Source organism: Lynx canadensis, chromosome B3, assembly GCF_007474595.2.
Source record: "Lynx canadensis isolate LIC74 chromosome B3, mLynCan4.pri.v2, whole genome shotgun sequence".
NCBI lineage: Eukaryota > Metazoa > Chordata > Mammalia > Carnivora > Felidae > Lynx > Lynx canadensis.
Genome location: NC_044308.2, coordinates 110,838,947 through 111,103,952, shown reverse-complemented (window position 1 = coordinate 111,103,952; position 265,006 = coordinate 110,838,947). Strand labels below are relative to the sequence as shown.

The 265,006-nt window shown below is 47.3% G+C and overlaps 5 protein-coding genes across 18 annotated transcripts; 3 read left to right on the top strand and 2 right to left on the bottom strand.

Annotated features, from left to right (window-relative positions):
* The first annotated feature begins 10,314 nt into the window (after positions 1-10,314).
* RAB15 (RAB15, member RAS oncogene family) lies at positions 10,315-34,010 on the top strand. 2 transcript variants are annotated; one of them, XM_030319321.1, is made up of 8 exons: positions 10,414-10,467; positions 23,272-23,414; positions 27,604-27,664; positions 28,428-28,488; positions 28,991-29,068; positions 29,744-29,833; positions 31,028-31,093; positions 31,278-34,010. In XM_030319321.1, the coding sequence occupies exons 2-8, from the start codon at positions 23,294-23,296 to the stop codon at positions 31,434-31,436; spliced, it is 636 nt and encodes a 211-aa protein (XP_030175181.1). In that variant the 5' UTR covers positions 10,414-10,467; positions 23,272-23,293; the 3' UTR covers positions 31,437-34,010. The 2 variants fall into 2 exon arrangements, with proteins under 2 accessions (XP_030175180.1, XP_030175181.1); XM_030319320.1 differs by lacking the exon at positions 23,272-23,414 and having other exon boundaries at positions 10,315-10,467.
* Positions 34,011-36,739: 2,729 nt separating this feature from the next.
* On the top strand, positions 36,740-40,075 carry GPX2 (glutathione peroxidase 2). Its single transcript, XM_030319322.1, has 2 exons — positions 36,740-37,086; positions 39,389-40,075. The coding sequence occupies exons 1-2, from the start codon at positions 36,865-36,867 to the stop codon at positions 39,737-39,739; spliced, it is 573 nt and encodes a 190-aa protein (XP_030175182.1). The 5' UTR covers positions 36,740-36,864; the 3' UTR covers positions 39,740-40,075.
* Positions 40,076-43,940: 3,865 nt separating this feature from the next.
* Positions 43,941-59,637, bottom strand: CHURC1 (churchill domain containing 1). Of its 2 annotated transcripts, none has more exons than XM_030319324.1 (4): positions 59,503-59,637; positions 54,345-54,480; positions 52,701-52,771; positions 43,941-46,375 (listed from the first exon to the last, which is right to left on the bottom strand). In XM_030319324.1, the coding sequence occupies exons 1-4, from the start codon at positions 59,620-59,622 to the stop codon at positions 46,283-46,285; spliced, it is 420 nt and encodes a 139-aa protein (XP_030175184.1). In that variant the 5' UTR covers positions 59,623-59,637; the 3' UTR covers positions 43,941-46,282. The 2 variants fall into 2 exon arrangements, with proteins under 2 accessions (XP_030175184.1, XP_030175185.1); XM_030319325.1 differs by lacking the exon at positions 43,941-46,375 and adding an exon at positions 52,161-52,284.
* Positions 59,638-87,336: 27,699 nt separating this feature from the next.
* Positions 87,337-216,705, top strand: SPTB (spectrin beta, erythrocytic). Of its 3 annotated transcripts, XR_003969577.1 has the most exons (37): positions 87,337-87,439; positions 147,268-147,466; positions 165,827-165,978; positions 167,215-167,388; positions 168,379-168,470; positions 168,866-168,946; positions 169,267-169,382; positions 169,830-169,942; positions 170,757-170,944; positions 172,596-172,713; positions 173,339-173,497; positions 174,234-174,536; positions 175,274-175,424; positions 176,026-176,896; positions 177,988-178,125; positions 183,581-184,337; positions 184,764-184,966; positions 185,079-185,169; positions 186,556-186,702; positions 187,927-188,190; positions 188,555-188,761; positions 189,386-189,475; positions 192,815-193,093; positions 193,564-193,694; positions 194,598-194,802; positions 195,058-195,432; positions 196,909-197,153; positions 198,220-198,358; positions 198,830-198,914; positions 199,754-199,950; positions 200,257-200,306; positions 200,794-200,872; positions 210,063-210,313; positions 213,084-213,257; positions 213,499-213,541; positions 213,658-214,308; positions 215,615-216,705. XR_003969577.1 is itself a non-coding variant. In XM_030319306.1 (36 exons), exons 2-36 carry the CDS (start codon positions 147,319-147,321, stop codon positions 213,823-213,825), a joined length of 6,984 nt encoding a protein of 2,327 aa, XP_030175166.1. In that variant the 5' UTR covers positions 87,337-87,439; positions 147,268-147,318; the 3' UTR covers positions 213,826-216,705. The 3 variants fall into 3 exon arrangements, 2 of the variants coding, with proteins under 2 accessions (XP_030175166.1, XP_030175167.1); XM_030319306.1 differs by having other exon boundaries at positions 213,658-216,705; XM_030319307.2 differs by lacking the exon at positions 87,337-87,439 and adding an exon at positions 146,506-146,610 and having other exon boundaries at positions 213,658-216,705.
* Positions 216,706-218,132: 1,427 nt separating this feature from the next.
* On the bottom strand, positions 218,133-260,966 carry PLEKHG3 (pleckstrin homology and RhoGEF domain containing G3). 10 transcript variants are annotated; one of them, XM_030319312.1, is made up of 19 exons: positions 260,561-260,966; positions 233,393-233,779; positions 232,219-232,316; positions 230,887-230,956; positions 230,531-230,577; positions 230,270-230,420; positions 230,050-230,181; positions 229,600-229,782; positions 228,922-229,014; positions 228,580-228,666; positions 228,297-228,330; positions 227,864-227,962; positions 225,064-225,153; positions 224,613-224,651; positions 224,150-224,172; positions 223,291-223,665; positions 222,679-222,792; positions 219,995-221,396; positions 218,133-219,520 (listed from the first exon to the last, which is right to left on the bottom strand). In XM_030319312.1, exons 2-19 carry the CDS (start codon positions 233,738-233,740, stop codon positions 218,787-218,789), a joined length of 4,119 nt encoding a protein of 1,372 aa, XP_030175172.1. In that variant the 5' UTR covers positions 233,741-233,779; positions 260,561-260,966; the 3' UTR covers positions 218,133-218,786. The 10 variants fall into 10 exon arrangements, with proteins under 10 accessions (XP_030175172.1, XP_030175168.1, XP_030175169.1 ...); XM_030319308.2 differs by having other exon boundaries at positions 224,150-224,169; XM_030319309.2 differs by having other exon boundaries at positions 223,378-223,665; positions 260,561-260,965.
* Between the last annotated feature and the right edge of the window lie 4,040 nt (positions 260,967-265,006).

Genomic DNA, 265,006 nt, shown 5'->3' with positions numbered 1-265,006 from the left:
TTGTAAAGAGTTGCTTTGCAGGCTAGAAATTTAAATTGAGCTACTGAAAGAGTAGCTGGAATTGTTTTGTAACAAATTGTTTTACCTGTTACAGGTGCACCTAAAGCAATTGCAAATTGTATTTGAAAATAGAAATCCATTTCTGAAATGCAGTCTCCTCTACAATAGGATCCGAAAGGGACATGGCAAGAGTCTCCTGCAGGATGCTGTCTATTCATTCAATAGGTATTTATTGAGTACCCGTTATGTGCTGGGCACTGAGTTAAGTGCTGAGGAGACAGTGGTGAAAAAGCCAGACACAGTCTCAACCCTTACAGGGCTCATGATTTACCAGAAGAAACAGACGTTAAACAATTGTTACAAAATTGACCATTCACAGTTGGGGGAAATGGCATGAGGGGGAAAAGAAGCATAGGCCATTGTGAGATTGTGTAACAGGGGAAACTTACTACGGTAGCCTGGAAGATCAGGAAAGACTCACTCACATGAGGAACTGAATTAATGAAGGCAGGGTGAGGAGACATCCCAGGCAGAGAAAATTCAGTGACAACCAAAAAAATCAAGTGAAACATAGAATGAAAAATATGGGGACCTTGTACTCTCCATAGCCCTGAGAGGACTCTTCAGCCTTGGATCAGCAGTGGCCCACCAGTTATCCTTCCTCTAGGTTTGATAAAACCACTGATTCAAGAAGCAGGATGAACGTAAATACTGGCAGTATGGCAAAGGATGATGTACTTAGAGGAGAAAATAATGATAATTAATAGGAACTCCAGCTTGGACTACAGATGGTTTGGGTTTATTTTACTCAAATGCCTGATGTATTTCTAAATTAAGCTGTGAATTATAGTTGTTTCTTTAAAAATAATATAAAATGTTGATAGTATTGTTTTGTACTTTCAAGAGCAAGAAAACAAGAAAAAAAATAATGACCTAAATGAACCACTAGAGGTCGCTCCTGACCCTAGAGGAAGCTTCTCCAGTAGGCTTCAAAACTGCTCTCACTGCATTAGTCACAGAACCCCATATGTCGGCATGAATTGTTTCTTTTAATATAATATCTTGTGAAAGTATGTGATCATACACATCTTGGAAAGATTAGAATATGTAAATAACTGATCTATTGTCCTGCTAGATCATTCAATTTCCTCTCCACATTTCCTCTTCTACCAGCATTTGTGACCTCTTATTCTGTCCTCCCTGGTCCTCCTGTTTCCCTGGACAGAATGACTGCCCAGCTCTTTCTGACATAGGGCCAGCCCCCCCACCTCTCCTTATGTGCAGCCCCGCCCCTCATGCCCTACCCCAGGATGTCACTCCAGCAGTTCTCCCTTGCCTGTCTTAAAACATCATATCCCTGTACTTGATTATGTCCATCACCCTCAAACAGGCTACTTCTCCATTTTGGGGGATGGAGGGGGAGATATTTTTAACCCTTTTGCTTCCACCCTCCTTCAGCTACCTTCCTATTACTCATTTCCTCCCTACCAATGTCTCTAATTCCTCTTCTCCAAGTACGTCTTGAACCCATTCCCATAGGACTTCCCCAGCAACTCTTGTCAAGTCCCAGTTAAATTCCATGTTGCTAAATCCAAGGGCCAGTTCTCAGTCCTTATCTGTCTTCCTGCTTGACTTCCTAGCAATATTTGTTATTAACATTCCCTTCTCACCGAAATATTTTCTTTCCTGTAATGTCTAGCACTAGCCTTTGCTACTGCTTCATCTTCCTGACACCTTAACTTTGGAGCACCCCAGGGCTCTGTCTACACTCATCTCCTGTGAACTCGATTAGTCTCAATGTTTTAAATACCACCATTGGGTTGAAAATTGCCTCATTTATATCTCCAGCCTGGATCTCTCTCCCGAAGTCTGAGTTCATATCTAATATCCTGTTTTCATTTTCACTTACATAGCTAACAAGCATCTCAAATAGTATGTCCGCAACAGAGCCTTCTGGCCTTCCCTTCCAAACCTACGCACTCAGTCTTCCCCATCTCAGTTATGCTAACTTCATGCCTCCGCTTGGAGTTCACTCTTGATGCCTCTCTTTCTCTCACTCCCCATAAATCCTGTTGACGATATATCCAGAATCTGACCACTGCTTACCGATTCCATTGCTAGTGTCCCGGTCCAAACCAGGTTACTGTTACGTGGATTCTTACACTCATCTCTTAACTCCTCATTTTCCTTGTTTGTGCTCTTGCCCCCCATGCAGCTGAGTATAAACTCAAAAGCCAGACTAAACCCTTTCAATATAAGCAAAGTTACCCTTTTGCTCAAAGCTTTCTTCTCACCTCACTCAGAGTCAACATCAAGGTCCTTAACCATGGCCTAGAGGGCCCTAATGAGCTGGCCTTTTCTCCTTGTACTCTCCTACTTGCTCACTCTGTCCCCCTGCAGGGGCCGCCTTCCTTTCTTTGTACACTCCAGGCACATGCCAGCCTCAGAGCGCTTATGCTCACTATTCCCTCTCTGCAATGCTCTGCCCCCAGGTATAGACGAGGCTTGTCTGCCCACATCTTATAGTCTTTATTCAAATTCTTTACTTAAATTCCTTTAACTTCAGGCCTTTCCTGACCTCCACATATAAATTGAAATGCCATCATCTGCACTAATACTGTCTTTATTTTTCTCCATAGCACTTTATCACCAGCTGACAGACCTTATGTTTAATGCATTTATTTTATTTACCAGAATAAAAGCTCTCAAGGCAGAGATTTTTGTATCGTTCAGTGCTTATTCTCTGGCACGTAACAGGCATTGAGTAAGTTAAATGATTTGAGTGATTTCCAGTCATTATAATAAACATTTGAATATTCATTTCTGTAACATACTATAGAAGATAATAACAGTGAACATAATACTAGCCTTATCTTTCAGGAGCTCACTAGCTAATAAAAATAGATACTGTAAATAAGATAAATAAATATATTTAAGCAAATATAAAATATTTAAATCTATAAACAAACTAAGACAGTATATATACAAGCTACACTGGGAGAATAGGAAAGGAGCAGTTAATTTTAAAGTTTTTTTAAAGTTCATTCATTTATAATCTCTACGCCTAATGTGGGGCTCAAACTCACGACCCCAAAATCAAAAGTCACGTGCTCTTCTGACTGAGTCAGCCAGGCACCCCAGGAGTAGTTAGTTTTAATCTATTTAATGAGGGTAGCACTTTAATATGTAACATTTGTATTTAGTAATATTTTCAGTAGAATAAATATTCTCTGGTAATAATTTTTTAAGTTTATTTGTTTTGAGAGAGAGAGGGAGAGAGCACACCAGCACAGGAGGGGCAGAGAGAAAGGGAGAGAGAGAGAGAATCCCAAGCAGGCTGTGCACTGTCAGCACAGAACCTGTCGAGGGCCTGAAACTCATGAACTGAGAGATCATGACCTGAATGGAAATCAAGAGTTGGACGCTTAACTGACTGAGCCACTCAGGTGCGCCTCTGATAATAATTTTTAAACGACTATGCTAGAATTGGGAAATTGTGAAATTCTATTTTTATTCTTATTTCCTGTAGCACACAAAAGGAAATATAAAAGGCTTCAGATCATTCATAAAAGAATAGCTTTCTGAGTACAATGATTTTATGGCACAGGGAACAACTGCGCTTCTCAGAAATCAATAAATCGCCAGTTACACATACCTGCATTATTTTATTGTGTCATATGTTTGATATAAAATTAATCAAATTATATATTATTCATCATTACCTATACTCTATTACTGAAAACCTGTATGGAAGAATTGACTCTTAGTCCTGGTTGATCGTGGCAAAAACTATTTGACCAGCAGATACAAAATTGAAGCCAGTTAAAGAGCACTGTTCGCAATGACAAGCCTGAGACCTGACTTGAGAAACTGTTGAGAGATAATGCGAGGTATACACTCCAGAGCATACCGGTGACTCTCAACCCAGGCTGTGCCTTTGAAAATACAGATTATCCCAGGCACCAGCCCAGGCCCACTGAGTCAGAATCCCGGGGGCTGGAGCACTGGCACATGCATTTTTTAATGCTCCACACGTGATGCTGATCCACAGCTGGGGTTGGGAGCCACCAGGAACCTTTCTGTGTGGCAGAAATGCTGGCTGTCCACCAGAGTTCTGCTCCCCTTCCATAGCCGGTAGTCACAGCTGGGCACTGACTGCCCAGCAGTCCCCCTGGCATTTAGGCAGGGCTTTGTGAGTGAGTTCTGACCGGTGGAACGTAGGCAAAAGTGACATCCACCACATCCAGGCCTAGCCCTTTAAGACCTACTTGACTGTCTACTTCCTCTCTTCCCCTCTCCCCCAGCAGGATGTCAGTGCCCAGGGCAGCCCTCCGTGTTCAAAAGAGCCTCATGCCAGGTGTCCTCAAAGTTCAAAATCTTAATTAACAAAGAGATCTTTGGTGTTTTACTCTGCTGGACAAATGACCATAATCCCTTTATAGTTATTTTCTGGATAAATGTTGTGACCTCTTTCAAATGCACATTTAAAAAAAAATTTTTTTTAATGTTTATTTATTTCTGAGAGAGAGAGAGAGAGAGACAGAGCGTGAGCAGGGGAGGGGCAGAGAGGGGGAGATACAGAATCCGAAGCAGGCTCCAGGCTCTGAGCTGTCAGCACAGAGCCCGACACGGGGCTCGAACCCACAAACTGTGAGATCATGACCTGAGCTGAAGGCAGACACCTAACCAACTGAGCCACCCCGGCGCCCTCAAATGTGTATTCTCACTACTCCTTTCAAATAGCCTTTTTCAAGTTTGGAACTTACGAGCACAGGGTCAACTCTCTCCTTCCCTGTTAAGTGTCCCAAAGTTTTGTCTTCCCTACAGGGTGTCACAAAACCCCTCCTCCCCTGCTGTGTACAAGACAGTCGTAGAGGGGGTCTTAGGTGTATAGTTAGAAAAAGAAAACCTGTAGTCTTGAAGTGTGAGGGCCCTGGAATGTGGTACTTCCCAATCCTTAGTTGGTGAGCACTTTCCTCCATCCTTCCTGCAAGGCAGATCTTACAAAATGCAGTGTGTTGCTTTTAAATTGAGTCCACAGTGGGGGTCTTTATTGAAGATAGCAGATCTCTGCCACCCTGGGTGCCTAAGTGACTGTGGAACACAGCCATCCCCGCTCCCACCTCCTTGCTGCCCATCAGACTTTACCTAAGAGGAAAGTCTTTATATGTGAGCACCTGAGATTTAAGGGTTTATCTGTTACAGTATCCAACATTACCTTAACTGATACATATAATGACTCATTCCTACATAGATTCCTAACTGCAGGTTATATCTAGTCCTTCCCAAACATAGCTTTGACCGTAAAAGTTGGGTATGACATACATTGCCTGGTTGGTGGTTACTAGTTATATCTCTCAGTTCTAGTCTCATAAAGGGAAGAATCTTCTGAGGTTTTCCCGTCATGAAGTCCTCCACACTGACATGCCAGACTACCTATTAGGAAGCCACAGGAAAGACGACTTTCATGTCCTGTTCTGAGATAATGAAATCACTCCTAAAAACTCTGTGCACAGGAAATATCTGATGAGGCTTGTGGATTTATTCTTTGTCATGGGCTGATTTGTGTCTCCCTATTTCATATGTCAGAGTGTGACTATTTCCAAAGATAGAGGCTTTAAAGAGGTAAGTAAGGTAAAATGAGGTCTTTGTTTGGGCCCTAATCCAATGTGACTGGTGTCTTTGTAAGAAGAGGAGAGTAGGACACAGAAAGGCACAGAACATATGAACATGAAGATGGCCAGGTGGAAGGAGAGAGGCCTCAGAAGAAGCCAACCCTGCCAGCACGTTGACCTTGGACTTCTAGCCTTGAGAACTGTGAGAAAATAAATTTCTGTTGTTTAAGCTACCCGGTGTGTGGTACTTTGTGATGGCAGTCCAAGCCGACTAGTACAGTCTTGAAGGTGGTGGCCAGGACAGCAAGGACAACCTGAAGTGGTACTGTGGGACATTTTGTGTTAGCTTGAATTAGCATCATGTTTCTTTCCTTTGGTCCCCAACCCCACCCCACCCCGCCCCCCACCCATCGCTTCTCGGCCTTTTGGCTAAGATCAAGTATGGTCCCCAACCCCAGTATGACAACTTACTTTCTCCCCTCTTCTATTATTTGATTCTCTTTCCCCCTTTCTCTATGAGAGAGAGAAAGGAAAAAGGATGGGAGCACCTGGCTGGCCCAGTCGGTAGAGCATGAGACTCTTGATCTCGGGGTTGTAAGTTCAAGTTCCTTATTGGATGTAGAGATTACTTAAAAATAAAACCTTAAAAAAAAAAAAAAAAAGGAAAACGAATGTGAATGAACAGAAGACAATACTGAGATGATGGGGAAAGGGTGCTGTCCTGTTTCTTCTAACCCTGAGATAAGGCAGAAATCCTCCTACAAGGTGATCACATCACTTATGTCACCCAAAGTTGGAAACGTGTGTGAGTCTGGAAGATGCATAGGGTTGTGCTAACCAGGAGTCTCACGGTCCAGGTGTGTTGGCCTCAGCAGTGGGCTGCCTACTGGTACATCTCTCCAGTTATTCAGCCGTTGCTATGGCAGATCCCACAGTGGTGCCCCTTCTGGCTGTTCAGGGAGCATGCTCAGTGTGATTGGGTTGGGGGTGGCAGGAAGCAGGGGCAGGCACTTGTCTCTTTGGTAAAAGAATGAGTATCACATAACTGAGAGACTGATTCTTTTTTTCTTTTTAATGTTTTTATTTTTATTTTTGAAGGAGGGAGGGACAGACCATGAGCAGGGGAGGAGCAGAGCAAGAGGGAGGCATAGAATTTGAAGCAGGCTCCAGGCTCTAAGCTGTCAGCACGGAGCCCGATTCAGGGCTCAAACTCACAAACTGTGAGATCATGACCTGAGCTGAAGTCAGACGCTTAACCGACTGAGCCACCCAGGCGCCCCCTGAGAGACTGATTCTTGAAGGCTTCCTGTGGGAGAGACATCCAGCAACCATTCCTCAAATGTCTCCCAGTTCTACTGAAATCTGTCCCAGTGCAAGTTGACCTCAACTGGGGAGGATGCCCGCATGTCCCACTGAGTGCTGACGTAAGAAGGTGGAATTAGGTGTTTCATTTATAAAGTCCCTGGTTAAAGCAAACTTTGTTGTCTTCAGTAGTTTGTATGGTTATTTTGCTAATGTTGTCCTAAAATTTCAGCCCTTCAATCTCACAAAGTGTGTGAAACACACTCACATGCACACACACACAAAGAGAGAGATGTATTTTTTTTTCAATATATGAAGTTTATTGTCAAATTGGTTTCCATACAACACCCCGTGCTCATCCCAAAAGGTGCCCTCCTCAATACCCATCACCCACCCCCTCCTCCCCTCCCCCCCCCCATCAACCCTCAGTTTGTTCTCCGTTTTTAAGAGTCTCTTATGCTTTGGCTCTCTCCCACTCTAACCTTTTTTTTTTTTTTTCCTTCCCCTCCCCCATGGGTTTCTGTTAAGTTTCTCAGGATCCACATAAGAGTGAAACCATATGGTATCTGTCTTTCTCTGTATGGCTTATTTCACTTAGCATCACACTCTCCAGTTCCATCCACGTCGCTACAAAGGGCCATATTTCATTCTTTCTCATTGCCATGTAGTACTCCATTGTGTATATAAACCACAATTTCTTTATCCATTCACCAGTTGATGGACATTTAGGCTCTTTCCACAATTTGGCTATTGTTGAGAGTGCTGCTATGAACATTGGGGTACAAGTGCCCCTATGCATCAGTACTCCTGTATCCCTTGGGTAAATTCCTAGCAGTGCTATTGCTGGGTCATAGGGTAGGTCTATTTTTAATTTTCTGAGGAACCTCCACACTGCTTTCCAGAGTGGCTGCACCAGTTTGCATTCCCACCAACAGTGCAAGAGGGTTCCCGTTTCTCCACATCCTCTCCAGCAGAGAGATGTATTTTTGAAAGTAGCTGAGCCAGGATGTGATTGGACAATCCAGATGTCTAGCAGCTTGGACTTCTGGATGATTCCTTTTTCTTTTTTCTTTTTCTTCTTTCTTTCTTTCTTTCTTTCTTTCTTTCTTTCTTTCTTTCTTCCTTTCTTTTTACTCAATGTAAGCTACTGAATTTGAGGTCAACCAGGCATAATGAAATATCCTCTTTTTTTTTTTATGAGTATGAGTATTTCCCTACATTCATTCAGGAAACCTCATTCCCTTTCCCATCTTGCCTAAGAAAAGCCATTTTCTTCAAAGTGGAGTTTCTTCTTGCACTAGGAACTTACCTCAGGTTGCATCTTCTTACCTGTTTGGTGGACAGAAGCAAGCAGAGAGCCACTAATGGTCCCACTAAGCAGGTCTGCGGAGAGTATCTACCATTACGATGCCAATCAGTGGGAAGGCAGCTCAAGTGCCCAAAAGGGATCAGGTCAAGTTGAACCTGCACTCCACACTGTGTGTGGTGGTGTGGATGAGAATCACAGCAGGAAAACACCCCCCACCATCTGTGGGATACACTTACCACCCATGTATGCATAAGGAAAACATTATGGTGTGGTTTTGTCCCTCAGCATTTACTGAGTACTGTCAAGTGCTGAGCTAAGTCCTTTCCACACATTATTTCGTCTTTCCAACAATCCTGTGAAGATATCCCTATTTTACCGATGAGGAAACTGAGGCACAGAGGGGGTACAGTAACATGCGCAGGGTTGCAGACAGTGAGTGGCAGATCTGTGGCTGGAACCCAAGTGAGCCCAACTCCAGAGCCCCAGCATGCACCTGAAACCCAGCAGCATGCACCTGAAACCCAGCGTAAACCCAGTGAAGAGAAATACACCTGGAAATCTTAATGGGATTCACAGGGTCTATTTTCTCAACTTTTAATGTCAACAAAGTAGCTATCAGGTTCAGGAGTTTTTCCTCTGTATTATAAATTTAGACACATTGCCTGAAATACAATTCTTTTTTTTTTTTTAATTTTTTTTCAACGTTTATTTATTTTTGGGACAGAGAGAGACAGAGCTGAACGGGGGAGGGGCAGAGAGAGAGGGAGACACAGAATCGGAAACAGGCTCCAGGCTCTGAGCCATCAGCCCAGAGCCCGACGCGGGGCTCGAACTCACGGACCGCAGATCGTGACCTGGCTGAAGTCGGACGCTTAACCGACTGCGCCACCCAGGCGCCCCTGAAATACAATTCTTGAAGTGAAGAAGATGGCTTTCCTTGACCTATTTCTGAAAAATACATTCTCTATCCAATACTCAGACACACCTTTCATCATTTTTAAAGACCTAATGGGTTGGGCTTGTTCACCCCTAATACCCTTTCTTAGGAATACACAATTTTGTAGACTCCAGAAAACATGTATTTGCCTCTTTCTGGCGCTAACACCTTCAGTGGTAGTAAATCGGTCTTGAAAGAGGCCCATTCATTCTTTGGTGCCATTCGTATACACCAGCAGAAATATTTACTGGTCTGAAATGATGGATTGGCGTCCTGAACACCTTACCCTAAGCAGCTTAAACCCAAAACAGTTACTTTTGCCTGTAGGAAGGATTGTGCATTCGGAAATGTTTTAATGATCATCGATCTTCCCTTCCTAGTGAAGAAGGTCAGCAGAAATTTTTACTCGTTTAAATTAAAACTGGGGTGAGGGGTTGGGGGCGGGCGGACACAATCACACAGGGTTCCGGGGAAGCCAGATGTCAGACACGGAATTCTGGCAACACGGTCTGGCAACACAAGACGGTGCCTTCAAGAATAGACGGGTGTTTGAATGCAGACCCTGATCGAGGCCTTCAGACCCGGGGCGAGCCCAAGTGGGGACCAACTCTGCTCCCCCCTCCCCCGACCCGGGAAGGGGCGGGGTCCCGGGGCGGGGTTAGCGGGGCCAGATTCGGGATGGGATTTGGGGAGAAGTGATGATACTCGGAAGCCGAGTTTGGTAGAGGTGGGCTGGGTTGGAGCTCACCCCAACTCCCGCATTTAGAACAGCCGCACTGTTTCCCTCGGGTCCCACTGTTTACCGTGGGTGGGAGGGGGCTGGGCTGCAGCCCCGGCCGCGCACCCTCCGGCCGAGGAGCGCGCCCGCCTCGCCCCCGCCCGCCCCAGCCGCTGGGTCGCCGCGCTCCGGCGCGCGCTCCCCGCCCCTCTCCCGGGACGCGGGCGGCGACGGCGGCGCAGGGGAAGGGGCGGGCGGGGGCCGCGTGTCTCCCACACCGCGATAAGCCCGCGCGCAGCGATCACGGAAAGGAGAGAGCGGGCGAGGAGGAGCGCGGGGGCCGGCACGGATTCCTCTGCGAAAGCGCGGCCGTCCCCGGGGGGCGCGCGCCGAGCGATGGCAGCGGCGAGCGGGGCTGAGCCCGCCGCCGCCCGCAGCCACCCGGCCCGGCCGGCCCCAGCCATGGCGAAGCAGTACGATGTGCTGTTCCGGTTGCTGCTGATCGGGGACTCCGGGGTGGGCAAGACCTGCCTGCTGTGCCGCTTCACCGACAACGAGTTCCACTCCTCGCACATCTCCACCATCGGTAAGGGGCGGTGGCCGGAGTGGGGGAGGCCACCCTCCCCACCGCCGCCGCTGCGCCGGGCGGCCCCCTGCCCCAGCACGGGAGAACTGGCCGCCTCCCCGGCTAGAGGCGTTGGCGCGGGAGGCCAGGACCAGGGGAGAGATCCCGGTGAAGGGCCACCGCCTGGGGACTGGAGGGCGTCCCTGCTGTTGCCCGTGATTAGGGATAGGTTCTCCAGCCTTGCGCTAGGGAGCCTTCTCATCGGAGCCGAGACCACCGGGGCGAGTGTAGGCCTGGGGACCCCGAGCTGGGGCAGCGAGAATCGCAGCCACTGAAATGACTTCCCCACACCCGCAGGTGGAGAGGGGGAGGGGAAGTAAAGCCTGTGCTCCGGAAGAGGGGTTCAGGGTGGGGAGCCGCGTCACTGAGTCACTGGGTACCCTCCGTTCAGGGGCGACCCAATGTGGAGCCTGGCGGGGAAGACAGGAGGAAGGGAGGGGCCAAAGGGATTGAGTTTCCAGAGCACAGTTGTGAAGGTAAGCCACAAGGTGGGACACCTGGAGGAGGGCGTACGTTCGTTCGGTGAGCGTGTTTGCTTTTGGAAGGGGCACTTTTTAGCCAGCTCCAGAAAAACGTTTGGATGAAGATATGTTTTGAAGGAGGCCGAGAAGGAGAAGAATGTCAGGATTACTGGTCCACACCTGGGGATCACATGGCTGGCAGGACCCACCTTACAGTACATCTCTGATCTGGCAGTGCCAGATCCTGTGCTTAGAGGGACAAGACCTGGTAGCTTCCCAGAGACGACTGTTCTGGGAGGGAGGGAGTGGCCTCCCCTCTGAGGGAGTTTCTGCGCCTTGGGCCTGAGGGGCCTTTCCTCTGGGAGGTCTGAGTTGAGGCAATTCCACCACAGCTAGCAGCTTTCCCCCCTTCCGTGGGAGAGGACCCCAGCACTCAGCTGTCACTTGAAGCTTCCACCCCGACCCTCCCAACACACGTTCCTTGCCAAGAGAGACGAGGGAGCAGGTAGAGCCAGGAGGCACAGAGCCTAGTGGTGAAGAGGCCGGCTTTGTTGTCACATGGACCTGGAGACCTCGCTTTGGGACAATGTGACCTTGAATACCACTTAAGCTTCTGAGCTTGGTGCTTCTCATCTGTAGAATGGGAGTGATAATGGTCCCTACCTCCTGAGGTGTTGTAAGGGTTGAATGAGATCATGTTTGTAAGAGCACTTAGCACAAACTTGGACACAGGTGATGCTAGGTGTTACTGTCGTCATTGTCCTTGAGCTCGCAGGGTCTCATCCTCTCTTTGCTTCACTATCTTCAAGGGACCTAGGGTGAGGGAACAGATAACATCCTTCTTTCTCAGGGGGGCGGTGAGGCAGGCTCCTAAGAGTTCTGGAGCGTGGGCTGGGCCACTGCTGGGATGAGAGATATCTCAGAGGGATGGGCGGGGTACTGGAAGCCAAGGGAGGGCTGCATGCCTCCAGGGAAGGCTCAGGGCAGAGGAGGCATTGGGGAAAGGCCTGGGAGTGAGCAAGGGAGGGGCTGAGGAACCTGATGGGATTTGGGGACAGGTTGCAGGCTTCGGGACAAAAGGCAGGAGGTTAGCACTTAAGGAAACTTCCCATGGCTATTTTTTAGATGGAGTTGGTGCCAGGAGCTGCTGAACTATTTCAGAGGGCTGTGGGCTGCTGGGGGGCGGTCCCCAGACTTTGCCTGATGAGCAGTGCTTTGCACCCTGTGTCCTGGCCACATTTCAAGTCCTAGGAGTGGCCTATGTTTTTCCCTGGAGCACTTTATTCACCCACCCCATTCAGAAGCTCTTGGGCTCCAGCTCAGTGTTGTTAGGGGAGCTAGCCTCCCCTAGGAGACGTGTCCCCCTTTCCCACAGACACGTGGGAAATGAGGGAACTGATGTTTCAGAAGGTGACCCTTCTAAGGCTTATGTTTTCCTTAAGTCCCTTGCCCCCACATGGTTAATCACCAGCCCTTCTCATGTCTCTTCCACCTCGTCTTCTCCCTTCTTAGACACCTCCTTCCTGCTAGATAGACAAATGTGCAGTTTCCCCACACAGGTCACAGGGACTTGTTCAGAGTCCCCCTGGGGCCAACCACTTTGGAGGCAGAGATGAATCAGCAAACCGAGTGGGAGTCTTTCTGTGGCACACTCCCCACGCCACCTCCTCAAGGCCCTTGGTGTATTGACCTAAAACCCGAGCAGGTTCTCTCTTTGCTTCTGAGGGTTGGGTCCACCTTTTGCCAGGATGCAGTGGACTGTTTAGGAGTTTGGATTTTCTGGAAAAGAAAGAAACCTGTCTTTCTTCACACCAGCCTTTTAAAATCTGCCCACTGGGCATTCTTTTTGAAGCTAACCTAGGCACTTGTGAGATTCTACATCATCTTGGACATGTTTTTTTCAGCATTAACTAAGACTTAGGGAGAGAGTTGGATGGTCAAGAAAAGCTTTCCCTTCAGTGATACAGAAAGTTTCCCATGGAGTTGGAAAGGGCAGCCAGGAGACAAATTAAGGAGCCAAGAAAATGGGTACTACCAAATCATATTCAGTAATTTGTCCATTCAGAAAAAATGCGTGTGTCCTGTAGCTGGGATCAGTGCTGGAGGCTCCAAGGTGAAGAATACACATCATCACTTCTCTCCCACTGCTCCTTGTCTGAGACACATTCTCATACCATGCTGGACCTTGATCTAGGCACCTTTCCCAGAGCTACTTTTGTGAATGGGGAAAATGAGGCATTTCACCAATTATTGCCAAGACAGAGTTCAGATTCTTGGATCATGTGGATATCACCTAGGCTGGCGCTTTTGTGATTTACTGTTTATGCCATTTACTGTCAGCCTGACTGACATTCCAGAGAAGGGCCTGCCAGGGAGCAGTGAAGAGACCTCCCAGGGAGGCCCTTCTTCTTTCTAGTCAGCAGGTGGCCTTGAGCTGGATGCGTGCCCCGAACAAGCCTTTCCTGTGCAGCTGTGCCCACCCAGATGGGGGTCGTGTACCAGTGCGCAGCTGATGCCTTAATGTCCTCTACTGTGTCCTCACCTGTTAAACTAATTAATTAAGGATTCACTACAAAGCACCATGCCAGGCATTTTAGAGACCTGTTCAGTCTGCCTTTTCCTGCCCACAGAAGCCCGGAATCTAGCTGGGGAGACAGCACACAGGCAAGAAGAGGTCTGGCCACAGTGAAATCTGGAAGCACTTGGTGAAGCACTCGTCAAATGTCAGGGATCAGTTATGATCATTGTTACTGTTAACCAAGGTCTTGCGGGCATTATCAGCAACTAAATATCGATGCGAGGGTACAGGACACAGGCAATGGCTGGTGAGGGGACCGTGAGTGCTACTGCTATTACAGAGGTGCTAGAGGAGGCCAGATGAAGAGGCCCTGCTTGACTAGAAGCTGCAGGGAAGGCTCTAGAAGAAGAGAGGCTGAGGCCAGCCCTTGCAGCGTGGGCTGCTTTTCAGTTCCTGGAGAGGAAGGAGCAGATGGAGTAGAGACGACAGAGGTGGGAATTCAGTGGGTGTTCATGGGATTCTGGGCAGTCTGGCTGGAACCGAAGGGAATTTTTAGGGGAAGAGTGAGAACATTCCTCCGTTTATCTTCCTGTCTCCCAGACCATACTTTAAGGGCCTTGAAGGTGAAACCAAATCTCATTCCTCTTTATTTTCGTGGTCCTAGTACAGGGCCAGGCTGGAACTTTGTAAATGTTGAATGAATGGATGAATGAGGGGAGAGAGTACTGAGAGCCTGGCTGAGGAGGTGGGACTTGGGCCTTCACTGTGGCAGAGGTGTCTGAGCCAGGGAATGACATGGTGAAAAGGGCCCTCGGGATACTGGCTGGGAGAGAGAGTTGAGACCTGCAGCAAGGAAACCAGTCAGGGGCGGTGGTGGGTGGTGCCAGCACGAGGGGCCCTCCCAGCTCCTTCTCTCTGCCAGACTCCCCTCCTGTGACACTCCTGCCAAACCGCACACCATCTCCTGCCCTCCTTTCCCTCCAGGAGTGGAGAGTCCTTTGAACCAGTCAACTGGCAACTTCTGAAAGGGCCTGATGTGACCGGTGCTGCCCGCCCAGGCAGGGAGCCGGTATCATCCTCAACGTGTGGTGGGGCCCTTGGGTTCCTTTCTGCATTGGTGGCCGGGAGTGCCCTGTAAGCCACTAATCAAGCTGAAGGGGCGGGCCTTCTGTTTGGTTTCCCGCCTCCCACCCTTGGTCTTCCCCAAGTACATAGGTCACATGGTCTCTGGACCTTTTTGTTTTAAAGGCCACCTGGGTTCCAAGGTGGCTGCCCCGTGATTTTCCAGTTTGACTGGTTGAACCATCCACCGCTGTGGCCTCAGGGCTGATTCCTCAGGCAGGCTTGACTGCTGCAGGATCCCCTTTCTTGGAAGTTCGGTTTGAACTGGCTTGGGCTGCCTGGGGCCAGGGCTGTGGGTGACTGAAGGGGGGGGGAGGGGGGGAAGACATGGGGGGAGGGGCGGTGCGGGGGCATGGAACCTAACAAACATGGGACAGTTGCTTGGGCACTCTGGGGTCCCCACACCACAAGGAGCCTGGACCTGTAGGGACGGGGGAGGGCCGGGTGCGTCTGTGTGCCTCACTGCAGGGAGGGCGGGAAGGGGAGAGCAGCCCAGGGCAGACCAGAAAGAACTCTGCCAGGCATGAGAGTCCCCATGGCCTTGCTAGGTTCTGCCACCTTCAGACACTTATCCACATCTTTTTCCTTAGTCTCCACATCTGTGAATTGAAGAGAGTAACAGAATCTTTCTTAAAGGTCATTGTGAAGATTACAGAGGCTAATGGATCTAAAGCACTTGGCAGAGCCGACAATAAAATGGTGGCTGATTATATGATTATTACCATTATTATTCTTATTATTTGTTATTCCTAGCTCATGAGAAAGTTGTCAAGATTAATATGCTGCCAGTGATGTGCTTTGAGGCCATCCTCTTTGCCACTCACGCATTCAGGGGTTTGGGCACTGTTGACTGAACACGAGGTGCCTGTGAGGGGCTGGGGATACAGCAGTGAACAAACAGGAGACAGGGCCTCGGTTCACTTCCCTGGGGTCACAGGAGTAGGCTCTGGGTTTCATCGCTGCTTCCGTGCCAGCCCCCACCCCCCACCTTGCCCCAGCAGCTCCAGGCTCTGGGAAGGAAGAGTGAGTTGGTGAGGAAGGAGGTGGGGAGGTGGCGAGGTCAGGAGACAGGTGGCCTGAGAGGACAGCAGAAGGGCTCTGCCTCAAGGCTTGGGCCTCTGCCTGGTATCACCCTGCCTCAGGCCCCCATTCCACACACCCCATCCCCCAAGAATGTGATCCTCGAGAACAGCTCTGAAACCCTCAGAGGCTTTCCTTTCAGCTGCTCTGCACATCTGTGCCACCTTGCCGGCTCTGCAGAACCACCCCCAGCTTTGAGGGCCCTGGTTCCTGCCCCCTCCTCCTCCTCCTCTCCTCTCTCATCCTCCCCCGCTCCCCAGACAGCTTGGTGATGAGCTGTGTAGCATGAAAGTCGATATTGGCCATTACCCTTCTGTCCTGATTGCCAGTTCTTCTCAGAGTGCCTTCTTCTGTAATCTAATATTTGTGCCTGTTTCCCTGTAAAACTGCCAATTTTCTGCACAGGCCTCTGACCTCTTGTTGGCTCTCCTGCCTGGGCAGTGTGCTTTGTCGGGGGTGGGAGGCACAGAGCTTCCTGGACATTTAATTCCTCCCACTGAGGAGGAGAGGATTAATCATCAGCCTCCTGGTTTTACAACAGGGGAAACTGAGGCCCCGAGAAAAGCGATGGCCCACATCTTGAGTGCAGGCCGCCCAGACTTGAAACAACTCTTCTGCAGTTGGCTTATCCCAGAAGACCCTTGCACAGCCCGCCAAGGGTTGGCTGTCTCCAGTGAGCCAGACCTGTGCCTCCCCCACCCACCGAGGGCTCCGGGATGGAACCATGTTCATGCCCCTGCTGTTGGCCAAGTCTGCCTCCTTGACGTGACCCTCTGGGGAACTGTCAGGGGTGAGGATTGAGGAGTCTGGCTGGGGGACCTTTGAGAGTGAGATCTAAGGGTTGCCCTCACATTACTATTTTGATAATAGATTTCCTGAGAACTGTGACTGGGGCCCCATAATCTACAGAGAAGGCTGACAGTTGGCTTCCAAATGTGGGTTGTTCCCTGATTGCTTTGCCCTGATTAAAATTTGTTCTCGCTGATCTTATCTCCTGGAATGTACCGAACTTCATTCATTCACTCATTTATTTACTCACCCACACGTTCATTTTTTCTCTCCTGTATTCAGTTTTGTTGACTAATATGTATTATTATATCTGCTTTCTGCCAGGCAATGAGAATATGAAATGAATAAGATGCTGTGCTGCCCTCTGGGAGCTCAGAGTACAGACAGTTGGGAAGTCAGGCATCCAAACAGACAAGCAGAATAGTATGCAAAAGCCATGTCAAAATGCTTTGGAATCACAGGTGATAAATTCCTCCTGAGTTGGTTGGTAAAGGCTTCACAGAAGTGACATTTGAGTGGTTTCTTCAAGACTAAGTAGGGTTCCCCAGGGGGCCAGGGGTGGGGGAGGAGGTGCTGTGGAAAACACCTCACGTGGGGCTTCTACTCTTCTGCCTGGCTGAGCTCACTGGTGGTGGCCAGACCATGATCGTACCAACTTCAGTTCCACCACTTCCTTGCTAGGAGTTTCCTTCGCTGGCTCTGTGTGAAGGCAGACACATCTGGAGGCCGTGGCCCCTATAAGATGTTTGCTCCTGAGGCTCCCAGCCCCCGTTTTTTTTCTCTGGGAACCTTCTGCTGCCCGTCAACATGGCCCTGCCTAGGAAGAGGCTCAGGAGGGCGGAGGGGTGAGTGCTCAGTAGCCTGGCAGATATTGGCTACCTCAGCTGTGCCCACTGACCATTCAGCAGCAGGCTCTGGGAGGCAAGGCCAGGTCAGGGGTCTGCCAGAGGGGAGCAGGACAGGGTTGGCTGGAGCACACAGCTCATGTCACAGAGGCCCTATGTAGGTTTGTGCACACGGCAGCGGGAAGGGCAAGGGCTAGGGAACTGCTGTGTCTCAAGCACCTGCTCAGTGCCCCTACCATGTGCACAGGAGCAGTGGACTTTACATACATGAGCCATTCAGTATAGAGATCTCATCATAAAGTGGGGTGAGGAGTCCCCAAGTTGGCCTTGTTAGCGTTTGAGAAGTTTCTTGGTACATTCTTCAGATTAGATCCTATGTGCATGTGCACACAGGTGTACATGTGAGGCTGGGTCCCCATGAGATCCCAGAGCAGGGAACTGCCTTGCTGTGTTTCCCCCTTTATAACAAAGGAAAGAATAATGGGGCTCCCTCTTCCTTTTCTCTTCTGAGGAACTTCTATTTTGACTGAAGTGTGTTCCTGCCTGAGGGGTATTTGCTGTTGCACCTGCCTGGGGCCCCGGTCCCTCAGATCTCTGTTGTGTTGGTCTCTTGTCACACAGGGCTCAGCTCAAATGTCACTTGCTTTAAAAGGTCTTCACTGGGGCGCCTGGGTGGCGCAGTCGGTTAAGCATCCGACTTCAGCCAGGTCACGATCTCGCGGTCCGTGAGTTCGAGCCCCGCGTCGGGCTCTGGGCTGATGGCTCAGAGCCTGGAGCCTGTTTCCAATTCTGTGTCTCCCTCTCTCTCTCTGCCCCTCCCCCGTTCATGCTCTGTCTCTCTCTGTCCCAAAAATAAATAAACGTTGAAAAAAAAAAAAAAAAAAAAAAAAAAAGGTCTTCACTGAGGAGCACCTGGGTGGCTCAGTCGGTTAAACGTCCGACTTCGGTTCAGGTCATGATCTCACAGTCTGCGTTTGAGCCCCGCGTTGGGCTCTGTACTAATAGCTCAGAGCCTGGAGCCTGCTTGGGATTCTGCGTCTCCCTCTCTCTCTGCCCTCCCCCCACTCACACTCTGTCTCTCTTTCTCTCCCTCTCAAAAAGTAAATAAACATTAAAAAAAGAAAAAAAAGAAGGGGCGCCTGGGTGGCGCAGTCGGTTAAGCATCCGACTTCAGCCAGGTCACGATCTCGCGGTCCGTGAGTTCGAGCCCCGCGTCAGGCTCTGGGCTGATGGCTCGGAGCCTGGAGCCTGTTTCCGATTCTGTGTCTCCTCTCTCTCTGCCCCTCGCCCGTTCATGCTCTGTCTCTGTCTGTCCCAAAAATAAATAAACGTTGAAAAAAAAAAAAAAAAAAAAAAGGTCTTCACTGACCAGCCAATCTAAAGCAGCTTGCACATGGGTCTCCTCACTCTGTGCTCCATTATTCTGCTCCTGCCTCTTAACATCACTCTGAAAGTATTTATTAGTTGGCTTCCTTATCATCTGTTCTTCCTCCCTAGAATAGAAGCTTCCTGAAGACAAGGAGTTATCTGTATCATTCACTGCTGTGTCTTCTAGTACCTAGTTCCTGGCACATAGTAGGCATTCAATAAGCCGTTTGTTGAGTGAATAGCGTAAATGAATGCATGCATGCATTTTCTTCCGGAGGGAAGTTGTAAGTAGTATTGGTGTCTTGGGACTCATACAATGGGAAACTCACTATGCTGCATGTGTGTCTGGGACTGAGAGAAGAGGGGGAGAATTCTGCAAGGGGTGAGCTGCTTCCAGCAGCGCCTAGCTTTTCCGCTCAGATATGTGTCCTGGGGGGAAGCTCAGACATAGCAGGGAGCAAGGAAGCGTGAGCGGGGTCCTCCTTGGTGAATACAGAGACAAGAGATTGGGATCTTCAACTGAGGTCAGTATTGCCTGTCACTCAGAGTCACTGGGGGTGTCAAATGGCTGCTGGAGTGACATTCCAGGACCATCTCACTGCTGGGGGCTCTGGAGTAGAGAGTTCCTAGGGCTCAGGCACTGGGAACATGCATCCCTTCCCAGCCTTGTGGGACCCTGTGTTCGACTGGGAAGCACTTCTACACGATGACGGCCCCTGGGGTTCTGGGCCCTGGGTTTCCGAAGATTGGTCCTTCAAGATTTGATGTGAAGGTGGTAGCCTTTAGAGTTGTTCTGGTCCCCATATCACCTCCGATTACATTGAGGGAGTGTGGTGTGTGTGTGTGGTGTGTGCGCCGCGCACGCTTGTTCGTGTCTTTGAAAAGAAAGGAGGGATAGAGTATCATTCTAAAATCTGCAGTCTTTCTTGCAGGTGGCATCTGAATCAGAGCCACTGACTCAATGTCCTGGAGGTTAAAACATGGCCTTGGAGTTAGAGGATCAGCGTTCTGTCTGCCAAAGACCAGGGCTGCCTCTTTTATTTCTGCTTCCCATCCCTCCCAGAGCAAGACAGTGCAAATGCTGAGTAATGCATTTGCCCAGAGAGCCTGGTGCGCCTTCTCCCCAGGATGAGGCCAGCATGAGGGACCATCAGTCTGCAATTGGGTAAGAGGAGGAAGTCAGGTGGTGGCGTGTGGTCCAGCAGACAGCGAGGCTGTGTCCCTAGAGGGAAGGAAGGAGAACGCAGCAAGTGGCAGGTTTGGGGCAAAGATGCTCTCCCCACTCCCCTCACCCACCTGGTGTGACATTTGTGTGCCAAGAGCCTTTGTCTTGACTCTTCTCTTGAGATTTGTCTCTTAGGTCACCTTCTGTATCATTCTCCCCATTTGTCCCCTTACTTGTCACTCAGGGGGAAGATGGCGTCATTGGTCTTTTGCTGTTACGGGTCTTCTCTGTTGCTGAGAGAAGGGGGTTTTGAGATGGGGATTATTCTGATGCCTTGTCTGGACTGGCAAAGTCAGGCAGCCATCACCCCCTTCCCCCCCCCCCCCCCCGGCAGGGTCTGCCTTTCCCTAAAGCTTGCTTTGGGGTTGTTCAGGGTGACCTCTTTGGAGGTGACCTCCTGCCACAACCCCGTGAGCTCCACATGTCCAGCACATGCTGGTTTCCTGTCGAGGAGGGGCTGGGGGCCTTCCTGAGCCTTGGGCTTGGTAACTGGAGCCACCCTGGCTCCAGGGATTGGGTGTCTGCCTTGGGTTTCAGGTGTATTAAGTTGTTCCTGTTGTGGCATCTCATTGCTAATGAAAAGGCTCAAGTCACGCTGCGGGTCTTTTGGGCTGTGGTTGATCACAGTGATAACATTTGGCATCCAGAAGCGCCTTATTTCCACTTGAAACATGTGGCCCTTGGCAGGCAGGTAGGCTGGCACCTGATGTTAACCCATGATGTGCTGGCCTGCCAATACGCACACCTCCTGACTTTGCCAGAATTTAGGTGGTAGGCAGACTCGGGAGCCATCCGGGCTCCGTGGTGGGTGGCATTTTCTCTTTTTGTTGGAACACTGTGGCTTAGTGCTGGCCCCTTGCCCCACCTCCTGCCCCACTCCTTCCTCTCCCAACATGAGCCCAGAGCTCCTTCTGTTCCCCACACTGTGCCCCTGGGCTCCATGCTCTCCTCATTCCCCAGGGAACTGATAGCTTCTTCAGCTAACATTTCATAAAACTATGGGTCAGGCCCTGTGTTACTGGCTTTCCACCTTCTCTCACAATCATCACAGAAACTCTCTGACACGAGGGATTGTCATTCCCGTTTTGCAGGTGAAGAAACAGCATAGAGAGATTAAGAAGCTTTCCTGAGAACACACAGGTAATGAGTGGGAAAGGCAGGATCGGAACCAAACTCTGACCACACCAGTGTATTCTGACTGACCACGCCCCTGTTCCTCCCTTCCTCCTAGCTTCCCAGCGCTCTCTTTGGAGGCAGGTGGTTATGGGAAGGAGTGTTCTTTCCCCTGAATGTGCCCCGTTCCTTTCTTTCCACAGTCTTCATGGCCCCTCACTGCTAGACCGAGGGGGCAGTAAGCTCGCCCCCCCCCCCCCCGCCCCGGTCTAGCAGTTCACCACCCATGGTGAACCATCTCCCCTGTCCTGTCCCTCAGTCCTATCCCAGCCCCCAGTACTCAGAGGCCAGCTTTGCCCCTCCTCCTGTTCTCTGACAGCAGCCCTGTCACTGTGCTCCAGGGCTCCGGGTGTGGCCTGACAGTCTCTGAGGGTTGCTGCTGGAGAAGCAGAGGCTGTTCAGACAGGGACACAGCAGGAAGAGCCAGAGGCCATCGATGTAGTGAGGGCAACACTGTCCATGGTCCTAGGTGGCAGTCACTTAGCTGAGGAGCTTTTCTTGCCAATGTCCGTGACGCATGCACATGGCAGGACACACGTCCGTGCTCTTGAGCCACAGGTGCCCATCCTCCTCATGCTCCCTGGGGCAGGGGGATGCCACCTATGGAATTACTACTTTATGTCCGGCACTCTGCTGGAGTGGAGGCAGAGATTTTAAAAACAAACAACTTAATGTCAAATGCAGAATATACTGTCTCCCCTTAGGTACTTTGCATCTAGTTGGGGCCTGGAAGACAAAAAATTAAGCAGCAACAAGCATGGAATTTGGGGGGTGTTTTCCTCCCTGCCCTATTGTTGAAACAGCTTGCCTGCTTGCCTTGGGGGTAGGGGACGTGAGGCAGCAGCCGACAAGCCACAGGCTGTGAATCTTCAGGCGACCCAGAGGTGCTTTCCAGGCTTCGCTAGGAAAGGGGGATGTGCTCTGAGGGTACCCGTGGGCTGGAAGGCGGGGTCGGTGCCAGGATCCAGCACCCCAGCCCCGACTCTGGCCAGTGGTGCTCTGTCTCGAGGCTCTCTGCTTCTCTGCACATCTGCCTCGTGTTCCTCTAGTTGCCAACTGACCAATCCTATCTGCACCATCTGGAGGGGGGCTGGTTTGATCGGCTTAGCCAGAGTCCCTTGTCGCTGTTGTTGGCCAGGTCACCTTGGGGGTCACCAGCAAGCCCACCGATGGGCCTCCTTTGGTCAGACACCCACCTCTGGTCCGGTTAGGAACTGCTTGTCCACAGAGAGCACACTGCACCCAGCCCTGCGTCCCCGCAGAGGCTTTGGGCTGGGCGGTTCTGGCCGGAAAGGGATGCTGGGTGTGGCAGCCACCACGACTGGCACCTCTGAGATGCTGAATAAGAATGATGAGCTTCACCTCGTGCTTTAGGCACTTCGTTGGCAGAGGGCCCCCATCTCCCTCACTTTCTCGTCCGGGGCTCCCAGTGTTCCCAAGAACATCTGCCGGAGCTGCGTGGAGGCGGTGTGCTTGTTTCTTCACACTACAGCGTTCCCTGGGCCTGGGAAAGGAAGCCGGCTCTCCTGTAGGGACAGTGACGTGGCACCGTGCAGGGTGATGCGTCTGGGCTTAGCGCAGTCCTCAACCGCGTCAAGGAACAGGGGTATCCTGAAAATAGGTTTGGGCGGGCTTGCTCCACGAGTGCCCAGGGCCTCACTTCTAGATGCCTCATAATAGAACAGATATGGGGGGCATGCCAGGGTGTGACAGAAAAGGCAGTACGATTCTGCAGCCACTGGTCAAGGGAGCAGTGGGTGGGTGTTAGGAGGCCAGTTTTCCGGTTCTGGCTCAGCCACAGGGTGTGGGAGCATGAGGACGCTATGTGGCTACTTTGTGCCTATGGTAGTAATCACCGCTCTTACCTGCCTCTCAGGGCTGGCATGAGAATTAAGGGCTCTGGATTCCCTAGCTAATGGGTGTGCAACGATCATAAGTGTCATTATGAGCCTTGGGTGTGGCTCTGCCTAGAGATGGGCTAGACAGTGGTTGTCAAACTTTAGTGTGCCTAAAATTTAGCAGGTCTGGGTGCACCTGGAGAATTGCATTTCTGATAAGCTCCCTGATGATGTTGATGCCGCTGGCCCCTGGATTAGCAAGGGCAATGGGGTAGTAAGGGACTAGACCATGTAACCGTTTCCACACCAAAGGCTCTCTGGGTTTGTTTTCCTGGCTGCTCTCCAGGAAGCTGTTATTCTGCAGAGGGATGAGAGAACGACCTCCTACTATGCGCACGACCTCCTACTATGTGCACGTGCTTCACATCCACTGCCTAATTCGTATCCCACAACAGCTCTTAGGAGGCCAGTGGTATTGTCATTCTACAGGTAAGAAAACTGAAGCTCAGAGAAATAGAAAGTTGCCCAAAGTCACACAGCCAGTGCCAGAATCAGGATTTAGACCCAAGTCTTTCTGATTCCAACACTAGTGGGTAGCTCTTTCACTATATCGTAGCTCAAACTTTCCTCTAAAAATCACCCATTACCCAGTTAAAAATATACGTTCCCGGGCCTTGCTCTCTGAGTCTCATTCAGTGGGTCTAGACAAGTCAAGGTAGCGGCATTTAAAAAAAAAAAAAACAAAAAACACCCCAGGTGATTCTAAGGCTGAGCACCTGCAAAGCACACCTGGAGAATGGGAGAACACCCGTGCTGCCTCACCTGACCCTTCAGGTGCAAAGCGTTAGTCCAAATCTCAAACTTCAGGATGTGTTAGAACACCTGGAGAGCTTGTTGAACTACAGATTCGAGGGCCCCCACCCACAGAGTTTCTGATTCCACAGATCTGAGGTGGAACTCAAGAATTGGCATTTTCCAACAAGTCCCAGCTGATGCTGATGCTACGGGTCTGGGGACCACACCTTGAGAACCACTGTCTAGAAGCCGGCTTTCGAAAGTGTGATCCATGGGCCAACAGCATCGGCCTCACTTGGAAGTTTAATCCAGCATCTCGGGCCTCACCTCACAGCTACCGAATCAGAGTCTGCATTTTAACACAATCCCCACGTGATCTGCATGCACCTTAGAGTTTGAGACGTGCTGCCCTAGAGGACCCGGAATGAGGACACACAGGGGATGGAGGTGGATGGAGAGTATTTCTCCTCCACATAGAGTTTGGAGATCAGCAAAGAGGGGCCAGACTGTTAGGATGAGCACCCAGAGGGGGCTGATGAGGAGCTGAGAGGCGAGGCTTGGGAAAGACAGAGGACTCTTTCCCCAAGGAAGATAGAACAGAGGCACACTCTGAAGAAATGAGGTAGGCCTCAGGAATGGCTTCATAAGGCAGCATTCATCTTGCCCCTGGAGAGTGGCGAAGAAATTCTGTGGAGTGCGTGGCACCAAGGAGGGAGGGCTAGGGGACTGAAGCCTTCCTTGAAGGGACAGTGGCTGCCAGGCAAGTGATGGGTGAACACACCTCTGTATAAACAGGTGCCGAGCAGCTATGAGGGCCCCGCTAAGGTGGGAAAGCAGAGGTCTGTGAGTGACCCAACAAAGCCAGTGGTTTGAGTGCCCCGCAGTGCTCAGCAGCAGAGAAAACCAATAGCCACACGGGGGTGGAGGGGCCACGGATGGGCACCGTCATGGCGGGCCAGGGGATGATTGGAGGGTGGACAGAGTGGGAGGTCCAGGCTATGGGACCAGAGAGAGTAGAAAGAATAAATTCCACTAGAAGATCACTGAGCAGTTCATCTTCTTTAAATTAAAAAAAAAGGGGGGGGGCGGGGGGGTGAGTGAGGAAGATCCCTCAAAAGGACTAGACTTCCTGTTTCTTCCTTAGTGCATATGAATAGCCAAAATTGAAGCATTTCGCTTCTCTGAACTCCACAAATCTTACTGGGTGGTCAGGAGGACCTAGGTTGTGAGACGATGGGGGTAGGGACGCTGTGGGCCCCCAGCACTCCTCAGCCTCGGTCCCTGGCCATGCAGCTAAGAAGTGAGGGAAGCTGGAGAAGGAATCCAAGCCCAGGGCTCACTCCCAGGATAGCTGTGTCTTCGTGTCAGTGCTGCCTCTTCTAACAGCTGCTCACATTCTCACACAGTGTCCTCCTGCCCGGCTGAGCCGGGGACCCACAGCTCAAGGACCTACAGAGAAACCAGTACGGTACAGTTAAGTCCTCTGTGTTTAGTCAGTACACAACTCTCGTTCCCCGAGAAGAGTGCTGGGGGTAGTCAGGGCTCTGACATCAAACAGGCCTGCCAATTTCTACCACCTGCTCTGCTGACCTTGGGCTATTTATCTTACCTCTCTGGGCCTTTGTTTCCTTTCCACTAAGCTCTGTAAGGTTAGAGACCATTTGTCTTTTTTTTTACCACTCTGTCTGCACCTAGCACTGTGCAGGGCAAGGGCACATAGTAAGTTCCCTTCTCTCTCCCTCTCTGCTACCTTGTGACCACTTTGCACAAGGCACTGTCCTTGGCCAGGCTTGCTGGGCTATCATGAGCTGGTTTGATTGTAAAATGAACAAAATTGCCGGTCCTCCTGCGAAGCAGGCGCTACACCATGAAAGAACAAGAATTTCCTGATTCCCTTCCATGCCAGGGATGGCGAGAAGCAAATTCTTGACAACTGTTTGTCTGGGGAGGCGTGGCATGCCACTGCCCCCCACCGAGGCCAGGTGCCCTCCACCCTCGCTTTCTCAGCACACTTGGAAGAATGGCTGCCAGACATTGCCCATTTGGAAAAGTACAGCTCAATAGATATGAATCAGCTTGGGCAGGCGGAAAATGATTCACGTCTGACCAACTTGATTCAGTTTGGGCTGTCCATTCTGGATCTTTTTCTCCCCTCTAGTTAAATGATGATTGGCCTCGATGGTGAGAGGGAAGGGCCTGAATGTAATCTGCCTGTGTTCGTGGAAGCCTGGGGACAGGCTGGAGGAGGGGAGAAACATTCCCATTGGTTAAGAAGTAATGCCGAGGGGGATAGCGGCGGTGTTGGGGACTCTGGTACCTCTCGGGTGTGTTGGGGCTGTGTCTTTGGTGACTGCTGTCCGTCTGGAACTCTGCCTTTAACCGTGTTCTCCATCGGAAAACTGGTTAATGGTGCCCTATCCTGACCTGTCTCCAGGGAGCACACAAAGACTTAAGCTTAAATTAACCTACTAGATACAGCTCTTGAATCACCGGGCACAGTTAGGGCTGGGAAGAAGCATGGTGATAAAAATGTCTCCCTCATCCCTGCCATCTCTCAGACTCAAGCCTGTGTGCTGGTGCTGCTGACTCCTGCAAGTGTCCCCAGATGTTTCTGCCTGGGCTGGTTTGCCAGAATGCCTTGTTTCCTGTGTCGTGTGGCAGCTTAGCTCCTCAAGCCCTTGGGCAGATGAGCCTGAGAACCCTGTTTGTCCTCCCCTCCCTCCCCCAGTGACATGCTGTGGCACCGCCTCTTCCCCTGGTCACTGGTAGTCATTTACAAGCACCCAGTATGATCAGGACTGTACCAGTTATGATGATAACTGTAGTCAATTGACTAGCTACCAGGTGCCAGGCACCGTGTCTCATCTGGTCTTCTCAGCCACCTTCTGAGATGACTGGGAATGTCGCTATTTTACTGATGAGGAAATGGAGGCTCAGAGAAGAAAGGTGTCCAAAGTCATAGCTATGAGTTAAGTGGCCAGAGTCAGATTCAAGCTCAGGCCTGACTTCAAAGCCATGCTCCTTCTAAATAAAGAAGTAAACAACAATGCCTCCTCCAGTAAGTGGGGCTAGTCAACAGCAGATCCACCAGGCCTTGGTGGGACTTTGCTAGGTGCCGAGGGCTGTATACACAGTCCTCTCTCTCCAGGGTCTGTGTGCCTTCCCCACATTTGTGACAGTGCCACATTCCCTCCTGGTTATTAATAAGCAGAGAGGGGCACCTGGGTGGCTCAGTAGGTTAAGCATCCGACTTCAGCTCAGGTCATGATCTTGAGGTTCATGGGTTCAAGCCCGGCATCGAGCTGTGTGCTGACAACTCAGGACCTGGAGCTTGCTTCGGATTCTGTGTCTCCCTTTCTCTCTCTCTCTGCCCCTCCCCTGTTCATGCTCTCTCTCTCTCGTCTCTCTCTCAAAAATAATAAAGATTAAAAAAAATTAGGCAGAGGAAGAAAAAAAAATAAGAGGCAAATTCGGTGGGTTGCTATTCCTAGGCATTAGAGTTCCAGGGAGGATAGTAAATACCTGCAGTTCTCTGCCAGAAGGATAAATAGGAAGACTTCATACTGAGGAGAGTGGAGACACACTTGGGGGCTGAGCGAGGCAGCGATGGAGTGGACTCCCCCATACTCACTCTGCCTCCTCCTGCACTGCCTCAACCCCTTTACCCATGGCAACTCTCATGTCAAGGAGGAAGGGAAGCTCCATTCAAAGCCCTGGATACTTTCTCAGGGCCAATTTTGGTTCAGGAAGTCCCTCCTCACTTCATGCCATCTTTCTGCCAATTAAGCCATAGGAAATCCCTTCCAGTGTGAGTGCCCTGGGCCTTTACCATTCAGGTCTCAGTGGTACCCTTCGTAACTTCCTTGCTCTCTTCCTTTCCCAGGCGTGGATTTTAAGATGAAGACCATAGAGGTAGATGGCATCAAAGTGCGGATACAGATTTGGTGAGTTGAGTAGGGGGAGGAGATGCGGGAGGAGAGCCCCAGGCTTCACTGCCATGTGTAGAAATCCCAAGACTGCATCTGGGATAACTGGCCACCTCTTCTGTGGAGAGAAGCAGATGTCTCAAAGCCCATCTCTTGCTCCTAGGAGCCTTAATCTCTTTTTCTTAAGAAACCTTATGAGATTGGCCACAAGTCACCAAGGGTCAGGAATTAGAAGGAATTGGCAAAACTAACCAGTGTGGCTTGTTTTCCGAAAAGGCTTTGCCCTTGGGCCATGCTGCAGTGTGGTAGGAGGGAGGGCTACCTGGGACCCTGGGGAGAGAGCTCCATCTAGCATGGTGCAGTTCCCACCAGTAGCCACAGGGGGCCGCTGTGGCTCTCTGGCCTGACGCTCCTGCAAGCCTGGCCTTTGCCAGCCTTTGGAGCTTGCCTCCAGGTTGAGAAGGGTACAGTGTTCCACCCTGTCTGAACACAACGGCCAAATTCTACAGAGTTGTCCAAGGCCCAGTTATGTTTGAAGCTCCTGGCGTAGCTGTAGTTGACAAGACCCCATCAGCCCTGTCAGCACCAGATAATCAGGCCTCTCTCCCGCAGGGTCAGATATGCTCAGACCCCCTTGGGGATCCAAGCTCCTCTGATATTTCACCCTGTAGCTCCCCAGTTTTTCCTGCAAGGGCACAGGGTCTCCCAGCTCCCCGGTTCCTCCCTTCCCCCTCTGGTTCCATGGTCCCTGCTCCTCTGAGGGACTGGCTTTCTACTACAGGGACACAGCGGGGCAGGAGAGATATCAGACCATCACAAAGCAGTACTATCGACGGGCCCAGGTGAGCCACCATTTTCAGGGTTTGGAGGTGGGACGCTGCCATCCACACTCCCCACTCTGGGTGTTTGAGATATTTATGTCACTGACTCCCAAAAGAGGGTCCTCAGATCACCTGCTGGCAAGGGGCAGTCTCAGGCAGTCTTGCGATTATTCATTGATCATTCATTCAATTATTAGTTATTCTCTGACCACACACTACAGGCAAGTCCCCCACCGTCATCCCCAGCTTCCACCCTCCACCCTGGGCCAAAGACCCCAGTCAGAATATTTGGTTCCTTCCCACCTCAGAGAGTTCTGTGATAGGCCTAGGGTGCAATAGCTTTGGGGGTATGAGAGAGAAGGAGAAGTTTCTGGGTGCTGAGGGATCCTCAGTATGCTAAGCAGGGAGAAGGGAGAGTGGGACCCAGCATTTAAGGTACCACACCTGCTTCCAGCCCCATGACTGTGCACGGTCCTCTGTTGCATCTACCTCCCCCATTTCTCTCTCCTTCTCTCTCTCTCAGGGGATATTTTTAGTCTACGACATTAGCAGCGAGCGCTCTTACCAGCACATCATGAAGTGGGTCAGTGATGTGGATGAGGTAGGAGATGCTGCCTCATCGTTGGGGGCGGGGGAGGGGCACCTCAGAGGGGAAGGCAGAGCGAGGGCCAGATGGGAAGGGCCGAGGCTCTCGGGGTTGGTGAGCAAACACTCCCAGGAAACCTTGCCTTCCACGGCCCTGGATGAAGACCTCTGGGTGAGTAAGACGTGGGGAAGGAGCCCAAGCTGCCATGCCATCCATGCTCTGTGCCCAGCCAGGACTCCATGGCTGTTTCGTCCTTGGAAATGAGTTAGGCCAAAGCCCACCCTGTGACCAGCTTCCTTCCTGAAATCGTGAGACTGGGGTTCTAGTCCTGGCTCTGGAGCCTCGGGCAAGCCATTTGAACTCCCTGAGTCCCCAGTTCTTCATCAGTAGAATGAGGGGCTGGACTTAAGTGCAGTGCCCTTGCCAGTTCAGATACCAGTTGTCCAACTCCAGGAAGCACCAGTAGTAGTCAGAGTGCCTCCTACTCTAAGCTGTCCCCATAACAGCCCTCCGGGACCCCCGGGGTCGGCCGTGGCACTTGGGGAAGCCTTGCACCTGCACCCCATCAGCCTGCTCTGTCCCTAGGGCTCTTCAGCTTGGTGCTGGTATAGAGGCCAAGAGACTGTAGGGTGGGGAGATAGGAGGGAAAGGCAGCACTCACTGGCAGTTCTGCTTGTCCTTTGTCCCTAGTATGCACCAGAAGGTGTCCAGAAGATCCTCATAGGGAACAAGGCCGATGAAGAGCAGAAGCGGCAGGTGGGAAGAGAGCAAGGGCAGCAGGTAAGTGGAGCGAGCTGGCCGAACCCATCCCTTGGGTCTTCTGCCGCCTTCCGGGGCCAGTCCTGAGGGCTGGGACCCAAGATTCTGTCCCTGTCATCAGGCACCCTGGCACTTTCCAAAGTTCCCTAAGGCACTAGGGGAGTTGCCATCCTTGAGAATTTGCTTTCTTCCCTTCAGGACTGATTTGGGGTCCACCCTGAAACAAAGAACATCCAAAAACAAAGACTGTCCACCTCTAAGTGCCCCAGAGCGGGATTACCCTCTGCTAAAGAGATCATCCCAATGTTCATGGTGAGGAAGGGCTTCAGGTCGCTGGCTTCTCCAGCAGCATCCAGGCATGGCTACCATCTACAGGCATCCCACCCCGTCCTTCTATTGGAAAGGAGTAGGAAGGAAAATGAGGGAATGCAGGGCCCACGGTCAGAGAGAAGCCATGGGGCAGAGAGGGTAGGAAGGTGGTGCCAAGGGAGACCGCCCTCCCAGAGCACAGAAGGATGGATACCACGGAGACGAGAGTCATCTACCCACTCCAAGAGCCTCCAGAGCTTTTCTCTCCCTCTTTGCGTCTATAGCGCACTTAAGAGAAAATGGATCTTTTGGTATGCAAAAATAACACGTGGTCATTGAAAAATCTGAAAGTAGAAGCAAATCCTCCTAGAGCAGTATTTATCGAACACTGTATGCGTGGCCAGCGCTAAGCAAGTGCTTTGAGACGCATGACCCCTTTTAGTCATTCCGTGACTTTGGTTGAGAGACACCCTCTCCCCTCTTTAACAGATGGCAGAGCTGGGCTTAGAGATATATTTGTCCACAGTCGTACAGCTGCTGAGCGGCAGCGCTGGTGTCTAAGTCTGGGTCTGTTTGATCCCAAAGCCCGTGTTTTTTATTAATTTGACATCTTGCCCAAGATTTTGATATATTTACCTCCTGACGTATGAGCTGTGTGCACCGGGGGCAGGGGTGTGTCTGCATGGAGGCGGGTGGGGAGTGCGGGAGGGTGTTTGTGGAACGTCTCCATGCTCTGCTAGCCTGTGTCTTAGAAGGAGCTCCCGGTTGGTCTGAGAAGCGACCTACTGTGAGAAATTGTCACGACACAGCAGGGGCTATGAGGGCAATGGCAGAAGTATGTGCCAGGTGCTGTGGGCACCTCCCTTCCCTTACTGACTCCCTTTCAGGAATGTTGTTTTCTTGCAGCTGGCTAAAGAGTACGGCATGGACTTCTATGAAACAAGTGCCTGCACCAACCTCAACATTAAAGAGGTGAGCGCTCCGAAGCCCAGCTACCCTGCCTCTTGGGCTGAGTCCAGTAGAGTGGGGAGACAAGAGGAGGCAGCGGACAGGACGGGAGCCCGGGTCAGATGAGCCCCCGCCCCTGGGACAGTTACAGGGCTGCCTGGGGAAGAGGAGGAGGAGCCCGACTAACCTGTGACCCTTGGTTTCCCAGTCTTTCACGCGGTTGACAGAGCTGGTGCTGCAGGCCCACAGGAAGGAGCTGGATGGTCTCCGGACACGTGCCAGCAATGAGTTGGCATTGGCCGAGCTGGAGGAGGATGAGGGCAAACCTGAGGGCCCAGCGAACTCTTCAAAAACCTGCTGGTGCTGAGGGTCCTGCGTGGAGCAGCCGCCAATCCCCCTCCCCTCAGGAGGCCTGTGGCAGACAGGGAGTCCGGGCTTTGCCCTGCTTCTCCTCTCACTCGGGTGACCCTGTGGAATACCAGTAGCTGCTACTCCCCTGCCTGGCCCTGAGAGCAGCCCCGCTGTCATCTTTGAGCAGCCTCTGCCCCCAGCCCCTCCAGCCTGGAGTGGCTCCCTTCAGCCTGTTTCCTTGCCACGGGTCTGCTATGAGCCCCCAGTACGCTACGGGCACTGTCTCACCGCCCCGAGCTCCCCGGACAGTGGCCCAGTCTGGAGTACGGCCACTTTAAGGCCCCTTCTTTCTCAGTGCATCTTGCCTCCTCTCTGCTTTTTCTCTCTTCCTCCCACTTCTCTTTCTTGTCCCCTTCCCCTCCAGTGTGTTTTGTATCAAAGCCCCTCACACCTCTTTCCCTGTATGTCCTCCTGTGTGGCTGCTGGTGCAGCTTCTTTCTTTCCTTTCTCCCTAACCCTGTCCAAGGGAATGGACTCAGGCTCATGGGGATGTTCCATATCCTTCTTCTGGGAGAACCCCCCTGCTTGGTGAAGGGGCCAAAGCCTACAGGGTACTTCTTCCTATCTTCCCTCCCCACCGTCGCTTCTCATGCCATGGGCCTGCCTCACCAATGGTCTGGGGAAATGTACATCAAGGCAGGAAGGAGACGCCAACCTGGTGGTCCTCAAGACTGGGGCTGTCCCACCTTTCCCTGCCTGCCCCCCCACCCCCCAGCTTGGGCCTTGCTTGGCCGCCTGCCCACCTGCCTCTTGGGGGAAGTGAGCTCAGAAGCAGGTGCTTCAGAGAAGAAAACAAAATGTTGTGGGGAGGCAGGGATAAAAAGTCACCTCCGTTCTCTACCTCCCGTGCCCCTTGTACGCAGTTTCTCCCCACCTGGGCTCCTGAATTTAAAGACATGCACCGAGGCCTCAGGGCACTGCAGGGGCAAGGAAAGCCGGGGGCCAGTGATATTGACAAGCAAACCACATACCCCCAGAAAGAGGAGTGTCTGGAGATGAAGGTCTAGCCCCTATATATCAGGTTAAAGCAAGGGGGAGGAGGCCAGAGACGGCATTGTGCACACCAGAGGGGAATATGGCAGGAGCAGGGCTCCCTGGGCCCCGGCTTCCCTTTCTGTGTAAGAAGGGCCTTTCCCCGCAACCCCCTGGCAAGTAAGAGGGGACATAACCACCCAACCCAGCCTTCAGCTCTCAAGGTTTCGCTGAGACTCAAAGTCTGTGGGAGAAGAGCTGTGACTTCATGGGGAGAGAGAAAGAAGGCCCTGGGTAGAAATGCTTGGTGCTGTTCTCTTCAGCCTTCCAGACAAAGTGCTCATCTTGCCCCTCTAGCTCCTGGAACAGGAGCCACCGGCACTGTGGCTACAGGAGGAGGGAAGTGGACTCCCTCCTCCAGAGCTCTTCATTCAGGAAGAAGTTCCTTTAACCCCCACATGGCCCAAGAGTGGCTTGAAGGAGGTGCTTTAAAGAAGGAACAAGTCAGTTAGCAGCCCTAGTAGGGTTCCTCCCCACCTTCCCAAGGAGGAGGCTCATTCTTAAGCTACATATTAGCAGCATCACATGGCTAGGGCTGGAGCTAAGACAACACTGAACATTCATCAACTAAGGACCAAAGTCCAGGGCACACACAGGTGAAGGATTAAGAGCCCCACTTCCTTATTCCTCCCCCAAAAAAAAAAAAAAAAAAAAAAAAAAAAGGTGGGGAAGAAATGACCAAACCTTTCCTTCTGACTCTTATCAGAGTAGGAGAGGGTAGCTCAGGATGTAGGGACAGGGATAGGTTAACCGTAGTGGAAGGAAAAGGAGGGCAGGAATAGTTATAAATTGTTAGCTAATGAGAAATTTAGATAAAGACTCTTTAGGATGAAGTCATGACTATGGCTGGGATGCTTTCTTGAGGACTGACTCCTCAGGTGTTAGACACAGCATCACACTGGGGGCAGGGAGATGGTTATGCCAACCCACAGTGTGCCCTCTGCCAGGGACTTCAGGGCGCTGGTTCCAACCTGGATCAGTATTGCAGCTTTCCCTGAGGATCAGGCAGAGCACCATTGCCTTTCTCTCCTAGCCCCCTTGGGACAGAGGGACTATATTTTTACTGTACCCTAGGGGTTCTGGAAGGGAAAGCATAGGGTGGAGATTCTATGAACTGATTAGCCCCATCCCCAAGGGCCACAGCTGGGGAGAGGTATGGGAGCCAGAGGGTTGAACTTTTAGGGTGCAGCTATGCTCACAAGGAATTGGAGTCGGCATCTCACCCCTAAACTTCTCCAGTCCAAGAGGTGGCCTGGGATCTGGCATTAGGCCCAGAGTTTTGCACAGGTACTTCTGCCTGTTTACTTACCACCTCTGCATCTGCTGTCTTGAGATTCAGCCCAGCCCCAGGCATTTCCACCTGCTCCAGAGCCCCCACCATCTCCCTGTGACGGGTGAACTTTGTGTACTGTGTCTCAGAACCAATATATGACTTGTGAGCAGGGTTCATCTATTTTAAACACAGATGTTTACAAAATAAAGAATATTTCAAACCAGAGGTATGGCTGCCTGTATGAGTCCCCGGGAGTAGTTTTCACTTGACCCTGTCAGATAAGGGGGAGAGGGAGAGGCAGTGCCAGTAAAAGAGGCTCCAGAACCCTATAAAGCAACAGTAGTAGAATGACAATGGAAGCAGCAGACCGTCATCTTCCTTATTGTACCTTTCCTGATGCCACCTGCAGGGGAGCCCAGCCATACCCCCGATGCTCTCTAGTGGGCCTACAGTGCAGAAATAAGATTGAGTCACTGGGAAGATGCTGAATATCTATGTCTGAAGGAGCTTTTAAAGCCAAGAATGTTCTCTTCTGTCTGGGATGGACAGGAACAAGTCTTCCTGAAGGCATGAGGAGGGATTAAGTAATCTTTCAGAAGTTTGTCCTAGTCCTGTGATTGGATACTCCAAGGAAGCAAGGCAGACTGTGATCTTGGGGACCTGGGGGTGCCAAATACTATACTTTGTGGCACACAATTGATGGAAGAGGTAGAAAATGGGAGTCAGGATACAATGAAGAAGGAGTCAAAAAAGGCAGGCTGGTGGTAGCTTAAGATCTTCACCTGCACTTCACAGTTATAGAAAACTTGCAATACTTGATCTCTTCCATCCTAACAATCATATCTGTGGGAGATCAGGAGAGTGATTATCTAAATTCAGCAGATAAGGCAACAGGTGCCTAAGGGCCTCATCTAACAGTGGCAGAGTCATGGCTAGAAACATCAGAATTGAAATCTCTGGAGGGAAAAGCGTTAGTATCTCTATGTAGAAAAATCCTGATAAGCAATTCTCATCTGTAGCCAGAGTTGAGAACCATCACCTACCTGGACTTTTTGCCTTCTAAGCCTGTGCAGTTTCCAGAACAACTACTGCGGAAAGCCATGGGAATCACACACTTGTTAGTGCATGTCCAAAGTAATAAGCTTCTTGAGTTTACCTCCAACTCAAGCCAGTTTGAGGTAAAGTTGGAAACAAAGTATTTTAGGAGAGTCTCATCAGTTTTATTCAGTCATGAAAGGTGAGAGCCTGCATGACAAAGGGTCCTAAATTGTACTTGGAGAAAAGGGATGGCGTGTCCCTAAGGAAGAGGGAGCCCCCACTCAGCTCAGGAACTTCCATGGTCTTCCTGGACAGAGGACCAGAGGGGCAGCCAATAAGAGATGTCCAGATGCCTAGAGAATACTGGGAAAGCTCCAGGCATGCAGATAAGCCTGGCAAGTTCATGTTGAAGTTCAGCCCACTGTCAAGGCCAAGTTCTTCTGACTCTGTGGCCTGGTAGGAACATTTATTGGGCTGTTTCTAGGAACTCTACCCAGTCTCGGGGCTGGGGGGGGGGGGGGGGCGGGGAGAGACACACTTCACTCTGCATTTCCTGCCTCCTTTAATGGCCAAAGATTCCATTCCCACTCAAGTAATGGAGGCTTGTTTTTAGGGAGCAGCCAGTAGAGACACAGGTTCCCATGGGCTCTAAAGACCTATGGAACAGGCCACAAAAGCCAGAAAAGCTGGACACTCCCTGGTGACTAATTCCTCCATCTTCTCAGCAAATCAGATTCTCAATACCAGCTGCTCCCAAGCCTTGCTTATTTGTTCTCGAAGACAGTTCCCAATGGACATGTACCTGTGAAAACACTCTCTAGTAAACATTTGCATTGTTATTGAAATAACACTCTAAAAATCCCAAAGCCAGGTAGAGTCTAATTGCCAGTTTTACTGGTAGAGAAATCCAGACATTAAAAAAAAAAAACAAAAACAAAACACGACTTTGTTGAGCTGGTAGGTGCTTGGAAGAATGAAGCACACTAGCTCTTCCCTTAGGTCCTCACATGTCCTGCAGTACACTGCATATCTGGGGCTGAAAACATCACAGGTGGCCCGACTCGGTCTAGAACCATGGAAGCTTTGGCTCCCTGCACACTTCCTTCCGTGGGGGAATGACCAGCACCAGCCTGCTGTGAGCAGTCTTTGGGACTGAGTGTCTGAGAGAAGGCAGGTGCAGCTCATGCCCTTGGAGCAACTCACCTGCTCTGCGACTCCTCACCATTACCCTGACCATGACTGATGTCAGCCGCATGACCCTGTGGAGGCAGAGTGGAAGGCAGAGGTAGAGCAGGCAGTGCCATGCAGGGGGGCAAGGGCGCAGGCAGTCTCCAGCACCAGTAGTATCACTCACTGAAAGACTTTCCAAGACAAACTTCATCTCTTCTGCCTGGTGCAAGCTGAGCCACTGAAAGCCATTATTTCTAGAAAATCACACTGTCCTCCTAAGGGTCCCTTTGATTTTGTGCCCGTGGAAGGCAACAGCCAAAGAAAAACACATGCACAGTAATATATAGGTTTCAGTTGTAGTCTGAGTTGAGGGAACATGTATCCCAATTCTCTTCCTCATCTTTCAGATCTAGGCAGACCCTGACCTCTCAGTGGCACAGTTCAGAGCCTGGCCCTCCGCAGACAATAAACGTCTGTGCCAAGTGAGAACAACTTGCTGGGGCAGGTCGGAGTCAATCCTGCATCCCTCCCTCCCTTTTTTCCTCCCCATTTGACCTTTGGGGCTCTAGTTTCCTGCAAGTAGTGAATTATTCATGTTTGCACATAGATATCAAATTGGCCCTTCCCAGGTTGCCAGCAGGGTGGGGCAGGTAGGTGGCTTTGTTCAGAGTCTGTAAATAGGAGGAGCAACCTCCTTGTTGAAACAGCACTTACAGGTGGGTGACTGTTTTTGCTAAGTCATCCTGGGGATGCTCAAAGCCCCATTGTGAAATCCTTCCTGTCCAGCCAGGCTCCTCCTTCCTCCCCACCCCTTTAACAGACCCTTAAGCGGGCTCACACCATTCTGCAGGTCTCAGTCTGCACCTTCACCATGGCTTACATAGCCAAGTCTTTCTACGACCTCAGCGCTATCAGCCTGGATGGGGAGAAGGTAGATTTCAATACGTTCCGAGGCAGGGCAGTGCTGATTGAGAATGTGGCCTCGCTCTGAGGCACAACCACTCGGGACTTCACCCAGCTCAACGAGCTGCAATGCCGCTTTCCCAGGCGCCTGGTGGTTCTTGGCTTCCCTTGCAATCAATTTGGACATCAGGTGAGGGGTCCCTTGCATTGTACCCAAGGAGGTGGGATGGTGAAGCTTTGGTAGGCTAAGGGGAGGGGGAGGATGACCGTGTGTTGGAGTGTCTGGAATCACAGGTATGTTTTGTTAATCTAGGTCTTTAGGTACGTGTGAATACCAAGGGGAAGTGTATGTGGTTCTAACTATGCTTAAACACTGTTTATTGTCTTTCCGTTACACTCCATGAGAGCTGGTACCAGGTCTGTTTTTCTCTCCACTGTAGAGAGGGCACTCATTAAATATCCGCTGAATGGATGAGTGGAGGACATAGATCAACAGTCAAACTAGGATTGGACTGACCCAGGGGACCTTAGTTCCAGCTAGACATGGTTTTGCTATTTAGTGGCTCTGTGCCCTACAAAGAGTCACTTGATTTTTCTGTTTTAGTTTCCTCATCTATAAATGGGGGATAGTATCATTTATCTCACAGGATGCCTGGGAGGTTCAGAGGATAAGATACACAAAAATACCTTGAAAAATACAAGGTAATATGCAAGTGTAAGCAACTGTATTATTTAGATTAAAGGATTTTGTTTTAAATCGGCCAAGTGGAGGGTGATTTTGGTGGAAAGCTAAGGGTTTACAATATGCACGTGTTTCCTCTGGGCATCACATGCACCTCTCTGGCTCTGATTTGTGTGTGTGTGTGTGTGTGTGTGTGTCCCATTTGGATCGAATCTCTGTTTCTGATTACTGGGTCAAGTTATAGATCTTCAGCCCACACACTTCAAGTTCTTTTCTATTTTCACTTATTATTTTAACAGCAAAAGCAGGCAGAGTGTCCTCAAGTGAACCCTCTAATTATAACCCCCTTAGTTCGATTCACAGCGGCGTGAAGGCAAGGAAGAGATTAGCAGGGATACAAGCAGGAAGGCTGAAGTGTCTTTGGCTAGTGACAAATGTGAGCTCGAACCATCACAGCTTTCATTGTTCCTTCCGTGTCTCCATCTGTTTCTAGGCTTGGCCAGGGCAGGCGAGAGAAAGGGCAAAACCTCTTTAGGAGTATCTCTTTGGCCTGAGAGGTGCCTCCACCCTTTACACCATCACCTCAGGCTAGCCAGTGGCTGGAGGGAATCCATAACCTACCCAGTAGCCAGTCAGCCATTTGCACGAAGAGATAAGAAGTCTAATAGAGATCACCCCTGGGCTCAAGATGTCATGATGGCCTGGAACTGACTGTACTGATTGGTTCTAGCAGGTCAGAGGCAAGAACTTTCTCCCACAGGGAGATATCTGACTCCTAGACTCAGGGGGAGGGGTGGAAAATAAGGGTTTCTAAGGGCGTTTGGAGTTGTCAGGGGCGGGGAATGCCCAGTGGGAATAGGACAGGGATGGCCCTGGGGAGGGAAAGACGGGTAGCAGGTTCAGAGCTAAAGCATTCACAGCTGAGTACAGTGAGTGTGGGGGGCAGGAGTCTTGGGATAGCAGTCTAGAAGCAAAAGGAATGATAACTACACATTCACAACCTTTAGCCCTCAAGCACTTATTTCCTTAACTTCCCTTCCCCTGGCCTATTCAGAACCCTAAACACTCTATCCTATTTAATTCATCCCTGTTTGTCACTGAGCAATTCCATTTAGAGTATGTTCATTGTTATCTCTAACTCACTTCGCCTTTGTGGCACCTGAAAGCCAGATTTCCTCGGATGGCATCTTCACCAAAGCTTCCTCCTACTTACACTTCAGATCTAGGACAAAGCAAGATGAAAGCAAGAAGCTATAAATCCCATTTATATGAGCAGGATGGAGGCAGAGGCTATCACACTCACATATAACTAGAAGCCATGGAGGCAAATCAGGGCAGAGGGAAAGGGAAGGTGGTGGCAGGACGTGTGTGTGAGTGCCTGTGTGTAGGTAGTGGATGGGAGAGTTCTAGGTGGTAGGACTTGAGCCTTCTTTCCCTTTCTGTCTCCTGCTCTGAACTCAAGGTTCCTTGAAGTTTCAGACAGATACCCTAAAAACTGTCCAGGGTAGTTTGGAGAGAGAAAGAATCGTTCAAAGTGCTAAATCATTGACTTTAAGAACAGCCAAGCTAGGAACCGCAAGGACTTTCAGGAATGGCCTAGCAAACCATCAAACAACAGCTGTGAGTGGGAAAACTCCAAGTCAAGAGTAGGACAAAGCCAGTGAAGAAGGAAAGAGGAAGAACAGAGGAAAAAAACGCTACATAGAAAAGAATAGTCCTGGGAACGGCGTATAGGAGGGTGAAAGATTTTTTGTGGATCCTTCATTTCCCCCTTCCCTCTTCCATGCTCTTTGTCTTTTTCCTCCCCCAGGAGAACTGTCAGAATGAGGAGATCCTGAACAGTCTCAAGTATGTGCGCCCTGGGGGTGGATTCCAGCCCACCTTTACCCTTGTCCAAAAGTGTGAGGTGAATGGTCAGAACGAGCATCCCGTCTTCGCCTACCTGAAGGACAAGCTCCCCTACCCGTATGATGACCCATTTTCCCTCATGACCGATCCCAAGTTCATCATTTGGAGCCCGGTACGCCGCTCAGATGTGGCCTGGAACTTTGAGAAGTTCCTTATTGGGCCGGAAGGGGAGCCCTTCCGCCGCTACAGTTGCACCTTCCCTACCATCAACATTGAGCCTGACATCAAGCGCCTCCTCAAAGTTGCCATATAGACACAAGCTTCTCAGCACACAGACCTATTCCATCCAGCCCTTAGGTATCTTTCCTTAGGATTCAGAATGCCCTCAGGAGATACTGCTGGACAAAAGCTTTCCCTTGGGATCAGCCCCTTTCATTGAAGAGCCTTGCCTTTCCGGTCTGCCTATCTCCCTTCCCTCCCCCCCAACCTTCTGGTTGGTGATTCTACTTGGAGCTCAAGACTTGGGTGGATCTGGGCCTTCACAGAATGATGGCATCTTCCTAAACTGTATGGGCGGTGTCTGAGGAGTGTGAAGGGCTCGGAGCCAGCCTGCTAGATGAGTCCAATAAAGGGCAGGTGTGGAAATGGCCGGGCTCTCTGTGTCTTCTTCCCGGACAGAGGGTAGAGGGATGGTACAAAACCACAGGTGGGCCAGACAGCTGGCAGCACACAAAGGCTTGATAGAGGGAGGCTCTCCCATCAGGGGGACACCGTAATAACTGTCTGGTCAGGTCAGGGTCTGCGGTGGCAAGTGGAGTTGCAGGAAATCTGAATTATACTATTACTCTATGGCTCCTCCAGAACTGGGCAAAGGGTGGTGATGAGAGGTAAAGCAAAGGAAAAGTCAGTGGTCCTTCCGTGCGGTATACTGGGAGGTTCGTTAGAGGACTCCAATCAGGAAGCTGTTGCTATCAGTGTAGGTTCTGGGCCAACTATGCATGACCTGCACTTTGAGATGTTGCTGGGACATTAATTTGGTCAACTTTAACTGACAGCAAGGGTATGGAGGGTGCAGTTACTGGGAACACAAAGAACACCTACCCTTTTCCCCTTGCCTTGCTGAGTAACATTTGCTTTTGATCCTTTGCTCCTTAAAAAAAATTTTTTTTTAATCTTTTTTTTTTTTTGAGAGAGAGAGAGAGTGCGAGCAGGGGAGGAACAGAGACAGAGGGAGACACAGAATCGGAAGCAGGCTCTAGGCTCTGAGCTGTCAGCACAGAGTCCGACAAGGAGCTCGAACCCACGAACCACAAGATCATGACCTGAGCTGAAGTCGGACACTTAACTGACTGAGCCACCCAGGCACCCGATCCTTTGCTCCTTTTTACAGTTCACAGTCCACCCTTGTCTTTCTCAAACTCACATGTTCACAAATTCAGGCATAAGACAAACTGGTTTAGACATGAATGATTTCATTTTGAATTCCATGAGGGTGGGAATGGAAGAGGGCCTCCCTTCAGACAGTCAGACTGTTCATAACCTGCCAACATGAGAGCTATTCTCTGTGAGAACAGGGGTCTGCCAAATGGCTTTGTAAGGATGGTGCCCCAGATTCCTCAGCTAGCACAGGCATACTCAAAAGGCACCAACACCTCCAAGGCCAGGTCCTATCATGTTCTAGAAAAGACACCTGCTGAAAGGCCACTGCCCTGTCACTTTGCCTTACAAACGTCTTCCTGGAAATTTCTCACGTTACCTTTCCTTCTTTGACCACTAGATGGAACATTTTACTTTTTTCACTGAAGCCCTGAAGGGACAGTTCTCCAAACTGGACACACTGCTTAAAAACCCCAATGCTGAGGGGGAAACCCCTTTCCTGTTATGTTCCCTACACTATTTTCTAAGCATCTGCATCATCTGAGAAGTAAATGTGGAATACAGGCTAAAGATCCTCCCTGTCTGACCTTCAGTTAAAGCTATGTCATCTGCGGTGCTTTATTTCAAAAAGGGTAACCTGAGCATTACAGTGGGAATCCCCTGGCATGCTTTTCAGGGCCTTCTGCTAAATTAAGGCTACCCTTACACTGACTCTTGGAAACGCAAGCCTTTCAAGATTCCTGTTCTTAAAGCCAACAGCTGGGGTATGGGTTTTTTGAGGGCAGGACGAGGCACTGATTTTAGAGGAATAACTGCAGGGATACATCACTTCTCTGAAGAAGTACAGAATACATATTGGAGGCTAGCATGATTTGTGCATCATCTCGATAGTGCTATAGCTTATTGCTATGTCTAGTAACAGAGCAACTATCCTGGATGTTGGCATTATGCCACAGGCAATTTAGGGCCTGATATGCCTGATATGTGTTGGGTCTTTTCCTTGAGGCTCAAGTTGAAGGAATTATCTAAAGATTCCCAAAGGATTAGGAATTACAGAAATGATTTTGCAGAGAAAGCCAGTAAGGGCCATAATGCTAGGAAAAGGGCTCCTCATTTGGGCAGGGGAAATGCTCCCTGCTTCAGAAGGGACCTGACCAGTTTGGCCCAGGAGGGAACAGGGAGGGCTGGACTGGGGGAACTTGTCTTACAAGGACATTTCATTTTTACTAAATCTTTAGTTGTGCTGTTGTTAAAAGGAAAATAAGTGAGAAATTGTTTCCTTTATTCCTCATCTTGCTTGTCTCCTTTTACAGCCTCAGCAGTATCAGCTTATGGTCATAAACAGACATGGCAAAGCTTAATATAATCAACCACTTTCAATCTTTTAATCAAATTTCCCTAGAGGCACTCAGGAGGCAGGGAGGTGTGTCATAAACAAGCTTTCCCAAAGAGCTGAGGTAATGCCACTCCATTTAGAGGAGGGATAGAGACAATCGCTTCTCTGAGGACTTGAACAAAAAAATAAAGCTTGGAGTAAATGATTTTAGGGAACCAAGGGACAAAGACTAAAATTTATTATTTCTATGACTATGTTCCCACAGCTATGTCTCCTTAGTTTAAGAAACACTGAGCCAAACTCTAATTGGTGACATCAAATCTGATTTCTCATAATCACCATTACAACTGTCATCCAAACTATCATTTATTGAATATTTACTATATTCACACACTGCACTGAGTCCTTTGTATATCTTAGGTTACTTAATTCTCATACTGATTTTATGAAGAATTTTTGTCTCTATTTAAAGAGAAGGTAATTGAGCAAGACACCTGCCAAGGACAAAGGGCTCTAAGTAGAAGAGTTGAAAAGTTAAACCCAGGTCAGTCTGACTATAAAGGCTGTACCCTTTATTTCTGAGTGAGAGAGAGAGAGAGAGAGAAACAGAGTGCGAGTGGGGGAGGGGTAGAGACAGAGGGAGACACAGAATCCCAAGCAGGCTCTGAGCTATCAGCACAAAGCCTGATGCAGGGCTCAAACTCATGAACAGCTAATCATGACCTGAGCCAAAGTCAGACACTTAACCAACTGAGCCACCCAGGCGCCCCTAAAGCCTGTACTCTTAATCACAACATGATAGTGTTTCCCTCCATCTCAAAGTTCCTTCATAAAGACCACTGATAGTTGCCTATAACAGCATTGCACAACTTAAAATCATTTTCATCATTTTCACTTACATTATATCATTTGATTTAAAACTCTCTGGAGAGGGGTGCCTGGGTGGCGCAGTTGGTTAAGCGTCCGACTTCAGCCAGGTCACGATCTCGCGGTCCGTGAGTTCGAGCCCTGCGTCGGGCTCTGGGCTGATGGCTCAGAGCCTGGAGCCTGTTTCCGATTCTGTGTCTCCCTCTCTCTCTGCCCCTCCCCCGTTCATGCTCTGTCTCTCTCTGTCTCAAAAAAAAATAAATAAACGTTGAAAAAAAAAAAAATAAAACTCTCTGGAGAAAGCATGATTATTTCTATTTTTCCATCGAAGAAGCAATGTACACTCAGTGACTTGCCCAGTGTCCCAACGTGAGCAGGTGGCAAAGCTAATTTTAGACCTAAGTCTCCTGGTTTCCTTTGATCCAAACACACTGTATCTACCATAGAGACTGTACTACAGTCAAGAAACACACAGCCTAAAATTGAGAGGCTCAAATTCAGTGAAGTAACTTAACCTTGCTCACAAAAAAGAATAAAATGGAAAGAATTCTTGATACCTTGATAAAAAGCACTAAACATATAACTCTTAGTAATTACTTATAAGTAATGAATCATATCTGGTTGTGCCCAGAATATATCATATATGAATTAATTAGTATTGTCAGAACCCAAGACCATTGGAGAAAGACTTGGCCAGCTAAAACAACACAACAAACATGTTGAGCTTTGAACTCCAAGAGCCTAAGTAGGCAGACTCCAGATCTAAACATCATGGAACAAGTAGACCAAGAACGAGGGGCCAGAACAAGCCCACTTTCCCAATTACATCTATAGGTGATTTCTTTTCTTTCTTGTATCTCAGGAAGGAAAGTAAAGACTGATGTTTTTGCCTGGCTCCCCTTTATTTGAACAGAAAAATACAGATTCAGTGGAACTGGGTTGAAGAGGTCTTTATTTGATTAGACCCATAAAAGAATTCTAGAAGATAAAGAAAGTATCACAAAACACAGCACAAGGTTGGTTTAATAATGACATATGTGGATAGGACCTTATGTTTTAAATTTTGTAGGATATAGTCCAAAACAGATAGGATAATTATACAGTCTGTAATAGACAAGGATATCAGTAGGGGCTTATGAAGTCATACCCTTGAACTCCAAATGACTAAGTTGGAAGCATTAGCAAACTCCAAGAAGGGACAATTCAGAGGCTATAATGGGCTTAGTGCTGCTATTTAAAGTAATGAAGCATTTTCTCTGCTTTCTGGATCCATTTCACCAAACGATTTCCTCAGCAGGTCAGATATAGATTTGCAGAAAAGTGGAAAACATCTTCCAGGAATAACACAACTGATTCCTGAGGAGCAGATGACTTAACTTTTCTGAATAACAAATCTTGGTCTGATGTGCCTAGATTCCGCAGAGTGCTGTCACTGACAGTCTCAACTTGTTCCTAACCTTGCCAGACCCTGAGACTTCATGTGTGCCGAGCAGAAGTGTTGAGAGGGAGCCACTGTACTAGTTGTGTGACCTTAAGCTCCTTTAACTTCTTTGTGCTTTAGTTTCTTTGGCTCTAAAATTGGGATAACAATAGTACCTACTTCATGGAATTGTTAATGAGGATGAAGTAAGTGTTTAAAAAGGCCCTGGCATACAGTAAGTGCTCAATAAACCTCAGCATTAGCGTTCCTGTTATACAACAAAACTTCTCTGGTATCAACAATGAACACCTTGCTCACCTCACTTTAGCAAAGCTTTAGTTCAGAATTTCCAAATTTCTTGGATATGAAGAGGAAACAATTTTGTTTCTAATGCCTGACCCTTTAAGTTTTGGTCTCAGACTGAGAAGAATCAACCAAAGTCATCTCATTGCATCTAGTACTTGATATGCTTTCCAACACATTTTATATTCATTATTCATTTGGATCTTCTAACAATACTGTGAAGGAAGTAAAATATCAATTTTTATTAGCCTAATCTAATAGAAATGGGACAATAAAGACCAGAGTAACACTTTGCTTAATGGTTATACTGTTACCAATGGCAGAGAGGCCTAAATTCCAGGGTTTATAACACCCAAGCCAGTGTTCTTTCAACTACACAAGGTGAGATATTCTAAGATCTCTTTGGAGCAGCTGAAATCATTCTATTTACTTATGTTAATTAAAGTCTACACTTTATTCAGGTTTTGCTAGTTTTAACCAAATGCACTTTTTCTGCCCCAGGATCCCATCCAGGATACCTCATTACATTTAGTTGTCATGTCTCTTTAGTGAGAGTTTCCCAGACTTGTCTTTAACGGCCTTGACAATTTTGAGGAGTAAAGGTCAGGTATTTTGCAGAACGGCTCTCAAGTGGGATTTGTCTGATGTTTTTCCCATGAATAGACTGGAGTTATGGGTTTTTGGGAGGAAGGCCACAAAGGCAAAGTGCCCTCCCATCATATCATATCAAGGGGTACATGTTATTATCAACAGGATGATCACTGAGGATGTTAATCTTGGTCACTTGGCTGAGCTAGTGTTTGTCAGGTTTTCCCACTGTTACTTTTCTCGTTTTGCATACTCAACTCTACCCAATTCTGCTCTACAGTCGGGAGTTGCTATTTATAACTCACACTTAAGGAGTAGGGAACATCTACGTAACATTATTTGAAATTCTTCTGCATGGGCAATTTGTCTATTCTTCCAATTCATGTATTTACTTATTCAATCATTCATTTATATCAGTAAGGACTCATAGATATTTATAGTTTGGATTATAATCCAATACTACTTTATTCTGTTGCTCAAACTGTTCCAACTTTGGTCACAGGGAGCTCCTTGAGTTGGCTTTTTTGCCCCTTTGACATACTCCCAATCATTGTGTTTTGTGAGGGTTTTTTTTTGAGCACTTTCTTTGTGACACAAAATGCTCCAAGCTCGTCTTGTATATTTACTGCCCTCGTCCTAGAATCAATCACTTTTCCAAGGAGTCCTGGTTCCTTTTATTGGAACCAAGATGTGGGCATTAGGTATACTCCCATTCTAGTTATATCTTCCAGCCATATAACTTCTAACAGAGATTTTTCATTCTGGCTTCATTCTGATGTGAACTGGGAACTTTAGCAGAGGAGCTCAGCATAATCCCCTAAATTACTTTTTCTTTCTAAGGATAGTTAAGTCTAAGCAGAAAAAAATATGCAACTAATTTCCATTATAAACTAAGTAAGACAAACCATCAGGCTTGCTATATTGTAAACCAACACAACATAGTTACTGAAGAACTGCAGGGATCCTCAGAATAACAGAGTCATTTGTCGAGGGTCATCAGGGAGAATACTGATAGTATCTTCAGCTTTGCCACATAACAGACACAGCATGGTATACTCCTAGAACAAGATAAAATGCATAATTACATTGAGGAACAGGGAGAAAGACACTCCATAACTTACTCTGGTAAAGCTATTCTCTACAAATTGGAGTGGATATTCCTTCTGTACATTATATCAGTTTCTTCAACCCCTACCAGGGATGTCTTAGGTTTATTCTGTGTATCCTGAAGTCTTTTGTTTATATAAATTGAATACAAGCTGATGCTCTATTTACTACATATACAGGAATGTCATCTTGGAAATGCATGGCTATATCTTGGATTTAAAACACATATTGGGCTTGGTTAGAAGTGCTGCTATTTAAAGTAGTAGTGAAGCAATTTGATTCCCTAAAGACAAATTCCTGTTTTTAGAGTTGTTCCTTTCTAGATTACTTAAGACTACTAAGCAACAAAAACAATTTTTAAAGTGAAAGAAAGGTCCCAAACTGAAAAAACTATTTTTATCAACTCTAAGAAAATAAATAATTATGTTATATCCACTAGTATGTCATGCCTCATATTTAGATTCCTGTCTAGGGGCGCCTGGGTGGCGCAGTCGGTTAAGCGTCCGACTTCAGCCAGGTCACGATCTCGCGGTCCGTGAGTTCGAGCCCCGCGTCGGGCTCTGGGCTGATGGCTCAGAGCCTGGAGCCTGTTTCCGATTCTGTGTCTCCCTCTCTCTCTGCCCCTCCCCTGTTCATGCTCTGTCTCTCTCTGTCCCAAAAATAAATAAACGTTGAAAAAAAAAAAATTTAATAAAAAATAGATTCCTGTCTGGAATTTGATCTATTTAAGAAGTTTATGTTTCTTGGGCTTAACAAATGTCCAGGCTGATAAAAAAGAATGAAATCTTGCCAACTGCAATGACATGGATGGAGCCAGAGAGTATAATGCCAAGTGAAATAAGTCAGTCACAGAAAGACAAATACCATATAGTTAATTTCACTCACATGTGAAATTTAAGAAACAAAGCAAATGAGCAAAGGAAAAAACAGAGAGAAATCAAGAAACAGACTCTTAACTACACAGAATAAACTGATGGTTACCAGAGGGGAGGTGGTGGGGGATGGTGAAATAGGTGACGGGGATTAAGGAGGGCACTTGTTGCGATGAACAGTGGGTGATGTGTAGAAGTGTTGAATCACTATATTGTACACCTAAAACTAATGTAACACTGTATGTTAACTTATACTTGGATTAAAATTTTTAAAAATATCCAGCCTGGTGACAGAAGGGATTTTGTTTTAGGCAAAACTCTTAGGGCAAAGTCCTGTTTTTATAGTTATCTCTTTCTAGAATAAACTATATAAACATATTTCTTTTCAAACCTTTGCTTAAAAACCTCTTTATCTTCTTTAAGAAAACAAATATTAATGCTAAATCTATTAGTATTTCCACACTTCCAACTGAGATTGTTAAGCTGTCTGGGAATTGATCAGTCAAGGCAGTTTGTGTTTCATGGGTCTAGACAGTCACTAGAGGGTCACAGAGATAAACAATGACGGTGGTTCAGACACTCAGACCTAGACAACTGGATTTCCATTTCCTATGAGTGAGTTCAGCAGGGAGCTTAGTTGTGGCAATGGAAAGATTGTTTCTTAAAGACCACACTTAATTTTGAGGTCTACTCCACACACACAATAGAGACAGGGGCCAGAGCTTAGAGAACAAATACAGGTCTCATAAATTAAAAAATGAAATAAAAATCCACCCTCTACAAGGTCTTTTACTGCTTTCAAATACTTCTGCTTTCACCTGCCAGACATTACTAGTAGTAGGATGTCAACCTATCACTGGAAACGAAGAAGAAAACAATAATAAAGTCAAAATGGGAAAATGGGCAAAGCTAGACAAACATCTGAATTTTCAACCAACGTATCCATTGACAAGTTTTTATTTAGTGCTTAAATGTTTTGCAATGTGTTAGGTGCACTGGCAGACATGAGAGAAAACAAGGACAAGATCTGACCTTGCAAAATTTACAATCTAACTTGGGAACAAGAAAAAACCTAGCACGTGGTATAATCTGGAAAGATTAAATAAGTAACACTGATTACACCTATAATCTTTAATTTATAGGTAGTCTGGAATCCAAATTTCACCATAGGTCAATTATTTGGAATTCAAAAGCAGTTTCCCATAGAAGTAAATGTTGTACATACCAGTTAGGTTCCCAGGAAATTCCAAGGAGTCTTTTAAATTCGTATTGCACAAGACTACAGAATCTAATCATACAGAGCAGTGCTTCGGTGGGAAAATACGTCTAGAATTCTAGCTTGGAATGCCAGGAACACATCCCCCTGTGCTGCCAGGGTCAGGACACCTTTTATCAAAACTGGCCAAGTTGGGAGAGTAAGAATTCCTCCCAGTCATTCATGGAGACCCTCAAAGGCTCCACCTGGGCAAAGCATAGAGGTAGAGGTTCGGAAGAAAGGGTGGATTGTGGGGAATTACCTTTGGGTAAAATCAGATCCTTTGTTTTATTCTGAGGGTCCCATGGCTCTTTTTTTCTATTACTACCTGCTATTTCTGACCCCAAGTCCTCCCATTCCCTGGTCCAAAGAGGAACAGAAGGCAATCTCACAGGTGCCCTTTTGTTTCCTGAGGCAAACACACAGTCCTTTTAGTGGTTTTTAGGGTGATATAAAAAAACAAAGGATACCTGTAATCATTTACAATGTAGTTTCTGTTTTAAACTCTGTACTTCTGTCTCTACTTTCTCCTACTACTTGTGCCATCAGAAATCACTTTAACAATGATATTATGGTTATTTTAAAAACAGAATCCTTGGGGCGCCTGGGTGGCGCAGTCGGTTAAGCGTCCGACTTCAGCCAGGTCACGATCTCGCGGTCCGTGAGTTCGAGCCCCGCGTCAGGCTCTGGGCTGATGGCTCAGAGCCTGGAGCCTGTTTCCGATTCTGTGTCTCCCTCTCTCTCTGCCCCTCCCCCATTCATGCTCTGTCTCTCTCTGTCCCAAAAATAAATAAAAAACGTTGAAAAAAAAAATTAAAAAATAAATAAATAAATAAATAAATAAAAACCAGAATCCTTATCTTTTAGAGATATGTACTGAAATATTTAAGAAGTAGTGATATATTTGGGATTTGATTCAAAATAATCCTGTAGGGATGTGGGAATGGTGAGATACAAACAAAGCAAACTGAAGCTGGGTAGTGGAGGTTAAAATACTATCCTACCTACTTTTGCCCATAAGACATTTAAAACAAAGCAAAACAAACAGAACATTACCAATGGTGGGAATCCCACCTTGAACCTGAACTATTGCTTGGGTAAAATGGGGGCTGGCGTAGGGTGGGGACAAGGAAGTAGGTTACTGAAGCAGAGAACAAAGAGTTCTTGTGCCAGGCAGGCTAAGAAGGAAGTTCCCAAGTGGCTATTCACATGAGTCAGTCCCCGTACAAGGAAAGGGAGAAAGCAGTATGGGCTGGACTATCATGAACAAGGAGGAGAGAGAATTTAAGTTCTGCTTGAAAGAGGTAAGATTTAGTTGATGTGAAGGTAGAGAAACGGACTAGTCAAATCAAGGAAAAAGCATGAATAAGGACAGTGATAGGGAAAGAGCAAGCATATCCCATACGGAGCAGCAGGAGTGACAAGACGGTATGTGTAAGCAAGATTAACTTGAGGGCAGTGTGTAGAACTACAGTTTGGGGGCTGCTGCAGTAACTCAGGTTTGAGCGGGTATGGTCCTTGACATGAGGTATGGCAGCAGGGCCAAAAGGCAAGAGAAACAAAGGAAGAAAGGAGGGTAGGCAGGGTGTTAGGGTTACAGAAGGACATTTGGGAGACAGCTGATGGGTTTCAAGTGAGCCTGAGTGTGCGTGTGCTCACTATTTGAGAAAGTAAAGAGAAGGTTCCAGATAAGAGACCAAAATTCAGGGGGAAATCAGGGAACAATAGGAAAGGAAACCAGGGGAAAAGCAAGAGGATTCAAAATTTTTTACATTTTTCTTTCTTTTTAAATCTTTTTTAAAAAATTTAAAAAGAAAAAAAAAATCTGGCACCATGAACCTGAAGGGAAGAAATCCTTCAAACACAACAATGGTTGACAAAACCAGACCCACAAGAGATGTCAAAAGAGCTAAGGACTGACGTAAGGTCACATGATTTGGCTACATGATAAGAGACCTCTGAGAGAACGGTTTTAGTGAAGTGAACATAAAAACCCATTTGTAGGTGATTACGAGGAACACAGGGAAATAAGGAAAACAGGTTAAAGACCTACTCTAGTAGGTCAAAGATGTAGGTATGGGAAATGAAAACATTTTAAATTTATTTTTAATAAGTGAAGAATCAAGTACATTTAGTGTAAGAAATGGTTTAAATCCCAGGAAGACAAAGATGATGCTAGACAAAGAGCAGATTGATGAAGACATGTGGAAAGGGTAGCGCTTAGAGAGGAGTAAATAAGAATCTTCCTCTCTAATGGGACAGAAGGAAGAGTGTGAATTAGGGCAATGATGTGTGTGGTAAGCCAGAGACCAGGGGAAATAAGGGAAGGGAGCATGGGCCAGCCCCATGAGAGCCTTGAAACAAGGAGCTTAGATATTACACTGTAGCTAAAATGAACTATGGAAAGGCCAAAGAGGTGGTCTCAAGCATTGTTTTCAGAAAACTAATCTGTAGGACACAGAATACAGGTGGAAGGAAGCAGATGTTGAGAGAAGATGAGGTAGCCTAGTTTGAGTTGAGTTTTTTTTCCAAGAGAATTTCACACTGTCCAGGCATTGTGAATACAAGCCATCTTCCTCTATCTTCTTCTTCCTACCCCAGAGTAATTTCTGGGGCAGCTTTGAAAATGGCTGTGTTCAGTCATAAAGGAAAATCAGATAGAGCAAAGTCTAGCTATGATAGATAATATCTCAGTCAGGGCAATCTTCATATTCATTTAGGGCTCTAAAAAGCTCACAGGGACTCCAGGAGCCCTCTTTTCTTCTCATGAAAGACAGAGCTTCTCCTTTAAACCCAAGATATGCTCCTTCCCCTATTTGGCCACTATGCATTCATTGAGATCTTGATTTTGCCCTAAGTTACATATACCATATAAATATTTTTTGAGGCATAATTTTTGGATGCTGAGGAGACGTGGTCAAGATGTTGTACAGATTAAGCAAACATATGAGACCAGATTCTGACAGGTGAATAAGTGAATTAAAAAAAAAAAAGAATGAGAGTGGTTATACTGTAAGATTCTATTATGGAAGATTATTATTTTTTTCTAATTAAAATACTACCCAAATTTGAAGCACTTAAAATTCCCTTGCCTGGGGCACCTGGGTGGCTCAGTCGGTTAAGCGTCCGACTTCAGCTCAGGTCACGATCTCGCGGTCCGCGAGTTCGAGCCCCGCGTCGGGCTCTGGGCTGATGGCTCAGAGCCTGGAGCCTGCTTCCGATTCTGTGTTTCCCTCTCTCTCTGCCCCTCCCCCGTTCATGCTGTGTCTCTCTCTGTCTCAAAAATAAATAAACGTTAAAAAAAAAAATTCCCTTGCCTGTTAAAAGGTCTAACCTGATATTTATATCTGATAGATGAATATGTAGTTCACTTTAAATAAGTAACTCAACCTGAAGGCTTGAAAAAGGAGGCAGTAAGGGACAGACACAGGTTCGTGTGTCTTCATGATTTCCCATTTACCCTTGGTTTTTCCCCACTGTCTAGCTTTTCTTCCTGACCCTCAGATCTGTGAATCTTTAGCAGCTCAGGCATTCAGAAGCCTTCTGTACTATTCTTTGTGTGCTCTCACAACTGTACAAGGCATCATATTTATTATAAATACTTATTCTCTACCTTTATAGTGGTCCAGGTTCTTTCTTCCAACCTTGATACATCCATCCTATCATTTTACGATGAATAATATTAAAATGTCTTACCACAATTGAGAGTACAGAGTTGCTCAACTCTACATGCCTATTGGGGAAGACAAAGATAACCTCCTTATCAGAATTTCCATGCTCAGCAAGTATGGTGGCAATGGGCAGGCTAACACTCATAAAGCCAACAATTGTGCAATTACATAACTGGACAGAAAAAAAACAGACACAATAGTAACCTCAAAAGAAGCCACAATGTGCTGTTCTTTATACACATAAGTGACAGGCCTGAGATATCATTTGTAAGGCACGCATTTTGATTAGACTCTTGCGAAGACAGGTTTGAACAGATATACTCACATCTAAAGGGTCTCTCTTAACATACACAAGTAGAAGACAGGGATGGTCTCCTTTAATACCCGCTAATACTTCATTTATTAAAACTATCTAGATTTATAAAAGTGCTTTCATTATCCCCTCCCCCACAATAACACACTACATTTATACATTTACCTGAAATTCATCCATGATACTGAACGTGTACTCATGCCTGGCTACTACGTGATGACAATTCTTACACAGATCTGCCAAAACAGAGAGAGACTTAAATAATTAAGTCTTGGAAGATGTCTTAAGACAGTAAAATTTCTATTCTCTGCATGGTATTACTTTAAAAGAATCTTAAGTGATATATTTAACAGAGCAGCTAGAAACCCATTATAATATCTATCTTGATAAGAAATCCAAAATCTGTCACATAGCAATACTACATAATGAAGGGCCTCAACTCAGAGGTTTAACAAGCATATATTAATTCCCATTCTCAGAACCTATAGAAACTGCTAGTAAAACCAATCATAAATAAAAAAGTCCATGCTAGACATTATAAAGTGAATTTAATGGCAACGAAAGACTCTACTAGAAACATGATAATAATAATAACCATGATTTTTTGAGTGCTTACTGTGTGCCAGAAACTGTTTTAAATACTTTTTTTCTGTTTATTTAATCTTCTCAAAACCCAAAGAAGTAGATACTTGTTATCACCTTTTTAAGGATTAGGAAACAAAGACACACCGTGGTTAAGTAATTATTAGCAAGACTGCCGAGCTAGGAAGTATTGGCAATAGAATTCAAACCCATGCATTCTGGCTCCAGGGCCCTTGCTCTTACCTACTATGTCCTACTACCTGGTACAAAATAGAGTTTAAAGGGTTATGTCTAAAAGAAAGAAAAAGATTTTTCTACTTTAGAACACTTTTGATAGTCTGATTCAATTCTAAAGGCTTAGTGTCTTTCATAACCTGTTTTCAAAATATCATTATTTGTACATTTATTCCTCATATTCAGAACATACCAAAGCACCAAGAGAGAAGCAAAACGGGGATGTGAACCGTTTAAATTCTTGTCACTATACCCTAAAATGTATATGGGCTTCCTTTACTAAATTAAATGGCCCTAAAATGTATATGCACTTAATTTACTCATAGAAATTCTTAGTGCCAACCTCAGAATTGATTCACGTTCATTATACATAGTTGATTGATTTGGTTTCCCAGTATTGAGGATGTGGAGTGGCATATGAAGGTAGCACAGCAAAAGAAATAACCAACTGACAATGAGATGGGAGACAAAAAAAAAAAAACAACAAAAAAAACCCCACGAGAAAAGAAACAAGACAAAAAACCCCATTACATCCAGGGTCATTTAGTACAGCAGCAAATAGCCCTAAACACTTTAGTGGCTGTTGGAGGACATCACTGTATTAGACTAAAGAAAAAAAAAAAAAAAAAAAGAAAGAAAGAAAGAAAGAAAGAAAGAAAAAGAAAACACACAAATGACCCTAAGGTTAAGAAAAGTCTCTATATCTTGTTTCAGAAGGCATAAAGGCTTTCAAAACAAACAAACAAACAAACAAACAAAAAATGGTACCTGAGTCATAGGCTTCATTTATCTGCAAAAATCACTCAGGCAGAGTATCTGATGATGCTATCATCATCTGTATTTTCCTCTTAAAAGACTAACTAGCATCTCTATGTTACAATACAATATTGAAATAGGCCTCATAAAATAAAATATATCAATAGGCACAACGTATCAGCTTTTAAAAGCTGGTATCTCCTATCAGACTTGCATGAAAATAAAGAATCTACTTACGATCATAGGTAACTATTTCTTCTCCATCCTCCTCCTTCAAAGATTTGTTTGTGATCAGCATAAAATCCCGCTTATTGCACACTGCACAGCCTGTAAAGTTCAGCAAGAAAGATCCATTCTCCAGGCAGATGTTACCCTAAAATATTAAAAATAGGAATTTAATTTTCTTCTATTTCAAAACCCTTGGTGAAAATAATTAATAGACTAAAAATTTCTAAAGGCAAAAAAACATGGCTAGAATTTACTTGCTTGAAATCTGTACCAAGTAATTTTTGAAATTACTAGCTTTCCTCTAGAAGGCCTATTTATGGCAAATAAAATTGAAGCAGTGTTAAAGCTGTTAAGTCTCTGAGGACAGCAACTGTATCCGAGAGGACTAAATGCATATGGATTTTTAGAAACACACCGAAGCTTTAATAATATAAAATATGAGAAAGAAAAATTAGAAAAATCCAATAGCCAACAATATTTAAATGAGGCAGATCCTAAAACTAGAATTAAAATTGAATGATAAAAAATGATCTTATACAATGTGTTGCTCAGTTGATTGTTGAAATAACATTTTCTGATGCCTTAAAAATAACACAAAATAAGCAAACAAGAATAAACCCTCAGCTCTATAGATGTCAATCCTTAAGGGTATGTGTGATTCAGGCAGTGAAGATAAGCTCTCAACTCATCAGCCTGACACCATGGCATTCAAGGGAGAAAGGGTTTTGCTTCATCACTAAGAAACTGTTAACAACTTATGCTCCTGGCTCAAGGGAGTTCTTTTCTAGAGGCTTACCAGTAATTGTTCAGAAAGTCATTTTATAAATAATCTAATTCAACCTCATTCTGACCAATAGGGTATTTTTAACAGTTGATGTGACTAAAAACCAGTCAAATCAATATTTCTCCAATGCAGCTATGTGCCCGATACTGTGCAAAGCACAGGGAAGGATTAGAGGGTGAGTCATATCTTTCCACCTTTGAGGAGCTTATGAACTCTCAGGAAGACCAACTTTAAGCGATGCCACAAGTGAAGCCTTCCTGGATTCCCAGCACCACAGTTAACCTCTCCCTTTTGAGTGGCTCCTTGAGGCTATGTACTAAGAAAGAGATTTACTCTGTTGGGGCAAGGGGGGTGGAAAAGTGAGGAAATCAATCTAACTATGTAGTCGGGAGATACTAAATCATAGACACAGCAACTTAATTACTAAAGGTGGAAAAAAAGGCCTTGAGGTTAAAGTATAAATTTCCAGCTATTAAAAACAGGTGCTTTGCTTTTTTAAAAAATAAACTTCACTGAAGTATAATTTATATACAATAAAATCCACACATTGTAAGGGTATACGTGAACGACTTATATACCAATATATATATAGGCATACATTTCAACGTAACCACTACCTCAATCAAGATATAAAAAGTTTTATCTTCCCAGGAAGTTCTTTTATGCTTTGCAGTCTATCTCCAACCCCTTCTCAGGTACCCCTTGATCCAATTTCTATCTCTAGTTATTAGTTTTGGTTGTTATAAAATTTTATATAAATAGAATCATGCAGTATACTCTTCTGCATCTAGTTTCTTTTGTTCAACATAAAGTCCATGTTAATCATGTATGTTGTTGTATGCATTGGTAATTTATTGCTTTTTATTGCCAAATCTATTGCATGGATTCATCTGTCAATAGACTTTCAGGTCCTTTTCAGTTTGGGGCTATTATGAATAAAGCAGCTACAAAGATTCATTAAGTCTTAGGTAGACATATGCCCTTCTCTTGAGTAAACATCTAGGAGTGGAATTGCTGAGTCATATGTAAAAATATGGTCCATACAAACTTTAGAACTGCCGGTTAGTTTTCCAAAGTTTCTCATTTTCCATTCCCACCAGAATTGTGTGAGTTCCAGTTGCTCCATATCCTCACCAACCCTAGATACTGTGTCTTTTCTTATTTTAGCCATCCTAGTCATGTAGAGGTATCTCATAGTAGTTTTTATTTGGCATTTCCCTCATGACTAACAACGTTAAGTATGTTCTCAGGGTGCCTACACATGTGCCTTCTTTTGTGGAGTGTCTATTCAAGTCTTGTCCATTTTTGTTTATCTTATTATTTAGTTATAAGAATTATTGAGTTATAAAAGAGTTGTTTTTTTTTTTAAGTTTACTTATTTATTGTGAGAGAGAGAGCACAAGTGGGGATGGGGCAGAGAGAGAGAGAGGGAGAGAGAGAATCCCAAGCAGGCTCTGTGCTGTGAGTGCAGAGCCCAACACCAGGCTCGATATCATGACTTGAGCTGAAATCAAGAGGCAGATGCTCAATTGAGCCACCCAGTGCCCCATAAGAGTTCTTTATATATCTTAGATACAAATCTTCTCAGATCGGTATTACAAATATTTTGTTACCGATGTGCTGTTTTTTAAATAATGTCTTTTGAAGAACAGTTGATTTTTATGAAGTCTAATTTATCAAAGCTTTTCTTTCACTATTTGTATTTGTCTTCTAAGTCTAGTATTTTTCATCTGTGAAAAATATCTACAAGTCTCCAGAAAAATTTATGAAACCCAAATAAATAATTAAATATTTAGGGGTGCCTGGGTGGCTCCGTCGGTTAAGCGTCCAACTTAGAGCTTCTCAACATGCTAATCCATTATTTTTCTCTGCCACGGGTAGACTATTCTTGCTACCACTACCTTATTGTCCCTTTGCTAAGTTCAAAGTGACTTCTGTTCTTACTCCCCTCAGAAATATCTCATGACTTCGATAACCCCCAGAGTTGGAAGGACCTTTGAGATTTCAAATGGTCAAGTTAGCTTCTCTTGAACAACAGAAGAGAGTTCAATTCCTCTCAGGGTTGCCCATTCCATTTTGAAAATCTGTTAAAGTTCTTTATTCTGATTCAAAGCCTAAACCCAATAACATCCACCCACTATTTCTAAATCTGCCTTCTGAAATTCCAAAAAGTTTAATTCTTCCTCATGACAGCCCTTTAATTATTTTAGAACAGAATAAAGTCAGAAAAAAGTGCTTATGAAAGGCACCTTCCTGGTTTTCCAATCACCTCATTCCTTTTCTCTACTCTTTTTCTTATACTTTATTTTCATTTTCTAAATTAATTTATTCCTTGAAGCCCAGTCTTTGATTCTACTTGATTCTCCAGTCTTTTTCTAAGAAAACAGATCATTTCTATTTTGACAATTTGGCTAACTCATCTGTTTGAATCTTGCACCTATACTGCAATCTTTTATTTTCACTTGACTCCTCGGGTGTTACATTCTCAATCTTGGATGAAACATGATAAAAACAATCTGACCATGTGCCCCCCAATGTTGGTTCTCTCTCACACATGCCACCAATTTCTGTAATGATACTTCCAATTTCCCAATTGCCTAGATTGAAAACCTAAGATCACCTGTAGGTCTTCCCTCCATTAAATTGGCTGAGTCCTATTAATTCTTTCTTCGAAATGAGGCTTTCATTATCTCATGCCTACCCTACTGTTTTCATGACTCCCCAAAAACTCTGTAGGGCTCTCCTTTTTACATTCCCCCCATCCCATAACCTCAACATACAGCCATAGACTCATTTCCCTAAATAACAGATTTCAGAATTATTTTCCTATTCACTTTTTTTGATGGGTGCTCAATGCCTAAAGTGTAAAACCTAAATTTCTTCATACAATTTTAAAATCTTTTGATTAGCTCAATTCTTAAGAGCCCAACCTAATCTCTTTAATACTCTTCACTACAAACACCTCCTTCACATGGTCTCTGAAAAGTGCAGTGTTCATTACTGGATTCATAAAAATTTATTTTTAAACTTTAAAAAAAGTATGAAATAGAATGCAATACAGAAAAGCGTATGAAACAGCACAATGCCTCTAGCTAGTAGTCAGTAGTACCCCCAGTTGTGACAACTAAAACTGTCTACAGATAGTGCCAAACGTCCCCTGGGAGACAAAAGTCACACCTAGTTGAGAACCACTGCTCTAATTCATTCCATTATTCATTCATGGTGTTCCATTCTATGGCTATATCCCACTTTTCCAGTCTACTCCTGCAAGTGATGCTCTTATGAACATTCTTACACAAGTTTCCAAGAACATATGTACATGCATTTATTTCTCTAGAATGAGAATTGCTGGGTCTTTCAGTATGCAAATCTTTGATAATACTAAACCTTTTTCCCAGGAGGCTGTACCATGACTGTTCATGTTACACTTCCTTCCCCAAAGCGTAAGTATTACTCAAAATATTAAGAGGCAGAAGCAGCTATAGATCTTCTGCCGCCCAACCATCACAAGAATCCTTGTTCTTATAGTCTCCAAGCCTCTGGCTCCTCCTTGCCTTCTTTTCTACCCTAGTCACAACTAGCCTCCAAGTCCCAAATGAAGTCTACCTTTCTTTTGGGAGAACAGCGCTATTGCTCTCCCCCTTCTCTAAAGTTGAATATCACTTATGAACTGTACTACTCATTTTTTGTTGTTAAATCACATACTCTAAACTGTAAGCTCTCAGGAGGCAATGAAGCTGCCTTTTATTTCATCTTTGGTATCTCTTTCTGGTCTAGCTACACACATAAATGTTCAATAAGTATACCTTGAATAAATGAGAGTAAACAAGCTTCGGCAACCTCCGGAGATTGAGAGGAACAGGTATTTTTTTAAATACTCAGGAAATCTGATTTCTGGCCTTGACTCTCAGGTTAACAGAATATGAAATTTATTTCCCCTCTCTGGGCATTAGTTTCATCTGCAAAACCGTGTTAACGACAGATGACCTCAGAGGTCCCTTCCAGCGCTAGACTTCAGTAAGAAAAGTGAATTTCACCAAATCAAGCTTGACAATGTCATCAGCGGTGGCGGGAGGGTGTCCCTTTGTCGTCGACTGGATTGTTGGTGGTGTGGGGTTTCCTTTGTTGTACCCTGGAACTTAAGAGAAGTGGGGCGACGGCTGAGATCAGCCCCCAGGGCGTGGACCGGCGGGCAGAACCGACGGCCACCGGCCGCCCCCGCCGTCAAGTGCCTAAATACAGCTACCGGGTCACCGGAATGGGCAGAGCGGCAGGGTCGTCCCGCGCTCGGCCTCTCAGGGAAGGCCGGCCCGGGGTATGAGGAGCCTCGGGGGCTGGCCACCGGCCAACAGGGCGAGAAGTTCTCAGCGCCCACTCGCTCACCCGGTTGGGATACTCCTTCTCCACACAGCCCCCACACATCCCGACGCCGTTCACAAGGGCCGTCCTCCAGTGCTTCCGGAAAGACGAAGCCTCGCGAGAGCAAAGGCACGGTTGCCGCATGCGCCCCAAGTACTCTACCCTGGAGTGTTTGCTTTCGGGAATCTACTCGAAGTCTCCGCCCCTTAGCCCCTGTTGTGAGGGCAGGGCCTGGTCTCCCAGGCAACAACGGCCGGCCAAGAGTGGGACTTCGGAAACCTTCGGAGAAAGGGGGCGGGCCCGTGGACCCTGTGGCGGGAACCCGGAAGGGAACGCGGAAGAAACAAAGTTCTGATGTAGGCTCCCTCCTAAGCCTAGGCTAGGCTGACAGAAAGGCGAGTCACGATACACACGAAAGGGAATTGTTTCTCGCTGCCTCGGCTTACCCCATACAGAAAGCTGAAATTATAGTAATTTAAATACCTTTCCATACCAGTGAGACAGGTGAATAAGCAATAACCGAAGCGTTGGCCAAGAGGCACTTAGAGCTCTGCAGAGAATCTCCTAAAACTGCTAAAAAAAAAAAAAAGAAAAAGAAAAAAAACCCACAAACATTTGAAATGTTAATAATAAATGACCATTATTTACCCCATTAGCGATGGGAAACGCGTCGCCGAAGCACCTCAGAGGCTTGCACACACTGTGCAAATAGAAAATGGCGAGGTCCAGCCTATGGAGCTCAAAATGCTTGTGGTTGGTGTCCTGCCTTTTCCCTTTCCTCTGTATTGAAAGCATCTTACTTTTCATAGTGATGTAATTAACTTGAATACGAATATCCAAAAATCTGTCTTTGTGCTTCTGAACAACCTGTCATCCTACCCAACTACACCAATAGAGATATTTAATAGGAGCATCAGCCTCCTTCCTTAACCCTGCCTATCGCAGTCAAGTCAGTGAGGAAATCAGGGAGCATATGAGACTCTGGGATCCAGGTTCTTTTTTGTTTTTTTAAGTTTATTTATTTATTGGGGGGGGGGTGGCACGGAGAGAAGCAGGCCTCGCAGCCAGAGCAGAGCCTGATGTGGGGCTCCATCCCACCAACCCCTAAGATCAACACCTGAGTTGAAATCAAGAGTCAGATGCTCAACTGACTGGGTCACCCAGGCGCTCTTGGGATCCAGGTTCTTTAAAGAAGAGATTAATAACCATTTCAAAGTTCACTCTATTCTTGGAATAATTGCAATGCCTTCCATTCTGTATGACATTTTCAACGTTTCAAAGTGTCATCATTTCAGTTTCTAATTTTATGCCTTTACAATCCTATAAGAATGGTAAAAAAAAAAAAAAATGTGTCTCCCCTTTTCAGATGAGGAAACAAGGAAATAAGTGGTTAAAGGTCTTATCTGTGGTAACAAAGCTGCTGGTAGTCGCCCAGGACTCGGACTCAGTTCCTACCCTGGACTCAACTTCTTTTTAATACAGTAGGTAGTAGCCACATGTGGCTATAAAGCACTTATACATGTGGCAAATTTGATTTGAGATGTATTGTAAGTACATTCTACAAACTAGACTTAGAAGACAGTATGAAAAAAAATGTAAAATATTTCATCAGTAATTTTTATATTGATTACATGTTAAAATAATTGCGCTAAATAAAAACATATTATTAAAGTTAATATCATCTGTGTTTTAAATCTGGCTACCAGAAAATTTTTAATTAACACTGGTAGCTTGTAATTATATTTCTGCTTGACAGGGCTGGTCTATACAATTCTCTCTCTTTTTAAAAGTTTTTTTTAGAGACAGAGTGTATAAGCGGGGGAGAGAGGGAGAGAGAGAATTCTTTTTTTTAATGGAACACTTTGTTGCTTATTTTCATTTTTTTTAGAGATAGCAGGGTACAGGGACAGAGAGAGAGAGAGAGAGAGAGAGAGAAAGAATCTTAAGCAGACTCCATGCTCAGCACACAGCCCCATGGGGGTCTTGATCCCATGACTCTGGGATCATGACCTGAGCCAAATCAAGAGCCAGACGCTTAACCAACTGAGTCACCCAGGTGTCCCTCTTGAAACATTTTTAAAGGTGTCCTCTGTTTTTAAAGCCTAATGCTGACTTTTAATCTTACTAACCACTGTATTTTATTCAATTCTATAGACATTTGTTGAGGACTTCGCCTTCAAGAATTGTGTGGACAACAGGAAGATGAAAAAGACATTGTCCCTTCCTGTTCTCCAGAGACTCACGATAGAGTGGGAGAGATAAGATGAGCATAAATACCTACAGTTACTGGCAGATTGTGATTTAAGAGCACAAAATGAAGAGACTTCTTCTAGGTAGGGATTGGGAATGAGGAATTTGGGCCCTGAAGAATGTATAGGAGTTCAAAAAGCAGAGAATTTTAGTATAGGAATTTCAAGTGGACCATGCCAAGAAGTTTGGATTTTATCTCGCAGGTGATAGTGAGCCACTGGGCATTTGAACAGGAGAGTGATATCAGAGTCGTGGTTTTGGAAGATCATTTTAACAGTATTTTATTGGGAATGATTGGAACTGGAAGAGATTGGACAAGGAAAGGCATACACTAACAGAAACCACAAGGGGGAGATGTATAGCTTTCTGCCTCATCACTAATAGAGAACAATAATGATTTTAAAAATCAAATAAATAAAAAATTACACTGCAGTCAAAGATCTCAAACAGTTCTTTGGCATGGAAAACAATCTACATATTTACCAGTGTTGTTTTTTTTTTTAACTTCCCAGAGTGAGATGGTATCTTGTTATTAAAATGAGCAAGTGAATAAAAAGGTCATCTTCTTAGGTGTAAACTTTGAAGAGCTGATGGCTATCCACCCAATGAAGTCCTCTATTCAAATCTAACTGTATCCAGGGCAGAAAGGCAGCAAATGAGATGGGAAGAAGTCTGCAGCACCAGAAATTGAAGCATGATTATTCCTTAAAGGAATAAAGTTTTCCAAGGTTGACAGGTAGAAGAAAGGAAAATAGAGGCTACAAAGAAGGATATTAGCACTGGAAAAGAATGACCAAGCAGTGGTGTAAAATAAGTAAAATAAGCAAAAAAAAAAAAAAAAAAAAAAAAAATTACCAAAAAAGTCTATTTTCTTTTCTCTTATAGGTAATTATTTAAAACAAAGTTTGCAGGAATTGTTTAAAGATTACCTTCCAATAGAATTTTCTCTGGGACAGTACCCATAGGAACCATTAGTAAACATATGATGTCAATAACATATATTAAGTATGCCCATGCGTTACAGTTTATGCATGAGGTTATTTCTTGGTAAAAAGAATCCATTTAAGAAACTCTAGATGTTAAAAATCGTTCAATTACATATGCTAAACTACCTCCCTGGGGCAAGATTAAAGTTTTCCCTTAAAAGTGCAATTTGAATCTTCTTTAACACCCTCTTTCTAGTACCTTTTTTTTCTTTTGCCTTTTATGATGCCTGAAGCCAAGAGGCCGGAAGGATGCAGTGCTGAGCATACCTATCATTTTCATCCTTTGTTTAAAGGAATAAGAAGCACCCCGGAGCCTTTATGGTACCGCTGCCAGCCCAATTTCACAGATGGAGAGAAGCTCATCTCTAAAGAGAAGTTCATCTGCTTGGTGAAGGTATATGTGATTCTTTCCATTATCTCAAGGGAAGTGTGAAATAGGGGTGGTTTGTCTTTACCTGGGGTCACCTGCCTGGGGTAAATGAATTAGCAGCAATTCTGGCTTACCACTGTGAACGCAGGTGAGTCTGTTCTGGCTGGGGTCAAGTATAACAAAGCTCCTAAAAGCTCAGAGCCGGTCTTTCTTTGCACTTTCTTTTATTTAGAGTTCTCATGATTATTCAGATTATAAACTCCAGTTTCCAAACACATTATACTTTAAGACAAGGGAATTGGGGCGCCTGGGTGGCGCAGTCGGTTAAGCGTCCGACTTCAGCCAGGTCACGATCTCGCGGTCCGTGAGTTCGAGCCCCGCGTCAGGCTCTGGGCTGATGGCTCGGAGCCTGGAGCCTGCTTCCGATTCTGTGTCTCCCTCTCTCTCTGCCCCTCCCCCCGTTCATGCTCTGTCTCTCTCTGTCCCAAAAATAAATAAAAACGTTGAAAAAAAAAATTAAAAAAAAAAAAAAGACAAGGGAATTGCTACTGTTGCCCTTGACTTTGTTTTCTCCAGTGCTCCCCACTCTCTTTTCATATACAGATGACTATTTCCACATACAGTTTTCCTAACATATGTCAAAATCTATGATTTTCTTTGGGGAAATATTATCCTTCAAATCTTACATGGATTGGGATAGATCTAATAATCAAAATATAACTGTGTTTTAGATATGCTTTTATTTTATTTTATTCCATTTCTAATGTGTGCCCTAAGGATATAGTAAAACTCAGAGCAGAATTTTGTTCTCTGTCACCTATATCAACTCCGAGAGGTGAAGGAGGTTGGAATTTTCAGAGAAGCCAGTGGAGTGAGGAAATGGAGTCAAAAAGCTCCTGTTTTGTCCTGGAGAATGGCCAGCAGAGGGAGGGTTTACTTCAAGGAAATTCAGGCACAAAATCCAGGAATCAAGAAGCTTGGGTGGTTTTGAAAAGAGTACTTTTGACTTAGAATGGAGAAAGGGTACATAGAAGCTGCAAGGAGTATTTAGGAAATAGTATGGTGATTTAAAGTTAAAATTTTTAATTTTTAAAAAAAAATGTAATGTTTATTATTGAGAGAGAAAGAGACAAGAGTCTCTTGAGCGGGGGAGGGGCAGAGAGCTGGAGAGGGAGACACAGAATGAGAAGCAGGCTCCAGGCTCTGAGCTGCCAGCGCAGAGCCTGGCACGGGGCTCGAACTCACAAACTGTGAGATCATGACGTGAAGTCAGATGCTTAACCGAATGAGCCACCCAGGCGCTCCCCCTAATTGTATCTTTTTTTTTTCTTTTTTTTTAATTTTTTTTTTTCAACATTTATTTATTTTTGGGACAGAGAGAGACAGAGCATGAACGGGGGAGGGGCAGAGAGAGAGGGAGACACAGAATCGGAAACAGGCTCCAGGCTCTGAGCCATCAGCCCAGAGTCTGACGTGGGGCTCGAACTCACGGAGCGCGAGATGGTGACCTGGCTGAAGTCAGACGCTTAACCGACTGTGCCACCCAGGCGCCCCCCTAATTGTATCTTAATAACAGGAGGAGGACCATAAGCAAGTCACCTATTAGCTGTGCTTCAACTTTCTCCTCTGTAAAATAATGACAATAATAAATACACCTACCTCTCAGGGTTGGTTTAAAAAATAATACACAAATGTTTTAGATATAGGGGTATATGCATATAACTCAAGGATGCTAAGAAAAATAATTCTGGCTATAAACATGAGGTGATAGAAGGGAGGGTAATAAATTAGGAAAAGGGGATTGGTAACAATGGCTAACAGCCTGCCTCAGGTGGGAAGCTGTGTCTAGCTGAATTGGATAATAGGAGACTGTGTTCCTTAATTTGTATAAGGTGGCTTTGTGCATTTGAAAAGACTGAGTGAGCATGCTGTGGTAGAGACAACGCTGTCAGGGAAGAGTTGTGTTAGGGAGGGAGACCATGAGGGAGAGAGAGAAGCCAGATGCTTCTAGGAAGTAGACTTGGAAGTTCCCCAAAGGCACAAAGAGGCAGGAAGCCCTGCTTTGGGCTCCTACCGAATTACAGGTTCCCAGTCCTTCTTCTGGTTCCTTGTACTTCTTTCTCTTGACAACATCTTCTTTGAGAACTAAGGAGAAAGTCCACACCAAAGTTTGAGAAAACTGAGGCATATTATAAAACAACTACAGAAGACAGTGCCAAGAATGCAACAGTTATAATACATCGCCTTATGTCACTGCTTTATTTATTTTTTTTTAATTTTTTTTTTTATTTTTGAGAGAGAGAGAGAGAGAGAGAGAGAGAGAGAGAGACAGAATGTGAGCAGGGGAGGGGCAGACAGAGAGGGACACACAGAATCGGAAGCAGGCTCCAGGCTCTGAGCTGCCAGCACAGAGCCCGATGTGGGGCTCAAATCCACAAAGGGCAAGATCATGACTTGAGCCAAAGTCAGATGCTTAACTGGCTGAGTCACCCAGGCACCTCTATGTCACTGCTTTAATACCTCCATGATGGGGGCACTGGGGTGGCTCAGTCAGTTAGGCCTCTGACTCTCGGTTTCAGCTCAGGTAGGTCCTGATCTTGCAGTTTCATGGGTTTGAGCCCCTCATCAGGTTCTGCACTGGCAGTGAGGAGCCTGCTTGGGACTCTCTCTCTCTCTCTCTCTCTCTCTCTCTCTCTCTCTCTCTCTCTCTCTCTTTCTCCCCCACTCCTCGACTCAAACTGTCTCTGTGTCTCTCAAAATAAATAAATAAACTTTAAAAAGAAAAAAAAAACCCTCCATGTTTCCATATTGCCTTCAGGGAAAAAACCCAGCTCCTTACTACAGCATTCAAAGCCTTTCAAAATATGGCTCCAGTATACTTGTCTCACCTTGTGTCTTGCTGCTCCCATCTCTCCTTCTGCTACTTTTCCTTGTAATCACACATTATCTATTTGTAGCCTCACCAAACTACTCATGGCCCTAATCTCACCAAGTTCTTCCAAGTTTTCTTTCTAGCTTTTTGTGTGCTGTTCCATCTGCCCAGAATGGCCCATTCTCTGCCTGTTGAGATCATATTCAGTCTCTCAGACATGGTTCCAATATCCCTGCTTCCATGAACACCAAATATTAGTTTCCTACTTGAACCTCCTGTAATAACACTGTATTCATTCCCCTATTGTGGAATGTAGTCACTATTTGAATGCAAACTCCTTTAACATGATGCTTGTTTCCCAGCTTCTAACATTATGTTTGACACATAGTGGCTGCTAGTAATGATTGTGATTGATTCCAAAAGCTGAACATGCAGTTTCACTCATCCCTCCACCCTACCCCTAATTCCATACACCATTTCCATGAACTATTCACCCCAGGTTGTTGCTTTCAAGGGTTTTAATATTTGAGAAGGAAAACAAAACAAAAAAAAAAAAGTTTTTTAGGAGAAGAGTTTTGGTTTAAAAAATTGTTTTAAGCCAAGTATCTTCTTCTTTATGCATGAATAATTTATTGCTTAGTCATGTCTTCATGCTGTGCCCACCAAAAGGAAGATTCTACCTGAGGCGTGGATGACTCAGCAAGAACAAGTACCCTAATGCCATTCAATTTAACACCTCACTGCTCTCCAGGAAATGATCTGTAAACCTAAGAGTTCAGTTTATCACCTTATTCCTGGAAGTTTAGCAACAACTTCCTAACTTCAATTGGTTCTATACACTGCTTTGTCTTTTTCTTTCATAGATTAATTGAATCTATAATGATTTGTTAATTTGGATTCAAGTGGGATAGATGACTCTTCTACCAGTTTGGTTTTTTAGTCTGCTCCAACTCAGTTAACACTTGAGATGCCTTTCATTACAGAATTTAAAATAGTGCCCCAAATGTAAATATAGCTCAGGAATTCCATTTGATTCAATCCATACAATGTTTGGAGTACCCATCCATGCCTGCCTTCGAGTTGCTTACAATACAGGGGGAAAGAAAAACCAGTGATCACAACATAATATAATAATTATGTTTAGGGATGCTATTGGGACCCAGAGAAAGGGCAGGCCTCTAGCCTGCAAAAGGTTGGAGAAAGGATGTTGGAGAGATCTCAGCAAAGGTTTTCCAAAAGAGTTGACATTTCAGCAGACTTTAAGAATTGATGGACATTAGAAAATATTTGGAAGGGTATTCCCTGAACAGGGATACAATGTGGGCAAAAGTACAAAGACACACGGAAACAAGTTTGGAAGGCTGGCGGGTAAAGTAGGTAGCATAGAGCTAAGTAATGTCCAGTCTTTTCATGAGAAGGATAAAGTTTTAACCCTTATGTCCAGGAGGCTGACTTCATAATTATACCCAGCCCTGGTAGCAGTTACCATGTAATGAACTAAAAAATTGCTCAGTCTTCTTCCTACTATATATCAGCATCACATTTTCCACCACAGTGGTTGTGTGGAGACCTATAGATATGGATTCACATCCCAGCTTTGTCACTTGTTAGCTGTGACATATTGGGCAAGTTGTTTAGCTTCTCTATGCCTTTTCCTTCATTTGCAAAGTGGGAATACACCTACCTCACTGAGTTGCTGTGAGAATTAAAGGAGATAATCCACTTAGCATAGGATCTGATATCTGTTAAATATGCCATAAATGTTAGCTATGTTAATGAAATTGAGTCCAGAGAATCTAATAAAAATATAAGCGTAAGTGTTTGATGATCAAGGTGTGGTAAATAACTGCAGCCCCAGAGGATCTCAGAAGTAGAAGAACTCTCAAGAAGTTATCTAATATACACCTATGCATCTAAGATCAGTGCTTAAATCAACAGCATTTGGCCCTGCCTGCCACCAAGGAGCCTAAATATATATGACAAAAGATGGAGTTGGGAGAGAGAACAAAATAAAATCACAAGCAGAAAGAAGGGAATGAGAGATAAAGGGAAAAGGAAGCAGAATGATGGGACAAAGAGGATAAAAAATATACTTCAGTGGGCACATCTACCATTAGTTGCCAATTCCTGGCTTACATTTCCAAAGCAGATGGTGACTTTAGTTAAGATATAAAGAACCAAATGAAAGGTTTGGGAACTCTAAGAGGTCATATATTCAACTATCCCAGGGGCATTTGGGTGGCTCAGTCAGTTAAGCACCCAACTTTGGCTCAGGTCATGATCTCACAGTTTTTGAGTTCAAGCCCCGCATCAGGCTCTGTGCTGACAGCTAGGAGCCTGGAGCCTGCTTCTGATTCTGTGTCTCCCTCTCTCTCTCTGCCCCTCCCCTGCTTGTGCGCTCTCTCTCTCTCTCTCTCTCTCTCTCTCTCTTTCTCAACAAATAAATAAACATTAAAAAAATTATCCCAGAGAGGCATAGGTATAAAAAGATCTCAAGCAGAAGGAAGAAGGGCATCTCTGGGAATGTTTGGAAGTCATTTTTTCTAAGGAGTTCTTTATCAAACTTGGGAGAATATTTAGAAAATCTCTAGATAGGTTTTTGTGTTTATTAAGACGGCTGATGTCATGAGGGGCTCACAGACTGCTGAGAGACTTGCTTAAGCAAAAACATCAGGCCAAAGGTTTATAGATGAACTCTGTCTGAGAGCCAAATTTTCGACAAGTAGTTCAAAGGCAAATTTCCCTATATCATTCCGTGTAAAAATAGATGACTGCTGCTTAACTCTAGTCACCAGCTTGGTAGAAGGAGTTTTAGGAAGGCCTACCCCATTAGCAGTTTGAACAAGCCAGTTTTCCTACCAGGAGCTTTCCCACATCCACTCATACCCCCATTTGATTTTGACTTGGTGCTCTTTGGTAGCATGGCTCTCTGTTAAGTATTTACTCCCAAGAGATGATTCTGTCCTAATTCTTTCTTTCCCACATGTCTTTCATTTTTTGGTTTGTGTTCTAGTTTATTTTTGGAGCCTAAGTTATCATGACTGTTTGCTGTCTTTTTCTGTTTTTAGGCTTTCTTCCTTCTCCTTTGGTTACTGGTAGTTTAGCAGGGATAATGCTAAGCTGGGGCCAGATGTTAATTAAGCAAAATAAGTCAAGCAAATCAAAACTTCCAAATATTTGGTTTCAGGTTACTTAGTCACAGCAGCATTTTTGAAGATGTAATTTTATTTTGATGTGAGTTACATAAACCCTCTGGTTGGGTTGTCAGCTTTCTTCTGTGTGGTGTCGTAGCAGAGCAATGCTATGCTGTCAAGATAGAGAGCGAGGACATTAATAAGTAACGAGGCAGAGCCATGTGCCAGAGACTATGACGCAGCCCTCACCAAAAACTTGAGGAGATTGTGTGATAACAATATCTCTTTCTAGGGACATAGAAAATGTTGTCTTCCGGCCACAATGACAATTGGGTGAGTTTACTGCTCTTGGAAGTTTACTCCTAACCTAAGTTTCATTCCTACATAACAGTAAAAATATCACCATGATGAATAAATAATTTTTAGTGTCTATTATGTGTAGGACACTGGCCAGGCACCTGGTGAACAAAGAGGGAGAAGGCATGATTTGTTCTCAGAGGATTTACTGTGTTGAGAAGATAAAGCATGTACATTTAAATACATTTAACAAACGAAAACTACCACATAACACATACTGGATGTCAAACGAGTAATATATAGGTAGCTGATTATACACTCCAGGTTGTCCTAGATAATACAAGTTTATACCTTGTTCCAATGTACTTATGCCCCCTGTAACTCTCAAACATCATAGTTTGGATGATAAATTATATGTTCAGCTTATATACACACTGTGGTCTAGGAATTAAGGGGAGAGAGTTTTTATCAATGGCTAGGATAGGTGGTAGGGAGTTCATGGAGCTGGTAGAACTTGAGCTGGGTCTTGAAGGAAGAGGTAGGACAGAGGCAAGAGAAGAGCATTCTACAGGAGAATATCAAGAACAAAAAGACCAAAATGGATGCGGGAAAAAAGACAGCCATAGCACAACTCCAGGGCACCCTGTCCATGTCATGTTCTCTGTGAATGGTGCCCTCTGGACTGTGTAACTGTTGGCTCTAAGTGTGTCATATTTGGGGAGCAATGGGAAGAACACTTTAGCCGGAGAAGAGAATTTGTGGAGAGGATTTATGTGAGAATCGAAGCAAGCATGGAACGGATATTGGAGGCTATCAAATACCAGAATAAGATGTTTAAACTTTATCCCATAGTGGATTTGAATGTAACTGAAGAGTTTTGAGCAGACAATGATACTTACAACAAAATGGTTTTGGAAAATTAATATTCCCAACTAAAGTATTCAATGTATGGAAAGGAGAAGAAAGAGGAAGGGAGAAGAACTAGTTCTAAAAGTGTTGCAAATACCCAAGAGAGAGGTGATAAGAGTCTGCAGTAGTGGCAGTAGTAAAGGGTATGAAGAGACAGACTAGAGAGAGTTTGCAAAGCCAGGACTGATAGTGGGTAACTGGCTAACTATGTGAGGAGAGGGAACAATTAAGAATGACTTGAGATTTAGAAACTGAGTACCAAAGAAAATGATGGTATCTTTGATAAATGTGGGGGAGTTGAGAGAAGTTAGCTTTGGGGGGGATAGATGAGCTCTCCTCCAGACATGATGGATTTGAGACATCATTTGGAAATGTTCAAAAGGAAAAATTAAATTGGAGCTGAGACAGGTGGTAATGGCTAGAGATGTAGATTTAGGAATTCTGTGTGGTACTAAATGATCATAAATACCATAAGATCACAAATAGCAGATAACCCACAATTATGGCTTAGGTTGCAATTGCATTTTGTAAAGTAGGAAGGAATACAATTTGCAAAGATAGCAAAAGAGAGATTCCAGAGGTGAAGGGAGATAGGACAGACAGTGTATAATCAGGAGAATCAAAGGAACAGAAAGTTTCAAGCTTGAGAAGTTGATCTGTGGAGCCAAATCTTGGAAAGCAGTCAAGGAGGACTAAAACTGAAAAAATTCATAGCTTTTGATGGTGACATGGGTTCTTTGGAAGGTACGATTTTATGTAGTTGTAGAGGTGGGCTCTATATTATAGGAGTTAAGGGATGAAAGATTGTGATTCAAGGGATATAATGAATGAAGATTGATCTTATAAGAATTTTGTCAGTAAAGGGAAGGGAAAAATATGATGAAAGTCAAGGAATATCCAGCATTAAGGAAGAATTTTTTTTAAAGGATATGATAAAGAATTTATATTCTGTGTTAGACTGTAGATAGATGGCACTTTATTTGCTTAAAATAAATCTTGATTTTTCAAATTGCTCATAGTACCTTTCTTCTTCTGAATTCCAAGCAAGAGGCTTACTAGAACAAAGGAGGAAGAAAATAAAGACAGGAAAATAACTGATAAAGGATTCAACAGTTAGTCATCAACAGGTGATTAAAATACACCTAATCTCTTCCACATAGCTGGGGACCCTTTTGTTTCAGGCAGAAATTATATGCATTTATAGCCGGGACAGACATTTTGATTAGGAGAGGACATCTCTAAAATACTGAACTTTTTTTTTTAGGGTTCTCTAATCTCCCTATTAACCCCCCAGTTAAAAAAAAACCTTTGGTGGCCTACAGATGTTCCAGCCTGACATCCATCCTGCTTTCCACTTCTTTGACCACCATTCTAGTTCAGGCCCCAATTACTTCTTATTCTGACTACAGTAATAGCCTGTCTCCCATCTCTCTCCACTCCAGCTATCCTACACACTGCCACCAGATTAATTTTCCCAAAGCACAGTTCTGATCCTATCTTGCCTTACTTAAAAGCCTTCGACAAATTCCCATTGTGAACTGAATTAGGTACAGGCTCCTCACTTTGGCTTTTGAAAGCTGGCCACAATATAGCTTTGGCTTACGCTTTCTGTCTTAATTCTCACAATTCCCTTATATTCAAACTGATTTACGGGCATGAAAAAGAGACCGTCACTTGGTCCTTCTATCTGGAGTGGCCACATGAAATTTCCCTGTGAAAACAACAAGGGATTCACATATAAAGGAAGGTAGAAGAAGGTATGGGAGTCATTTTCACATCCTGTTAAATATGATCTTGCTGTCTGAACCCTTCCCCCAAATATTTTGTTTGTAATTTTTACATGGCATTTGCCAAATCCACTGTATTAGAGTCCTTTGTGTGCTATCTCTACCCTATTGGAGTGAAAACAGTTTGAAAACAAAGACCTTATGGTCCTCATTTATTATTTTTTTTAATGTTTATTTTTGAGACAGAGCATGAACAGGGGAGGGGCAGAGAGAGGGGACAGAAGATCTGAAGAGGGCTCTGCTCTGACAGCAGAGAGCGATAAGCTCGATGTGTGGCTTAGACTCATGAGCTGTGAGATCACAACCAGAGCTAAAGTCAAACCCTCAACCCACTGAGCCACCCAGGTGCCCCTTAGTCCTCATCTTTAATCCCCTTTGGGGCATAGTAGTATACCTTGTACTGAGAGCATTCAATACATTTTTAAAAATTCCCTGACAATATTGAAAAGAAATCATGGACTCTTAAGTAACTCTGCTTTTGCCTACCACCTCTCAACATGTCCTTACCCCTTCCTATGAAGATGCGAATGTTTTTATTTTTCAGTGTAGCAACTGCATGTCCTTTACACAGCTATGATGACATTATATGTTGGATTATAAGTAGATAGAAGACAGGAACTTCTTGTTGTTTAACCTAACTTGTATGTAATGCTTAAAGATTTTTGTACATAAGCTCTTAATAAATGTTTATAATAATTTATATATTATTAAATGTTTATAATAATGTATATAATAATTAGCTAATGCTTAATAAATGTTGGGGTGCCTGGGTGGCGCAGTCGGTTAAGCGTCCGACCTCAGCCAGGTCACGATCTCGCGGTCCGTGAGTTCGAGCTCCGCGTCAGGCTCTGGGCTGATGGCTCAGAGCCTGGAGCCTGCTTCCGATTCTGTGTCTCCCTCTCTCTCTGCCCCTCCCCCGTTCATGCTCTGTCTCTCTCTGTCCCAAAAATAAATAAAAAAAACGTTGAAAAAAAAATTTTAAAAATAAATGTTTATAATAATGTATATAATAATTAGCTAATGCGAATATAATAATTAGCATTAGCTAATCCATTTGCAGAAGGTTATTTTATAAGTCAAAGTTTTTTTTTAATTGGTATAATTTACATATAGCCTTATATTAGTTTCAGGTATACAACATGATTCAATATTTGTATATATTGTGAAATGATCACCCCATAAGTCTAGTTAACATCCATCACCACACATAGTTACATAATTTCTTTGTCTTGCGATGAGAATATTTAAAATTTACTCTTTTAGCAACTTTCAAATATGCAATACAGTATTATTAGCTATAGTCACCATGCTGTGCATTACATTTCCATGACTTATTTATTTTGTAAGTAGAAATTTGTATCTTTTAGTTCCCTTGGCCCATTTCACCCCCACCTTCCCGCCTCTGGCAACCACCAATCTGTTCTCTGTATCTATGAGCTTGTTTTTGTTTCTTTATTTGTTTGTTTTTAGGTTCTACATATAAGTGAGATCATATTGTATTTTTCTCTGACTTATTTCACTTAGCATAATACCCTGAAGGTCCACCTATGCTGTCATTTTTCTAATGACTGGATAATATTCTATTGTATATATATATATATATATATATATATATACACATATATACATATATATACATATATACATATATACATATACATACATACATATGTATACATATATACATATACATACATATATATACTACATTTTCTTTATATATTCATTTAGGTTGTTTCCATATATTGGGTATTGTAAGTAATGCTGTAATGAACATAGGAGTGCATATCTTTTTGAATTATTCCTTTCATTTTCTTTAGATAGACAGCCAGACATGGAATTACTGGATCATATGGTATTTCTATTTTTATTTTTTTGAGGAAACTCCATACTATATTCCAAAGTGATTGCACCAATTTATGTTCCCACCAACAATGCACAAGGATTCCTTTTTCCCCACATCCTCGCCAACACTTGTTATTTCTTGTCTTTTTGATAGTAGCCATTCAAACAGGTGTGAAGTAATACGTCTTTGTGGTTTTGATTTGCGTTTCCCTGATGATTACTGATGTTGAGTCCCTTTTCATGTACTGTTGGCCATCTGTATGTCTAGTGTTTTCAAACTAGGATGGAACTATATGAAAAGTTATGTATTAAAATATCAGTTTTTTTCTGGGGAGAGGGCCTATAGGCTTTATCAGATACTCACAGGGGTCTGCTGTCCAGGAAAGAGTAAGAACTAGCCTTATGAAATAATAAATTTGGAATTATTAACAATTCATATATACATATGGATAATACATATGGAATTATGAAATGGAAACATTTTTACTTTGTCTCTATTCATTTCTTTCAAAAGAATTTTTTAAAGTACCAGTAGATGTTCCATGGACAACAAAACCAGCACAGATAGAATCACTTAGAATAATTCCTGATGCCGCTTCCAGACCTCTACTTTGTCCCTACTTAAGCTAAGAGTATTGCCTTTGGCCGGGTTGAAGAACTGAATGATGCAATCCCAGATGTGGTGTATAAGGACATCACCATCTGTCACATGCATCTTCCTCTCCCCTCCTTTTAGTATTAGAAGGCCTCCACTGTTTTCACAGGGGATTTTTACCCTCATGTTCACTATCAAAATTCCCAAATGATCCCTTGTTTCTCATGCCAGCACTCTGGCTGATCCCACAGTTTTGGTTAAAAGGTTTTGTTTTGTTTTGTTTTGTTTTGAAAGAGAGAGAAAGAGCATGCCCATGTGGGAGCTAGGGAAAGGGGCAGAGGTGGGGAGAAAGAGAGAGAATCTTAAGTAGGCTCCATGATAATCGTGGAGCCCAACATGGGGCTTGATCCCATGACTCTAGGATCATGACCTGAGCCAAAATCAAGAGTTGGACACTCAACCAACTGAGCCACCCAGGCATCCCAAATTTGTCTTAAGAATAAAATCCCTTTTAACAGGACCAGTTTCAGACATGAGATCCATTATCTTTTCCTGGTAAACTTTAGAAAAGGGGAATGGGAAGTAAACTTTTCGCTTATTATTAAAACCTGCTACTTAGTTAATTTTCTGCAAATTCTTTCTCTTGCTGATTATTGATTTTTCTGTATCTTTTTTCCTTTCTCTGTTATTCCCTTTGGGATTCGCTCCCCCCCCCCCCCAGTGACTTAATTTAGTTAATGTTCTAATTAGTGCAGCTTCTATTCCAGCAGATTTCCTGGGCTTTCACATCAGTGCTTTTCCATATGATAAACTCCATTAACAAGTCTCTGAACATTCACAAAAAAGGAAGCAGTCATTTAATGCAATGGGCTCTACCTCATTTGCCCCTATCTTCTGGTCCAACTTTCTTGGCTATCTTAGAGCTTCTTCAGCACATAATTCCATCAACAGAGAATTAGGGTTGAGCCGTGGCATCAAAACTGATGGCCTAACAGACTCATTTCTGAGTAAGTACTGTCCATGTCATCACTATAATTAAAAATATATTTTTATACCCAAGGAAGAGACCATCCATTAGAGTGGGTTTTTTTTTTAATGCCATTTTTTCAGTAGTGATGTAGATTTGTCCTGATGCACTCTTCCTTTTCAATTCTAATTTCCAAGACTTCTCCAGATATGATTAGAGTATAGTATAATCCAGGCTATGGAATAAAAAAACAAGTGAACCACAACAGACTATTTGATCTGACATTCTAAGCAATGGTTTTCAACCTTTGCTATACATTGGTAGCGACTGGGGACATTAAAAAAAAATGTCACTTGGGTATCATCCTCAGAGATTCTGACTTAGTTGATCAGGGGTACAACATAGGCAGTAGAGATTTTTAAAAGCTAATATAGAAGTTCAAGTTTGAGGACCAGTTTAAAATAATCAACAGGACCAATACAGTCAGTTTCAATCAATGAAGCTGAAACATGTCATAATACTGTCATAAGACAGTAGAGGGCAGAGTTGACTTAAACTTATATAAACTGTCTTAGGATATAGCAAGTAGTTAATAATGTAACCTTAACTTTGTACTTTGTGGTCGTCTTTTGCCACAAAGCTTTCATTTACTGCTAAAGCCAAATTACTTTTTGTATATTGGAATTTATTAGGAGGCCCCTTAGTGATGCCTCATCAATAGGATCGTTGTGTAATGTGCGCACTTTTGAGAGCACAAGGGAATTAATGATTCTGCCAGGATGACAGGTGTAAACCAGGATAGCCTGAGGTAAACTGTGACATATGGTCACCCTATGATCACCATGTCCTTTGTGGGATCCAGAAGAGCTAGAATCTGTAACATGGCTTTACTAATTAAACTAACAAGTAGTAACTATGTACTTCTGCTCATTGCCAAAGTCTTCGGTATTATTTTTGTGCATGCCCGTCTGTCATTGTTCAACATTATACCAGGCACCATGAACAATAGAACAGAAACTGAAGACATGCTGTTAAGTGCCAGGCATTATACAACCTAGTTGGGAAGAGAAAACTAATGCATGAAGCTGCTCTGGTAAATAAAATTCAAGAACCTCCTCCAAATCCTTTCAGGAAGCAGAATATAAAATAGGTGATAAATAAACTCATAAATAATACTAACCCTAATTATGTATAGGCCGTCCTTGACTTAAAGTGATTCCACTTACAGTTTCCCATTGTGGTCCTTAAACACCTCCAGGAGGCAGACCAGTTGACTTCCTGAGCTGCTGTGGGAGAGAACTTTAGAAATGCTCTTCCGTGTGAGCACAGCTCCTGTCCCAGGTGCCTAGCTCCTGAATAGTTAACCCATATAGCCATTGACACCCAAATTGAGAATTAAGGCATTTAACTTTAGCATATAAGGCATGACACAATTGGTGGCAAGCAAAGACTACAGAACCAGTAATTTCAGTTGGCAGCAGAAGGCTCCCTCAGGTAGAGCACATCCGAGGCTTAACTTGCTTGGACTCACAGATCTCTCATCACACGCCAAGATCTCTGTTGGCTCTTGTAGTCATGCCCCACGCTTTTTGAATGACAACAACTGCAGTGTTGGCCTGTATTTAATTTATGATCTCTTGCAACATTTTGTTTTCCTACCAATTTTCAACTTGGGTCAAAACTGTCATTTGCTGTTCTGTATTTAGAAACCTTATTCTTCCTCCTTTGCTGAATTATGTATGATCCCCTCTTTAGTGGTTTTTTTAAAAAAATTTTTTTAACATTTATTCACCCTTGAGGGACAGAGAGAGACAGAGCACGAGCAGGGGGAGGGGGAGCAGAGAGAGAGGGAGACACAGAATCTGAAGCAGGCTCCAGGCTCTGAGCTGTCAGCACAGAGCCTGATGTGGGGCTCAAACTCACAGACCATGAGATCATGACCTGAGCCGAAGTCGGATGTTTAACTGACTCAGCCACCCAGTCGGATGTTTAACTGACTGAGGCACCCAGGTGCCCCTTTACAATTTTTTTAAAGTAAGCTTCATGGCCAAGGTGGGGCTTGAAGTCATGACCCTAAGATCAAGATCACATGCTCGACCAACTAAGCCAGGCAGGTGTCCCTGATTCCCTATTTGGTTTGATTTAATCCATCTTCAAATACTTCTGCATTTTTTCAAATTTGAGTGATAAGTGATAATTATCAAGATTGATTAGGCAACATTAGGAAACTCAAATAGTTAAAGCACGGTAGTAAAGTACCCAAAGTTATGAGACTAATCCTGTCATAAGATGGTTAGCTTTGAATTAGATCCAATGGCCAGTCTGATGTCTTGACACATCTTCTCATTGCACATGGGATAAATTGGTGAGGGGGTGATCACAGGTCAGGCAAATCCACTTCCCAACACTGGTGATAACTGAGATGACTGAGAAAAACAGATGAGCTGGGCTCAATTCGTGTAACAGGAATAGTTCTTTACTTTCATGGCACATATTTATTTCATTATCTGAGTGTTGATGAAAATATTTAGGCATTGTTTTTCTTTAGGTCATTGTTATTTTGTTCTTGTCTTGGCCCTCTCCTTTATCAAAACTGGCTCGCAGAGAAGAGTATAATATTTGCTATTTACATTTTACTATATTTTTTGCAAATTGAAATATTATGAAAATATTTCCTAGCTACAGAGAGGGAAGGAGGCAAACCATAAGAGACTCTTAAATACTGAGAACAAACTGAGGGTTGATGGGGGGTGGGGGAGAGGGGAAAGTGGGTGATGGGCATCGAGGAGGGCACCTGTTGGGATGAGCACTTGGTGTTGTATGGAAACCAATCTGGTAATAAATTATATTTAGTATTAAAAAAAAGAAAATATTTCCTGCTTATAAAATATCCAAACATTATAGAAAAATAGAGAAGGAAGTAAGAATTACTCTTTTTTTTTTTAAAGGGCTTGATAAGCACCTGGAATTTTTTTAATGTTTATTTATTTAATTTTGAGAGAGCCAGGGAGCTGGGGAGTGGCAGAGAGAGCGACGCAGAGACAGAGGGGGACAGAGGATCTGAAGCGGGCTCTGGGCTGACAGCAGAGAGCCTGATGTAGGGCTCAAACCCACAAACTGAGATCACGACCTGAGCTGAAGTCAGACACTTAACCGACTGAGCCACCCAGGTGCCCCAAGAATTACTCTTAATCCTACCATCTAGAAATAACATTTTTAGGAGTATCCTTTCTGATATAAAATACCATATTTCTTAGTCAAATAGAGATGATCTGATGCCTACGTTTATAAAAAGTTCAGCAGTATGTCATGACATCTTTCCCTATAAATATATAAAACCACATCATCACTTAACTGACTACATAGAGTGTGTGTATGTGTGTGTGTGTGTGTGTGTGCATGTATATACACCATACCTGGTTTAACCAATTCTGTTTTGATGGATATTGATTTCCAATTTTTCATTTTAATGAACATTATTATAGTGAACATCCAAAATGTTCTTACTATAAGTGTAAAATGTAGAGAGCTCGAGCTGAAAGAGGCCTTAAAGACTAGTGAGTTCAATGCTGTCGTTTTAAAGAAGAAAAATTGAGATGTAGAGAAGATAAGGGGGGAGTAGAATCCAGGTCTTTTCACTATGTCTACTGATTTTTCCAGTCCACCCTGCTAGCTTCTTTTAAAAAAATTGATTAGCTATTTTTTTTTTAATTTTTAACGTTTATTTATTTTTGAGACAGAGAGACACAGAGCATGAACGGGGGAGGGTCAGAGAGAGGGAGACACAGAATCCGAAACAGGCTCCAGGCTCTGAGCTGTCAGCACAGAGCCCGACGTGGGGCTCTAACTCATGGACCACGAGATCATGACCTGAGCCGAAGTCGGCCGCTTAACCGACTGAGCCACCCAGGCGCCCCATTTTTTTAAAAAAAATTTCTTTAACGTTTATTTATTTTTGAGACAGAGAGAGTATTAGCTATTAAAATGCTACTAAACAGCATTGGCTTTTTCTTACTCCAGTAGTTGAAAGGCTGTCCCTTAAAAACCAACTCTTCCCAAGGTTATTTGCATTTTAACATTTGTTCTTAGTTGTGAAATAAGTTTGCAGGTTCCTATAATCTTTGGAATGAGGGCATTCAGTATGATTTCGAGTATGTGAAATCATATGGGGAAAGCTCCTATTTATCAATTTCTGGCAGTATTTGGTAGAGGTGAGGAGTGGAAATTGAGAAAGATTTAGCAGGGGTTGGGGTCAGATATGGGATACTGATGTTCATGCATAACTTTGGAACCCTTCCAAAAGAGGGCCTACAGCTTTCACTTCTTTCAGTTTCTGCTATGGAAGGTCCAGAGTATATGCTTCATTAAGCGTATTTTGATAATTAAGATGATGGTAGAATAGAATAAGCAACATGAGTTGTTGTTTGCACATGCTCAGCATAATTTGGGGCTAAATTCTTGACTTAGTTATTGATTTGAAATATCAGTCTATACTGTGGATAATCTACATTAAATATCATGGGAATGTGTTAATTCAAAAACCATGAGATAGTGCTTCCTGGATAAATAACTCTTTAATAAGTAAAGGATTTGGAGTTCTATGTGATTTTTTTGGAAAATTACTTGAACTCTGAGTATCTTGGTTTCTTTATCTAGCAATAAGGATAATGATAGCAATTTACTTCATGAAATTGAATAAAAATGATTATATGGCATTTGGTAAAAAGAAAATGATAAGTAATCCTTTAAAAATAGAATTTGCCTTACACAAAGGAAAATGAGGAAAAATGATGTTTTTGATAAGAAGTGGTTATTCTACAAAATAAATCATGTTTGAGTTGAATCATAGTTTCTTGTAGACTTTAAAGCATTGAAGAAATATCCAAACAGAAGCTAAGCAGCTGCAGAGATATCCCACAGAAGGGAAAATGAGATGAATTTGCAGAGGTAATGTAGTCTTTTATTGCAATATCTTTCCAAACTTTATTGAAATTTTCCCAAGGGTCTTGGTTAATATTATGAAAAAAATATTTTGAATTTGGAAACTGCTCACTAACAAATAAAAGCAATTAAGACCATTTATGCTGGTAATAATTATCACATAAACAAAAAATTGTTAATTGGTTGAACTATAACTGTTGCTATCATTCTTTATTAACAAACTCAAATTTTTTATTATTTATTTTTTCTTTTTTTAAGTTTATTTATTTTGAGAGAGAGAGAGAGCATGTGCATGCACATCAGCAAGCAGGAGAGGAGGAGAGAGAGAGAGAGGCAGAGAGAGAATCCCAAGCAGGCTCTGTGCTGTCAGCACAGAGCCTGAGATGGGACCTGATCTCATAAACCGCTAGATCATGACCTGAGCCGAAATCAAGAATCAGATGCTTAACCAACTGAGCCACCCAGGCACCCCAATAAACTCCATTTTTATATTGTATTTTCTCTTCTTGATTTGAGTTCTGGCTTGATAAATATCTATTAAGGAAGAGAACACATCTTTAGGTTTAGGTACTCGATTATCCACATACAGATTATATACTTTGTGGAGTACTCAAGATAGACTGTTAATGTCAAAATAACATCAACTCACTGCTTGTAATGCTTTTTGATCCACCTTCCTATGTTCTTAATCCCATGAGCTCAAGGCTTTGGCATATTGGAGGGTGGCCTTAATCCAAGGATGAGGTCTGAAAATGGCACTGAGAGGGTAGAGCCAACAAAGTCAAAATTCCATGCTGAACCATCACCATTATATTTGCTGTGCCTTATTATGAATGACACTGGAAGACAGCAGGCTACTTCCCCCTTAGGTGAACTTGGTGGTAGGTGTGAACATGAAACCTACTTAATTTAAGATTCCACTTGTCACCTATAGTCAGTAAGTTAGGTATGAATGTGCCAAGGTGGCTGAGGAACTGGTGAAATTCAGGCACAAATATTGCCAATTATTTTTCAGTGAATTCACTTTAAAAACCTCACTCAAACACCAAAAGGAAAGTGGTTCTCCTGAAAAAAAAATCACAAATATGTATTTTTAAGCCAAATAGAGATGATTTTGAATTACCTACTTCTTTGATCAATTTCCATAATTGCAACTCTCTTTTAGTTTCCATGATGTGTTTGCTAATTAATTCACCTATTTACTCATCAGGCCTTTATGAAGTATAAGTTGTAGTCAGGCACTGTGTTAGGTGCTAGGAAACTGAAAACAATATTCTGTAAGCAATGGGGAGCCCCTGGATGATTTAAAGTCATGGAGTGACATGATCAGATTTCCTTTTTTACAATGTGTACTTTGGCTACTATGTGGAAGAAGAGTTGAAGGAGAATGATACTGGAGAATGGAGAGCAGTTAGGAGGCTAACAGAAGCAGTTCGTGTGAGAAAAGATGGGGCTGAATGGTGTGCCCCCCAAATTCATATGTTGCTATCCTGACCCCTGGTACCACAGAAAGTGGCCATATTTGGAGACAGAGCCTTTAAAGAGGTAATGAAGGTAAACTGAGGTCATACTAATCCAATATGATAGTGTTCTTATAAGAAGAGATTAGGACACAGGCACAGAGGAAAGACCACGTGAAGACAGGGAGAAGATGGCCATCTATAAGCCAAAGAGAGGAGCCTTAGAAGAAACAACCCTGCCAACACCTTGATCCCAGACTTCTAGCCTCCAGAATTGTGAGAAAATAAAATTCTGTTGTTTAAGCCACCCAGTGCGTGGTGATTGTTATGGAAGCCCTAGCAAACTCATACAGCCTAAACAATGCAAACAAGAAGAACATTAAGCACCTCCTGGCACTACTAGTCCATCAGCACACCCCAATATAAGCCTGCTATTACATCTGCACAATCTGGCATCCCTTACGTAACAATCTGATCCTGAAAAGGGAGGAAGAGCTCAGGAGCAGCTATAGAAGGAAAGATGCTCATTTATTCCAAAGCCTGGCTAGTGCTTCCATGGACTAGTGGATGACAGTATGTAAGCCTTGTTCTTCTGCTCCTTTCCATTATTGGTGGAGGAAAATTTGAAATTGGTGGCACCTGCTCCTTCAGAGGATGGTCATGTTGGTATTTGCACACTTGCTGCAGGCTTTCAGGTTCCTTACAGTGACCATTTGATTGAGGCATCTAATGGGGAAGTTTGGTCCTTCATCTTCTATCTTGTAAATGTATTTTATGCCAAATAGAAATGATTTTGAATTACCTACTTCTTTGATTATTTCCACATTTGCAACTCTCTTTTAGTTTCCATGATTTGTTTGCTCATTAATTCACCTGTTTACTCATCAGAACTTTATGCAGTATATCTTGTAGTCAGGCACTGTGTTAGGTGCTGGGGAACTGGACACGATATTCTGTAAGCAATGGGGAGCCCCTGGATGATTTAAAGTCGTGGAGTGACATGATTAGAGTTCCTTTTTTACAATGTGTATTTTGGCTACTATGTGGAAGAAGAGTTGAAGGAGAATGATACTGGAGAATGGGAGAGCCCTGCCTCTGTTTTGTCTTTGGGAGTTGTGGAGGGCCTGGTTCCCCTAGATGTTTCCAGAAATGGAATGGAAATTTTAGCTTAGTGTCATGAAATACATCTCTTGGTGAAAGGATAAAGAAGAGAACTAATTTTTTTCAGCTCTAGGCACTATTTTGAAGTTTACATTACCACAAACTCCCGATTCCTCTGTTGCTAGCAGGATTTGAATGAGTGGAACATCAGGTAGGTTCAGGTTTATTTGGTTTGGCAATTCCTTTTGTAAGTAACTTTCTGATGTTTATGTTCATTTTTAAGTCAAAGTAGTTTTAAGTTTCAAACAAATAACTTTGTTCTGTGATTCAGTAAAAGTAGCTTTAAGATGAATTCAAGACAGAGAAAGTTAGTCTAGTTTGTTACAGTTTGGGGTTTTTAATTTTATTCCAGTTATTAGACTTTGTAAATAAAATCATAAACTTTAAACTGTACATAAAACTGTAAACTATATTTTAAAATCTTCATCCTCCTCTAAATTTAGGATTTTATAATATGAAAATTCATATTTTCTTCAATTCTGAGAAATTTCATTCTACTTGGTCATTATAATTATCTCCTTTACTCTCTCTTCTCTTTCCTTTAATAACTTCTACTAGGCAGATATTGGACTTTAAGGATCTTGCCTCCATGGCTTTCAACCATTCTTTCAAACTTTCCGTCTCCTTGTTTTTGGCTCTGTGTTTGGGGAGAATTTCTGTAGAAATTCCTACTAATTCCAACTAGTTTAGTAGAATTCCTACTAATCTGACTTTCAGCTTGGTCACTTTTGCTCATCACCTAATGATTTTTCAATTTGAGAAACTACTTTTAAATTTCTTGTTGCTTATTTGTCATGGATGCAATATTCTTTCAAATCTTGCTGAGTAACATTTAAATTCATTTAAAATTTATCTCTATGTCCTTTATTAGCTTAGTTTCCTCTGATATTACTTCTGTTAGTTGAGTCTAGTACCTCTCTCTCATGGTATTGGTTCCTCTATCCTGATAAAAATCTTTGGTGATTTTGGTTGTCTGATGATCTTTTATCTGAGAATTCATTTGCCTGCCCATTCTGTTTACCACAGTCTCTCTTCAGGAGCTGTGAAGGAAAGGTACAACATGCTATCAGGAGAGAGTGAAGGTTTCCTGTCCTTTCTGGGGGTCAGTAGCCCTTTCTGGGCTATGTCCGTCTGGTTCCAGGATTTCCACTCACTTATTTGTCCCACAAACATCTGATATTTAATGCCAGCAGGGAGAGGAGGCTCTTCAATGAATTATTCTGTCCTGGGGCCCCCTCCTTTTCTTGTATCCTTTGACTCTTGCTTGGAACTTCTCTAAGCTATTCCTTATCCTGAACCTGTTTTGACTTTTTCTCATTTTATTTCTCTTTAGATCAGATCCTGTCAGGATTTCCTAAAAACACTTGGAAAATTGATCAGCCTTTGTCTTATTTCCCTGTGCTGTTACATTCTTATTCTAAGTGGTAGCTTTTTATGAGATTTGGGATGAAAGAAAAGGTAAATGCATGTGCTTAATCCATCTTGATCTAATCTTTACCTATTATTTTATTATCTCTACTAATTATCAAATAATAATAAGCTCAAGGTGAAAAATTCAGAGAATATAAAGATAGAAAGCAGAAGTTCCCTCTGTGTCAGATGCCTCTAATGTCCAAATTTACATCCTTTTGGCCTCACCTATTGATATTAGCTGGAGGTGGGTAGGCCATTCTGAGTGCTTCCTCTCACTTTCTCGTTTACTGGCTGACTTTGCTTCTGGCTCAAGACCTTCAAATGCACACCTTCCCTTCTGGCCCAATTACTTGCAGATTGCTTATTGTGAGCTTGCTGGGCAGTTTGGAATTGGGAAGTGTCAACATGGATGGGGGTAAAAGGGGTGCAGCCCCTTGACCAAAGAGAATGAGGGCCGATCTCCCATCCTTTAGATAGACAATTCCAGCAGGCATTACATACTCTTCTCAGAAAATCCCTGCAGAATTAATCCCTGTTGCCCACAACAATGACCTTGATTATGAACCCTTATATTCAGCTTTTCCTTCTTCTCCCCAGTTTCTCATTCTCACTCCCCAGGATTTGCTATTTTTTCCCCTTCTTTGACAATGCCCTTTCTCTCTGTACTTCTAAACTTCCTCTCTCCCTCAGTTCTGATTTATCATTTCACTATAACTCTATTAGCTGTAAAGCATTTGGGGATGCTGTCAGAATAACAGGCTCTGTAGCAAATGAGGTTGTATTGAATTATTTAGCTTTCAGCTAAAGTGGAGATAACTAAAGCAGCTGAGCTGGTTTGTAAAATCCTAGGGTAATCTGTCCACCAATTTGGTACTTTTATCATATTAATTTTTCTTATGGCTGAAAATTATAAATTCTAAGGCTACAAAGAAATATGTGTTCAACTTTTCATTTCAGTGCCACAGACCTATAGCTAAGGAATTATCTGTTTCATGTAGTATACTATTATGTGGCTGCAATCCTCGGGAATCATGGATTTATTTAATAAGTTTATTCACACAAGGCTTCTAAAAAACATAAATAATTTCTCACCATTTTTTCTTTCAAAAATAGATGAAGGATTTCTACTTGAGATATAGCATATTCTCAGCTTTTGAAGTTGGCCTGTTTTTCTTAAGTTTCCCTTGCCAGAATTTGGTTCTTAAATAATTTTTTAAATGAAAAAGATCTGTTTCTAACTCAGTAATAAACAAACGGATGCTTAAATGTTATCAGAAGTGGGGGCATCACTACTAATTTAATGGATGACCATGAATATTCTATCATCTTTCCTATATTACTACTGTCTCTGGAGAAACTGAGGTTAACAAGGGCCCGGGGGCGGGGGGGGGGGGGATTCTGCAGCTTTGTAATATCAGTGGTGTTTGCCCCACTTAGCATCTCGGTATCTAAATGCCCATTCTGAAGTGTGGCTACAGCAGGAAGTGAAATATCTTTGCATCTGTTCAACATATAAACTAAGCATGCACATCTGGCAATTAAACACCCTTTTCCTGGCGAATCCTGGAAAACAGCATAATTATACTCTCAAGCAAATAACTCAGGAGTAAGACTGTTCCGTTGTTAAGAAAAGCAGGCAGTATCAAAGTTACAACTCTTTTCTACATGTTCGTGTTTTTAATCTCCACTGCCATCCATAATACTTGGGAGTACCTGGGCTGCTACGAGTTACCCGAGTGAGAAACTGGTCTGGAAACAGCAGATGGAGAAAAGAGGTGAAAGCTACAGTTAGCTGTACACTAAGTGTTATTGAACAATAACCCCTTGTATCTTAAGAAAGTCAGGAAAACGGACAGCCTTACAAGCTGCCCATTTTCTCCTGTGAATCTCTCTCGAGGTGACTCGGAGGTGCCTTGTCTTTCCTCTTTGGCACCATTGGTTCTCGTGTTTTCTCTGGCCTACTGCATCCCACCCCATCCAGGCTTGCAGTGAGGAAGACCCTGCTCGCCTGGAAAGAGGGGCCGGACAGGAAGTGCTGGTGGGCTAGCGTGGCAGTTTGCCTGTTGATTTCAGTCCTTGCAATGTGGGATGGTCGGCTGCGCCCCGCCAGCATTGCCGGGTCTGCCCCGACCACACCAGGTTTGCAGACAGAAACAGACAGAAACAGACAGAAACAGCCTGCGGGCTGGGGGCGGGGACCTCCGGACCAGTGCCCATCCCTACCTTCCCAGAGTCTGTTCGTACAGCCTGCCAAGTGAAGTGCGCCCCGGAGCGTGCTAACACCAGCCCCGGGGAACAATCTCTCCCAAACCCGCTGCAGCGGGGGCGCATGGTCGGGGCTCCCGCCTCGCCCACCCTACGGTTTAAGCGTGTGTTTTAATATATTTTAAAAACCTGACACTACACAGTGGGGACGCAGGGCGGGAAAGGCTGGAGGGCTCATTTTCGTGGCCAGGCTTGCTGCTCCGGGCTCACGAATTAGGCCCGAGCTGCAGAGTCAAACCTTTTTCCCGCCGCAGGGAGCTCGGGGTAGCGGGCGGTTAGGGGAGGTGAACGACGATGGGGGCGCTGCGGGCGGCTGGAGCTTCTGGCGTCCCGGGCCCAGGCGGCCAGCCAGGAGGCGGAGGCCGGCCGCGAGAGCCGGGCGGAGGCCTGGCAGGTGCCCCTGGGAGCGGAGGCTGATTGGCAGGTGCGGGAGTGGGTGGGGAAGGCGGGGGCTGGGCCTGGCGCTGCGGGAGGCTGCGGCCCCGCCTCCCCGCCCCCGCCGCGGGACTATCTGGTCCCGGCAGCAGCGATGTCCCCCGGCAGGAATGTCCCTCCTCAGATAATGTTATTTATATCTCTGGGCGGGTCCGCGGCTCGGCAGCACCAGGCGCCCGGCGGCTGCTGTGCTAGGAGCCCCGTGCTGCCCTCTTCCCCCTGCGCCGCCGCCGCCCCTGGGCTCGGGGTGGCCGCTGCTACAGCCCCAGCGCAGGTGAGTCCCGGGAGGGCCCAGCGGCCGGCGGGGGCTGGGTGCGGGTGCGGATGCGCGAGGCTGGGGCGCGCGGCGCGAGCGCAGAGGAGGCGCTGGGCCCAGGGGGCGCGTGACGCGCGGGGCCCAGGGGACCGGGTAGGGGCTCAGCCCCAGGTGCGGGGCGTAGGGCCCGGGAGGCCCTGGCGGCTGCGGCAGCGAACACCCTGGGGCGCGGGAATCCGCGTGGGCTTTGGAGGCACTTGCCGAGCGGGGCGCTTTGCTTTGGAGAGCTGGATCCTGGAGCGTCGCCCTGGGGCTCCGGGAGGGCGGAGGTTGTTGGGGAGGGGGCGGTGCGTGTTTAAGTCTCGGGCCGCATCCTCCCGGACCCCGGCGTGGGGGCAAAAGGTATTCTGTCTCGAGCTTGTCGGACCTTCGCGGTGCCCTCCACCTCCTGCTGCGGGGCTTCTCAGCCCAGGGCCGCTCAGATTCTCTTCTAGGGAACTTGTCCGCGCGCTCCCCAGGCAGCCCAGTGTCCAGGCAGGGAGGACAGGGAGGGTCAGCGGAGGCGGGGGGGGGCGGTCCGACCGCCGGCCGCGGGGAACGACGCGGAGTGGCTGGGTGCAGACCCAAGGAGGAAAGAGCAGAATGCCCGAGGCATACTCCAAGGACCTCCTGACCTCCTCTCCCAAAGAGTTCTCCAAGCTGCTGCTGTCCACTATAGTCTCACCCGCCTCACCAGTTCCTCTTTCTCCAACAACTTGGCCCTGAGAAATATAGCAGAAAGTGGGAGAAATAACAGGAGCTTTAAAACCATCCCCAACTCCCACTAACTCTTCCAGACTTCCGAGGGTGGGGAAGTTGCTGTGGGCTTGAGTACCGTTTCCGTGACAACAAGCTCCAGGTAGGGCCTTGATTTACAGCCTATTAATATCCAAACCGCTGTTTTCACTGAGCAATTAGAGGCGTCAGGAGTTGATAATAACGCGCTAAACTGGCTGAAGGGAAATGAAAATCCACTTAAAAAAATTTTTTTTAGGTGCATCACATGGGGGGGGTGTGTGGAGAGATAGTGACCGTATTTGTGTAACCATAACTCCTGTCTGTGGAGAGCCTAGGCTGTTACCTCCAGATAGGAGATAGCAATCCAAAACTCATAGCCTTGAGTTGTTCTGATCTATACTTCAGTTTCTAGGGAAAATGATTCAGGTGGCTCCTGAATGAGAGGAGTCTGCAAATCAGAAGTTTTAGGGACCTCTGTATTGTCCACTAACCTATCTTCAGGTTCACAGATGGTTCTGAATTTGATTCTAGAATTCGCTCTTTGACCACCCTGTGATCTAGGGCAGATTATTTCCTATTTCAGGCCAGAGTCAGACTTTTACTCTTTTTCTAGGAGCCCTGGATTCCAGAATGTCTTTAAAGACTCTTTTTTGTAAGCACAAAATGTTTAAGTGTAGGACATGCCCAGCACCCAACACAGTAGGCTTGTACTTGCCCGGAGGTTTGGGGCTAATTAGGAGAAGGAATGTTAGGCTCACGCTGGAGAGCCTACCAGCCTTGAAACCAATGGACTCAGAGGTGGATCATTTATACAGAACTTTATCAAATTCTAGAGTAAAACAGCTGAAAAACATAAACCCTACATTATGAAAAATGGTCTTTATACCCCTTAGCTGTGGCTCTTAGCTTTATTTGTGGCCCAGTCACAAAGATTGGGGATGAGCCAGACCTGTTAATCCTAAATTCTCGGAAGGCTCAGAGTCCACTGGTGGAATTGAAAGCACCTGAAATCTCCCAGGCATCCAGGACGGGTCTTGTAGCACAGGCATATCAAGTTTTCCTGACTGGCTTGCCCAGCTGAGAGCTGGGATACCAGGATACCACTTTTGCTCTGGTTGTGGCTTCTTCCAAATGTTCTGAGGGTGTCCTCTAGCTGAACACCTACTAGATGATTAGCTTTGGGGTACATAAAGGTATGGCAGTAGGTGCACTCCCATGAGGGATCGTATTTGACAAGCCAAAAATGACTATTTTAGTCATGAAAGTTTTGAACTCAAGTCAAAATCTGACGGTTCTGCCACAATTCTGAAAACAAACTGGGTAAACGAGAGTAATAATAGCTTTCATTTTTTTTCCATCTTTTCTACACTGGTGCCTGTCTGGTAGTGGACACTCAGTTCGTCTTTGTTGAATGAAGAAGAGAATGAACAAATGAATGCTCAGAGGTGGTTTTTTTTGTTTTGTTTTTTATCCTATTGTCACAGTAACTCTGTGAGGTAGTTTATATCATCAGCATTTTACAAGTCATGAAACAGGCTTGGGATTAAATAATTTGTCTCATATCACACAGCTGATGAGAGGTGAGGCCAGGATTCAAACGCTGTTGTTCGGTACCTACTCTCTTTTTAAGGTTAGGCATTCAGCAGGGGATGTAGAAGTACAAGTCAGAAAGATTCGATTATAGGATGGCCTGTTAGCCTCACAGTCTTTCACTCTCAAAACTTCGGGTTATAATTCTGCATCTATCGGTGAAATAATGTTGCCTGAAGACGGTATTGAGTACTTATTTGCTCAGAGGTGTTTAACCTGGCCCATTATGTTCAGGTCATTGTTTCAAGGACGGAACTGAAATTTTGGCAGTAGTCAAAGCATGGATTTTTTTGAAAACAGATTTTCCTTTCAGTTGAGGAAGTGGCCAGGAGGGCTTGATGATGCATGGGGACAGTGTGATAGAACAGAGGATGACTATAAAAAATTCACGAGGCAAACGCTATTGGAGTGGGAAGGGACCTTAGAGGTCACTGAGTCCAGCCTTCTGTTTATGTGGCTGCTTGCCTGAAGGGGAGACCTAACTGCAGTTTACCTGGTCATCTCTGTAGGGCTATGATGTGCCTTCCATGTTTCTTACTCTTGCTTGCCCATTTCCTTCCTCCCTCTCTCCCAAGACCACTATTAGGTTTATTTCCTGAAGTTCTGCCTAACCAAACCACTGAAGTATTCTTTCCTTTGAGGGAGACTGTGAGAGCATCCATTTTTTTTAATTTTTTTTTCAACGTTTATTTATTTTTGGGACAGAGAGAGACAGAGCATGAACGGGGGAGGGGCAGAGAGAGAGGGAGACACAGAATCGGAAACAGGCTCCAGGCTCTGAGCCATCAGCCCAGAGCCTGACGCGGGGCTCGAACCCACGGACCGCGAGATCGTGACCTGGCTGAAGTCGGACGCTTAACCGACTGCGCCACCCAGGCACCCCCAGAGAGCATCCATTTTAATATCCAATTACTTTCATCTTAGTAAAATCTTAAAAAAAAAAAAAAAAGTACTGGAGGTAAGCAGGTGAGAAGACATTAGTGAACATTAAACTCTAAACTGTTCCATAATCTCCCCATTGCTTGTTAGGTATACAGATGTATGCATTTTCGCATGATAGGTGTGTACATTACTATCTTGAGCTAGTACAAATCTTAAGATAAATATGTAACATTTCTGGGACAGTGGGGAAAGAAAGGACTTTGGGGGAATTATTGGGAGTGTCAGATACCTGTTTTAATCTAAACCGAATCACCAAGTTGCTCTTGAACTGCGTTATTGCAGATTGTAAAATCAAATGCAAAATTATACTCTTTATCCAAGACCTTAAAATGTAGGAAATCTGACCAACAGGAGGTTTAAAGTGATATAAAGCACATTTCTTCATTATCCATAATTTTTTCTTACAACCTCAGACCTGCAGATTAACATTTGTCAATTGATTTTGGAGGATCAAGAATGAAAATAATTGTGTGGGCTGATGAGAAATTTCATTTTATAATGAGGACAGGCAAGGAAGTTCATGGATATTGGGTTCTGAAACCATATGGATATCACTAGTCAGAAATTGCTGTGGAAAGAAGTATTTCACCTTAGAAGTAGTTTGTATTGACTCAGTTGATTATATAGATAGCTCTTAGGTTACTCCTCTACCCTAGGTAAGAAATCTGGGGGGGGGGGGGGTAGAATAAATGCAGTGGTCTTTGTGCCCAAATCATCACGTAGCATTTGCTGGATTATCACAAAGATGCTTCTTTTTTCTGCCAACCCCAAGGGGTGAAGGTCACCTGGTTTTGGAGATGGAGATGGTGATCAAGGGTGTAGGAGGCAGTCAGAATTCACTGTCAGATCTGGCTCCAGTCACTGAATTGTCAACTCCCCTTGGTAAATATTTAGAAAATGTCATAGCATGTTTCCCTTTGTTGCTGTGCTTATTTCTTAATTCACAGCCAAGCAATCCAAGTTCTGCCATTTTCAGCCATCCTTAGCTGAACATCAAACCACCAGGGGATCCCCAGCCTTACAGCTAACACAATTTTAGAGGCGGTCATAGACAGAAAATGCTTCCTCAGTGGAGATTGCTGGCTAGCTTATGACATTCCCAGACCACCTTTCGTTGTTCTGTTTCCTTCTCCTGGTGGCAGGAAGCATTACGAAGCTGTCGTCTTCCTACCGCAGTGAGGCCTTCTCAGGCTTTGCTGTGCTTAATTTCTATACTGTACCTGTGCAGATCTGGACAAGGGTATAATTACAAGGGCAATTAAAACCCATATATCATGTTCGCAATGGGGGCAAAAGTGGGGCTTCCTTTCTTTCTTTCATTTGAATGCTATAAATTTAGCAAATGAAAAGGTACAGGGTTAGAAAAAAATAGACTTTGCATTGAAAGGGGCTCAGATCATCCAGGATAGTTATGAAAAGAATAACAGGGCACCTTGGCAGCTGAAGAACAATAATTGCTTTGAATTATAGTCAATTCAGGAGTTTCCACCATCATGAAAAGGAACAGAAAGTTGTATAATCCTGAAACTGAATAAGTTGAAAATCATTTCCATTTGTATTAGGGTGTGTCTCATTTGAGAATTCATAGCACTTCCAATAAAACGAAGCACACCTTAGAGATATAACTTACGAGGCCTGGGGAGAGACCCCTAGCTTCATTCTGTCCCTCTGCTTAGTTCCTGCCTGTTTCTGGAAGCCCCCTAGGAGTGGTCAGCAAGGTGCATCTCCCAGCATATTTCCTCAGGAGTAGAAAAGTAAAAGAAGCCCTTTCCTAATACTGCCTCCAAGCCATAAGTCAGAGAAAGAGCTGGAAAGGCCTGAGAGAGCCATTTGAAAAATATTCAGAGACAGCAAGCATTGTGTACCTACTGTGTGCATTACACCGTTCTATGCTGAGGACATGAAAAGGCATCAGATGGAGACCTGCTGGTCTGGTGGGGAAATATGCTTGCAAACAAGCAATGATTCAACAGGGCACCTGAGAGAAAGCCCATGGGAGAAAGAGTCTAATTTGTTATTATTATTATATAGTATTTTGACAGAGAGAGAGAGAGCAAATGAGCAGGGGAAGGGCAGAGGGATAGGGAGGATCTGACGCAGGCTCCACATTGTCAGCACAGAGCCTGACACAGGGCTCGAACCCAAACTGTGAGATCATGACCTGAGCCAATACCAAGAGTCAGAGGCTTAACCGACTAAGCCACCCAGGCACCCCAGAAAGGGTCTAATTCAGGTGGGAGAGTGCCTAGGATTTCTCTAAGGAAAGAAGGAGGAATGAGTAGGGGTGGGGGCTTAGGCACCTCACCCACATAGATGTGCAATAACGCATGAGTAAGTTAGGGGATGGGGAGTAGTCCCCTGTGGCTGGAATGTAGGGCACAGCCCAGGAAGCGGCCAAAATATGACTGGAAAGATGGTTTGGGTTCAGTTTGTGGAGAGGCTTGAACCATCAGAGGTTCAAGTTGAAATCGATAACGGCTTTTGAGCAGGGGAGGGACCAGATCAGATGCTTGTTTAAACAAATCTCACTAGTGGTGGGAAAGGGATTGTGAACTGGAGATTAGCTAGCACAAGTTGATGGTCACATAGATGATGTATAATCCACTCAGCTTCCAGGATGCCTTTGTATATGCATCATCTTATTTTATTTTACAATGACCATGTGAAGAAGCAGGGAAGACCTCATCGTTCATGCTTTACAATAGAGAAAATGGGGGTGCCTGGGTAGCTCAGTTGGTTAAGTGTCCGACTTCAGCTCATTTCATGATCTCACGGTTTAAGTTCGAGCCCCTTGTTGGGTTCTGCGCTGACAGCCTGGAGCCTGCTTCAGTTTCTCTCTCTCAAAAATAAATAAACATTAAAATATAAATATATAGATATAAATTATAATAGAGAAAACAGGATTAGAAACAAATAATGATTTGCCCAAGCACCTTGTTTATGTAGTTCATGAGGGAACCTGACTTTGACCCGATTTCCTAGTACCAAGGCTGGGGCTTTGTCGAGATCTTCTCTTCAGTGGAATAATTGAATACTCTGGGCCTTCTGGTTGAGACAGTGATTGCTTACTTTCTTCAGAACCTTCCATCTAAGTTTGTTGGAGAGAGGGAGGAGGAAACTTGTTACAGTATTTTCTCTTTAAGTACAAAACCTCAAGAGAAACCCTCTAGCCTGTACACAGGTGCTGTCCTAAATTATGAATTAATCTTGAGCATGTATGTGGATTCCCAACGTGCTGTAGGTAAATGATAGCTTTAAATACTATCAATTGAAGTTCTGTGTTTTTCACTTCTTTACTCCAAATTTGCTGGGCATTAACTATGTTTATGCCTCATTTTGGAGTGATCTTAGTGTTTTGGTGTTTTGATCTTAGTGATCTTGGTGTTTTGATTTGTACTTTAAACTTCAATAAATATTTACAGAGCTTTCTTTTATTTGCCAGACATATTCTAGGTTTAGGGGATATAGCAGTGAAAACGGCAAAACAGACCCCAAATTTGATGTCATGGAGCATACGTAGCAGTTGGGTGAGATGGGAACTAAACAGCAACAACAAACAGATGAGTATATATTATAATTTGCTATAAAGGAAAAGCAGCGTGAAGAGAAAGAGAGGTAGTTCTATTTGAGGTAGGATGGTAGGGAAAGCCTTCTCTGATGAAGTTTAATTTGTGTGGAGAGCCAAACCAAGCGAGGGAGGGGAATGGGGGTGTTTGGGGGAAGAGATTGAGATTGAGGGCAAAGGCCATAAGGTGGGGTCACTGCTATATACAAGGAGAGGGCAGAAAGCCAGTGTGACTGGAGAGGAGGGACAAGAGTGAGTGCAGGATGAATCGTTGGAGAGGAAATGGGGTCTGGATCATGCCGGCTTTGCAGCCGTCCTAGGACTTTGTGTTTTAGCCATGCGATAGGAAGCTACCAGAAGTTGCAGGCAGAGGAGTGGTTTGTTCAGATTTGTCTATGAGGAAGATCTTTCTGGCTGTCCTGTGGAAGACCGACTGTAGGGGTCAGGAGGGGAAACAGGGAGTAAAATGAAAGCTACTGTAGTGGTCCACGTTAGAGATGACGGACCAGCATGATAGTGGTGGGGTGGCGAAATGCAGCTGGCTTCTGGATGGAATTGAAGGTAGAGCTCATGGGATTTGGAGATAGAGGATGAGAGAAAAAGAATAAGTCAAGGATGACTCAGTTGCTTTTGGCCTGAGCAACTTTAAGAATGAAAAAGCCATTTACTGAGATGGGGTATATCCTGTCAAATGTCGTGTGGACTCTTAGTTTTTATTTTTGTTGTAATTGAGTTGATTTGGAATGGACTCAGGCAGACTTTTCCTTTAAGTACACCCAAAAGAAGGTGTTTTATGGTGGGTGACTCATGACATCTGCTTATTTTGAATTAGAGCCTTAGATGTACAGTTAGTTCTGTGTACTTTATGCTGTTACTTTCAGGTCATTGTCACAACATCTTCACTATGTGATAGAGATTAAGATACAATGCAAACAAGATGGAAATATATTTCACTTTATAATTAGAAATGTTTTAAATGTGTTGTTTAGAGCCTCAACATCTTTTAACACTTTCTGGTTGTCATATTTTAAAAAACTTTTAAATGAATTCATGCCAATGATTAAGAAGTGTATCCACATTGCACAAGGGTATACGATGAAAAGTAAAAGACTCCCTTCCCTTACCTCCAATCCTACTTCTAAAAAGTTATCAATGTCAACAGTTTCCTGTGTATCCTTTGAGAAAAATTAATTGCATATATAAGCATATATATAAATATGCTTAGTAACTTAGTAGTCCTCAGGCCTGGAGTCCAGCTTGCTTGCTTGCTTGCTTTTTTTTTTTTTTTTAAGAGAGACAGCACACGCGTGCTCACATATGCCTGTACGAGTGGGGGAGGGGCAGAAGGAAAGGGATAGAGATTGAAAATCTTAAGCAGGTTTAAGTGCCCAGCATGGAGCCCAAGACAGGGCTCTATCTCTCAACTGTGAGATCATGACCTAAGACAAAATCAAGAGTTGGATGCTTAACTGACTGAGCCACCTAGGCGCCCTCAGCTTTCTGTCAATTAGGGGTCTTCCTCTTCTAAGCCATCCTGCACTGACAAGCTGTGTTTGTCCTCTAATATCCCTTCTTAGAAACCTCTAGCAGTTCCCCTCTAGGTAGAGGTGGAAATCCAAATTTATACGGTTGACTTTTAAGAACCATAACCTGGCTCCAATCTCTTTTTCTACTTTTATCTCTTACCAATTCCCATCACAAACCCTTTCTTTGAACCAGGTTTGTCTGCTTCGACTCATTCAGACCTGAACATTTCTCCCAGATTTGGAGTGGTTTCCATCAGTCTTTCTGGAACACGCCAGCCAGCCCCTAGTAATCTCTCCCTTCTACAAATTTGCTAGAGTTAGTTACATGTGCTACTTAATTGAACATGTTCATAGACTTCATTTATTATTATTATTATTATTATTAAACTTATGTCTATTATTTGCTTTGCTAGGCAGCTCTTGAAGGCAAGAACTGATTTATGAATTACAGTTGTAGGTCTTACATAAAACCCTGCATAATGCTTTTTCACATAGACGTTCAATTAGTAATTTTTGGAATGTGTGCTTTGACAGTCATCCCCTATTGGGGTGGTTCTGGTGCACAGGGATTATATTAATTAAAAATTCTCCGATAATGGCTGCAACAAAGGCACTTCTCAATGAGTTGCATAGGTGTCAGTTCCCAAGGAATGGTAAATGGACTCTACTCCTTTGGATATCGAACTTCTAAGAGGCATGGTCTCATGCTGTCATCCCCTCTTCAGATGGCCTTGTATCTAAATGTTAGAAACAAGGTGTTTTCATTTGCTCCTAAATGACGAAATACAGTTACTTAGTGGGCATGGCTACCATGTGATTAAAAAAAAATGTATTATATTTATGACAAAATTTACCACTTTAACTCTTTTTAAGTGTTTGGTTCAGTGGCATAAGTACATATACGTTGTACACATTGTTGTGTATCTCCAGAACTTTTTTCATCTTCTAAAACTCAAACTCTGTCCCCATTAAATACTAACTCCCCTCAACCCCCAGCACCTGGCAACCACCGTAGAGACTTTCTGTCTCTATGAATTTGACCAGTCTAGGTACCTCCTATAAATGGAACCCTACAGTTTTTGCCCTTTTGTGTCTGGTTTATTTCAGTTGACATAATGTTTTCAAGATTCATCCATGTTGTAGCATGTGTCAGAATTTCCATTTTAAGACTGAATAATATTCCACTGTATGTATTTCTCACATTTTGTCCATTCATCCATCTCTGGACACTTAGGTCACTTCCATCCTTTGACTATTATGAATAATGTTGCTATGAACATGGATATACAAATATCTCTTTGATACCCTGCTTTCACTTCTTTTGGGTATATACTTAGGAATCCACACTCCAGTTTATTGTTGGATCATTTGGTAATTCTATTTTTAATTTATTTCAGGATCCAAACCAAGCAATTTTAATATTTCTCCCTGGTCTCCAAAGGGAAGGGCAAAATTTATTAACATCCTCACCTTTGGAACCAAACTGAACTTGAGAATTGTTTATTTGAAAACACTGTATTTGGGGGATAGTTTGTTATCAAAACTCTTCCATTTGTCTGTATATTAGTGTGCCCGTTTTTAAATCCTAGACTTTTAGAGGGCAGGCAGGTGATGTTTAATTTGCTTTGTAAAACATGTAACCCAAACTTAGGTGGGGAAGGGTGTAAATAGTATGTGATGATGTATTTCAACCAAAATATCTCCTTGAGTTGGATGACAAGAGCCTGGGTTGTTTCCAGCTCCTTTTCTCTTGCTGTTTGCCCTTGGGCAAAGATCTTCTTCTTTCTCTAACTTTTGTTTTTTAAGGGATTTTTTTGGTGCTTGTGATGGCACCTTAATATATATTATTATCCTTAAAAATGTATCTACAGACTTCCTTGTAATGCCTAAGTGTGCCTTCTCTTCATAGCCTTGCCTGACAGTCCCTCTCCCTCCCAGGTCCTGGCATAGCACAGGAATGCTTCTTCCCATGTGTTTTTGTAGGACCGTTCTCCTTCCCTTGTTATGGGATGGATCATCTTGTTTTGTAATGGTCAACTTGCCTCCCATATCATTAGACTGTGCTTCTTGTGATGGAGAACTAGGTTGTCTCTGTGGTCGTCTCTGTGGTCGTCTCCTCCCCCCCTTGCTCTGCCCCTCCCTCCTCCCTCTTCCTCCCCCCCACCTCCTTCCTCCTCTTCCTCCCTCCTCCCCCCTCTTTCCCCCCTTCCTCCCTGGCACCATGCTTGGTACACAGAGGGGAGTTATTCAAAAATAGTTCTTGATTAGGGGCACCTGGGTGGCTCAGTCAGTTGAGTGTCTGGCTCTTGATCTTGGCTCAGGTTATGATCTCATGGTCATGGGATTGAGCCCTGTGTTGGGTTTTGCACTGACAGTGCAGAGCCTGCTTGGGATATTCTCTCCCTCCCTCTCTGCCCCTCCCCCACTTATGCATGTGTGCACTCTCTCTCTCAAGATAAATATACCTTAAAAGAAGTTATTGATTACAAATTAATGAATGTTTGAAATTATATATAATTGAGTTATATATACATATGTACTTGGAAATGAAGATTTTTATAATGATTATAAGTCAACATTTATAAGTGTCTCAGCATACTGTGATAGGCTGAGAACTTTGTGTGTGTTTGTCATTTCTCTTATTATCCTAATTTGACTGATGAAAAATATCTGGCTTAAAGAAGTTTATTAACCCAGAATTCTACACTGAGAAGATCAAAGCTGGACTTGAACCCTGAAGTATTTATTCTGGAGTGCTTGTTTAGAATCACTGTGCCCACCATATTTGGGCAGAGGTCAATAGTCCATGGCTCTTAATTCTAAGAGTGTCTTTTTTCCCTTTATTTTGCATCTTTAATGGTCTGAAATTAGAGAGGTAACTAGTTGTATACCTTTATATGTTGCTTTATATTTGCAATGATTTAACCTAATAGGCTTGAATCCCCTTATTAGCTTTTAATAAATAATTAATGTTCTGAATCCTACTTCCAACATAGTTCTTTGACATCTGAAGATGAAGATACTAATTAGTACTCTACAGTATGCCCGCTGTCATAAGGCAGCTCTCCATAGCTGTACTAAAACTGCTTTAGAAGAGATCTGATATTGTCAAATTAGATAGCCTTCTTCCAGACCCACATCCCACGTTCTCTGCAGTATTTGATTTGTTAACCACTCTTGGCTGGAAAGTAAACTCCCTCTTGGCTTCTGAGATACAGGCTCTCCGTTTTCTCCTCCCATCTTGCTTACACCACAGCCTTGCTTTCTTTCTCTTTCTTTCCTCCTTCTCTTTTCTTTCTTTTTTGTTCCTTCTTCTCTACCAGCTCTTTATTTTATTTTATTTTATTTTATTTTATTTTATTTTATTTTATTTTATTTTTGAGAGAGACCGAGACAGAGCACGAATGGGGGAGGGGCAGAGAGAGAGGGAGACACAGAATCTGAAGCCGGCTCCAGGCCCCGAGCTGTCAGCTCAGAGCCCAACGTGGGGCTCGAACCCACAAACTGCGAGATCATGACCTGAGCCGAAGTCAGCCACCCAACCAACTGAGCCATCCAGGCGCCCCATCTACCAGCTCTTAAATGTTGGGGCTGCCAGTGCATCTAAATCCTTATATGTAGCCCCACAAAGGGCTGTTACTTTGTAGCAGTCTGCTAGCTGCCTTCATTTGGTTCAACAGGATGTCTCAAACTTACTATGTAGCAATAGGACCACTGGGCTCCCTCCCTCACCCCCAAACCTGCTCTTCTACCTGTTTTCATAGCTAGGTTTTCATTGTCACTATTGTCCCAAGTATGAATTTCAGCAACTTTTTTGGATTTTCTTCTCTTCACACTTCTGTATCCAGCTGGCTGCCTGTTCATTTTTCCTCCAAAATTTTCAAATTAGTTTCTTTGAATTTTCACTGTCTTATGTTTGAATAATTGGCCTTCAGACTCTTATCTTTCTGACCATCTTACACTTTGATCTAAGAATTATCTTTAAACATGAATGTGAGTCATTCAACTGCTTTAAAACCCTCAGTGGTTCGTTCTCATTGCCCCAGAATAAATTTTAAACAGGCAGGCAACCTGTCCCGGCATCCCTCCCAGCTTCATTCCCTTTCTATTTACTGTACATTGGATGCTTGTGACTGTGTCATTTCAGGGTGCGTTTTCACCTCCATGACTTTGCTTCCACTATTTTCTAGGCCTGGAATGTCTTTCTCCCTTTTTTTTTTAGCTGTGAACTCTCACACATATATCTTTCAAGGCCCTACTCAAACATAACCCCTCTGATACTTTCCCTGTTCCCTGAAGCAGGAAGACATCCACTCTCTCCTATGAGTTCTCAAGGTGTCACTTTTCACATTATACCCTGGTTGATTATGGACAGGTCTGACTCTCCTCTACATTATGGGTTCCTTGAAGAAGGGACATTTGTCTGGTGCCCATTTGGACACTGGTGCCTAGCAGCATCTGGCGCTTGTATGGAGCTCAAGAAATGTGGATTGATTGCGTGATAGGGGGAATTTCAAGAAGCACTGAAAATAATCCTCTAAATGGTGACCTATGAAGATTATGAAGAAGGGTTAATGGGAGATAATCAGTGTTGATGGCGTAGGGGTAAGGAGTGAAGAGGAATGTTTGAGACCTGGGTGGAGGCTGTCTTCCCACCTCTGTATTCTCCAATTGTTTTCCATTTATTGGACACAAAAGTAACAGCTGATTTTTAACTTACATCATCAGAATATGTCTATTGCTAGGAAAATTTAGTTATTCATCCAGAATACAGTCACTCCCACCTCATTTTTCAGTGAATGTTTGAGGCTGACCCTTAGAAAGCAACTATGAAAGGCTCTTTGAGTGGGTGTTTCAGACTGATATACACAAGATTTGTTTTATAATGGTGAAGAATTAAGAAAAACATTTCAGAGAAAAGACCAAAAGTTCCTGCATAGAAGTTCTTTTTTGTTTGGTTGGTTTTCTTTTTCTTTCTTTTTTTTTTTTTTTTCTGGATGCATGTAATCTTTTTTGTTTGTTGTCACGAAGGTATGTCAACGTAGAAACTACCTTGTAAAATGTTACAGTACTATTAGTTGGTTTTTCTGCCCTCATTTTTGCCTTACCCAGACAAAAAGTGAGTTTCACCAAGACTCATGAGAATACTGCTTGCTCAGGCCTTTGAGAGCATTTTTGTTTCTTTTAACAAAACTCTCTGTCATGGACACACTCCCACCACGATCCAACAGCTCTCTTCTTTTACTGTGTTCTGTGCCCATTGATTGATAGGAAGTGGTTTTTAACTTCCAAAGGCAGTGAGTGGAGCTGCTAGGCTTTTATAAATATGTTGGGGCGGGGGGAGGGTCTGAGATGAACTGATGAATGGAAGGCCCTCCAAAGGTCTTGGGAAGATGTGTCCAAGATAAAGAGGGGCAAAGGACAAAGTTAGACCTTGTGCAGGGGACCCGACTGTAGAAAGACAAAGGAAGGGACTCAGCCAAGACAACTGAAGGCCCTAGTGAGTTCTAAGGTGCACAATGAAGCCAGTGGTAAGCAGACAACAGTCAGCAAACTTGACCCACAGGTGACAGAATGGGGTCTACTAATAGCAGCTTCTAGAAGCTCTATGATTCCACAGATGCCAGTGATTATTATCCTGTCTCACAGATTACTAGGTACCACAGCAAAGGTTACCAGCAGGCTGACGACTGGTTACTAGCCTGACTGCACACCTTTTGAGTGAATAATCCTTTCCATTTTGGCAGATGGTTTATTTTGTAGCATTTTAGCAATGCTATGGTCTTGGTTTTGCTCATTTCTAATCTAGGCTCATGCTTCTAGGGTCAGTGGATCAGCCTCTGCCTTTCTCTGCAAGGTGCTCTGTGCATTCTGTATGTGCTTTCTGCAGCTGCTGAGAAATCTTGTTGCCCAGACATCAGACAGAAGGGTCTCTCACAGTGTGAAGTTATCAGAATGAAAGGTGTTTACAGGCATAGAGAGTATGATGTGATGTGATGGTAGAACCAAAGGGGTAAGAAGTCAGTACCCTCTGCAAGGCGGAGACCCGTACCTGTGAGGACAAATGAGGTTGTTTGCATTCAAAGCTGTGTGAAGTCACTTTGCCCAGGAGACTGGAAAAATACTCGACAGGCAGGCTGCTGGATGAGTTGGGTGGGTTCGTGGTAGAGCAGGTAACTCAGTACTTTGCCCTCAATGTAGCAACTCTGATGGCAGCCTCGGTTTAGCTGCTCTCACTGCTTCTGACCCAGAAAATGCTCAGAAAGTGACTGCAGTGAGATGCATCTTCAAGGTGACGCTTTCAGTCCAGGTGGGGGAAGGATGCGGTGTCAATCCCAGGGGTTCGATACTTACTTCCTAAATGTGCCAGGAGTGAGTTTTGTTTATGCTCTGACCTGGAGGAAGTCACTTTACATCTCACCCTGTTTCCACCAGCAGAGTGCCTTCTGGTTGTTTTGCATAAGCCTTGAGCCCGCTCTGCTCTGCAGAAGAGGCACAAATGAACTGGGAGCTATAAAACTCCAGGCATCATAATTCTTTGCAAACAGCAGAGTCTACTGAGCAGTGTATTTGCTTGGCAAGTGATCATTACAGTATATACTTGGTTTCTCTGCCTGTAAAAGGGTGGGAGTGCTTTCTCATTGAAATGTGAAGGAGGTCAAAATGAAATAGGGTATGTATTTTCCCTTTTTAAAAACCTGATGCTTAAAGCATCAAAACATCTCAGAGAGAGATGGTCTATGGGTAAAAATGTACTCAGAGGACCTTGCAGACATCATCTAGTAACCTAGAAATCTCCAAAGAATGTCTGGTTCAGCGCCTCTATTTTACCAATAAGGGAGATATGCAGAAGGGAGGTGATTTGCCTGAGGTTGCAAAGTTAGTCTAACTGGAACCCAGGTCTCTCTCTCGGTTTGATCCTTAGCCCAGTCCCTCCCTGGCCCTACTCTTCTATTTCCCCCTGCTTCTCCTCCTCCTTTAACAGATTTTAAAAACTGGTTTTATGGATCTAATTCTGGAGTCTCTATTCTATTCCATTGGTCTAAGAAATTGTGGTTTATATACACAATGGAATACTACGTGGCAATGAGAAAGAATGAAATATGGCCTTTTGTAGCAACGTGGATGGAACTGGAGAGTGTTATGCTAAGTGAAATAAGTCATACAGAGAAAGACAGATACCATATGTTTTCACTCTTATGTGGATCCTGAGAAACTTAACAGAAGACCATGGGGGGGGGGGAAGGAGAAAAAAAAAGGTTAGAGAGGGAGGGAGCCAAACCATAAAAAACTCTTAAAAACTGAGAACAAGTTGAGGGTTGATGGGGGGTGGGAGGGAGGGGAAAGTGGGTGATGGGTATTAAGGGCACCTGTTGGGAGGAGCACTGGGTGTTGTATGGAAACCAATTTGACAAGAAATTTCATATTAAAAATAAGTAAAAAAAAAAAAAACTGGTTTTAAATAATTTTAACATGAACACATAGTGGTAAAAAAAATAATTTAGACAGTACAGAAGAGTGTAAATGGCATTCCTAGACCCGTTACCAGAGGTAACCACTGTTGACAACTTCTCATATATCCTTCTAGAGATTCTCTAGGCACATACAGACATATACACATAAATATAGGTATGCAAGTGCTTGTGTAGGTGTATGTATATATGTATATATATGTGTGTGTGTATATATATATATATATATATATGTAACACCTACACACACACACGTTGCTGTGGCTTATATTTCATACTGTGCTGCAATTTGCCCTTTTCACTTAACGATGAACCACTTTGGGTGTCTTTCTGTGTCAGGCCATGGAGATTGATCTCTTTGAGTCTTAACAGCTGTGTAGTATCTCCTGCTACTGTTTCCGTGATGACTTTAAGATGTATAAGCATCAGATTCTAGGTCTTTCTCTCTTCCCCTCCCCCACTCATAGTTGTGTGTGTGTGTGTGTGTGTGTGTGTGTGTGTCTCAAAACTAAATAAACATTAAAATGGGGGGGGGTGCTCCTTGGTAGCTCAGTAGGTTAAGCGTCTGAACTTGGCTCAGGTCATGATCTCACAGTTCTTGGGTTCAAGCCCTGAGTCTGGCTCTGTGCTGATAGCTCAGAGCCTGGAGCCTGCTTCAGATTCTGTGTCTCCTTCTCGCTGCCCCTCCCCAACTCATACTTGTCTCTGTCTCTCTCTCTCTCTCTGTCTCTCTCTCTCAAAAATAAACATTAAGATGTATAAGCAGCACCATGGAGTCTGGAGTCCTGAATTCATGATGCTGACACAAGAATCTCTATTTCATGTGAATATCCAAGAAGGGGAATGACTTCTGAGAACGTCACATGGTTTGTGACATCTGAGACCTTGCTTCTGTTTCCTGCTGCTCCTTACTTATGGGTGCCTGTCCTATGCCAGTTGCCATGCTTGGGACTTTAAACACTTTAACCTATTTAATTCTCACAACAGTTCATTGAATTAGACGTCATTCCCATTTTACTGGTAAGGAGGTTGAGGCTAGTCAAGCCACCTTTGCGTAAGGTCCATTAAATGCCTGACTTCAGATTTGAAGCCAAATCCCCTTGACCCCAAAGTCTTTTTCTCACTGTGTGAAATCAAGGACACTACGAAGAATGGTTCTGGTGGGTTTGAAGCTAAGGGTTTTTCACAGTTTCCAAATGTTGCTGGTTTAGACCTTGCTAAGCGTCCACTCCATACACAGCAATGACACAGAGGACCAAGTAATGGTGGAGCCAAAACAGAGTGATGTGGAGAAGAGGGACAAAAGGCGGCTGCTCTTCATTACTGTCTGTTCTGTGCTTGGCTGTGTGGGAAGTACAGAGGAGACTAAGACTCGGCTATCTGCTCTGGAGAGGTTTATGGTTTTGCGATGGGGACAGACACAGGAGACTGAGTGCAGTGCAAGGCAGAGTGAAGCAGGTGCCATCTTGGGGCTGCACACTGCTCCAGGGTCTCCAGGAAACTGAGACTGGTTTGGGCCAGGGATCCTGGGAAGGCAACCTTCACCGAAGGGCAGCTATGTGAACTGACCCTTGAGACAAGTATAAGTTTTCCACAGGCCGAGTAGGGGAGAGGGCATTTCATGGGGCAAATAGGGGCATGTGGGATATGATGAGTCTGGTGTGGCTGCAGCAGAGGATGAGTGGGAGTATGTAGTGATGGAAGGGACCAAGAGGTAGATTGGGAGTAGGTTGTAGCAGGCCTTGAATGCCATAGAAAGAGCTTGTACTTTACATGTCAGGTCCTGGGGGCACTATCAAAACTTAATAAGGGAATGATGTGCTGTCAGGTGTGTTTTAGGATATCCTGCTGAAATATAGTGAAAGGCTTAAGAGGATCTACACCAGGACAATTGGAATGTAAGGAGGAGATTAATGCAAGCACTTCAGAGAAGTCAAAGTATCTGGACTTTGTGTCTGAGATAGGATCGACCCATTGTTGTTTTTTGTGGGCCCTATCACATAGAGGACCAGACATATGAAAATTACTCATATCCCATATTAAATGTAATGTTTTTACCATCAAAGATATTTGAAGGGATTTTGGAATTATCCTTAGTTTTGATTTTATAGTCTTAATTGGCACCAATCATTTCTTTTCAAGTCTTAAAGCATTTTGGAGGTCATTAAAATTCACTTGTGGGTGTGTTGTGCCCAGTGGCACTGAAGTAAGGGGCAGAAGGCTGTTGGATATGATTTACAGTTTTCCAGCTCAGGTATCTGGGAGGTTGGTGCTGCTAATTTACTGAGATTTAAGTCTTAAAAGAAGGAGCAACTCTGAGGGTGGGGAGGGGGCACAAAGAAGGAGATCTGTGCTGACCATGTTCAGTGGAGCTCCTGTAGCAACTGTGGAGCCCAGGAGTGGCTGTGCCTGGGGGTGTTGATCTGACAGCCTCAGCACAGAAAGGAGAGAGGATCGCATGAGGGAAGAGAACAAACATTGACTTTGGGTAATGCCTACATTCAGGGTATGGGTGGAGGTGGAGGATCTAGAGGATGATGGTCATGTAACAACATGTATAGGTGAAGAACCAAGGAAAGCCAAAGCTATGGGAATCCAGCTTCAAGAAAAGGATGGTTAATAGCATCTAATGTGGGAGAAGGATGCAGGGAAAGGATCAGAAGAGACCGTTAGCCTTGTAAGAGATTCAAGTGACCCTCAAGAAAGCAGTTTTAGTGGAGGATCAAAACTCATTTATCAGGAATTAGAGCGAAGCCGTGGTGTGGAGGAGAAAGCAGTGAGTGCAGAGCTTGTCTGAGAACTGGGTGGGAAAAGGATGGTTTGAGACAGGTCAAGAGAAGTTTTAGGTGATGGAGAGCATGGTTTGGTGGCTGAGAGGATGAGGAGCCCTTGCAAGGGAGGTTGGCATGAGAAGGCAGCAAGGGATAAGAGAGGGTTGGTGGTTGATGGCAGTCTCTGAGAGGCTGGAAAGTATCAGGTGGCAGGGTAGCCAATCAGCACAGTCATGCCTGTGCCCTGACACAGATGAATAGTCGTCACAACCTACCACCTAGGTGGCACAGTGGGGTCCTGCACTTCTGTGGGTCTGCAGGGTATCTCTGCGCTCCTCGAGGACAGGGATTTTACGTTAACTGTTAGTTTTCTATGCCCTGAATAGCACCTGGCACAGAGGATGACGCATCAGTGCCTATTTCTCAAGATCCCGTCAGACTTACCACATCCGTCCTGCAACAACATCCTGAGGCAGGCTCCATCCTTTCTCTTTTCTTTTTTAATGGGATATAGGAGGTATGTGACACACATGTAAGTTTGGAAGCATAGTTATAAAGCAAACATTCTTGCCTTCACACTTTCGCAGCCACCTGCATGCCCCTCCCCTTTTCTCAGGTCCTGTTTCTCTTGAAAATGTGGACAAGCTTGTACTAGGACTCCTCCTGTGCCTCTCAGGGCTGAATTCTGGGGCACTTGGACTTTCTGTGGAGGCAGGAAAAGAATATATGATGATCCTGTAGGGGAAACAAAGGGGCTCATTCAATGAGTTGGTGAAAGATGAGTCTCCTTGTTGATGGTGATAAGAGAGGATCTTGTTTCCTGAAAGCTCTCTGGGTGTGAATGCACTTTCTTTGCTTGGTTCATGTCACTGGGAGATTTCCTTCACGCCCAATGAACAGGAGGGCTCTTTGCTAGGAAGTTCAGCTCCTGTCATCCCAAACTCCATTTTGGGGAAAGGCAGAAGCCCAAGGATCAGACCATAGTGGCAATTATCTTAGATTCTCGCAGTATGAAGTATTTTATTAAGTGACAAGTATCTGACTTATGGTGTTGGCAATTTTACCTTTTGTCATCATGATGAGGTGGGAGACTTAACTTTTTACTCCTAAGTCTTTTCGGGAACACTTAAATTTTTCTCTTTTTCCTTTATATTTACAAATGTAATACAAAGCTTTCCTAATGTAAAGTTTTGCCAAAATACAGACCATAGAAAATGAAATCTCATCACCCACCTTCATTATTCCCTAGATAATCCTTTGCTATAATTTGATGCATATTCTTCCAGCTTTTATTTTTTTTTAATTTTTTTTAACGTTTGTTTATTTAAAAAAAATTTTTTTTTAACATTTATTTATTTTTGAGACAGAGAGAGACAGAGCATGAACGGGGAAGGGGCAGAGAGAGAGGGAGACACAGAATCGGAAGCAGCCTCCAGGCTCTGAGCCATCAGCCCAGAGCCTGACGCGGGGCTCGAACTCACGGACCGCAAGATCATGACCTGAGCTGAAGTCGGGCGCTCAACCGACTGAGCCACCCAGGCACCCCTAATGTTTGTTTATTTTTGAGACAGAGAGAGAGCATGAACGGGGGAGGGGCAGAGAGAGAGGGAGACACAGAATCGGAAGCAGGCTCCAGGCTCTGAGCACCAGCACAGAGCCCGATGCGGGGCTCAAACTCACGGACCGCGAGATCGTGACCTGAGCTCAAGTCGGACGCTTAACCGACTGAGCCACCCAGGCGCCCCTCTTCCAGCTTTTAAAAAATACAAATATTAATGAAACACATGATTACTATTTTTCAAAAATTTATATTCTGAATACTATTTAATAGCTTACATTGTTTTACTTAGGAATACACAAGGTCATCTTTGCACAATACATACTTGTAGATTTTCCTCATTCAAAATTATTCCATTATATACTTTATTTAACCATTTGTTTTAAGTTATTTATTTTGAGAGACAGAGAGTGAGCAGGGGAGGGGCAGAGGGAGAGAGAGAATCCCAGGCTGTCAGTGTAGACCTGGACAAGGGCTTTGACCCCAGGAACCCTGAGATCATGACCTGAGCCGAAACCAAGAGTTGGTCAGTTAACTGACTGAGCCACCCAGGGTGCCCCGAGTAACTCAGTTTCCTTTTGAATGTTCAACCCTTTATTTATTTTGGGGGTGGGTAGGAAAATAGGAGTTCACAGGTGTTTTCTTTTAATGTGTATTTTTGAGAGAGACAGACAAAGTTGGGGAGGGGCAGAAAGTGAGGGAGACACAGAATCCGAAGCAGGCTCCAGGCTCTGAGCTGTTAGAGCCTGATGCAGGGCTTGAACTCACGAGCTGTGAGATCATGACCTGAGTTGAAGTCAGATGCCCAAACAACTGAGCCACCCAGGTGCCTTGTTTGTTTGTTTATTTATTTTGAGAGAGAAAGGTAGACAGCATGTGTGATTGAGGGACAGAGAGAGGGAGAGAGAATCCCAAGCAGGCTCAGTGGGGCTCGAACTCACAAACTGCAAGATCATGACCTGAGCTGAAATCAAGAGTTGGACACTTAAGCAACTGAGCCCCCCAGGTGCCCCCTATTTAACCAATTTTTAAATGATGCCAAATTAGATTGGTGTTTGTTTGTGTGTGTGTGTGTGTGTGTTTGTGTGTGTGTGTGTGTGTGTGTGTGTGAGTGTATTTTTGCTCTATCCAATAATATGGAGCTAGTTTTAAACTACCAGGGTAGATGGAGTGTTTGAGTTAAGGGGGCTAGTAAAATGAGGCCACGTTTGTTGGAAGATGGACAACTGATCTCCATGACTCCCTCCATTCTCTCCTGACAGGATAGGGAAAGACTTCTCCAGGGAAGTCTCCTGTGCCTTCTCCCAGGCAGGGCCCCTGTACCAACTTTTGTTATGAAGCATACTTAGACCAAATTACACTGCCATTTTGTTTTCCTTTTTGCCTTTCCTTCCTTCCTCTCCCTCCCTCCCTCTCTCCTGCTTCCTCCCTTCCTTCCTCTCTCTTACTGAGGGTATCCAGTTGCAGCTTCCCCTCTAGTTCTCCCTTCCAGTCACCAGTGAGTGTCAGGCTCAGCAAGCCTTCCCCTCCCCCAGCAGGGCCTCCCACTGCTCCTGACTTTGATCTCATTTTATCCCCTGCTCGAGTTTCCAGTTTCTCTAGATGGTGCCCTTGTTAACATCTGCTGGCTTCCCCTGTAGTCTCATCTGCAAAATATATTAAATCTGCTTCCCCAAATCACTTACTCTATCCTTTAATGGATTTAAATACAAACCAAACTTAACACAGCTGCCCCTTTGCCTTATGTTACCTGGTACTTATCCTCACTCTTTGTTCACTGTGCTGTGAATAGTACATTTCCATTTCTTGCCAGGTGACTTCATTTCTAGTGGAAACTCCTGCCCTGTGGTGTGGCAGAGAGAGACCTGCTTTGGCCACGGCCTGACCTGGCTTCGAATTCAGGTTCTGACACTTGCTAGCTGTGTAGCCTCAGTAGGTAATTTCGTCTTTTAGGTCTTCATTTTCTTCCTTGGTAAAACCTGGAATAGTGATACCCACCTTGCAGATAGGATTGTGCTGTGGACTGGACACAAATGTGTGTCAGATGTCTGTAGGTAAGCAAAAATGACAGCTACTATTGTCATTATAGCTTGGTTTCTCTGTAGCTAATTTGTTCATTTTTACCTAATCTCATATGTTATAAGGGGTCAAAGAATCAATGCATCCAATGTCCCATTAGAAATGAATCAGGGGCGCCTGGGTGGCTCAGTCAGTTAAGCATCCGACTTTGGCTCGGGTCATGATCTCACGGTTTGTGGGTTCAAGCCCCTTGTCGAGCTCTGTGCTGACCGCTCAGAGCCTGGAGCCTGCTTCAGACTCTTTGTCTCTGTCTCTCTGCCCCTCCCCTGCTTGTGATCTGTCTCTCAATAAATTAAAAAAAAAATTTCAAAAAAGAAGTGAATCCTATAATAATGTGAAAATTTGAACATAATATTTTTCCCATTAACATTTCTTGTTCTTGGCAATAGTAAATTAAATAAAAATTTCGGACAAAAATTTAGATGTCTCCTTGGAGTCCCTTGTGCTAGAAATAATTTGTATTTTCCAGAGAAAAGCTGTTTTCATTTACACCGAATGGGTCTCAGAATCTGGATTCTTTTTCTCTCTGAAGTCTAGCAACTAAGTTGAGGGATGCTGTTTGTAGTTTGATCATTGCTGCAAGCGTGCAGCAAAGGGTCTCTAAGAACAGACTTTTCTCCATTCATTTGAGGGTTCGTCATAGATTGCAATGGTGGTGGTTTTCTGGTGCCCTCACTGTCAAATCTCTGTACCCTGGTTGCTTGCAGGAGGCACACTGCATTTTTGGGTTTCATACTCGGCATTCTGGAGTTGTTTGAAGTCTAGCCTTCGTTTACTGGTTTCTGGTGCTAATCCCTCAAGGCGATGCACTGGACCGTATGGACAAATGACAAAGAAATTAGAACACAGACTCAAATTTTCTTTGAGTCCCAAAGGAAAACTCAGAACCCTGTTCCCTGCACACACAGGTGGTGAACTTGTCCGAGGTCCTGCAGCATATCAACAACTGCTACCGCTTACTGTTTTATCTCTTATGCCATCATTCCTGTAGCCCCTCAACAGTGGCTCTCCCACACTTGGGGCCGAGTTTCCTTCCTCTGTGCCCAGAAGGGAACAAATTCTTGAGGATTCCTGCCCTTTAGGCGGAGCCCTCTCTTTTGAGGTGTTTTGAACTCCTGTATGAACAGGAATAAACTCTGGGAATATTTTATCGCCCTGGATAGAGGGATTAGAAAACCAAAGGCATTCTCTTTGCAAAGTTTGCCGCTTGTAATTCTTTTGGGGAAGGTTGGGTAGTATAATCTCTTTCTTTTCAAATGAAAGAAGGTTTTATGAGTAAGAGAAATGACTTGCCCAGAGTGTCCAGTTAGCAGGACTAAATTTTCCCTTCTAAACCCAGCAACTCTTGCTCCCTTGCTGAACTTGGCTAAGCCTCTTGAGGGGTGTCCTGCTGAGCTTGCTTAGCAGATGGCTCAGAGGCAAGTAAGTGGTGTTGAGAAAGTCGGATGGTCTGATGCTGAGGGAAAGAACTTGGCGGTGCCTCTGCCCTCCCTCCCACCGGATCCTCCCTCTCAGGTGGCAACTGTGGAGAGTCCAGGTGAGGAGGTTCATGAAGGGCTCTTGGCTCAAACTTGTAACATGAGCATCAGGAAGCTCCTCTCTCACTAGGAGAGCTGCCTTGCAAAACAACGGCAGTCCTGTCTGCTCCCAAAGCAGGATGCCTAGAGAGACCGCCTCCTGGACTTGACCGCATTTTGCCTGCTTAAGTTGGTGGCAGCTACAGACCCCAGCATTAGCGCATGGCTTCCTTTTCTTTCCTCCCCTGAACCAGGCAAGGTGGCTCTGAGGCCAGCTGGGCTGAGTGTGTCCTTGCCATCTGCCAGGCTCACTCCTTGGGCCGGAGCCTGGGCTTCGGCCAGTGCTTCCGCAGCTCCACCGGGCGCCCCAGGCCCGCGAGCCTCTCTCAGTGGCACTGCACAGGTGTCCTACCAGGGTCCTGCTCCAGCCCTGAAGGACAGTGTTGCCAGAGAAGGCAGGAAGGGGTAGGGTTCAAGTAGCTCTCTCTGAGGTGGCCATGGTGGCAAAGGAGCTGTTGAATCTCCCCCTCTACTGGGACGCACTCACCACAGTCCCCTGGTTTCTTGCCACGTTGTACGTGTGTGCTTGTATGTTCTATGGTCCCAGTGGCTGCAAGAGGAATTGTGTGGAAAATCCAAGTTGGAGGCCACTTATTAAGAAGAGCTCACATGTCTCTTCAGCTAATTATGACGTGTTAGAATACAAAGGATGATGATGTCTTGTGATAGAGATATTTTATCTACTAGAATCTCTTTTTTCATCTCAAGCCATGAAGAATAACTTTTTAGAATGTTATTTTCATATTTCATAAAGAATACTGTTTACAATGCGTTCCCCTTTGGTGATAGACAAGCGTCCATATGGTAGTGCACCCCAAAACTGCCCAGACTTTTCTTCTTCTCATAGGTACCTCATTGACTCTGTCTGTCTGTCTCTCTCTCTCTCACACATACCCACACACACACTCTTTCCCTCTCTCTTAGCTTTTTACAAGCTGCTGCTGCTTTTTGAGTTTATTCACTACTCCTCAAAGTGTTCTGCTGGTTGAGAAGCCCTCTGCCTGTTTAGTGGAGCATCAGGACTGCTCTTTTCTTCTACAGAGCCAACTGGTTCCAGGCGTCCCCACTGTCATTTGACCACAGAGTGGTTGTGTGAGGTGCCTGCTTTCTGGCGAGTTGCCCCAAATTAAGGGCAAGGGCCCCAAGGATGACCTCAGTCAGGCGCCACTTCCTGAAAGGGGTGATCATGGAGCCGGGCCCATCTGAGGGGCATCAGCAGCCCTTCTCTGCCAGGCTCTCTGTGATCACAGAGAACTCATTTGTAGGAAAGTTTCTGGGCTGAGGTAGTGCTGTTTTGTTCATCAGGAAATAATACCGAGTTTCTCAGTTTTCTCATTAATGAGGGGCAAGGCCTTGGCCTGGAGCAGGGAGTGAGTCTCCCGGCATCCTGGAGGATGGGATGGGAATTTGAGGAGGTTTCCTCCCACCCATGTGGCTTTCCGGACCTGGTCAAGCTAGGGGAAATTCTGTAAGACCAGCAGAGGCACAACTGATCTAGGGAGTGCAGACTTGTACCCTCTGGGCGAGAGAGAAAGAGCTATATCCAGTCGAGGATCTGGAAAGCTGTTGAATGTTTTTGCCCAATGCTGTGTTAAATTCTGTTAAATTCCCACTGTGTGAGAGGTCTCAACCTCTTTTGAGTCTTCATCCCTTTTCTTTCTCGCTGTTTTCCTGGAGCCTATAGACAAACTCAGGCTTCTCCCATTAGATAAAACTGTCCTCTGGCCCCGCATCTCTGTCTACCTATTGTCAAAGCCCCATCAAAAATTTCAAAGGAACGCGCTACATATTATCTTTTCCTTATTTATTCCACGCCCCACTTCAGTTGGGCTTGTGGCCCCAGGACTTCACAGAAACTATTCTGTCAGTCGCCATTTGTGAATAACTAAAGTTCTCTGGGGTGTTAGAGGCTGTTGTTCACTCCTTGCTTCTGGAAGTTTTTTCCCCTGAGGCTTCCAGACATGGTTATCTCCTGACTTGCCTTGTTCTTTGTTGGCTACTTTTTCTTAGCATACCCCAAGGGTTTCTAAGAGTCCGTCCGCAGCCTCATTCTGGACACTCTATACCCCTTTTTTATTTTTTATATTTTTATGTTTAAAAAAATTTTTTTAATGTTTATTCATTTTTGAGACAGAGAGAGACAGAGCATGAATGGGGGAAGGTCAGAGAGAGAGGGAGACACAGAATCTGAAACAGGCTCCAGGCTCTGAGCTGTCAGCACAGAGCCTGACGCGGGGCTCGAACTCACAGACCGTGAGATCATGACCTGAGCCGAAGTGGGACGCCCAACTGACTGAGCCACCCAGGCGCCCCTCTATACCCCTTTTTTTATTTTTATTTTTTTAGAAACAAATTGAAATTTATTTTATTTTATTTTTTTTCAATATATGAAATTTATTGTCAAATTGGTTTCCATACAACACCCAGTGCTCATCCCAAAAGGTGCCCTCCTCAATACCCATCACCCACCCTCCCTCCCTCCCACCCCCCATCAACCCTCAGTTCTCAGTTTTTAAGAGTCTCTTATGCTTTGGCTCTCTCCCACTCTAACCTCTTTTTTTTTTTTTTTTTTCTTCGCCTCCCCCTGGGTTTCTGTTAAGTTTCTCAGGATCCACATAAGAGTGAAAACATATGGTATCTGTCTTTCTCTGTATGTCTTATTTCACTTAGCATCACACTCTCCAGTTCCATCCACGTTGCTACAAAGGGCCATATTTCGTTCTTTCTCATTGCCATGTAGTACTCCATTGTGTATATAAACCACAATTTCTTTATCCATTCATCAGTTGATGGACATTTAGGCTCTTTCCATAATTTGGCTATTGTTGAGAGTGCTGCTGTAAACATTGGGGTACAAGTGCCCCTATGCATCAGTACTCCTGTATCCCTTGGGTAAATTCCTAGCAGTGCTATTGCTGGGTCATAGGGTAGGTCTATTTTTAATTTTTTGAGGAACCTCCACACTGCTTTCCAGAGTGGCTGCACCAATTTGCATTCCCACCAACAGTGCAAGAGGGTTCCCGTTTCTCCACATTCTCTCCAGCATCTATAGTCTCCTGATTTTTTCATTTTGGCCACTTTGACTGGTATGAGGTGATATCTGAGTGTGGTTTTGATTTGTATTTCCCTGATAAGGAGCGACGTTGAGCATCTTTTCATGTGCCTGTTGGCCATCTGGATGTCTTCTTTAGAGAAGTGTCTATTCATGTTTTCTGCCCATTTCTTCACTGGGTTATTTGCTTTTCGGGTGTGGAGTTTGGTGAGCTCTTTATAGATTTTGGATGCTAGCCCTTTGTCCGATATGTCATTTGCAAATATCTTTTCCCATTCTGTTGGTTGCCTTTTAGTTTTGTTGGTTGTTTCCTTTGCTGTGCAGAAGCTTTTTATCTTCATAAGGTCCCAGTAGTTCATTTTTGCTTTCAATTCCCTTGCCTTTGGGCATGTGTCAAGTAAGAAATTGCTACGGCTGAGGTCAGAGAGGTCTTTTCCTGCTTTCTCCTCTAGGGTTTTGATGGTTTTCTGTTTCACATTCAGGTCCTTTATCCATTTTTACTTTATTTTTGTGAATGGTGTGAGAAAGTGGTCTGGTTTCAATCTTCTGCATGTTACTGTCCAGTTCTCCCAGCACCATTTGTTAAAGAGACTGTCTTTTTTCCATTGGATGTTCTTTCCTGCTTTGTCAAAGATTAGTTGGCCATACGTTTGTGGGTCTAGTTCTGGGGTTTCTATTCTATTCCATTGGTCTATGTGTCTGTTTTTGTGCCAACACCATGCTGTCTTGATGATTACAGCTTTGTAGTAGAGGCTAAAGTCTGGGATTGTGATGCCTCCTGCTTTGGTCTTCTTCTTCAAAATTACTTTGGCTATTCGGGACCTTTTGTGGTTCCATACGAATTTTAGGATTGCTTGTTCTAGTTTTGAGAAGAATGCTGGTGCAATTTTGATTGGGATTGCATTGAATGTGTAGATAGCTTTGGGTAGTATTGACATTTTGACAATATTTATTCTTTCAATCCATGAGCATGGAATGTTTTTCCATTTCTTTATATCTTCTTCAATTTCCTTCATAAGCTTTCTATAGTTTTCAGCATACAGATCTTTTACATCTTTGGTTAGATTTATCCCTAGGTATTTTATGCTTCTTGGTGCAATTGTGAATGGGATCAGTTTCTTTATTTGTCTTTCTGTTGCTTCATTATTAGTGTATAAGAATGCAACTGATTTCTGTACATTGATTTTGTATCCTGCAACTTTGCTAAATTCATTATACCCCCCTTTTTAGAACCATCTTGCCTGCTTCTGGTGTTTTTGCTGCCACCTATTTATTGCTGATGACTCTAAATATCTCCAGACTGTTTCCCCAGGACTTAGCCTCAGGCTAAGTGTTTCCACCTGGATATCCCACAGGATGTCTGAGACTCCTACTGCTGTCCTTATGCATGCTCTTCCCCCATTCTTTGCCTGTCTAAATCTTAGTTGTCCCATAGGTATCAATTTAAAGGCCACTTTCTCTGGAGGACTTCCCATATCCCCCAGGGTAGGTAAGTTACCCTGTTACCCTTTGTCTACTACCCATACTTCTCTGAAACACTTTGCAATTTGTAAATTATAAATTATTTGTAATGATTCAGTGGCTATTTATGTTCCCCACTAACTGAAATCACCATGAAAGCAGAGAGCCTCTCCGTTTTGCTTCATGATTGCATACCCAACTTCTAACACTATGGCTATCACAGCATGTGGACTTGATACATGTTTCTGACCCACTGAAATCATCATTCCTTCTTACAAACCTCCTGCTCTTGCAGTTGTCCTCCTGGTTGATAGAATCACCATCCACTTAGTCACCCAACATGGAGAAGTCACTCTGGACCCTTTTCTTCCTCTAACGTGCCATTTCCACTTGCCCACCACTGTCCTAAATAGTTTTGTAACCTGATCACTCCTTACCAACTTGACTACCAAAACCCTAGTTCATACCCACATCATCTCTTGTCTCAGCTACTTTAATCACATCCTAATTGTTTTCCCTGCTTGTAATTGTGTTCCTTCCTCTTTAAATCGATTCCTTCATACACCTGCCAGAGGAAGCTTTCTGGAAGGAAAATCTAGCCATTCCGAACATTTAGAACCCTTCACTGACTTCCCGCTACTCAGCTCCTTTAGCACAACATATAAAGGCTGACTGGGATATGGTCCTTGGTCTGTCTCCCAAACCTCACCATGCTCCTAGAGGTTTCCCATGAACTTCAGGCTATCCCTTCCTTCCTTTCATGCCTTGTGTATGTTTTCCTCTTACTTGGAATACCCCTGCCTGTCATGCCTACCTCTTCTCCATCTTCCTCAACTATGCCTGGAAAATTCCTATTCTTCTTATAAGATTTAAATTCTGATTCCTACCTACCCACCTTGGCAGAAGACCATCTCTGTTGTGCTTCTGGAAGGCCCTGGCTATTTATCTCTCTCCACATTAGGAGTTAGCCTGTTTTTAGACTGTCTCAAATACTTACCTGCCAGCTCCTGAGGGCAGGGATGAGGTTTAATCATCTTTGTTACCCCAATGTCTAGCAAAGTCCTTGGCACATATCATGCTTTTTAAAGAAAAGTGTGGATGAGCTCAAAACAATGGGATTGAGGGACAGGTTTCTACTACTACTACTGATATTAATAGGTATTTCCTGCTCTCTTTCTAACTGCTAAACATTGTCCTAGGTATTGTACATATATACATATGAAATTTCATAGATGTAAATCTTCACAACCACCCTGTAAATTTGGTAATGTTAATATTCTCACTTTATAGACGAAGAAACCAAGGCCCAAGGTTGCACAGTTAGTTAGTGACAGAGCTGGGATTTGAACTTGAACAGTCTGCTCCAGAGCCCTGGCTCTTAATCCTGTCGCCGTATGGCCTTTCCACTAGCAAAGATAACATACATGGACTTTAAAAAGCTATGCATCTAGGGGCACCTGGGAGGCTCAGTCTGTTTTCTAATGTTTATTCTCAGCTCAAGTCTTGATCTCAAGGTCATGAATTCAAGCCCTGTGGTGGGCTTCATGCTGGGCAGGAAGCCCTACTTAAAAAAAAAAACAAAAAATGAAAAAACCTAGGCATCTAACTCTTTGTGTTGCATGCTAAGTCTGAGAGAGTTCTCTGTCCTCAGAGAGGGAAAAAATCCAAAAGTGGTCAACAGGGTAAGCAGTGGGTTTCTCTGGACATATCTATGGGAAGTAGGTTATTACCAGATCAGTATGGTGGGTCAGGTTCATTAAGAGTATGACATGTAGGTAGACAGAAAGATGACCAGATCAGGGCCAGCTTTAGTCCCACATTTAATACTTCTATATCCAGTGTCTTAAAGACCACACTTAATCACCTGGTTCTCTGCCATGCTATTGAATGAGGGTGGAAACACATTAAACTCTGGTTGTCATTAGTCCCTCAGAACAGAGTTTGACAGGAGGAAAGGAAAGGTGTGGAGGGAGAGAAAGAATTATGGCATCATTGGGAAAGGAGGCCATTGGGGAAAAGGGAAGGCTAGGGGCTCCATTAAAAAAAAAAAAAAAAAAAGAAAAGAAAAACCTTTGTTTACTTCACATTTTCATACAGACTGGTACCTAAAGAATGAGAAGAAAATACAAAGTGCTGGTGTTACACCTGTTTGGCTTCTCCCAACATTTGGAACCTTCACTTAGGGGAGATGGGGGGGACACCAGTGCCTTTGCCCACGCTATGGTGACAGCTCAGGCCTGAGCTCTGAATGCAGCCTGGTTTGTGGGTGGGCCCTGGGTGAGGGGTCTGAAGCCTGAAGATGTTTGCTGGTATTGTCTGTGTTGGTGTGATGGGAGAAAATTATTATAAGAAAAAGGCTGTTTTGAAAATAAATCCGAGGTTGAATCAATTTGTTCTGAAATCCTGCTGGAGAGTTCCAAGGTGGGATTCTAAATAAATCATCCACAGGTATGTGTGGACAGGGTCTAGAGAGGCCCTTTCCTGCTGCCATATGCATTGACACATGGTATTGGACACTTAGTGGGCATTCAAACATTAAATCCTTCTTCCAGGTCACTTTGGGAGTGAGAAAGCAGGGGTCAGAAAACTTTTTCTGTACATATTTTTGATTTTGTGGGCCTGTACAGTCTGTCACATTCCTGTTTGTTTTACATTCCTTTAAAAAATGTAGGATCTTCTTCCCAGGGGCGCCTGGGTGGCTCAGTCGGTTTAGCGTCTGACTGGCTCAGGTCATGATCTCATAGTTCATGGGTTTGAGCCCTGCGTAGGGCTCTGTGCTGATAGTTCAGAGCCTGGAGCCTGTTTCAGATTCTGTGTGTCTCTCTCTATCTGCCCCTCCCCCACTCATGCGCGTGCACACGCGCGCGCTCTCTCGCTCCCAAAAATAAACATTTAAAAAAATGTTTTTTAAATGTAGGATCTTCTCTTAGATCATGTGCTGTACAAAAACAAAGTAGCAGCTATTGTTTGATTTCTCCTGGTCTAGTACAATAACCCAGCTGTGGCTTCAGGCTCTGCTGTGTGCAGAGTGAGTGCTCCAAGAGAGCCCAGGTTACGTTAAGCTCTGTCTCCGAGTAGTAGAGCTCTCATGGCATGAGCTGGGTTAATACTCTAGACCAGGAGTTTGCAAACAAGTCAAAACTGGAACTTGGGGGCTACTCCTTGCTGCTGAAGGTGAGCAGGAGGTTGTTGACCACATAGACCCTCTTCCAGGCCTCCTGATTACAATGGCCACAAAGTGGAGGGGTGGTTAATGAAAACAGCAAAGGTCTCACTTAACTCTGAGGGTGACCCCATACTTGGAATGGCTCTAATCCTAGTGACTGAGATAGGAATCCCTGACCTTGGAGGGGAGAATGACTTGAAATAAGCACGGTTCCGTTCAACAGATGAAAAAGCAAACTTCTGCTTCTAAAGAGGAAATGCACAAATATTACTATGTCTGGACTGAGTTAGGTCCAAGTTTTAATAAAATGGGGCCCAAACTTCCAATTATATTGTTGCCACTGTCCCTAACTCTTTTCAAGGGACTAAGTTAACTTAGATATAACTGTGACACTCATTTGTCACTTAGAGTAGATTTTTTAGAGATACTGAGAGCTAAGAGAGTTATAGGCTAACCCATCTTATGCCTAATCCCTCACTCAATGGATGGAGTTAACGGGCTTGCATTGTTTCCTCTCTCATGTCAATTTTCAGGTCCATGGTCAGCTTATTTGAAGCCATTAGAGAAAATGTGTTCAAAATTCAGAATTTGTAGATCTAACATTACAGTGTTTGGGTGGCATCCTACAATCAAACATGCTATTGTTTTTTTTACAGCAAAAACTGATATTTACATGAAGAAGGATAAGTGAAGACTATCAATTAGCCTCACCTCAGGATAATGCCACCAAATGAATTATGAAGATCTTAGGTGTTCAAAGCTTTTTGGATTTCATAACTGTTGCAGATAAGGGTTTATGATCCATATCATGTTTCTTAACTTAGACTAGAAGCTCTGTGAGTGTAGAGACTGTATCTTCCACAGTGCCTACCTAGCATGGTGCCTGTACATAGTAGGTGCTCATTAAAAATCAACTGACTTTTTCCTTGATTAACATGTACATGATGATATCAGTCAAGAGTATTGTGTGGCTATTAAACAACTAGCCCTTTTCCATTTTTCTCTTTTCAAAATGTATTCTCAAAATGTTGGAATTCTCCTATAAGCTATAGTTAAACCAAAAGCTGCCTCAATGGATCATAGGTTGGAAAGTAGTAAATAAAGTAAAAGCAGTTAGACTGTGTGCATCTTGGTGGATAAGTGGATGATTTGTGGAGGTCTCTTGCAGTTTTGTAATTCAGTAACTATAATATGCACAATAATTAGCTTATTAACAATAGTGATAAAATTGGATATCAGAGAAGGTTTATTGTGCCATAGTCTTAACTACTCATTTAAACCATGAACTAAAAATGACTAAGTGCTATACTAACAATATTGAAAACGTTGCCAGCAGTGAGGTCATCCTCTGCAAATATCTGGCCAGCTCTTTTACACAGGGCTGAGTCTCATTTGGGAGCTCCTAATTTGAGAGAAATAAGGGGAATTGGGCATAGGTGTTAACAAGAGCAAAGAAAAGGAACATGATTTTAAAATGGAATCCATAGTGGCGCCTGGGTGGCTCAATCGGTTAAGCGTCCAACTTCGGCTCAGGTCATGATCTCCTGGTTCGTGGGTTTGAGCCCTGCTTACAGCTCAGAGATTCTGTGTCTCCCTCTCTTTCTGCCCCTCCCCCTACTCATGCTCGCTCGCTCGCTCGCTCGCTCTCTCTCTCTCTCTCTCTCTCTCTCTCTCAAAATATGAATAAATGTTAAAAAAGAAAATTTTAAATGGAATCCATACGGGTGCTTGGGTGGCTCAGTAGGTTAAGCATCCAACTCTTGATCTCAGCTCTTCACTTGTATAAAAAAAGATAAAATGGAATCCACGATAAAAGGCTGTGAAGGTTTTGGTATTGGGGTATTATAAAACAATGGGGCACCTGGGTGGCTCAGTCATTTGGGTGTCCAACTTCAGCTCAGGTCATGGTCTCACCGCTTGTGAGTTCAAGCCCTGCGTCGGGTTCGGTGCTGACAGCTCAGCCTGGAGCCTGCTTTGGATTCTATGTCTCCCTCTCTCTCTGCCCCTCTCCTGCTCACACTCTGTCTCTTTCTCTCAAAAATAAATAAATGTTAAAAAAAATTTTTTTTAGACAAGAGGATGCATATGTGGAGACAGGGAGCATATAGGAAATTTCTGTACCTTCCTCTTAAAAATTTTTGGAAGAATAAAAGGCAAGAGCAGTGAGTGATTTTTTTTATAGCTCTATCTTTGCATTGAAGGTAATATTGGAGGAACCATCATTTAGTTATTTTTTAAGTAGATTTTAATGGCATTAAAGAACGAAAACAAAACATAAAACTTATAAATGAGATGCTGTGAGCCATCAGAAAAGATCATCAAAAAATGTCATGGAAACCTCTATTAAGAGTGGCTTTAAAGGGCGCCTGGGTGGCTCAGTCAGTTGAGCATCTGACTTCAGCTCAGGTCATGATCTCACGGTTTGTGGGTTTGAGCCCCAGGTTGGGCTCTGTGCTGACAGCTCAGAGCCTGGAGCCTGCTTCAGATTCTGTGTCTCCCTCTCTCTCTGCCCCCGCCCCCCCCCCCCAACTCACACTATGTCTCTGTCTCCTTCAAAAATAAATAAACATTAAAAAAAGAAAGTGGTTTTAAATATCTTCTCTTGATCAGTATAAATGAAACACATCTGAAACACAGATGAGAGGGATCAAAGCACTCTGCAGAGAAAGGATGTGTGTGATCACTGCTTAGACACTGTGGACCAAGTGGAAGTGTGAGGGTGCTACGGAGTGGTTCCCTTTGTCTCAACCATGGAGAGGCTTGCAGTGAGGGAAATGAGATACACTTCCTTTCAAGAGCTAGTCTGTGCTTGTTGATACAACAGCAGAGGGTGGGATGCCCCCTTAGGCATGAACTCCGTAGTGAGTTTCAAGTGGTCTATTTTGAACCTAGCCTGTAAAGGAAGGGAATATAATAGGTCAGTGTTTCCCACCAGCTGGCCAGTTGCCTGATAGAAGTAAATGCTTTCATCATAGACTCTCTTCTTGCCGTATGGGCTTAAGAATTTGGTGGTTCTTCCCAGCCCCAGATTTCCTCTTCTGAGTTGACATTCTGACTCAAAGCCAGTGTGGCTTGAAGGAGCTGTCGCCAACCTGGCAAGGTACCTGAAGGATAGACGAATAAGCTTTTCCTATTCATCTACCCAGTCCCCAGTGCCCTCTGGACACAGGTTGGAAAAGTCTGCTCTAGATGTTCACATTAGGGTCCTCTTAGCAAAACCTTATACTGGAGAAAGGGCTATCTGCAGATATGTTCTGCCCATCTCCCCTCATGCAGACAGAATATACCTCATGTGGCCAGGATTTTGGCCTTTGATGTTTTTTTAGGAGTGATGACCAGCAGCCAAGTTGGGCTCTCTTCACAGGTCTGTTGGACCACTGTTTCTAGTGAATTTCTGATTTAACTTTCTGAGGCTTTGAAGACTGGATACCTGTCCTAAAACTAACTAGGCTCAAGGCTGCAAAGCCTGTGAAAAACGAGGGAGATCATACCCTGAAGTGATTCTACATACAGACCAAGTAGCTTTTATGGCTGTTAAGTAACATCAGGATAGACTAGTGGGTGATTGGTTCTTGGAAGCTTAGTAGGCTAGCTGCAAACCAGCCTGGACTTAGACATTCATGCTTTTGGCAAGTACTTCTCTCTCCAAACACATGGGCTCCTCTGCTCTGAGCTATGGCTGGAGTGCTTGATGTCCCTTTCACCTTATCTGCTAGAGGAGATTGGAATCTGTTGAGTTGACTTCTTGCTGTCAGCATTCAAGCATGTGAAAGATCAGTGAGACAAAGGCCCTTTCTGACATGTTGAGAACCCAATTCAAATAAGCCATTCGTGTATATGGTTCATACATTACCTAAGCATGCTCAGTTATATCATCTCCCCGTCATTTCCTTATTGTAATGAGATCATGAATTTTTTGAAGGCAGAGGATACTTCCTTTTCCTACAGTACACTGCCATGAGCCCTGCAGGTGCTCAGTAAATATTAATTGAATTAATCAGCTGCCACAACACAGGTGCACAAGTTTATCTGCCTTGTGCTTTCATCCAGCTACGAATATAACCTGTGCATTCAGCTGCCCTTGCAGGAGCATAGGACCTACACCACCCCCCAGCCGCATACCTGCACAGGCTTTCTGCAGCTGTATATTGTCTAGACCGCTTTAGCCAAACATGCTCTGCAAAGCACGAGGCCCACTAACCCTTGTACACATAGCCTTTGTAGTACCTACAAAGTAGGTAGTACCTACAAAGCTGTAGTACCTAGCTTTGAGGGTCCTTAACAACTCCCTCTTTCTCTCCCACCCAGTGTTTTCTGATGTTTCCAAGGGTTTAAGGAGAATGAGGTTCACTCCCCACTCCACTTCTGGGGCAGGGTTTTTAATTACCATGTCGGCTTTGTTCTGTTGTTGAGATCAGGCTTCTCTGTGTAGGGAGAAGGGAATTCCAGTCATCCTGATGCATTATAATCAAGTTACTTACCACAAGTCAAGAGTAACAGTTCTCTGCTTTCATTCTGATCACAGCAGGTGATACGGGAACGTAGCATCTCGTATTTCACTAGGTGCTTTAGGCTGTGGTCGCAGCATTGCTTTACAGTGGTGGTGTTCAATATTTTAAGAACCGTGAAGCCATTAAAAATTTTATCTCAACCTCATGGTCTGCCTACTTTATACATAAAATGTAGAATGTATATTTTAGGAATCAATATTGGCCCAAAATACCTGACCACAAAATATATTTACCAAACAACATACACACATTAAAAACCAAAATGAGGGGCGCCTGTCTGGCACAGTTGGAGCGTGCGCCTCTTGATCTTGAGGTTGTAAGTTCAAGCCCCATGTTGGGTGTAGAGATTACTTTAAGAAAATAAAAATCTTAAAAATACATACGTACATACATACATACATACCAAAATGATAAAATTTAAACGGACTAAGAAATAATTTGACTCAAAAATGAAGACCATTGATAAGCCTGTTGCAGATGTGATCATTTCACAATGTTAGATACACAGATGGGAAGCTCTGATCCCTAAAAAACTCATAATTTCATACTGTCAAAGGCTGTTACATCTTGGTAAGTCTGTAAGATGGGTGATCCTGCTGTCTCCTAAGACTAGTACCACAACCTTTCATCTCCAGAAACCTACAGTTTGGTAAAATTTTAAATTTAAGAACATAGCGCTGTGCTCAGAAAATATCTAGGGAATGAATGAATGTGAATTATTCACAGAGAAGCAACTTTTGTTCATTTCAATTTCTAGTTGATAGGGAGGAGGGGAGTGGCAAGTGTTTTGGTTGACAAGCTCAGATTTACAGCTTGTAAATAAGTTGGCAGTTCCCAAAGACATATGTGACTTGTGCCCTGCAGTTAGTGTCTGTTCTGTGTTCATGAGCTTCATGTATGTGTTCGTAATATATATATACCACTCAGCATACACAGAGTTACCGACATTTGGCGGGCTAACCATCTACTTCTGTTCAAAGGCAAACACTTGTTAAGTGGATATTTTCTGATAAGGGTGTCTACATGTAGTGGGTGTAGCAAACTGTGTAGGGCACAAAAAGAGATAAGGAAGGGGAGCGGGCCAGTGCTGTCATGCCCAGATAATGGGTGGGGACCGAGGGGTTCCTTTCATATGGCAGTCCTGGGCTGGCTTGGTTGTGGATTGCATTGGATCTTGCATTTTCGAGTGTTTTGCTTGTTTTCAATGTATGTCTATCCATCAGTCTCTCTTTTTAACATGGGAGTATTACTTCTTATCCATAGTGAGAACAACAGTTCAAGGACTTGGGACTTCCGGGTCTTATTTCTGGTTGGGTTAGTGACCTGAAATGCTCAGGCCTGTTAGGAATAGCAGTTTCTTCTCGATTTCTGAAGTAGCACGCTGTGGTCTCAAAGGCAACACAGGAGCCAGATGGCTTTCTAAATACTGAGGTCTTAGATTAGGTGGGATCCCCAAAACGCAGTTTGGATGTATTTTGGAAATGTTTGGCTATTTTTGGTAGAAATAGGATGGGGAATGGAAGAATAGTAAATCCGACTTTTATAAATGGGAGGTATTTATGGAAAACCCTAGCATCTTCATGTTTCTTTTCAATTGAAGTCCTGCTAAATGTTAATGTGAATTAGTGGACCGTTAACAAAGTTGAAAATGGTCGTGAGCAGCAATTCATCCAAAAGTTATGCTGTCAGATCGGGGGCAGGCACGTATAGGTCACGCTTCACCCCTTGCCGCTCATGGTTCTGTGACCTGGGACAAGTTCCTTAACTTCTATAAGCTTTAGTTTGTTCATTTATAAAATGAAGAAAATGAAAATCACTCGTAGGAGTGTATTGATAATGAAACAAGCTACGTGTACCAGGCGTTTAGCATAGAGCCTGCCATATACTAACTAAGTCCTCACAGACATGATTGTTGTTTTTGTTGTTGTTTTCTGTGATGGTATTCCACAAATGTCTGTTATTGAAGGTACAACAATGTCTCTGTTGTGTGTTGGGACCTGATCCCATCACAGATGAGTAGCCAGTGGTTTGGCCACCTGGAGTGCAGGGAGAGGATTTGGGTGGAAATAGCTGTGGACAGTTCATGACTGAGGGCATTCATGCTCTCGTGATCAAAGGTAACTGTAAAAATAAAGAAGACTGGGTTTCTAGCCAGTGCTTTTTACATTGGGATTCCTGCTGAGCGGCTCTTGGCAAGCACAGCCATCACATACTCACATAAGGATTCTCTGCTGAGCTTGGATGCACCATTTTGAGGATAGATATACTCTGCCGTTGTTGGATCTCAACTGCAACCTTTCTGGTTGTTGGTTGGGATCTTCTAAAGGCCTAGAAGATATCACTTTTATAATTAAAAGTAACCCAACAAAACATATTAGGTTAGCTGAAAGGAAATACACCTAATTAATAGTCCTGCCTAGGCTAAAACAGTTCTGTTCCGGGATGGGAGGCTAGTGGTGATGGTGGAACGGTTTGGGTCAGGGCACATGAGCATAAGTGAAGAAAAGAAGATCGATGCTGATACTCTCTGAGTCTGCAACTGGCTGTAGAGGGTAAGCTGCCAAGATGAGCCAGGCAGCATTCCCCTCCATGCCCAATCCACTCTTCTCTCAGAGCCCAGCTCCTTGGGTTGGCTTGACAGCTGGCTGCCTTCATCCACAGAAGGCAGCCCTTGGAACAAGCCTGAAACCCATGCTAACTCTTAGCAGAAGGTCACTCCCACCCCTTTTTTTCCTAGGATGAGAAGCTAGAGATTGTGACAAGGCTATGACCAAGTTAAAATGAGAAAGTAAGGAAGTTACTGCTTTGTTGTGGAAAAATTGTGGCAAACATTCAGACACTAATTTGTTGTCTCCCCCCAATGGAGTAAAGACATTTCTCCCTCCACTGGAGGGAAGATAGAGGAGGGGGTGGTGTCACACGACAAATCTTGAGCAGCAACAGCAGGACTGCTCTGCATCCTTCCCCCTGAGTATCTCTTGTATGCATGTGTCTGGGACATCATGGAAGATGGTTGCTCTCTCATGCCTGCTCCTGGCACCATAAAAGCCTTGAGAAGTGCAAAAGCACAGGCTGCTTGTTTTACTCAGAAATCTGTCATCTGACATTTAGAGGATCTACACAGATACCCCAAAAGGGTAAGATGGCCAGTACCCATGTAGATGCCATGTCAATACTGGATAACATTTCTGATCATTAAAAAATCCCTCAGTTTCTACACGTCCCCAGCTTTTAAGTGCCATGAGCAGAGCGGGGACTAACTGCTGTTTATTACTGGAGAAACTGGGAGAAACTGGATGCATAAAGAGGGGCTAATGATTCATTCTTCTGAGTTGTGGAAATAGCAAGAGACCTGGCACAGTGCTAGTGGCATACAAGTATTCAGGGCTGTGCTCCGTGCCAGGTGCTCTGGTAAGGACCCCAAATACGTTATCTCATTTGATCCAAACACCAATCTGTAAGGTGGTGGCTATTATTAACTCCACTTTATAGATAAAGCGCGGCTTAGAGTTGAAATAAATGGCGTAAGGCCATACGGCTAGTGAGCAGCTAAGTTTGGAGTCATCTCTGGCACTCTAACCCCAGATGCCCCTAACCACTATGCCACACCACCCGGTGCACTTCCCCAGATCAAAGTCACCTTAGTCTATTTCTGGCACTAAATCCCTTGTGTGATACCCTCTGGTTCTTTCTGGAAGCTGGTTCAAGTCCTTGCTGAATGGAGGAGTATTGCCACCACAGACTAGGGAACGATGAGGTGTGACAAGCTTTTTGGAGTTGTTTGCAGACTATTTTAGCAATGACCACTCACTTCTCTGTACCTTTCAGATGACCTACCCTGGCTTGTGTGTCCATCGCCCTGGCCACACACATGCCTCCCCAGGAATGGCCAGCACTTGGCAGCTCTTGCTGCCCCCTGGCCCTGGCCAAGCTATTTGGAGGCAGGCCTCTTTAAGAGAGGAATGTGGTAGCAGTTACCTTGTGAGCAGAGCAGCTCAGACTGATTACAGGGTGAGGCGCTGATGTGCTGTCATTGGAAGCTTGTGGGTAGCCCATTTACAGTGCTGGGAACTGGGGTATCCTTGCTCCAGGTGCTTTCAGATGATAACATTTGCCACGCTCTTTAACAGATATGAGAGAGTGTTATCAAACTGCAGCACTTTGGAAAACCTTCTTCAAGAAACCCTCTTCAGTTGTGCACATTGGAATTTCCCTTCTTCTGTAAATAGATGTGTGTTGTGTTAAGGAGGGACCCTAAAAATAGAGTGGGACTTAAGAGGGGAGCTGGGGAATTAGATATGAACAGTTTCCTTCACTTGTTTGTCCTGGGAAAGTTACCCTACCTTGCTTCCCTGTCTTCTCTGTGTGTCTGAAGATTTGGGGGAAAAGGTGCTTGGAGATCCCCAGAGGAAATGTGTGATGTAGGCTAGAAATCTGGTGTATTCATGTTCTGAAATCTCAAGGTTAAATTAACTGTGACCCTACAGGACCTCTTTGGCCTCCCAGCATAGATCATCTTTCCTTCCTGTTGCCTTTCTTGATGTTCTTGTTGCCTGGTGTTGAGCTGGATGTGGACGAATCTGTCTCAGATGATTTAAACACTGTTTATAAGTACCCTGCTCCTTTTATGTCCACATTCCTTCCTGCAGAGGGCTCTGGTCAAGCAGGGGCTCTGAGCCACACTGCCTGGGTTTGAATCCTGGTTCCCTCCTTTACTGGCTGAAGGACTGGGGGACTACTGATCCCTCAAATGCCTAGGTCTCCTCACCTATAAAATGGGGATAATGAGAGTGGCTGCGTCACAGCTTTGCTGTGAGCACTCAATGCAATGGTATTTGTGAATCCAGTGCCTGGCACCAGCGAAGCTCTCGATAAATATTTGATGGCCACAGCTTTATAGCTGGAGAAATTCACTCCCTGTTAGCCAGGTAAGAAAGCTGGAGCACAGAAAAGAGAAAGTTTCTCCAGTTGTGCCCATGTGGAATGTTTACATTACCTGTAAGCTCCTTTAGGACAAGGACCATCTCAATACAAGCACTTACACAGTATCCATTCAGGAAATACTTGGTTAACTAGCTTGATGTGCACAATGGCACTGTCTTGTTATTTTTTAAATTTGCAAAAAACAAAGTTGGAGATGGCAACAAAATGTCGAGGCCATCTCCCTGGTGATATGTTTCTTCCCTAGACAAAGATGATCTCTAGCCCAGTGGTTAGCACACAAAGCAAGGAGCTCAGAGGTGTATGCCGCATGAATTCCCAAATGCATGAGGGAATGATGAAGAAAGGGCTCTGTGGGTCATGGCTGTACCAGGTGAGGTTTATGAACAAGTATTCTCCTTCAAGTCATAAGGAGGCTTCTTAGAATAGCCTCCTTTTGAAGAACCGAGCCCCTCTAAGAGTGAGCACAGTGTACTTAATTTGCTCTAAAGGTCTGGGGTTGTATCTTAAACAATTTCAGGGTTATGTATATGACCATGCATTTGCAGCAGTCAATATTATCTTTGTAACTTTCAAGGCTTTTGCTTTTTTAGTATTTATAAAGGATATTTTGAGACCTTTAAACCATGAATTTAAACAAATGTCACAGACCTCCTCTCTGTTGGCTCTCATTCCACATGCAGCAAAGACTGAAATAAGCATGTTAGCCTTGTAGGATATTCTCAATATTCAGAAAGGCTAGAAGTGGCCCACTCTCTTGGAGACATCCTAAGATGGAAATGGGCCATTAGCAGCCCCCCACCCCACCCCTCTCTCTCTCATGAGAAGGAAGAGCTTTTCTTCTGGATGGGTGTACCATGGAGCAGAGCATGAGCCAAACTCTCAGAAGACCTAAGTTCAAGCCTTGACTTTGCCACCCAAGTGTGAATAAGAAACTTGATCTCTAAGTTTTAGTTGAACTGAAACTAACATGATAGTGTCCCCCCTCCCCCCGCCCCTGTCTCAGAGTTGTTAGGATCAAAGAGAAATTGCATGAGAAGACTTTCTGATAAACATTGTTTACCCTGACAATAAAATCATCACTCCCTGTCATCAGCACCACACTAAATGCCATCTCTTCCTTGAAAACTTCTCTCATTTCTCCAGCATTCAGTATTCTGTCCTGCCTCTGAAATCCCATGGCATTTTATTTATGTCTCCCTTTTGACACTTAGATAATTCTGTCTTATTGTATGATTATTTATATCCCTATCTTAGGCAGCCTGAGGGTAGAATCCATGCCTACACCATACTTGCACCCTCCATTCTACTACCTCGCTTGAGAAAAACCTCTCATTTCAAAATAAATTATAATAATCATCTTACATCATTATTATCAGAGCAGTTCATAACAAAGATCTGTACATAGTAGGTACATACTCAATAAGTAATTGCTTTTAGTGTTTTTATTTGTTTATAATTTTAGTCTTAATGTTCTGTTTTTAGGTTTATTGAGGTATAATTTACATACAGTAAAATTCACTCTTTTCCGTGTCCATTTCTGTAAATGTAACAAATGCATGCAGTATATAAGCACCACCAGTCACCCCCGCCCCCCCCAAGAATTCCCTGATGCCCTTTGTTGTCAGTCCCTTTCCCTGACCCTAACCCCTGGCAGCCACTGATTGGTTTTCTGTCCTTATAATTCTGCCCTTTCCAGAATGTCACATAAATTGAATAATGTAGTATGTAGCCTTTTGAGTCCAGCTTCTTTCACATAGCATAATGCATTTGTGATTCATTCGTGTTATATGTATGTCAATTCTTTTTTATCACTGAATATTGTGTGAATGTACCACAGTTGCTTTATCTGTTCGCCAGCTAATGAACATTTAGGTTGTTTCCAATTTGGGGACATTATGAATAAAGAAGTTTATTCTTCCTTCCTTCCTTCCTTTCTACAAATAGGATCACTGGGTCTTATGGTATATGTATATTTAATTTTATGAGAAACTGAAAAACTTTTTCAAAGTGTCTGTACTATTTTGCAATCCCACCAGCAATGTTTGAGAGATTAGTTGCTCTGCATACTGAACAGCACTTGTTATTGTCAGTTTTTATCTTTAAAAACCATTCTACTGGTACAGCCACTGTGGAAAACAGTATGAAGTTTCCTTCAAAAAGTTAAAAAGAGAAATACCATGTGATCCAGTAATTCCACTATAGGTATTTACCCAAAGAAAAGGAAAACACTAATTTGAAAGGACATATGTGCCCCTAAGTTTGTTATAGTATTATTTACATCACCCAAGATATGGAAGCAACCCAAGAACCCATCGATAGATGAATGGTATATGTATACAATGGAATACCACTCAGCCATAAAGAAGAATGAGATTGTGCCATTTGCGACAACATGGATGGATGAGACAAAGACAAATACCATATGATCTCACTTATGTGTGAGATCTAAAAAAAAAGCAAAACAAATAAATAAAAACAGAAACAGACCCATAAATACAGAGAATAAACTGATGGCTGCCAGAGGGAAGGTGGGTTGGGAGATTGGTAAAATGGGTGTAGGGGAATGTGAGGCACAGCCTTCCAGTTATGGAATGGATAAGTCACAGGGATGAAAAGTACAGTACAGCATAGGGAATATAGTCAATGGTGTTTTAATAGCATTAAAAAACCACATTCTTTTTTTTAAATTTTTTTTAACGTTTATTTATTTTTGAGACAGAGAGAGACAGAGCATGAACAGGGGAGGGGCAGAGAGAGAGGGAGACACAGAATCTGAAACAGGCTCCAGGCTCTGAGCTGTCAGCACAGAGCCCGACGCGGGGCTCGAACTCACGGACCGTGAGATCATGACCTAAGCCGAAGTCGGACGCCCAACCGACCAAGCCACCCAGGCACCCCTAAAAAACCACATTCTAATAGGTATGTAGTAGTATCTTATTGTGGTTTTAATTTGAATTTTCCTAATGACAAATGAAGTTGAGCATCTTTTCGTGTGTTTATTTGCCATCCATATCTCTTTTTTTGATGAAACATTTGTATAAATCTTTTGGTCATTTGTAATCAAGGTCTTGTTTTTTTTTTTTTAATTTTTTTGTTTATTTTTGAGAAAGAAGAGAAGAGAGGGAGACAGAGGATCTGAAGCAGGCTCTGCACTGACAGCAGAGAGTCCGATGCAGGGCTTGAACTCATGAGCCAAGAGATCATGACCTGAGCCAAAGTCAGATGCTCAACTGCCTGAGCCACCCAGGCACCCCTGAGGTCTTGTTTTTTAATTGAGAGTTCTTTATGTATTCTAGGTAAAAGTCCTTTATCAGATATGTGTTTCAAATAATTTCTCCCAGTCTGAAACTTGTGTTTTCATTCTCTTAACAATGTCTTTTGAAGAGCAGACATTTTTACTTTTGGTGACCAAATTTATCAGTTTTTTTCTTTTAGGATACCTGATTCTTTATGGGTTATACTTTTGGCATTATACCTAAAATATTTTATGTAACTGAACATTACAAAGATTTCTCCTGTTTTTAAAAGTTTTTTTTCTGGAAGTCCAGGTTTTCCACTTAGGTCTATAATCCATTTTGGGTTAATTTCTGTTTGTGCTATGAGGTATGGTTCATACCAAGGTTCATTCTCTTTGTCATATGATATCTAGTTCACCATTTGTTGAAAAGGCTATCTTTCTCCATTAAATGGTTTTTGTATCTTTGTCAAAAATCATTTTCCCCATATATATCAGTCTATTTCTAGACTTTATTCCATTGACCTATTGGCCTATCCTTTTGTCATACTATACTATCTTGATGACTGTAGTTTTGTGATAAATCTTAAAATCGGGTCATGTGAGTCCTCAAGTTTTGTCATTTTGTTCAAAGTGATTTTGCTGTTCTATTTTCTTTGTCTTGCCATGGAAATTTTAGAATCAGCTTGTTGATTTCCACACACAAAAAAATTCTATGGAGATTTTGCCTGGTATTGCATTGATATGTAGATCAGTTTGGGGAAAATTGACATCTTAATCATTTTGAATCTTTCAATCAATGGGCATGGTATATCTCTCCATTTATTTAGATCTTTAACTTCTTTCATCAGTGTTTTGAACTTTCAGCCTATAGATTTTGCACACATTTTATTTTATTTCTACCTAAGTATTTTATAGCTTTGTAGGGTGCTATTCAATAAAAAATTGTGGAATTAATGAATAATGTCAACCCATTTATGAATGCTTGCCTTAATGCTGTGTCAAATACAAGATACTAGAATAGGATTGGAAATTCATCAAAGTCCTTGGTTATGGCCAGGACAGCAGTGAGGCTAAGAGGTCTGAATATAACTCTAGAAGGCAGGAAATACGGGCTTCATGCTGACCCCCTTCTCTCCACATTCCTTAACCTTGGACAGCTCCTTCTCTCAGCCCAGGGTCTGTCTCCTAGCACAAATTTTATGTTGGGTTAAGTTCATACTTTTCAGGGACGCTATTGGCAGATCTGGCTCCTGTAGATACAGTACACAGTCGATTCTCTTGCATGATTTGGAAGTGCTGAGTAGTCTGTCTGACCAACTATTTAAAACCCACTGGCCTGGTTTGGCTCCTAAATTGTCTCTTTCATAGCCCTCCTTTGGGTAAGATATTACATTTCCATAAGGCCCTTACTAAGATTTGTTCCCTGGGAGGGCTAGTCTGGCACCTTGGGAAAGTAGATACATCTGTTTCACCCAATTAACATGTACTAAATGAGTACCTACCAAGTGCAAGGACCTCCAAGGTGAAAATGGCTTCCCTGTGAGGAATTTATAATGATAGGGAATTAAGTTAGATCATTTAACTCAGTGGAGGTACCTGACATCAAGGGAGGTTAAGAGAACATGGATGCTTAAGACAGGGGTGAAAGGGAAAGAGAGTTGCAGAAGGAGTAATAGGGTAATGACAATAGACTCCACCTACTATACACTTTCATTTTTGCTATGAGAGCATGCATATTGAGCAGACCCACAAACCTGATACAAGGAGATACTGTATATTACTTGTAAGTAATAATACCTTGTGGTATTATATAGTTGTAACATCATTTTCATGTAACTTCATTTATTTTTTTTCATTTTTAAAGTTTCTTTGGAGAAAGGGAGAATGCAAGCAGGGGAGGGGCAGAGAGAGAAGAAGGGAGAGAGAGAGAGAGACAGAGAGAGAGAGAATATATCCCAAGCAGGCTCTGCACTGCCAGCACAGAGCCCAATGTGGGGCTTGATCTCACCAACCATGAGATCATGACCTGAGCCAAAATCAAGAGTCAGACGCTTAACTGACTGAACCACCCAGGCACTCGTATGTAACTTCATTTAATGTGTACAACAGCTGTCTGTGATAAGTGGTGGGTATATTAATTAGGGTACCCTAACAGCTCTAATAAAGAACTGTAAAATAAAATTTTATTTCTTGCTCACATCATATGTGAGTAAATGGTTATAAATTGAGGCAGAAGCTTTGCTTCCCCACAGTTGTTCAGGTAGTCAGACTCCTTCCATCTTGGCCTAGTAGTCTAGGTTCTAGGAATTTAGCAAAGAATAAGACAATTATGGGAAGATTTTTATGACTAAGACCTTGAAGTGTTGCATGTCACTTCTGCTCATTTAATCACACAATCATACCCAGCCACAAGGTGACTGGAGGATGCCTCCAAGCTGTCTGTAGAAAGAGTAGAAATCAGACATTGGTAGACCCAAGCAGTCTCTGACACAGAAACACAGGGTCTTTTCCTCATTTTACAGATGGGGAAACAGGTACAGAGTAGTTCAGTGACTTACAGAAGAACACACAACTCAGGAGTTAGGATTTCAGCTCAGGTCTTCTGATAAAATAGAAACAATAATAATAGTAATTACAATAATATTTAACAGTTGTGAGTGGGGGTAGGTATTAAATGGAGCAATCTGCATGAAGATCTTTTTTTTAAATTTTTTTTTAACATTTATTTATTTTTGAGACAGAGAGAGACAGAGCGTGAATGGGGAAGGGGCAGTGAGAGGGAGACACAGAATCCGAAACAGGCTCCAGGCTCTGAGCTGTCAGCACAGAGCCCGACGCGGGGCTTGAACTCACGGACCGTGAGATCATGACCTGAGCCAAAGTCAGCTGCTTAACCGACTGAGCCACCCAGGCGCCCCAATCTGCATGAAGATCTTAATAAATTACAGGTTCCCGTCCTAACCCTGGGCTTTGCTACACAGTCCGACCAAGGGTCAAGCATTTTTCCTGAGGATTGTGGGCAGCAGAATGACTACATGATGTAGCATCTGGTGCTTGTCTATCAGCAGAGCCCGGGGAAGGGGCTTAATAGATTATAGTGGCTGAGAGGTGCTCTCTCTGCAGGCCTAAGAGGTTATACACATTGAGAACTGGCTCTGCCTGGCCTGAAGAGGCTGCATTGTCTTTGCTGCAAGACTAGAGCTGCCCCTTGCAGGCCACTTCCCTTATGTCTCCAGAAGATGGTCTCATTGTGTCAGCCTTGTGTCCTGGCCAAGGGTGGGTCAATTCTCTGGCCAACATCCATTCCCTCAGGAGTCTTTGTGGGCCTGAGTACCTTTTAAAAGGTTAATTTTTATTTAATTATTTTAAAAGCTCCAACATGAATGAATAATTAAATTGGCACCCATATCTTATATATTATTTATAGGTTCAACTTTTAAAATAGCTCTTTTCATTTGTGTGGTGGAGATTATGGATAGAAACCATTCTGTGACTGACATTTCTGTGACTCCAGAAAGAATAAATAAAAGACTTCTCAGCTAAGTGGGGTAGGACTTCTCTGTCTAGAGGAATTCTGGGTGAGAAGCTGCTGCTTTCATCAATGTTTTGTGTGAGGAAATTGAGGCATGGTTGAGTCAGAGCTACTCTGAAGAGTGTCAAGATTTGTAGACATTAGGAGGAGCTTGGGCCACTGTCCACCCCTTGTGCAACTATATTCCAGCCAAAAAGGAGGAGATGGCAGGAATGTATGGTTGAGACAGGGGCAACAGTGACAACATCAGGGCATTGATGCCCGGCTTGAATCCATGCAACTGCTGCTACATGCCACATTCCCAGCCCCCTCTTTACCTTCACCTTCAAATGAGCCTCCAAATGGTGTGTCCTCAGCAGGAGCCATCCTTAACCTCTTAAGTAGCAGTGCTCTACATTTCTCAGTTTTCATCTATTTTTTTCAACATTCAGTAGCCTCATTTCACACATTTGGCTGTATGCTAGGCTATTGGGATAAAAAGAATGAATAGGGATTGTCTCTGACTTCAAGCAGCATACAGTCTACTGGGAAAGAAGAGAAATAGATTATCATCCTACAACGTAGTTAAGCACTTTGATGAACATGAGCCCTGAGTGTGATGGGAACCTAGAAGAATCACCCCTGCCTCCCACAGCTGCAGGGGATGGTGGTGGAGATGGGGGAAGTTTCTTGAAAGAAGTGATGACTAAGATAAGTTCTGAAAGACAAGAAATTATTCCAAAGAAGAGGGAGAGTTTTCTGGGCTTAGTATGTGCAAATAACATGGCCAGAGAGAGCCAGGGATCCGAATAGAGTTCATTATGGTGGGGATGTAAGACTGGGGAAGTTGGGAAGAAGGTTTGGATGGAAATGGTGTTCAGTGAAGGGATTGATCATGAAGGGCTTTGACCTCAATTTTTTATGGGTTTTAAACTTTCTTCCAAGATAAAGAAGAGCTATTAAAGTATAGAAATGATATCATCATATTTGTCTTCTAAGATAATATTTCTAGCTATAGTATAGAGGGTAGATTGATACAATAGACAAAAGGGAAAATATAGATCCAAAGAAATCAAAAGGAAACCATTAGACCTAAGATGATGGTTGCCAGAAGTGAGGAGGAGAAGTAGAGACAGAGAATAGAGATTTGAGAGACATTGCGGGGAATGAGTTAGTGAGATACTGGGAAAGAAAGAGGGGTAGAACATGATCCCAGCATTTGGTTTGGACCATTGGGATATTGGCGAATGAGAAACATGACAGGAAAGACTGGGACAGGGATGGTCATATTTTCAGCTGGGGATCATGTTGAGTGTAAGGGGCCTGTGGGTCTTCCAGGTGAATGTTCGGAAGGCAATTGGATTGATGGATAGTAATTGAGGAGATAGATTAAGAAGCCATTAGCATGAGATGGTAATTCAGGTCATGATGTCATGAGAGTGAACGAAATAGCCTAAAAGAGTGTGTAGACAGAGGAAGAAGGAGAAGAGGACCCAGGGTTGAACTCTGGGGAACATCCCATCCAAGTGAGAGATACAGGAAGAATAGCCCACCGAGCAGACCAAGGAGAAAGGACAAGAAGGTTCAGAGAGGACAAGGAGTATGTCCTGGAAGATAAGGATGCAACTTCAGGAAATTTTTTGAATGGCCAACAGAGCTTAATGCTGCTGAGAAGTCGAGATAAGACCTGAAAAGCATCTATGATTTTAATCAACAAGGAAGGGAGGTGTCAGTGACCTTTGGAGAGAATAGTTTCATGAAGTGAATGGGGGAAACCAGATTTCAGTGAATTGAAGAGTGAGTGTCGTATAGATGAGGAAGTTCTCATGAATGTAAATATACTATATCTATATTTACCTTAGGAGCAGAGGTTATTATACATCTCAGTTTATCATCTCATTTTCTAGGGAAAGGCCCCTCTCCTGGTTGGTTCATGGTTGATTGACTTTTCTTTTTTCTTTTATTTTTTTAACAAGTCTTTTTTTAATTTAAGTATAGTTGACACACAATGTTACATTAGCTTCGGGTGCACAACTCAGTGATTTGACAAGTTTATACATTATGCTATGTTCACCATAAGTATAGCTACCATCTGTCTCATTACTTTGCTGTCACAATATCACTGACTGCATTCCCCACGCTCTGCTCTTAATTCCTGTGACCTACTCCTTCTGTAACTGGAGGCCTACCTCCCTCTCCCCTTCATCCATCCTTCTCAAGCCCCCACCTCCCTCCCCTTTGGCAACCAGTTTATTCTCTGTATTGAGAGTTCTGATTCTGCTTTTTGCTTGTTTACTCATTTTTTTTAGATTCTATTTATGAGATGAATCAGATGATATTTGTCTTTTTCAGTCTTATTTCACTTAGCATAATACCTCTAGGTCCACCCATGTTGTCTCAAATGGTACAATCTCATCCTTTTTATGGCTGTTTCATAGTCGTGTGTGTGTGTGTGTGTGTGTGTGTGTGTGTGTGTGTGACATTTCTTTATCCATTTGTCTATTGATAGATACTTGGACTGCTTCCACATCTTGGCTCTTATAAATAATGCTGCAGTAAACATAGGGATGCATATACCTTTTTGAGTTAGTGTTTTTGTTTTCTTTGGGTAAATACCCAATAGTGGAATTACTGGATCATATGGCATTTCTATTTTTAATTTTTTTAGGAACCTCCATACTGTTTTCTGCAGTGGCTGCACCAGTGCCCAAGTTTACATTCCTAGCAACAGTGCCCAAGTTTCCTCCACATCCTTCACATCCTCATCAACACTTGTTTGTTGTCTTTCTTGATTTCAGCAATTCTAACAGGTGTGAGGTGGTTTCTCATTGTGGTTTTGATTTGCATTTCCCTGGTGATGAGTGATGCTGAGCATCTTTTCATATGTCTGTATGTCTTCTTTGGAAAAATGTCTACTCCGGTCCTCTGCCCATTTTTTAATCGGATTGTTTGGCGGTTTTTTTGGTGTTGATTTCCTTTTATTTTCTTTTATCTTCTCCATTCCCCTCATTCCAATCTAGAGGTGGCCATTTTCATGTGTTTAAGAGTTTGCCTCTTGTTTGTAATATGCTCTTATATGTATTGTTTTGTATGTATTTAAAATTTTTTTCAGCGGTGTGTTATAGATCTTATTATGTTTCTTATTTATTATATCCATCACTGTGTTTTTAAGATTCTCCACTGCTGCCATGTGTCTTCAATGTGTGCATTCACTACATTTTACTGTCCATCCCCCAGCAAGGGACACACAGGTTATTTCTACCTGCCCACTCACCCCCCATAATCGATATTGCAGTGAACATCCTTGCACATGACCCCTTTCAGACCTGCACGAGAATTTCTTTGGTCTATAAGGCCAGGAACAGAGTTGCAGATATGTAACCTGCCTCCTGAGAACTGGCAGAATGCCCTCTGGAATGGCTAGGCCAATTCACACTCCTACCAGCAGGGTACAAGGTTCCCACTCTGCATATCACCATCTACACCTCACATTATTCAGCTTGATAATGTTTGCCTATAGGATCTCTTTCTTGCTTTAATCTGTATTTTTGGGGTCAGTAATAACCTTGAGTATCTATTCATAGCCTTTTAGTCTTTCGTATTTCCTCTTTCGTAAGTCACCTGTTCATATCCTTGGCACATTTGTCAGGAAATTTGACTCTGAGAGGGAGAGAAAATATGGCAAGTAAGAGTTTTATTTAAGATGGGAAAGACTTGGGGGCGCCTGGGTGGCACAGTCGGTTAAGCGTCCGACTTCAGCCAGGTCATGATCTCGCGGTCCGTGAGTTCGAGCCCCGCGTCGGGCTCTGGGCTGATGGCTCAGAGCCTGGAGCCTGTTTCCGATTCTGTGTCTCCCTCTCTCTCTGCCCCTCGCCCGTTCATGCTCTGTCTCTCTCTGTCCCAAAAATAAATAAACGTTGAAAAAAAATTAAAAAAAAAAAAAGATGGGAAAGACTTGAGCATGTTAAAATGAAGATGGATGGGAGAAAAAACTAAAGATTCATCTTCCTCCCAAGATTGGAAGGATGGACAGAAGGTGAGACAATGAAGATCTGGCCTCACTTGAAAATAGCAATGAGATTCAGGAGGATGTGGCACTGAAAAGGGGAAGTCTGTGCACAGGTCACCATCAGCATTCCCTGAGCCCATCTCCGTTGCCCTCTCCACTTGGATGTACAGGCAGTGAATAATCCATGGGGTGACCTCACCTCAGATTCCAGGACGATGTTGTATATTGTGCTTCTAAATGTTTGAAAGTTGTTTTAAATTGCCAGGAGAGAGGAGAGATGCCTAAATTTCAGCATGTGGAGTGTGGCACAAATCCAGTTGTAGAGGCATCTGACACAGTGGTGGGGGTTGGGAGATGTGTACCTTCCTGGTTGGAGCAGACTTAGCATAAGAGAAAGTATGAGCTCAGCACTGGACAGTGTGGGGCTTTGGTAGACTGTGTGATGGTCTTGTTACAGAGTAGAGGCATGTAGTCATGAAAAGGGCCATTCCAGATAGATTGAAGGGGTCAAGCCTCGACAGAGATGGACCATTACACAAGTCCAGGTGGGAAGTCATAAGGGCCTGAAGTGAAATAAAGGCTTTAGAACATAAAGGAATGACAAAAGGAAGACACTGTAAAGAGGCATAATGACTGGCTTTGGTGATGAATAAATAAGTGCCTAATAAGTAGTGCTTGGATCAGGGAATATGGTGGGACAGAGGGGTTTAAAGAGGTTCCAGAGCTTGAGCTTAGGTCCCTAAGAGGAGAATATTGATTCAATGACTGTGTGTCCCGAGCGCAAAGCTAAGCACCGGAATATAATCATGAGTAGGACTGACATGGCTGGTGCCTGTGAGGAACCTATAGTCTATGCAGGAGGAAGCAAAAACACAAACTGATAGATGTATGAGTAATTACTGTTACGATGAGTGCTAGGAAGGGGTCAAGCAGGATGCGCAGACTGAAGCTGACAAAGGATTTACCTGAGACAGGGTGCTCAGGAGGTCTCCCACAAGGGGATGATATCTAAGAGGAGACCTGAAGGGCCAAACATGCAAAGGTGGTCCAGAAAGTATCCCAGACCAAAGGCACAGCATGCACCAGAGCCTGAACTGGGGAAGAAATGGCAGGTTGGAAGAACTGAAAGGTTTGCAGGTTGCATCTAGTGAGTATGGGGAGATGAGCTTGGAGAGGGAGGCAGAAGCCAGACCACACTGGGCATGGTAAAGGAGTTGACGTTTATTCTATGTTCCAGTTGTACTTAGGGCATATGACTGTTTTAAATAAAATTGACAAAATTTAATTTTAATAATAAATGAACATTTTTATTGTACAAATTTTCATACATATAACCAAAGTAGAGAGAATAGCGTCATGAACCCCCCATGTGTAAATCATCCAAAGTCAGCAGTTAGTAGGGGCTTCCTACTTCATATCTTCCCCACTTTGCTAAAGCATATTTAAGTAAATCCCAGATGGCATGACCTGTCCCTCTGTACATTCTTCAGCATCTCTAAAGAACATTTATTTTCTTAGATAACCACAATGCCATGATCACATCTAACATAATTAACTATAATTTCTGGTTATCATCCAATATTGAGTCTATAATTCAGATGTCCCTGTTTGTCCCCCAAATGTGTTTTGGTAGCACTTGAATCAAGATCCAAATGAGGTACACATTGTATTAGTTATTACATCTCTAAGTCTCTTTTGATCTACACAGTTCCTATTTTCACCTCCTTTTTTGTTTGTTTTAATGCCATTAACTTGTTGAGGAAGTGGAGGCAGTTGTCTGCAGAATGTCCCATCTTGTGGGTCTGTCTCTTGCTTCCTCATGTTGTCATTTAACCTGTCTTTTGGTTTCCTATAATTCCTGTAATGGGAACTTAACTCTAAGGATTGATCAGATTGAGGTTAACTTTTTTGACAAGAATGTCAATGGTCATGATTTCCTTCATATTGTATCATCTCAGGAGACACCCAGTATCTAGCTGTCCTATTCTTTTTTTTTTTTTTTTAACGTTTTATTTATTTTTGAGACAGAGACAGAGCATGAACGGGGGAGGGGCAGAGAGAGAGGGAGACACAGAATTGGAAGCAGGCTCCAGGCTCTGAGCCATCAGCCCAGAGCCCGACGCGGGGCTCGAACTCACGGACCGCGAGATCGTGACCTGAGCCGAAGTCGGCCGCCCAACCGACTGAGCCACCCAGGCGCCCCTAGCTGTCCTATTCTTAATGATACTAAGATTCATCAGTGAATTCAAGCGTTGGGAGCTTGATTGTATTGTATAGTTCTCCGTTGACTTTTATAATTATCTTGTTTTTTTATATTTTTCTGAATCAATTACTTCATTAGAAATATCTCAACGATTATTTCAAATCTATTATTTCAACTTACTTTTAACCACCTCCAAAATTGAGATCTTACTACCTCCCTGACAATTTTCACTGAAGAAGAGAAAGGTCATGCAGCACCTGGGTGGCTCAGTGGGTTAAGTGTTTGACTTCAGCTCAGGTCATGACCTCATGGTTCATGAGTTCGAGCTCCACCTCGGGCTCTGTGCTGACAGCTCAGAGCCTGGAGCGTGCTTCAGATTCTCTCCCTGTCTCTCTCTGTGCCCCTCCCCTGCTCACACTCTGTCTCTCTGTCTCTGTCTCTCTCAAAAACAACCATTAAAAAACAAGAGAGAAGCCACTGTGAGTATTCTGGAAAAGTCTTTGTGGAAGAAAATAAATTGGGCATTCAACTTTTCATTCAAATACCATAGAATATTACTTATTCTGGGAGAGGAAGCCAGTAGTTATCCTGAAAGAAGTGAGTTAGTAAAGATAAGAGGTAGGACTGGGTTGTAACAGTTTTCTGTAAATGTAGATAGATATCGAGCCCAAGATTCCCAGTAGAGGATAGTCTTTGAAAACTATGTATACTAAAAGTATCATTTCTCCTGTCTTCTTTAATCACTCCCAGTGGACATTTGCCTCTGTGTAGGACGTGAGGTGCTGATAGATGCTGTTAAGATGTAGGGATTGCCCTATCAGCCCTCTATCAGTGCTAAGCTGCACCTGTTCTCCAACCAAATCCCTATAAGAACTGTTGGGATCATGATCCCACCATACCCCCACTCCCATTCCAGCAGCTGCAGCATAACTGGAGCCAGTTCTTAGTAGGAGATTTTTCCATGATGAGAGTGGACAAGTTGTGACATGTGGGCCTAAAGTCCCTGCCTAGTGACAGAAACTGGAGCAGACGGGTCTGGGTAAGGCCTTACCAAACAGCTGTGGACTCAAATGGCCAGGGTATTGCAAGTACATGGGGATCCTTGAAGGTGGCAACCCTGGATAGGAATCTTGACCCTTTAAGAACACCTAACTATACTCTGCCACTGATGGACTGGTGGCCAGGGCAGATTGGGATGGGAACTGCAGAGTGTGGAAAAGCAGCATGTGCTCTGGGGAGGGGAAGTAGCTTGGTCCTGGCACTGCTGATGGTGTCCCCATCTGCTGGAAAAGTCACCCACAGGTGGCATGCTTACCTCACTGGGCCTCACTGTCACCCCATGGTCCAGAAACTCCCCTGTTCTGTCCTGGGAGCCATGTTCTCAGACTTAGCCATATTGAGACTGAGCTATAATTTTTAGGTAGTGATATCTGGTAGACAGATGGAGGTGCTAGACTAGAGCTTGGGGGTAGGAGGAGATTAAGGTTTAAGATAGATTTAGTGTACTCTGTACTGGGCATCTCATTGGTTCTCACGCTGTTTTAGTATGTATTTGCTCTTTAAGGTATCTGGGAATATGCAGTGAGATTATGATCAGATGGAGTAGGAGAGTGTTCTGTTTTAGTAAATGCAGTAGCAGGAAAGTTACCAGGGAGACTTCAGGATTTAATCTCCTGACCTGGATTGCCATAGTATCAAAATATGTTAAAAGCAGGTTTGGCGTAGCATCAAGGGGCAGGACAAAATAGGAAGCAAGTGAAAAGTCCAACCTTACAACTAGAGGGAAAGTTAAAGGTAGAATGGGTCCAAATTCTCTGTTTAAGGAAGACTCCATCTAAGCCTTTGCAACAGCCTGTGACTTGTGACCCTGTGAAGGAAGAACAGCATCACCCTGTGTTCCCCCCTCCCCCATTTCCCACTCCTGAAGTAGACCTTTGGGCTTTGTTGCTTCTCATCTAAGCAGCCCAGGGAAGAGGAGATGGGGTGGGGAAGAAAAGGGCAGTGCACCCAGCCTCCTGCTCAGTGCTGCAGGAAGCCTGAAGCGAGCTCTAGCTAGGGCTCCGGCAGCACCCTGCAGGCGGGGGAGAAGCAGCTGCTGCTGCTGTTGCCACTGCTGCCACTTGCTGGGGTCCCAGCTGCCCCAGGGATTACCTGGGCATAGCATGTGAGGCTGAGATTCTGAGACTAACACCCGATCTCGGAAGTGGATGAGGTCCTGGGCACAATGTGAAGGGTGGAGCTATGAGCTGTGGCGGTGATATTGTGAAATCCATTTACCAAGCAGGCACTCCTTCTGTGAGTGAGTGCCCTGTACGATCAGATGAGCTTTTCCGTTCTGAGCTGTGGGCAAGTCTTCTAGGAACCCATGCTGATCAAAATATAACCTGGCCTTAGTGGCAGAAGTTCAGCAGGTGAGGGCGAGCCTCTGGACTGCACATTGGGAGACAGGCCTGCCCCACTGCGATAGGCAAATGGACAGGGAAGGTGGGCTTTCCCAGGCAGAGTCACACAGGCCAGAGAAGCCCCACCTCTGCTTTGACAAGGGTCTGGTGGGTTGGGAGAAGCTTCTTAGGAACTTGAGGGTGAACTGGGGAGTGAAATGACAAGGAGCTACGTATGTCCTTTCTCCTGGGTTTGCTGGCAGTGGGGTGAGGTGCAGCTTAAGGTCTAATGTTAGCCAGGTGCTTGCTGTCTTTCATACTTAATGGAGGCCCATTCTAGATGCATAGATGACTTATATCCTAAAAAATGTGACCAGATTACCTGACCCTCCGGTTCCCCTCAGATACCAACTTGTCATTTCCATGACCTTCCAGGCCTTGTTTGGGGTTTTGTTTCTGCTTTTGTGTTCCTGGAATAACCATCTGTAGCTTTCCCATTTTCAGATTTTCTTCTCTTCTGCCTCTCACACCTGATTCTGTGAGATTCTCCCCTTGCTGAACCACCAAGCACACTACCCCCGCCTCCCTTGGCTCTGAAGGGACGCCATCTGGGCAGGCCACTGGGGTGGGCACAGCTATGGGGCAAGAGGAAGAGGGCTTCCCTTTCATTTCTGCATCTTTTTTCCTTGGTGGTTGCCTTCAAGGACCTGACCTCCTAAAAACAAAACAACCTCCTCACCCCAAACCCTAGACTTGTGTATTTAGACATACATGTGAGTTTTATCACATTCCCTGCCAAGCCGCTGCCTGACCGCTCCCTTCTCTGAGCCACGGTGGCAGGAGGCATGGCGTTTTTAAGCAGGATGAATTGCTGTCTAGTGGCTGCTCTTCTGCACCCAGGGCCATCAATCTTGTCTTGAATGCTGGGCCTGCTGGTGTGCCTGCTCAGGCTCATCTTTCTGGGGCAGACTTATTTACGGAGCCATGGCAAAGGTAATCTCACTGACCAGCCCCCCCCCCCCCACCCTCCACCAGCCCATGGCCTGGGCCTCTCTCAGCCGCTCTTAAAAATAGCCTAAGACAAGAAGGAGAGCCAGGGTCCGGTTACCTCCTGCAAGCAGGATCTGATCTTACCTCACCTCCTGCGTCTGGCAGCTTGGCCCTTCTCAGGGGCCACTGGACAGGCTTGCAGGCCAGCAGGAGGTGGTCAGCCTGTCAGTCTCTGTCTTGCTTGGAGCTGGGAGCCAGCAGTCGCTCCCCTTCAGGGAAGCAGGGGTTGGGGGGAAGGCATGGGGGGGATGGAGTCCTTCCCAGCTCTCTTTGCCCAAGCAGTTGAGTGAGAAATCTCAGCCATGGAACTCGTGTGTCCATTTGTGGAAGATGACAGGCTGTGTAAGGGATGAGGGTCTTCCTGGGCACAGGCCTGGAATTGCAGGGCATGCTTTGGAGTCATGACTGGCTTCCCCACCTTATATCTCCCCTTCCCTGAGAAGCAAACACCTTTGTCAAGTCCTGGATGCTGGGGAATACCTTCTGTCCCCGTGTGCCATGTTCTTCTCTCACCTAAATCGAATCTGCTTCCCTAAAAATCTGCCTGGTAGAAGGGGATGAATCAGGCTACAGCCTGGCCGTTAGCCCTAGCCATAGCAGTAATTCCCTAGATGACCTTGGGGAGCCCTCATCCTGTGTTAGGCCTTCGTTTTCTTCCTTGTGCAATTAAGATGGATAATTCTGGCTCCTGTCTTACCTCGAAGGGATGTGGTGGGATTGATTAATTGGACTGGGGAAAAAGGAGTCTGGAGTGATTCTGTGTCTGAAAAATAAGGGCGTCAGCACTGCATTTACACTTGGATTGGTGAGCTTGCATCATTTCTTCATCAAGCATGCATCTGTTTGTGTGTGTGTGGGATATCAGTACCGGTGTGTGTCTGGGGTGTATGTATACGAATGTGTGAGTGTGCACACATTCATAGAGGAAGTGGCTTACTTCACAGCTCACTGGTTGTCCACACTTGTCATTTGTCTGCCTCATGGCCTCCCCATCCCATTTTGTTCTCTTGGATATGAAGGCTCTGGGCTCCCTGTCCTATCTTATAGACTTGATCTTGGAATCCCTTTAGTTCCCTGGGGAGATGCCTCAATGGCAGGTACTGGAGAGGAAATTAAGGCTGAATGAAAGATAGTCATTTTCCAAAAGCCCACAACATTCAGGCCCTAGCCTTGCACCTCTAGTCTCCCATCTCCCTTGTCTCCCTGACTCTGCCCTCACCCTCTAGTTACGTTGTAAGTTTCCTAAATTTTGCCATGGTCTTTCTCACCTTCAGAACCCTGCACCTGCTCTTTATACCATTTGTTTGGACTTGCCCCTTTATCCCTTCTGAGCTTCCTTTGGGAACCAGCTTACGCTTCCCTTATCCTGACATCCAGCTCTGCCATGAGACCCCACAATTCCCCATTCTTTCCCAGCGGTGGCACACAGCACACCTTACTATAATTGCTTATTTCACTGGGTGCCTTACGGCCAGAATATAAACTCTATGAGGACAGGGCACCTCATGTCTTACTCAGAATTGCCTCGCATAGTGTCTGCCCTCTAGTTGGGCCTTGGTACATATTTTAGTCAATCATGAATGAATGAGCAAACATGATAAATGACAGGCAAGTAAGAACACAGTGCTCCTGATGCCCATGTGCCTTGCATAGATGAACACGCACAGCTCCGCTGTCTGTGGGAGCTCTTCGCCACCACTCCCACCATCATGCTGACAGCCTTGATAGGACAGCAGTCTCATCTGGGCGCCTTGGTCTGTCTTGGGATTCAACCTTGCCCACGCACCTGATTGCACTTCAGAGAAGGTAAAACCAAGAGCTCAGCTTTCTAAATATTTGTTGCTGGGAAAGCACTGGGAGGGATCTTGGGCAGCCTCTGAGAGGAGTACACTTTCTCCAGCACAGCTGCTGGGGCTGGTGGCATCAGTGGCATCTCCTGTTCGTCTCTCTCCCCACTGATTCACGTTTGAGTGGGACTCAGCCAACTTCCAACTTTTCACCTCTCCTTCCTGTCCAGGTTTGTTCCTGGTCCAGTCCACAGGGTTGAGCTGCTCTTCTCCCCACCCCACCCCCATCCCCCACCCCGCCCATCCCCTGGCTCCCAGGAGAGCTTCCCCTTTTCCCGGCTCCCAAGCTTCCACAGCTGCCTCAGCCGCAGGTTTGGAGGAAGCGGGCTTGCTGCGACTGACGTCTCCACCTGCTGGCCGTCCTGACCCTTTCTGCCTGCAGCTCTCCATCCCTGCCGCCACTGTCGCCGTTACAGTGTGGCGGCGGCGGCGACTGCTGCTGCTGCAATATTCTATAACCCAGAGACCCCAGGTGGGAAGCATGGCCCGGCAGATGGCACGGTGTGCTCCTCCTACAAGGACCTACCCCTGCTGGATGCTCCGAATAAGTTTCCCCTGAGAAAAAGTCCAAGGGGGAGGTAGCTAACCCTCTGACTGTGTTGCTGTTCCCCCCTAGGGACCCTTCCATGAAGACTGAGGCAGGCACAACTGCTGAGAGCCTGCTGACATGACATCGGCCACGGAGTTTGAAAACGTGGGCAACCAGCCACCGTACAGCCGGATCAATGCCCGCTGGGATGCCCCGGACGATGAGCTGGATAATGACAACAGCTCAGCCAGGCTCTTTGAGAGGTCCCGGATCAAGGCCTTGGCAGGTACCATTTGGGGCCATGGGGGTTAGAGGAGCCGGTCTCATAGTCCCAGGGTTCAGTCCCCTCCCTGCCTGTGGCCAGCCCTCTGCGTGCATTGGCGTGAGCCCTGGCAGGGAGGTGATGGAGACATGGCTGTGTGGCTCAGGGAGACTTGGCCCTGTTGGGAGGGAGCAGAGGCTCCCACGCATGCCCTAGTTCGTCCCAGGTGGGAGGTGGTGCCAGGTGGGCCCTGCCCTCTGCCTCTGTCCTGAGTGACCTGTGGCCAAAGTGAGAACTGAGAGAGAGTCTGGGCAAAGGAGTGTCTGAGGGGCTGGATGGCCAGGCAGAGGGGTGTGCAGCTTCATTATGCACCTCAATCTCCTGCCTGGTCCTGGATAGAGAAATTATCATCCTACTCTCTGTTGTCCTAAAAGAAAAGTGTGATTTGATAGGACATTGAGAACAGATAACATCCTCCCCACACTGGCTCAGGAGGCAGGATTTTCTAGACTAAACCTCTTATCCTTAAACTGGAATTAGATTTTTACTTAGATTCATAGTAGATTTCTGTGTGTGTGTGTGTGTGTGTGTGTGTGTGTGTGTGCGCGCGCGCGCGCATGTGTGTGTGAGTGACAGAGAGAAAGAGAGAGAGAGAGAGAGAGAGAGAGAGAGAGAGAGAGAGAGAGAGAAGGGGAGGGAGGGGGAGATCTTAAATCTCCAGCAGAAATAGTTTGTCCTCCCCCTGCTGGCTGGGATCTGATTCTTGGGATTTTTTTTTTTTTTTCTTCTCCCGCCAACCCCTGTGACCACTGCTTCCCTGGAGCCTGGCCCAGGGTAGCTATATTCAGACAGTAAGTCCTTGGCCAATAAAGAAAGTTTGAGTTCTGTGGGATAGCGTGTGGGTGGGAGGGCTGGGGGTAGATTCCATCATCTGCTCCACCAGTTATTAACCCAAATCAGACTTCTTTCCCCATCTTCACCTTGTAAGAAGAACCCAGACTCGCCCATAAGCACTTTCTGGAGCGATTCTCCCAGTGCACCATCATCACTTAGTGGCCCTATCTGAATTTTCTAGTAGTATTCTTCTACCTTCTCTCCCTCCACTCTGCTCTCAGATGCCTCCAACTTCAGCTAACCTTGAGTCATGAGCAGGGGAACCATAGTGACCTTTCACCTTAGGAGTAGCTGGGCTTACCTTACACTAAAAGGAATGGGGTATCTCATTCCCTTGTCATGATGGGGAATCCATTCACATCTCAGCCATCAGCTTTTGTGTTCTTGTTCTTGTGAGACACTCCCTTTCTTCTTCCTTCACCCCCTCCTCTGCATTCCCTACCCTTAAAAATTCCTTCCTTGGTTTCCCTTGAGGACAGATAATAGCACTAATTCATTCCTTGCTTTGCTTATGTAATCTTAACCTCTTTAAATAAGCAAACTAGGAACCCTTGTCTTGCCAGTCTGGTTTTACCTTTTTTCTATCTGTGTGCCAGCTGGGCCTGACTACATTGACCCTGGTGATAGAGGTGGAGGGAGAGGGGTTCCATTTTCCATATGTCTTGTCAAAGGACAGTATGAGGAGTGGGACTGTCTTTGTGCAGGGATCCTTTGATATGTTTTACAGATACCCTATTTTTTAAGAAACCGAGGAAAATTCCATTTTAATAGTTATTTATTGTACCCCTACTATGTATAAAGCTAACCCCATGACCAGACAGAGAAAACCACGGAGATGAATTCAACACAGTATCTGTCTGTAAGTAGTTTATGATCCACTAGGGAAATGAACAATGTTCATAATGAATTAGCACAAGTACAATTAGAGAAGAACTGTAGGAAAGGCATATAATTAAATAGCAATGAGAGAGCAAAGGAGGAGACTCAGGAATCGGGGACTCATTTGTGGAGAAGGCCCTCAGGAATTGAAGGGTGCATGGGATCTTGACAAGCAGGTGGGGTACAACTTTATCCAGTTGGACTATATGAATGGCAGCCAGGTCTGATGATCAGGTTGGAAAACTGGTGAAAGTAAGTTGATCAGGTTACTGGAGAAAAAAGTTCCACAGCCATGCCTGTGTCTCACCAAGAGTTTGCATATCGTCTACCAGAGAATCTGAATACCCCCCAGGGGAGAGGGGGACCACCGAGCATAGACTTACATGCCTGGACCTTAACAATTTAGAACATCTGGCTAACAAGTAACCATGGAAGTTTAGGATCCATTCAGGGTTTTAAAAAACAAACAGAAACCTGTCAGTCTACTGACTTTACTGAGAGTCCACTCTGAGTGAGCTGTGGGATAAGCAAAAGCTGTGGGAGCGTCCAAAGTAGAGAGGTCAGATGGACCCGTTCTAGTGGGTAGACAGAGCAGAGAAAGGGGCTGTCTGTCTCCCTCAGTTTTAACTTCTGGATGTTTTTCTCTTCAGTATTGTCTTTGGGGCTGCCTTGGCAGCTTTCCAAAGAGGCTGAGGAAGCAGAAGCACCTCTAGTTCCAATCATTTCTGCTTTCTCCACAGCCACTCCCCCACACCTGAGCACATGATGGCAAGGAAGGCATTACTGTCCCCTCTAATGCTACTAGTATGGAGGATGGTTGAAGCAATTTCCTGTTTTATAAAATGGGGACAGTAGTTCTTTCCCAAGGGTCTTGTGAAGATCAAGTAAGATAAAGTTTATGAAAGTTTTTTATTAGTAATAAAATACTAGGTGAATGTTAGTATTTACAGGAAATCTTAGTAATATCTTTCTGTCCCTTCTTTTAACTTCAGACATTCATGATCATCAGTCATAGTTCCAGTTATCCTGGCCTGTTCCAGGGCCAGTTTCTTCCTTCTTAACCCCACCCTCCTTTGTTTCTGAAGGCCAGGGTTGGAAGAAGGAGCCAGGGACCAGGGGAAACTCCACTAATGCTTGTGTTGCGGCTTTTGGCTCGGTCCCCAGAGACCCAGTGCCCACAGGGATGAAGCCCCATGCTGTGTAGATCTTTCTCTTTTTTTTTTTTTTTTTTAATTTTTTTTTCAACGTTTTTTTATTTATTTTTGGGACAGAGAGAGACAGAGCATGAACGGGGGAGGGGCAGAGAGAGAGGGAGACACAGAATCGGAAACAGGCTCCAGGCTCCGAGCCATCAGCCCAGAGCCTGACGCGGGGCTCGAACTCACGGACCGCGAGATCGTGACCTGGCTGAAGTCGGACGCTTAACCGACTGCGCCACCCAGGCGCCCCTAGATCTTTCTCTTTAAGGCTGCCCAGCCAAGATCCCAGCTGTGTCTCTGCCATCAGCTGGGTGACCTGGAAGGACCAAGAAACCAAAGGATGATGAGGCTGGTTAGATGTCCTTCCGGGTGTGGCTTCTCTGGGTCCTTCTCCACATAGTGACCTGTGGTTGGAAATCTTGCAGTTTGTTAACAGGACTCCATTTTTTTCTGCCCCTTAAGTCAACTTCCTCTCAGCTCCAGAGGAAATACTCCCTATTTTGCCTTTCAAATAATTCCCAGCTCTTCCTCCCTGGACTGAAATAAACAAACCATCTGGTTATTCCATGTGGAAACTGCCACATTGGTATACAAATACCTGACCTCTCTCCAAATGAATCACTGTGGATTTGACACTGTGGGTCAGCCTGACTGAAATGAAGGGGGAGGTGGGCAGGAAAGTGCTGCAGAAGGCTCCTGCAAATAGGGGATGGATTTGACCTCGGCAGGGCCCAGGGGAAGGGTGGGGGCCCAGCAGGAATATTTGCCCAGTAGGTCCCTGGCAGATGTTAGCTCTCAGTGTCAGGCTCTAAAGCTGGCAGCACTCGAGGAAGTTAAGTGATGGGTCACCCTGAGGCTTCTTCCTGAACAGGGGCCGTTCTCTGCTTTGATGACTGCCTTTGGTACCTTCCTACGTTTAGGACCTGCTTTGAAAGATTAGAGGAAGGGAAGCAGTTGAAAAGCTCACCTTCTAATCCCTCCAAGAAGTTCCAGCCTTCAGGTTTCGGTAGAAAGGCTTCCAGTGTCTCCTAGAGCCACCCTCATCTTCACTCACACCCCCTTTCCTGTCCTCCCCCCTTTTCATACTGGGAGCCATTTGGTAAACATTTGTGGCTGTCTGGATGAGGGATGAAGCACTGCAGGCTGCAGGGAATTTACCAGCCAGAATGCCTGCCCTTGGTGCTCTCTCTCCTCATCCCAGAAGGGTCCTCTGCCTACATGTGTACCCTCTTTCACCTGGCTGTGTACCCCAGTGACTTGGGGCAGGTGTGGCCCAAGTGGCAGAGGAGGAATGCAACAGAAAGATGCCCCCAAAAGATAAAACCTTGTGCCCTGGCCTCCCCTGCCTTACCCATGCACTCACGTTGAAATCTGGGCATCCCAAGTGCCACCTACTGCATGACTTCCAGCTCCTCAGAGCACAGAGGCATCTGGAAGGTCATGGTACAGAGAGCAATGCAGGGACTCTTGAGACGATCTGTGAGGAGAGGGCTCAACGTGTCCTTCATCATCTTCTGTGGCCCATTTAACACAGAGCCATCCTTTGAACACTTTTTGTTGCTTTATTTTTTTATGTTTATTTTGAGAGAGAGCAAGAGAGTGTGCACACGTATGAGCAGGGGAGGGGCAGAGAGAGAGAAAGAGGGAGAATCCCAAGCAGTCTCCATACTATCAGCACAGAGCCCTACATGGGGCTCAATCTCATGACCTGAGCCAAAATCAAGAGTCCGATACTCAACCAACTGAGTCACCCAGGCACCCCCAGAGCCATTCTTTTAAAACAAAGTGCACAAAATTGTGTAGCCCACTCTGGCTTTGCCTTTAAGTCAGAATCCAAGTGATGCTTCAAACTAGAAATGCCTTTCCTTTCTGCATTCTGTCTTTGCCTTCTTACTAGATTGGAGATGAGGTCAAGTGGTGAGGTTGGTTGAAGACAATTCAGAGGACACAACAGGGCAGCAGGTGCATGGCAGGCTATGTCCCTGTGCTCTGAAGCACAGAGTTGCTGCCATTTTGAACCTTGAACATCTTCCAGACCCACTTTGCCCAGGCCCCAAGGTTAAGTTCTGTGACTGGCAGATGTTCCTTCAGAGCCTTAGGACAGGTGCCTTCAGACCCTGCCGCTCCCTTCCCACCCGCGTTGGCTCCTTGGAAACTTCACAGAGAAGGTAGTATCGGCTGCTTCCTGACTTTGGTGGCAAAAGGTCATGCTTGGCCTGTTTCTCCACCTGCACCAGGATAACACTGATTCCAGGTGTCCCAGTTTCCTGAGAAGGGCTTTGTGTCCAGAGGGTGAATGATTTCTTTCAGAGAGCAGGATTTCACCACAGTATGTGGTGGGCAGGATGGGGAAGGTACAGGAGTGGGGATTCAGCAGCTTCTTGGCAGCCTACTAAGTTGACAAGTTCAGATGTAGCTGCTGGAGACCAAGGCATCAGGTGTTAATGGTCTGAATATCTCTGTTAAGCTACGTGTGAGAACAAAGGTGGCATCATTAATGAGGGTTTTTTTTTTTAATGTTTTCTTCTCCAATTTCAAAACACGAAATGGAGTTCTATGTAGAAACTATATATTGGGGAGACATACTATTCATGGAAATATGTATAATCAGCAACAATCATTTTAGTGTACTGTCAGAAGAAAAAATAATTGGCTCAGCAGCTTTTCCTCAGAGGTCAGCCATTATGAGCTCCACCCCCACCCGCTTTCCTGAGACAGGCCACTGTTCAGATAAACCTGCTAGTTACCTGTGCAGACAGATCCACAGGAGAGGCAGTGTGCCATGGTCCAAGGCAGTTTCCCCAGCCCAGGACATAACACTTTCTCCCATTGTCCTCTCTTCCCTCTTGATAAAAGCTGTTCTTCCTCTTTGAAAACACTTTGCAGAACCAAGGCTGTTCCCATTCTCTGGGTGACTATCTATCATCGTGAAGATGCTTTTCAAATATTAATACACTGAGGTTAATAATAAGACTCTCCCCTCCCCATGCAGTGCAGTCTGAGTGAGCCATGGTAATAGCCTCCTCCATCTTTGGGACATTCCTGTGGGCTGTTGGCTTCATTCCCAAGGGCAGGCTGTGACACCAGGCCTTACTGTGCTCATGGCTCCCAGAGCAGCCGGCATCCATTTTCCCCTTCTCCAACTGGGCGCTCTCTGCATGCTGCTTGACTGAAGAGGTGCCAGGAGTGTTGTTTCCAAGCATCTGTAGCAGTTGTTCATTTTCCTTTTTTATCGTGTCACTGAGAGAGAATGACAAGGAAGCTGGTAGCAGTTGAGTCTCTAGGAGCATTTTGCCTCCAAACCCTTTAGCCTTCAAACTCTGGAAACCAGATCAACAGGGGATCTCATTTTACAGTCTAGCGAGAAGGAAGTGGATCAAATACTCACACACGTGTCTCTGTACATATAGACATATGTGCATGTTGACAAATTATGATAAATTCCATGAGGATTTGTTGAGAATTAGGAGTTTCTAATATAACCTACAGCCTATAACTCATCCAAGGAGGAGTAGGGCTTGTTGGATTGAGCACATGGGGGGAAGGGTGGGTGGAGATGGGAGGGGCAGGCAGCAGCCACATCACAGGGACTTCCAGGCCATTGGTATCTTCAGGGTCCTGGCAGGAAGCAGTAGGAAACTCAAAAGGGGTGGCTGAAGTTTTTTAAGGAGATTATTTGCAAAGGGGTGGCAGGGTTGAAGGGTCAAAGGGTGGGAGCTGTAGCAGGGAGAGCTGTAGGCTCTCAAGACAGGATCTGTGGCCTTCAGTAGAGGGCCAGAAGGATGGAGCCACTCCCACACCCATCACAGTGCTCTGACAGGGAAGTGGCATGGTTACATTTGGGTTTTTAAAAGTCACTCTGACTTCAGTGGGGGCAACAGGTTGTGGGGAGACTATGCAAAAGTCTGGGAGAGAGAAGATGGCAGTGTGAGCCAGCTTGGTGGCCATTGACAGAGAGAAGTGGTCCATCCTCACATTATCATTCTTCTGGCCTCTCCTGTTGCTATCGTGGGCTTTCCCAAGTTAGGTGACCTTGGCCAAGTCGCTTTTCTGCTCCTCACCTGTAAAACAAGAGGCTCAAACCAGATGATGCACACAAGGCCTTTCCACCTCTGGCAGCCTGGGAAGAAGCCTCCTGTTATGGTAGCGCTGACCACATACTTCTACCCTGAACCACGGAGCTTTGGTTCCTGGCTTAGGGAAAGGGAATCAATGCTTTTTAGCAAATCAGTAGATTCTCCAGAAATTCTCTCTCCTCAATAAAGGGTAGGTTAAAACTGAGTCCTGGACCATGTCAACTTCTGTGGCCTTGTGTTCTAAGTGAGTGTAATCTCTCCCTGCAACCACCACCTGCATGCATGACAGCAATACCTGGTGCTTTTTATCCAGATGATCTAACTGACCCTTAACCACTCTGAAGTAAGCAGGGGATAGGTATCACCATGCCACTTATACAGATGAGGGGAGATGCACAGCAGAAAGTGCCAGGACAGAATCCCAGGGATTTGAAATCATCCTGCTGCTGGGGTGTCTGGGTGGCTCAGTTGGTTAAGCGTTCACCTCAGGTCATGATCTTACAGTTCGTGAGTTCAAGCCTTATGTTGAACTCTATACTGTCAGCATGGAGCCCGCTTCAGATCCTCTGTCTCCCTCTCTGCCTCTCCCCTGCTCACACTCTTTCTCTCTCTCAAAAATAAATAAACTTAGAAATAATAATAAAATCATAAAATCATCCCAGTGCCATTGGGGCTACAGCACTTGGGCTTTCTTGAAAGTCCTTCAGACCTGCATTGCCTCCTCCTCTGCATCCCACCCAAGACCTTTCTTCTCATTTTCCTTCCACCACCAGCCTCTTAAGCCTCTTTGATCAAAATCCTGAATTCCTTTTTACTTCTGTCTTACAGCCTCTGAATATTCTCACCTGCTGTGGGCCAGCAGACCCTTGTTCTGTGGTTGTCCAGATCAGCTCTGTTCATTTCACTTCCATGGTTCACATGTCAGCTGGGGCCATGTCACCTCAAGCAGAGACTTCTGCAGCTGCCTCCAAGCTGGTGCCTGACCTCTCCTCATTGAATCCCATTTACACAGGGAAGTTAGAAGCATTGTCCTCTAGCAGATTTTAGTGAGGTGTTGCTTTACTTAAGAACCTCTAGGCTTTTCTTTACCTGAAGTGTAGAGTTCAGATTCCCCAGACTGTCCTTCAACTTCTTTACTCTGGGGAAGTTCATTGCTTTTCACCCTCACCCCCCAAACTTGCACACCTGTGTGCACACACATACAGATTTGCCAGTTTCCATCTTGAGGGCTTTGAGCAAGACCCCCCCCCTCCCTTTCTTCTCTGTCATTCTAAAACCATGATCATCTTCAAACCTCAGATCAAAACTAGCCTTCTTCAAAAACATTTTTTTAAATTTAAACTGGTCTCTGATAACTTGTTTTATTTTCCTACTATATATAAAGACCCTATTTTATTTAAAAAACAATAAGGTGAGGGGCGCCTGGGTGGCTCAGTCAGTTAAGCATCCTACTTCTGCTCAGGTCAGGCTCTCATGGTCCATGAGTTTGAGCCCTGCATCAGGCTCTGTGCTGACAGCTCAGAGCCTTGAGCCTGCTTCACATCCTGTGTCTCCCTTTCTCTCTGCCCCTCCTCTGCTCATGCTCTCTCTCTCTCTAAAAAATAAATAAACATTAAAAAATATATCTTCAGGGGCGCCTGGGTGGCGCAGTCGGTTAAGCGTCCGACTTCAGCCAGGTCACGATCTCGTGGTCCGTGAGTTCGAGCCCCGCGTCAGGCTCTGGGCTGATGGCTCGGAGCCTGGAGCCTGTTTCCGATTCTGTGTCTCCCTCTCTCTCTCTCTGCCCCTCCCCCGTTCATGCTCTGTCTCTCTCTGTCCCAAAAATAAATAAACGTTGAAAAAAAAATTAAAAAAAAATATATATATATCTTCAAATATTTTTGTTACACAAAATATATTTAGTATAGAGAAGATTAGAAAAATAGAGAAAAAAGAGAAAACTGGGGGCATTGTTAATGACCCATATAGATATTTTACAAGCCTATAAATATGACTGCGTGTATATATGTATAAATATTAAAATATTATCTATAATACTATAATCTTAGAATTTTTGTCACTGAGCACTATATTGTGAATGAATATCGTTTCATGCAAACATGTAGATTATCATCTTCATGGCTGTATAGTCTTCCTTTGTATTAACGTACCCTAGTCTAGTTAACCAGCATCTTAGTGTTCAACTCTGCCCACTTTTAAAGTCAGTCTTATGCACTTTGTGCTTGCCTTTGCAGACATGTAGTAAGCATCCTAAAGTTCTCGCTTAGAACCAACCCTAGCTAAGTTTTAAATCTTGTATGTGGGGGAATCCTGCTCTAGCTGTTCACAGTGCTAGTGTGATGAAAGCTGGTTGGTTGAAAGAAAAAATTCCTCTCCAAGCTAAACTATAGGGTAGAATTTGTGCCACCAGCATCATTTATGATGTGTCTCTCAGGGTCTGCCCCTATGCTAGGCTTCATGGGATTAGCATCTGTATCTTCAATGTTGTCACAAATTCATGGGAGTTAAAGCATCACTCATTCAGGTTCCTTAAGCTCTTGGCTTCCTGACATGAGAAGTAGAGAAATCCCAAGCTGTAAACCTACAAAGGATTAAATGATTGTTTTCAGACCCAGGCCAGTGGTCCATGGGCCTCCTATGGTGCCTTTTCTCCCTTTTGTCTTTCTGACCACCAGCTTTACCTATACCTTAGGGCTACATGCTGGTAAAAATGCAGGCTTCTGGAAAAAAAAAAAACACAACACATTTTTAAACATTTCATCAGTCATTTATTCCTCAGGATTTATGAGCTTCATATCTGATTTTTCTTCATGATATTTGCTGTTTCTTATTATCAAAGTAATACATGTTCATTGCAGAAATTTTGGAAACTACAGATAAGCAAAAAGAAAAAGCACCCACAGTCTTACCACTCAGCTATAACAATATCTAGCTTAAGATTTTGTTTTTAAATGGATATAGCTCTCTACAAGACTGGGGTCATATTATACGTGTTATTTTAAAATCTGTATTTTTCCTTAATATGTATTATAATATCCTTTCCTACCATTGAAAGGTCTTCTACAACCTTATTAGTATCTTCACAAATGTACCAAAATTATCATATAATCCCCTGTTTTGAATATTTAGGTTGCTGTTCTCTATTCTTTTTCATTTTTATTTTTTAAGATTTCTTTTATTTTTGAGAAATCTCTACACCCAATGTGGGGCTCAAACTCACAACCTCGAGATCCAGAGTCACATGCTCTACCGACCAAGCCAGCCAGGCACCCTGCTATTCTGTAGTCTTGATAGCAGATTTTTAACAGACAAAAGAGGGAGGGATATGAAACACGCAAGGAATTTTATAGGAAACTAGGGCAGAAATAGATAAATGGGCCTAGAATTGGGTAATTGAGGTTCCAAGATAAACTATTTCAACTAAACCATGTGGCTTAAGAACAGCCAACGTGTAATAGGCTTTTGTTTTTAAAACACTGGGGAATTTTGATAACAAACTTCCTGGATGCCCATGATGTCAGGAAGTGAAGCAGGTACCAGAGTAGGTGGGGCCAGTGGCAGGCGTGCTGTCGCCAAGGGAGGAGGGAAGCAGAAGGAAGAGCCAAGAAGAAGCCTAGAGAAGGTAGAACACAAGAAAGAAAGGGAAAGAACCTTGACTCCAGGGGAGAGGTCTGTGCTTTAAAACACCTGTGGGGGATATTCAGAGGGCAAGACCTGGGAGAGTAGCTACATGGTGGTCAGGGGGGCAGAGCTAAACCTGCCCACAGGACCCATGGACCTCCCTTCTGGGCTCTGTTCTCAAGGGATGTAGGAAGTGTTCCTCAACTCATAAACCTTCTCCCTCTCTCCCTTCCATCTTTCTTGTGGCTCAGGTGGTTAACCATGCTTGTGATTTTTGTCTCGTGAAAAGTCCCTGAAGCAGGACACACAGGGAACTGGGCCATCTTGGAGGAGGAGGAAAAAAAAGTTTAATATTTTCTTAAGAAAAAAATAGATTTCTATATTGAATAAATAACATATACATCCAGGGGATAAAACTCAAAAGATGTATAAAAGGGCAAAAAATGTTTTATTCCCACCTTGGTCCTTCAGATACCTAGTTCTTTTCCCATAATTAGTGTTCTCAATTTACCATGCATCTTTCCAGGCGTATTTTATGCATATATTAGCAAATGGTCTATTCTTCTTCCCAGCCTTTTTTTCTTTTTTTACTACACATTGCTGTATGTGTTTTCTTCCACCCAAGATATATTGAAGATTGTTTTGTATTAATACATAAACAGCCTCATTTTTTTTTTACAACAATTAAGTTTTCTATTGTATGGACATACAATTTTAATTTAACCAGTCTCCTATTGGTGAACATTTTCATTGTTTCCAGTCTTTCACTATTTTTAAAAATGCAATGAATAACCTTATATATAGATTAATGCCCAAATATATGTTTGTCGGGAGGATATATTCCTAGAAGTGGATTTACTGGGTTCAAAAGTATGTGCATATATAATTCTGATCAGTCTTGCCAAATTGCCTCATAACTTTTCTAGCAACATATGAATGTTTTTTCCCCACACCCTTAGCCAAACACCGGATTTTATCAGACTTTTTGATCTGTGCCCACCCGACAAGTGAAGCAGTGTCTTGATGGACTTTCGTTGTACTTTTTGACTTTTAGTATGAAAAATTTCAAACATACAAAAAAATAGAGATAAAAGTATAATGAATCCTCACCTAGACTTAACAACTGTTATTATTTTTTTTTACCATATTTGCTTGTCTATTTGAGGGGTTGACGTATTTTTAAAGTGAATTGAAGATTGCCATGACATTTTACCCCAATACTTTAGTAGGTACCTCTGAAAAACAGGAACATTTCCCACCTAACTATAATACTACTATTACCCCTAGCTTTACCCCTAGCTTACAGCTATGTGCTGGCAAAAATGCAGACTTAATAAAATTAACATCAACTCTAATACAATCTAATAACCCACTTAATATTCAAATTTTCCCAGTTGTCTCAAAAATGTCTTTTATAATTAATCTGTCCAAACTAATTAAGGGCCATTTATTAAATTTCGTGTGTATCTTTATACTTTGAATTTGTACTTCTATGAATAGCTTGGACAATTTTCTACACACTAAAGACCATTTTACAGTTTTTCTGTTAACTTTTTGTTCACATACATATGTCCATTTTGCTATTAGATTGTTGGTCTTTTTCCTCATTAATTTGTGTATGTTCTTTATATCCTAAGGGAATTGGCTCTTTGAAAGATGTGAGTTACAAATATCCTTTGTCATTTGTGTGACTTTGCTTGTGGTATTCTAACCCACACAAAATTTTTTTTTAATTTTAATTCATAGGAGCAGAAATTTTGACTGAAGTTTTTTTTTAATGTAGTTGAAATTTCAATCTTTTATTTTCTACCTTTTGAATTTTGTGTCCTATTTAGGAGGACTTTTTCTACACCAGCATCATTAGAAAACAAAAACAAAAGCATTCAACCATGATTGGTTTTGGTATTTTTAGGATTTAATTTTTACATTTTCAGTTTTTATCTGAATGAAATTATCATGGAATGTTAGGTATAAATATAAGTTAATTTTTCCTGGATGGCATCTAATTTTTTCCACACCGCTTACCCAATAATCCTTTTTTTCCCCTTTCTATTTGAAATAACTACCTTTATCAGTTATCAAGTGCCTCTCTGTGCTTGGGACTACTTCTGTTCCATCGATATGTCTTTTCATATGCTAGTAGCACATAGTTTTATCATTGTACCTTTATATTGTGCTTTATTATCTGATACAAAAAATGCCTGGGAAGGTCTGTTACTCTTCTTTTTGGGATTTTCCTAGCTATTTGTTTTTCCAATGCATTTTCTCATAGCTTCTCTAGTTTCCCCCCAAATTTAAGTTATATAATTTAAATATATTTAAAATAATATTCAATATGTAAATGAATTTAGAGTAAACTTGTTATGCCCAGAATTCGTGATCCCCAAAGACCACCAGGGAGCCGAGTCCGATGCAAAAGCAAAAGAGCCTTTATTCGAGCTAGCTCAAGCTCAGTCCCCTACCTGCACGGACGCAGCGGTGAGATACCAGGGAGAGAGAGAGAGTTTCAAAAGCACAAAGGTTTTATAGGGGTCTAGGGGCAGCTGATTGGCTGGGGAAGGGGCGTGGCCTCGGCCGATTGGCTGGGGAAGGGTCAGAGTCCTGCCATGCAGGTCGCTGGGCGTGTTTTGATCAGGAAGCTTGAATGGGTGAGCGGGAGGTCACTCAAAGGGAGGAGGCGTGGTCTAGGTGAAGTACACAGAACAAGGTGGAGCCGGCGGCGTAGTCCCGCCTTTCAAACTGACATCTTTATGATATTGAGTTTTCCTAGTCAAGACTTGGATGTGCCTTGCCACCTGTTCAAATCTTTTGTGCACCTCAGGAGACTTTTTTTTTTAATTTAAAAAAAATTTTCCTTTTAACGTTTTATTTATTTTTGAGACAGAGAGAGACAGCATGAACGGGGGAGGGGCAGAGAGAGAGGGAGACACAGGATCGGAAGCAGGCTCCAGGCTCTGAGCCATCGGCCCAGAGCCCGATGCGGGGCTCGAACTCACGGACCTTGAGATCGTGACGTGAGCTGAAATCAGACGCTTAACCGACTGAGCCACCCAGGCGCCCCCTCAGGAGACTTTTAAAAAGGTGTTCTTGGGGCACCTGGGTGGCTCAGTCGGTTAAATGTCTGACTTTGGCTCAGGTCACGATCTCACAGTTGGTGAGTTCAAGCCCCTCATCAGGCTCTGTGCTGACAGCAAGAAGCCTGCTTTGGATCCTCTGTCTCCCTCTCTCTTTGCCCCTCCTCTGCTTGTTCGTGTTCTCTTGCTCGCTCGCAAAAATAAATAAGCATTTTTTAAAATGGGGCACATATTGTGAATCCCTTTAAAAATATATAAAGGTGTTTCTTTATGTAAATTTTCACATTTCATTTTAAGCTGAAACACTTTTTTTATTATTATTATCATTGAGGGCCTTACAAACTAGTAATTCAGGAAATGAACCTCCTATACCTTCAGTGGTTTCTTTTGCTTTTAGGATTAAATCTAAACTTCTTGGCCTTTCTTTCAAGGCTTTCCATATTCGGTTTTAAAACCTATTTTCCACACATTTTCTTCTTTTTTTTTTAATGTTTATTTTTGAGAGAGAGAGAGCAGATGAGCATGAGCAGGAGAGAGGCAGGAGGGTGGGGAGCGGGGAGACAGAGGATCTGAAAGCGGGCTCTGTGCTGACAGCAGAGAGCCCAACACAGGGCTTGAACTCAGGAACTGTGAGCTCATGACCTGAGCCAAAGTCAGACACTTAACCAACTGAACCACCCAGGCACCCCTCACACATTTTCTTCTCACCTGTAGCTACTCAGCAGCCCCTGAACAAGCTCCATCCTTCCATGTCTCTCTGGGAATATCTCTCTTCCTCCTCTCTTCCTGGCTCCCCTCCTCCTCTACCTGTCCAAAGAGGTTTTCTTTATGAGAACCCCCCTTGCCTACTCCAGTTAGAAATGACTTCTCTCCCCTTTGGCCCATGACCATTTACTGTATGTGCCATTTATCTGGTAACTAATCCAGTGTCACCTTGTGACAGCTTTTATATGTTCATTTTAAAATGAACTGTCCTTAGGTGCCTGGGTGGCTCAGTCAGTTAAGCGTCCAACTTGGCTCAGGTCACGATCTCACAGTTCGTGAGTTCAAGCTCCACATTGGGCTTTGTGCTGACAGCTTGGAGCCTGGAGCCTGCTTCGGATTCTGTGTCTCCCTCTCTGTTCCTCCCCCACTGGCACTCTGTCTCTCTGTCTCTTTCTCTCTCTCTTATAAATAAAGATTAAAAAACTTTTTTAACTAAAAAAATAGTAGTAGTAGTGACAATAAGAGTGATGGTAACATTTAGGCTAGCTTTCTGTGTGCCAGGTACTATAAACTCATTTATTAGTGGACAAATATTTGAGTCCGTGTTTTGTGGGTCTGTTTGACCTCAAACCAAACCTTGGAAAGGGAAGGTAAATGAAAGATCACCCAGTCACAGTATCCAGACACTTGGTCTAGCCAGCTGGTCAGAGAAGGTGAGTTTTCTAGGAGAAGCCCTGACATGTAGGAAGGACTGAAGATGGTCCCATCCTGGGAGGGAAAGGGAGAGGAAGAACAGACAGGAATGGAGGGCCCTACCCTTGAGGGCAGCAAAGGCACAAGGGTTTTCTGAGGCTCTGGTGGCTTTGAGTCAGACCATGCTGGTAGACTTGTTCCCTTTCCTGCACTGGAAGGGTTAGGGATCTGGAAATGAGGTCTGGCCCCTAGCCAGCCCTTGCTGAGGACTCCTTTCCACAGAGGGTCCATGCAAGATGGCCCAGGCCCCCTGGGGACAGCAGGCCCAATACATGGCCACTGCCCCAGCCTGTCCACACCACCGGGGTTCCCAGCCCAGCTGGCCCTGGGCCACCCGCCTCTCCTGTACTTGGAAGGCTCCTGATGGGCGCCGGGGGCATGCTGGGAGTAAATTTGCCGAGCGTGCCGACGTGGAGCAGCCAGAGCAAAACAGCTAACGGAAGTTAATCCCCACTCCTGGGCTTTCTCTCCTTATGATCATCATTAGCCTCTCAGAATCCTTCCCATGTCTCAACACTGCAGAGTGTTTCAGGGTGCTGGTGATTCTGGGCAATTTCACCCCAGTCTTCAAGTAAAAAGCAGCCAAGAAGCTGCCTGCCTGAGCTCTAAACCTGTGGCTCCAACATTTTGGGGTCTACGAGGCTTCATCTGTGTGTTGAAAACTGGGGAGACCTAAGGGTAATTTGTGATATATCTGTTCCAATATATGTGCCAGCCCAGCAGCCGAGAATTAAATCCCATGTCCCCAGCTAAAAGCACTTCCTCACCCTTCGCCAACCACAAATAAATGGGTCTCGTTACCCATGTGATGAAATTTTGGGATTCTTAAAAACAGGAAAAGGAGAAATGAAGAAAGGACTTAAGTTTTTTGACACACTTCTCTCTAAGGGGGCTAAAAATTTTAGCCCTTGCTCAAAGCTCCATCAGTTAGAAGAGCTAGCCCCTTAAAGAACAGCTCTGGTTTAGGGGCACCTGGGTGGCTTAGTTGGTTAAGCATCTCATTCCGGCTCAGGTCATGATCTCATGGGTTCGTGGGTCCAAGCCCTGTATCGGGCTCTGCTGATAGTTCAGAGCCTGGAGCCTGCTTCGGATTCTATGTCTCCTCCTCTCTCTGCCCCTCCCTTGCTCGTGCTCTCTCTCTTTCTGTCTCTCAAAAGTGAAGAAACATCAAAAAGTTAAAAACAGAACAGTTCTGGTTTCTAGGGAAGGCATCACGGGGTCATGGCGGGTTCTGTTGAGCCCAAACATGCCCCAGAATAAATGCAATTGCTTCTTGTCCAATATATCTTTGAAACTTTAGTTACATTTTACTGAACAGTCCTTGAAATCAGGAAAGTGGTTTAACTTGCCAGCAAAAGAGTAAGGAGGGTTTTTTCACCTGAAACTTTGCCCAGTGGCCTGGTATGAATGGATGCCATTTTAATTTTTTATTTATCTGAGACTCATAGAATCAGTAGTAGTATCTTTCTTCTTCATGGAAGTCTTATTTAGATGGCTGCCATTGAATTCTTCATATAGGACTCCAGAGCCCATCTTATTTATAGCAGAGTATGTCTGCTTCAAGGAAGGGGCTGTCTTTCCTGTCCTTGATTCCCCATCTCCCCCAGAGCCTGGCACCTAGTGGTTGTGCAGTAAACATTGGCTGGATGAATGAATAAGTGAATAATGTGTCTGAGTTCCTCACACTAAAATAGCAGTGCGATAGGAAGGAATTTGATGCTGTGAGCCTCCAGAACCGCCAAAATTATACCCTTGAGGCCGTGCTGGCGGGGCTTCTCTTTTTGTTGTTGTTAAATCAGGTACTTAATAATTTAAAAGGCCAACCTTTCCACGGTTTGGGCTCAGCAGAGCGGACATTGAGCCTGCCCCCAGGGGCTGACATCTCTCCTGGCTAGGCTGCTCTGAGTTGCCTTGGCTGTGCCCAACCCCCACGCACCCTCCCCAGGCTTCCTCTGCAACTGTCAGACCAGCCAGCTCCTGCACCGAAACGCCCGAAGCCTGTGGTCACAAACTGTTCACTAGGGACAACAACAAGGGTACACCCTCCTTCCCTTTTCTCCCCCTTTCTCTTTTCTTCCACTCTTCTGTCTTCCGCTCCTCCCCCATTCTTTGTGCTATCCCAGCTTCTCTCTCTCCAGCATCTTGTTCAAGGCTCCCAGCCATAACTGTGCAGGTTACCAGAATCTGGTTTACAGAGGTGCCAAGAGGTACCTCTCCTGAACTGGTGCAGCGAGAAGCCTGGTTAGGGCTGATGCTGATTTCGAGTAGGGATGTCTGTCAGCTTCTCAGGTCTGAAGAGGGAGAACCTCTGCCTGGTATGCTGGGGGTGAGAGAGGCAGCATAATGCAATGGACGGCCCCCAACCCAAACCTCCTGTATGCCTAAACTTGTGCGGATCATACATTCCAACTTGCCTTGCTCACCATTCTTCTCTGCCTGCCAGGAGCTTCTTCAGGGCAGGCAGTTGGTTTTGCTTTTATGTATTATCAGGCCTAGCATGAGCCTCCACCAACGGGAGCTGAGTAAATGTGCACTCAATACAGTACAGCTCTGGAATATCTACCGTGTAGCGGGCGCTAGGCCTTCGGGTTATAGAAGTGAACCAGATAGACAGACAGACTTTGCTTGCAGGAGAGACAGGCTTTCAACTCCTATGAATGTGAAGCAAGACCTAAATGAGAAATGTATATGCAGGGGGTGGGGCACACAAGGGGAGGCCTAACCCCAGCAAGGGGTTGGCAAAAGCTTTCTGGACAAATAGGAGTTAGGTGGAGGGGGTGGGGTGGAGTGGAAGGGCCAGAGAGACCATTCTAGGCAGGGAATGTTTGTTGGATGGGTAGACAGGTGAACCTGGCGTTGAAATCTGAGTTTACTGGTACAAAGGGACAGAGCATTCTGCCAGGCACAGGAAAACAGGTGGCTGAATTAGGCATGCCTAGCCACTGGGCATAGAATGTGGTAGTAGAAGTAATCTCTTCATTGCCCCAGTCCATGGATCCATGTTGCCCAAAGGCTACACTCTGACCGCCAATGTTCCTAGGAAAGGGATGAAATAGGTACCTCAGCCTCCTCTACCAGGGATCAGGGGACCCTGGGATTAAGAAATCCCCTCAGCCCTATGTCACATTGCACACTGACACTGTCACCCCGGGCACCTCACCCAAGGCTCTTCTCCCCACTCAGATGAGCGGGAAGTGGTTCAGAAGAAGACCTTCACAAAATGGGTGAACTCAAACCTGGCTCGTGTGCCCTGTCGCATCACTGACCTCTACAAGGATCTGCGGGATGGACGGATGCTCATCAAGCTCCTGGAGGTGCTCTCTGGAGAGATACTGGTAAAGCCCCTTTCTGTGTCGTGGCCTCTTTCCCTGCACCATGTGGTTGTGCCGTGTCCCCTCTTCAGGAAAGGCATGGTCTGTGGGTATCTCCAATTCTCATGGCCTTCCAAGGTTTCTCCTTATTCTTTTGGGAGGTTTCATTGCTTACTGATATGAGATGTCCATGTGGCTTCCTGAGTTCTCTGACCTCTACTCAGAATTCATTGCCTAATGGCCACTCCTACCTCTTCATGCTTCTCCCAGAAGCCATGCAGAGCTCTTGACTTTGTCCACGTGGGGCCTGAGCATCTGTCGCTGGCCTGCAGTGGACCTACCATCTGTTGCCTCATGCAGGCTAAGATGGGTTATTACCCAGTTGGAGAAATTTGTATCCTTCTTGGAACCCAGAAGAAAGCATGGAAGATATTTTCCTGTGTGTTCTGTCACTCTTACAAGTGGAAATTTATTACATGTCCTCTCAGTTGTAACCCACCTGGCAGTAATGTTGTCTCTGAGGGAGAACCAGATGAAGGTTTGTGTTTTGTTCAGTGACTTCCATTATGACCTTGGGCCTATTAGTCAGGATCTTCTTTGCCTTGTTTCCCCCATGGATAAAATGATACCTGTGCCTGATGAAGCACTAAGATCCTTGGGGTTTGAACGAAAAGGTACCACATTCTTCTGTTGCCTTTTCAACTCCAGGCTGCTGCCTTTTACACTGTATTGAAAGCCCACTAGAAAGAGTTACCACTGGGAACCCTTCACATGATGTGGTTACTCCTCAGGGGTGGTCCCCTTAAGTTTTGGCTGGGGCCATTCAGGGATGGAGGAGGAGGCTGGATGCTGGAATAGACCCTGTTGTATCAATCACCAAACAGAAAGCCACTCTTATCACCAACCAACAGTAAATAGTTCTTAGAAATGTGCCTGGCACATAGTAAGTGCTCAATTAACTATCTGTTGTATTACTGCTCTTGAATGTCATTTATTACATACTCAGAAGGCTTTGTTCAGAGCCTGGAACTGTACCGACACAGCCCAATTGCAGAGCTCTGGATGCTCAAGGAAGGGGGAGCCTCTGAACTTTGCTGAAAGGATGGGGTTGAAAAGTGGCAAGCAGTGAGCATGAGGGTTGGAGTTTGGCCAGGAGGGTGGAGGGTGGATGCTGATGGCAGGAACTGGTCTAGGCTGCAGCCACCTCTGGGGGTGACCGTGAGGTCCCTCCGTGCCCATGGGGCCAATGCTGTCCTTCAGCCAAAGCCCACGAAGGGGAAGATGCGCATCCACTGCCTGGAGAATGTGGACAAAGCCCTGCAGTTCCTCAAGGAGCAGCGTGTGCACCTGGAAAACATGGGCTCCCATGACATCGTGGATGGCAACCACCGCCTGGTCCTGGGCCTCATCTGGACCATCATCCTTCGCTTCCAGGTGGGTTCCAAGGAGGCAGAGGGAGTGGAGGGAGCCTTAAGGGGCCAGATAGGGCTTAGGAATCTTATAAAATGGTGAATGAAGTGCGAGTATGCACATTCTGGGAGGCTAGAAACCTGTCTTGTGGGACAACGTTTATAGGAAGAAGGGACCGTCCTCTACATTGCCTTGTCACTGAAGCTCAAGGTGAGCTGTTCAGTCAACAGTGTAGTCTTTTGAGGGAGAAGATGGAAACTAGTAGCTGGGCAGATATCTGACCACAAGATCTGCTTTTGTCCCCTTCCCCCCACATGTGTAACTTTTTGGTTTTTCTTAAATAGTTTGATTCACAAGTTGCGAAAACAATACAGAAGATCTCTTTTATGTTTTTCAATCAGAAACTTTTCTCTTCCCACCCTGAAATTCAAGGTTCATTATCTGTAAGGAAGTTGAGAAAGTGCAAGGGAAGGAAAGCAGGGCCTTCCACATGCTGGCTTGGGGACAGAAAGAATCTAGTCCTGAGGCAGGGAAGGCAGGGAGGAAGAAGACAGCACACAATTCCCAGACTGAAGAGCTCATCCAAGGGGTCTTGGATATCCCACTTCACTCTCTGTCGGTGCTTATAGTTAAGCAGTAATAATGGCAGAATTGGGGAGAATGAAAGGTAAGAGGAGCTACTAATCAAACATACAGTCCCTTTCAATATTCATGTTGTTCCGTGCAGGGCACTGTTACTCAGAGGAGGATTTGGGGTATCTTGTTTATTCTCAGTACCCCATTAGTCATCAGGTTAGAGCTGTCTCCTCCAACATGAGGAAGCCATCCCCGTCCTGTGCAGCTGACTAAGGCAGAGAAACGGGCCACTGGGATGCAGGGCCTTAAGCTGTGGTGTTGCTGCAGGGCTGACAATGCAGATGGGTGGCTAAGAAGGAAGAAAGAGGGAGGGAGAGAAGGAAGGCACAGAACCAGATGCAAATCTAATTCCTCCCTCTCTTGTTCCTGCACCCCTAGATTCAGGACATTGTTGTCCAAACAATGGAAGGTCGTGAGACACGCTCAGCCAAGGATGCATTGCTATTATGGTGTCAGATGAAGACAGCAGGGTATGCCCTGGGAATCAGTTCATTACTACATTCCCCACCACGCCCTTACTTCCCCCAAGTACTGCCATACCCAGGGAACATCACCCAGAACTGTAGCAGCATTGGGGTAACCGACGCAAAATTTATCCTGACCTGATTCTTAGAGGCCTGAAATTCAGCATTCCTTTCCAGAGTTGCCTGGGCTGGACTCTGTCTGGGGTCTGTTGGGTGTGTGTGTCTCTTGGGCCCCCCTTATGGAGGAGCCTCTTCTTGTGACTTAACCGCTGTCTGTTGTTGAAGGGGCTCAAGAAGGGATGGATACATTTCTCTCTTGTGTATTAGTTTGTCGGTGTAGACACTTTTTGAGATCCCCAAAGAATCAATTTCTTAGGTCTTATTGTTTCTTTTGGATGCAGCTACCCCCAGGTCAATGTGACCAACTTCACCTCCAGCTGGAAGGATGGCCTGGCCTTTAACGCTCTGATACACAAACACCGGTAAGGGGGAGGAGAGGGCTGTGGAAATGACACCAAACACCTGGGCTGTTTGGATACATTTTACTCAACATGTAGGTTCCTGTTCAAGCTTCCCTGGAATGTTCTCTCCACTGGGTCTTCTCTCACCCTCAGCATCCCTGCCTCCCTGAAATTCAGTCATGCCCACTGCCCCCTCCCCTTGTACTAGTGTTCACAGCTGGCCCCCTCCTGCTCCTGTCTCCTTTGACTTCTGCCCAGCATCCTTGCTTTGTGCTGGGGCAGCTCTCTTGGTGGGGGATGCCACGGCCACTCCCCTTTTAACAGCCTGGCCTTGTCCCCAGGCCTGACCTGATCGACTTTGATAAGCTGAAGGACTCCAATGCACGACACAACCTTGAGCATGCGTTTGATGTGGCTGAGCGTCAGCTGGGCATCATCCCACTCCTCGACCCTGAAGGTGAGCTACACCTGCTCCAGTCCTCTGCTGCAGTGATGGGCAATGATGGGAGCCAGTGCTCAGGCTGGAGGGAGCCCCAAACTGGCAGGGCACCTGGAGGAGTCTAGGCCTGGTGCTGGGCCAGGCGTGGACACAGCGAGGGGACAGTGGCTGGGCCAGGGCTCTGCTCCGGGCCTGCTCTTCAGATCCAAGGTGGTTCCACACATTTGTCTGGCCCAACTGGGGGCCCACTTGTAGTCTTTGGATCCTTCTTTTTACTTCTTTCATCATTTTTGGTCCTAATATGGATTTGATCCTCTCGCTAAAATTGCAAACACTTATTCTTTCATTCTCACCCCTCTGTTTGTCACTTGGGTCCTGTAGTTGAATTTTATGCTATAGGAACAGGGAGATAAGCCCTCTGAGCCTGACATTTGGGTTCTGAGAGCACACCCTTTCCTCTTGCAGATGTCTTCACAGAAAACCCTGATGAAAAATCCATTATTACCTATGTGGTGGCATTTTACCACTATTTCTCCAAGATGAAGGTGCTGGCAGTGGAGGGCAAGCGTGTCGGCAAGGTACAAAGCCGTTTCATAACCAGAGTGTCCCCCGTTTCCCTGTTTGTCACACCGAGATGCTTCTTTTCTACTCTAAGAGCTTTGTGTATAGGCCCTGGCTGCAGTGGGGGGGTTATAGATCACTCCCCACCAACTTCCTCTGAAGCCAAACATTGCCAAGTTAATGGCTCCCAAGCTGAATTCCAAAGCAATTTGATGGTCTGTCCTGAAAGATGTCCTAGCCTGCAGCTCTGAGCCCATCTTCCACCGGCACACCCAGATCTCATGAACATTTCCACAGGAACACGATGGGCTTTTATTTATTAGTTTATTGTGGTTCTGGGCCTCTTAGCTCCTGTGGTATATCAGGATCCCATCACACTGTATGGACCCTCATGCCAGATTCCTTTCCCCTGCTGGTCCACAGCTCCCCAAGGGCAGAGACCATTTCTCATTCTTCTTGTGTGTCTGGCATTTAGCGAAGACAGTGCCTCTAGAAACCCTGGATTCCTAATAATGCATTTTAAAATAAACAAGACCTTGGTCTTTCTAGTAGCTGCTGTCCTGGCACAGCAAGCTTTACTAGTGTTTTACAGGGTCAGGGGTAGGGTGGAGCTGCCCCTGAGCCCTAGCACAGCTAGCTTCTTACTAATGTTTCCAGTCTACTCTCAGTCCATTCCTCCTGCCTTAGCAGTGCTGTTGGGCTCAGGGAACAAACCCAACATGGAACATTCCAGTTTTGGAGAAGAGGACCACCTTCATTGTGGTCCCCATTGGTGGCCTCATTGATGTCATTGTTCTTCTGATAAGGATAAGTAATAAAGTGGTTCCCTAGGTAATTGACCATGCCATTGAGACTGAGAAGATGATTGAAAAGTACAGTGGGCTGGCCTCTGACCTGCTCACCTGGATTGAGCAGACCATCACTGTCCTGAACAGCCGCAAGTTTGCCAACTCCCTGACAGGCGTCCAGCAACAACTCCAGGCCTTCAGCACCTACCGCACCGTGGAGAAGCCACCCAAGTAAGGGCCTTGGCACTTGGAGGGTGGGCATCAGTGCTAAGAAACTGCCAAGGTAGAGCCAGTCTCTGAGCCTTGAGAAGTGTATCCAGGAGGTATATCCTAGAAACTAGAGAGCTTCACATCTGTCATCTACTTCATCCCCACCCTGCCTCCCTGCTCCCAAGCCATCAGCCTGTAGGAAATGGGCACTGATGAGTAACCCTTAACTTATAGCCAAAGAAAGTACTTTCCCAGATCCCTGAAGGGGAGCAGGAGTGAAATCCCAGACTTCTGAGTCTCTTCAAAGAACCTGTGCTGGAATGTTCCTCTCCTCTGTGCACTGAGCCATGCTTTTGCTATCTGGTAATGACTTCTATATTCTCAGCCCCAGAGCTCTCTGTGTGGGGTCCTGTTGGTCGTCAGGTACATCCTGTTTCTCTCTCATCTGTCACTGCTCATCAACACAGCATTTAGCCTGCCTCTTGAGACCCCTGCTTCACCCCAGTGTGTGCAGGGCCTGTGCACATGTGTGCGTACATAGGCACAAACAGAACCATACGTGCACATACAGACACACCCATAAAAACATGCATGCAGGTACGCACAGACACGGGGGCATTCCATCTCACCTGCTGTTAGCTGGTCCAGCTCTTCTGAAACAGATTTCTAGCTCACTGGTGGTGCCCTCCCCCTCACCTCCCACACTCTTCATTCATGACTCTCAAACAGAGAAAGATGAGACATGGAGTCTAGAATGTACTGTAAACAAGCATCTGGTTTCTGGCCTGACACTAACCCACTTTTAAAGTCCTAAATCCAGTACAGATAACATCCCCTGTGCATCTACCAGGCAGTGCACCACAGGGGTGCTGTCTCTTGGCTGAGCAGATGGTGCTCTGGGCTATAGCCCTCTTGAAGTGACTGAGTGGTCAGCTCTGTCAGGCTTGCCTCAGGGTAGGGACCTTGTTTATAGCCAGTCTTCGACTGCTACGTGGAGGATGCAGAAGTAGGTAGATACTTGTGTACATACGGAAATGTGAAAGTACCCAGTTACCTTGAGCTTAGACCTTTGGTTCCAGACATTCGCCCCGCTGTCAGTTCTCATCTCCTATACCTATTACCACCCTGGAGCCCAGTCTTTCCTCCCCACTCAGATGCATCTGGCCTTTAGGACTTGTCCAGAGGGCTGGTTCATTAGTACTCAAGTGAAAGTTGCTCTCAGTACAATATGTTCTTACATGGATAATGAGGCTTCTAAGGTTTATTTGGCTCACTCAGTAAAAAGCTGACTAAAGAGCTAGTCAGAAGCCTTCATCATTTCAGAACAGGGAAGAGTTTTTTTGTGTCAATTGGTAAAGCTTGGTATCTGCAGGAATTATTGGAATACTCCAGTTAGCCATTCCCCTGTGGAAGCAAATGATAAGCAAACACTGTGGTGGCTGTTGTGTTTTTTCTGGTTTGTGTTATAAAGACTCAACCCCAAGCAGATCACAGTTGGTGAGTATGATAGATTTCTTAACAGGTAAGTAAACCTACACATCCTCTTTACTTTTTGTTTTTAAGGAAAACATGCTTTGCTATCCCAGCTCCAAGATGCCAGTGTTCCATTTTGACTTCAGCAAAAAATATGGGGACCTCGACACTATTTTCCCTACCTCTGTTTTCTCAACAGGTTTCAGGAGAAGGGTAATCTGGAAGTCCTACTGTTTACCATCCAGTCCCGGATGAGAGCCAACAATCAGAAAGTGTATACACCTCACGATGGGAAACTAGTGTCTGACATCAACCGGGTATGGCGGTGTTTTTGTTACACATTGCCAGTGGTTTGACTGAGTTTCTGATAAGGGCACAGGGAATGGTTACTGGGCAGGATTAAACCAAGCCACCTTCTGTAGTGTTATTAACTGCACATGCTGGCTGTTTGGGAATGCTCTCTGAACCTCGTTCTGAGAGGTCCGACTCCACTCACACTGTCCATTAATTCAGCCCCCTGTTCAGATGCCCAGAGTCCATTCTTGGAGCCAGTTTTATAGCTTAGTTTCTCTGACTATGGGATGAATATGAACTAATTAGAAGGGAAATGCTTTCTGGTACTTCAGAGGTTTGGAGGCTTAGCATCACTTGGACGTCCTAACAGAATGAAAGTAGCCATTTAGTCAGTGAGAATTTACTGAGCACCCACAGAGGCGAGTAACATTATATTAGGCCAAGAGTCTAAGGCAGGTTTAGTGGAGGAAGGAACTGGGAGGTCAGGACCAGTGCTCCCCAAGTCTTTGGTAGCCAAAAGATGGACTGAACTTTAATCTAGGCTCTGCTTAGATTCCTGAAATCACTCCGTGTCGGGTGAAAGAGACAGAACCCTCAAACCTAGGTGTTCCCCTATGCCCCAAGAGTTCTCCTGTGTCCCTCACACAGGCCTGGGAAAGCCTGGAGGAAGCTGAGTATCGGCGGGAGCTGGCCCTGAGGGAGGAGCTCATTCGACAGGAGAAGCTGGAGCAGTTGGCCCGACGCTTTGACAGAAAGGCCGCCATGAGAGAGACGTGGCTCAATGAAAACCAGCGCCTCGTGGCTCAGGTAGTGGGGGACACACTGGGGATGGCAGGAGGCAGAAGCTTTCCAGAGCCCCAGCAGTGAGCTGGGCTGGAGCCCCAGCTGGCCTCTCAGTGGCAGTGGGATAAGCCTCTCCACAGGCCTTGCGGCCCTGCTCCCCATGACTGGGTAAATCAGCATTCACGTTTGAGGAAGAACTCTCCGTGGACTCTGACCTCTAGGATCACGTCATATTTCACTAGCCAAAAATTGACCCCAGGGCTGATTCTCCATAAGAGCATCTGTTCCTTTCCATTTAGAGCTTGGACTCAAATGTCCAGGAAGGGGAAAGCCAGCATTCTGAGAGAATTGGAGAGTGTGCGTGCATCCTAGATAGCATGGGAGTGAGCCATCTGTTTACAGCTGCATGGCTTCCAAGTGAGAAGCAGCCCCTTCCTGCCCAGAATCGGGCAGGTCCATTCAAGGCAGGGCAGTGAGTGCCAGCAGGCTGCAAAAGGGCTTGGTCAGTCACTTAGACACGGCATACCCACGTGTATGGCACAGTGAATAAAATTATGAGCTTCTTTTAAAGGCTCTTGTAAGACATTTAGTCTTTGGAACTTGGCTTTGATAAGATAGGCTGAGAAAAACAGCAGAATGCACCCCTCGGACGGGCTTTCCCATCCAGCAGTTGTTCTGAAGGGACCCGCCATTTCTCTGTGCTTGGGGACTGGCCAAGGGGAGCCTGACTGAGCCACCTGCTTTCCTCCGCACGGGACAGGACAACTTTGGGTATGACCTGGCAGCCGTGGAGGCCGCCAAGAAGAAGCATGAAGCCATCGAGACCGACACAGCTGCTTACGAGGAGCGGGTGAGGGCCCTGGAGGACCTGGCCCAGGAGCTAGAGAAGGAGAATTACCATGACCAGAAGCGCATCACTGCCCGCAAGGACAACATCCTGCGCCTGTGGAACTATCTGCAGGAGCTGCTGAGGGCCCGGCGCCAGCGACTGGAGACAACCCTGGCCCTGCAGAAGCTCTTCCAGGACATGCTGCACAGCATTGACTGGATGGATGAGATCAAGGTGAGCCCCGGAGGCTGTCCATCCCCCACCGCCTCCCACCCCTCCCCACCAGCCCTACCTCAGCACTGGCCCTGCAGTTAGCTGTGCTTCCTTAGATGCCTCCCAGCCGAACATGCCTCTGGCCCAAAATGGAGAAACTGAGGCAGTATGGTGTCTGGCTGCATCCACCTATCAACTGCTTGTCTCCCTCTGCTCCAGACAAGTCACCAACCCAGGTCCACTGTATTTCGGGTGATCAAAACATCTTGGGTTTATGGTAGCACAGGTGCCAACCTACAGGACCTAGAAGTGATAGACATGAATCAGGAGCTTGGAGAATCCGGCCCCAACTAATCCCAGTTTGAGTCTGGTTAGAATCCAGACTTCCCAGCATAGGAGCAACCAAGAAGTCTGACTCTCCTCTCCCTCCACTGCAGTGGGTCTCGCTGAGGATGCACATCAGACCAACCATGGAGCTTTCTAAAAATACACATGCCCAGGCCCCAAACCTTGAGACAGATGCAGGAGATCGAGTGTGGGGCTTGAGCTTCTGAAAAACGTTCCATGCATGATTCTGAAAGGCACTCCCACTAGGAAGTCCTCTATAGCTTCCATGCTGAGCAGCAAGCATCTTCCAGCTGCATCTGACTCCCAGGCCCCCATACCATGGATGCTTCCTTTGGAGGGGTCTCTTCTCCTAGCAGGTATGTGACTTCACCTCTCCTTTTCCCCTCTACCCGGTCTGTCCTCTTTGCCAGGCTCACCTCTTGTCTGCTGAGTTTGGGAAGCATTTGTTGGAGGTCGAGGACTTGCTACAGAAGCACAAGTTGATGGAAGCTGACATCGCCATCCAAGGGGACAAAGTGAAGGCCATCACTGCGGCCACCCTGCAGTTCACTGAGGGGAAAGGTGAGGCCACGGATGTCTCCCTGTTGAGATCTCTGAAGCCAGAGCCCTATGCTCTGGCCCAGCGTTCTAGCACCTCAACTTGGATAAATCCTCCAGCTTTAGAATTCTGCTTCTTTCATCAACTAAGGTGCAAAAGAGAAGCTTGAAGGAGAGCAAAATTCTCCAGATAGCAGGCAACTGCTTCAGTAATCTAGAATCAGAAGGTGTTCCTAAGCACCAATAAGGCATCATCTGCCTTCCATTCACTCTGCTAGTTCAAGATACAGCAGAGACCATTTAGAATTATAGCTTTGGGTCTTAAAGATCCTGATGCCTCCTTGAAGAATCATCTTGAAATCTGTGCCTGGGCCTTTTAAAAAAGAATTTCGTGTTACGCGTTTCTACCAAGAGCCGACCCACCTTATTCCTGAATTGTTAATGGGAACTAATTATAAAGAACTTGGCCTGTCCTCTGAGCAACTGGGAACTCTGTGTCCACTTCCAAAGCCCCAGTGAGATGGCAGGTTCTAGATTGTGTGGTTCTAGCCTGGCAACTGATCCAAGGCTTGCCCACAAACAAAACCCTTACCTCTTTTGCCTTCCCTTCTTTCATTCCTCCCAGGATACCAGCCTTGCGACCCCCAGGTTATCCAGGACCGTATCAGTCACCTGGAGCAGTGCTTTGAGGAGCTGAGCAACATGGCAGCTGGACGGAAGGCCCAGTTGGAGCAGTCCAAACGGCTCTGGAAGTTCTTCTGGGAGATGGACGAGGCCGAGAGCTGGATCAAGGAGAAGGAGCAGATCTACTCTTCCCTGGACTATGGCAAAGACCTGACGAGTGTGCTCATCCTTCAGCGCAAGCACAAGGCCTTTGAGGATGAGCTCCGAGGGCTGGACACCCACCTGGAGCAGATCTTCCAGGAGGCAGAGGGCATGGTCGCACGTAAGCAATTTGGGCACCCACAGATTGAGGCCCGAATCAAGGAGGTGTCTGCACAGTGGGACCAGCTGAAGGAGCTGGCTGCATTTCGCAAGAAGAACCTCCAGGATGCTGAGAACTTCTTCCAGTTCCAGGGTGATGCTGACGACCTAAAGGCCTGGCTGCAAGATGCCCACCGGCTGCTCTCAGGTGAAGACGTGGGACAGGATGAGGGGGCCACACGGGCCCTGGGGAAGAAGCATAAGGACTTCCTGGAGGAGCTGGAGGAGAGCCACGGGGTGATGGAACATCTGGAACAGCAGGCCCAGGACTTCCCCCAAGAGTTTCGGGATTCCCCAGATGTGACCAACCGGCTGCAGGCCCTTCGGGAGCTCTACCAGCAGGTGGTGGCCCAGGCAGACCTGCGTCGGCAGAGGCTGCAGGATGCCCTGGACCTGTATACGGTGTTTGGGGAGACAGATGCCTGTGAGCTGTGGATGGGTGAGAAGGAAAAGTGGCTGGCCCAGATGGAAATCCCAGACACACTGGAGGACCTGGAGGTCGCACAGCACAGGTCAGAGCCTGGCTTTCTCTCCCTCAGCTCCCCGCACTATGGCCCTGCACTGTAGGAACAACCTCTAGATCAGGAGAGCTCTCTCTGAGAGGGGACGGGATACCCTTAATTGCTCAGGCCATGCACCAGAGTCATGGGTTTTAATCAGGCTCTGTGGCTTTGGGTACTTTGCCCCCTGGGGCCTTCCTTAAAATAACACAGGGGATCTTTCTAGTCCAGTTATTCAATTACTTTTCGGCCACAGCAGTCTTTGTTCAAATGAATTGTATATAGAACCTCTGACATATAACACAGAGGAAAGTAGAACTGTTTGGTTAAGGGGGAGGTGAGAAGTCGGAGCCTCACCACCTCTAGCTCTCTATGGCAGTCACTAAGCCACAGAGCCCCAAATGGCCACAGGGACCAGTTTGCAAACTACTGGTCTGTAAGGCCACTCTCCTGTCCAGTATTCTGATTCTATCTGCACTCGGGCATGGGGGAGCATGCCCCCAGTCTGGACGGCACTCCAAGTGTCTTAAGTACAGAACTAGAGAGTTGAGGAGAGGTCACTCCCTAGAGTGTGCTGGGGTGGGCCCAGGGTGCTGGAGAGACCTGGTCTCTTATCCCAGAAGGGTCAGCTTGCATAACTACACCCTGCCCCCAGAGGCTCTCCCTTCTCCTACCCGGGGACAGAGCACCTGGCTGGGGAGGGTATCCTTCAGGTGAAGGTATCAAGGCCAGTGGAATTAGGGCCAAAGAGTAGCAGCTGTGGCAGTGGAGACACGGCAGGTGTTCTTTGAGGTGATCAACCCCACCCCCACCCCAACATACACACCTCTTCTTTCCCCTCTGCCTCTCCATTGAGCCAATGGCCTATGTGGTAAGCAACCAGCTGTTTACTAGCCTGGTCCAAGAAATGCCAAACTATGAAATTGGACCCATGAATCAGAAAATAGAGTCTGTCAGCATTACTTTTTCCTTTCTGCCCCCTTACCCGGTCACATGTATTTAGGAGATGGAAGGAGAAAGGAGAGTTCCAGGTTCCAGAGACAGGGCAGTAGGCCAAGTGCCCAGGCTGCCTCCCCAGTCCTCATCTTCTCTGTCCCTATCAGGTTTGACATCCTGGACCAGGAGATGAAGACGTTGATGATACAGATTGACGGCGTGAACCTTGCTGCCAACAGCCTGGTAGACAGCAGCCACCCTCGAAGTGGGGAAGTGAAGCAGTACCAGGACCACCTGAACAGCAGGTGGGGTGTGGGTAGGGTTGGGGGCTGAGGGCATCTTCTCTGGGCCACTGACACACCCTTGGGGTATGGCCCCAAAGTCAGGATTCCTGCTAGGCACTGTTGGGTTTGTACCCTCAGAGCTCCTGTCTTTCTCAGTCACAGTCTTCTTCTGACCATGGACTGTAGCAACAAGGGGTGAACAGCGCTGCACTCACCACACAGGGTGGGCTGTATCCTGTTTGATGGAGGAAACGTTCTGAGCGCACTTGTAGTTAGAATCAGGCCATAAGGCACTCATGCCACATTTCCCCAGACATTCGTAGGCAGGAAAAATTGCTTTCTGAGAGCTCTTAAGTACTGTCCATAAAAGAGAGCTCCTGCCTGTGCCAAAATGCAGCATCGATAATGAGGCTGGCTTGAATGAGCAGGAGAATTAGCAGGAAGCCTTGAGCTCGCTTTGTGGCTGGAACAAAAAACAGCCCCTAAGGAACCTTTAGAGAGGGGGTGCTTTCTGTCCAAGGCATAATTGCCATGAGTTCCTCAAGGATCTCTGAGGATAGCACACGCCTGTGTTCCCCTTTGTTACCTTGGGCCCTGCAGACACAATACCACATGTTTACCACCTCCCTGTTGCCCCAGTTCCTTTCCCCACACTTATGTCGGGGCTTTGCTCTGCCTGAAGCAATCTGGGAGGTGGAGTTAGGTAAGACCCCGTTGTGCTAAAAAAAAAAAAAAAAAAAGGCTCAGCCTAATAGAGACTCTGGTGGGGGCCCAGTGGGAGGCGGAGGGTGACAGGGATACTTCAGAGTCACTAGAACAGGACCGATTATGTCAGCATCTAATGACAGAGACTGAGGTCAGGAGATTCCTCTGTAATGTGAAGTTTGTGCAGAGGAGGAAGATGACTTTTTGATCTTCTTTAGGCTTGGACATAATGAAGGTGTGTGTGTGTGAGAGTGTGTGTGTGTGTGTGTGTGTGTGTGTGTGTGTGAGAGAGAGAGAGTGTGTGTACAAGTGTGTGTGTGTGTGTGTGTGCGCGCGTGCGTGCAAGACAGGAAGAACTTGTCAGTTATGTATCTGTTGCCTTCATGAGAATGATCTTCATAAATCCTGAAGCTGTGAACCATCCTAAGTGAAATACGTCAAGGCACTTGCCATCCTTAGGTGAGAGAAAACCTGAGGTGTGAAATGGTAAGATGGTTTTCTCGTTAAATCTGAGAGTTGAAACGTACCTGTGAAGTCATCTAATCTGGCTGACTACTCCAGACCACTGTTCTTGTACAGACACTTACAGGGGTGGGTAGCTCACCCCTTCACCATGCAGCCCACCCCATTTGGAGGCAACTCCCTTGGTTAGAAGGTCTGACCTCCTAGTGAATGGAAATCTCCTTCCTTGAAATTTGTAGACCTTGGTTCTGGCCCTGCCCTTTAGAGAAATAAAAACTTATTATGAGTCTTCTTTCACGTGATAGCTCTTCAAATATGTATTTTTTAAATAACTGTGATTCTTCGCCTCTGCCCACAGCCTACCCCCATGCCACTGCCATTCTCCCTACCAGAGAGCATTCTCGTCCAACTCTACATTCCAAATCAGGCCCATCCTTTAGACCAGTTCAGGTGCCTCTTTTTCCCAGTGTCCAAGATGAAAACCGTTCTTTCCCTCCTTTGTACTGGTTCAGAACTTTATAGTCTACCTTCCATTATAATTACTTTTATCCTGAAGAACTTTCCTGCTAGACTAGAAGCAAATGAAGAGCAGTATCTTTACTGCCCACAGTGCTTTGAGCACCAAGCATATAGTTGAGCTTTCCTCTGTTTGGAATATTCTCTTTCCAAATATCCACTTGGCCACTACTAGGAGTTTATCCAAAGGATACAGGAGTGCTGATGCATAGGGGCACATGTACCCCAATGTTTATAACAGCCCTGTCAATAATAGCCAAATTATGGAAAAAGCCCAAATATCCATCAACTGATGAATGGCTAAAGAAGATGTGGTTTATATATACAATGGAATGCTACTTGGCAATGAGAAAGAATGAAATCATGCCATTTGTAACAACATGGATGGAACTGGAGGGTATTATGCTAAGTGAAATAAGTCAGAGAAAGATATCCTATGTTTTCACTCATATGTGGAGTTTGAGAAACTTAACAGAAGACCAGGGGGAAGGGAAAGGGGGAAAAATAGTTTCAAACAGAGAGTGAGGCAAACCATAAGAGACTCTTAAATACAGAGAATAAATTGAGGGTTGAAGGGGGTGGGGGGAGGGGAAAATAGGTGATGGGTATTGAGGAGGGCACTTGTTGGAATGAGCACTGGGTGTTGTATGCAAGTTATGAATCATGGGAATCTACTCCCAAAACCAAGAGCACATTGTATACTCTGTATGTTAGCTAACTTGACAATAAATTATATTTAGAAAAAAATAAGTAACAGGATGCCTGGGTGGCTCAGTTGGTTGAGTGTCCGACTTTGGCTCAGGTCATGATCTCACGGTTTGTGGGTTTGAGCTGTGCTTCGGGATCTGTGCTGAAAGCTCAGAGCTTGGAGCCTGCTTCAGATTCTGTGTCTCCCTCTCTCTCTGCCCCTCCCCCACTTGTACTCTGTCTCTGTCTCTCGAAAATAAATAACAAAAACATTAACAAAAAAATTATTTTAAGAAAATGAATGTTAAAAAAATAAAAAAGTAAAGAATAAAATGACAAGAAATATGCAAAGTGAATGTGAAGGAAGCGGAACAAAACTTGAAAAGGAAGAGAAGTATGCCATATTCTTTGATAGAAGGACTTACCATGATAATGTCAAAACAAAGCCTTATGTATTTAAGGCCCGAAAATCCACATATGCGCGCGCGCGCGCGCACACACACACGGCTTACTCCCTTATATTATTCAGACTCAGCTTATTGGAACAGCCTTCACTGACCACCCAGTTGAAAACATCACTACCTACTTCCTACCCAGCCCCGCTGCCTCTATCTCATTATGTTGCTTTACTTTTTCATTGTACCTATCACCACTTGATGAATTATGGACTTACTTATCTGTCTCTGCTCATTCAAATGAGAGCAAGTACTTTGCTTTGTTCATTGCTACGTCCCTAGAGCCTAGAACAGTGCCTGGCAAAAGGCACATGACAGTTGCATGATAAATATTTAGTGAATGAGTGAACGGGGACACAACTGAAATCTCTTCTGCCAGGCTTGGCCCATATGAGTCATTCAAGCACTTACTGAATAAGTGATTACCTTCATACACTGTATACATTCCATTTTTTTTTAATGTTTATTTTTGAGAGAGAAAGCGAGAGCGAGCTGGGGAGGGGCAGAGAGGAAGACACAGAATCTGAGGCAGACTCCAGGCTCTGAGCTGTCAGCACAGAGCATAGTGTGGGGCTCAAACCATGAACCACAAGATCATGACCTGAGCCAAAGTTGGAGGCTTAATGGACTGAGCCATCTACACACCCCAATTCCATTTTTTTTTTTTTAATGATCTTGGCCCAGGACCAAACCTGAACTTCTGACTGGCCTCACCAGGGCTGACTGGAGTGGTTCTGTCAGCTTCTTCCATCTTAGAGACAGTGCAGCAGGAGCAACTAGACTTAATTCCCAGCCCATCCTCTCTGTGGTCTCTGCTGGTGGCTGTGGTGAGGCCACACCAGGAAAGGCCTAGAAAATCACCACAGAGCTTCTTGCATGGAGGCACAGAATTTCCCAGGAATCAGGGACTTCTCTGTCTAGGAGAGAAACTGCAAAATCTTTGGGCTCTTGCTCTTCTCTGTCCTGGTATTCCCAGTTCCTCCTAGCCTATCTCCCACTTCTCTTTGCAGACCTCTCACCCCTCTTTAGCAGCTGTTGTCACACCTTGGGAGTACCCACCTTGCCCTCTCCCCAGGCCATTTGCCTAGTTGCTCAGCCTCCTTCCCCCAGGTTCTGAGGGTACAAAGAGGAGTAAGATACTCAGGACCCAATCCTTAGATCAGTACAGTGGTGGTGCTGGAGAGCTGCTCATTGAGATTCAACTCTGATGTCCACCACAAAACCTGCCCCCATCACCCTCACAGTGTCCTTAGTTCTCTCTGCCTGGTGTACATAGTACTTTATACCAGTTATTTTGTGAGCTTGTCTTAATTTCTCTCTAAATCATACACTCCATAAGGTGAATTCTGACTATGACTATGTTCTCCCAACAGCTAACATAATACTTATTATACCCTGTGGGTATTCAAGAAAGATGAGCTCAGCAAATGAGCACTCAGCACACTCTTAAGTGCTTCCATATTACTTACTTATTACATATTACTCAGAATGAGTAAACTTGGGTCCAAGGAAAGGGTCTCTGGTGGCCTCGGCCCATGCTGATGCCCAGCTCTTTAGAAGAAGCTTACTGGGAGCTGCAGACCAACCCCAGGTTCCAGAACATCTGCCAGACCTTTGCGTATTTCCCATTTTCATTCTGGCAGTGCATCTTAAGGTCAAGATTATATTATCCATTTCTCAATTATAATCCCAGTTTCTCCCTTCCTCTTCCTCCTCCTCCTCCATAAGGCCACTTTTATTTTCTTTTTAGAGAGAGAGAGAGAGAGAGAGAGAGAGAGAGAGAGAGAGAGTGTGTGTGTGTGTGTGTGTGTGTAGGAGAAGGGGAGAGGAAGAGGGGAGAGAGAATCTTAAGCATGCTCCATGCCCAGCATGGAGCCTGACTCAGCATGGACCCTGGGATCATGGCCTGAGCTGAAATCAAGAGTCAGATGTTCAACTGACCGAGCCACCCAAGCACCCCAGGCCTCTTTTCTTTTAGAAACAAGGTGACCTTTGGGGCACCTGGGTGGCTCAGTCGGTTAAGCGGCCGACTTCGGCTCAGGTCATGATCTCGCGGTCCGTGATTTCGAGCCCCGTGTCAGGCTCTGTGCTGACAGCTCAGAGCCTGGAGACTGTTTCAGATTCTGTGTCTCCCTCTCTCTGACCCTCCCCCATTCATGCTCTGTCTCTCTCTGTCTCAAAAACAAATAAACATTAAAAAAAAAAAAAAGTAACAAGGTGACCTTTTTAGGCCTTGGGCACTGTGAACATGGTCTTAGGCATCTGTATGGTTCCTTTAGGGCCACTGGCACCTTGTGTCCTGAAATTGCCTTTAAGTTGATGAATGTAAGGTTTCTAATTATTTTCAGCATTTCAAAAAATCTGGGCAGGTTATATGTTTGCCCAGAATTCAACTACATAACCAAACTAAGCGTCATGGTCTCGTTCCTTAACTTCTGGTTGGAATCTCGCCTCCTCCTGATGGAAATATCCGATTGGCAGTCTGTATTATCTTGGGTAAAATTGGATAAATGAATTTTACTCATCACAGTTTGTTGGGTAGATGATTTTCTTTGGTGTGCAAGATCTATGGAGAGAGACTGCCGGGAATCTGGGTAGGGATGCGCTGTGGGAAGGGTTAAGGAAGTGGGTTTCTGTGTCCCCCTTGGCAGGTGGCTGGCATTCCAGACAGTAGTGTCAGAGCGGCGGGAGGCAGTAAACTCAGCCCTCCGGGTGCGTAACTATTGTGTGGACTGTGAAGAGACTAGCAAGTGGATTGAGGACAAGATGCACGTGGTACGGTCCACAAAGGACCTGGGCCAGGACCTGGCAGGCGTCATTGCCATCCAGCGGAAGCTGTCGGGGTTGGAGCGCGACGTGGCCGCCATCCAGGCCCGCGTGGGTGCCCTGGAGCGTGAGTCGCAGCAGCTGATGGCATCTCACCCTGAGCAGAGAGAGGACATTGGCCAGCGGCAGGCATGTGTGGAGCAGCTGTGGAAGGACCTGCAGGAAGCCCTCCAGGAGCAGGAAGCCTCGCTGGGTGAAGCCAGCCAGCTGCAGGCCTTCCTGCAGAATCTAGATGACTTCCAGTCCTGGCTGTCCATGGCCCAGAAGGCCGTGGCCTCTGAGGACATGCCCGAGTCCCTCCCGGAGGCCGAGCAGCTCCTTCAGCAGCATGCGGCCATCAAGGACGAGATTGATGGGCACCAAGAGAGCTACCAGCATGTCAGGGTATCCGGAGAGAATGTGATCCGTGATCAGACGGACCCAGAGTATCTGCTTCTGGGCCAGAGGCTGGAGGGCCTGGATGCGGGCTGGGATGCCCTGTGCCGGATGTGGGAGAGCCGCAACCACTCGCTCGCCCAGTGCCTTGGCTTCCAGGAGTTCCAGAGAGATGCCAAGCAAGCTGAAGCCATCCTCAGCAATCAGGTAGAGGGAGGCATTCGGGATTGGGAAGTGGGGTTATCTCTCAGGGCAACAGCACTGGTGAGTCTGTGAATGTTCTCAGAGAACAAATTTTGGGGGACTCTCTCTGGCCAACTGGGGGGAAATCCTCTTTGTTCCTTATCATGTGCCTTTTCCAGCCCTGTGTCCTAAACTTTGCCTTCTTCTTGGGTCAGTTACAGGCTGGAGTTGTAAATTTTCCCCTGAGCCATTACCCTTCTATGTGGCTTTAGGCACACTGTTCCTCGGGTGCCGGGGGCCAAGCCTGGGGTTCCTCTTCCTTGCACAACTCCAGCAGGTCACCATTTGTGCTGTAGCCTATATGGCTGCACACGGTGCTACTGCTTGGCAAGTGTCCTCACTGCCCTCTCAGCTTATCTTCATCCCTTATCTGGAAACTTGCTTCAACAGGAATATACTCTGGCTCACTTGGAGCCCCCAGACTCCCTAGAGGCTGCAGAGGCTGGGATCCGGAAGTTTGAGGATTTCTTGATGTCTATGGAGAACAACCAGGATAAGGTCTTGAGTCCTGTGGACTCTGGAAACAAGCTGGTAGCTGACAAAAACCTCTACTCAGACAAGATCCTAGAGAAGGTGCAGCTGATTGAGGACAGGTACTCTCCACCCCCAAGGTCATGAGGCCAGAGCCAGGTAGGGCTGGTGGTGTTGTGCATGATTCCCAGGCTTAGCCATGTTGTGAACCGCAGCATCCGGCTTCCCTTCCAGGCACAGGAAAAACAAGGAGAAGGCTCAGGAGGCCTCAGCAACTCTGAGAGACAACTTGGAGCTCCAGAACTTCCTCCAGAACTGCCAAGAGGTGAGGCTGCAGCAAGGCAGGTCACTTTGCAGGAGATTCCATTCTAGGATCAAAGTGCCCTAGGAAGTCCACAGGGAGTACACCAGGCTGGCTCAGTCAGAGGAGTGTGCTGCTCTTGATCTCAGAGTCATGGGTTTGAGCCCCACATTGGGTGTAGAGATTACTAAAAAATAAGTAAATAAACTTAAAAAAAAAAAAAAAGTCCACAGGATTCCAAGTAGGGAGTCTGGAATTTCATGAGGGAAACTCTGGGTATTTGATAGCATAGGTCATCCTCTAGAATCTTTGGTTCTACAATTCTCTTTTTTCTTTCTTTTTTTTTTTTTTTTAACCCTGAATCTACAAAGTCATCTTTTAATTTGCACAGTCTAGGGCAGGGTTCCTCAAAGAATGGCCCTAGGGCTATCTATATTAAAGTCACCTAGGGCCCTAGTCAAGGCCAGCTTCAAGAACATGCAACCTGTGCATTCATACAGGACCTGTGCTTAGAAGGGCCCCATGCTTGATTTAATGGTCTGTGGTTGCCATCTTGAAATTCTTAATAATTTTGACTATTTCCATTTTGCAATGGGCCCTTAAAATGATGGAGCCAGTCCTGGCCCTCATTAAATGCAAAGTCCTGGGCCCCACTGAGACCCAGATGAATCAGAACCTTAAGGGGTGAGAGAGAGAGAACAGCATTTTCAACAAACCTCCCAGTTGGAGAACTGACTCAGAGGTCCTTGCTCAGCCTGGTGTAAGCCACACTCCTGAGTCCCTCCATGAGCAGTACTTCTGTGTGGAATGGTGCTTTCTCTGACTTCTTTTTTGCTCCCATCCTCATACCCCTTTCCACCCTGCCCAAACAACTTTGTTTTCATCTACCTCTGCCCTTGGCACCAACCAGGCTTGGTATGCTGCCAGGACATCTTGGAAACATTGGATGCTTATCACGGTTCTTCCCTCATTGTTAAATATAGGATCTGCCCTTGACTTCTTCCTCAGATAACATTTTCTCTGTGTTTATTAATGATTTCTCACCCTACTGCCAAAGGATGGATTTATCTGTCCATCCAGTAAACACTCACTGAGTTCCTGTAATAGGCCAGGCCCTGTCCTAGGTCCTGGAAATATGGAGAGAAGCATAGATATCCCTGGAGTCATACTGCACACAGTCTACTAGGGAAGACACTCAGGTGCTTATGTTTTAACCCTGAGACAACACAGGTTAAGTTGCCTGTGCTGGGAGTTAGGAACCAAGAGCTTTGGAGAGTAGTACTCTGCTGTATTCCTACTTCCTCTCCTTGGCCTTCTTCTGCAGCCAGAGGTGGAGATCAGGACCTGCCCTGAGCCCCTGGCCAAAGAGGTACACTCAAAGATTGTTGGACTCCCGCTTTCTGTCCACAGCTCACTCTCTGGATCAATGACAAGCTGCTAACATCTCAGGATGTCTCCTATGATGAAGTGAGAAACCTTCAAAACAAGTGGCTGAAGCACCAGGCCTTTGTGGCAGACCTGGCTTCCCACCAAGGATGGTTAGATAGCATTGATGCAGTAAGTAAAGCAAATGGTGAGTGGTGGGGGGCTCTCTGCTCAGATGTGCTTACCTGAATAAGCTTCACTCAGGGCATAGACACTATCTGAAGCTTACTGGATGGTATAGACCCTGGAAGTGAAAAACTTCTCTAAATAGTAGCCAAACCTTCAGAGCTCCTGGTATACCCAGCCTTGTAGGGTCTGGTCAGAATTGGTGCCTCCTCTGGGTGGCCTGAGTCTAGAGACAGTCCAGGACAGTGAGAAAACCCGAGTTGGTGCCTCAGCATCTAGTGCCAGGACACCAGTTATCTCTGTTTGCCTTCTGTTATTCTCACCAGGACACCAGCACCGTCCCTCCCAAGGGCAAAGGAGTATATGAGATGAGTAGAGTGGCTCAGGGGACCATTGACCCTCATTATTTGGATGGGCAGGACAACCCCTCATAGATGGGGAGCCAGGGGTCCCCCCTATAACAAGCTTGCCCAAGGACCCAAGTGAAAATGTAGCTGGTGGTAGATCTGAGAATCAGTTGCATTTACTCCTCCCTACTGTGGCTGTCCAGGAAAAAGTAGGAAGAAGTCATTGTGGTTGAAGGTGTAGGCTCCAAGCCAGACTGTCCAACTCCTCAACCTCTCTGGGCCTCAGTTTCTTCATCTGAAAAATGAGGGTAATGACAATACCTAGCCAAGGGATGGTGAGCATTAAAGCACTTAGAATAGCCCTTAGCACTTACTGGGCATACAGTAACTATTGGCTATTATTAGCAACATCTATTTCTAGGCCTATGTCATATTATACTGTACTCACCTAAAAGGGTACATTTATTCAGGTGAAAACCAGGTAAGACACACTCAGTAACTAAAACATATCACAAAGGTTAGCAGTGCATAGCCTCTGGGAAAACCATCGAGAGAGTAGAGTCCTTTCCATGCTGCTTGTACCTGGATGGATTGTGAATCTTTTTTAATTAAAAAATAATTTAGCATCAGTTGATTCTGGTCTGCAACTCCCCATACTACAATCTCCCTGAGTCCTTTGCTCCAGACATACCCCTCCCTGTCACACCTTCTCCTGAAAATAACTCAGGTGGGGGGGGGGTGCAGTCTTTGAGATGAGCCTTACCTGAGTTCCAGGCAGATTCTTTGCCTCCCTGACCTCAGTTAACCCCTGGCAACCACTTGGAGCAGGGCTGTTCCGAGGCTGCCTGGCCTCAAAGGGTGAGCCCTCCTGTTTCCCCCACAGGAAGGAAAGCAGCTGATGGAGGAGAAGCCTCATTATTTGGCCCTGGTGTCCCAGAGGCTGGAAGATTTGCACCGTCTCTGGGATGAACTTCAGGCCACCACACAGGAGAGGACCCAGCACCTCTCAGCTGCCAGGAACTCCTACCTGCGCTCACAGACCCACGCCGACCTCAACAAGTGGATCAGTGCTATGGAGGACCAGCTGCGGTCCGATGACCCTGGCAAGGACCTGACCAGTGTCAACCGGATGCTGGCTAAGCTGAAGGCACGTGAGTGGGTTGTAGACTGGGAGTGTTGGAATAGGAGATCTTAGGAAGCAAATGTGCAACCTGAAAGTAAGTACTCCTGTTCCTCTTAGGTGGGCTTACCTTTATCAAGCAAAAATGTCTCCTGGTTCATAACCCATCTCCTACCCCTTTGTAGTGAAGACAGGGATCCGGGGTTAATAAAAGCATGCACCACAAGTATAGGACAGGCGCTTGTGAGGCAGGAAGGATGAGTGGGGGCACCCAGGGAGACTTCCTGGGGGAGGTGGGGCCTTTAAAGATGAATGGGATACGGATGATGATGAGGATGAGGGACTATCCAGGTGCCAAGGTTGGTACTGACACTGTCCCCTTATGCCCCAGCGTGTGGAGGACCAAGTGAATGTGCGGAAGGAGGAGCTGGGGGAGCTGCTTGCCCAGGTGCCCTCACTGGGAGATGAGGCAGAAGACACAGACGTGAGCATCGAGAAGCGGTTCCTGGACCTCCTGGAGCCCCTGGAGAGGAGGAAGAAGCAGCTGGAGTCATCCCGAGCCAAGCTGCAGATCAGCCGGGACTTAGAGGATGAGACGGTGAGTGGGTACAGACCCCCCCTAGAGGCAGGATGGCTGGCTGCAGCCCTAGGGAGTTTTTAAAGATTTCTGGTCCCCTCATCTCCTTATCTCAGAAAGCCAATGTGATTATTGCATTAAATATGATAGTAAAACCAGTGCTTTTTTTTTTAAGGGTTTTTTTTAATGTTTATTTTTGAGAGAGAGAGCATGAGGGGAAGGGACAGAGAGAGAATCCCAAGCAGGCTCCATGCTGTCAGCACAGGGCCCAATGCAGGACTCGATCCCACAAGCTGTGAGATCATGACCTGAGCCGAGATCAAGAGTTGGATGCTTAACTGACTGAGCCACCCAGGCCTTCGACCAATGCTTTTTGAATGGTAACTCAGTTATGGGCTTCGGGGCAGACAGACTTGGGTTCAAATCCAGCTATGTTACCTGCCCCGTGTGTGACCAGGAGCAAGTCATTTGGAACCTCATAATATCAAACTGTCCCCATCTATAAAATGGGGGCAAAATCCTCATGGGGTGTTGGGAATAACCGGGGAGACACAGCAGGAAAGAGCTCTGTCTGACCCAGGTGAGTGTGTGGGGAAAAGTTGACCATGACCATCATCAGCTGCCCCTGCCTTCTGGTCTCTACAGCTGTGGGTGGAAGAGAGGCTGCCTCTGGCCCAGTCAGCAGACTATGGCACGAATCTACAAACTGTACAGCTGTTCATGAAGAAGAATCAGGTGAGTCCTGCTTCACCTGGTTAGTGTCCCCCCCCACCCCCACCACCTCCTCCCTGCCCCTGCCCTTCCCAGGGAGGAGCTCCCAGCCTTGACATGCAGAAAGCCAGCAACAGCAGATTATTATTCTCATTGGTAGCAATGAGGCTCACAGACCCCATAGAAAGAGAAGCTTTGGTGATGGCAGAGAGAATTCTGGGAAGTCCATAGCAGAGCCGGGCTGGTCAGGGGATGTCCAGATGTTTAAGGATTTGGGGGCATTTAGACCCATCAGAGCATACGTGAGTGCAGGACCCAGAAGCCCTGGCCCAGGGTTTATTGTGCTTTACGGCTTCTGTATCCCATGGCCTCCCTGAAAGGAAGCCCATAGTTCCTGATTTCTTTCTCAATAATGACTTGCCCCTCTTCCAGGGCTGAGCCTGGCCCTCAGGGTAAGTAGGACCCATTTCTCCCAACACATGAGAATATTTGTGGGGCTCAAACCCCATTAGGAAGCCACTAAACTTGGTATCTGAACCTTTGGAACAACATCCACTTGCTGTTCTGCTCTTTCTTAAGCCTGATGACCCTAGTTACTTCTGTGGCCCTGGTGAGACTCCTGGAAGTGAGCAGATGCCATATTTCCTCCTATATCAGGAATACAAGTATGCTCTTGTATCTTCCAAGAAGATACAGCTGCATGGGCTCAGGGTGTCTCTGTGTCCAGATGGGCTGGCCACAGACCCTACTCTTGGGCAGAGAGTTGCCCCTGCTGCCCGGTCTCCTCTCTGGGTCGGGGAGTGGGGGCAGCCACAGCCAAGAGCAGTGAGAGCCTGGGAACTTATCCCAGAGAAGAGCAGTGTGTCCCAGAATGCCAGTCAGTATCGCAGCTCCTTGGGTATCTCCTGTCCAAGGTCAGGACAGATAGTACTTCCTCAAAACAATAGCAGCTGACATCTGCTCACAGAGCCCAGCTGCTGTGCAGGGGTCTGATTTACATTCAAAGAGGTGTCTGAAAACTCTCAGACCCTTTGCTTCCAGTTGACACAACCTAGTCATAAAGCCTCCAGTGGGCACAGGGAGGGACTTGGGCCAGAAAGTAGTAGGTGGGGATTCAATTAATGTCACAACCTCCATTTAAAAGAAGGACACTGGCAGAAGAGTGTATTCTTGGGGCCTCAGTTTCCTCAACTGTAAAATGAGCCAACATCACTCCCTGCAACACTAAAGATTTTGACTCTGTCTAACCTTGGTGTTATTGCCAAAAGACTCTGAACTCCCCTGGATGAAGGTTGCTATTTCAGGAAAAGAGCAAGACAAATATGGATGGGGTTCCCCTAAACAAGAAGGGAAAGGTAGTCTCCTGGGAGAGCATGGCTGCCCTAGTAAAGACGACTTTACACTAGACTAGCTAAAGCTTAAATCTCCTTTCATCACTCCCTCTATTGCAGTGGTTCTCAAAGTTCAGTGTGCATCAGACTCCCCTAGAGGGCTTGTTAAAACACAGTTGACTGGGATCCACCTCAGGTCTACTGATTCAGACTCTGGGAGTAGAGCCTCATAATTTGCATATCTATCAAGATCCTGGGTGATAATGATGCCATGGGTCTGGGATCCCACTTTGAGAACCACTGCTCTAATGGCTGTCCATTGCAACTAGAACAAATCCTGCAAGGTATGAATGGTTCTCAACTTTGGCTGCACATGAGAATCACCTGAGGGAACTTTGAAACCTAAGAATGCCCAGTTCCTGTGTCAGATAAATTAATTAAGGTCTCTGGGGATAGGGCCCTGACTCTGTATGTCTTCCCAGATTATTCAATGTGCAACCAGGGTTAAGAACCACTGTCCCACCTGATCTGGCCCCTGCCTTCCTCTAAAGTCACCTCTCATCACTTTGGCCCTCCTCATCACAGTATTGTAGCTTTCCTGGCCCTGTCTCTGGCCTACAGATATTGCAGGCTTGCTTCCACCCCAGGGACTTCACACTCACTCTTCCGTCTTGCCGGCAACACTCACGCCCCAAGTCTTTGTGAGGTTGCCTCCTTCTCGTAACTCATGCCATCTCCTCAGGAAAGCCCTTTCTGACACCCCGAGCTCAGGTAGCCATCAGCACACATCAGTGGACATTCTTCATCTCATTGCAGTATTTTCCTCATGGTACCCATTATCCACATTTATTCACTTATTTGCATGCTCACCTTCTATTCCCTCTACAACAGCGTAAGCTTTATGAGGGCAGGGGTTTTATTTATCTTGTTCCCAGGCTGTCCCTAGAAACTGGAACAAGGCCTTGTACCCAGGAAATAATAAATACATGTTGGTCACGTGAGGTACGAAGAATACATCATAAGTGAGCACACTGCATGGGAGCCGATAAAGGAATTGCTTAAAAAGAGGGAGCGAAATACCTTGTAGGATCCCTTGCAGAGGTCGTAAGATCTCAGGAATAGTAAAGAGGCACACGGAGCTGACACCATGGGTTGTTTGAATTCAATTAGACGGACCACAAAAAATTGTCAGAATTGAGATTTCGGGTCGAAAGGGTAAAAAGGCATTTCAGCAAGTTGGGTGACTTGTGGATAGTGCTGGGTCTGTAGATTTTAAATGCTGACAGTCACTGCACTACTTGTGTGTACAGCTCTTGCCCCCGCCCTCTGGGTGGTTTTAAAGGCCACAGGCAAATTGTACAAAGGGAGGAGAGGGGGTGTAAGGAGCCGAGAGCCCACACACAAGAAACAAGTAGGCTTGGGGCTCCAGGACCCAGAAAGTAAGTCCCACGTGGGTCATGGCCCCCTGAGGAAAAAGGTGACCTAGACACCAGAGTGAGAGGAGAATGCTATTTTGGTGGCTAAATGCTTAAACAGGAAATAATACAAAGTTCACAAAAGATTTGAGGCATGGAAATGGGGAGGCGGGGAGCCCAAATCCTAAAATCTGAACAAGGAATAACTGTCAACTGTTGTACATGGAGCCAGAATGCTAAAATAAGATATCAAGGCCATTTAAAAATTATTTTCCTTTCCTCCAACAAGTACAGCTAAGAAGCAAGCTCTGCTGAGACACAGGAAGCACAGGGCGCAGAGAGGGCCACATTCAAATGCCGCGCTGCCACTCTTTGCCCACATGTTACCTAGCGGCTCCTCACTGCCCTCCATGCTCCTCTCTGACGGCGGGCAGAGGGTGCTGGGTGGTGCCTAGCGCCGCGCCTGGCACGTGGTCAGGGGCAGTTTTTACGGCCACCACCTGCTCGGCACTAGCTTTTCCGTGCAGGAGCCTGCCCGCGAAGGTGCCAGAGTGCAAGCCTGGCCCCCCTTTGTGGCGGGAGAGCCCCGCCTCTGAGCCCTTCCCCTCCGCCCACAGACCCTGCAGAATGAGATCCTGGGCCATGCGCCACGGGTGGAGGATGTGCTGCAGAGAGGGCAGCGGCTGGTGGAGGTGGCAGAGGTCGACTGCCAGGACATCGAGGAGCGCTTGGGGCGCCTGCAGGGTTTGTGGGACACCCTGCGGGAGGCAGCGGCCGGAAGGCTGCAGCGCCTGCGGGACGCCAGCGAGGCACAGCAGTACTACCTGGACGCAGGCGAGGCCGAGGCCTGGATCAGTGAGCAGGAGCTCTACATCATCTCCGACGAGACCCCGAAGGTCGGCCCGGGCTGGGGGGGGGGGGGTCAGGCTGGGGCAGTCGGGGGGCAGTCATACCTGGTACGTCTGGGTGTGTGAGGATACCCGCTATAGCATACACACTGCAGTCAGGTGCCCTGTCTGCCAACTTAGATTTGACCTAACCCAAGATTTCCTCACCTTTCTCATGCCATGGATTCTGTACTGATGGCCTGCCACAGGAGGGATGGGAGATGAGGTGTGCAGGATCTCTAAGGAAGTTCTCCTGGGGTCAGAAGGGTGGAGCTGGGCCTGGGAGGGTAGGAGTCAGAAAAGAACCAAGAGGAAGGTAGGATGTCATGGGAAAGGAATCACAGGAAGGAATCATGCACAGTTTTCTTTGTGTGTTTGTGTGGGGGGGGGGGGTCCCGTGAGCCTGGCTGCCCCCCCCCCCCCCCCCCCAGTCTCGAGCACCTCCCTGAGCAGGTGCCCTGACAGCCGCTGCCTCCTAGGATGAAGAGGGCGCCATCGTGATGCTGAAGCGGCATCTGAGGCAGCAACACACGGTGGAGGAGTACGGGAGGAACATCAAGCAGCTGGCCTCCAGGGCCCAGAGCCTGCTCTCTGCAGGCCACCCTGAGGGGTGCGTGTGCACCAAGAGCGACTTGGCCGGGGCCCCACCAACCGGGATCCCTGCGGGTCCAAGTGGGAAAATAGCAACAGTTTTGGGGAAAATAGCAACAGTTTTCATGGAAACTGTGGGTTTGAGAAAACTGTTGATTGGCCCAATTCCATTTCATGTTTTGGTTTTGTGTGAGTAGCTTCAAACGGGGCCAACTAAAGCCTGATTTGCAAAAAGATCAGAAAATGCGATAGCAAAATTCCCCTCTTGGTGAACCAAGAGACCTAATCTTTCGTAGAGTTAGATTATGCTAAGAGACACTGAAGAGTAACTTCGCTTTTCTCTTTATGGTCCAGAGGATACTTCAGGATCTCACAGTGTCTCAGCAAAATCATTGTGTGGGCATGAAGGTAGAAAACCGACACCCATCTAGTTGGTTCTGCACAGATGGGGCCCACTGGGTTGCACACCTCAGGCTGCACCTCCCACCCCAGGCTCAGCCCTGTCCTCGGCTGCCCACAGGGCATACACCACTGTGGGGTTTCAGCATCCACCACAGCGTCTCTCAGGGGAGCCCCAGGGGTTGAGTGCCTGGGACCACAGGCCCCTCCCTGCTGGTGCTGGAGCCCGCTCATAGTGCTGCTCCTTCAGCCTCCTTGGAGGAATATGGAGGGGCTTCTTTTTTGTCTCTCTAAGCTTCCCTGGGTGATGGATAATGGTGGGAGGCACCTTGAGGCATTCTGGTCTCAGGGATGGTTCTTTTTTTCTCCCCAGCACCTACCCGGGGAAAGCTGCTGTCATTTCTCCTGCCTTCCCTCCCCATGTATCCCTGCCACAGGTGGGAGGAGTACATCAGCTCCCCTGCACTAGCTGCTCTGGGCTCTCTGCCTCCATCTCTGAGTGCTTTCTTATTTTGAATTCCAGGGAACAGATCATCCGGCTTCAGGGGCAGGTGGACAAGCAGTATGCAGGGCTGAAGGACATGGCGGAGGAGCGCAGGCGGAAGCTGGAGAACATGTACCACCTGTTCCAGCTGAAGAGGGAGGCGGATGACTTGGAGCAGTGGATTACGGAAAAGGAGCGGATGGCCTCTTCCCTTGAAATGGGGCAAGACTTCGACCATGTCACTGTGAGTACTCACAACTGCTTTCTCTGTCTTCCTCGAATGCCATAGTTGCAGGAGCGGTCACTCCGGGCGCGCACGCACGCGCACACACTGCTACCCGGAGATGCAGACACCACTGTGGACTCAGGCTGCCCTGGGCAGGTGTGGGACTGTGGCTCCAGGTGCTCTGGCTGCCACTCAAGAAAGTCTGCAGCTGGGGTGATGACACCACCCCACCCCTGGGCCCCATAACCACGTTTCTGTTTACCCCGTGTCTAGCTGCTCCGGGACAAGTTCCGGGACTTTGCCCGGGAGACTGGGGCGATTGGGCAGGAACGGGTGGACAACGTGAACATCATCATCGAGCGGCTCATCGACGCAGGCCACAGCGAAGCGGCCACCATCGCCGAGTGGAAGGATGGGCTGAACGAGATGTGGGCGGACCTGCTAGAGCTCATCGACACGCGCATGCAGCTGCTGGCCGCCTCCCATGACCTGCACCGCTACTTCTACACGGGCGCCGAGATCCTGGGCCTCATCGATGAGAAGCACCGTGAGCTGCCCGAGGACGTGGGGCTGGACGCCAGCACTGCCGAGTCTTTCCACCGGGTGCACACTGCCTTTGAGCGGGAGCTGCAGATGCTGGGCTTGCAGGTGCCTTCTGTCCCTTGCTGCCCACCTGCAGGCTCCAGGGACCTGCCTTTCACATCTTCCCCATGACCAGGCCCCCGGGGGCGTCGAGGCCTCTCTGGCTTCTAGAGGTGAAACGTCTAGAATGGACACCAGGAAATTTCACCTCCTAAGAAAGGCAACAGCTCGGGGCAAAAAGGCAGGGAGCTGCGGCTTTCAGACATTCCTTAGCTTCAGAAGTAGTTCTTCAAACTGAATCTTCAGAAAAGCCCAACGCAAAACATACCTTAAAATGTTCTTTCTCTGGTCATATAACAGTGTTACGAGCGAACATATATGTATGTTCCTTTTCTAGCACCAGGTATGGGTATAAGCAATCTATTTAGGCACTGAATCCTCATTGCCACCCCCTGAAGTAGCTTCTAACATTATCTGCATTTTATAGATGAGGAAAGCAAGGCATAGAGAGAGTGAACAAGTTGGCTGGGAACACATAGATCAACAGTGGAGCCAAGATTCAGATTCTGGCAGTCTAGCTATACACACCATGCCCTCAGCCACCAGGCTGTTTGGTCTTTCTATATGGGAGCTGGAGGGACCCCAAGATCTGCTTAGATCCCCTCTTCCCATCACTGGAAGGCCTCCAAGACACCTCTGAAGGTCCGTAGGGCTCCACAGAACTTGATGTGATCGAAAGGGTGAGAGCAAAGGATCTTAATGCCGGGGCCTCGGCGGCCTTCCAGAGAGACTGGGAGAGAGGCTAGCTATGGAATCCTGCACCCACCCATCAGGGTTCAGGGATGGGACGCCAAGGCAGGTTGGGCCCTGGTTCACCCAAGAGAGGACCTCCCAGGAATTTGTCCAGCTGGAGGTGGGGTCTGTCATGAGGCTCTTGTGCCTTGTGGTTGCCAGAGCCCCTGAGGTGGGCACAGCCTGCTGAAGTCTCAGGAATAAGGCTTCATTGTGCTGGGACTGGCCTTAGACAGAGGGTCCGGTACAGCCCCTTCCTCAGAGAGGCAGCATGTTGAGTGGTTAAGAACAGGAACTCAGGAGCATACCCCCAGTCTGCACCCCTCTTCTAGTGTGAATGACCTCAGGCCAGTCACCAAGCCTCCCTGTGCCTCAGTTTCCTCGTCTTGAAACCAGGAATCACAATAGTACCTCTTTCATGGGATGGTTGTAAAGATTAAGAAAGTAATAAATAAGAAAATGTTTAGAACAGTGCCTGGCACATAGTTACTCCCATTAATTCTAGGGAGATCAAAGGGCATAGGGTCCCTTCCACTCCTGTATCCTCCTCAAAGCCCCAGGGATGGCATGGGTCCATAGAGGCCAAAACAAGGTGCCTTTTCCCCCAGTGTTGGTGGGAGGCTGAAGATCTTGCCTTCTAGAAGAGCCCTGGGGAGGGAGACTAGGAGGAGACAGATCCCTTGCCCTTGCCCATCAGAGGCCCAAGACACGTCTTTCTGGGGAACAACGTCCAATTTCGCCCGACCACAGGTACAGCAGTTCCAGGACGTGGCCACCCGCCTGCAGACAGCATACGCTGGGGAAAAAGCAGATGCCATCCAGAACAAGGAGCAGGAGGTGTCTGCTGCGTGGCAAGCACTGCTCGACGCCTGTGCGGGACGCCGTACCCAGCTGGTGGACACGGCAGACAAATTCCGCTTCTTGAGCATGGTCCGAGACCTCCTCTCCTGGATGGAGGGCATCATCCGGCAGATCGAGACCCAGGAGAGGCCCAGGTAAGGGGGACGTCCTCAAGGCAGCCCCTCTCCTCAGCCACTTGGTCCCAGAGGCTGGCGGACCAGTGTGCTGCCCTCGGGGCACTACTCCTCCTTGGAGAGACAGTCCTGGACTGTGGGGGCACCTGAGGCTGGGCCTGGGCAGAAACTGAGTGGCTCAGCTTCTGGTGGGGGGGACCAAGCACTTCAGAGTGAAGGGAGCCCTGAGAGTGGCGAGAAACACCTCTGCCATTCAGATCTGACGGCAGGGCGAGGACCACAGCTGTCCGTGAAAATAAGCACTTCACGGACCCGAAGCCGGGCGGGTCCGAGACTGTGCACTCTTCCCCCCAGTGCTGGGCTGGGGAGCTCAGGAAGGAGCTCATTGTCCATGAAAGGCAATGGTCACCAGCCCACCTCTGTCCCTGTGTCCTAGGGTGCCCATCCTGACGGCCAAGCCTTTATATTTGACATTGTTACCCTGAAGTAACTCACATACCGTATAATTCAGCCTTTTAAAGTGCCCCATCCAGGGGTTTTTTTTACAACCATCACCACAATCCAAGTTTAGAAGATTTTCATCACCCCTAAAAGAGACCCTGTACTCTTTAGTAGTCATCGCCCCATGATTTCCTCCTCCCCCAGCCCCTGGCGACCACGAATCTGCTTTCTGTCTCTCTAGATTTGCCTATACTAGACTGCTCATAGAAAAGGAATTCTACATTATGTGGTCTTTCATGATTGGCTTCTTTCACCTGGCACAATCTTTCTAAGGTTCATCCATGTTGTAGGATGTGTCGGTACTTTATTCCTTTTTGTTGTCAAAGAATGTTCTCAGGCTTCTTTGGGTGTTCCCAGATCCCCCGCCTATCCCCTGCCAACTGACCAACGGCAGACACCAGGGCATCAGTGTTCCTGCTGGGGCTCGGCTGCTCAGAGAGAGAGGAGGAAGTGTGTGCAGACTCTCAGGCAGGCAGGGGGTGGCCCTCTCCAGTCAGGACTTGGCATCAGGCAGGCCAGAGTCACCCAGAGTTTCCTTCTTCCCCCAAACTCCCTCCTCGATTCCTGACTCTCCCCCCTTCCCCAGGGATGTCTCCTCGGTGGAGCTGCTCATGAAGTATCACCAGGGCATCAAGGCAGAGATTGAAACCCGGAGCAAGAACTTTAGCGCCTGCCTGGAGCTGGGCGAGTCCCTGCTGCAGAGGCAGCACCAGGCCTCGGAGGAGGTGAGAGGGACAGTGGGGTGAAGATGAGCCCCTCCGTGTCCTTGCCCTCACTCTTGCTGGGCCAGACAGCTTCCTGGGGAAGGTGCTGGGGGCCATGGTTTCTCTGAGGAGACTCCTCTTTCTTTCACTCATGGAGCACCAGGGCTGTGTGCAGGCCCAGGGATTACAGCCTCACCAAACCCATGCAAGGTTGGCAGCTTAGTAGTGGAGAGCAGTCTCACAACCCGCCTAACCAACCATGACATGCACACACGTGGGATTGACAACACCCATTTCCTAGGGTGAGGCACATGTGCCTCAGAGAGGTTAAGTAACTTGCCCAGGGTTGCACAGCTGGCAAGTGGCAGGGCCAGACTTGAAGTCAGATCCATGTGACCAAACCCAGCATGCTTTGCAGGATCCATTTGCATACCCTCCCAGACAGGGGAAAGGTTTCCCAAAGCCTGAGTGATTCTCCCTTCCTTCCCCCAGATCAGTGAGAAACTGAAGCAGGTGCTCTACAGGAGGAAGGAGATGAACGAGAGGTGGGAGGCCCGCTGGGAGCGGCTCCGCATGTGTGAGTACCTCTGGGACCCAGAACCTGGGGGGGGGGGGGGGGAGGGAGTGCAGATGCCTGCTGAGGTAGGGGCATGGAGGGGTGACTTTCACTGCCTGGAGATGAGCCCCCGCCCCCCGCAGCACCACTCATCTGCAAGGTTCTGGGGTCCATACAGACCTGTGTGGACAGGCTGCTGGAAGCCCACCTTTCACCCGCCAGCATGCCTTCTCCCTGCTCGCCCTCGGGCTCGCCCAGGTCTAGGCAGAACCTGAGCTGGGAAGATGTGCCGCCTCGTGCCAGGCTGGTGTCCCTGTAGAGCTGTAATCTGGGGGTGGGGGGTGGTCACGGGGTAAGGCTCTAGAGCTTCCTGCATATTTGATCTGAGGCGTGTCAGGCACATAAAGAGCTCTGTCCTCCTCAGCTGGAGACAGGAGAGGTGGAAAACCCTGCCACTCAGGGAGGAGCCACGCACAAGCCAGGAAGGCCTACAGGGCCCATGGCTGCTTGTGCGTGATTATGTGAGATAGCCGCGGGCTGGGAAGAGAGGGTGTTCAGGGCAAAAGGCTGCTCCTCAAGAGGAGACCTCTAAATTACATTTTGTTTTCAAATTCGAGTTCTGATTAACGTGTTTTTCAAATGTAACTCTGGGTAGAGATGAGGAAGGGGCCTGGTGTGGCGCGGGGATAGAGTGGTTTCTGGCACAGGTCACCACGGAGCAGGGTGTCTGCGTAATTCACCAGCACCCGTGCGGGCCTCCTGCCTGACCGCTAGCTCCCTGTCTGCTGAGCAGCCCCCCATTGGGTGCTAACAGGCCCCTGGGCCCTGTGGGGGTATCTGTGGCTTGTTCCCCGTGGCAGTACTGGAAGTGTGCCAGTTCTCGAGGGACGCCTCTGTGGCCGAAGCGTGGTTGATCGCCCAGGAGCCCTACCTGGCCAGCCGGGACTTTGGACACACGGTGGATAGTGTGGAAAAGCTTATCAAGAGGCATGAAGCCTTTGAGAAATCCACAGCCAGCTGGGCAGAGCGCTTTGCGGCCCTGGAGAAGCCCACTACGGTGAGCTGGGAACGGGCGCTGGGAGGCTCTCAGCAGCCACGCCTGGGGGGGGTGGTTGTCTCAAGTCAAGAACTCTGAGCCCATTATTAGGCACCCATGGACAGTGTAAGAGGCTTGGCAAGGGGGAGAGTGGGAAGGAAATGGGAGAGGTAGAAAGTACTTTTGAATGTGAAAGGCAAAAGGGGTAAGTATTTTCAAAAGGAGCAAACACCAGCTGTATTGGGAGCCATCTGTAGAGAAAGTTGGTCTAACGGCAAGCTCTTCTCTGTGACTGCTCTGATACTCTGGGCCTTTTGCTTCCCCTAGCTTGAGCTAAAAGAACGCCAGACCCCAGAGAGACCTGAGGAGGAGCCTGGGTAAGTATGGCGAGGGCCAGGCGGTAGACCCAGCAGGAGCACTCTGCCAAGGAGGATGGGTGGGAAGGGAGAGGGAGGGTACTTTTTTAACCAGAAACAGGCCCCCTGATGTTTTAACAGTGCACATGTGACCTCTCACACCTGGGCCACTAGCCAGAGAAATCTGGAGTGTCTGTAGCTTAAAGGCAGAGAGGAGCTTTTGTTTCCCTCGAATCTAGGGGTACAGGCAGAAATGGGTAGAGAGCAGTGGCTGCTGAAGAATCACCTCCCCTGCTCTGGGCACCACCTGCACACGTGCCTGAGAGGCCATTTTGTGCACGACCATGTCCGTTTCTGAAGTATCTGCCAAACTCTTCAGATTAAGCAGCTCCTTGCTAAGTGCCTGTTGCCAGGAGGCCTGGACCAGGAGATAGCTGATATGTGTGCCTTGGGGGTAGGCATCGGCCTCAGGGAGGTGGTTTCTAAAGAGGGGCTGTGTCCTCTCTAGGCCTCAAGAGGAGGAAGGCGAGACAGCAGGGGAGGCTCCCCGAGGTCCGCATCGCGCAGCCACCGAGAGAACGTCCCCGGTCAGTTTCCTGTCTGGTTTGTCTGGTTCCTGGGAGTCATTGCTGCCAGAACCTGCTCATCCCTACTAGGCTCAGCCGAGGCAGAAGGCGAGGACAGGAGCACACCACCCAGCCTTCCAGACTCCTCCTTCAGATCAGTCTTCCTTTTTAACTTAGGTTTCCTTAATCTCTAGAATAATTGGCCTCCTTCCTTCAACCCAGAAGAAACTGACATGCCCGCCCACTCATATGACTCTATTAGTTTGGTATTATCTAGTCTAATAAATTTTATTGTATAAATACATCACCATCTACATTAGGAGAAACAGTTTATCCAGGGAAGGTTTATTTTTCCACATCATTCTTTTTCCCATTTTCCCTCTCAGTCCATCCTTCACACAGTAGGCCCTGAACACACACACACACACTCTCCCTCTCTCTCTCTCTCTCTCTCTCTCTCTCTCTCTCTCTCTCTCTCTCTCACATGCACAAATAGACCATCTGATCCCGCCTGCGCCAGCCACAGACATTTAGGGCAGTGGAGCGGGGACAGCCACCCTCTAGCAGATCCCTCCCTCCTACACAGAGCCTCCTTCCTTTTGCTGCTCCCAGGCCTGATGCCTGTGAGTCAGTGAGTTTGGATATGGAGCTGGCTCTGAAGCAGGAACAGACTTCAAGGAGCTGTGCAGGAGTGAAGGAGAGCACCAGGGCTTCTGGGTCACAGGGCCAGTCCCCCAAACTTGTAGGAAAGTAAGGTGCATCAGAGTCCTGGCTGGCAGAGGTGTTGGGAGGGTCCAAGACAAACCAGCTGCTGGAGGCTTGGGGCACATGTCTTCAGGAAGGAATAGGTCCATAAGCTGAAAAGACCCAGGGTGTCTGTACAGGGAGCCGGGTAAGGCTGTAACCTAGGTTTTGGAGAAATGCCCTGGGGAGCGGCTGAGAAGAAGACAAGACTTCGGCACGTGCCTTGCATGGCTCACCAATGCATGTACCCCACCTCTCTAGTTGCCCCGTTAAGCTTGCCTGAACCTTTAAGGGAAATTGGCATTATAGGTGGAAATTTCTGATACGTGCACCACCCCAGAAAAATGCACATACAGTGATTATTTCCTGTGCAAAATCCCTGTCAGGTCTGCCAACCCTTCTCACACCCCTGAGAGCCACACACACTCACACTCACACACTCTTCCACACTCTGAGCTCCCTCTGCTGCCTCCAGCCTGGCCGGAGTCCCTTTCTGAGCTGCACCAGCCCTTCATGTCCAGCAGAGGGCATTCCTGGGCTCCCAATGGAGGGTCCTTCCCAGAAGTGCTCTCTGAAGCTCCCATCACCGCATGTGGGATCTCTGGCGGACTTGGTCCCAGCCCCTTTTGCCTGAAACAGCCCCCGCCGGAAGGAGAGAGAACTTGAGGGCTGCCCGAACTGTGGACACTGGGGCTGGGACTGTCCGGCACCACCTGTGCTTCGGCTGTGCGTCCCTGTGTGTCTTTACGTGCAGTGGTGTCCCCGGTCTGCGGGCTCCTTTGTGGCCACCTGAGCAACTCCATTGTCCGTGTCATGTACGTCTGTGCAAATGTAATTACGTGTGCGTCAGAGCTGCCTCCATCCAACACCTGAATGTCCCTGGGTTTGGGGGAATAAAACCTGCTTGGACCTGAGTATCTCTGGAAGGTGGGAACGAACCCACATCTGAGACCCTTCCCAAGAGCCAGCCACTCCGTCAAATGGGAGGATGCCTGTGTTTGCTACAGGAAGAATCCAGATGGCAAATCAAGTGAATACCAGGCCTGAGGCCTCATGGAAACAAATTTCCTGCCGCTTCTCCTTTCTGAGCCCTTTGTTGGGTTTTATGAGGATCTACAAAACTCCAAGGGAGGGTGTGATACCCAGTCGGTCTTTGATATGAGGAGAGAGGAAAATGGGTCCCACGCAGGCTGGGACACCTTTTCAGAAACCACTGGCCTCTCCCAGGAAGGGCTGGCAGTGTGCTGAGCCTTCTCCCCGGCCGGGCCTGGGTTAGGGTGGCTCTCACGCTGTCCCATGTGTGTGGTCTGGTGTGGGTGCCCTGTAGAATCGATCCATGTGGTGCTGCTTTATGTGAAACCCATCACTAGTGCATGCTGGCTTCCTGCTTGGGGGAACAGATGGGAGTGGACCAGACACCTGCTACACACCACGGGTAGCCACCCTGCAGGCCCCAGCTCGGTACCCCCCCTTTCCAGGTAAACACCTGGAAAAGCACACGCAGACACACACACGGACTGGAGTGCATTCCACGTCCATCTTTTCCTCAAATACATCATTGTACAATTGATTGCCTCCCTCACCACCTTTCCACATCAGAGCACGTTCTGGTAAAAAAAAAAACTGGTCCTTTCATACAGGTAAGTATGTGTGTGCGTGAGGCCAAGCAGAAAAAAATAAGGTATCACAAAAGCCAAAACTTCTGGAGTGGAAGTCAGGACATTGGGTTCTAGTCCTTAATGCTGCTAGAACCTTCCTGTATGATTTTATACAAACCACCTAATCGTCCTGGGTCTCCTCACCCTTATAAAGCCCTCTTTGGGATTGCAGAAAGTCCAGAACGTTCCTGTATATCAACAGTATACTTAAATAAAGGGAGGGGCTGGGAGAGATGGGTTTCCCCACTTTCCTCTGGTCCCATCCTTAGTTCTAAGGAGCCTGTTAGCTTGTCAGGTGCTAGCTGGTATGAGGCTGGATGGGAAAGAAGAGGCAAGGGGCTGGGGTGTTTGCCTTTGTTCTTGGCTTGGGAAAGAGAGGCAGGGTTGGGCCTCAGCTCCTGCCAAAGTCTATGCCCTGAAGATGGCCCCGGGGCACTGGATGGGGGCCTGGCAGCAGGCTGAGCGTTCCCCTTCCTCTCAGTGCCTGGCACTGTCACCCCAGTACCCCCTGCCTGTATGTGTCCCTTCATCCTGGGGGTGGCTGTGGGAAGGGCCTGGGGTTCTTGCTAAGCATTCTCATCTCCCAGGCCCTGGGTGCCTCAGAATCCCCAGTGCATCTGCAGGGAGGTGTTGATTGTTGAAAGGTTGTGATTGATTTCACGGGGGAAAATGGTACTGCAGAGGATCCAGGTCATTTCAGATCACTCCAGGCTTAAAGGTCCCAGCCAACAGTGCTGGGATGTCTTCTGTGCATGGCATCTAGTTCTTGGCTTTGGGGTGGGAATTGGGGCCTGCTTGAGGAATTCTCCCAACGGGACAGCTGTGACAATGTGAATGGCATCTCTGAGAGGTACTGGTGCTCTGAGGGGCTGTGACAACAAGAAAGAGGCAGTCTTCAGTGTTCACCACGTGGTCGTGCCCTGTTAGCCTCTGGAACTTGAGGCTACTCTGGAAAGCAACTGCTGGGTGCTGGTCATTATCAGGTCCCTTCATCAGGTTGTCAGGAAAGATTCTTACCCAAGTGCAGCTCACAGACGTCACTCTTACCATGACCTTCCAAGACTGCCTGCAGCTGGCTGCCTGGGAGAGGACAGGCATCTCATTAGGGGTAAATGTGGGGAGTCTAGGTCCCTCGCCTCTCCCTTCCAGAATTTCAGAGGTTGCCGCAGCTTGAGGGCAGTAACCAGCGCTTGGAAATGGGAGGGACGTGCCCCAGGAGCTGAGCGGGTATACCTTTCAGAAGGTGCCTGGCTGGCTCCAGCAGCTGTCGCCCCTACCCCCACCACCCCCCCCCCCAGGCTCTCCTCAGAACAGCCCTCCTGGCAGGCAGCCTGAAGCTGTAATCAGCAACCAGAGGCCAGGTTCCACGTCCTTGGATGGAAGGGATGTGGGGATGTGGGGATGTGTGGAGCAGCTGTGTCTCTTCTTGCCCGAGCAAGTGTTCCAGTCCTTTCTCCCCGCCCCGTGAGGCCCAAAGGAACTGCTTGCTGCTTCAGGCATTTTTCAGCCTGTGTGAATCCTATTTGTTCCTAATGAGCAGAAGGGACCTGGAAAGGTCTCTGTTTTCCCCTAAACCTGGGCTTGGCCCTGTCTCCCCAGGATGCCTGAATCAGTGGGTGTGGGGGGCGGCGGGGAGGGGTCTGCCTACAGTCTGGCACTGCACCCTGATACTCCAGGCTCTTTCTGGACCTGTGTCCACCACTGGGTGTGCCCAGCTTTCCATGCTGTGGCCACATGTGATCTTCCTGGCCTGGCTGCTCCAAAGGCTGCCTCTGCATTCTTCCTTCCAAGCTGTGTTTCAGAGCATCCCAGATACTGATGGACTCAGGACAGAACTCCATTAACATTGGAGGCATCTGAGAAAAGGGGTTTGAAGCTGCCAACTTGACCACTGGGCGTAAGATCTGGATGGGGGGGGGAGGGTGCGGGCATCTTCTAACTCTTTAGTCTTTCCGAATCACAGCAGGATGGAGGAGCCACCAGCTTCTCCAGGGCAGGCCCGGAAGAGCCGGTGGTAGGAATGGTGAAGACCGCTCCCAAGGAAGCCTCCCATCCACGAGGGCGGTGGACCAGGTCCTCCCCTCCCTGTTTGAGGGGACCCTGCACACTCCCCTCTCCTTTCCCCTCACTTCACCTGGTGGCTCCTCCTGTCATCTTCCCTGGTTTCCCAGTTGTCATCTCAGATGGACTGATGGCTCATCCCATCTCTCCACCCCAGCTGCTCCTGCCTTCCCTCTGGAGGCATTTGTCTCTGCTCGCCCTGAGTTCCCATCTCTTGATTTCTTTGGCTGCTCTCAACTCAACAATCTTTTTCTTCTCTTGCAAACAGCTGTCTTCTGAACAGTCTTCCCAACCTGCCTGCCCACAGTCCTTCCCACCCCTTACCCAGAGGACAAGCATCCAGACATCAGACACTGGGGGAGAGTGCAATTCTCGGCTGCAGAAGTGGCCAGCTTCCCTCCACCCCAGTTGAAGCACGACTTGGTTGCCTAAGGCATCCAGCAGTAGGTGTCGTCCAGCACCAAGCCCCTCTTCTGGCCCGTTCAGGTGTTTTCTGACTCGTCTTACAAATGTAGAGCAGGAACCACATTGGTAGGTGCTCTCCTCTGGAGCAACAGTACCCCGCCCCTTCTGCAGCAGGATTCCGTAGGAGGAAGCGACCAGACAGCTCTGCTTCAACTCCTCACTCACTAGATGTGTGGCTGAACAAGTTACTCCTCCCTGACCCCACTTATCCGAATCTGTAAGATAGGGATAGGGATGATACCTGCCTCAGACTGTGAGGATCGGAAGAGAGAATGTAGGTAGAACATCTGGCACCTAGTAGATTATTTCCAGTCTTCATTTTTTGTGTCTTCCTCACTACAGTCCTTCATCTTCTTAAATGAAGCATCCTCCATGTGAATTCTAACACCCATTGCCAGAGCCCTCCCAAACCAGCCTTCCTGGAGCATCTCTCCCTAGATACCCCTACGTATACACTCTGGGCTGAGTCCCTGCCATGAGATCAGCAGGCAAGACGATCGCACCACAAGGAGGAATGGCCTCTCCCTGGGTGCACCCTCACACCCTGGTTCTCGCTTATCAATATCTCCTTTAGGGACAAGCCCCCTCACTTGCGTTTCCTTGCTTGTTAATACATCTGGGCTCACTGGGCATCTTCTAGAAACTCCAAAACACCCTGTGGTCACAGTCCAGGTTATTTTTCTCCCGGGGACTGGAGTGTTAGTTGTCTGTCTGCTGTCTTCTACACCCCTGTCCGGGCATGGAAGCACACCTCCATCTCCTTTAGTCCAGAGCAGAAATGCACCCATCTTGTCCCCCTTCTCCTATTCTTGAGCCTCCTTTGTGGAGAAGACCCTCAAGGCTCTGCCTACTTCCCCTGCCCAAGCCAGCTTCCTAGGAAGGCAATATGCTAAAAAGTCAAGCTGAAAAGACCCTGAAAAGGTGGCCATTTCCTGCCCGTCAGGAACCGGGGCCTCTCCCTGTTTGACTGCAATCCTGAGAGATCCTAAAAGCCTCTCCTGCCTGTGCCTTTCCTCCCCTGATGTCCCCTACCAGCAGCCAATGCTGCCTGCCCCCTGCCCTCTTCTGACATCATGATCCCAGCAGCCGGCTCACACGCCCTCCTCTCAGATGCCCCTGCTTCACCCATCTGTTCCCCAAACCTCCATGCTACAGGCAGCACCCTCCTATATCCCAGCCCCCACCTTGGCCCATTCTCCTGCAGGCTGTCACCTCCACTTAAAGTCTAGACTCCCCAGCTGCTCCAGCCTGACATCTAGAATTTCCTCCAGTCCCCCTCTTTGAGTGTCCCCAGCTCCAGTGGGTGGTGTTTCCAGGCTAGGCACCCTCAGCACTGCAGCTATAATCTGTGCATCTTCCTTGTGATCTAAGGGCTGAAGCAGCAGGCCTTCCACCTTACAACACAGAGGACAGAATGGACTCTTAGACCATCTCTCCAGGGCCCTTCGGCAGAACCTGCCTCTCCCTACAGCCACACAAGTAGCCAGCTCTGGGCCACAGCCCCTCCCCTGTAGGGCAAGGCAGAGTCTCCATATGAAAGTATGGCACGGTTTTGGGGGGCAGCAGCAGGACGACGGTCACCACCTCCCCTCCCTTCCCCAACTTTCTTTTAGAAGACAGCACGAAGATTTCCTCCTGGAGCCTGGGAAAGGAAGGTCCCTCTGGCCAAAACCATGCCCCATCATTCTCATCTGTGGCTCCTTCCTCAGCCCAGAAGAGCAGCGCTGCCAGCTCTGGGCCTGGGAGGCAGCCAGCAGCCACCAGACACTTCTACCCCTCACCCTCACCCTCAGCTCCTTCTCAGCCTTGGCCTTCAGGGCAGTCTATTCCACATGAATAGTCAAGGGCACAGAAGAAATGTTTGCATACATTGGAAACTCCCATTTTCTAAAACAAACCCGTAACCTGGCCATTTAACTTTTGATCACACAGGCCAGGTCCTCTGAATGTACGTACCTGCTAGGGGATGTGGGTCAGGCACTCATTAGGAGGAAGCAGAAGAAAGGTTGAGATTAAGTTGGGAGGCAGTCCTGGAAAAATCTGCCTTTTTTTTTTTTTTTTTTTCCCAGAGGACAGTTCAGAAATGTTAAGAGAATGTAAGTATAGGAAGAATATGTGGACAGTGCCTAGTAAAACCAGTCCTAGGAGGGTAGAGGCTGAGTGAGAGGCAAACGTGGCAGAAGGTCTTCTCTGACACCCCATGGCAGGTGCAAGGAACACCCTGGCCCAGGATGAAGGGGAGCAGTGCAGCCAGATGGAGAGGTAGGGGGTGGAAAGAGGCTTTACCTTCTGCATTAATAATCCGCCTCCCAACCTTTATACCCAAGTCAGAGGTTGGCTTGAGTCCAAAGAAAAAGCCCGCTCCCAGGCTCATCCCTGCCAACTTTGCCCTTCTACCCTGCTAGATGACCCAGGCAGTGGTTTGAGGCCTCTAAATCCCTGTGGCCAGTGCTAGCTCACTGCAGACACTTGAACATACAAGTACTGCAGATGTGTAAAGAGGAGTGTGAACCAGTCACAGCGCTCAAGGGGCTCTAAGGAAAAGATGAAAGACCTAACAATGTGATAAAAACTCAGGTTTTCTAATTCTGGAGTGCATGCTCTTTTGATACCTGTTAGCTGTGTGACCTTGGGTAAGTCACTTAACCTCTCTGAGAATAGATTTCCTTGTAGATTGAAGGCAGTAGACCAGGTTAGTGGTTTTCAAACTTTTCAGACATGTTATCCTTTCTTTAAATGAGATCTTACTGGACTGCCAACTTAAAACTGTTTATTGGACCATCCTAATTTGATGGAATACAAACATGACCAGCTTTACCCTTCCTCCAATCACTGCCTCAGACCTCTCCATTGAGCCTCTTCTTCCATTCCTTCGTACCATCTCAGGCAGTCCTTGGTCACTTCCATCTGCTGAAAAGCCTACCCAGTCTGTTTCAGTTTAAACCTTCAATCTGCTATCCAGGGTAGTGTCCACATTCTCTCATCCTCCATTTCTCTATTTCAGGTTTGATCCATGGTCTAAAGGACCCACAATGGGGAGCACAGGGTCTCTGCTCTTCTCTGGCTCCTCCAGGCCTCCACCTTCAGTTGTGGGGCAAGAAGTAGGGAGTAGAAAAGGAGGCAGTCTCTACTGCGTGGGGACGTTCTGATCCTCCTGGGTGATGTCCTTGGTCCTTCAGGCATCCAGACGTGGCATAGGACCCTTCCCACCTGGTGCTGTAAGGTCTCCAATAGTCAGGCCTTGGAGACAGGGTCCTAGCCAGATGGCTCAAGCTAGGCTGCCTGCATTGGTGCCCATTTGGCACACACTCCTCTGTGCCCTACCTGGCAGGGAGAGGCTGGCTGCCCCCCTGCTACCCTCATCCATCCTCCCCCTCTTCTGCAACAGGGCACAAAGGCAGATCACCAATGCCTCTGCGTTGGTATAGGTCGGCTCCCCTTCTGGGCATGGAGGCCCCTCGTTGGGCTAGGTAGGGGCAGGAGCACCCCACCCTGCAAAGGGAAGTGCAGAGAGGTGAAAGCCACAGCTTTTCCCTGGAGTGATGGCTCCTAACCTGGGGATTCTCCACTTCAGCTGCTCATTAGAGAGCATGAAAAGCTTATTCAGAAATACCAATGTGCTGACCCCACTCCAGGGTGTATTTTGTTGAAGTTGGGGACTGTAGAAGGCAACCAGGGTTAGGAAGCACTGCCCTACTCGCAACAAATCCCTGTCCAGTGCTGGGAGCAGGGCCAGTTGGTCCTGCACCTTGACCAGGGAGGATCTAGGTTCTCCCTTTGTAAGGTGGTAGGGGGACTGAGGGCCTGACCCCTTAGCTCCGGGGCCTTAGCCAGAGCAGGTACCAGCAGAGTTCCCATTCAGCGCTCCAGTTGAATAGCACCTTTCTTATGCAATCTTGCCAGAGCCTATATATAACTCAGTTGGAGTCGGAGCACCTCTGCTGAAGCAGGGGTGGGGGGCCTGGAGCCAGCAGTGATCCAGGGCTTTGCCAGCTGCATTGGAAACCCCCAGCAGTGAAATCATCACCTAGGCCCCTCAGCTCATTCTAAGAACCTCTTGTCACTATGTTGAAAGGTGAGGGAGTGGGAATGGAACCAGAGGCATGGGCGGGGTCTAAGAGAAGCAGACCAGGTGGCTCAGCAAGTCAAGGGAAAACCAGGAGGCACACAGCAGTAAGGAAGCAAGGTCAGGAGGGGACCTCAGACTTCCCAATCCTGCCGAGTAGCCACCCCTGGGTCTGAACCCCCAGCAAGGTGTGCTCCTCCCATATGACCCTGAGCAGGGGGAAGAAGAGAGGCAGTGGCCTCAGGACCTGCAGCCGCCACCCCCTCCAGGGCCACAGGAGGAGAAATCCAGTGGGGATGAGAGGCCCACCACCGAGCCTCTCTATAAAGTCCTGGACACGCCTCTGAGCGAGGGTGACGAACCTACAACGCTGCCAGCCCAGCGGGACCACGGGTACAGTGTGCAGATGGAGGGCTACCTGGGCCGAAAGCATGACCTGGAGGGGCCCAATAAGAAGGCATCCAACAGGTATGTGAGGCAGGGGCCACCTGCTGGTAGGGGGGGCGGCTCCCAAGGACTTCTCCACCAACAGAGCCTCAGCAGCACGGGTATGTGTTGGGAGAGAGGGTGCCCTTTGTCTCTGGTCTGAGCACCCCTTTGGGCCAGCCTAGGGGCTACTTGGCACGATGGGAAAAGCCTATCTTCAGTTCCAGTCCTGAGTTCAAATCCTACGCCCTCGTACAAGTTACTCAGCCTTCGTTTCCCCATTTGCAAAACAGGGATAACGATGATGATAGCATGCCTCTTGGGTACAGATACTGAGCCTGACACAGAGTAGGTTCTCAATACTACTAGTTTTTCTTAATCCAGGGCTGGGTAACAGGTAGGTACGTCTTGGCAGTAACAACATATCCTTGACCAAGTCCCACTTTTTAACAAATCTGGGCCTCAGTTTCCCCCACTGTAAAATAGGAAGAATGGGGTTGGCATACATGCCTTCTGGAGGTCCCTCCCAGTGCTGTCATACAGCAATTCTGTGACCCTGAGGAACTCATTCGAAGGCTGTGCCCTTTCCTGGCCCTGAGGCAGTTATGTCCTTGAATTCGGTCTGTCCAGAGCTGCTTCTACCCAAGGTCCCTGGGGCCTCTGTTTTTTGGGGAGCTTTCCAGGGTCCCAGGGACACAGGACAGCTTTGAGAGGTTGAAGCAGCCACATTCCCAGGGCTCCAGGGCTGCATACAGAGCCCGTACTGGGGAGACAGGCTAAAAAACTAATTCAAATTTCAAAAATGAATTTGGGGGACCAACCACCCTGAAGAAGTCTATTGTTTATACAGAGTCCACCAGAAAAGGAGAAACTAGCATTGACTGAGCACCTACCATGCTAAAATCTTCACAACTGCTCTGTGCTATTGAAGATTCTATTTTCCAGATAGAAAAACAGAATTTCAGAGAAGTTAAGTCATTTGTTTAAGGCAGGATAAGACCCAGCTCCTTCTCAGCAACTGCCTTACTTGGGCTACAAGCTCAAGGAAGGTGGTGAGGGCTAGAGGAAAGGTCCCTGACCCTTCCTGGAGGATCTCCCTCTGGGTGTCAGAAAGCTGGGCTCTGTAAAAATGGCTCTGCAGCCAGGTTGTACAGTACAGGTCAAGTTCTCTCTCTGAACTTGCAGTCCTTCTTCCCCATGTGCCCCAAAATTCTTCACCTTCCTGCTTTCCAAAGGGAGGGAGGAGAAAGAGAGCAATGGGGGTTGGGAGGCAGGGGGGGGGCGGGGGGGGGCGAAGGAAGAGGAGGAGGAGTAAGAAAAGCTTAATGTTTCCCAGCATTCATTACTGTGAGAGGTAAAAAGGCAACCTGTTTCCCATTGGCCAGTCAAGGAGCTCAGGTCAGCCCACACATTAGCTTATGAGCTCATCTCCCAAACATCAGCTGAGTCTTGATTTGCACAAGTATGTATCTTTAAAAAGTGCTTGGGGCGCCTGGGTGGCGCAGTCGGTTAAGCGTCCGACTTCAGCCAGGTCACGATCTCGCGGTCCGTGAGTTCGAGCCCTGCGTCGGGTTCTGGGCTGATGGCTCAGAGCCTGGAGCCTGTTTCCGATTCTGTGTCTCCCTCTCTCTCTGCCCCTCGCCCGTTCATGCTCTGTCTCTCTCTGTCCCAAAAATAAATAAACGTTGAAAAAAAAAAATTAAAAAAAAAAAAAGTGCTGGTGCAGTATACCGTGCATATTTCCATCGACAAAACCCTGCTCTGTTCACTTCACAGTTGTGTGGTAAGGATCAAACATGCTAATGGATGCTCAAGTGCTTTGCAAGGTTAAGTTTACACTATTGGTCTTAGACTCAATAATTCTACTTTTAGAAATTTATCTCGAGGTAAGATCAGAGCTATAGCAAACATTTATGCATGAATGTTTATCCCATTGCTGTTTAATTTTTTTTTTCAACGTTTATTTATTTTTGGGACAGAGAGAGACAGAGCATGAACGGGGGAGGGGCAGAGAAAGAGGGAGACACAGAATCGGAAACAGGCTCCAGGCTCTGAGCCATCAGCCCAGAGCCTGACGCGGGGCTCGAACTCACGGACCACGAGATCGTGACCTGGCTGAAGTCGGACGCTTAACCGACTGCGCCACCCAGGCGCCCCTATCCCATTGCTGTTTAAACTGCACTGTTTGAATTTCCAGTAATTACAAGGCCCACCAATAAAGGGATTATTTGTATATATGGTGGGATACCAGATAGCAATTCAAAATTATTTTGGGGAAAGATTTGAAGGATATGGGAAAACACTCATGATATAGTGATAATCTTAAAAGGATATAAATAAAAGGATATGAAATTAAATATTCAGTATAACCCAATTTTCATTATATATGTGAATAGAAGAAAATGTGAATGTGTGAATAGAAAAGACTAGAATATGTAAAATGTTAACAGTAGCTTTTGATGGTGGAATTACAGGCAGATGATTTTTATTTCCTTTCTTAACCATAAACTGTGTTACTATTTTTTTTTGTAAGTTTATTTTGAGAGAGATTGAGACAGCAGGAGTGGGGGAGGAGTAGAGAGGGGGAGAGAGAGAATCCCAAGCAGTCTCTGCCGCCAGCACAGAGCCTGATGTGGGGCTCGAACCCATGAAACCGCGAGATCATGCCCTGAGCCAAAACCAAGAGTCAGATGCCCAACGAAATGAGCCACCCAGGCGCCCCTAGTATACTAATTTTTTACAAAATGGTAAAGCTAGAATTCATTACAGAGCTGTCATAACCGGACCGTGGGGGACCTGCCTGTTTCCACAGGTCCTGGAACAACCTGTACTGTGTTCTCCGGAACAGCGAACTGACCTTCTACAAGGACGCCAAGAACCTGGCCCTGGGGGTGCCCTACCATGGGGAGGAACCCCTGGCCCTGAGACACGCCATCTGTGAGATTGCTGCCAACTATAAGAAGAAGAAGCATGTCTTCAAGCTGAGGTGAGGCCCTCCTGGCCCGTGCCCATTCCCTGCAGGCTTAGTTTGGCATCAGTGGCTGGACAGGGGCCCCTGTAGGAGACCAGCTCCAGGCCTAGCATTTTTCAAATCAAAGAGGCTGATGGTCCTGATTTTTACCTGCCTCTGAGGGTTGTGGTCAGGGGGAGGCTTGGGTCTGTGGGGTGAGCCAGCCCTCTGTCCAGGCAGAGGTGGCCACATGGCAGGAAACCTTTTTTTGTCCTAGGCTGAGCAATGGCAGCGAGTGGCTCTTCCATGGCAAGGATGAGGTAAGTAGTACAGGGCAGCCTAGCCCAGACTCTTGCTGATAAAGCAGCAGGTGGCTCCCTCGGAAGTCCCAGGGGCACCCCCCTCCTTTGTGGCCCATGACCCTTCTGCGTTGCAGGAGGAGATGCTGTCCTGGCTGCAGGGCGTGAGCACCGCCATCAACGAATCCCAGAGCATCCGCGTGAAGGCCCAGAGCTTGCCCCTGCCCTCCATCACCGGCCCCGACGCCAGCCTTGGCAAGAAAGACAAGGAGAAGAGATTCAGCTTCTTCCCCAAAAAGAAGTAGCCTCTCTGGAGCCCCGCCAGCAGGACCGAGCTGTGCAGGGACTGGCGGGGCGCCTGGGGCCTCAGCCCGGGCCGGTCCTTCCCGCAGCCCACCGCCCGGGCCACCCGCTGCCTGCGCCTGCCTGCGCCTGCGATCCGGTGGCCTGGGCCCGCTGTGCCGCGATCCCTGCCTCTGCCCTCCGGCTGACGCCTGCCTCCGCCTTCGTGCAGTCCCGGTCCGGGGGGAAGGCCAGGGACCCCTGTGGCAGGAAATGGTTTCCCAGGCACAGGCCTTCCTCTCCCACACCCCTCCTCCAGTATGAGGGCCCTCCAACCCCCAAGCCCCATAAAAGCTGGAAAAGAGAGAAGAGGTTCCTCAGACGCTGCCCACTCCCAAAGCAGATCTTGCTTGGGGCCACCTCCCCTTTGGTCACAGCCAGGGAAAGAGAAGAGGACACTGGAAACACCTGACCTGCCCCTTAGGGGCATGAGGAAGGAGCTTCAGGTAACCACACAGGGCTCTAGCTCTAGGCAAGGGGCCCCTGGGGACCCAGAGGACACAATGGGCCTCCTCCCCACTGGGCTTCCTCAGAACTGGGACTCTCACTTCAAGGGCCACCTGATCCCTTCCCTCTTCTTTCTCTCACCAAAACAAACAAACGGTGCAGTCCAAGGTTGGTGGGTCTTATATGCAAGGGCCTCAGGCTGCCTCCGGTGCCCTCTGCTACCACCACAGGTGGTAAAAGGGAGGTAAAAGCTCTCAAGCTGGTCTTCTTAAAACAACAGAGCAGCGTAAGGCTCAGAGGTGAAGGAGACAGACAGACCTGGACACTGCCCAGGGCTCTGCCTCTCCACTCTAGGACCCTCCCCACCAAACCAGCACAGTACGATTCAGCCCCAGGGCCCCTCAGGGAGACAGTACAGATTCCTAGATACAAGAAAAATGCCCCAGCACCTACAGCAAAGCAGCCCAAAGCCCAATGCCCAGTGTGTCCTGTCTGCAGCTGGTACCATCTGAGGGTGCTGGCTGGACGGACAGCAAAGTTCATGACCTGTCACTCTGGGGTGGCAAAAGGAACCATACCTGGGTATTACCTCCCATTATAACACAACCCCTGGACAGCTGGGACAAATGCTGGGTTTGGGCCCTGAGGGTATGGCACCCCTTGCTCCGCTTCTCCTGAAGGTCCTGGCCTTGGGTCGTGGGAAAGTCACATGGGTGCAGAGGTCACCCAACGTCCAACACCCCTCCCCCTTCCCAAAGCATAGCCTAAAGGAGGCCTGCAACAACCTATTTGCCCAGGGATAGCCTTCCCCATGCTGTTAAGGTCAGACTTCTGGAGGGAAGAGGGCACTCGTTCCAACAAGGATCTCCTCCAGCACCCTGAAAGCAATACAGTGCCAGCCCAGCGTCCGGACTGGGGTTAAGTCCAAAAGAGGGGTCATGCTGGGGGCATCAGGTGTTACCCCTGAAGAGACCATAAAAGTCCCAGGGGCTGCTGTTCCATTACCTTCCCCATGAGGAGGCTCAGACACACCCAGATGATTCCTCTGGATGTGAGTGAGGCCCACGTAGCAACTCCAAGGGTAGGCATCCAGAGTCACTAAGCCTTCCCAGGAGCCCCTAGTGCAGGCACAGCTTAGAGATCAATACCACCCTGCCACGGGGAAGCTAACTTCAGCAGACAAGAACAGGAGGGAAGTTCTCCAATAGAGCCCAGCACCCCCAGATCAGGTGGCCCCACCTTTAGAGCCAGGGTCTTCACTTGGCCTCTCTGCATCTAATCCTGCATCCCTCTTTGCATCTACAGGAAAGCTAGTATATACCATTCACCAGCCTCTTTCTCCATCTGGGGAAACCAAGGCAGGAGGCAGTGAGGTGACCATACTCAACTGGTGATGAAGAAGGCCTCTAGTGCATCTGAGGGCATGTCCTGCTCCAAGGCAGATAGTGGCAAGAATCTTCCTCCTCTCCCTGGGCCAATCTTTAGGGAGACCAAGGACCACCCTGTCCCCTCCATGAGTGCCAAAGCTGCAACTGAGGTGAGACATTTCCAGCAAGTGACTCCATAGTCCAAAGAATGGAAGGATCCCAAAGGAAGAGGTAGGATTTCACCACCCCGGGTCCCCCAGACTGGCAGCCGGCTGCATGTGGCCCCTCTATTGCCAGCTCCCCACACATCCCTCTCCCATCACGCAAGCCCCGAGGCACTCAACCAACAGGACTGAGCCTACAGGAGCCCAGCTTTGGGAGACTGTGCCACCTGGGGCTAAGCTCCTGGTGCCCTGGCAAGGTTTCTTTTTCCCCTCCTTCCGTTTTCTACTTTGCAGTCTTTTAACGGTATTCCCAAACTAGGTTGACACAGCTCCCGTCCACACCAGCATAACAGGCTTCCTCCCCAGGGCAGCTTACACGAAGCTCCTTCTGGGCACGGTCAGGCAGTCCTCCTTCCCTCTCTCTTTCCCCTTCACCCCCTGCCTGAACTGATTGGCTGAGGGGGGTATGGAGGGTCCTCAGGCCTCCCCCCAGCCCCCACAACTAGCACCAGTAACAGGAAGCTTGTGGAAGGCCCAGCGTCCCCACCACACCATTTCTCTTTCCTGCCTATTGGAGGGCAACCAGGGTCCCCGAGGTTGGTCCTGGATCTCTCTCCCCTCCCTTTAGTGGGAGCAGACAGGGAACCAGGACCATATGACTTGGTCCTTTGGACAAGCAAGCTCAGGGAGGACACAAGGGAGGAGGAGGCAGCTACACACGACTGCAGCCCTGTTGGGCACAGACCACGCGATCTGGGGCTGGCCCTGGGGCCAGCGGGGCCTTGTCCTCCACCTGCTCAAATGTGCTTCCACCAACCAGAGAAAACCCATTTACTAGTTTTTCTAATAAATCAATAATGCTCCATCTTTCTCACTGATTTGACTGGTTTTGTTTCCCTCTGAACTGGACCAAGGAGGGGTAGTTGAGCAAGGGGGTATCACCATGGAGACAAAGGGACAGATTCTCTGGATTGTCCCTGGAAAATCCTAGGCCACCACCCAGGAGCTGTGCCTTGCCTGAGACCGAGAGCGCTTGCTCATTTATGCGTTCAGCAAGCCTTTCCCCCACAGAGCTCTGGACAGAGATCTTGGCCCTCACTTAGCCCTCACATCTCCAGAGGGGCGAAACAGGCATCGCCATTTTTCAAAAGGCTCCACTGACCATTCTCACTGGTAGTGAGAACCAGTGAGCTGGTTCAGGGCTCACCATCACGCCTAGATGCTTACGGATCACCTGGGGAAGGTGTTCACTGCAACTTCCCAGACCCTACCCCCTGAAAAGTCTGAGGGAGTTTGACAAGCTGTACATCATCCATTTCCTTCGATTTGTAGATAAGGAAAAAGCAAGAGTTTCAGGTGACCCGGCTAGTTAATGGCAAGAGGTTGGGACCAGAACCTGGGCGTCCTCTCACTCCAGTAAATTTATAGCTACTGAGCGTCATACCCCAACACACGCCTCTATCCTCAGCAACTGTGGAAACCGCATAACATTCAGGACAATGGGTAGAACACAGGCTAGCCCTGTCTGCTGCTGCTTCAGAGAGGCCTCCCCTGGCCTCCACTCTTCCCTTGGCCTCTTTAGACTCTGAACACCTGCCTTCAGGCCAAGTCTGTCCTCTGAGATCAGAAGCTCACGAAGCCCTGACCCACAAGACCTGTGGGAACACACGCCTGCAGGAACAGGGCCAAACAAGGCTGGTGCGCCACAGAGAAAGGGCAGAAAGAAAGCCCAATTAGAAACAGGCAGGCATTCCTAGCCCTTTCAAGAAAAGACCCTTTGAGAACGGGATGAAAACTGAGGTTCCATCCCAGAAAAAATGCACTTGCTCTCTTTACACAATATTGCAGGCCACCTCAAGACATGTCTAGGCTCCAAGTTTAGAATCCTTGCCTTTTAGGATGTCTCTTGGGAACTAGAGAGGGAGAGAAGAGCAAAGGGCACCAGACGTTGGAAACTTTCGCCTGTTAGAAAAACGTTCCATTCATTTCCCCCACCTTGTTTAGTCGAACTTTGGTCCTTGAGGAAGCTAAAACCTGGCCTGGTCCCTCCACCCCCAACTCCCGCCACCGACAGGATGCCAGGCTGGGGTAGACAGAAAACAAGTTCCCTCCTGCACATGCTGCTGCCCCAGCCTCCCCGGCGAGCACCCTGGTGCCTTATGCTTTGTGAGCACAGATGACGAATGAGTGACTGTGACAGCAACAACCCCCGCAGCCCACCTCCCTAAGACATCCCTGGCCTTGATCAACCGTCCCCACCCCAGTGAGGCCCAGTGAGGAGCTACACACAGGCCAGTTTGTCAGCAGTGGTTATTGAACCATTGGCAAATAATGAAATGTATATACATTAGTGACAACCACAGGATCAGCAAGACAACCTACAAAAGTACCTGAACTGAGCGCGTTACATTCTTCACGGGAGAGGAATCCACAACAAAAGAACACACACAAACTCTCACGTGCACACACAAATATACCGCGGAATGGGAAGCAATAAATTATGGGCCTGGTTCCTGCCTGGATCCTAAGAAAAGACACAAAGAGGAAAGCCTCCCCAGGCCACCTCCCCACGACTCCTCCGGGTGGGCGCCTCAGCCCGGCAGTGGTCAGCCCAACACTGGAGGCCTGAGCACGACTTGCTCTCCCTGGGAAGAGGAGAGCTTAAATATTCAGCTTCTCACCAAAGAACTATATACAAGGGAAGTGGTCACACTGGCCTCGGTGGGAAGAAAGGCTCAACTGGGCCTGTGGAAAGTCGCCCCGAGCCCAGGGGTGCGCCAGCCGGTTCCCAGTGAAGACACTTGCCGGGTACACCGGAGCATTCTTCCAGGGGCCCTCGTGAGCAGGGTGAGCCAGGCCTGAGGGCAAGCCTGCCGTGGTCCCTCCCCGTCCCCCCCCCCCCCCCCCCCGCAGCTACACGGCTCCTCCCTCTCCTTGGACTCAGAATCACCCTACGGAGTTCAAGGCCTGGAATTTCTCCCTCAGGTTTCTCACTCTGCCCTGCTGGCCTGGGTCCACTGGGTCCCTGGGACCCTCTTCCTTTGGCCAATACTCTGGACTCCTGGAAATCCCAGACTCCTGGAAATCCAGCCCCTGTCCCACCGTGGCTGCTGGTGAGCTTGGTCTCTGCCCACTGCCCTCCTCCAGCCCCGCAGTGGGGCAGGGCAGAGGCCCCTTCTCCATGACGATCACCCGCCCGTTGTTCTCTAGGGTGAGGTCTGCGGTGACATACAGGGCTTCCTCTCCGACCGGCCTGCTTTGGGGCAATCCCCCAGGGGGCTGGGGCTGAGTGGCCTCTGGGTCTGCCCGGCCCCTCTTGGCGCCCACGCTGCAGCAGCGGCCCACCTTGCCCGCCAGAGGGGGCTCCACCATGTTCTCCGGCACCGAGCGGCTCCGGTTGACAGGCTGGCCGCGGGGCCGGCCGCCCTCGGCCTGGAATGCCTCATCGTGGGAGGTGTACTTGGAGCAGAGCTCTCGGACATCAGGCCAGTTGAAGGTCTCAGTGTCGAAAGGGCTGAGGGGGCTTCGAGAGGAGGGCCGGACCCCAGGCGAGGTGGTCTTCGGGCTGGCAGCAGTGGGGCTGAAGGAGCAATGCCGAGGAGAGCAAGGCTTGGGCGGGCTGTGCTCCGGGGCCACCGTCTGTTCATCGTTGAGGAGGGACAGCACCGGCTTTCTCTTACCTGTGGGGAGAGAGTGAGCTGACTGACCCACTGGGCAGGAGGGGAGAGGGCAAGTGAGGACTCAGAACTGCCTTCTGCTCCCACTCCAGGCAAGGCTGCTTACTGGGGTTTGGGTTGTGATGGCAGAGAAGTCACATTCACCATCCACGGCCCCTTTATCGGAGGGCAATGGGAAGAATGAGGAAAAGGCAGTTGGACGTGGGGTCAGGAGTCACAGGAAAAGATGAGAGCTTCCTCCCCTGGAAGAGTGGGCCCGTGGCCACGTTTCCCCCAGGTCTCTGCTCCACAGGAAGGGCCGGGGGAGGGTGGTGAGGGTGTTACAGCAGGGCCACGCACCGCCCTGCGTGTGGAGTCCAGCCCTCTCTTTGGTCATGGTTCTACAGGGTCACCTTCCTCCAGGAGCCAACCTGCTCCTCAGAAGCTCTTCCACCCCAGACTTTCGGGAAGGGCCCACTCCCCACCCCCTCACTGTACCTTTGCCGCCCGAGGGCGCTCCAGCCTCCTCCTGCAGGCAGGGAACGGTGGGAGCCGCCTTTCCCCATTGGAGCGGTGGCCTGGCTGGCACAGATTTGCTCTTGATCCGCAGGCTGTACTGGCGGGCCAGCTGGTAGACCTTGTTCTTGACTCGCTCGCTCACGCGGCCATCCATCACGTGGGAGAGCTGGACGATGCGCGGGTGCAGTGGAGCCACCAGCTCCCCCTGGACGTCGCCACTCAGCTCCTTCACGAGCTCCTTCAGCTCCCGGGCCAGGTGGGCCGGGCTGGGCCGCTCCGTTGGGGAGGCACTCTCAGGGGAGGCGGTGGCCGACTCCTCGGTGATGGCTCCCAGTTCGTGCTCCTCCAGGATGAAGAGCGGTTCGTGCAGGTCAAAACCATTGGCCTGGCCTTGGCCAGGCCCCTTGTGAGAGCTCTCCCCGGGAGACTCCATTCCCTCCCAGATCTTTACAATTTCTGAAGACGGCCTGAACTCAGCATCTGTGATAGGAGCTGGCTCCCCAGCGCTCGCCTGGCCGGGGCCTGGGAGGTCAAACATAGCCCACGAAGCCGGCCGGGAGCCCACCTGCCTCCTGTGCCCCAGCAGAGCCGTGGGCTCTGGGTCCGGCCTGGGAAGGCTGTTGAATCTGGAAACGGAGTTCCTCACCAGCCCTTTGGGGATGTAGGAGAGGCTCTCTCGGCGCCGGATGCTAAAGCCCGCGTCATGGTGCTCCGCGTTCTCATAGTAGCTCTTGATCTTGTCCAGCAACAGCCGGTCTCGGGTGGAGAGTGCCGATTCCTTCTTCTTACAGGAAGACCTGTCGGGCTCTGCAGGGCAGCCTGGGCTCGGGGGCTCCGTCCCGTTGACCGAAGGGCTGCTCTCCGTGGCCACGCCCACACCGCTGTCCACCTCTGGGGGCGGCTGCGAGCCGAGGGCGTCGGTGGTGCTGCCACGCCGGGCCGAGCCCTTCTCGCTGCCCTCTAGGCTGAGCACGCTGCTGCTCCGGCTTGTCAGCCTCGGGCTCCCAAAGCCGCTGGCCTTGCCATCCTCCAGGGCCAGGCTGCTCCGCCGAGAGAAGCTGCTGACGAACCGCTCGGCAATGATGCTGGCCTGGTCCAGCACAGAGGGCGGCAGGAGGCTCTCAGGCTCCTGCATGGCACCCACGTCTTCCTCCTCCTCCTCCTCCTCACTGCTCAGAGTCTTAAGGTCCTCGGTGCTCTCGGCCACCACAAAGTCCACCATGTCACCCGGGGGGGCCATCCCCAGCAGCTCCTGGTGGGCATCAAGCTGTGTTTCCAGGACTTCTGGAGACTCCATGTCTGAGGGCACCTCCTCGATGCTGGCACCTTCCACAGCAGCAAATACTTCCTGCTCTGTCTCAGGCTCAGGGTCTGGCTCAACCTGGGATAACAGAACTCATGTGAGCCAAGACCCTCCCTCATGAGATCCAAAGGATAAGCAGACAGCATGACCTGCTCTCTCGGTTCAGTGAGAGGGCATGCAGTTTAGGACCAAAGGCAATGAGAATGAGCACAACTCAAGAGTGGGGAAACGGGTCCTTAGAGAGAGGAATGTGGTGATGACCCCCAGCCATCATGCAGCGAGGGGGCTTGGGTCGTAAAACCCAAGGACAATTCTAAGAACACATATTGGGTGGTGTTGGCACCTCTCAGTGGCAGCCTGCCTGGGAGCCAGAGGGACAAGGTGGGAGCATACAACACAGGGTATGCCTGATGGAGAGGCAGCTCCCTAAGGCCCTAGAGCCCACATGGGGGTTGTTCTGGGTTCAGACCCACCTTCCCTGAGGGGTAAGGACTTCCTGTGTGGATGAGGATCCACAGCGCAACAGGACCCCATGCTAGAATCCTGTCAGAGGGTGAAGACCGGCATCTGGCTCCTACCAGCCAGCCTCTGGCCCTATGCACAACTCTGCAGATGCCCAGCAGACAGGCAAGGAAGGAAGCGAATTCAAGAACTTCCTCCTGACCACCTTGAAGGTGATCTGAACCACGAAACCAGCCAGTACAGGCAGCCTTCCACAGGGACCTTCGGGAAAAAGAGCAAACATGCTACGTTCTAAGGAATCAGACCCGATTCCAATGGTTCTAGTCCCAAGTCTGCAAAGCAGGACCCATGGTTTAGGCCTGTGTGCCAGGAAGTGGAAGGGGGGCTTCTGAGTCACAGGTTCTGACCTCAGCTCTGCCCCTCGGCAGCTGCCCGATGTCAGGCAAGTCACTCAACTTCTCTCAGCCTCTTTCTACCTGAGCTGTTGCAGGCAACAGAAGGAAGAAACAAAACATCGGACAAGCAGGAAGTGCCCAGTAGATGTCAATACCCAGGTGGGCACAGGTGTGACTTAAATGTCTGGCACGCTGGTGGGGGCAGGGCCTTACGCCCTATACCAGGAGGAGGCCTGGCTGAAGGGACCTAAAATCTGGTCACTTCCACGAATATGGCCCTTGACGAGAGTCTGCACCTGCCCAAAGAAAGGAGCTGCCCGCTCACACTACCACACGTTCACAGGCCAGACAGGCTTCCTAAAGGGGCAAAGAGTCCTGGGGCGTGGAGGAGGGAATCTGTCCCCATGGGCCCAACAGGAGAGCCCGTGCCTGGAAGCCCCACCTGCGGACCAGGCGCTCCGGGCACTCCCGCACCGTCCCCCTTCTGCCTGCCGGCCACTCACCTCTGGCAGCGAAGAGGTGGACTCAAAGCTCATGCGCTTCTCAGCACTAGTGGGAGACCGGCCGCCGGGCCTTCTGCGGCTCTTGGGGCCTTCGGACTCCCTACGCCCCTTCTCCTGCAGGAAGCAGAGGGCCATCATCAGCTCCCGGGACAGCTGGGAGCTCGTCCCTTCTGCAGCCCAACATGGGCAGAACCTTCTGAGCCCCCAAGGCGGCTGGGCTGTATCGAGAGCCAGCCTGGGACCTGAGCCTTTCCACAGTCAACCTGAACTGCAAGGTCTGGGGATGCAGAAATCCCTGCCAGGTGCGCAGCCTCAGGAAAGTCCAACCCACCTGCCCCTTCCAGCCCCGCTGTGTGCTGGCTTCTCCCCCTTCCCCACCGCCCCCATCCCATTAGTCATGCTCACTGGGGAGTAAGCTAGTTCACGCCCAGTACTGGAACAGCACATGCCAGGGGCTCACCGGGGCGTGACAGCAGGCGAGGGGTTAGGTGCTGATGGCAGGAATGAAGGAACAGGACGGAGGGGTGGGAGGGCAGGGGAGAGAACTCCCGGATGGGCATGCACTCGCCAGGGAACATGCAAGGAGGAGGGGAGATCAAAGAGACACCTCACCATAGCGCCCCGGGAGAAAAGTAAAGCGTTGGCCCGATAGTGCCAGCAGTGGAGGGCGGCCAGCAGGGAGCTGGCAAAGTCGGCTACCTGCTCCGCCACTGCCAGGCTCTCCTCCTCCTCCTCCTCCGAGCCTTGGGGCTCCAGCCTGGCCCCCTTCTTGCTGCCTTCATGCCCTGCCAAGTCTTCCAGAGACACCTGAAAGGCCTGCTCCTCCTCCTCCTCCTCCTCCTCCTCCTCCACCACCTCCTCCTCCTCCTCCTCTTCCTCCTCCTCCTCCTCCTGTTCCTCCCGGGCAGCCCCTTCAGCCTCTGGCTGTATGCCCTGAGCACGAGGAGGCCGCCCAAAGTCCAGGAGAGCGCCGGCACTGCCTGCATGCTGTTCAGAGCACAAGACCCCCTCGTGACCAGCCTCTGGGCAAGCCCCCTCCTCCTGCCAGCGGCTGGGGGTGGGGAGGCTTTACCCAGAGAAAGCCACACTTAAACACCCAACCCCTGGTGTCCACCAGGGCCCAGTGAGGGTGGGGGTGGGGGTCCTCAAGGTGGAAGGCTGGGACCTGGAGCCTGGTCAGGAACTCAAGACCCAGCGAGGTCTGCCTGCCCCAGAGAGAGAAAATGGAGAAGATCCAGGCTGGGCCACCACCAGGGTACCATTCCAGGAAAAGGGTGCAGAAGGGTCCCCAGGGCAAGGACCATGGCTTATTCGTCTCTGTGACTCTCAAGACAGAGGCCAGCACACAGGAGGTGCTCAATAGGTATTTATGGAATGCATGAAGACAGTGAGAGCTGAAGGGGTGGGGGCGCTGACCCGGCAGCCCCACCCCCCCTCCGTCAGGCCAGTCCTCTCTGCCCATCGGCCTTACCTTCATTCCCGCTGTTCCGCCTGCTGCCACCACAGGGTCCCAGCACGCAGGCAAGGGGGAGGGGAGAAGAGATGGGTAAGCAGGAGGAAGAGCCTCTTTACAGAAGCCAGGAGCCCCCTGGGGAAGGGCTCCCACTCCCAGAACCCTCACCCGGTCTCCTGGGCTTTCAAAGGAATGACTGGCAGAGCAGAGGCCCTGGGAGATGCAGAGCGGCACAGGCCTGTGTGTGTCACTCTCTCCTGCTGTCCCCCGAGGACAGGGTGCAAGGAGTGTGTGAGGGGGGAGGACTCAAGCCCCCTCCCCAGACAGCAAGGGATGAGGCCCACCTCCAGGGAAGAAGGAGGAAGGGAGGCAGCGTCCCCTCTAAACTGTCCTCAGTACCCCCACCCAGAAGGCTACCTGTGTCACCTCCCTGCCCCTACCCTAGAGCTTGCTGGGAAGGCCCGGCCATGCTCACACTCACCTTTCTCACTGAGTTGCCTGAGCAGGTGTCTGGTGGGCTCTGAGAAGGGAAGCGAATGGACAGTCAGTGCAGGCCTGGAAACAGCGGTGCCTGGCCCTGGTCCCATGCTCACAGCGCCACCGACACCACCAGCTCAAAGTTCCCTCCAGCTTGGCTGCCATTCAGCTCTGGGGCTCCGTACCTACTGCACAGGGAAGCAGGGCCCGGGCCACCCCCAGCCAGCACCAGGAGCAGCTCTGCCCACAATCGCTGCATTAGTGCACCTCGCCCAGGGCCCTCAGTTCCGGAGCCAGAGCCCCATGCTGCCTCCTAGGACCAACCGGCCACGTCTCTGGAGATGCCTGGCTCTACCTCAAGCCCCACCCTCCCTGCAAGAAGCACATCAGCGCATTAGCGACACCCGAGGCCCGGCCCCCTCGCAGCACCCCTGGCTGGAAAGCAGAGGTCGCACCCGACTTCCTACGGCCCTTAAGGCCTGGCTCCGTGAAGCCTCGCTGCCCGCTGGGGAGTGATGCCCGGCTGAACGGGGGCTGACCGGGCTCTGGGAACAAGATACAAAACACACCCATTAGGCTGATGGTGTCAGCACCGTGTACCCCAGCCTTTCTGGAGACAGACCTGAGACAGACAGGCAGGGACGGGAGGACATGTGTCGAGGGACCTCTCCACGCAGTCTTGACCTTAGCCCATACTGTTCTTGCCCCACTGGTGTTAACTGGGCAGCCCACTATAAACTTGGGGGGCAGAAGGAAAATCTACCGAGGTCTCCGAGCTGTTCCCGAGCAGGGGAGCACGCTGAAGTTTTTTCCACTGAGGTGTGGGTGTGGGTACACAGACAACATAAGTAAATGTTAATCCGACTGTTTTTTTTAAGTGAGAAAAGTAGAATGCCCTACTCTTTCATCTTAAAGCTTGTAATCAAGAATATTTCGTAAGTGACAAGTAATGACAGCAGCACCTTCCGAATCCAGAGTATACTTCTCTGCCCAGCTCAGCAGTCTGGAAGGAGGAGGCCCGGAGGCAAGAGAGTAGGTGGCTCCATGCGTCACGGCAGTGCTAGCACTGGGCCTGTGTCTCCCTCTCAGCAACTTCCTGCCCCTCCCCTCCTTTTTTTTTTTTTAACACTTTTTTAAAAGTAATCTCTACACCCAGGGTGCCTGGATGGCTCAGTCGGTTAAGCGACCGACCCTTGATTTAGGAGTTCGAGCCCTGCGTCAGGCTCCGTGCTGACAGTGTGGAGCCTGCTTGGGATTCTCTCTCTGTCTGTCTCTCTCTCTCTCTGCCCCTGTCACGCACGCTTTCTTTCTCCCCCTCAAAATAAATAAACTCAAAAAAAAATTATTTTAATAAAAAATAAAATACTCTCTACACCCAACATGGGGCTCAAACTCATGACCCCAAGATCAAGAGTCACATGCTCCACCGACTGAGACGGCCAGGGGCCCCTTGCCGGCCTGTCTTTACCCACACTTCTTACAAGTTCAGTCAGCTGATTTCAAACAACACAAGTGGGGAGAAGAGCTACAGGCGAGCACACTACCACAGACGAGAACCAACGCTCCAGGATAAGGACGGACATCACACGACGAACGCCACTGCCCTAGCGGTTCACAGGCCGCAGCAGTCTCCAGAAAGGGGAAAGTTCAACTGTGGTCAGCATCCTCTACCCTGAAAGGCTCAAGAGCAGGCAGCATGTTTTAGAAAGATGTTTGTTTCGGGGTGCCTGGGTGGCTCAGTCAGTTACGTGTATGACTTCGGCTCCGGTCAGGATCCCAGTGTTTGAGCCTCACGTCGGGCTCTGTGCCGACAGCTCCGAGCCTGGAGCCCGCTTTGGATTCTGTGTCTCCCTCTCTCTCTGCCCCTCCCCTGCTTGCACACTGTCTCTCTCTCTCTCAAAAATAAATAAACATTAAAAAAAAATTTAAAAAAAAAAGATGTTTGTTTCATAATGGTTGAAACTAAAGTATGAACACAAGTAAACAGAACACGACTCTGTCCGTGTTCACGGGCTAAAGTCTCGGTCTTGTGGAAACTTAGCTCTAAAACAGCTCATTTCCCGAGTGCCTTGATAGCTGCAGTTTGGACACTGATGTTATGACAGGCGGTACTGCTGTTTCAACCACCACCACCATCATCACCTCCATGATCCAGAAGCTTCCAATGCAAAGCTATGGCAGGTTAAAGGGGAACGCTAAAAGGGCGGAAAGAACATTACAGAAAAAAAGGAAAACAGAAAGGGCCAGAAACGTACGAAGTAACACCCTCAGTCTGGGGCTTTTAACAATACGACATCGTAAAACTTTTGCAACCATAGCAAATTTGCCTAGGGTTTAAGGTCCATTGGGAGGAACACATAACAAAACAAAATCACAAAAGCTTTCCAGAGACCGCTTGGTTCCACCTTCCAGAAAACCAAAGCCCACGTGTCAATCCACATAGTTGTTCAGGGGACCCGTGGGTCACAGCCAGAGCCCAGTGCACCACGGAGATCTAAGCCAGGCCAGTGCTGCCCATACTGCCGAATCTTCTCTCCAGGGGTTTCTGAGACATTTCTCATTCCAACTCTCACCTCGTCTATGTCTGGTAGGTACCAGCTGAGGCTAAGTCTGTCCCTGGGCCTCTGACTGAAGAGTACAAACAGACGAACAGACGTAGAATACACACACTTATCACCCCCAGAGCTAAGAATAAACGCAAGGCTCTCTCTTTTTCAACAGACGATTCATTCCAGTAACTCCAAGTACATAGCAGCAAGCCCAGTCATGGAAGAAAACCCAGCAGAGGAAAACTGAACTTTTCCTGAGACCCAAAGTAAATATTTCCTGTCTGGATTTGGTGCCACTTGATGTCTAACTCGTTTTCCCCGCGTTCTGCCTCTGCTCTGCTCCAGAACTGGGCTGGGGATCACCCATGATGTCTGAGCGTCACTCCTGGCTGGGCTCCAGGATTCTGAGTGGCCAAGGAGCAAGGTTTCAGTCGCGGGAAAGCTAAGGGGCACCGAGCCCTGAGTAAACCAGCATTCCCAGGGTGTGGGAAAAGGTGGGCTGCCCAACCCTGGGGCACAAGAAGGGCCCGAAGCAGGAGCACTGGGAGGGGGTGCTCTACATGTGCCCAGCAACCCTCCCGGGACCTGCCCTTTCCCAAGATGTCCGGAGAGGTGGCAGCCAGCCCCAAATGCTGCTGCACACAGTCCCCCTCCTGGCCCAGAGTCCTCCGAGGAAGCATCTCTGCCCACACAGCCCTTCCCTTACCAGACTGCCGGCGCCCCTGCCGCACGTGGGTGGACACTTCGTCCTGGGAGGACCAAGCCTTCTTCAGGCGCTCAGGGCTGCAGCGGTACCGACTGGGATCTGCACACGAGATTCACAATCAGCCTTGGCCTAGACTCTGACTATACCTGACCACACCTCTGCTGCCCGCCCTTAGCTCCAGGGGCCAGAAGCCTCCAGAGCTCCCTTCTCTTCCATCTTCCATCCAGGAATGTGAGGCACTAGGAGTCGCACCTGCCAACAGGACCATGCCCTTGACCTTGCAGCAGACCCCTAGCCTTTGACAAAAGGAGCTTCCCTTTCCCATTCTCCCTGCTCCCTGCAATATAAGCAGTAGGCAGAGTTTCCCCAGGATGCAACGTGACCTAGAGATGTGCACAACTAGGGGCAAAGCAGGCAGAAAGGGCACACTTACAGTAGGAGTCCATTTCCAAGATGGCTTCCTTGGCCTGGAAGGAAAGGAAACACACCCTGTTACCACCTCACTATGTGCCGTGCCTCCCTTGCTCCACCAGCTCGGCTCTTACTGCACCGGGACACCCGCAGTGCTATGCTGAGGTCGAGGGCATAGGCTGATCCCCACTGTCGAGTGGAGCCAACGTCCAGAGGGTGAGGCACTGGTGGGCCCCTGGCCCTGGCTGAGGATCGCCTCTCCCTGCAGCCCATCAGGGGCTAGGTGGGGTACCCCCGGCCCTCACCTTCTGGGGGATAGTGGTGTGGTGGTTCTCCAGGATGAGCCTCTTGATGTGGTGAGTCCAGCTCCGTTTCTCCTCCACTGTCTTGGCCTGGAAGGACCCGAGGGAGAGGGAGCCAGGTGTTATTATCACAAGACGGAAGCCATCCAACGTAGGCCACGCTTGTCAGGGGGGCAGCGGCAGAAAGATGGCCTGTGCTGGGGCCTCTGTGAGGTTATCTTAACTCCCCAACACAAGCCTGAGAGATGTCCACAATGATCTCTACCTTCCAGAGAGAGACACTGAGGCTCAGTAGAGCCAAGCGAGCTGAGAAGGCAGGTCTGTCCCCAGCCTCCCAACCCTCACCTGGATGTTGTACTGCTGCTTGCTGTGCTTGTAGTGGGTGACGGTGAAGCACAGGGAGTCTCTGGTGCTTTCGATCAGCATCAGGGAGGAGCACTGGGGCAGAGAGAGAGTGCAGTCAAGCACAAGAAGGGGCATTGGGGGGTGGGGGTGACCTGGGGCCCCAGCCCCTCAAGACCATCTGGGGAGGCAGGAAGAGTAATCTCAGAAGGATAGAGCTGTATCCACACCAACCCGGAGCCCATGAAGAGGTCAAGAAGTACAGCCTGGGGCCGTCTGGCTGACTCAGTCAGTAAAGCATGTGACTCTTGATCTTGGAGTTTTAGGTTCGAGTCCCACACTGGGTGGAGAGATTACTTCAAGATAAAATCTTTTTTTTTTTTAATTAATTAATTTTTATTTTAAGAGAGAGAGCAGAGGGAGAGGGAGAGAGAGAGAGAATCCCAAGCAGGCTCCACGCCCAGTGCGGAGCCTAACTCGGGGCTCCATCCCACGACCCCGGGATCATGACCTGAGTCAAAATCAAGAGTCCAACACTCAAATGACTGAGCCACCCAGGCGCCCCAAAAACAAAATCTTTAAAAAAAAAAAAAAAAAAAAAGGGTCTGGAGATTGGCCCACTAAAATGGGGGAAGTGGAGAATGAGTGGAGGGGCAGAGAACATGACAGCAGCCTGGTTACCGGGATATGACTCTTGTAGACAAAGTGATCGCCTCGCTTCTTGGTGATGAGCAGAGCTTTGTCAAAGAGGAAGAAGGTCCTCTCGTTGCGCACGCGGTGCACGCGGAACGTGCCCTCCAGGACGAGCTCCCCATAGATGGTCAGGTCTGGTCCCTTCCAATTGATGAGCAGTGACTGAATCTCCTGCAGCAGAGAAGCAGGGAGCCCCAGAGTCAGGCTGCTCATGACACTCTGGGGACTGCGTGGAGCCCCAGAAAACTCCTGCAGACACAGCCACCACCTGCATCCGCCAGACACACGCTGCCACAAGGGCTCCCCACAGAGAAGCCCACCCCACAGGGAAACGAGCCCTCAGCTCACTGCAGCAGGCGGCCACATGCGCTCTCCCAAGCGCCACCCACCTCGCCCCACCGCCCCTGCGAGTCCCTCCAGCCGCCAGCCCTGCAGCACCTGGAGCCGGACTGCATGCTCGTGCCTCCTCTTCATGTCATTGATGTACCAGGCCACGCAGGTCATGGTGTCAATGGCATCCTCCACCACCTCGAAGCCGTCTTCTTCTTCATCAAAATGTTTGGCGATTTCCTGTGCGGGAGACAGGCGCTCAGGCGGCCCAGACTCAGGCCCTGCCCCTCCCCTGGGCCCCCCATCCTCAGGAAGACCTCTGGGTTACCTGGAGCAGCAGGTGGTACTTGAGGATGCGCTGGACGGGCTTCAGCAAGTAGGAGCCCAAGGGCAGAGAGTGCTGTAGCAGCTCCTGCCGGTCCCGAAAGAACTTGGCCTGTTGCTTGTCCCGCATGCACTCGGTCAGGGCGGCCACTGAGCTGGGAGGGGGGGAGGCGGCCGTCACTGCCTGGGAAGGCCTAGATGGGGGCGTGTGGTGCTCCAGGCCCACCAAATAACTCTACCTCCCCTCTCCACCCCAATTACTCACTTGGGGTAGTTGTTGCAATACTGGGTGTAGATATCAAACTCTTGGCTCTAAGAAGAGACCGAACAAAGATAGTGATTTCCGGGAGCTGCAAACTTGGGAATACCAAAAACATGGCCCTGATCCCCAGACTACACACTGCCCCCCTTTCCCTGAACACCTGCAGATCCATCCTTGTGCCCATCTCCCTGGGACACCCCATCCACCTAGCAGCCCCTGGCTCCACCCCAGAATGCCCCTCCCACCTGAGGCACCCCAGAACGCCCCTCCTTCCCCTGGCAGAAGCCTCTGCTGGGCGTTCCTGTGCCTCTGAGTCCCCAGCAAGGTGGGATAAGAGGCAAGAACCCAGCCCTTCTTACCCTTTCCACAAAGCAGCTGGCCACAGCCACAGGGTCACTATTGCAGCCGTCCAGGTCTCTGAGTAGCTGGCTGGGGGAGGAGGGAGTGGTCGTCAGACCCCAGACAGCTCACGGCCTACTAACACCTACCAACAAGTCCCCTCCCCAACCTCCTGGTTCCCAGATACACAGCCAGCCCTGGTGACACGCCAAAGAGTCAGGGCTTCTCCCCCCTCAGAGTGAGCCCCATGCAGGCCAGCAACCACAGAGTATTCAGCACTGCCGCAAAGATGGGGAGCAAAGGAGCCCCACATGCTCAGCAAGCAAGAGAAAGGGGATGCGAGTACCCACCTTGGGAGGAGAGACAGCTCCTCTGCAAGCAGAAGGAGTCAAACACACACAGACTGAGATTAAAGGCGGGGGGGGGGGGGGGGGGGGGGGGGAGAAGGGGGGGGGGATTCCCAAAGTAAGCAAAGGCCCCCAACACACACACCCCGGTGCAAAAGGATGCAGGAAAGGGAGAGAGGGGGAGTCCCAGAGCCTGAACTTGGATTCGGGTTGGGATGCTATGGGAAACCCTAACCACAATGCTCCCCTGTCACCTCCTCCCATGCATTTGTCTTCCCAACCCCCACCAGCACCTGGCCCAAGTCACCCTGCCCTCCCGGCCTTCTGAAGCTTGCACTGCAGGAAGTCTCTCAGCCATCTCAGAGGGCCCTATATCCTATCAATGCTGTCCCCTTAAGCACACTCCCCCCCGACCAGTGCCCTCGCCCTGGGGAATCTGTGGGCCCCGGCAGCACACGCCATATCCTCAAGGAGCCCCTTTGCCCTGAAGTAGCCTCCTGCCAGACCTCACTCAGCCTCCCCTTTCGCCTGATCTGTTCATTCACCTAATGGGTCAGATCACCTCCAGGGAGCCCTGGTTTCCCATGGGGTCAGTAGGAAGGTGATGAAGAAGTTAAGGGATGTGCAAGAAGGGGAGAAAGATGGAAGAGACAAAGGGCCACAAAGGGACAGAGAGAAGAGCATCACATGCCAGAGTCCAGCCATTCCCTGAGGGGGTGCTGGCCTGGCCCAGTCTGGCCCCAACATGCACATGACCTCAGATGGTCTCCCCCGCCTGACAGGAGGCACAGCAGCCCCAGGGCACATGACCCCACACCCCCTCTCTCCTACAGGGAGCTGACTGTAGCACCTTACAGGGGAGAGCACCACTACCCACCCACCCTCAGTGATCAGGCCCCTGGCCCACATGTCACAGCCCAGGAGACTAGGCCCATCCAGGGCCCTTCTAGGCCCTAAGATGGGCCTCATAGGCAGAACGCAGTATGTGTTAGTCCCACTCCATACCTGTTTAGTGCATAGATGTTTTCTATGTTCCCAAAGAGGGCGCTGACTTGTTCTGGCTTCAGCAGCCCAGGTGTGTCAATGATCTTCAAGAGGTAGTCCTGCGTGGAGGGAGGCATCAGAGCCCATCTTCCACCCCGCCCCCGGTACAGTCCGTCCCCCCACTTCCTCCAGCCACACCCCATTTCTGTACAACCACAGTGTGACTTCACAGACATGGCCTACCGTACTGGGCTGCATAGTTCCCCACCCCCCAACTGATATCCATTCAGAACCTCAGGAGGTGACCTCACTTGGAAATAGAGTCTTTGCAGATGTAATGAGTCAAGGATCTCAGGACGATATCCTACTGGATTTAGGGTGGGCCCTAACTCCAATGACTGGTGTCCTCACAAGAGGAAAGGACACAGAGAAGGCAGCGATAGGAAGGTGGAGGCAGAGGTCGGGATAATAGATCAACAGGCCAAGGAACGCAAAGGATAGGCAGCAACCACCTGGCAGAAGCCAGGAGAGAGGCGTGCAACGCATTCTGCCTCCTAAACGAAGACAGACTAAGTGTCTGCGTTTTACTCACGCAGCTTGAGGTTATCTATTACAGCAGCCCCGGAAACAAATACACGGTTCCCTCTGCAGCGAGCAGAGGGCATCCTCAGTGGCAGCCACACAGCCACCTTCCTGCGTGCCCGCAGTGTGAAATGCCTCACCAACATGGCCCTATGAGGTGGGTGCGTCTTCACGTCCCAGGTGAGGAACCCGAGGCTCAGGAGCTTACGCAGGTGCCTGAGACCCCGTAGCCAGGCAACCACGGAGCAGGGATCTGGGCACAGGTAGGCAACATCCAGGCCAGTGTCCTCACTGTGATCAGTTTCCATGAGCACAGCAGTCCCCGCCCCTCCCCACCAACCGTGCCTGCCCCCTAATGGCCTGCAGGAGGTTCTGTGGGCCCGGGCTACTGATGTGACCCAAAGTCGTAAGGCAGTGGGAGCGGTCAGAGGCTCCCCCAGAGCAGGCCGCATGAGACCTCCCCACTACTCCATGGGAAGCAGGTCTTCTGAAACCAACTATCAGGGAGAAGTTTCCTTCCAGGGGTGGAAGCAGGTTTACAACAGAGCTGGGCCACCAGGAGCCAGAGGCCGGGCCCCCTCCCAACCTCAGCCCCTTGGGTGGCGGGCCTCACCTCCACGATGCTGCGCAGGTCCTGCACATACATCCGCTCCGTCTCCACGATCTCCCGCACCACTCGGCCCAGGTAGCTGAGCTTATGTGTTGGGGCCGCCGGGGCCCGGCTGCTGAACGGAGACAGGGGCCCCCTCACGCTCAGCCAGCCGGTGGAGTTGGGGTTGCCGTTGGGGGGATGCCGGCCGCGCGGGGAGCCTGCCCCGTTCTCAGCAGAAGCCTCGGAGCCATTGGGATCCTCCATGGCACCGCGGCTGTCACGGGATGAACCCGACGAGGAGGTGGTGGAGGTCAGGCTCACCGGCCGCTCCTGGCTGCGCTCTTGGCGGAGAGAGGCAGAGACGGGCATCCTGGCATCGCTGCCTGGAGAGGGCACTCCAGAGAGATTCTGGGCGGGACAGACAAAGAATTGAACCTTGGAATCTTCACAGAAACAGAAGGGAAAAGGGTGGCTGCTGGGGGAGGAGGGAATGCGGAGTTAGTATTTAATGGGTACGGAGTTTCCATTTTGCGAGGTAATCAAGTCCGGGGGATGATGGTGGTGACAGGTGAGCAACATTGGGAATGTACTTAATGCCACTGAAACACCACACACTTAAAAATGGTTACAATGGAAATGTTATGTCTGTGTATTTCACCACAATGTTAAAAACAACAGCTCTGAATGTGGAGGGGGTCCTTTCCCTCGGAATCTGCCAACAGGCACAAGGAGGCCCAGGTAACATGCCTTCCTGGCTCCAAGCTTTCCCAGGGTGAGGATGGGCAAACCACATCCAAGGACAATAAAGGGCTCAGAAACCCGATCCCCAGAAAAGCAGAGAGGACATCTCCACCATAGCAGCAGTGAGGGTGCCTTCGGATGGAATCCCAAGCCCGGCCCCACTGCCCTGGCAAAGCTCCCAGCCTCTCAGAACCTCAGCATCTCAGCACCTACCCAAGGGCTGTGTCCACGAGGATGCAGGGACCTGCTACACGTACAGGTCTGAGCGCGGTGCCTGGCACGAAGCAAGGGCTCCATAACTAATCAGAACAGTGATGATAACAGCAATTGTCAAAAAGCACTTCCCAAGCACCCACTTGTCGGGACCTGTGCCGGGGTCACCAGCAAGGGCAGGTAAAGACCTTGCTCTTATAATCTAAGACAACACACACGCCAGAGAGTAAGAATCTCCTTGGGATTCCATCTCTGGGGCACCAGCGACTTCACCATGAATCTGAAACCTTCCGGATACTGACAGGGAAGGCAGAGGAGATAGTACGAAGGCTCCCCAACCCCCAGCACCTGGCACAGGCCCTGACTCACCCCAGCTCCCAGCGCCCAGGAAATGCCCCAAGGCTGAGCCACCGATGAGTCTCCCTAAATTCCCTTTAGCACAGCTAAGTCAGGAAGGCCAGCAAGCAGGAAACTGCTCCCAGGTAAGGCAAATACAGCCCCGGGTGGACTTTATTCCTGAGCAGGTGGTACTGTTCACAGGTAGGCCAACCTGGAGCAGTAAGTCTGGGAGGGGCTATGGCCTCTGGGAAGGAGAGGAACATTCCACTCCAACCCCAGAAGACTGCAGCTCGCCAGCACCACTTCCCAGAACGTGTATTTCTGTCTCCACAGGAACAAAGTTCTAGAACATCACTCTCATTACCAATGACCCAAAGCCTTCACCCCTAGTTCTAGGGCTCAGAAATTACTAGACCACAGCCTAGAGCTCTTCACAGCTATGAGAAGGATCTAGAAGGTGGCCTCACTCCGGTAACCTTGAATTTCCCCCTGCTTTTCTGTGCCTCTGCCCCAACCTGGAACAAGTAGCCCTGAGCTCTTGCTTTTGCAAATGTTCTGTTTGCCTGGACATTATTTCCTCTCCATCTACCTCACGTCATACCACCCCCCAACCTGTGTCACTTATACCCAATCCTCAGGTTTCAGATTAGAAGCCAGCCCTCTTTCTAGAAACCTCCCCAGAATACAAACCTGGAGGCCCCCTTCTACCTACTCCTACAGCACCCCAGGATTACCCTTACACCCCCTGTGTGACTGTGACTAGTGTGAGATCCCCTCCTCTAGACTGTAAGTGACCTAAGCTCAGGGGCCTTAAAGGTGATCTGGCAAATGGAAAATGATGAACAAACCAGTGCTTCTCCTGAGCTGAAAATCAAGAGCCCAGCAAGGACCCTCTCCAGCACAGCACTTTGCCACAGAAGGTCTCAGCTTGGGCAGGGGGAGGGGTGTCACCTCCTCTGCAATCTATAGGAAGGAGCCTCTCATTGTGCAGGTAAGGACACAGTGGCAGCGCTGAGGCCATTCCAGCCTTCTCCCTCCCTTCCAGGCACAACAAGGGAGGATTAATTAACAAGCTCATCTTGGTGAAACTCTGAGCATCGCAGAGGAAAGCCCCTTGGGAAATGCAACATTGCTCCTTTTTCCTCCCTCCTCAAAAGAGCCTTTAAAATTAACCAACTAGGCCTTTCTACAGAACCAGCCCGCAGGGTAACGCTGTGTCATTTCAGCACAAAGAAAGACATAGATCCAAACTCCGCCCCAGTCCTTAACCCTCAGTCCTGTGGGACTCTGGTGTCCTTCAAAGCCTGCTGCACTGTCAGGCACCCACCCACCCCACCCCCTTCCCCACTCCCGGCAGTCAGTAGCAGCTGGAATAATGGGGCAGAAACTCACGGCCTAAGACCTTTCCCAGATCAAACCTGGGGTCAGTCGGCCCCTAAGGGGATGCTAAATGGCAAAGGCCCAAATCCCTGATGGATTTCACAGCCAGCCAGGTCAGTTTTAAAGTAGATTAGCCACAGCCCCCCTCCCCCCACAACACACTCTCTCAGGGAGATTCATCTCTAAGGGGTGCCTTCTGAGGGTCACTCTGTAGAGACCCCATTGCCCTGTGAACACAGAAACGAAAGCATCTCTTCTCCTTGGAGAAATTTCCTCTGGTTGAAGGTAGTCATCTGCCTGCAAACCAAGCTCCCATTCTCAAAGTCATGCCCATGCCCAGGAGTCCCCCTGGGGCTGAGACAAAGCATACCAACCAAGAGCTGAAGCGTTCTAAGTGCTACAGAAACAAGTCACTTCCATCTCCTCACAACTCTACAAGGTCAGCACCATTACTACCCCCATTTTACAGACACAGAAACTTGAGGCCACAAGGTAGCATGTGGTAGCTCCTGGATTTGAATTCAGGCACACAGGCTCCAGTGTTTAAGGACCCCTGCCCCAGCTGCTGCCTCCCTAATGGATTTTACACAAGCCAGGGCCACAATTAGTCACAGACCTGAATGCATTGGCTTTGCTTCACCATAAACCGTGGGTGGGGGGCTTATAAAGACTTGTTTTACCGCCATACTTCATTTATCCTAACAAAGGCCACAGAGGTAAAGGAATGAAAGTTAAAGATTCCTTCCGGCTATTTCTAGACCCGCTACTATGTGACCTCTGGCCCGTACCCTCCAGTTGGAACAATGTGGTAAAATACAGATTCCAAGTCAAAGGAGAGCAGGTCATGGAGAAGCGGAAAAGCTTGAGGTCACCAGGATCAGACTATAATTCCTCGCATGAGACAAGCTCCGCAGGGACCAGGAGCCCCAGGATCACAAGGCTGTCCAGGACAGGAAGCTTGCTGGAAAACAACTTAAAGACCCAAAAAGGGAGGATGACAAGCATGTGGGGCCGTGAGAGCAAACCAGGCAGAGTACAGGGGGGCTGTTAGTAGACTCTGAGTACACTCTGGTCCTAAAAGCCTGATCCCAACCAATACTGTGTGTGGTTCGGACTCCCAAAGAGACGGCAGAAGGACTGCCCACATGCCCCTGGGCAGAGGCAACCTCTCCTTCCTTCCTCTTCCCTGAGTATCGCCCCAAACTGTTAAGAGTCACCTCAAAGCCAAGATTAGACCCAGGTCTTCAAACTCATCTGGAAGACACAGTCTGCTGGGGAAGTGGGAGCCCAGAGAAGGAGGTGACAGAGAGCAGCCAAACCCCCAAGCCAGATGCCCACACCCACCGCCCCCTACCACGCCCAGTCTCCAGTTCCCCTAAGTGTCCCCCAGCCGTGACCTGTTCCATCCCTCAACATGAGTCAGTCTAATCATCAATCAATGAATCAGTCTTCTGGAAAACTCTGTCTCTCCAGTCCCACACCTGTGACGGTCCCCTAAGCTTTTCTTTTTGACGGACCCAAGAAGCGGCTCAGACATACATTTTGGGGAGGGGGGAGGCAGAGGCACGAGAGGAATGGAGATTCATTTTTCTTTCTTTTTTTTTTTTAACGTTCTCTAAATTTAACAATCCGCACCCTTCCTCCACCTACACCTCTCCAGGTTATCAACTCCGCCTGTTGAGGACCTTCCCCAGGCAGGGAGGCAGGCTGCAGCAGGCCTCTAGGACTCCCAGCACAGCTGAACGGGGGTCAAGTCCCACACCTCCTCCTCCTCCTCACCAGGCTTCAGCACCAGGCCCCCAACCGAACCCACACCCCTGCCTCCAACAGAAAAAATGACAAAACCCACAATTAGCCCCCATGTTCTGTCCTCAGGCCTCTGGTCACTGAGGCAAAAGTGACATCACCTTGCCAACCCTCACCCCCCCCCCACCCTGCCCCGCCAACTTCAGAAATGATGGTCCTACAGCGAGGCACTCACCGGGAACCTTCTGGAGAACCTCTCCTTTTCTGGTCCTGGGGAACCCCCAGGACTCAGCAACATCCCCTCTGGCCCTCCCTCCTTGGCCTGCAGGCTGAGAAGGCAGGAGAGGGAGAGGGGCACCCGCTGGACAGCCCTCTGCACGGGCCAGCTCTGGAGACGCCCCAGAAAACATTTTGCTTCAGTCAGGCTGGGCCCAGGTGCGGAGGAGGAGGCTGATGTCATCCTTTCGCCTGCCGCCCTTCACCCCACGCCCAAGAAGCGGAAGCCCGACACACCTGCCCTAGAGGCGGGCAGGAAAGGAGCAGGGCGCTCTCCCAAAGGCAACCGCTCCCAAATCCCCCGCACACCCACCTCCCCAGGGGCTTCCTACACACTCCAAAGGCTCTCAGAACCTGTCACGCGCCCTTGACCTTCCCCGGAACAATGCCCCAACTCCCCAGTCAGGAGCTCCTCAGAGAGGGTACCAGAAGGAAGCAACAGAGAGCAGCTAAGGCTTCTCCAGACAAACACGGCAGGAGCAAGGTGAACTTCCTCAGAGATCTCAAACAGGAGCTGAGCTCACTCAGCAGTGCTGTCGCCCACAGCCCCACGCCCGGCTCTTGCCTGTCTCTTCTTGCCGCTCCCCCTCGGCCACGCCAGAGGGAGGACACCTCTCAGCACAGCCCTAGAGGCTTTCCCGAGGACAGGAGGATCCCTGAGAGGGTCTGGCTCTTTGCCCCTTTCCAGAGCAGCTTCCTTACTCAGGCCCCGCCCAACCCTCCCCGGAGACTCAGGGGCCCAAAGCACCCTAAGAAAGGACAACGGGAGGCTCCCTGGGGAGTAACTGGGTTCGATGTGTTAATGTGAGCAACGTGACTGTCACAGAGGCCATGCAAACAGAGCGACCAGGGTTTCTGGGTCACAAACCTGGGCCAGCTGGCTCAAATTCATTTCCCCTCATGAATTTATTTTCCCTAGTGAATTCCTTTTCCCACCACCCCAGAACAGCAGGGGCCATCAAATGTGGCTGGGTCCTTAAAGCAGGACTTCAGCTGCTGGGAAGGAAAGGGAGAGCGGCTGCCAATGAAGCCCTCCCACCTGAATTCTGGGAGGAAATGTGGGCCTAACAGACTGAAATCCAGAAAACCTCCTCAGCCTGGCCGTGGAGGGGAAAGACAGCCCTTGGCATTTCATCTCAGTGGGAAGACCACACCTCACTCACTGTCCCCACCACCCCGCAACCCCAACGTTTGCTCCTGTTGTTTCTCATACCTGATATGGCATCCCGGACCCTCTCCCCCTACACAAACTCAGTCAAATCACCTCCTTCAGAAGGGCCTCCTCAACCACTTCCAGCCCCTTCAACACACACACAACTGCAGGCTGTGCCCCCCTTCAAAGTATATCCACATCCTAATCATTGGCTATAAGGAACCTACTGATGTTGCTTTATACAGCAAAAGAGACTCTGAAACATGATCAAGTCGAGGCTCCTGAGACGGGGAGACTACCCCAGGTTACCGGGGTGGGCCTGATGTGATCACAGGGATCCTTACCAGAGGGATGCAGGATTCAGACGCTGATGTGCCAAGAACAGCAGAGGGACAGACAGAAAGAGACTGGAAGACTGCCAGGCTGCCAGCTTTGCAGAGAGAGGAAAGGGTCCACAAGCCAAAGGATGTAGGCAGCCTCAAGAGGCCGGAAAGGGTGAGGAAACCAATCCTCCCCCCTGGAGCCTCCACAAGGAACACAGCCCCGTTGACCCAGATTCAGTTCTGACCTCCAGAACTGTAAGATAATAAATACGTGCTGTTTCAAGCAACTAAGTTTGCGGGGTTTGTTAGAGCAGCCACAGGACACTGATACATACACACTCCTTTGAACTCTAATGACCCAGAGTATCACTTAAAGTGCTGGTCCTTGGGGTCCGTAAGTGCATGCTTTTCTTCTGGACTAGACGGTAAAACCCAGGGGGGCTGGGCCTTCTTTCCTGTGCCCTTCCTTCCCCCTCAGAGAGCAATGCACATACTAGGTGCTCAATAAACACCTGCACTATTGTGCTAAAGCACCCCTCACCATTCCCACAGTAGGTGAAAGATAAACTGGTCAAAACCGAGGCCTGAGCCAGTTCCTCTTAGACTAATGAGTTTCCACATTAGTCACGGCCAGCAAGTTTCCAATCTGCCGAGAGGTACCAGGAGCAGTGACTGCTCATTCACCCCAGCAGTCCTGTCCCACTTGGCCCCAGACAAGGGCCTAGAGCAGGGGCACAGCTGCCCTGCCATCATGCCACATATCAAGTGACCAGTCACAAAAAAATTGAGAGGAAGGGAAAAGTGGCCAAGGAACCACTCTGGAATTTGAAGAAGGGAGTACAATAAGGTCCCCCTACAAATATTGCAGGAAAAGCTTCCTCCCAGGAAGTCTCATATACATATATATGAAAGGCAGATGAGAGCAATTACTGTTGATTAGAAACTGCATTCCTGGGGCGCCTGGGTGGCTCACTTGGTTAAGCATCCCTGACCCTTGATTTTGGCTCAAGTCATGAGATTCTCTCTCTCTCATCCTGTCTCTGCCCCTCCCTCACTCACATTCATTCTCTCTCTCCCTCTCCCGCTCTCTCTCAAAATAAATAACTAATACTTTAAAAAAAAATTGCTATTGCTTACAGCCAGGGTAGGTCAACTTGGCTCCCAGCACAGCCTGTCACTAAGGGAAATGACACAATGTCCCCAGAAGATGGAGCAGCTAAAGCTGGTGCTACAAATCATGGATAGATTCAGTGTCCCAAAGGCCCCACACTCTCCTCACTAGGCCAAAAAGGCTCACAGGACCTCCACTGCCTACTGGCAAAATTCAGGAACCCAGCCCGGCAAATTAGCCACCTTGCTGTCCCTACACTCGCCACCCCCCACCCACCACGCTGCAGGGACTGCTTGATTTCACAGGCCTCCAGGCTGGGGTGGGGGAGGGGAGGAAATAGGAGCCACGCCTTCAACAGTCACAGCATTTACTGTTGCATCAGGTTCAAAGGCATTGGAGAATCTCAGGAGGAACCAAGTGGGAACGGAGGGGGTCCCGTTAGGTCCCTCTGCGTCCCCAGCAGAGAAGAGAGAATATGCAAGTGTATGTGTGCATGGAAGTCCATGGAGCAGAGGTTACACGCGCTAAATGGATTCACAGGCTTTGGAGTCAGGCAGACCTGGTCTGAAAGCCAGCTGCTCCTTCACCGGCCCTGTGTGGCCTTGGGCAAGCCACCTGCCCTCCCCAAGGGCTTACAGCTTCAAGTTCCTCATCTGCAAAATGAGAACAACAGCACCAACCTCACTGGTCTCCAAGACTGAGATGATACAAATAAACCAATTTGTACATCTGACACACAGTAAGCCCACTATAAATGGCAGGATGACAAGGATGGATAAAGTTTGTCCCACAAGCACTGGGACAAGAGATTTTTTCCCATTTGTGCCTAAAATGTTTACCCACATCCCAAATTAATAATAAAGATGAAAGTGTTAAACTTGGTGAACTAGCATGACCTAATCCTCCCCCACCAACCATTCATCGTTTACAATCCCAACATCGATTTGAACCATGATCTTACATGAAAAAATAGAAAGCAATTCAGCTGGAAAGGAAAACAGTCTGATATCCATGCCCAACAGAAAGGACAAACCAGAAGATGAAGTGTAAGTGAGTCAGAGTCCTTTGCTCTAGCAGGCAGGGCACATTCCTCAGGGTTCTACAGGGAGAGACAGCATGTGCTACCAGGAGCTAAAGAGGAACAGAGCTATGGAGGGTAACAAGCCTGAGCAGGAACAGAATTTAAGGAAATGTAAGGTAGCAAAAACACAAGTAGATCAATAAAAATCATCCTTGACACTAGTCCCTGAGTTGGTTTTTTCTTTTTAAGTTTTTATTTATTTATTTTTGAGAGAGAGCACGAGAGCAGAGAGAGGATGGAGGGAGAGAGAGAGAGAGGGAGAGAGAGTAAAAATCCCAAGCAGGCTCTGACTATGAGAGCTGAGCCCAATGCGGGGCTCGAACCCACAAAACGTGGGATCATGACTTGAGCCAAAGTCGAGAGTCGGATGTCTGAGCCACCCAGGTGCCTCACTAGTCCTCGGGTTTAAAAAAAAAACAATAAAATAAAATCCAGCACCAAGGTGGGCATGGGAAGGACATAAAACCATCAGGTAGTGGGAAGAGCCTTGCTATTAACCCATTTCCTAAATCACAGAGAATATCAAAGAGGGACATAGCAGCAGAAAGTGTATGAGCCCAGGGACTCCAGCCAGCACTGCTCAAAACCAGCCCCAGTTCTGCCCCCAAAAAGCTGGATGACAGATAAGGAGTAAGGCAGTGAGCCATCTCTGCCACAGTGTCTACCCTCTCATTTAGAGATAACAGTCCTTGCCCTTCCTAAGTCGTGAGCTTCAGAATTCACTGGACAAGTATTTTCAAGCACTCACTTTGCACAAAGACATTGTGGCAGCCTTGTGGGAGACACAGAGATGAATCACACACAGAGCCTGCTCTCCAGAGCGGATACTCTATCAAGAGAAACAAGACAAGCCCATCAATATCAAAAGGAGGTAGAGAATGGGGTCATGAGCAGCATGGGAGTTCAAGACTGTCTCCAGTTTTGGGAATTCATTCCACACTTCTGAGCATGATGCTAGGCCCTAGGGATACTGAAACGAATAAGACCTTGTCCCTGTCTTTGAGGAACCAATTCTAGAAGGAAAAATTAAACAAATTATCCACAAAGCAATGCCTTGAGGGCTGGTACAGAAGTACAAATACATAAACTGTGCCCACAGGAAGAGGGAATAACTAGTGCGACCTGGGCAGCTTTAAAGGAGGTGATAGTTGAGCTGAGCCTTGAATGATGAATAAGCTTTTACTTGGCAGGTGAAGGGACGTGAGGGCCCTTGATGCAAAGGCAGCAGCATGGAAGAGCTGAGTCCCAAAAGGATATGGACGTCCCAAGGACCTGGGGTGGCTGGCAGCAAGAGGCCAGGCTGGCAGGAATGGGAGAGACTGTAGGCATCGGCAATGGCGGGAAAGGACACACCCGAGCCATGCCTGGAAGGAAGAACAACTACCGGGACAGTAAGGGAAGGGCTCTAGGAGATGAGGTGTGAGAATATGCCCCAAAAAGCGACAAACCCCACATGGGGCTATGGGAGCAGGGGTCCATATAGCCAAAGAGCGTTCAGGAAGAATCCAGAGGCCCAAGAAGGTGCTGACTATTCGTAGAGAGCTTCAGGGAGGAGAAAAAGAGAAGGACCCAGGGAAGCATCTGCTAGAAAGAACACGACCCATTCCAACCCTTGTGAAGGGGGCAGAAAGGAGGATCCCAGTAAAGGTGAAGACACAAAGCTTCGTGTAAATTAGAAGCTTCTGAAACCAAGAAAACTGAGAGATGGGGGCTTAACCAGAAGAGAATGTCCCATTGGGGTTCCAGGCCAAAGGCTCTCTCCTGGGCTGGGGACTGGTCAGAATACATCTCATCACCTGAGGACTTTTTCCCTTCCCCAAATTCTCACGTTCCCGCCCTAAGCAAATTAGAATCAGGGGCAACCTGCCAACAGGGTGGCTACCCCAAATGCAACTTCCTCTCTGCTTTCGAGCATGACCATCCAGACCCAGAAAAGTGTGTAAATGTGAGCAGCAGTGCTCCCCACCACACCGCTTAGTGAACTGCTTCCATCCATCAAACCACTCTGGCCTTCCCCGTCTCTCAGGCACTACAGCAAAAATGCTCCAATACCCCTCCTTCTTTGCCCAGGACGCTGATCTTGGGCCTGGTGCCTGACCCAGAGAAGTTAAGAAAGTGGATTTTCTTCTATAAGGCAGACTGTATAGGCTCTCACAACAAATGGCGACTCTCAAAGGCAGCCAAGCCCTTTAGACAGCAAGGCCTTATACATTTCCCTTCCCGGATCCCTCTTCCAGAGTCCAGGAGGGCCCCTCTCCACCCCACAGCACCTGTCTCCACCCCCCTGGCCCCTTCCCTTCTAAGAGGCCTCAACCAAGGAGGCCCAAGAAACTCATCCAACCAGTTCCCAGGTGGGAGGAAAGGAGCTGTCTCCCTTAGCTGAGAGGTTAGGAGACCAGAATGCAGACAGGAGGGGCGGCTGTCCCCTGGGGTGAGGGGATGCACGTGGCATGGTGCAACACAGGCCGGGCAGCACAATCCCGCTCCTGGAAAAGCAAGGCCTTGACTCAACATTTAAAAACATAGTCAAGTCAGGGTGGCAATCTGCCCCCTGAACTCCCTGCTCCTGTGGCCCGGAGATCCAAAAGTGGCGGGCACAGCCCCTGCCTGGCAGTGTCCATCCGGGAGGACACAGGGTGGGGGAGAACTTCCTTTCACTTGCTGACCTGCCACCACTTGATTTTATCCAAAATAACCACCCTCTGTGGATTCTGGGAAAAAGAAACTTCAGGAAGAAGTGGGAGATTAACTCTGCTTTTCCCAGCGCAGAAGCGCTTTTGTGCTGGGTTGCTCCAACACTGCGGCCCCTTCTCTAACCAGCCAACTCTGAATGTTCAGAAATCAGAAGGCCCTCTGAAACCCCCAGGAGAACCGTCTACAGTCACCTCTAAAACAGGAACACGGGACTGTCTTGCTCTTACCCAGCCACAGTTGACAAATCCACTAGAAGCCAGGGTAGGATAAAAGAAAACAACAACAAAAAAACCCAGCTCTCCGACACCTACATGGGGTTCCTCGGTTTCTGAACCTCCAAGGGAGAAACCTACCTTTTACCCCCAAACCTGAGGCTAGCCAGCTTTCACGGGGTAGTTTGTAAAGGCCTGGAGGCCCAGAACTGAGAGTCAGGCCCCCTTGTACCCCCTGGCCTGGCCTCAGCCAGGTACCTACCGCCTTCCTCAAAAGGGCTCCCATCGGAGCACCGAGAGGGCCACCTGGGGCCCGGGAGCTGCGCCCTCCCAGCCCCGGCAGCCGAGCGGTTAACAGGCTTGGGGCGAGCAGCGAGCTGCCACCAACAGCCTCGGGAATTAAAGTGCCCGCCGCCTCCTGCAAAAGCTCTTCAATAAATGTCCTATTCAGAACCAGTTCTGCGTGTGGGTCATACTTTCTGCATTTCTTTCATTCCTGATGCCTGGGGGGCCCCCCGACGGAGGAAATGAGGCTTCTCACCCTAATTCAGCAGGCCCCAGCGGGGTGAGGACCCAGGCCACAGTCTGGCAGGTATGCACTGCCCGGCTGAGGACATGCAAATATCTAAGCAATTAAACACAAGGGGACACTAACTGCAGGAAGTCAAATACTGAAGACACTTGAACAAAGCCAGATCATTCACCAGCACAACAATACTCCATTTATGTGGCTCCTCCCCCACCCCAGGCCCTCAAAGCCTGAGGATATTAACCCTTGTCCTTACAACAGCCAGGGGCACAGGGAAGAGGCAGGTGGGCAGCAGGCATTATTAGCCATTTTACAGATCAGGAAACTGAGTGGCTCCCGAAATGCCAGACTGGAATACCAACTGGCACATTATTGGGGTGAACCAGGCATTGTGCTGAACAAAACCTCTGTGTAGTCTCCTCACAACAACCTCAAGGTCCAGAGCCATGGGCTCCTTTACCCAAGGCCCGACAGGGAGGGAAGAGGGGAAAGCCAGGCAGGGTTTCCTGGAATCCTGCTTCCAGAGCTCTTCACCATTCCTCGAAGTGGCCTCAGGTGGGGCCTTAAGAGATGCAGATGGAACCCCTTGAGCCCACCTTGTGGGAACGCCCTCAGGCACTTTGCTCAGAACAAGTTCCTACACTGAGGGGCAACCGCAGAGAGAGGGCAGTCACCTGGGAATTCATAACTCCCTCCTAGAAGCTTCCAGGAACAGTTTCTGTGCCCGTTGAGGGATGGCCCAAGGACCAAGCGCACTGGCTGCCCTTCTCCACCCCGTCACAGTGAGGGGTACTCATCCGCACTGCAGCTCAGTGAGTGGCAAGTACCCTAAAGAGTCTTCTGTGAATGCTCTGTCCTCTTAACTCAGTTACAGCCTCCTGCAGTTACGGACCAGATCTTGGGGTGGGGGGTGGGGGGGTACCCTCTTTCCCCCAGGTCTGCTGGCACTCAAATGCCTACTACTGATTTTGGCAGGTGTGCAAGCATATGCCAGAAAAAGGCCACAATGAAGCACACGGGTGGCTGGTATTTTCTGAGCTTGTACGGGAGAAAAAGACCTTCCCTAGAGGAGGACCAGAAAAAGGTTGGGGAATGGAAAACCAAGCTGTTCACCTCGTCTCTGCTGCCTGGTCAGACCCAACCCAGCTGAAAGCTGCAGCGTCCAGGCTGAGAGGACTTCCTGTCTGAAAACAGGATTACTCAAACTCACTCACATTTAGTGGCAATATAAACTGCGTGCCAGGTCCTGAGAACATGGCAATACGTAAGGCAGAGCCTTGCTATCAAGGAGCTTACGTTCCCAGTGGGAAGGACACAAATGGTAGGCAAATGACTAATATATTTCTGGGTAGTGATAAATGTCATGAAGAAGATAAAGCAGGGAAAAGAGTGTGAGTGGGGGATGGGGGCGTTGTTTGGTCAAGAGGCCTGGGAAGGCTAGGAGGAGGGGACTCTGGGGCGGAGTCCTGTGTAAGAAGAAATCATACCGCAAAGTTCTGGGGGAAGAGCCTTCCAACAATCCTTTCCTCCACTCCACCTCAGCCACCGACCCACACATTTCATATGTCCCAGAGCTCATCATCACCAGTAAGTGCAGACTTCCCAAATACACTTTTAAGCATCCGACTCTTTGCAACCACTGAGGAGGAGCAGAGTATGAACATTACTAACCCTACAACAAAAAGCCATCACAAGGGAATAAAAAGATGGAACAAATTGGTACTCCAAGAGCTAAAATAAAAGAAAACTCTGAGCAAGACTTTGAAAAAGTACTAAACAGAAATGAAATATACGATATTGAAATTTAAAACCCAATACATATGGGCTGGCTCAGTCAGTAGAGCATGCGACTCTTGATTTCAGGGTTGTAAGTTCAAACCCCACATTGGCTGTAGAGATTACTTAAAATTGAAAGAAAAATCCTGGGGTGCCTGGGTTGGCTAGGTGGGTTTAGCATAGGACTCTTGGTTTCAGCTCAGGTCATGATCTCACAATTCATGGGACTGAGCCTCGTGCTGACAAGGCAGAGCTTGCTTGGGATTTTCTCCCTCCCTCTTTCTCTCAGACCCTCCCCACTGTCTCTGTCTCTGTCTCTCTCTCCCTCTTTCTCAAAATAAATAAATATTTAAAAAATAAAAATAAAAAATTTAAAAACACTTTAAAAAGTCTTTAAAAAATAAATAAAACCCAATAGGTAGGTTAAACAGAAAATTAAACACAGCTAGAGAATTAGTGACATGTAAAGAAAAAAAAAAAAAAAAAGCCTGAGTAAGTCATCCTGATTTCAGTGCAAAAAGAGAAGATAGAAAATATGAACAGAGAGATCCAGAAAGTTCCAGAACAAAAAGGAAAATGGGAGAGAGGCAATTTTCAACGATGGAACATACATGAATTTTCCAGAACAGAAGGTAGACATTTGTCCTCTGATTGAAAGCACACACAAGTTAAATTTAAAAGAAGGCTACAGGGGCGCCTGGGTGGCTCAGTCGGTTGAGCGTCAGACTTCGGCTCAGGTCATGATCTCACAGCTCATGAGTTCAAGCCCCACGTCGGGCTCTGTGCTGACAGCTCAGAGCCTGGAGCCTGCTTCTACTTGTGCGTCTCCCTCTCTCTCTGCCCCTAACCCACTCGCATGCTGTCTCTGTCTCTCTCAAAAATAAATAAACATTAAAAAAAAATTTTTTTTAATAATAATAATAAAATAAAAGAAGGCTACATTTAGCTATATCGTGCATAGTATAAATGGAGAACACTGAAGACGGAAAATAAATATCTTCAAGGATTATAAGGAAATACCACAAACAACTATATGCCAATAAATTAGATAACTTAGACAAACGAATTCCTAAATGACACAAATCAATGACTGACTCAGGAAGAAATAGAAAATCCGACAAGAACTGTTCACAAGTAAAGAGACTGACTAGTAATTTTAAAATTCTCAATAAAGAAAAGCCCAGGACTAGAGGGCCCCACTGATGAATTCTACCAAACCTTAAAGAAGAATTAATACCAATTCTTTACAAACTCTTTCAGAAATAAAAGAGGAAGGAACACTTCCCAACTCATTCTAGAGGTCATATTACTCCAATATCAAGACCAGACATCACAAGGAAACTATAGTTTAAAATCCCTAATAAATAAAGATGCAAGAATCCTCAACAAAATACTAACAAATTGAATCCAGTAACACATAAAAGAGTATACACTATGACCATATGATTTATCCCAGAAATACAAGATTGGGTTAACATCCAAAAGTCAAGATATTAATAAAGTACAAAAACCACCTGATAATCTCAGTAGACCCAGAAAAAATATTTGACAAAATCTAACACCTTTCCATAATAAAAACACTTTCACAAACTAGGAATAGAAGGGAACATTCCCATCCTTACAAAGAGCATCTACAAAAAACCTATAGGTACTTCGTACTTAATGGAGAAAAACTGACTGCTCTTCCCCTAAGATCAGAACAAGACAAGGATTTCCCCTCATGCCATTTCTATTCAACAGTGTACTAGAGTTGTAATCAGGGCAATTAAGCAGGAAAAAGAAATAAAAGACATTCAGACTAAAAAAAGGAAGAAGTAAAGCTATCTCTGTTCACAGATGACACAATCTTGTACATAGAAAACCCTAAGAAATCCACTGTAAAACCATTACTACTAATGAAAAAGTTCAGCAACATGGCAGAATATAAGATCAACACATAAAAATCAATTCTAGTCCTATACGTTGGCAGTGAACAATCCAAAAATGAAATGAAGAAATGAAACAATACCATTTATAATAGCAAAAGCATAGAGTGGTTTGGAATACATGTAACAAGGAAAATGCAAGACTTGTGTACTGGAAACCACAAAACACTGCTGAAAGAATTAAAGAAGATCTGAATAAATGGAAAGACAACTCATGTTCTAATGCATCAGAACACTTAGCATTGCTAAACTGGCAATACTCCCCAAATCTATGTACAGCTCAACACAATCTCTGTGACAATCTCAGCTGGATTTTTGCAGAAATTGACAAGCTGATCCTAAAATTCCTCTGGAAAAGCAAGAGACCCAGAATAACCAAAACAATCCTGAAAAAGACCAAAATTGGAAGACTCACAGTTCCTGATTTCAAAACTAACTACAAAGCTACACTTACTAAGACTGGCTATACTGGCATAAAGGCAGACATATAGATTAATAGAATTGAGAGTACAGAAATAAAACCTCACATTTAGAGCCAACTGATTTTCATCAAGGGTACTAAGACAATTCGACAGGAAGAGACTTTCAACAAGTAATACTAGGACAACTGGATATTCACATGCAAAAGAATGAATCTGGACATCTGGTTTACATCATACACAAAAACTAAGGCAAGACGTATCACAGATCTAAATGTAAGACCAGAAACTGTAAAATTTTAGAAGAAAACATAGGAAGAAATCTTGCTGAACTTGGGTGAGCAATGGTTTCTTAAGTATCAAAAGCACAAGCACCAAAACAAACAAATAAAACTGATACACTGGACTTAACCAAAATTAAAAACTATAGTGTTCCAAAGGGCACTCTCAAGAAAGTGAAAAAAAAAGAAAAGAGAAAAAACAAATTACAAAATGGGAAAAAATACAAAACAGTTGTAAATCATATATTGGACAACGGACTCATAACTAGAATATGTAAGGAACCCTAACAACAACAATAAAACTCAATTTATAAATGGGCAAAGATTTGAATAGACATTTCTCTAAAGAAGATATGCATAAGGCCAATAACCACATGAAAATATGCTCCACATCATAAAGCATTAAGGAAATGCAATCAAAACCATAGTTAATACCACTCCATAACCACTAGGATGGCTAAAATAAAAACAATGTTCAACAAGTATTAGCGATCATGTGGAGAAATTAGAACGCTTTGCACCCTCCTGGTAAGAATGGAAAAGAGTCCAGCTTATTTGGAAAACAATTAAGCTGTTTCTCAAAAAGCTAAAGAGTTACCATATGGCACAGCAATTCTACTCCTAGGTATATACTAAAGAGAACTGAAAATATATGTCCATACAAAAGGTGAACATAACCATTCACAGGGTGTTATTCATAACAGCCAAAATACAGAAACAGCTCAAATGTCCATCAACTGATGAAACGATAAACAAAATGCAGTATATCCATACAATGGAATATTTGGCAATTAAAAAAAATGAAGATCTGATAACATTCCACAACATGGATGACTCTTGAAAACATCAAGCTAGTCATAATAAAATACATTTTTATGAACTCATTTATGTGAAATATCCAGAATAGGCAAATGCATAGAGAGAGAAAGGAGATTTGTGGTTGCCTGGGGATGAGGGATGGGAAAAAATGGAAATGACTGCTAATAGGTATAGGGTTTCTTTTTGAGGGGGCATAAACTGTTTTAGGACTGGACAGTGGTAATGGTTGTACAACTCTGTGAATATACTAAAAACCACTAACCACCTTACATAGATGAATTTTAAGATATGTGAAATGTCTCAATAAAGTTATAAATCAGTCAACAGAATCTTAAAAGTAACAAGTCAGTGGGAAAAGTATAGACTCTTCAATAACTCGTACTGGAAAATTTGGCTACTCCTCTGGAAAAAGAAAATCAGTTTGATCTTACAAGGTTGAATTGTTCTCTACCTTGCCTGGACATAAGTCACCTAGGGCATTTCATAACCATGCCTGGGCCCCACCCCAAGATATTTTTATTTTTGTTTTTTAATGTTTTTATTTATTTTTGAGACAGACAGAGCAAGCGGGGGAGGGGCAGACAGAGAGGGAGACCCAGAATCTGAAGCAGGCTCCAGGCTCCAAGCTCTCAGCACAGAACCCGAGGCAGGGCTCAAACTCACAGGCTGTGAGATTATGACCTGAGCCGAAGTCAAAAGCTCAACTGACTGAGCCACCCAGGTGCCCCAAGATATTATTTTATTGGTCTTATCTGAGGTGATACTCAGACATCAGTACTTTCTTTTTAAAGCTCCTCATAAGGCTTTAGTGTGGAGCCAGAGTTGAGGTCCAATTTCATATAAAATTTAAAATGAATTTAAAATGTAAGCATGGGAAGCAAAACTTAAATTGAAAATAATATATTTATAAAATCAGAGCAGGAGAGGATTTTTTGAACAAGAGACAGAAAGTATAAACAAAAGATTGGTAAATCTGACATTAAAATTAAAACTTCCTGGGGCGCCTGGGTGGCTCAGTCGGTTAAGCGGCCGACTTCAGCTCAGGTCATGATCTCACAGTCCGTGAGTTCGAGCCCCGCGTCGGGCTCTGTGCTGACAGCTCAGAGCCTGGAGCCTGCTTCAGATTCTGTGTCTCCCTCTCTCTCTGCCCCTCCCCCGTTCATGCTCTGTCTCTCTCTGTCTCAAAAATAAATAAACGTTAAAAAAAAAATTTTTTTTTAAATTAAAACTTCCTTATGAAAACTGACATTATTAATAAAGTTAAGACAACCCACAGCTCTATGTAACGAATATAATATACCAAAGATTAGTTATTTAACATATATATCTTTTAACTCCTAAAAGACAATGGCAATTAAAACTCTGGAAAAGTATACAAGAACCAATAGCACGTGGGAGAGGCATGGGGGGTACGCATGGGAAACTCTTCACTATGTTCTCTTTTGCAGTTTGAATCATGCGGATATATTATCCAGTTAAATACAAAGGTTTTTTAACGTAAAGGGCAAAGACTCATACAATAACACGACTGGCCAATAAACAGGAAAAGTGTCCATCCCTACCTGTAATCAAAGTGTAAATTTTATTTCTTTTGAGAGAGCGAGTGTGTGCAAGAAGGATAGAGAGAAAGGGGGAGAGAAAATCCCAAGCAGGTTCCTCGCTGTCAGGATAGAGCCCAAATAGGGGTTTGATCCCATCAATCGTGAGATCATGACCTGAGCCAACATCAAGAGCCAGACGCTTAACCGACTGAGCCGCCCAGGCACCCCAAAGTGTTCATTTTAAAAGTTTTTTTTTTTTCCTTTTCCAATGTTTTTATTTATTTTTGGGACAGAGAGAGACAGAGCATGAACGGGGGAGGGGCAGAGAGAGAGGGAGACACAGAATCGGAAACAGGCTCCAGGCTCTGAGCCATCAGCCCAGAGGCCTGACGCGGGGCTCGAACTCCCGGACCGCGAGATCGTGACCTGGCTGAAGTTGGACGCTTAACCGACTGCGCCACCCAGGCGCCCCCCAAAGTGTTCATTTTAAAAACCCCTTTATTGGGGCACTTGGGTGGCTCAGTTGGTTGGACATCTGAATCGATATCAGTTCAGGTCACGATCTCCTGGTTCCTGGGATCCAGGCCCACGTTGGGCTCTGCACTGACAGCAAGGAACCTGCTTGGGACTCTCTTTCTCCCCCTCTCTCTGCCCCTCCCCCATATGCAATTGTGTGTGCCCACGCATGCTCTCTCTCTAAATAAATAAATAAACATGAAAAAAAAGAAGAAAAAAAAGAAAACACTTTTTAAAAAATAATTTTTTTTTTTAACTTTTATTTATTTTTGAGACAGAGAGAGACAGAGCATGAACGGGGGAGGGGCAGAGAGCGAGGGAGACACAGAACCGGAAGCAGGCTCCAGGCTCTGGGCCATCAGCCCAGAGCCCGACGCAGGGCTGGAATTCACGGACCATGAGATCCTGACCTGAGCTGAAGTTGGACGCTTAACCGACTGAGCCACCCAGGTGCCCCTAAAAAATAATTTTAAAATACCATTTCATACCTACCAGATTGAAAGACAAAAAAAAAAAAAAAGCGAAATAGGAGTTCTCCTATTTCTGGTAAGAATAGAAGTTGTTTTTACAAATCATTTGGGGACAGTTTCACAGTATCTCGAAAAGCACAACTTATGACCCAGTAATCGCACTGCTGACGTACTTGGGAGAGAAGACTGACATGCATGTTCAACACGGTATTATTTGCAGTGGTGAAAAAAATGTCCATCAGTAAGTGCAAGGTGATACAGTTCTACAACAGATACCACACAAGCGATGAATGAATAAATGAGATTTAAATATACCAATACGGGAGCGCCTGGGTGGCTCAATCGGTTAAAGTCCAACTCTTGGTTTCCACTCAGGTCACGATTTCACGGTTTGTGAGACTGAGCCCCGCGTGGGGCTCTGCAATAACAGCGTTGAGCCTACTTGGGATTTCTCTCTCCCTCTCTCTCTGCCCATCCATGCTTGCTCTCTCAATAAGATAAACATTAATAAAAAAAAAAACACACATGGATAAATCTAGGTAACAATGTTGGATAAAAAATTCAAGTTCAAGGAGAACACATTGAACGTGATGCTATAGAGGTCAAAATTAAAACAACACAATACCATATGCTACTTATAGACAACAGTGTAAAGTATAAAAACATGCAAAGGAATAATAAACATCATAGTCGGGAGAATTTTATTTCTGGGGAAGGAGGGAAGAAAATTTCCCCAAGAGATTGCATCTGTAACATTCTATCTCCACAATAAATGAGAGAGGTAAGGATGATACAATTACCACTTGCCGGGTCTGCACAGTGGGAACACAGCGGGGCTGGGTCAGGGTTCCTAGACAGAGGCGGGCCCGTCACCTGAAGACTGACTAGAACAACTGGCACCAAGGCCACACACGGAAGCACCTTTCAGCAGCATCCAGAACCAAAACAAAGGAACAAAGCTTCCCTGGGAAAGAGGCCTGGGATGTTTGAAACTGCAGCTCCTTCCTCCCTGTCATTTTCTGGCCTCTGAAAGTGCTGTGTGGCACCCAGGCGGATGCTTAAATTGTAACTGTACTGAAAGCATTCTTGTTTCTAAGACGAGTGCCCTTTGGGATACCTGGCAGGCCATCTGGGCGCAGCTGAATTAGGGCTGGACCTGCTTTACTTGACTAGCCGGATGGACCCCCCTGAAGAGAGGGCTGTCCAAAAAGCCAAAAAACTCAAGAGAGTTTTTTTTTTTTTTTTTAATTTTTTTTTCAATGTTTATTTATTTTTGGGACAGAGAGAGACAGAGCATGAACGGGGGAGGGGCAGAGTGAGAGGGAGACACAGAATCGGAAACAGGCTCCAGGCTCCGAGCCATCAGCCCGGAGCCTGACGCGGGGCTCGAACTCACGGACTGCGAGATCGTGACCTGGCTGAAGTCGGACGCTTAACCGACTGCGCCACCCAGGCGCCCCAAGAGAGTTTTAAAAAAGTCTTGGATAAAGCGGTGCACCTGTGCCCCAGGGTCACTCAAAAATTCAAATCTCATCCCTGCCAAGTCTTGGCTGAGTGCTCCTGGACACATTTCCAACCTTGGGTGGACTGCGTTTCCTTATCTGTGGCAGTGGGTAACACCACTTGTTCTGCCTTTGTCCAGAGGAGTAGTGATATTATTACTCAAGTATCAACACTTTTAAAAGTTGTAGTCAATCTGGTTGGGAATCTTTTAAAAATGTTACACGCTTCCTTGCATGCCTTCCTAAACGGTCAAGGGAACATCATTTAACCTTTTCTGGACGACTCAAGGTCACAATTACCAGCAGAGCATCACTTATCAAAATGATGACCACCTGCCTAAGGGTCATTCCTCCTAAAGAGATCCCAGCTCTTACGCAGGTACTTGCCCTTCCTGCCGTTCCGACCTCTGTCCACTCTTACTGTCAACTCCCAGTTGCTCCGTGGGCATTTTTCCTCTCTATGCTGGTCTCTTTACAGCCTTTCCTTTGCTGCTTCCTTTCAGCTGTCGGCTTGGAAACGGGATGACACAACATATACATAAAAGTTAAACAGAGTCTGGGGGGCTGGTGTGAAGAAAAACGTAGGAACTGGAGTCCTGGCTGATTAGAGGTCTTGACTATATGCAGATAAGCAGGACCACAGGTAGGACAAGTCCTGAGGAGCACACAAGAGGGGACCCACTGCCTTCTGTGGGATATTATGGGACATATCATGGGATGAACTATATTCAAAACCACAAGCACCCCTTCTGTCCACTTTGCATGGGGGCAAATCCTGCCACGGGCCTGGCAGGACTGGTCCCAGGGACTCCAGTCAGCACCCTTCCACTTTTCCAGGCTGCGGGAATATAGAGCTGCCTGCCCCTCCGTCACAGCAGCTGACCACAGGTTAACTTCCCCAAATATCCTAGGCATTTTTAGACAGGAATAGAACATTTGTGAAGAATGTGAAAATTTCTTTTAATTCCTAAGGTTTCATTACACAGCAGCAAATATTTACTTATATAGCAAGTGTTTATTGGAATCCTACGATGCAGGAAGCAATGTGCAGGAATTGGGATGTAGCAATGTGCAGGACAGAGAGAGGCTACATGAATACTGGTTCCCTTTTCTTGTCAACACTTGCCAAATGTTGCTCAAGAACCTCCAATTTACGCACACGCGCGCACGCGTGCGCGCGCGCGCACACACACACACACACACACACACACAGAGTCTTGCAGCCTGGGGAGTAAAGGATATGAATTTTTGAGAGCTTCCAATACCTGTAGTTCCAGCTCTCCTCTTGAGATGCTGTTACACAGTAAGAACTAGACTTTACTCCTCTGGCATCCCTCCCTCTATTCTTAGCCGGACCCCAGCAATAATCAGCAACTTCAAGGACTCTCAAACTGTGTTTCCCAAAAGGTTGCATGGACGGCCACCATTGCGCCCACTGGAACCTTCGTCAGGACCTGTGTCCAGCCCCACAATCTGCTCAGCAGGAAGCAGAGTGAGAGTCCTTAAAAACCCATTTCCCGAGCTTAAACCAGGGCTCCCTCCCCAAAGGCCAGCAAGACAACCATAAAAAGTCCGGCTCTCCCTTTGCCTGTGTTCCCAGATGGCAACAGCCTACCCAGGTGGGCCCTGACCCCCGCTGCTGCCTTCTTCTCCCAAATCCCATGGAACAAAACCAGGAGCAAACGAGACCACCAAGCCCAGATTATGCTCAGGACGGGACCTCAGCACAAGCTCATCACACCCTGTTGATTACACTTTATACGGTTCTGTTATACAGGAACAAAGATGAATCAAGCACTCTCTCCTCAGAGAGCTTCTAATCAAAATGAGGAGCAAAGAGCAGAGAGACCCAGTTCACAAGACAGGCCTTCATCCCGGGCAGCTAACCCCCAGAGCGGCTGCTAGCATCTCGATGCACCTCCTTCTGATCATGGGGTACAGGGCCCTGCCCGGTTTTCCTTCTCCTGACTTACGGCCACCCCAAATCACAAAAATGCCTGTTTGCAACTTTCTCTGAGGCCAGATTATAACCAGCCTTATGCAGCCTCTAGGCATCAATTGGCAGGCCCAGAAAACCCCGTCACCACAGGGCCTGCCTGCTGTCCTGCGTGTGCCACAGGGCCCTCAGGGGGTGTGGTCTGGCTGATGACCACTTCCCTGGGCCTCACCCCCCACAGCCCATCCCTGCTTCCTGAGCCAGGGCAGGGCCCCCAGGAAACCACTCACCACAGCTTTGACAGCAGTCTTAGATCAGGCCCCTCCCTTTGAGGTCCGTGGTTCCAGCTAAAAGAGACTCCTCAGACTAGCCGGGTGGATGCAGCACAGAGCTGAACAGTTAGAGTCCAGGCAGAACCCAAGATAAGCCCCCGTCACAATCCTCTTGCCACCTACGCAATCTGCCCAGGCCTCCCCTCCCCTCCCCTCCCCCTCCCTCATCTTCCCCACCCCTTTCACTCCCTCTTGGAACATAAGTTATCTACAGGACCCTGGGAGAGGGGCGGATAGCCTTCCCAGCTGTGAGGCAGGGCGGAGAGGCCAAGGACCACGGTGTGATTCATCAGGGCTGTTTAAAAGCAGGGGGATTTCCAGAGCAAGGGAGGGCCAGGGCTACCCCCAGCTCACCCGTCGCCTGGGAAAGAGGCACACACCTGGGAGTCCAGCATCCTCAACCCCACCATCGGGAACCTAGGATAGGGTAGAAAAGTCTCACTAACGAGAAAGCTTGCGCTAACCAAGGTTTCTGTTTTTACCTCCCTCCAATTCCCCACCCCTGCCTAACACTTGAAATGCAAAGCCTTTCATCCAGAGTCCTTGGCGATGGCATTTAATATCTTGGACTACCCCTGCACAATTTGTTTGGAGAAATAATAAGATTATCATGTATTGAACACCTCTGTAGGCTGTGCGAAGCACTGAACATTGGTTCTCATTGTTCATGGTCACACAATACCGTACGTGGTAGGAATGATGACTAACACCATTTTACAGGTGAGAAACATAGGCTTAGAGGTTAGCACCGCAGGGCTAGCAAGCTGGAAAGCTGGGATCCAAATCCAGGTGCACCCAATTCCAAACCCTGCCCCTCAGTTCCACAGTGGGTTGCTTAACTGGGTTTCAAGCAAAGAGACAAAGGGAAATACTTCCCTCAGGCATTATCTCAAATATCCCTTGTTCAGGAGGCTTCCCAGGCCACCCCATCTAAAAATGCCATCTCACCCCTTCCATGGTAATGTGCATCCACCTTCCCTATCCATGTTTCTGCTTATCGCTGACATGCTTTCTATTCACTTTCTACCTTGCTTTACTGTTGGCTTCCCCCACTAGAAGTCAGTGCCACGAGGTCAAGGATTTTTGTTATCCTTTGTTCGCTGCTGTGTCCCCTGCATCCATATTCATATACAGTAGGTGCCAAATAAATGTTGAATAAATGAATACTTTAAAATACACCTTAAGAAGCCTAACTGGAAGAAGAAAAAGAGGATGATCCATCCATTCAGGGGAAGAAGTGAGATGAGAAAAAGAGAGCAAGTTAGGAGCCCTAAGAGGAGTCCAATTAAGAGGAAATGAAGGTCTGCCAGGTCCCCTGTGGACTCCAGTAAAGCCTTTCCTGCTGGCAGTAGTGATTTCCAGCTGCCAAGGCCCCAGCCTGAGGGCTTCTGCTGGGGAGGGCAGGCAGGCAGCCCTGGAACAAAGGCCTATGGACACGCAGCTGGCCAGAGAGGCGGCACAGAGCAGAGGCCTGGGCCAGAAGGGCAGCCTGGGGTGGGGGGAGGGAGGCAAATGAGGAGCTGAAGAGGCCCCTCAGTGCAGCTGCAAAGGCAACACCCTCCCAAAGCCAAGAGTCCCCTCAACCCCCAACACAACAGAGAATAGCTAGATGGCGCCACAATTAACCCTCCAAAGTCAGCACCGGGGCCTGGGCTTGTGGCAACCCCTCCAGGCTTGGAGCCAGAGCCTTCACAAAGTTCTGGGAGGGGGGGAGGTGAAGGGGCCAGCCACAAGTCTGGAACACAGTCCCTGTTCCCCTACAGCCCTGGTCATCACTCAGGCCATGGCCTTTGGCCTCCTCCTGTGTAAACACAGTGACCCTGGGTTAGCTGTGGATTTGGTAAGCCAAATGTTTACCCTGGAGCTGATATCACAGGCCACGGATGTAAACTTCCACCATAGGATCCTGGTATCTGCCATCTCCTATGGCACATATGGGACATATCCAGTAACTGTAAAGCTCTTGAGAGTTCCTCCCAGTCACAGGGAGCTCTTTATTTTGTATAGGAGCTCACGGAGCACTTTGCACGTCTCTGGCTTCATCTGATCCTTACCACAGCCTCTATAGGAAACGCAGGCAAGTACCCCACTTTACTCCAGTGGAAACGGGAGTCTGAAAGATGTGTGACATGCCCAGGTCATGTTGGAGAAAGCATGGATTAGCCAGAGAAGGAATCTGAGTTCTAGTCCCTATTTGGCCAACAGGGATAAGGCTCAAACCACCTCACATCTCTGGGCTCTGCTGCCTTCAGGTGTAGATAGAGCAGGCTAGTCAGAGGTGCCTTCCAGCTCAAGCGACTCTACCAATCTTTAATGCTATGCAGTAGAGCCAGGATTAAAACTCAAGCAAAATCCTGTGCTGGACTCCAAGGCCATCGCTTGTCGGCCTTGGCTAAGATCAAGTGGACTCCAAGGCTAGTGCTCTTTCCACTCTCCTTAATAGGCCACGTCTACTAAAAGGCAGTGGAAAAGCCCCGCAAAACAGCTTTTAAAGCACTCCCTCTGCTTCTAGGACTTGGTTTACCCAGAGCAGGATATCCAGGGAGCCAAGGGGTTGCCCTGCCCTCAGGGAAGGGAAAGGGTTCAGCAGCAGGAGTATTAACAGCAGGCTTAGAAGGACGAGATGAGGCACCCCAGGATCACGGGAAGGGATGAATAACAGAAGGGGTACATCTTCCTTTGATTCTTACTCTCTAGGTTTTCTGCTGGGGATGGTTGGAATGAAGTCATTCCCAGCTGAAGTTAATCAGGATTCCACTCTCAGTCCAGCAAGGAAGGTGCTAGAAAGGCACCTTCCAAAAAGGAAAACAAGCGATGTGCTCAAAGGGGAAGTCCTCCTGGGCTGTCATTACTCTCCCTACTTACTATTTCTTAAGCAAGGTCGATGTGATTGGGCTGCATGAAGAGGCAGGGCTGGGGAGACTCTGGGAACCCCCAGTCTAGGGTTCCATGTAGTATGATGCAGTCTGAGTCGCCTCACGAGGGGCTCCGGAGCAGAAGACAGCCTCTTTCATCAGCCAACAGTTTAGCAAATGGCCTCAAGAATGAAACCCTTGCCGTGGCCACTGAGACCGCCTCCCCACCCCCACCCCGGGCCACACCTCTCCAGCCTCCTACCAGTACATTTCCCACTCCGTTCTTCCTTTTGTTTTCAAAAGCAGCGCCAAGGAGTAAAAGTAGCTACCGAAAAATGTCCCGAAATTTCAAGTTTGCACGTCTTATCCTAGCTTTCCAAACCAAAGAGCTGAGAAGAGAGGAAATTAACCAAACAGATTTCAGGAGTGGGTGAGGTCGAGGTAGACAGTGGCAGTCAGTGGCTTCTATGCCTTCGGCTCCCGACACCTCATTTCTGGCACCCCCTCTAATCCCTTCAGTACAGGAGGAGAGATTCCCAACAGCGAGCACCGTGTGGCACCAACCCGGAACAGGCTGCTGGCGCCCCTTGGGCTCCCTGGACCAAAGGTTGGGGTCATTCCGCAAAAGGGTCCACCCGGCCCGGGGCCCACAGTCCGAGGCAAGGGCCAGCCCTAGGGCGACCGAGCGCGCAGGGGGAGCCGGTGGGCGCAGCCTCGCGGGCTTCCCCACTTTCAAACGGGGCCTCCCGGAGCCACCTGGCGCGCTCGCTCCTTTTGTTTCCGGGGTGGGGGCTACAGGACAGAAAATGTCTCCGTGCACGAGCCTCCCGCGCTCCGGTCCTCTGCCGGGAGGTCGCCTTGGAAGGCGCCAACGCGGCCCCGGGCCCTCCTCAGCCGCCCCGAGTCCTCACCCCGCGGGGGGCTGGAGCGAGGGCCCGGGAGTGGGGAGAGGGGGGTCTCGGAGGGGCTCTAGGCGCTGCCACTGGCGGAGGGAGAGGGGAGAAGCGAGGGCCACTCACCGCACGGTCGCCGCCCCGCTGGGTCCGGCACGCTCGGCGCGAGAGGCTGCCCAGGTGCGGCCGCGACGCGGGCGCGAGTTTGAAAGTCGCTCTCGGCAGTGGCTGAGGCTGCCCGCCGCTCCCGCCCACTGCCCAGCCCCTCGGCTGTCCGGGACGCGGCCCGCTGCAGGCGCGGCCCCCGGGGACCCCAGCCCGCGCGCGCCTTCCCAGCGCCCGGCAGGAAGTCGGGGCCGGGCGAGCGCAGCCGGAGCTGCGGCGGGAGGGAGGAGAGAGGGAGGAGCGGGCCAGGAATTTTTCCAGTGGGTGGAGACTCGGGCCCGCCGCTGGAATCCAGCAATTGGCGGCTCCGCGGGGACCCGGGGAAACTTCGCGACGCGGCGAGCTGGAGCCCGGGGTAAAGGGGATCGTGCGCCGCTAATGATTAACCCCGCAGGTGGGGCGAGCGCGCCGCCCGGACGGTGACCGTCCCGCCCCACGCGAGCGGCTCCCGGGCCGCCTAGATGTTCGTAGATTCAATGACGCACGTGGTGGGGGTCACCCCGGTGTCATAGCCAAACATCCCTCATTGTGCGGACAGGAAAGGGGGCTTTCTAGTAGGACATTAGTTGTGATCGGCATCGGGGGTCTCGATCCTGCTAGAGCAGGTCACCTCGGCCGTTTTGAGTCCGAAAGGCACGTCAAGAATGCCTCACCGCAGCTCGGTCCCTGTGACCCTTTACAAATGTAAATCCAAGCCTCTGAGAAGCTGACGAGACGAAGAAACTGGTAACTTGGCGGGAGTCCACCAAAACTCGGTGGATAAAACAAGATGCGGAAACCTGTGTAATAGAGAACCACGTTTTGGTGAAACGAAGACAGAGAACCCTTCTCCTTCCGTTTTTATGTCTTTATGTAACCTTATGGGTATGGAAAGGCACACACCTGGGGGGGGGCTCTCAATAAGGACAGGCTAGATTTTGAGCAAGATCATAAATTTTAAAATGCAAAATAATTCATCAAGAAAGATAGACAAAAGATGCTGTCCAGCACAAGGCAGGAGAGAAGCCCAGGGTGGGACCCCAGCAGAGGTCCCACTGGGTAGGCATTATCACCAGTTCCTAGGGAGAAGGAATGGGACACTGATACAGAATCACTAGGTTCTGTGTAGACAAATGTGTATAGTAAACGGCAAGTAAAGTTCTCGTCAAAAAGAAAACAAGCTTAAAAAAAAAAAAAAAAAAGCTCCAGGCAAATGCAAACTCCAGGTGATTTACAGGGAGGGGAGGGGAGTTGAGACGGCGGGCGCGGAAGGAAATGGCTTTCAGGTGACTTTGAAACAGGATCCTGGCAGAGGGTGGGGTATAGACTGCGGGGCTCCTGGCTCCAGACGGCCGGGAAAGGGGTAAGCGCTGGGCCTGACCGGCCCCGGAAGCCGGACCCACATGCCTCGGGGAGGGAGGGTCTGCTCCAAGCTTGCAGAGCCCTACATTCGCGGACTGGGAAGGTGAAAGCCGAGATTGCGGAAGGAGTTTGGGGGTAAACAGCCGCCGCGGCTCTACCAGATACAGCCGGCCAGGCTCCCGTGAGAAGCCGAAGTCCCGTCCTGCCTTCCAGGGGGCAGTCCTTTCTCATGCTTCTGCCTTTCTTTGATCCTTTCTTCTCTGATCACCTGAATCATACCAATCCCGTCCTGCCCACCTCAAATTCCAGCGTCCAAAGAAGGCCCTTGACTTCGCTAAGCCATTACTGAGTGTACTCCTCACGCTTTAGCCAGGACAGCGAAGAGTGTCAATGACAGTAATAATGACTCATTTAGTGGAGGCTTACCATTTGCAGGGAGTGGTGCTATGCTGTTGACATTGCCTTCCTCTATCCTCACAGTTACCTTGTGAGCTAGTAAGTATCCTTATCCCCAGTTTACAGACAGGATAACTGAGGATCAGAGGTATCTAGCAACTTGACCAAGATTACATAACCAGCAAAAGCAGAGTCTGACAAGATCCCAGATAGGTCCAACATTTGAGTGCTTACTAACCCTAAGTCCTTTATACAAACAACTGTAGTCACAGAAGAAGCTGAGGCAAGGTCGGCCACACAGCTAGTGTGCGACAGACCTGGGGAAAGCTGATCTTCCCCCATCTTTTCTGCCTTCTTTTTGACACCTGTTATATTCAATTCAGAACTTCATTATAATGTCTTGCATTGCTTCTAATTGTTTTGATATACATAACTTATTTCCTAAAACAAAAACTGTAGTCTTTCCTCATGGCAGAAGTCATATAGGAAGTACTCTGTCATGCAGTGCTGAATTCAGATGAAATAACCCAGTTTGTGAGAAATCAGACAATCTCACCTCTAAGGATAAAGACCTGTGTCTGGGCCCAGACTCCACCAATTAGAGCCTCCCTACTTCCTGCCCCTTCCGATTCTTGCTTTAGTAGCTGCACCCTCCCTACTATTAAATCATTTATTATTATAATAATACCTTGTGCTTCAGTAATGCCTTTAATCCAAGATCTCAAAGTGTTCTAACAAATACAGATTAATTCATCATCACAGTATCCCCACAGAGATGGGGAGATGGAGGTGTTCTCCCCCATTTTATGGGTGAGAAAACCAAGACAGCACAGACGATTGAAATGACTCACTATGGAGATCAGTGGATGGGTTACTTCTCCCGATTGAAATGACTCACTATGGAGATCAGTGGATGGGTTACTTCTCCCGGGCCCTTCCCCCGCTCCTTCCTAACTCTTGGCTGCCAACATCAGCATCAAAATTTCAAATCCCAGAGACAAAGACCATTGAGTTTTCACAATAAAGGACATTTCCAAACTGTCATTTCAGCTGCTCCATTGTGGTAGACCTCAGGAGAGGGAGGGGATGTAAACGCGGTGAAGGTCCCCTGAGGCTCTCTGCGTCCAGCTCAGAGGAGGAACCTGGGCGGCTGGGATGGGGGGAGGAAATCCCCTCCAAGGTGACCTAAAAAGCCCAGCCAAGCTTTGAGGTCTCTTCCAGAGTTTCAAGTTGCATTTTAGTAATGTTTCTCAAAGTGTGAGCCACAAGCAACAAAATAAAAGACGAATTAAACGTCATCAAAATCTAAAACTTCTATGCCTCAAGGGTCATCAAGAAAGTAAAAAGACAACCCAAAAAATGAGAGGAAATTGTTGCAAATCACTTGTCTGATAAGAGATTTACCTAGAATATATAAAGAATTCCTACAACTCAATAAAAAAAAAAACAATTTAAAAATGGGCAAGGGGCACTTGGGTGGCTCAGCTGGTTAAGCATCTGTTGATTTCGGCTCATGTCATGATCTCATGTGTGAGATTGAGCCCCTAGTTGGTCTCTGCACTGACAGTGCAGAGCCTATTTGGGATTTGCTCTCTCTCCCTCTCTCTCTGCCCCTTCCCTGCTCGAGTGCACATGCATGCTCTCTCTCTCTCTCTCTCTCTCTCTCATTTAAGTAAAATAAAAATGGGCAAAAAATCAAATCGACATTTCTCCAAAAAAGATATAGAAATGGCCAATAAGTGCATGAAAAGCTACTCAACATTAACCACCATGGAAATGGAATAAAAAAAACAATGAGGGGTGCCTGGGTAGCTCAGTCCGTGAGCCAACTCTTGATCTCTCCGGTAGTGAGTCCAAGCCCCACATTGGGTGTAGACCTTGCTTAAAAAATAAACATTAAAAAAATTTTAAGGGGCACCTGGCTGGTTCAGCCAGTGGAGCGTGCAACTCTTGATATTGGGGTCATGAGTTTGAGCCCCGAGTTGGGTACAGAGATCACATTAAAAAATAAAATCTTTAAAAGAAACTTTTTTAAATGAAATTTCACTAAATACCCATTAGAATGGCTAAAATCAAAAACACATATAATAATTAGGGTTAATGAGGATATGGAGAAATTAGAACTCTCATACATAAAAGATCAAACAGTGAACCCATGACTCAGCAATTCCACTCCTAGGTATATACAAGTAAAACCTTGGTTTGCGAGCATAATTTGTTCCAGAAACCTACTTGTAATCAAAAGCACTTGTACGGGGCGCCTGGGTGGCGCAGTCGGTTAAGCGTCCGACTTCAACCAGGTCACGATCTCGCGGTCCGTGAGTTCGAGCCCCGCGTCAGGCTCTGGGCTGATGGCTTGGAGCCTGGAGCCTGTTTCCGATTCTGTGTCTCCCTCTCTCTCTGCCCCTCCCCCGTTCATGCTCTGTCTCTCTCTGTCCCAAAAATAAATAAAAAACGTTGAAAAAAAAATTAAAAAAAAAAAGCACTTGTATATCAAAGCGAATTTCAAGAACCATTGGCTCAGTTGTGATCATGTGACGTTGGGCGTCACGTACTGCTCATATTGCAAGACATGGCTTGTTTATCAAGTTAAAATCTATTAGAAATGTTTGCTCATCTTGCAGCACACTGGCAGAACAAGTTACTCGCAATCCAAGGTTTTACTGTATG

Coding starts and splice junctions, on each gene's coding strand:
- SPTB (XM_030319306.1), top strand. CDS start 147,319: ATGACATCGGCCACGGAGTTTGAAAACGTGGGCAACCAGCCACCGTAC. Junction 198,915..199,753: donor CTGGGAGCGGCTCCGCATGT/GTGAGTACCTCT, acceptor TCCCCGTGGCAG/TACTGGAAGTGTGCCAGTTC. Junction 213,258..213,498: donor AAGCATGTCTTCAAGCTGAG/GTGAGGCCCTCC, acceptor TTTTTGTCCTAG/GCTGAGCAATGGCAGCGAGT.
- RAB15 (XM_030319320.1), top strand. CDS start 10,344: ATGGCGAAGCAGTACGATGTGCTGTTCCGGTTGCTGCTGATCGGGGAC. Junction 28,489..28,990: donor AGTACTATCGACGGGCCCAG/GTGAGCCACCAT, acceptor TCTCTCTCTCAG/GGGATATTTTTAGTCTACGA. Junction 29,069..29,743: donor GGGTCAGTGATGTGGATGAG/GTAGGAGATGCT, acceptor CTTTGTCCCTAG/TATGCACCAGAAGGTGTCCA.
- CHURC1 (XM_030319324.1), bottom strand. CDS start 59,622: ATGCGGCAACCGTGCCTTTGCTCTCGCGAGGCTTCGTCTTTCCGGAAG. Junction 52,772..54,344: donor AGAAATAGTTACCTATGATC/GTAAGTAGATTC, acceptor CTGTTTTGGCAG/ATCTGTGTAAGAATTGTCAT. Junction 46,376..52,700: donor GTATCATGGATGAATTTCAG/GTAAATGTATAA, acceptor ATCTTGTTCTAG/GAGTATACCATGCTGTGTCT.
- PLEKHG3 (XM_030319312.1), bottom strand. CDS start 233,740: ATGCCCGTCTCTGCCTCTCTCCGCCAAGAGCGCAGCCAGGAGCGGCCG. Junction 232,317..233,392: donor ACCTGCGCAGCATCGTGGAG/GTGAGGCCCGCC, acceptor CCCTCCACGCAG/GACTACCTCTTGAAGATCAT. Junction 224,652..225,063: donor TAAGGGCCGTAGGAAGTCGG/GTGCGACCTCTG, acceptor TTCCCTTCTCAG/AGCCCACCAGACACCTGCTC.